The following is a 284389-nucleotide window of genomic DNA, read 5'->3' on the forward strand; positions in this document are numbered from 1 at the left end:
CGCCATCTAGTCAAGGCAATGTTAACCACAAGCCGTTCGAGCAAGAATATTTGCCATCACATGACGTCTGATGTTCAAAAAACTTTTGCAGATTTAATATAAACTCGCTTTACTTCATTTAAGTCTATAAAACACCGCAAAAAAGCTCCAAATCTATTTTTGTTTCGTTCCGGACGTTTGTGCTAGGTTTCGGCTGCGTTTCGGGCAGTTGCAGACGGTAGCAATGTAGCTTGAGGTCCCATTAGGCTTGCGCGCTTCAGAATCGAGAGCGTATCTCAAAAACTAGGCTGAATTGCAGCTTAAACTTTACCGTCGAAGCAAGGTAAGTCATAGCGAAAAGCAACAACACCAATAGTTGCCGGTAAACATGCCGACCGGATTCGCAAGGACTGCTGAATTGGCTGAAGCGGGCGGCTCTCGCTTGGAAGGACGCCGCCATGTTTTCACGCTAAGGGTGCAAAAGCCGCAACGCTAACTTCTGAAGATTGCGTTCGTACGCTAACGCTATTTCCCCATTAGAGAGTTTTAGTATTGCTGGCTTTGCGTAATTGCGTGCATAGCGGAATAGAAAAAAAAAGTATTTTTCTTCCTCCATGGCGCGAAAGCCGCCGAACTCCTGTCGTCTGCTGTCGCGCCGATACCGCAGCCTCGCACGATTGCTCGTGTGAAATCAATGTTTGACAGGCATCATCTCTTGGATTGTGAAGCTGGAAGACGCTAAACGTGAGCATCCTGAAATGTTAAAGGTTAAGCGGCAATGCAATGAAAGGACGTGTTTTGTTCCGTTGTGTCGAAGCGGTTATCGGTCTAACGAAGAAAGGTGTCTTTGTTCACTGCACCGGCGGACCCAGCACGGCTTGCTGAATCGGAAAATAAGATAAAGAGGGCAGACGGAAGGCTGGCACCGAAGGCTGTCGTATGCGAAAATCATTTCGAGAACGAATGCATCGAAAGATCTTTGAAGATGTTGAACTTAGAAAAGCGCAATAAAAAAACACGGATAAGAAGAAGAAGAAGCACGCAGGACAAACGCGTGTCCTGCGTGCTTCACCGTATATCTTTTAAGATATACGGTGAACGGCGTCGTGAACGAATTCGCCCGAGTGAAGCCACTCCTGAAGCCCGATGCTGTCCCTGTGCGCCGTTTGGCCTGTAAAAGATCATGGATAACTTTCACTGTTTATTCTTTCATGTGCGGTTATGTTTTAGCTGCGACTAGGTCATTCTAGCCACGTACGAGACCGAATGGAATGATAAATAACCGCAAGCACGATATAAAGTAGGACCGCGCTAATAGATTTAACCACGCGTCTTTTCACGCGATTATTTAGGTGAAGGATCGATCCTCACGCGCCTCATAATCGTCAGCGTATTGTGCGAGCGGTGCCTGTCCCGTTTTTTTTTTTTTTTTTTTAGGTCGGTGGATTTCAGACGTGCTGGGAGCTCTCGACGGCACCCACATTCCCACGCGGTGTCCAGACAAGAAAGTCAAGGCAAAGTTTTGTCGACAGGCATGACATGCCTACTTATGCCCTCCAAGGAGTATGCAACGAGAGAAGAATGTTTACAGACGTGTTTTGCGGTCCCACGGGACGGTTCCACGACGCCAACGTTTACAGTTATTCTTTCCTGAGTGAGAAGTGGCCGGCAGCATGTGAAGCGGACCGCTTCCATGTTCTCGGAGAGGCCGCGTACCCTCTCCGCGAGTATATAATGACGCCGTTCCGCGACCACGGACACATGACTACACAAGAGAGGAGGTTCAACTTCAAACTGAGTCAAACGCAAGCACGGATCGAAAACACTTTTGGCATTCTGAAATGCAGATTTCGGCAGTTGCTGCACCTCGACTTTCACGGCATGGAGAGGGCCACAAAATTCATTATCGCCTGCTGCGTGCTACACAATATTTGCATAATGCAGGGAGATGAGAACCATGAAGAGCAGTCGACCGACGACCACAGCACCACCAACAGTAGCATACCACAAGAGGAGACCACGACCGAAAGACTGCTGATCGAGGCAACTTGGAGAAGTGAAAAGGCGCGCCTTGGCGCAATCATTTTCTTAAAAACAAGGACAAAAATGCGCAACATATGGAAAGCTTTTATTTCATTTATCACAGAGAAAAACTGAACGCAAAACACTAATTCGGAGCCCAATTAATGCAGGAACCCGAAAAGTCGTACTAGTCTTTTGAGAGGAGGCTTCTGATGAGCTCCATCTTTTCTTTGTGTCTTCTCTCCCTGTCTTCTGTCCTTGTGTATCTTCCAGAGAACCTCGCCGAGAGTGACCCGTGTTTTCTTCGCGGCCGGAGGCGCAGTCTCCGCAGCGTCAGCACCCACTACACTGGCCGCCCCGTTGTCTGATGTGCCGGCCTGGCTTGTGCTCGGTGTCATGCGCTCAATGCGCCCCACACCTCGCAGTATCTCGGGGCATACACTGTAGTCTACCGAAGCCACCATGGCCATTTCCTGGGCGAAAGGAATTTCTACTGGACTTGCCCCGCTCTGTCTGTGTGCTTGCGTGCGTTCGCGTACTTCTTCTTCCCCGTCTTAAAGCGGTTTTCACACTGTAACGCGGTTCTTTTCTTTCCTGTAGCTGCTCCCACTTCTGCCGCACCCCATCACTCCTCGCGCACATCTATCCTGTGCTTTACAACCCAAATTTTAAACACTGTGGCCAACGTGCTACCTACGATCACATCCTGTGGGACTGCAAAATAGAGCCACCTCCGGGTGATCTAGTTACAGCTCCTTCTCTCGAGCGGTGGGAGACCGTGATGGCTAGCTCTGACCCCAGAACGCAAGTTTTGGCGGTGGAGTGGGCTGACAAAGTTGTCGAGGGCTGCGTACTCTCGACCACTTAACGCGACCTCTTGCCAAGCTCTTCCCGGCGAATAAAATGTTTTACAATCAATGCAGCGATCGCTTAACCAAGCTAAGCCACAGCGAATTTTTTTTATTACTATTATTTATTCCGCGGACTTCACGCTGTGCTTTGGCTATCTGCCTGCGACTAACTTTTATTGTGACGAGCCTTTTGTTTTCTTTTCTTTTCAGTTTTTTTTAATGCTCTGTTTTTCGCTTAAATTTTTTTCTTTTTTGAACATTTAGTTATTTTTCATTGATTTGCAATTGGCGTTAAGCCTGGCAAAGCATTGCTGGTCCAAGCATCCTCTCTCTTTCTTTGATGTTTGTTTTTTACCTTTTTTTTTAGAGGACCAATAAAAGGGTAAAAGGGGTGGAAGGCTGCGGCGAACAGCGGGGCTCATCTCCACTGTGCGGCGGCTCTCGTCGCAGCTCTGTTTCATCCGGGGATTCCTCCGGCACCCTGTGGTTCGCGGCCTCGCGGATGTTCCGGCCTTCAGCCGAACGACTTCTGTCATTCGCCGTAGGTGATGGCATTCGCACCGGGGTCCCCATTAATAGCAGACGGGACATGTGCGTCTTTCCAGGACCGCTGCGGGCTTGTTCTCTCCGCGCGTGGCTCGCGCGGCTTGCGCGGCATGAGCTGGCGCCTTCCTCATTATCATTCACTTTCTCCGTCTAATATAAAAGCCGCGTTCTTTCTGTCGCAAGACATGGACATTACCAGATCAGGTTTTCAGAAATTTTTCCTTGTCCGCACTATTTCTTATTAAGTCAGTGTACTATATGCAAATTACAAAAGGAAGAACACATTTCGGACAGTAGTTGTATAGTGACCTGATATTCGGTGTCGGAGAAGACGCCGAAGAGGAGGTGGGTACAGCGAGAGAAGCGAGAAAGAGAAAGCATTCTAAAGAAACAAGAGTAGAAGGGAGGAACACAACACAGCTTGTCTAGGGTACCAAGAAAAAAACAATCATCAAAGTAGTGATGGAAAGAAACAACAAATGAGCGGAAGATGCCTCTGTGGGCTTTCATTAGACGGTATTAGAACTTTACTTGTACCGGGAAAAAAAAAGTGGCCTTTGGCCTTGGAAGGTAGAACTTTTATCTCGAAAGTCCAGCGCTGACTATAATCTCTCGTGCGCGGTGGGCCAGCAGATGTTGGTGGCTGGGCAGGGGGAAGGGCTACCAGGGGTCCCACGTGGCTCAGTGGATGGGTGGTTGGGGGGTGCTCACATATTCCCAGACCATGTCACAGGGAGTCTGGGAGCCCGCGCATAAGCTAGAAGTTGGAGTTGTGTCAGCGAAGAGGCTGGCTCGTCGATTCTGTGACGTCGGAAAAATGTCTGTCTGTAGCTGCCGATATAAAACAGCTCCCTTTCTCGAGAGTGTACGCTGAGGGTGGGGGTCCTCAGGTGCCCAGGTCAGTTGTTCCCGTAAAAGAAATGTGTGCTCAAAACCTCTTCCGCGCCATGGACGGAAAGGCGAGGTACAGTGGGGTCGGACGATTGTATTTCAAAACAAATTTTTCGTCATCTCAGGAATGTTTTCAATAACCTAATTCTACCAAAAGCCTATTCGGTGTCACCGGTCGCTTCACAATCTGTCTGCTCAAGAAAACAATTGTTCAGCGCCCCTCTCAGATCAAGCTGAAAATTTCTAAAGCGGACCATGCACAAAGGTTGTCTCCTGCTCATGTCGATCCTCTATTTTAGGTGAACTCACCTTCGTTTCCACCTCCGCTGCGTCGAAGAAGTCCTCAGATACTACAACTCCGAGATCTGCGTGCTCGCTGTCCTCCCAACCTTTCGACGTACTCAGATTGTGTAGCGATCAACGTCTACACTACCATCGTAGTCGGAGGAGATGAACCGCCTTTTGTGCTCCAACCCAGCGACCGTTTTGAGACTTTTATTGTTTGCTCTCGAAAGTGAGAATGCATTTGTTAGCTACCGACAGGAGACCTATCATCAGGTGCTCGCTATTCTACCTGTCCGTTTCCCCTTACTCTTTCCCGAGTTTTGTACTTCTGAGTGGCGCAACAGAGGAATAGTACATTTCAACGGGTCCAATCGCAAGGGATTCTGAACACGAATTCAGCGTCCACGATCATGAACTGAAAAAAAAGTCATACTCGTGAAAATTCTGCGAACTGTCATAGTCCTCTGACCATTGGCAAGCATATGTAAGTTAGGAAATTGGTGTGACACGAACTCAAGCGTACTTGGGCTGTAAGACAGGACTCCAAAACCAGGTCCCTCAAACTAAAAGTCTTCACACCCTGTAGCTTTAGTTGGGAAGTTCAAAGGATCTTTGATGTCTGAAAAGTATTTTGTAACTGAAAGCACAGGCATGTAACTTAAAGCACCCTGGTGGCTAGCAAGGATTTTACTCATCATCATGTTTGCTACCATTATGGATCAACTGTCCAATGCGACGGGACACTGATTGCGTTTGCTTATCGTTCCTCCTCTGATAACACCAATAAATTCATTAAATACGTGAGTGGTGTCCTTCAATATGTTTCTCTTTTGAAACCTGCCGTTCTTTAGGCCAAAATTTTAATATTGACGTATTGGCGTATTGACAACGACAAAATGGTCCTATTTCAGGAAATACCTAACTACAAAGAAAACACAGACCGAAATCCCACATTGTAGGAAGCGAAGCACAAATATAGCGCATCACTAAGTTAAGCAGTAAGAAAGTTTCAGCAGCAGCAAACACAGCGGCGGCGACGAGTACAGAATATTCGAGAAAAAAAAAGAGATTACTGTGAACTCACATCAAATCTGCAAGATTTGGCTGCACGAGTTAAGGATTACAGTTGTATCGCCACCACTCCCAACAAAATGCGACCCGTAGGCTTACGTTTCATCAGCGCATGAAGTTGGGCTAGTTTGATTTACATGACTACAATATTACCACAAAAATGCGTTGTCTCATCTTTTCTTTGCTTCAGCGTTTATTGTGAAAGCATTGCTTAACGAGTTAAAACTAGCTCACCGTGTGTGTGTTAAGCTTGACCTTGAAAGTGACCTCCGCAAAACGCAGCATAGCTCAGCCCCTGCAGAAATAAAATAAATATTGCCGCGACTGGGTTTCGAACCCGCGGTGGCATGAACAGATCAGCGTCTCTGGCCACTGCAAGAGGGCACTATATGCTATCGCCGCAGGCGATCACGCCTCGTGTTAAACTGCAACACAATCTCGCGCTGTGCATTGCACAGTGTCGTCTTCAACTTTCACCCGCGGCGCGAGCAGCTTAACCTCGATAGGCACTTAACCGAAATTTATTGTAACAAGGCGTTACGACGACCCAGCAAAGCAAAAGCACGAGTCAACCAGGCTAAACGCATGCTTTCGCACGACTACTAGGTTGAACCACATTAAAACTCTACCACATTTTTTCCCTTCATTTTATAGTGATGTGTGCTCAGAACGTATATAGAAGGCGCGCGCGCTCTGTCCCCTCACGGGATTTCGCACACGAGGCACACCCTCCCCCAAGAGACTGGGGTGGGGGGCTCGGCTGCCCCCCTCCATAGATAGCACAAGCTGAGCGTTCTAATGCTGCGCGGCTACCTAGCGAAGCACAAGCGGGACGTCAGGCCCGTCCGCTCGATATACGCACAGAGGCTCACCACTGTTCCATCACGGGCGTGCACGCCGCCCCACAGCCACAGAAGCATCGTCAGGCTTAGCGCAATGAGTTCCAGCGCTCTGCAGGCCGCCAGAATCTCGGGATACGTCGCTGCACAAAAGCGGCACAATGAAGGAACAAGGGCTTCAATCCCCCCATCGAGCCATAATCGATCGAGGCCCGTGTAGCTCGTAGAAAGTCTGTGCGGCACCTGCCTTTTCAAGGAGCACACAACAAAGACGCGTACTCCAAATCTAAACGCTTGCGCTGGCAATGAAACAGCGCTCTCAATGCGCGAAGCGCAGTTCTGGCAGTTGATCGCTAATCACCGCACGCTGGTCCCCAAACTCCAACGAGGTGTCGTTGGGAGACAGTTGGTGAGCGCGGTGGGCAGTTCGTCATTCCGTTGGTTTCCCACGGCGCCTCATTAACCCGCCAAACCTGCACGCGAGTGACACATCCGTATTCTGCAAACCGTTCGATGGCCTCGCTGAATACGCACAAAATTTGCGGACCACACTCCCGGTTCTGCTGGCTGCCGAGAACGGAGCGCTAATCGCAGAACACGGCGCTCCTAGGTGATAGAGGGCCAATACCTGCCCGCCGCGGAAGCTCAGCTTCTAAGGTGTTTTTCAAAAAAAAATACATTATTACCTACCGAAGTAGAGGCACTGAAATAACTATTGTGGTCACCTCACCACCATCTGTGGCTCAGTTGAAGGCGCACCATTGGTTTGAAGTGGAGCACGAGTCCGTTGTCAGTGATGAGCCAGAAGAGATAGCGTTGATCTTGTTTCTAATAGCTGCCGGTAATCTGCCTACGTCAAGACCTGCGTCGATGACAGCAAGGAGACGCAACTTCTGCAGCGTAGGTGCTGAGTGCAACATGTGCAGGTCAGTTATCGCCTTTTCCTCTTCAGAAACATCGATGGGCCCTCTTTTCTCAAGGTATGGGGCGTACCCCAAGCCATTAAAAACAAACACCCTTTTCTACCATCACGCTGCAACCGGCCGAGCGCTTCGCAGACGGGCGTAACCCATGTATTGTCACTTCTATCCAACACGACTTCTCTGTATCATGCATGACTGAAAAGTAAGCGCTCAGCTGTCTGGTGCGGCCACCGAAGATGTACAGCTGTTCGTTGTACACGAAGGAAAAGTGAAGTTTGCGGCCTTTGGGGCGCGCACCTTCCACTCTTCGGCGCACCCACATCAAGGTGGTTGTTTCCAGATAATACAAGGAATTATCTTACCAGTCGTTGACCTCTATGTTCAACGCCTGGCCACCACAAGCATACAGGCGTGTTCAGACTGCGGACGCCGTGTGGAAACAGCGGCTAGCCGGTTCCTCTCCACTCTCATGGTCAAGATAATATATACGGTGTGAGTACTCCGGGTCCAAAAAACCAAAGATGTACATCTGTTGACCCAGCACGCAAGCACAGAAGATGCTGAGTGTCGGAACTTGGCCGCGCATCTCCGGGCGGCTCCATGTCATAGCGCGGGTACCGAACCCGTATAAGCGGCCAATCCGTGACTTTATGTCGGAGAAGCTACCCCACATGTAGACGCAGTAGCCTTAGGCGACAACGTAGTGGCCGAAAAAGTTAAGGGGATCGTGGTCGAGGTGCAACTCAGTCAGTGGCACACCCACTGTCGATTCTGATGAATTTTTATGGCTCTAGATCATCTGTGGCTAAAGACCGCCATGGCACAAAGTTGCTTTGTCAATTCAAGTTGGTGTCACAGACACATTTTCCTAACATTTCACACCAGCCATCGTGGGATGGCTTGTCGAGAATGCATCTGGCGTGCGCAGTGCACCGGAGCGCTCTCGCATCAGTGTAAATAAGCTGTCGGGAAGCTTCAGATACAGTCCAGCATGCTGTCGATTGCCGTTGATATGATCAGAACCTGATACAGTCACTTATACAAGCTTTGACGAATTCTCTCGGCTCACGTCCACGACATAGATACCGATCGCATGCTTCCAGAATGAAACTAGAATGTATATAGCGAAAACAGGATCATAACTAGCAGGCTATAAAATCAGTGAACCTTTAAAGCAGCGTAAAAGTGAGGGCAGGCATGCGGAAATAAGTGATGACTGTTTGGCTTTCTGAAGGCATCGCAAAAGACGCAAGTTGTTTCCGGATAAGAGCTGAAATCGACGCCTACCGCCACATATCTCTATCTACCATCTGCTTTTAAAAGTATGATCAGCAGGGGCTGCGCGGAAAACTAAAATTGATCACAAAGCTTCATGCCGAAGGGACGTTAATGCGACTCGCTTGAACAAACCACCAGGCTGGAGTTGAATCTATTTCAGTGAAATTCTTCGTTCCCTTTGTTATTTAAGAAAAAGTGGCGGCCCCGGGCGAAATGAATATAAACAAAATACTAGCGACTTTCTTGCTTGCGCGAAAATCGAGCACAGAAGGAAGGCGTTCTTTGCGTATAAAAGAAGAGTTTATTACTGCGTCAAGTAGTTGCGCCGAAGTTGCATCATCACCGTACCACAGGACTGACTTCGCCGAAGGCACTCAGTTTGCTTGAGATGCAGCATCTACCAAGAATTGATAGCGTAGACCATATCTCTAATTAAGGGTGGTAAGGGGCTTAGATCCAGCCGTGCATCAATTACTGCAAGTAAGCTCAGGTTCTGCAGTGTCGGTGCCAAGTGCAACACGTGGAGATCCGTCAGCGCCCTTCGCTCCTGAACAACCTGCCCCTCATCCTGGTCGGGTGCCGGCCCAAGCCCACCGAAAATAAACACTCTTTCACCCATCACTGAGCAGCCATGCGAGTACCTGGGAGATGGTGGTGAGCCACATGGCGTCACATCGGTCCAACGCGATGTCACGGGGTCGTACTTGTGCATATCTGCCCAGTAGGTCCTCATCACATCGCTGTGCCCTCCGAAAATGTACAGCTCTTCTTTATACACGAAGGCTGAATGACCTCGCCGACACACAGGGGGAACTCCTTGTACCTGTGGGCGTATCCATGAAGAGGTGGTCGTCTCTAGGTAGTAGAACGAGGTTTCAACGCGAGTTGGGTGGAAAGGGTCTGCTAGGCTGCCGCCAAACACATACATGCGGGTCCCGATGGCAGACGCAGTGTGGAAGGCACGCCCAACGGGCGCTTCTCCGCTGGTGGGGACACGATGCCACTGCAGGGTATCCAAGTCAAGGACCCGAATATACTGCGAATGATCCAAGATGCCGAAGATATACTTGCGGTGACCCACAACACAAGCTGTGCTGCCGTGCATCGATAAGGGCACCTCACCGGATACCTCCGGGCGGCTGAATGCCATGGTGCTTGTGTCGAAGCGGTAAAGGACACTCGGAGATGGCCAGCTGTGCGGGCCGCCCCACAGATACGCGCAGCGGCCGTACGCTACAACTGTGTGGCGGGAAATGTTAATCGGCCCGCCGTCGGGAAGCTGCGCCTGCACCATATCCCACCGGCGCGACGCGGGGTCGAAGATGAAGACGTGGACCAAGTTCCATGCCGCGTGGTAACTGTCGAACGAGTAGACCTTGCCGTTGATGAGTACAGCCCTGTGGTTGACATGCTCTGGAACATCGTTTAGCCGCACCGTCCACATCCTGCAGAGACACCTGCTTCTCTAAGAAACAAGCCCCGGTCAATCCAACGATGGTGGCGGCATTATGCGGCTTTTTTCTGAAGCAGCGATATGGTGATCGGTATTCGCGGCGCGTGCGGACTTAGAGTGTGGAAGGGTGATTATTTCCGTTAGATTTTGGAATAGGTTTGTCATTTTATGACACTCACACGAATGAATGTTCGAAAAAGGACACGTACTCTTGCTGTTACCAAGATTAAAAGCGCTAAAAGCCGTTACAATGCGCGCATAAGTGGTCAGGAGGGCTCTTCAGCCATTACGGGTTTGTTTTAGAGCGAGTTACTTTCTTGACGCCACGAGTGATGTGGTTAACGCTTTCCAATCGAGAATTTTGTTTAGTTGATCAGTCATGCCAGTCGCATTGATAGGGATTGAATATCTGGCGGCCTTAAAAAGAAACGTGAAATATATATTTCTGAAATCCTGCGGTACTTTTTTCTTTCGTTTCGCGCATGTTTTGTTGCCGCCTTATCGTCTAGCAGGTGCTTGGTATAGGTGTCATGCATCACATCGTGAGCAACAACCCTTCTTTTGAACCCGCGTCTTTCGGGTCAGCAGCCCGGAAGGCGCGGCCGAATTTCGATGGAGACGAAATTCTAGAGGCCCGTGTACTGTGCGACGTCAGTGCACGTTAAAGACCCCAGGTGGTCGAAATTTCTGGATCCCTTCACTACGGCATCCCTCTTAGTCTGAGTTGATTTGGGACGTTAAACCGCAATAAACCAACAAACCACCAACCTGGCCGCGATGATGAAAATGTGGCGCGGATGGTCGGGATTTCACCCTGGCCATCACACGCACGGAGGCCCGATTTATACTATCTGATTCTAAAACTGCTATACTAAATTTTGCTCGCGGGAGAGTTCACGTCCCTGCATTTCGCATACTGAACTCCCTCGCCGCACACCCGCCCCGCCACGTGGAGCTGATATGGGTGCCTGACCACTCCGGGAATCCCGGGAACGAGGCCGCCAATGCTTTAGCCCGAGGTTCTCTCAACCGGGCACCGGCGGCCTCCGATGTGGGGTTTTCGCGGGAGCGCATTCACTCATTCAGTGAAATGACGCAGGCCTGCGAAGCCGAGCGTCTACGCTACCCCCCACCCCATCCCTCCCTCGACAATTACCATCAGACACTTTGGAGGCGACTCCACGCACTTTACCCTCCCCTTGTATACGCTCGCGCTATCACCAAGTCCACACAAACCCCTCCTGTACCCTCTGCCACCATACCAAAGCCACTCTCGACCATATCCTATTCCTCTGCCCGGCGGATCCTCCCCAGCGGGGCCTGGTGCATCTTACCACTTGGCAGGCATGGGAGACCCTACTGCGCTCCGAGAACCCGGCCAAGCAATCCATCGCCGTAGGCTGGGCTGCCAGCGTCATGAGCCTCCGGGACATGAACGTTTGAGTGCAGTGGGGCCGTGTGGGGGCCCAAGGACCCACGTGTCCCAAACTCCCCAGTTTCAAATAAAGTTTTCACCACCACCACCACCTTTGCATTTCATCTTCTAGCAAGAATTGCCTAAAGTGGGTCAATTCCTACAGCTGTTGCTGATGAACTGGAAACATGTGATTTTAGTCGCTGTCCCTTCCATATATACCTCTAAATAAGTGGCTTTGGAGGAAAGGAAATTTTGCATTATTGCAGGTGGACACCCCAACTGCGCCGTGAGGGAAGGGAGGTAGGTGAGAGTGAAAGATTTGGATTGTGGGGGTTAAACGCTCCAAAGCGGCTCAGGCTATGAGGGACGCCGTAGAGGAGGGCTCCGGAAATTTCTACCACCTGGGGTTCTTTAACGTGCACTGACATCGCACAGTACAGGGGCCACTATAGTAACATCGTATAACTGCTTAGGCTTCTGTGTGTTTTCTAACCTTTCTTCGGGCCGCCGCGGTGGCTCAGTGGTTATGGTGCTCGGCTGCTGGCCCGAAAGACGCGGGTTCGATCCCGGCCGCGGCGGTTTAATTTCTTTGGAGGAGAAATTCTAGAGGCCCGTGTACTGTGCGATGTCAGTGCATGTTAAAGAACCCCAGGTGGTCGAAATTTCTGAGCCCTCCCCTACGGCGTCTCTCATAGCCTTAGTCGCTTTGTGACGTTAAACCCCATAAACCAAACCAACCAACCTAACCTTTCTTCGGATCTCCACATTAACTGTATGACCAGTAATGCTAACTGTTCTCTAGGTTACTTGGAACAAAATTTTTTTTTCTCTATCTACAACGTTACAAATCACTTTTCGTTCTAAACCTGAGAATGCGGCCTCAGTACGGCACCCTGGTCTTGATTTTCTAGTAAGCTACGAACATAATAAGAATCTGTCTGCTCGTTACATTCTCAACTGCTGTCATCTTACCACCAGCACCCCTAATATGAAAACTAATTTGTACCTTCCTCTATTGTAGTTACGTAATCAAATTCTCCGGCGACGTTTGCCCCATAAAATATACTGGCAGAAAAAACTTCACGATATTTTCTTTCAGCGGCCCATTAACACATCGCGCCACTTGCATCGCTGTGAAAAGATTGCACTTTTTTAATGACACACGAATGCTTTTTATCGCTCATTCCTGCCTCGTTCAATTCAGGACTGGAGCCACTATCACTATCATAGTTTCAATAGCATATATTAATTCTTTTACAAGGGCTCTAACAGATGATTATAGTGTTACGAATATGCAATATTTCCACACTATATATTATTTTTGATTGAAACCATTGTATATAGGTCTGCGCTTTTCTCTTTTTCCTCTGATTTACTGCCATGAGATAAAGCCTCACGTCCGCGAAGCATACGTGTAAAATGCTATTAGGGCTTCGCCCATGACTAGTATCAGCGGTGGATAACATGCTCTCTAGACTTCTGACATCAGCCCTTTGCCTGCGGGTGTTGCCAGGGGCGGCTCAGTGGCGAACATGCCGGACCCGAGAGCAGGACCATGACTGCGGCACGTGTGCAAGGCACGTGTGCCATTACCTCACCCTCCCTACCCAGAATGAAGCAAGCTCATTTCATTGTGGGTAGGGAGGGTGAGGTAATGGTACACGTGCCTTGAATGGATGATTGCTGTTTCTTTGTTTTCTCTAGTTTTACGCTTGTGAGTGGCAACAGTGTATCTGGGTTTCACAAGAAACCTTGCGCATGTCTGTGTAAATGTATAAATTGGCTGCCTACGTGTGAATAGAATTCAGTGTTAGTTCAGCGCCGTCAGTCTGTTTCCCCTTGTCCACGGTCCGTGTTCTTAACCGCTGGTTTTTTACGATTGATCACCAAAAACTCGCCCAATCCTCACTTCTTCTGCAAGCAGGAGCAGGGACAACGGGCAAGCTTGTTTCAGAGAGCACCGTATGCGGACTGTTTGTGGGAGAGGGCGATTCTCAGTAAAACACGAGGAATAGTTTTTGTGGCAAAGGCGCATCCCAGTCGGAAGACTTTAACCAAGATTGGCGTGGTTTACAAGAGAATAAAGAAACGGATAACACACGCGATCAAATGCCTTTGCCAGGTCGATTTGCGCCTTTGTAATTGTTCGTGAGCCCCACTGCAATACTTCAACACGGTACGCACTGCATATAAATTAAGCCACATGTTTGGAGAGGTTCACTCAAAGTAGGCATTGAAAGCTGTAGCCAATTTGAGAGAGCTCAAGCAAAAATCTTATAAACAAAGTGAGAAAATTCAGGGGCACTTTGGCTCTCCAAAGTGCTGCAAGGCTTTCGTGGCTCTCCAAAGTGCTGCAAGGCGAAAGCCTTTCCTGACGCACTGTTTGGCGTTGACTGCAAGACTATTTGCAGTGTACTAGTGCTTTGTTTGACTACACACTTTGACTACATATTACAACTACACACTTTGACTGCTTCTCTAGCACGACTCTCTCTCTGCTTCGATGAGTTCGGCTGTATCCATGGCTCTGTTCGCAGTAATGAGGTATGTAATGTGGTCAGCCACACGGTGGAAGAATATTCCACCGTGGTCAGCCACGGACGCCTTACGCCCGCTGTCGGAGCGGACGACAACTATTTTATTAGTTGTGGTCTGCTCCAAAAGGGGGCGTCAGGCATCCGTGGGTGACCTCATTACTTCGATTCCGCGCACTCTGACGTCATAACCATTTCGACCAACCGAAAAGCGTGACACCTCTGCTGGCAACCTTCTGTGGGCAACGATGAGTCATTAAAGGCTTTCGCCTTAAAAAGTGAGAGCTTCGCAGCCATCTGCCTATCGCAATTCTTCCTTTTCGTCAGTGTCCGGTACGTGTTAAGAGAATATGACTTCTGTCAAATGAATGTAGCAAAAATCGAACATCAATGCTCGTCCAAAAAAATTCACATTTTATTCACAAATATCACATTTTATACTCTCACCTTCGCGTTTACTGTTGACTGAGATGAACTTTTACGGTGCAAAGTTATCTGCGGCTGCAGAGCGCCATGGCACAAAATGACTTTGTCTATTCAAGTTGGTGTCCCGACACATTTCCCGAACATCTCACCCCAGCCGTCGTTGGATGGCTCGTCGAGAGTGTATGTGACGTGCGCGGTGCGCCGGAGCGCTCTCACATCCGTATAAATAAGCTGTCGAAAAACTTCGAATATTGGCCAGCATGTAGTCGATTGCCTTCAATACCATCTCCACCTGATACGATCAGTTACCCAAATTTTGACGAATTCTATCTGCTCATGTTCAAGACATAGATACCGGTCGCGTGTTTCCAGATTGAAATTAAAATGTATATCGGGAAAAGTAAACCATAACTAGCAGGCTTTAAAATCACTGGACATTTAAAGCAGCTTCAAACTGAAGGCAGACATGCGGAAATAAATGATAACTGTCCGGCTTTCTAAAGTAATCACAAAAGACGCAAGTTGTTTCCGGAGAAGATTCAAAATCGACGCCTACCGCCACATTCAGCATCTCAATCTGCTTACTGCTTTGAAAAGGATGACCACCAGGGGCTACGCGGCAACCTAGACTTCATCGCGAGCTTCAGGCCGAAGTAGCTTTGATGCGATTCCCTTGAAGAAGCCACCAGGCTGGAATGGAATCAATTTCAGAGAATAGTTCTTCGTTCGGAAAATTTGTTCTTGGTAATCTTTGAAAAAAAGTTCCGCCTCAGAGTGGCATGAAATAAACAAAACACTAGCGACTTTCTTGCTTGCGCGAAAATCAAGCACTGAAGGAAGGCATTCATTGCGAATAAAAGAAGAGTTTGTTGCTGTGTGAATTAGCGGCGCCGAAGTTGCATTATCGCCGCACCCCCAAGCTGGCTACACCGAAGGCACTCCATTTGGTTGACATGCAGCATCTACCATCGACTACGATGGGTTCTTCATCCGCCGGTATTGACGGCATCAATGCCAAAATCCTCAAAAACACCAAAGACCTCTGCAGTATCATATTGTTTCTGATTTCTCAGCAGTCATTTTCTTAGTGCTCATTACCACGGGACTGGCGCATTGGGAAGGTCATTCCAGTCTACAAGAACGGTAACAGATCTTCACCACTTAACTATAGGCCAATCTCATTAACCTGTGCTTGTTGTAAAATTATGGAACATATCTTATATTCTCATACTGCCAAGTTTTTATCATCTCGTAATTTTTTTCATTCTAACCAACACGGCTTTCGTAAAGACCATTCCTGTGACACGCAACTTATTCTTTTTCTTCATGATATACACGCATGCCTAGATCGTAACATTCCCACGGATGCAATATTTCTGGATTTCGAAAAAGCATTTGATAAAGTCCCACACGCGCGCTTAATTCTTAAACTGTCACGCCTAAACATTCATCCCCTAGTTCTGGATTGGATTCGAGCCTTCCTTACTGATCGTTATCAATTTGTTCATGCTAACTGACACTCGTCATCCCTCTCCCCTGTCTTGTCTGGCGTCCCTCAGGGCACCGTTTTAGGTCCTCTTCTCTTCCTTATCTACATAAATGATTTACCCTGTAACATCAGATCTAATGTCCGACTCTTTGCGGATGATTGCGTTATCTACCGCCCAATACATAATTCCTCCGACGCCACCATTCTTCAAGAACATCTTGCATGCGTCGAAGAATGGTGTAGTACCTGGCTCATGTCCCTAAATAGCAGTAAAACGTCACTTATTTCTTTCCATCGCTGGCGCAACCACCGTGAAAATACTTATACAATTCCCAACAATCCTATTTCGTCCGGTGACTCATACAAGTATCTTGGTATCCATTTAAGTAAAGATTTAACCTGGTCGCATCATATTTACCACGTCACCAATTCATCAAGTTTTAGGGTATTTGCGCCGTAACCTACCCTTAGCTCCCCCTCCCATTAAGCTTCTTGCTTACATAACTTTCATACGTCCTAAACTTCATTTCGCATGTGCTGCATATGATCCCGACTATACTAACTGTCCTCATCAACTGCTCCACACTGGAGTCTCTAAGGGCTCTAGTAAAGTGGGCGCGAGACGGGGCCTCGTCGTACGGTGTCCCGGACTAAGGATACCGACCATGCAGCAGGGTTTTTTGACCCTCAAACTCTGTTTGAATATTAAAGTTTTTCACCACCACCACCACCACGCTCGAAGCAGTCCAAAACCGCGCCGCCAGATTCATTTGCTCAGACTACTCTCATTATACTAGCGTTACAGCACTAAAATCTCAGCTTAATCTCCCAACACTGGCCTGTCGGCGTAAAATCGCCTGTATTTCGCTGTATCATAAATTTTATCACACTTGCGATCATGAAACTGCCCCGATAACACGCGCCCATCGCTTTTTTCGCAATAGTCACCCTAATGCCGTCTACCCTGAACGGGCCCGCACCGAAACGTATAAAAAGTCATTTTTTCTTCGAACAGCCAATGACTGGAATGACCTTCCATCCGAAGTGGCGACCATCATCAATCCTGTTCTATTCAAAACCGCCATTGAAGGCCATCTCTGTTCATATTAATTGTTTACCCACCCCTCATGTAATGTCCCCTGTGGACCCTTGAGGAAACAATAAATAAATAAAAAAAAGAAGTGATGGGGCGAAGACCATTTCTCTAATGAACGGCGGTAAGGGGCTTAGATCCAGCCGTGCATCAATCACTGCAAGTAAGCACAGGTTCTTCAGTGTCGGTGCCAAGTGCAACACGTGGAGATCGGTCAGCGATCTTCGCTCCTCAACTACCTGCTCCTCATCCTGGTCGGATGCCGGTCCACAGCCACCGAAGATAAACACTCTTTCACCCATCACTGAGCCGTCATGCCAGGACCAGGGAGATGGTGGTGAGCCACACGGCTTCACTTCGGTCCAGCACGACGTCACGGGGTCGTACTTGTGCACATCTGCTAAGTAGGTCTTCAGCACATCGCTGTACCCTCCGAAAATGTACAGGTCTTCGTTGAACACGAAGGCTGAATGTCCTCGCCGGTACACAGGGGGAATGCCTTGTACCTGTGGGCGCACCCAGGAAATGGTGGTGGTTTCAAAATAGCATAGGATGAGGGAACGGTCTTCTTGGCTGCCGGGCCTGTGAACATTATCTTGCAGGCGAAATATCACCTCTGGCCTCGCAAATTCTAAGACGCGCTCTCGCCGATCCAACTCGCACAAAAGTGATCTGGGCTCCTGGCCACCAGGGTCTACGAGGCAATGAGGCCGCTGATGCGGCCGCCCGAGCGCTCACACACCGGGCTCCTCATCCTAGCTCTCATGGCTCAGAAGCTCATAAACCGCTTCTGCGGTTCCGCGAAATCCTAATTTATTATTGCGACAGCCACCGTCTCTACCCGGCACCTGCCAAGGGGCGGAGTAAGGCGGAGGAGCGAACTCTGCGGCGCCTGCAGACAGGAACCCTTCTCTGTCCTGCAATAGCAAAACACTTCGATCCGAACACAGATGGGCGCTGCCCGCACTGTGGAGAGATCTGCGATATCTTTCACATGGTGTGGGCATGTACTCAGAATCCTCACCTTCCCCCCTCCCCCACCCCCACCCGAGAGGCATGGGAGACTGCCCTCCTCAACTGCTCCACACTGGAGTCCCAAAGGGCTCTGGTCAAGCGGGCGCGAGACGGGGCCTCGTCATGCGGTGTCCCGGACTAAGGATACCGACCATGCAGCAGGGTTATTTATTTTTTTTTAACCCTCAAGCTCTCTTTGATTAAAGTTTTTCACCACCACCGCCGAACACATACAGGGGGGTCCCGATGGCAGACGCAGAGTGGCAGGCACGTAGAACCAGAACCTCTCCCCTGGTGGGGACACGATGCCACTCTAAGGGATCCAAGTCAAGGACCCGCATATAGGGACAAGGATCCCAGCCACTGAAGATATACTTGCGGTGACCCACAACACAAGCTGTGCTGCCGTACATCGATGTGGGCACCTCACCGGATACCGCCAGACGGCTGCATGTCATCGTGTTGGGGTCGAAGCGATAAAGAACACTTGGAAATGGACAGCTGGGAGGGCCGCCCCACAGATACGCGCAGTGGCCGTATGCTACAACAGTGGGGAGGGAAATGGTAATCGGCCCGGCGTCGGGAAGTAGCGTCTGCACCATATCCCACCGGTGCGATGCGGGGTCGAAGATGAACACGTGGACCAAGTTCCATGCCGCGTGGTAACTGTCGAACGAGTAGACCTTGCCGTTGATGCGTACAGCCGTGCGGGTGACATGCTCTGGAACGCCGTTTAGCCGCACCGTCCACACCCTGCAGAGACACCTGCTTCTCTAAGAAACAAGCCCCGGTCATTCCAACGATGGGGGCGGCATCATGCGGCTTTTTTCTGAAGCAGCGATATGGTGATTGGTATAGGCCGATTCACACGACGGACCGTTCGTCCGCGGCCCGCGCAGTACGTGTGCATACGTCAGCACTTTGAGAGGCGCGCTGTCGGCCGCCATCCATCCATGCATCTAGCGCGCCTCTCAAAGTGCTGACGTATGCACACGTACTGCGCGGGCCGCGGACGAACGGTCCGTCGTGTGAATCGGCCTTATTCGCGGCGCGTGCGGACTTAGTGCGTCGAAGGGTGATTATTTCCGTTAGATTTTGAAATATGTTTGTCATTTTATGACACTCACACGAATTAATGTTCGAAAAAGGACATGTACTCTTGCTGTTACCAAGATTAAAAGCGCTAAAAGCCGTTACAATGCGCGCATAAGTGGTCAGGAGGGCTCTTCGACCAGGTAATTGCCGAAGTGAACGCTGTGGTGATGAGGGACCATCGTGTGACTATCCGAGAAATTGCGGAAGAGGTGGACATCAGCAATTTTACTTCACATTCCATTATCACCGAAGATTTGGCCATGGAGAGAGTTGCGGCGAAATTCGTGCCGAAGCTGCTGACGGTGGAGAAAAAGCAGCTTCGTGTTGAAGTCTCACAGGAGATGCTGGATTCCACAAACAGTTATCCTGACCTCACTGACACCGTAATCACTAGTGACGAGTCTTGGGTGTACGGGTACGACCCGGAAACCAAATCCCAGTCGTCACAGAGGACGGATTCCACGTCACCAAGACCAAAGAAGGCCCGCCAAGTGCGCAGCAATGTCAAAGTGATGCTGGCTGCTTTTTTGACTCCCTCTGCGTGGCACACCACGAGTACGCACCCCACAGGGTCAAAGAATGACTAAAGAGTACTACAGGGATGTCCTCCATCGCCTACGTGGTGCTGTGCGGCGCATGAGACCGGAATTGAGGTCAAAAAGAAATTGGCGCATCCCTCGCGGCATTGCTCTTGCGCATTGCTCGCATTTGATTCATACTTTTCTGGCGAAAAACCAGACTCCTGTAGTTCAACAGGCTCCTTGCTCTCCTGATATGTCCCCCTACGACTTCTGGCTGTTTTTTAAAATCAAGAGGCCATTGAAAGGAGCGCGATTTCAGAAAAGAAAGGACATTATGGCTGCAACGACAGCAGAGCTAAATTCCATTCCGAAAAGGGCCTTTTCGGAATACTTCCAACAATGGCAGCACCGCTGGGATATGTATGTGGAGCCCCAAGGAGACTACCTTGAAGGTTATTAGGTTTCTAACGCTCCAGTTATGCCAGTTTTTTTTCTTCGCCCAAAGGTCGAATACTTTTCTAACGGACCTCGTACTTGCGGCCAACGGAAGCATCAGCTTCATCGGCACATGGACAGCAGCAACGTCAGTCACGTTGTTAGACCTGCAACTAGAGTCAGAATCAGAGCTAATCACTATCGCGCCAAGTGAACCGCATAAGTGTGTAGAGGCACATAGGTCTGGGCAGTAGGATAAACTTCAAAAAGAGATCGTTTAAGCATTCGCGCGAGAAAGAGTATCAAGGCAGGAAACCGAGATACAAGAGAGCGCTGCTCAAGAAGCTCAAAATGAAGGAGCGAGGCAGGGGTGAATCTTGCCGCCAGCACAGAGAGAGCAAGACGCGCAAAGGCACGTGCTCTCATGCTGGCTGTCTCTTTCCGCTGCAGTCACAGGAGACAGCGCGGTCCCATAGGAAGTGCACGCGCGCGCAGATAAAACGCGTGTACGGCTCAAAAAGCGAAATATTGTACGTGGCCGTAGTGACAGGGGCAAGAAAAATGGCAAGAAGAAACCGCCGAAGCGCCCGTCCAAGTACGGTTATCGCGATGGAAAGCCGCGTGTCAGGATAACGCTCTCGAGTAGGCGTAAATCAAAAGGATGGGGAGAGGTGAACCACACATCGAGCGGAAAGGCAAACGGGTGCGCAAGAAATTAAAGACTCGTGGAAGGTCTCACTTGCCACCACGAACTAAGGAAAGCAAAGAAAGGTTCCACCGGAAGCGTTGCGCAATCGCTATGGAACGTCGCGACTGGCGCGCGAAGCGCAAAGAAAGGGACAAGTCGCAAGTCAGTGAAAGCGAATCTTTCTCGTTTTGTCCCCCCCCTCCCCCCTAGAAACTGGAAAGACAAGTACCGAGAGAGTGAGAAAAGCACAGCTACAGTGAAAGAGGCAGAGACCCTAGCTTCCACAGTAGCGGGTGTCGTTTAACGTCCATTAGAAGCGAGTTAAACGCGAACGCAGACGTACTAAGCCGTGCGCTCTGAGTAAGGTTGCCTTCGGCTCCTCGTGACTTACATTTTGCCACGTCGCGAACAGTTGTCTAGTTCGCTCGTAAATTGGGGCAAAATTGATATTCTCATTTGTGGCCTCACCTGAGTGTTTTCCTGGCCGAGTGATCTCAAGAGAGTGAACTTATTTTGCATTCATTTCACTCCGAGTGTTTCCTGTGTTTGACACTTTGTTTCAGTTAATTGTATCCTACATGTGTCCCTTGTTGAAGAGGGAACAAAAAGGAGACAGAAATATAGCCAGCAGATTTTTTTTACTTTGAGTGTGGTGTATTGACGGGTGACAGAGGGCACTTTCTCGTGTTGGGTGTTGCTTGTCGTCGGTCGGTTCTTGACAAGATGCAGAACGATCAACGACTGACGCTGAGAAGCAAGCTCTTCCAAAGGACCGAGCGAAGCTGGTCCAGTCACCTGGGCGACAACGCGGCGGAGCAGTGATCCTCTCCTGACGAGCGGGACCTGTCCACGGAAAGGAGCCTGGAGCTGCCTAGGGCTGAACACCGGACGAGAACTTGGAGGAGCCTGGCGTACGAGCGCGCCCCGCATCCGAGCCACGCGGAAGCAGCTCCTCTTCGTGGCGCATTGTCTAGCGGCGGTGGTGCTGTTGTGCTGGCGCCCACATTCCGCTGGCCTCTCTGGAAACCAGCACCGTGCGCCCGTCGTCGCGCAAAGCAAGCCCAGACTCTCATCGGACATGCCGCGGCTTGCAGCGTGAGTCATCCCGCCTCGCAGGCGCGGACCCTTCTTCCTCCTCCTCCTGGCCATCGGTTCGAACTCCTACGACGCTTCGCCGCCCGCCCTTTCCAGTCTGCAAGCCTTCAACGGCCGAGCCCCCTCTCGACCATTCGTCTAATTTGCACGGTGGCCAGTGCCGTGACCTGACTGGAGGATTTGAACGGCTGGCTGCCGCAACGGACACCGGCGGCTATAAAAACGGAGCCGCGCTGAGCCCGAGCAGCAGACGGGCAACAGAAGAGCCATCGCGCCGGATCTACGCTTGCCCGGGGCCGCCCTTCTTCTTGGTGCTAGCCCGTGGTGCTCTCGGCCCTTGTATCATGTAAAAGCCCTTGTGCATATCGTACACAAACGTCCTTTGACTCACCGTCGCCTCGACCGTTTCTTGGCTCAGCTCTGCGCAACAGAGGCAGCCGGCTGAGATGTTCCAGTCCCAACCGTGGTGACCAGGCTCGGAGGCCCAGTCCCAACAGTGGTGGCAGCGGTGGGATGCCAAGGCCCAACACCTCCCACAATAGCATCGAGACCAAAACGAGGGACTGGATCGATCAACAAGCCGGGCTTAATCACAACAATCTTCCCATCAATGAGCACACTTTACAGATCCCAGATAACCTTCGCATCACCAACATTCCAAAACAAGATGCGGCCTTTTCTAACCCTGCAAGATGCGCTGGTCTTGTTATCCTCCACGCTCTTCCCCTTCGTTTCGTCTTCGTTTACACCGATGCTCCACGATCTAAAATCGGAGTAGCTGCTTACTCCGATGCGTGTGACAGCCTGACTGTGACATATACCCTTAGTCCTTACATTGATCCGCCACGTACCGCTACCCTGTATATCCTCCCGATAACTGCCAGTATTCAAGACGTCTGCCCGCCGGTGCGGTGGCTCAGTGGTTATGGTGCTTGGCTGCTGCTTGGCTGCTGAAGACCGGGGTTTGATCCCTATATCGGCGATCGCATTTCGATGGAAGCGATATGCTGGTGGCCCATGTGCTGTGCGATGTGAGTGCATGTTAAAGAACACCAGGAGGTCGATTTGTACGGAGTCGTCCACTACGGCATTCGTCATAGCCTGAGTCGCTTCGGGACGTTAAACCCCATAAAACCAAAGGCAATCAAGGCATCTGACAAGCATCCCTTAACCCTTCCGACTAAACGATATTGCAAGCTATACGCGCAAATTACATGATGACAGCCTTTTTTAGATGCGCTTTGAGTTGTGCTGAGATGGTACCCAAACTTCGTCCCCACACAGTCACACTTAGGTGGATTCCTGGTCACACTGGGATCCCAGGCAACGAGGCAGTGCACTGGCTGGCATGCGAACTTCAACACCGGGTGCCTGGGATCCCTCGGCCTTTCACACCAACTTGGGACACCACTCTCCATTGAAGACATGAAATACATCTTCACTATGACAATATCAAAGAAACTGTTGCGAGTTTTCCGTTCCTGACAAGTTTCACCTGACCCCTTAACCACGAGTTTTCTGGCGCATTAACTTAATTACACTCCTCGCTCCTGCTCGACCTTTCTTTCAGTCTCTGACTTTGCACTGCATGCCCAAGTCGCTCCGAACCCTATGCGAATCTGTAACATTCCCCATTGTCCAGTCCCGTTACTATTCAATCCAAGATGGCGGGCTTGGCTAACATTGGACCAGCTAACGGACCAGCTGGCTTTGGTGACCCCGGCACAATACGTTCTCGACGCATAATGCTTCGCCGAAAAATGTGGTAGTGTTTTAACACAGTTAAAACAATTAGACGTGCGAAAGCATGTCTTAATTTTTCGCCTCTTCTTCTTTTTCTCCTCCCAGTGGCTACAGTTGGCCCGACGCTCCCCCGAACTTTTCCGAGCTTGCTCGCATTGGCCAAAGCTGGCGCGATCTCCTCCGACCCTTCCCGAGCTTCCTCTCATTATCTGCAGCTTGTGCAACGCTCCTCCGACTAACTCGAGCTTACCCCGTCTTCCCCTCCCATTGGCTACAGATAGCTCGGCGCTCCTCCCAACTTTCCCCTGCTTCCTCCCATTGGCTACAGCTGGAGCGATGCTCCTCCGAACCTTCCCGAGCTTCCTTTCGTTAGCTCCAGCTTGTGCAACGCTCCTCCGACTAACTCGAACTTACCCCGACTTCTCCTCCCATTGGCTACAGATAGCTCGGTGCTCCTCCGAACTTTCCCGAGCTTCCTCCCATTGGCTGCAGCTGGCGCGATGCTCCTCCGAACTTTTCCGGGTTTCCTCTCATTGGCAGAAGCTTGCGCAACACTCCTCCGAACTAGCCCGAGCTTACCCATTCCTCTCTTCCCATTGGCTACAGGTGGCGCGATGCTGCTCCGAACTTTCCCGAGATTATCCGAGTTACTGCTATCACACAAGACATGATTCCTACTGGGGGTTTTTGTTTCTTTTAATGCGATGTTGATTGCCTCAGGGCATAAAACGGTACGTAATGATAGATGAGAATGCCTAAATAAATGAGAAAAGGTTCGCTGATCTAATGAAATCGAGCAGTGAACGATGATGAGGTCCCTGTGTCCAAGCGTTGTATGAAGCAGTATGGTTCGGCGAAAGACCCGCTGCCCCCAGGTGCCGAATTCTTGTCGGCTTCAACGCCGGGCAAACCCACCGCAGGTGGTGAATGTCAGCCTCAAGATTTAGGTTCTTGCAAACCGGACACGCGGGGCGGCGATATAAATCTTCGGATTGCGGCCACTTTCGTGTCACGGCCGGAGTTAGGGCAACCCCGACCCGGATCCTCCGAAGCGCAACCTCCTCTGTACGGGTAAGACCACAGGGGAGGGTTACCGCACACGGAGGGATCAGAGCCCGTGTGCGGCGCCGGAGGTGTTCCTGCTTTGTTAAAAGGAGGGTGGTGTCATCCAGAGTGAGGACAAGAGGCGGAGACTGCGGAGACAAGGTTGGGGTCACAAGGCGGGTCGCAGAATCTGCACGGCTTTGCGAGCTCAGCAGGTCTCATGGTACCCACTACAATTTGGATTGGCTGCGGGATGCGTGCCGCGAGACGATGGATGTCCTGGCAAATGCCTGGGTTGCGGCTGACGCGTCTTAGTAGCCGTATGACGAGAAGGGCGTCTGTGCGGATGACAATGCGAGCCGTAGGTAGCAGGGGAACGGCGGCCACAGAGCAAAGTGCCTGTTGAACGGCAAGCATCTCCGCACAAAAGGAGGTTGGAGGTTCTGTGAAGCGAAACAGGGACCTTTTATTCGGGGCAGGCTTGGAAGGGCAGTAAATTGCAGTAGCGGTTTCGCAGGCCTAAATGCTTGCGTCAACGTACAAAACGATGGAGCCACGCGACAGATGAGCGTCTTGTTGCGTAATTCGTTCGCGAAACATCGCCGCGGCGAGGGTAGATGATGGCCGACGTAGATCAGTTGGTCTGTTGTCGCTTTGCTGCACAAAATGCCTGGGCGGGAGAACTGGCGGAGGCGGCTGTAGAATGGAGTGCGATGAAGCATATGCCATGAGTGCACACGTTGCGTGTGTAGGGTTAAACTTGAGCCGGCGAGCATCACGTCTTTACTGCACCAACTCATCTAGTGTATTCAGCTGCGCATGTTCTTGGAGCGCCACGATCGGGGTGATGCGGGGAAGTCAAGTGATGTCCCTCATTGCCTCTCGATTGACAGCTTCAAGGCGATCCCATTGAGCCCTCGTCAAATGCTGGAATTGGGCTTGGTAAACAAGGCGCGGTTGCACAACCGCCCGCCAAGCAGTCCCTGTTCCTGACTCGTGTATAGTCAAGCCCAAGATTTTTACGGTCGAACTTTGTTGAAGTGGAGTTCCGGATAGATGGAGACGAATTGGTGTAGCAGCGAGTTTACGGCGTCCCCAGCGGTTGGCAACTGACACCTACGTAGTTTTGCTCACTGAAAGCTGAAGACCAATTGAAGAAGCATAAGTAGACGTTATATCTAGGACTGATTGTAGGGCAGAGGCTTGAGTCAACAGGTCGTGGTGGGTGCTCCACACAGTGATGTCATCAGCGCACAATAAAAACTTAATATCAGTCACTTCATGTAAGCGCCAAGCAAGAGAGATAAAAGTAATATTAAATAATGTGGGCGATAGTACCGATCCCTGGGGTACGCCACGAAGAGGCACGAAAGATCCGACGGCCTCACCACTGAGGCATATGGCAAAGTGTTGGCCTTCCAGCTAGGATTTTACAAAATTGCACACCCTAACGGGGAAATGCAGCATGTCAAGGGATTCCAGGATAGCAGCGTGACTGATATTATCGTACGCCTTTCAACGTCCATCGCCAGTACGGTACGTACATGGTGACCGCGAGTTGATGCTCGTACTGTTGACACCAGGACCGCCAATCCACCTTCTGTACATATGGACGTCCGAAAGCCGATTTGGGCGGGGTGATAGGAACCGTGGTGCTCAAGCCACAATGTGTGGCACGCATTTTTTCTGTAAGCTTGCGCAAAGTGGGCGTAAGCGATATAGGCCGGAAATTACCAAGGTCTGTCGGCGGCTTCCCCGGCTTTGGGATGGGGATCACAATAGCCGATTTTGAAGTTTCTGGTACGACGCCTTCTATTCATACTTGTTGATGGTGGCGAGGAGTTGAGGGAGTACAGCGGAACTCCAGTTCTTGTACACCTTGTACGGAATGGAGTACGGGCCGGGTGCAGTTTTCCGACGGGCCTCATCTATTGCTGCAAGCAACTCGGGCATGGAAAATGGGCTTGCGATTCCCTCGGCGTCGGCTGTAGATGGTAGCCTATCGACATATGCCGGAATGCCAGCCAAGGAGGCTCCTGTGAACCTTGGAGGCAACACATCATACTTGGGGAAAAACTTCCGCGCTGCTTCTCTTGCCAAATCATTCGGAGCTAAGTTAGCAGCGAAGCATGCTGTGGCCGCTGCGTCAGGACGAGGGGAACCGTGTTCCATAGCGCGAAAAGTTCGCCACAGAGAAGCATTCGATGACTTTGTCGAACACTGCTCACACCAAGCATACCACTGCCTTCGCCAGAGATCACGTTCATATCTGCGAGCCTTGGCAGTAAGGTAATTGAGCCTTGTGCGTGCTTGTGCAGAAGCCGAGTCTCGGGAGGCTGCCCTCTCCGCTTGTCGGCGAGCAGCCCACAAGTTAAGCAGACCCACACCCGGCACCGGGCGATTGAAGTCTGTCCTGGTGACAGTTGTAGCCTTACTAAGCGCAGTTTGTATACAGTCCATAAGTATTGTAGATGACTGCAGAGAGAGAGATCTTCAAGGGTGGTGCCAAAGGTGTCCCAGTTGACCACAGAACACCTACGGCGTAATCGGCGGGCCCGTAACGGATGAAGACCGATGATGATAGGGTGGTGGTCACTACCCCAACAGTCAGGATCCAGGTGCCACGAGGGAGTGCCGGGACCTTACCACCACGTAAGGTCCGGAGCATATGTTGTACTGCGAGCATGGAGCACAGCCCGCGTTGCTGAATCGGGATTGTTGAGTAAAACAAACAACGCATCCGCAAAGGCGTCCCGCACACGCCTACCATCATCATCAGCATCAGCCTGACTACGCCCCACTGCAGGGCAAAGGCCTCTCCCATGTCTCTCCAATTAACCCTGTCCTTCGCCAGCCGCGGCCACCATATTCCTGCAAATTTCTTAATCTCATCCGCCCACCTAATTTTCTGCCGCCCCCTGCTAAGTTTGCCTTCTCTTGGAATCCACTCCGTTACCCTTAAGGACCAGCGGTTATCTTTCCTTCGCATTACATGCCCTGCCCAAGCCCACTTCTTCCTCTTGATTTCAATTAGGATATCATAAACGCGCGTTTGTTCTCTCGCCCACTCCGCCCGCTTCCGATCTCTTAACGTTACACCTATCATTTTTCTTTCCGTAGCTCGCTGCGTTGTCCTTAACTTAAGCTCAACCCTCTTTGTTAGCCTCCACGTTTCTGCCCCATAGGTGAGTACCGGAAGGATACACCTGTTGTATACTTTTCTCTTGAGGGATATTGGTAAACTGCCATTCATGATCTGAGATATCCTGCCATATGCGCTCCACCCCATTCTTATCCTTCCAGTTACTTCCCTCTCATGATCTGGATCAGCTGTCACTACCTGCCCTAAATAGACATATTTTCTTACTACTTCCGGCACCTGGCTACCAACTGCGAACTGCTGTTCCCTTGCTAGGCTGTTGAACAGTGCCTTGGTTTTCTGCATGTTAATTCTTAGCCCCACCATTCTGCTCTGCCTGTCTAATTCATTGATCATGCTTTGCAGTTCATGTCCCGAGTGACTTAGCAAGGCAATGTCATCAGCGAATCGCAAATTACTTAGGTATTCTCCATTAACTTTTATCCCCAACTGTTCCCATTTCAGGCCCCGGAATACCTCTTCACTTCACTTCACTTTATTCACCTTAAAGACCCCCTTCAGGGGGTATTACATAAGGGGTGGGTTAATATATTCAACAATAATAAATACATGTCATTGCAGTATGATACAAGTGGTTACAGCGGATAAGAATGAAGATGGGCACGTGATGGTGGCTACATCGCCGGGGAGGGCATTCCAGTCAACAATGGTGCGGGGAAAAAAGGAACCTGAAAAAGTTGCACTGCGCGATAGAGGCCGGGCGATCTGAAACGGGTGTGCAGTGCGGTGAGATATGCGGGTCGGATGAGAAATGTAAGGTGTTTGATTCAGAGCGCTATGGAAAAATTTGTGGAGCAAACACATGCAGGCGACGCGACGGCGAGTTTCAAGGCTTTCGAGACCGGAATTATTCTTTAGAGATGAAACGCTGATCGTATATGAATATGCAGAATGAACGAAGCGAATGGCGCGGCTTTGAACTGATTCGAGTGCATTTGTTAGGTATATTTGGTGTGGATTCCAGATGGGACTGGCGCACTCGAGTTTAGGTCTAATAAGGGTTTTGTAAGCTAGAAGTTTCACGTGTTGCGGTGCATGACGAAGATGACGTTTTAGGAATCCTAGAGATCTGTTAGCAAATGATATGACTGTGGTAATGTGTGTTCGCCCAGAAAGATCGCTACAGAGTGTTACACCAAGGTACTTGAACGATTGGACGCTTTCTATAGACGAGTTGGCAGCTGTATAGGAGAAAATAAGCACCTGTAAATAGGCAGTGAATAGCATAGGCGAGATTGTGTCTCCTTGCCTGACACCTTTCCTTATTGGAATTTTATTGCTGGCTTTATGTAGAACTATAATAGCTGTGCAAACGTTATAAATATCTTCCAATATTTTCCCGTAACACTCTTCTACACCCTGATTCCGCAATACCTGCAGGACTGCTGAGGTTTCTACTGAGTCGAATGCTTTCTCGTAATCAATGAACGCTATATATAGGGGCTGGTTATATTCTGCGCATTTCTCTATCACCTGATTGATTGCGTGAATATTGTCCATTGTCGAATATCCTTTACGAAAGCCTGCCTGGTCATTTGGTTGATTTAAGTCTAAGGTTGTCCTGACCCTGTTAGCGATTACCTTAGTAAATACCTTGTAGGCAACAGACAGTAAGCTGATCGGTCTGTAATTCTTGAAGTCCTTGGCATCTACTTTCTTATGAATTAAGATAACGTTAGCGTTTTTCTAAGCTCTAGGTACGCTCGAGGTCACAAGGCATTGCGTATACAGGGTGGCTAGTTTTTCGAGCACAAACTCTCCTCCATCCTTCAACAAATCTGCTGTTATCAGATCCTCACCAGCTGCTTTCCCCTTCTGCATTGCTCCCAAGGCTTTCTTTACTTCCTCCGTCTTTACTGGCGGGATGTCCCATTGCTGTGTTCCACTGCCTCTCTCAGTAACGTTCTGATTGCAATCGCTACTGTATAGATTTGTGTAAAATTCTTCGGCTACTTTAACTATCTTATCGATATTACTAATGACATTGCCCTCTTTGTCTCTTATCGCATGCATCTGGTTTTTACCTTTGCCTTCTCTTCGCTGCTTTTACGCTACCTCCGCTCTTTAGGGCATGCTCGATTTTCTCCATGTTAAACTTCCCGATGTCGGCTACCTTGCGCTTATTTATCAACTTCGACAGCTACACCACCTACACGCCTACCACGGGGGCTTGAAGTGGGGTATCCCCAGTCTGGGTAAGGGGCGTTAAAGTCACCACCGACTAAAATAGGGCAGCCTGGGTGTTGTCATCGGAGAGGTAATAACCACCCTAGATTAATGCGGGAGGAAGCTCCACCGGCGGGCCTTATGTAGTATGACATGACCACAACAGTTGCCTTGGGAAACTTCACAGCCACTGCTACTACCTCCTGGTATGAGGTACACCAGTTTTCCAGGGAGAGGCGAACTTGAGGAAAGCGCGTATCAACATATACCGCCGCCTTTCCCGGAGGGGCAGCAGTGTGCACACGACGGTCGTTCATCGAAGGAGACATGTATCCATTAAAGCCCGGAATGGATGGCAAGGCATTGATCTCCTGCAGTAGCAGAGCCCACACCTGGAGCTTGTTCATCATGGGAAGTCGATATTTGAGCTCTCCAGCTTCATTATTGCTTTTACACTAATAAAGTTTTTTCTCTGTGTCTCTCATTTTCATTTACCTTCGTAGTATATACGAACACCGCGAGAATATCTGTTGGTCTGAATACATCACGAGAAATACCTTATTTAATCTCTGGTTCACAAAACTGTGGTTTAAAAAGAAGTTATGTGAAAAAAAAAATGTGCATGCCATACTTATTTCTTTGATTACAAACACTTTGAGAGATAATGCTCTTATAAAAGCGCGCATTGTACACAAGAAAAGAATGGGCGGCCATATATGTCATAGATGAATGCATGGATTTACCGGCATTGCTTTTGAGTGGGGGCGGTAGCAGCAGTCCCCTTGCCTTTAAATTCAACTCCTGCTGAATTACGTACTCAACGCCAACGTGCACATGGCATGCCAGGCAACAAGAGAAACTGTATTCGAGGTTTTTCCTATCCCGAGTTATCGTTGCTACTTGTAGAGGGATATGCTCCGTAAATCAGGGGAAGTCAGAAGATGGGTGAACCATGTCTATAGTGCCTCATTGTTCAGTAGAAGCTCGACTTCGCAAAATGAAACTCTAATCCTAAATGCTGATAAGAATGTGCGGTTGGTTTAGAGTGCTTGTATGCTGTAAGCATCCACTCTGAATCTTATCCCAGAAAAGCTCTCGAAGCCTCACGAGAGGCAAGAAAGTACATGGAAAAAGGTTTCCGCGTATTGCTACCAAGTCTTCGGGGACAGTTTAATTCCGATTTCCTTTTTCAAAAGGAAGCCTCCTTGCAAATTCATAATTGAACAGCAGTATGATAGCATTCATTTCATAGAGCTGGCTTTCATTAGTACGGTGCAAACTGTCCAACAAAGCTGTGCGGCAAATGGGCTAGTGCAGGATGCTTGTCTAAAAACGCGTGAATTCTGAAAAAAGATACGTTGGCAGGCTCTTCTACGCCATTTCTACCAACTGTTTGATACAGTTAATCGCTAGAAAAAAAATTAAGCTGAATAGCGAAAGGGAGATTTAGAACCACTCGTAAAATTGTTAACAAGGCCAGGTGCAGTGCAATATTAAGGTCGTGTAATAGACCTACGAAAGCGAGAAATTTGGTGGCGTCTCACCTGATGGTTACGGTAGACTGGCAGATTCGGCATTCACTGGCAGCCTGCTTGCTCCGGGCGCTTATATTGGGCCCCGGAGACTGGTATCCACTGGTATGGAGACGCCCACAATGCGTTGCAAACGTGTTACGAAACCGATAGCATACACATGGTCTGTTCTGAAAGTAGTAGGACTGATTTTTTAAACAAAATTTATTCAAGAGAATAGTACAAACGATTACAATTTTTCAAGGTAGCACCCTTCCGCACCTACACGCTGCTGCCAATGAGTTTTACAGTTTTCGTACGCCTCCAGGAACGCCTGGACCGTAATGCTGTTTAGCTCCCTCGTCACGGTCTGTTGAACCACCTCTACCGATCCGTGATGTTTCCCCTCGAGCGTCGATTTTATTCTCAGAAATAGAAAACCGTCTGGCGGGGCCAAGTCGAGGCTGTAGGGGGGCTGAGCCAGCGTTGCCGCCTTGTGCTGGGCAAAAAATCGGGGTCTTCATTCACATGATGCAGAAGATCCTACCGGTTGGCCTTTTCCTCCTCTGACAACACTCCCGGCACCAACTTCGCGCACGCTTTCCTCATGGATACGTTTTCGGTCACGATCTCAAAAACTTGGGTTTGAGGAATGCTCAAGTCATCAGCAATCATTCTGATACTCATCTACGATCACTGTTAAGTAAATGTTTCACTCGCTACACATTTTCGTTGGTCTTGCTGGTCGAAGGGCGTGTGGAGCGGTCGTCTTCCTCCACTCTTTGCTTACCTTCTCGGAAAAGCTTGTGCCACTCAAAAAACACCTGATATACCCATGGAAGCGTCACCGTAGGCCTCCTTAATCATTTTGTGAGTCTCTTTGCCCGTTTTACCAAGATTTACTCAAAATTTGATCGCATATTGCTGATCCAGTAAACGCTCGACGATTCTGCGTGACGAGACGTTTCGACAGGGGTTCACAGTACAAGCGACCTCCTCTCTTCAACGGCTGAGAGCCGACTGCCGATTTTCCCCAGCATTCCCAATATCCCCCTTCAAGGATCCTGCACGCGCAGACCTCCTCTCGTCCGCCCGTTCGCCCAGGAAAAAACCAGTCCTACTACTTTCAGAACAGACCCTGTATTTAGTCCCCGAAACATATACGGCAACGGGTGATTGACAATAACATTATTAGCACTGTGGAGCGATTCGTCAGCACTCGGCTTCTGGAGGACTTATTGTGCTTAGTGATGTGTAATCTGGCCTGGATTTTTGCAGCTCGAGCAAAAAACTGACGCAGGTTGATAGCAGCGTTTGAGCGTTTATCTCTTGGCATTGTCGCAATGCACGGTGTTATCAGAGTTCCTCTCTCAGAGAGAGAGAGGGTTAATAATGTTCCAATAGGGTATCTTTCGCTTATCAGACTGCTTTTTGTCACATTGCCCGTAGAATTTTCCCGGTTCTTCTTGTTAAGTACTGGTCTACCCTGTGAGTAATGATGCAATGAATTTTTCAGGCTAAAAGCATTACATTCGGTGATGGAAGAGCTATATTGTCAGCGACAGTATACTATAGTCCTATGTACTACGCGCCATTGTTTTATACACTGCAATTTCTATGCCTTTAGGCGATGTCGCCACGGAGTATCCGGGATTCAAGTTGAGCCGCCCCTAGATGAAAACATTCAGCTGCTCTCATCTTTTGCCAGAAGGCGGCGGCGGAAATGGGCCCGATAATGAAGTAGCGTCAAAGCTGGACTTATACACCCCCCTTTTGGCACCGACGGCACACATCAGCGCTCCCACTAATTCTAAGTTTTCTTCCAAAAATAGTCTGTCACTGTAACATACGCCCTGAAGAAGTTTTCTCGTGTGAAAGCTTCAAACAGGTCATTAGAGCTATTTTTATTTCATTTAATTTGATTTATTGTTTTCGTTTTGACAGTACACAAACTGCAAATCGAGGGAGAGCAAGCTAAAGGCGTCTAGAAATGTCCGACAGAGGCCTGCCCTCCCCATGTAAAATAAAACAAAGTGGCATTTGGCAATGGTACAAAATTTCCTTAAGTAATACAAAGTACAATGCAGCGGACATAGGATTTACGAAACGATGAGATCTATCATGCATAATGAAAAGCACCACACAACTAACCTGGATTAGGTCGACAAGACATCACAATTATCTACAACAAAAATATTCGTGAACAGTTTTCCTATATCTGGCCTCGGTCATATTTTTTAGCGAGAATTCAGTTAAGTGAGGGTAGGTGTTTAATGTGTGAGGAATTACATACGTTATTTTTGGGACTGTAGTTTGTACGAGATTTCGAAGCATGGTATTGAGGGTACCTAAGACTGCATGCTGTTCGGGCAATTAAATATGTGGTCTCAAAAGTCGGTCTGTTTTCTTTCATAGCGTTTTGACCTAAATATCAAGTTTATTACAGTAAGCGGCTGTGATGGTAAGCAATCTATGATTGAGAAAGGAAGGTCTTGTGGCCTCGCTGAAATGTGAATTATCAGTTAACTTAATTCAATGTAATTAACTCTTAATACACCGCAACACGCCAGAGTACACCTTAGTCCTACCTAATCCACCATTACTCCATTGCAATCCACCAGAATGCACAAGTAATCCACCACATTTAGTAAGGCTGAGATCTGGGCGAGTTGGTATGCATTCATACTGGTGCATCCACAGGCAAGGTGTCGAATGCATCAGCAGTCCTTCCGTGGCACTTAGCAACAAGGAATTGGCTTACATCACTTCACATGTGACATAAGTTTTCATTTTCACGGCCCTTTTCACACTATCTCTTACTTCTTTGTGTTATGTTTTTGTATATATACCCTTCCGTCCTTCAATAAACCCAGTTGATAGTCAGCGCTTGTCTTGTTGTTGTCCCGCCTTTTTTGCGCTGTTCACCAGTAATCCACCACAGTCTATCGTAATCCAACTGATTCCTACTTAATCCACCCTTTTTCTACAGCAATGCACCATAATCCACCGTAATCCAACTTTACTTTCCTAATAGTGTATCTAATGTCGATGATGTAACCCTCTTTTTGCATCATCCCTGTACACATACAGACGCCGCCGCCTTTTCTCGTAGTGGAGCAAGTGAGGTCTTCGACCTAAAAAGGAACGGAAAAAAATTTAAAACACATTTTCGGCACAATTATACATGCGAAGCGCCATTAGAGTCACACAATTTTATTAGCTGAGTGGGAGGGGCGGACTCTCTCATAACGCACCAAGTCAACTCCGCCGCATGCCTATGAGCTTACACGCGCTTCGGCAACCCAGTGAGCCCTTTGGATGAGCTAAGTCTGAAGGTTCGTCCACGAGATGCCCTCTGCTTTTCGGTAGGGATTTAGGCGAGGGGGGGATAAGGCAGCACACGTGATGTGCACAGGGATAGGGTAGCGCGCCCACCGTAAAATCTGCACTTTGGAGAAGAGAAACAAGGCCTCGCCCCTGCAGTGCGTCGTATCTCAACGCTCCACGACCCCAGACTTGGTGTAACGGCGCCGCAAGGGAGCACGGCAAAGCGGAAGCACCTTGCCATGACCGTAGTTTTTCGCGCTTCGATGCACGCACGTGGAGCGCCCCACACGGCGCACGGAGACCCGCGAACATCCAGGTGCCTTTAGCAGCAAGTGCCAGCGGTGAAACCGAGGAACGCTTGCATATTTGAGTTGGATGGATAGATGGATGTTAGAGTTGGATGGATAGATGAATGCAGAAAACTTTATTTGCCACTTATTTCAGGTGTTCGTGACCCTTACGGGTCACTGGGCGCCGTGGTCGATCCTTGGTCCAGGATACCGCATTTGACTGCTGCCATAGTGGCTCGGCGCACGAGAAATCGTTGCACTTCCTCGTCCCGGCTGGCCAGCAAGTGCTCCCACTGCGTCCTACTTTGGTCGTCTACGCTTGGGCCTAAGTCTGCCTATTGCAGGTGCGCGTCACACGAGGCACTCTCGCAGCGAGCTCCCGACGCAGATGGCAGCGCCACGGTGCAGCCCCGCAGCCACTCGGGGCACTGAAACCATCGGTAGTGTATTTTCTAAAATGACTACGAGCGCACTTATGCCTGATATCGGAAAATGCGCCTAGAAGTGCTACTGCGCCAAAAAAAAAAAGAATTACCCCGAACTCACGCCAACTGAGAAGATTTGAGCGCAGAGATTGCCCACGTTTGAGCTCCTATCACCGCCGCCGCTGAGGGAATTTCACATGTGTGCGCACCTTTAAATAATGCGCACTCAAGAAGCGCAGTGCAATGCGTTGTCTTTGTGTCCCACGCACTGGACGCTAGCCGCCCGGCTGCTGAAGCGGATCGTCCTGACACGGCACGGCTACCGTGGGACGAGAAAACTGGACTTCAAGCCCGTCTGCTAGATACACGGAAAGGTTGTTTGGTTACTGTTGTTTGGTTGCAGGAGGGCGCACTGCTACACGCAGACAGAAAAGTCGTACAGTAGTCCGGGATAAACTCCAGCCACCTGTATACTTATAGCATCTCGCGGCACCGCTGGGTGAAACTGGTGGAGTGAACTGAACAGTGTTCTGATGTCTTAACCTGAAAGGAATAAGTACTTTCGTTTTTCGAGTTGGTTCATTTTGCTTAGAAGGAATGCCCTTGCGCAAAACAAAAGCAGGAAGAAAAAAAGATGCCCAGGCTTAGCTTGGTTAAGGCAAGAATGCGTTGCATATTGCGCGGTCTTTTTGCGCGAGGTATTTATTTATTTTTATTTGTAACATTCTTTCAGACACGGCGGTCTAGGATGACAGAGCAAAAGGCAGATGTTCTCTGCCTGACGAGGGCCCTGTCACCCTTACAGTGCATAGAAAAGTACAAAGGATTACAGAATTATACAAGTGCTAATGTAACAACATTAAAATAAATAACATCCAGTAAAAGTTTAGTTGGCTATCAAAACATGTATGCTTAAAGCTTTGAATTGGACAGTATGTAGGTTCTGAAGGCATTTTTGAAGGTTTTGAGTGCTCTACATTGCTGTGATATGTCAAGAAAAGGTTGGTGTGTTCATAAAATTAGGGATTAAATACGACATTGTTTGTGTACCATAGCTCGTTCTTATGGCGGGTAATCTAAAGAAATTCTTTCGAATGTTATACCGAGTTGTACTGGGCTGGCGCAAGTTAGTTAACACTGAAGGATTTGTCATGATTTCGTTCCTGATATGGTAGCAAGTTTCAGCTCATATAACTGATTTATTTTTAGGGAGTTATGTTTTAGGAACACCGGGGCCGTGTGTTCCAGCCGCTCAAGGTTTTCGATGCATCGCATAGCTCGTTTTTGAAGAAGGATCAATTTGTCAAGGTTAGACTTGGTAGTAGATCCCCAGATTAGTAAGCAGTAATTGAAATGTGATTGAACAAGGGCGAAGTATAACCGGCGCTTTAGCCAGGCAGGAAGCAGGTACCTAATTTTGTACAGCATGCCAACAGATCCGCAAGCACTAGCATGTATCTTGTCTACATGAGGAGTCCAGCTCAAGTGCTGTTCAAAGTAAACGCCCAAGAATTTAAAACAAGAGATCCTGTCTATTACTGAGTCATTGTATTTAACCGTGATGTTTTCGTCATCAGGTTTATTTCTTGGTTTGAATATGACATATTTAGTTTTACTAACATTTAATTACATTTGATTTACACTCAGCCAAGTGTACAATTCATTTAACCATGCGTTAGTTCGGCATGCAATATGGCCCAAATTATTTTCATAGAAAAACAAGGTAGTGTCATCAGCGTAGATAATTGTGTGAGGGGTACGTGGAATGCGTGTGAAGTCATTAATGTAGATAATAAACAACAAGGGTCCCAGTATAGAGCCCTGAGGAACACCATATTTTATCTCTTTTAACTCAGAACGAAACCCATTAAGGTGTGTGTATTGCAATCTTCCAGATAAATACGTTCGAATCAAACTGAGCGCTACTCCTCGAATGCCGTAGAACGGGAGTTTTCGGTACAGAATATTATGCTGAATTGAGTCGAACGCCTTCCTGAGATCTAAGAACAATCCGATGGTATATAGTTTATTCTCGAAATTACACAACAGTTTTTCTTTAGCTTTCAATAAAGCCATTTCTGTAGACTTATTTTCACGAAAACCGTATTGCTCTTCGGCGAAGGCTTTCTTCTCTTCAAGAAAGCTAGTTAAACGAATTTTCAGGAGACGCACTAAAATTTTTGAGAAGACAGGCAAGACTGAAATAGGGCGGTAATTATTTATATCATCATGCCGACCTCCTTTATGTATAACTGCTACTTTGGCTATCTTCATGTTAACAGGGAAAACACCACTAGTTAAAGCTTCATTGCAAATATGACATAAAGGAGCGCATAAGATATCAGCAACGGCTATGATCGGCTCGACTTTGAGGTCATCAACCCCAACTGTTGTGCTTCGTTTTAAAGACGCAAGAAGGGAGAAAATTTCACTTTCCGTGCAGGGGTTCAGAAAAATAGAATTTGAGCTTTCAGCACACATATAGTTTTCTATTTCCTCTTCAGTGCCACTAGAGTGTGAGCATGCACCAGCGTTCAAGAAATGGTCGTTAAATTTTTGCGCTAACGAAGTATTGCAGTAATCAGTACCATTAAGCATTTCGTATTATTGGTGCTTCCCATAAGGCTTCTGACTTCTTCCCATATTTTTTTAGGATTATTAGATATTGAACTGAATTTTCTTTTGTAGTAATCAGTCTTGGCTTTCTTAAGGTCGGAGTTCAACTTCCTTCGACATTTCTTGTACTCCGATAGTTTGTCTGGGTCTCTCGAGCGAATAAACGTGTTATACAATTTATCTCTATCTTTGACCCTTATGTATAAGTCGTGAGTAACCCATGGCTTCCTAGCTTCTTTGTGTTTTCTGAGCTGTACTTGTGGAAATGCTTCATCGTAGCAGTCTTTAATTCTGCGCAAAAAGATGTCGTATGAGAAGCTGGGATTTTTTTCATTATACACGCAGTTCCATTGCACTGCTTCAATCAAGGCCCGAAAAGCAGCAATGGTGTCTGAATTAAATTTCCGGTAAAAAACAGGAGGGGCACGGCTATACTTAATTCTCTTCTGTACACATGGAAAAAAGCAGAATATAGGTAAATGATCGCTCAAATCAAAGGTAAGAATTCCCGAAAAAACCTTGTCTGGGTCATGGCCGGTGACTCAAAAGTCAATCAGCGTTTCACTTTATGGTGTTATTCTCGTAGGTAAACTCATAACATTAGTACACTGAAATGATTCGATCACATCTAGGAACCGTTCTGTTTGTGGACTTCGTACTGCCAGATTGATGTTAATGTCTCCAACCAGGACAATTTTCATAGAAAGTACAGACGCGTATGCAAGAAGACTACTTAAGAACTGAATGAATTCTTCAAGATTGCCCGAAGGTGGGCGATAAGCTGTGGCAATAACTGACCCCGAGCATTTGACAGTCAACGACTCATGATGATCGGTTATTAGTGAGAATTCTGGTATAACATCATACTGCAGCTTGTTATTTAGATAGAGTGAAATTCCGCCACCTCTCCGGTCTTCTCGGTAAACACATTCAGACTGGTAACCTTTGATGTTAACTGTATCATGTACACTCGAGAACCACGTCTCCGTAAAAGCAAGCATATCAAAACTATGATCCAATGAATCTAGAGCTGTAGCAATGTCAAATTGTTTTTTCTTCAAACTTCTGATGTTGACATGAAAAATGGACACACTATCATTACGGCGAAAAGAAGGACTGCGCAGGAGAGAGTTGAAGGAGACACTATCGTGATACACGTCGTCGAAATGGCAAGCCATCAGAGCGCAAAGGAAAAAATAAACAGTTGGCACGTCTACAAAGGCGCAGCAGCTCATACTATCAGGTCAAGATCCTCATCGTGATGAATTCGGATGACCCGTGCGCCTGAGGCCTTGCGCACAAACAGCTTGCCGCCCCTTTGCCAAGCGTACTGATAACCCCTTTCCTTTGCTCTAACCCTCATAGCCCACAACAGCCTCTTGTCTTCTGCTGTAAGATTGTCCAGAAAGAACACTTCGGAATTATTGTCCTGCAGAACACGCCTTTTTGACATCCAGTGGTCACGCATGACCCGTGAGACGAAGCGAACAAGAACTACGGGTTTTTTACCTTGTTTTTCTGCAAGCCTATGCAGGCTTTCAACATCAGCGTTTATCAGTACGGCAATTCCCATTTACTTGGCCAGAACATTTACTTTAAGGAGCAAATTTTCATTATCACTTGAGGGCAAACCATGAATTTCCAGGTTCTGATTTCTGCTGTACTGTTCCAAACTGTTCACTTGTTGCCGCAAGCTCTGGACTTCCTGTTTAGTACGGTCGCTCTCTATTGAGTCGACTCTTTTCTTTAGGTCAGCAATCTCGCTTGTGTGTTTTTTCATTTCTGCGAGCACGTCATCGTAAGAATCTGATAGATGCTGAACTGACTCCTCCATTTTGTCAACTGTGACCTTCATCTGCAGCAATGTCTCCATCTTGCCCTTAATATCTGAGAGTTCTGTTATCATCTTAATATCTGAGAGTTCTGTTATTGCTTGGCGGCACTCGATTTTCTCAGCAGCTTTTCCTCCGTGACATGTGGATGGATAGGCGCCCCCTTTGAAACGTGGCGGTGGCAACCGCCACCATGCTCAGCCGTTCTTTTTTTGTTTTCTTTTCCTTTTTTGTTTTTTTCTTTTTTTTATTTTTTTGTTTTTTGTTTTTTTTTTCTCTCTTCACTGTGTTTGCAGTTCTCACCAAGAATCGCCATCATCTTTACCTACGGTTTTTCCTCCGGCTGTCGTGACGTCACGTGGTTTGGTGGCTGCCCGGCCGCGCCCAAGGGCTGAACTGAGTGATTGCAATATGCTACACATAAAAAGACGTATCCACAGGACAGAGCGCGAATTTCCAAACGGATTTATTTTTGAGCCAACACATGCATTAATCAACAAGAAAAATCACCGTCATGGATGGTATCCGAAATACACACGTGCGTACTCAGTCAGCAAAACCGCCGCCTAGTAAGATGAAATGGCCACGTTTCAACGTATCTAAGAAGAGCAAAGCGAAGGTTCTTTACGGCTGTGAAAAAAGTCACAGGTGAGGATGATGCAAGAACTACACTCGCCAACACAAACACACGAACACACCAAGCGTGCACATCACTGAGTGAAAGTGAGACGTTACGTGGTGACTCGTCAGCCAATGATCCGTCGTCTGAATCCATCTTTAACGCGTACCGCTCTCCACCGGTGTGCATGGGTAGACGGTAAAGACGCGGTATACGTGTGCCCACAGCTGCTTAACAGGCCAGGCCCCTGGGTCCGTCTGGCACCCTCAGGGCTGATAGTCCAAACATAGTGCAAAAGTTATTTATTTATCGATTCATTTACTTATATATTCATATATTTATTTATTGCTTATGGTTTATGGGGTTTAACATCCCAAAGCGACTCAGGCTATGAAGGACGCCGTAGTGGAGGGCTCCGGAAAATTTCGACCACCTGCGTTGTTTAACGTGCACTGACATCGCACAGTACACGGGCCTCCAGCTCTTCGCCTTCATCAAAATTCGGCTGCCGCGGCCGGTATCGAGCCCGCGTATTTCGGGTCAGGAACCGAGTACCATAAACGCTCAGCCACCGCAGCGGTTGGTGGGCAGGTTGTGATGACGCCAGAAGGTTACGTGTCCTAGGTAGCCCACCTAAGTTGCTTCTCCGGCGGGCGGCCACCTGGGCCACCCTACGCCACCTGAATTTGCGCTAACAACGTCGACTTTCTGGGTAATGGTGCCTGTAACTCTATCACGTTAACATAATCTCTGTGAATGCAACTGAATATCCTAGGCAGAAGCCGCGTCAATCGTGAACACATGCACAATCAATGCTACGCAATACACGCACGAAAAAAAAAGCGGCAGATTGTACGTGTCCATCTAAAAGCGCTAATACTTAGTTCAAGCAAGCACGGGATGTTCCGCTTGTCTCCAGTCCGTAACGGAACTGCCCTTCTCCGGGCTACACCCAACCAATGCGCACTCGGAAACCGGCACTCACCGCGCTGTGGCGGCGCGTCAGGGAGGGCACGCCGACGACGAAAACAAGCTATTTTTTTGTGATTCTTATGTTCAGGAGCCGACCGAGGATATAGTGGGATTAGTACGCGCACTTCCTGTAGTGCAAGTGGAAGTCCCTTGGAGGCAGGTGATGTGCAACAGAGATGAATTCGCTGACACATTCGTTGTCCGCGACACCGCAGAGTACGGGCACCCGCTTCGAGTGAACAAAACATGAGCGTTGCACGAGGCGCTCGATGCGCTCGCAGATCGCGCACGAAAGCTGGAAACCACGTTCACTGCTCTCTAGTCTACTGAGGCCGGCCCGAGCGCCGCAATGCAGGTTCACATCTGGGCGTTTGCAACGTGCGCCTTGTTCCCCAGGGGGGAAAAAAAGGTACTTACTGCCGGCCTAAATGGAGACATTAAAGTCTTCATATAAGCCACCACACCGCCATTCGAGGTTCCGTCCGAGGCGCTCAGTTAGCTTGGCGTGCAACACCAACCCGGCGATTAAAATGGCCGTGATATGATAGTACTGATCTCGTTTCTAATGACTAGTGGTAAGCCGCCTAAATCGAGGCCTGCATCGATGACAGCAAGCATACACAAGTTCTGCAGCGTCGGTGCTAAGTGCAACACGTGCAGGTCCGTCATCTCCTCTTCCTCCTCAGAAATGTCATCGATATGCTCTCCGTCCTCAAGAACTGCTTGAGGCCCGAAGCCACCGAAGACCAACACCCTCTCTCCAAGCACACAGCAGCCGGGCGAGTGCCTCGCAGACGGGCCTGATCCACTGGGCGTCACTTTAGTCCAGCACGACTGTTCAACGTCATATTTGTGCATATCTGCAAAGTAGGTGTTTAGCATTCCGTTGTAGCCCCCGAAGATATACAGCTGTCTCTCGTACACGAAGGCAGCGTGACACTCGCGCCCCTCCGGGGCGAAGCCTTGCACTTGTGGGCGCACCCACGTCGCAGTGGTCGTTTCCAGATAGTATAAGGAATTGTCATAAGGGTCGTCGGGTCGTAAGAATTCTAGGTTGCCACCCCAAACGTACATGCGGGTTCCGATGGCGGTTGCCGTGTGGCAGTAGCGCCCGAGGGGGGCCTCTCCGCTGGTCGGGACACGATGCCACTCTAGGGTCTCGAGGTCCAAAAAATATACACAGTTCGATGAATCCCTGTGCAATCCACCAAAAATGTACATCCGGTGACCCAGCACGCACGCCGAGTGGTTGATGTCCGATTCCGGGATTTCGCCGCTGACGTCCGGACAGCTCAGTGTCATGGCTTGGGTATCGAAGCGGCACAGACCGTGAATTACAGGGTTGATGTACCATCCACCCCACAGATAGGCGCAGTGGCCGTAGGCTACAACGCTGCGTTCCATGATGTTAATCGGCACGACTTCGGGAAGTGACCGAGTCTGTATTCTATCCCACCGGTACGAGACGGGGTCGAAGGTGTGCACGTCGATGCGGCACCCTGAGATTTCATTACCGCCCGAGAACCAGGTGTAGCAAGAGTCGAACGAGTACACCTTCCCTTCGATGGTGACAGCCTTGTCATTGAGGCGTCCTGGAAGGCCATTTAACCTCACCGTCCACATCGTTCGATGGCAACCAGTTCTTACGAAAGATGAATCGGGCCTCTTTTCTTTACAGCTATCGGGCGCACGCTGAAATCAAACCTGGTAGGCGTTGTTCGTTTTTCTTCAGGTCTTCGTTTCACAAAGTGAGCTGCTCGTGCGCCGTCTGCCGGAATCGCGGTGTGGTCGGCTGTGTTCATATCGGCACTGGAAAAAGAGAGGAGGAAGACGTGATGGAAGGCTGTCTTGGGAAGAGCGCTAGGCGAGGGGAAATTAACGCTCTGCACTGCGGGCGGTGCATGCGCATGCGCGTGCGAGCGCGACGCTTATCGTATTCCTCTTCACCTCTGTTGAGCTCATCGTTCGGTGTGGTGACGTGACGCGTGAGAAATATTTAGCCACTTGACTAATGAACATCTTGTCTCATTTATTTGCAAGTAACCGCTATTCGGGCCCTGTGCACGTGCACTACTTCAGGCAGGCAGGGCATTTCGAACGGAAAAGAGCAGAGTCCGCGACGGCCGATAGCTCGACGTGCGACTTAGACCGGAAGAGAATGCGAACACCAGAGCTAGGTTTCCATGGGTGCAACCGTGAAGTATCGTGTAAAATGCAGTTGACAATATGGCTACAAACGCAAAGCGCACCAAGATCGCTCATATCACGTTATTCAAGGGCACATATCGCCGCTATCTTAGAAAAAACACGAGCCTTAAAGTATACGTGGCGCTGGTTTTGTCTTTGTCGCGGCAGTTCCCGTTACAGGTGGTAACCGTGCTGTCCGTTTGAATGCAAAGTGTAAAGATTTGTACTAGACTAAAAGCAGCACAAACAAGACGTTGGAACAAGGGCCGATTTCATGTTAATCTTCATTTTTATACCAAATAAACACTAAAAAATGGTTTATGGGTTTATTGGGGTTTAACGTCCCGAAGCTACTCGGGCTATGAGGGACGTTGTAGTAAAGGGCTCGGGAAATCTTCCGGAGGCTCCGGAGGCTTTTCTGTAAAGGACTTCACCTTGCAGTTGAAAGCAGCAGGGCATCTGATTTATTCAAAGCATTGGGTTTAAGGACAGTGAAGGAAAACTGGATTTTAAGCGAGTAGAAATAACCCAGTGAAAGTTATCTGACTGGTGGCTAAAATCAAGACAAAATCAGATTACACGAGTCATAGCTAGGTGGCGTGAGCCACCGCCCCATTTAAATGGTTCTGTCTTATCTATCCACCCATCCTGAAGGGAAGGAAATAATCGCAGGGCTATCGGCCCTAGTGTGAGCGCTTTAGTCTTCGCCAGCACCTAGTAGATAGCGCTCCGTGTCTGCCATCGAATTCATATTTTTTTGAGGCGACAGTGACCACGTTTGTCTATAACGGCCTTCAATACAGGCGCCTCCAACGGCTCTGCTGGATGTGTACTATGCCCGACCCAGCAAACGAAAGGCTACTGCGGCTGAACGTCGGAGGCGTTGGCGGTGTCAAATGGAGGCAGACCAAGGTTTGCAGAGGACACCATTCATCGCTACGCATGTTGCCTCTGCGGGGTGATTTCCAGGAGCACACTGCTGCTGCCTTGCACACGAACGCGATGTGCATGGCCTGCAAGACCGGCATCAGTCAAGCTGACGCCAGAGGCGTTTGTCCTCTGGACCGGGAAGCCTTCTACGATGATGAGTGCACGAAGATTCCTTTCCCCGAGAAGAAAATCGGCAGTCTTCAAGTAAGTGCACAGTGCCTGATTAGCAGTTTACTTGTAATTTAACTGTTAATTTACCAAAGCTGTCGTGACAGGAGAGAAGCGTTGGCGCTTGGACGCCTACATTCTTTTACTGTTTCATGCCCGGAGCTTGAAACCATAACACAAGACGCATAAGAAGCACTATCTTATTAATTTCAGAGCGATAGCTCTGCTGGTCGTGTTTCGAGCCTCCGAGTTATGCTGATTCCACGGATAGAATTCATGATGGGGGCCTTCATAACAGCGACTTTGTATTAGAGCGCTCAGCTCTACTTCTTTGGTTCCGGGTATCAGCGTTATGCGTTGTAAGTTATCACGCAAACCCTAATCCAGTGGTTGCCATGGTCACCGAGGGGGTTACTCCATGGAATAAAATAACTGGCGGCAGCTTAATGCCCGAGCACGACAACTTGAAAGTTCATGTTGTTGTTGTGACTGAAAGAAGGATGAAAAAGAAATTGCACGGGCCTGCCTACTGGCTCGAGCCAAGCCCCCACCGCTGCCACGTGCAGATAGAGGAGAGTTAAAAGATTAGAGGAATCTGCGTCCCATCTCGCTAACGTCGTGCTTGGCCAAATTGATGGAGCATGTAGTCCTGAACAGGCTTCAGGGTTATGTAGAGGACAATGAGTTGATACCTGAAACAATGATTGGCTTCAGGGCTAATTTATCGACGCAGGACGTCATGTTACAGCTCAAAAAAGACGTGGTTGATCCTGGGTACGGCACGGGCACCAAGGCTATCTTGGGGTTCGACCTCACTAAGGCCTTTGACAATGTTACCCATGAGGCAATATTGAGGAACCTATCGGACATAGGACCGGGGGGTAGAACCTTCCGGTACATCAGATCGTTTCTGGAGGGTAGGACTGCGGAGATTGTAGTCGGAGAAATGAAATCGGATCCCTTCCCATTGGGGGGCAGGGGGACACCGCAAGGGTCGGTATTATCGCCCTTCCTATTTAATCTCGCCTTGATCAAGATACCACCCAGGCTGCTTAAGGGATATCGGGACTTAAACATACATTTTATGCGGATGACATTACTCTACGGGTAACAAGAGGCAGTGACGCACAATTGGAAGAAACTCTACAACAGGCGGTGGATATTGTGGAGGAGCTAGCAGGGGAAGCAGGACTCTCGTGCTCTCAGCCCAAGTCCGAGCTTCTTGTGCTGAGGGATAAACCAAGAGGGATACATGCGAGGCACTATATGCCGCCATCACCTTTAGAGGTGAAAGTGGGGGGAGTACCGGTCGCTGAGGTCCAAACGATCAGGATCCTGGGTATGTATCTGCAGACTAACAGGAAGAATAGCGAGTCCTTGCAAAGGCTTAAAGATACGGTCAATGCTACCGTGCGGCTAATCAGGAGAATCGCCAATCCTAAGAGAGGTGTTAAGGAAAACGACTTGTGTAAGCTAGTGCAGGCATTTGTGCTCAGTAGAATAGTGTATGCGACGCCTTATTTGAAGTTGGACGCGGCGGAAAAAGGAAAGGTGGAGGCTGTGATTAGGCAGGCGTATAAAGCGGCCCTTGGGTTGCCTCAGAATGCGTCTACCGAAAGGCTGCTGGGATTAGGGGTGCACAACACCCTAGAAGAACTACGGGAGGCGCACTTGGTGATGCAGCTCAGTAGGCTTTCAAAAACAAAAGCAGGAAGGGACATATTGGAAAGGATCGGCATTGGAGTTGACGTTCCAGCCGGTGACACGAAAATTCAGATGAGGCGGGAAATGCACAAGGGCTTGTACATAAAGCCTTTGCCCAAGATAATGCATCCAATACATCATGAGGACCGCAGGAAGGCAAGAGCCAAAGCTTTACATGCTAAGTACGGGAAGTACAACGGGGCAGTCTATGTAGATGTCGCCGAGTATAAGGATAAGGATGCATTTGCAATTGTGGTGGTGGACGGGCGGGGACGCTTGATCGCCTCTTGATCAGTCAAAACCCGCTCCCCAGAAACTGCAGAGGAAGCGGCGATAGCACTAGCTATGGCTAGTAGTAATGCTGACCTGATCTTCAGCGATTCAAAAACAGCCATCCGAAATTTGGCGAGGGGCAGAATATCTGTCACAGCGGAGAGATTGCTGAATCATTCCACGGAGCGAGGGATTACGGAGGCGGAAATTGTCTGGGTACCTGCAACCTCTGGGAACCCTGGGAACGAGACGGCTCACATGAATGCTCGAGGTTTCGTCAGCCGAGTAGGTGAGCCGGACGTCCCGGGAAGGTCCACGAGAGATGGGCTGGTATCCTTTCATGACATTACTAATCATTTCAGACTTGAGCGGAGGATTTACCCACCCCCGGACAAGCAATTGGTGAAGGCGCAGGAATGCGTCTGGCGACGATTGCAGACTAGATGTTTCTTCAACCCATACGTGTTGAGCAAAATCTACCCAGACATTTAGCCGGAGTGCAAATGGTGTCACGAATTGGCAACATATGACCACATATTATGGAGCTGTAGCATAGCACCGCCACCGGCGGAAATTATGCGTGATCCTTCCCTCGAGCAGTGGGAGGCCGTGTTGGCCAGCTCAGACCCGGTCGTCCAGACTAAGGCCGTGGAGTGGGCCACCCAGGTCGCCGTCAGCCATGGGTTGATGGCTATCTAACACGGAATCGTCCACACATGCTCTCTGACGAAAATAAAGTTTTGCCGCCGTGGTGGCTCAGCGGTTATGGTGCTCGGCTGCTGACCCGAAAGACGCGGGTTCGATCCCGGCCGCGGCGGCTACAATTTCTTTGGAGGAGAAATTCTAGAGGCCCGTGAACTGTGCGATGTCAGTGCACGTTAAAGAACCCCAGGTGGTCGAAATTTCCGGAGCCCTTCACTACGGCGTCTCTCATAGCCTCAGTCGCTTTGGGACGTTAAACCCCATAAACCAAACCAAACCAAAATAAAGTTTTTCCATCCATCCATAGAGGAAAGAGAAAAAGGAAAGAAAAGACGCGTCGCAGCAACAACTGCGTCCGCTGCTAAAAAAATCTCTGCCTTTCCCGTAACCGAGAGTACAGTAAGCATGAAATGTTTACGGGCATAACACATTGCTTGTAGATGGTACTAGTCAAAAATCTTGAAATGGGTCTAGTGTTCGTTGCCGGCAGGGCAGGGGCGAGCAGTCTTCTTCTGTGGCGTATCACTCGCAAAGCGATCGCTTTCCGCAAGACACTTCCTACCTATCGTTTGCAGGACGATGCAGAAGCGTACGCGGACACGACGAGACGCAGGCCTGACAAGAATGTATATGCAGCGCGTTCGAATACTCTGCGAGCGTGTATACATCTGCCTGCCAGAGGGGGAAAGGGCATGAGCTGAAGGCCCAGCGGCCGGTCTTTTACATGCGTGAGTGTAGGACCGTAGCGCAGGCGGCCTCCTTTTCTTTTTGGCGGAACAATTTCCCTCCAACTTTCCTTCGTCTTCGTGCTCCGGCGGAGGCTTGTTGGAGGCGGCGGCAGCGTCGCTTTTCAAGCGTCGCGCTCGGTATTGCAGGCGGAGAACGGTCTCCCATTCACCGGACGCAAGCTCCGTTGGCGAAATAGTTTCACCCTCAACGGCGTATTGCATGTTGGCAAGTCTTGGGGCGAGCTCGGGAGCGAGCGTGGGTCCCAACGGCACGAACGCCGCGCTGCGTTCGGCCAAGTTAGGCCTAACCCGCGACGCCCGTAGTCGGTAGAAGGTCTATTGACAAAAAGTGGTCGAACCTGGTAAAAGCCGGTGTCCGCTAGCACCAAAAAGTGCGCCGTAGCAGACGACGCGGGGCTGGCTCCACCTTCCCCGGTTACTGCGCCTGGTATTGCCGATTCTCGCCGCTTCGCAGAGCGCGGCGGCCACGCTGCGCGAGGTTCCCTCTAACAGTGGACCATACTGTACCTACCTTGGGGTTCTTAATAATCATTGCCGTTTAGTTTCCACTTTCGCCGTCAATTGTGTCGTAAAGAGCAGCCGCACTGCGCTCAAACTGAGGTACCCACCTTGAGGTTCTTAATAAACACTGCCGTTTAGTTTCCACTTTCGCCTTCAATTGTCGTAAAGAGCAGCCGCAGTGCGCTCAAACCGAGGTACCTACCTTGGGGTTCTTAATAATCATCGCCGTTTAGTTTCCACTTTCGCCGTCAATTGTGTCGTAAAGAGTAGCCGCACTGCGCTCAAACCGAGGTACCTACCTTGAGGTTCTTAATAATCATCGCCGTTTAGTTTCCACTTTCGCCGTCAATTGTGTCGTAAAGAGTAGCCGCACTGCGCTCAAACCGAGGTACCTACCTTGAGGTTCTTAATAAACACTGCCGTTTAGTTTCCACTTTCGCCGTCAATTGTGTCGTAAAGAGCAGCCGCACTGCGCTCAAACCGAGGTACCTACCTTGGGGTTCTTAATAAACACTGCCGTTTAGTTTCCACTTTCGCCGTCAATTGTGTCGTAAAGAGCAGCCGCAGTGCGCTCAAACCGAGGTACCTACCTTGGGGTTCTTAATAATCATCGCCGTTTAGTTTCCACTTTCGCCGTCAATTGTGTCGTAAAGAGTAGCCGCACTGCGCTCAAACCGAGGTACCTACCTTGGGGTTCTTAATAAACACTGCCGTTTAGTTTCCACTTTCGCCGTCAATTGTGTCGTAAAGAGCAGCCGCACTGCGCTCAAACCGAGGTACAGTCTTTGTCAAAAGTTTAGAGCCCAGGGGGTTTACTTCTTAGCCTTGAAGTGGGACTCCTGAAGCATTCTGGGAAGTTCTACCTATTGGGGGAGGCAGAACCAGAAATTTTCTTACCCAGAGGAAATTTGGAGCGCTGGAGATGCATCACGAACCACACAGTGAGGCTCAGAAGCAAACCCCCTGGGCTCCAAACTTTTGACTAAGGCTGTACCTACCTTGGGGTTCTTAATAAACACTGCCGTTTAGTTTCCACTTTCGCCGTCAATTGTGTCGTAAAGAGCAGCCGCAGCGCGCTCAAACCGAGGTACCTACCTTGGGGTTCTTAATAATCATCGCCGTTTAGTTTCCACTTTCGCCGTCAATTGTGTCGTAAAGAGCAGCCGCACTGCGCTCTAACCGAGGTACCTACCTTGGGGTTCTTAATACAGTAAAAGCTCGTTAATTCGAACTTCACAGGACCGGGAAAAAAGTTTGAATTCTCCGATGTTCGAATTATCGAATGGCCGCGCAAAAACTGACAAGAACTATTTGCATTACGGTATATGGATTGTATTCACTCGCGTAACAAACCCACTCGCATAACGAACCCACACACCCCCGATTTTTGCCTAAAAATCTGAAAAAAAAATCGTCAGTCGTTAACGCTTCCCTCCGTTTCGCACCGTCACGGTCCACAAAGCATTTCTTGGCGGCCCTCCAAGCTGCTGCGCAGCGATAACATCATCGTGTTTACTTCTGACGTTAGCTCTATAGCTTCCCCCTTGCTCTTCATGGAAGCAAACTTGGCAGAGTGCCAGCGCTTGTCCGGTTGCGCAAGCCTCGTTTTCAGCATAGGTTCGCCTTATCGTGCCATGGGCGATTGAGGCGGACGCCGTCAACTGCCACTCATTCATTGAAACGCGCGATAGCAGCAAACGCCTTTTGCAGCGAACGATATGCTAAAAGCTGGCGTCATCATCGCGGCTGACCGCGTGCTTCCGTTGGCGACTGAAGGGTGGAAGGATGGACGACACTCGCAAAGAAAAAATGTTTTTGGCACGTAATTTGTAGCGCCCGTCCGAAGTCAGTCTTCATGGGCGTTGGCTGGGACCGCGCTGACAGGGCTTATCCGTACTTCCGAATTAACAGGGCTCGAAATAACAAGCGTTTAGTTGCGAGTTCCGGAGGTTGCGCGAAAAAGAGAGTCCGCCACCGCGCCGGTGATGGCGCCATTTAGGCTTTACCCACTCTTCCACGGTTTTATCTGGTTCCATCTTCTGTCCGCGTTTACGACGTGCGCAGCCTCTAACCATGCGGAAGGGCTTTTTTTCCCCCGTGCTGTGTGCCAAGCCGCCCAGACGCGGCGGCGCGTAGTTCGAATTATCCGTAGCGGAACCGACTCGCTTTTGAATTAGCGGGCTTTTTTATAGACAGATCTCTATGAAGGTTGGCCGGACCTAGGGGTGTAGTTCAAATTATCCGAAAGTTCGAATTATCGAGGTTCGAATTAACGAGCTTTCACTTTAATCATTGCCGTTTAGTTTCCACTTTCGCCGTCAATTGTGTCGTAAAGAGCAGCCGCAGTGCACTCAAACCGAGGTACCTACCTTGGGGTTCTTAATAATCATTGCCGTTTGGTTTCCACTTCCGCCGCGCATCTACCTGTTTGACCGACACATTCTTTTCCACGTGTGTCTAATTTGTCGCTTTCTTGGGTGATGTGAAACGTTACGCACATACTCTAGAGCCACCCTTCTTCCTCTGCTTTTTCCCAGGATGGGCGCTCTGGAATGACCTGGGACAGCAGCTTCTGCCTGGGTAGTGGCTTACCGCAGTTTTCACTGGCCCAATAATAGTAATAATAATAATAATGGTTTATTTTGTCCAACTGCTTACAAAACGTACATTCCCGCACTGCTTAAGCATTGTTGTGCTTGTGTGCGGTGCTGGCAGCCTGCGAAATACACGTACCTTTCATGGAACTAGATCACAAACTTGACAATCTTATCAAAGCACAACATAAAAACAAGGGCACATGTTACTGTCGTCGCTATCTGGACAGCAGAAATTTCCTGACTAAAGCACAAGATCATTCACAGTTTTTGTACACAGGCACAACATTTCACCATCGTTAGTCTGAGGACACATTGAATTTTGTTTGTAACTAAAGAATTGGGTAAGCATACACAGATACACTGCATCTTCTCTACGACAGGGGGAAATTCCATAAACAAACAAAGTAAAAAGGCCATTATATATATTTACACCTCTAGACACTTGAATAAAGAAAATGAAATAGTGAATGTGGAAATATACAATGTAACACACATACAGCATTTAATGTTAAGGTGCAAACATTTTTATAGATTTTTAAGCAAAACATCCTTTAGTACTCGTTTTACCTTTTTTATCGATGTATGGTTGATCTCTACATCAGATAGTTTATTGAATAATGCAGGCACATAGTAAGCTCTGCACCGTTTGCCATACTTCGTATAAATTCTGGCGATGCTGAATCGTTCTATGTTTCTTAAGGTGAACTTGCTTTGAGGCTTCTCTGACTTAAACATATTGTCGTAATAGAACCTGGTATAGATAGTGTAGTTCTGGAATTCTTCAAATGGTAGTAGGTCTCCTGCCCTATACAGGTCTTTTTTCTCTTTACCCTGTAATAGCACACCATACAAGACATTTTGAACACATTTATAAATTATGCTGGTAATTTTCTTTATTGCCTTTATTAATAAAGGTAATAATTAAGTAATATTTATTATTTTCTTTATTAATAAAGAAAATTAAGTAAATTATGCTGGCAACCATCACACCACAGCTGCCTTTTATTACATCCTGCTCCGGTTGCTGCAGCCAGTGGTCTACTCCCTGCTGGTGTCACTCCCAATCTGGCTGTCCTCAACCTTCTTGGAAGCCGGGTAGTACACCCTGAAGCCGTAGTCTGTCTTCGGGAAGGAGCCCTGCACCACGCAGTGAAATCATCCAGTGACCACAGGGCGGCAGAGAGGCTGTCCATCATTCCACGCCCCCACTTCACTACTGCAGGTACCCATTCATTTGGCTAATACAGTCTAGCCCGGTTATAACAAAGTCGGCGGGAATCGGAAATCACTTCGCTATATCCACTATTTCGTAATATGCGGACTACGGAAAAAAAAATGCAAACATCGGCATACCGATTTATTGCCGCTGAAAGAAGTCCTCCAGCGTCCCCTGAACACGTTTCGCGAGTGCGGACTTCAGGATAGAGGCTTCCATACCATCCAACTGCGAACCAAAGATCTGGTCGAACTCCGGACTCCCAAGGTACATCCATAGCGTGTCAACAGCTGCGATGGCCGCTGCGGAGGTGACCGGCTTAGGGGCACAACTAGCATCGTCGCATTCGCTGTCGGAGGCGCTCTCCGCCAAGGTCTCTTCCATGACACTCCCGGCAACTTCTTCAGTCGTCAAGTCCTCGGTGGCAACAAGGTCTTCGTCGGCGAAAACGAAGTCCATGTGGCTTAGACCCGCAGGCACAAGGTTCAAGTCGCTAGCGGAATCCCAAAGCTGCTCCAAGCAGGCCGTCGCGGCGGCAGCATCAGCGGTTGCAGCGACGTCAATCGCGGTAGCTTCGTCCCCAGCAGGCGCCGCCTCCGCGCTGCTGCTTCGGATCGTCTCTGTTCTTTTTTACATTTTTCCCCTGCGCGGTGTGCTCTACCGTTCTACGCCGTGACGCCGTTCAAGGACGGCGCAACACGAGACCGGCGTGCCATGCGATGCAGTGAAGCAACCTTTCGCTCTGCAGGAGAGCAGACGACGCCACGAAAGGGCGCCGTCAGCCGAATTTTGCTCTTATTTTCGCGGAAAAAATCGCCTCAAGGACGCAAAAATGTGTTGATTGGCAGATTATTTTTCGGTTGGTATTAAATCTCTTCGTTATATCCGCTGACGCGCTCTTATTTACTTTGTTAAAACCGGACCCAAAATGTATTGAAAATGCAAAAATGGGAATGGGAAATTGAAATCCATTCGTTATAACCGCTATTTCGCTATAAGTGGCTTTGTTATAAACGGGCTAGACTGTAGCTTTCTTTGCTTTAGGGTATCTGTAAATGCAAACAACCTGCAGTCTCTGTATGTGGAATGTAATGAAGCACTCCAGGAAAACGCGCTTTCTGCATAGAGGCAACTGGATCCAACTGAAGGATGCTGGCATGACTAAGGCATGCTGCGCCAAGAGAGGAAAGCACACAGTTTCGTGCCACTTTTCCCTGGCAATTTATCAGCTACAGAACAGGAGGTCCTTCCCTCATTTGATCTTGTTTGCTTTTTAATTTACTTGCAGATACTGCAGACATGACCCAGGCAGGAGGGGCATCTGTGACAAAATGGAAGTTCACACATAACGGTCATATGATGTACAAAAAACAGAGGCAAAAATATTCATAACGAGCGAATTACAATTAGCAACACAGGAATTGACACTCTAATTCCGTTATAATATCGCTTCCTGAGGAAGTATGTGAAGTCAAGGAATTCCACTCATTTATTGTTCTGGGAAAAAAACTGTGTTTAAAGGAGTTTGTCCCTGTGAAAATTGGAGCTAGAGAGAGAGGGCCTGTGTGTGCCTAGTCTGTCTGGTATGATGTGGCTTTACGCAATCCGGCAAGTTTAATTTCAAATTACCTGACAGGCAGTTGTGCAAAAATTCGAGCGGACTGCATTCTCGAGAGTCCACTTTATGTTGCTGCATCAATAAGAAAGGAGAATCATTTCTTTTGTATTTATTCAAGATGTAGTGTACAGCTTTTCTCTGAACTCGCTCGAGCTGCAATGTATTTTTCCTACTGGAGGCATATTCCAGTTTGGCTCTGACGCAGGCATTATAGGCTAAAAGTTTGGCTTGTACAGGTGCACCCTTCAGTTTCCTCTTCAAGGACCACAGCTTTCTAAGAGCAAATAGCAGATATGTGAAGAGACCAGGTTAGCTTAGTAAGCGCGACGCCAAGGTATTTGTATACGTCTACTTCTGTTATAATGTTGTTAAGCAAATAAGAAAAGGTGCTGATTGTTTCTTTCCTTGTAACTCGGAACAGAACAGTTTTTGCCGTATTAAGTTGCATTCCCCAACGCATACACCCCTCATGAATGGCCTGCAGGATTTCTTCTAATACCGTATGATCACTGGGGGGTGTAATTTCTTTAATAACCACACAACCATCCGCAAACAATCGGACAGAAACATCACCGTCAATAACATCAGTCAAGTCATTGATATACACTAAAAACAATAGCGGCCCCAACACGCTGCCTTGGGGCACATTAAAAGTCACAGACAGCATTTCTGAGGAGCAGTTCATAATGTCAACAACCTGTTGCCTATTTCTCAGGTAGGCACTAACCCACTGCAAGATACAGGAGGGAAGACTGATATACACTCTAACTTGTACAGTAACTTTCCATGTGGCACTTTATCGAAGGCTTTCGAGAAGTCTAAGAACAGAACACTTAGATAACCGTTCATATCGAGAACTCATGCAAATACATGAAAAGTACAAGCAAGTTGGGTAAAGGTTGACATATGTTTCCTGAAACCATGCTGACACTGTGATAACAGGCTGCAGCTTTCTATGAATTCTCGAACGTAGACAGAAATCACATGTTCTAAAAGCTCACAGCATGTGCTCGTGATTGAGATGGGGAGGTAATTTAGGAGAGATAAACAATCACTGTTTTTGTGAACGTGAACCACACGTGCTTTCCACCAGTCATGTGGTATTTCACCTGTGGCTAGTGATAAGTCGAAGATATCTCTCAGAAACGGAGATAGTAGTTGTTCCGCATACCAGCGCAAAAAAGAATTAGGTATACCGTCAGGACCAGAAGGTTTTTTTGCATCGCTTTTTAAAAGCATATCTATGACACCTTCTTGTATGACCCCAAGTTCAGCTGCACCTAATGTTCAACAGCCTAGCAAGGGAACAGCAGTTCGCCATTGGTAGCGAGGTGCTGGAAGTAGTAAGAGAATATGTCTACTTAGGGCAGGTAGTGACCGCTGATCCGGATCATGAGAGGGAAATAACTAGAAGAATAAGAATGGGGTGGAGCGCATATGGCAGGTTCTCTCAGATCATGAATGGTAGCTTACCAATATCCCTGAAGAGAAAAGTATACAACAGCTGTATCCTACCGGTACTCACCTATGGGGCACAAACGTGGAGGCTAACAAAGAGGGTTCAGCTTAAGTTAAGAACAACGCAGCGAGCTACGGAAAGGAAAATGACAGGTGTAACGTTAAAAGATCAGAAGAGGGCGGAGTGGGTGAGGGAACAAACGCGGGTTAACGACATCTTAGTCGAAATCAAGAGGAAGAAATGGGCTTGGGCAGGGCATGTAATGCGAAGGCAAGATAACCGCTGGTCCTTAAGGGTAACGGAGTGGATTCCAAGAGAAAGTGAACGTAGCAGGGGACGGCAGAAAGTTAGGTGGGCGGATGAGATTAAGAAGTTTGCGGGGATACGGTGGCCGCAACTGGGAAAGGAGAGGGTTAGTTGGAGACATGGGAGAGGCCTTTGCCCTGCAGTGGGTGCAGTCAGGCTGATGATGATGATGATGATGATGAATGACTGTGTACTCTGAGATCTGTATTCTTCAGCTGGCATGAATACACTCTGGAAGGAGTCGCTGAAACCTTCTGCGATTTGCGGGGGATCAATTATTGTTAAGTCTCCGATTTTGATTTTCTTAACCTCCTTTTTGCTTCCATTTAGGTGGCGTCTTGCGTCGCTTTTTATGAAGTCAGTAAGGCAACGACAAAAGAAGTTATTTCTTGAATCCCTAACCTTTGCCACTAACTCTTGCCTCAGCTCATCGAAGCGTGGTGTTCTCGTGCTGTGTTGTCTTCCATGTCTCTTGATCTTGCATTTCGTATGGATAATGTCAGGCGTAATCGAGAGACTATAACGTTGGCTACAAACATTTTTTTAGGGTACATAGTTGGGAACACAAAACTTGATAACATCGCAAAACTTTTTCCATGAATTTTCGACGTTATTCACCACATAGTCAAAGTGGACATCCAAGTAGTCAATTATTGTAACATCATTGGCCCTGGAAAAATCTGACTACTTTAGGATTATTTTGCTGTTGAGCCTGACTTTGTGACGACCAGCGAAAAAAATATCAACTTGTGGTCAGAAATTCCTTGCTTGACCGAAACCTCTGCAGACCCATGAAATAATTCGGTGATCAATAAAAGATGGAGAATCGAGGTCCCACGAGAGAATTCAGACGCACTCTGTTCCAAATTCAGATAAAACATCACACCTAGTACCACATCTGCTGATCTAGAAAGGCCATAATTAAAGGTGTACACTGAATCGAAGGCAAGTTAAGGGGGGACCCTGGTCTTGAAAAATAATTTTATTAATGAAGTCACAGTTATAAAATTTTCAGGCCACATGTATTTTTGTGCGCTGATTCTAGATATGTCATTTAATTTCTTGTAAAACAATTCCTTGAGCACTTGTGCAATTTTTATGCAAGTATTTTTGGAAAAGTTTTGCAGAAAATTTGCTGCAGGAAACTCGCTGAAATGCATGCCATTGGGTTCTCTTGACACCAAGGAATGCAATAAGGGTAAAATTATCATCCTGGCTATAATGGAACTTGAGTTATAGGGTACTGAAGCTGCCACTTCAGAAACAGGAATAGTACACACTTTTCTTCTCATTTCTGAAGCGACAACTTCAAAACTCTATAACTCAAGTTCTATGATAGCCAGGGTGATAATTTTACCCTTACTGCATTCCTGGGTGTCAAGAGAACCCTATGGCATGCATTTTAGCGAGTTTCCTGCAGCAAATTTTCTGCAAAACTTTTCCCAAAATACTTGCATAAAATTTGCACAAGTGCTCAAGGAATTGTTTTACAAGAAATTAAATGACAAATCTAAAATCAGCACACAAAAATACATGTGGCCTGAAAATTTCATTACTATATCTAGATTAATAAAATTTTCTTTTCAAGACCAGGGTCCCCCGTTAAAATCCCGTTTTCTCTCGCCAATCCTTGAAGGCACACAAACGATCCATGATCTTGTGCATGAAGCAGGTCTCAAAGGAAAGCAACCACGGTTTGCCAACACCACACTCACTGGGTTGAAGAAGATGCATCCGGCGTGCTCCACGGTGAAGGGGTCGCAGCTGTCCAGGCACACGACCGCATCTGGCAGCGGGTGCAGCCACAGGGCAAAGTCCCACTCCCAGAGCACGGGAGTGACCGCCAGCGACAGGGGGCTCAGGTGCGCATTGGCGGCCAGGCTGCGTGTGTACTGCACACAACAAAGCACCAGCCATCACTACAAAACTGCCTGGCAGCTGGTGCAAACTGAATGCAAGTTGGTGGCATAGATGAAGACATCAGAGTCATCAGAGACAGCCTACCAAAAAAGAGCCCTCCACCATCCAAGTGATAGTCGTGAATTCTGAGCACCGAAACCTGCTCTTTCTTCACAGTGGGGTGGCAAAATGGGAGCTGACAAACAGATGCTGGTACAAGGATGTGTTGATAGCATTTCAGAAACGCTTTGTCTTCCACCATCTTGCAGGTGGACCAATCCAACAAAGAAACAGGGTGCTACAGAACTGGAACACCCAAGGTCTGACCTTCAACGGTCACGGTGATCGTAGCAGAGGACATGAGATAGTAGACACCTTCAGCATACCGTGCACCATGTTCCCATTACCGTTACCGGAGTACCGGGAGTCCGCGCGCAGCCAATGAGCATTCTCAAATCTCCTTGACGTCACCAGATGGCGCCACGTACCCAGCAGCTACACGCGCGCCTGCAGCATCGGGACCAATCAGCGCATGCTCACCGGCGGTAGGCGGGCTCCCGGTACTCTGCTAACGGTAACACGGTACACAGTATGCTAAAGGTGTCTATTGAGTGCATGGTGTTGGCCAAAAGGCAAGGGCTGGTTGAAACAGGGGGAGGGCAGACCTAATGCGGCCCACGCACAGGAACCCATGGCAGAACAGTAAACGACTATTACAACTATTACAACTGTAAGAAACCCGTACATGATAGGCTGAGGAATAAAAATAAGAAAAGGATGTATCCACCAGTGACAAGGAACAATTTTGAGCATTTCTATCGATTTTTTCCTTAAACAAGTGCTCACTTGTTGAGAACTTTGAGATGAGAACTTCTACTTGGGCGCTTGAATTTGTAGTAACGATTGCCTGATACAGTGTGGTCTGAGAACCACAATTTTTATTGCGAAAGCAATACTACTTGCACTTTCACGCCTTTGCCGTGCCGCGGCGGTGACCACCATTGACCTTCATTTGACCTTGATTGCATTAGATGGGATTGGATTGGACTGGATTAGATTAGATTACATTGGATTGGATTTTAATGGATTGGGTTGTATAACCGATGCATCATCACAAGTCTTACCACCAGCTACACTACCAGCTGTACCATGGCGTAGGTACGGATATTGCTTTCGCAATTACCGGGCTTAACCAAGCTAAGACACAGCGAATTTTTTCTTTTTCATATTCCAGCTGCCCTGGCAGACGAATTTGTTCATCCTCACTGTCGTTCAGAGCATTTCTCTGCAGTATAAGTGGCAAGCTGCAGTATATGAAAATTTCATGCCTACAAGCTACCCCAATGTGGAACAGGGGCTGCACCACTCTCAATACCAAAACGTTAATAAAATGCTCACAATGCCACCATGTGCAGCGCTCCCATTGGTTGGCCTGGGCCGGCGGTTTTTGCGTCAACGGTGACGCAGTGTACCTAATTATGCGGGCTGAAACTTGAGAGCGAAGAAGGTAGCCCATAAACCGCTCTCAATCATTGTGCTTGAAAATGGCGGCTGCTTCACGCGAGCAACGCTGTAGGAGGATGCATGAAGATAATTTTGACGCGCGGGACGAGTTGTTTTGACATAGGAAGGAAACTGCACAATGGCTGTGCGATCAAACTCGCCGTTGAATTGGGAGGTGTGCGGGTGAGTGTGCTATCGCTGGATCGGCAGGTGCTGCACGCGCTGCGCTTCTTCGCCGCCAGTGGGTTTCAGTGCTCCGTAGGAAAGGAAGCAAACATCGGCATAGCTCAGCCGACCGTGTGTTTGCGGTGGGTGGCGGAGACCACTGTCAACGTTGGGTCGCAGAAGGGAGTGTGTTTGCTTTCTGGCGAGACCCGAAGGCGGCGGCGAAGGAGGGCTTCCTTCGCTTAAGGGGGGACGAGGGTCTTAAAACTAACTTCTTTATTTATGGCTAGGATCTCATGAGATTTTGCACACAGATGAGTTTTTTCTCTTCTGATTCAAAATATATAATCATAACTGAGCTGGTGGACTTAAATCTTACAGTCTAGGATGTAATTAGGTAATTTCTTCCACAGCTTTAATGAACTTCTTTATTGCATTTTGTCGCTTTTATTTACATGAATTGATAGCCAGAAAGTTTCCATACCCGGTGACATTCTTTGTTTCTCTCGAAAGGCATGTCATCCGGATATACTATGTCGAGAGTAAAAGGTTGCAGTATTTGAAACTGCAGCTCGTTACGCTAATTGTAAATTACTATTTATATGTGGCCTAAACAAAAAAAGTAAGAATGTCATCGGGTATGGGAATTTGCTGGCTATCAATTCATGTAAACAAAAGCAACAAAATGCAATGAGAAAGTTCATTAAAGCTGCGTAAGAAATCACCTAATTGCACTCTAGAATTTAAGATAACTTTTGATCTCGGACCACCAGATCAATTATGACTACATTTTTCATATCAGAAGAGAAAAATACATGTGTGTGCAAAATTTCCTGACATTCTAGCCACAAATAAAAAGGTCAGTTTTAAGACCCTCGTCCCCCCTTAAACGCTTGCCGTGGCAGCATCCCCGGCGTCATGGCGCACTCATCACCATCAAGGAGCCGTGGGGCAGCGCTGCGAGCAAGTCGCAAGGGGTTTTCTACGCTGCGCACATGAGTGAGTAGACCTCAGCCACTGACTGCATGAGTTCGGCTGCAGGCCTCGGCAACGAGAGTAAGTTCGTGCTGTTTTTTCTCAGATCTGTGGACACGCACTGACCCGGATCCTTCCACAACGCGGTCGAGGCGGAGGAAGGCCTGCTAGATGACGGTGAGTTTTTTTTCTGGGTGAACAGTACAAAGGCCCTGTCAACCAGCGCACTGCATTTGTCCCGATCTGCTAAAGCTACAAGAATGAGACTGGCTAGTTACACCAATGCAGACACTTTACAATATGGTACAGTGTATTTTCACCCAATTGCAGCAGAAACACAGCACTCACATAACGTTCGCTACGGCTCTTGTTACCTTGAACATGTCAGTTCCCATTCCTTTTTAGTAATTAAATTCAATCACAAACTAGACTGGAGCGACCACATAGACAACATCCGAGTTAGGATAGCAAGAGCTATCGGTATGCTGTATAGGCTTCATTGTCTTTTACCTTTCTGGGTAAAATGGCAGTTGTACTTCGCTCTAATTCATTCTCGTATCAGTTATTGTCTGCTTATCTGGGGCACGTGTAACAAAACTGATATGCAAAAAATATCAGCCCTGCAGTCACGAGCAGCTCGGTTACTTTTACCTACAAAATACGACACAAATACAGTCGACGACCGATTTTTCGGACTCTCTAGGGGCCGTGAAAACGACCGAAAAATCGGGCAGTCCGGAAAATCAAATTTCACCGAAAAAATCACGAACTTATTACCACTATGCCGGAGAAAGCGGCCAATTGTATTGCACACATTCTAAAGCTCCTCATGACTATATTTCGCCGCGCGAAATACCGTATAAACGCGTATAAGGGCCGCACTTTCTTTTTTCCAGATTCGAGGGCCAATTTTCGGGGTGCGGCCCATACACGCGATATGCGAAAAAAAAATTTTTTTTTAAAGTAAAAACACACCAACCAGGGAATGAGCGACATTTATTCAACGTTCAATAGTCACTCGCGAAGTATTTAGACTCCTGAGCTGGTGCTGCGCTCTGGTGCACTCTCATGCCAAAAGAAGCCGCGCAGCATGTCCGCTGTCAACGCGTAGCCGTTGTTCCGAAATTCCATCACATAGAGGAGCAGCTCTTCTTCCAGTTTGGGAAACTCGCACGGCTTGACTCGGAAAGCGCGCTTTTTGCAGCTTGTGTTTCTCTTTTGGTTGCACCATCATCGGACGCACTCCTCGGCCACGTCGAATTTCCCGCCCGCCGCACGCTTACCGACCGCGTTCGAGAGCTAACTCCCAGCCGTGTAGCTTAATTAAAGTGCTTGCCCATCGCGCTAAAACTGTGAAGCTCGGCGGCAGCACGCGAAAGCCACTATCACGGCAAAGGCGCTAACACGCATGCTGACACGCCACGAAAGGCTGGAGCTGGCGATACTGATGCCGATGTGAACGGCGGAAAATCGCGACCGAGAAAAACGTTGATGATAATGATCACGGCGCCTTCTATAGACGGCACTTGGAAGCTCCGGTGCGCGCGTGTGGCCTCCGCGAACGGCGCAGCGCCGGAGCAGATCGCGGCCGCGATAAGATCCGGCGGCGCGATCAGATCCGGCGGCGCGCCCGAAGCGCGCTTCGATCGCGGAGGCCACGGCGTGCGCGTAGCGTAGCCTCCCCGATCGTATTCGCGTTCCGTGTTCGGGACTAAAGACTCGGCACAGATGAGTTCCGTGAACTCAGACTACGGTTCAAGTTCGTGCGGCGGAAGACATTCAAGGACAGTACGAATTCGAAAACACGCGAGCGCAATGTGCCGACTCGCGCAGAATTTTAGCGTCGCAAGAGGCTCCCTTTAAGCTTGAGTTTTGTTTTGTTTGATCAAGTTTTCGATATCTCCTTCAGTCTGAATTAATGAGGTTCCACTGTACACATTATATGGCGGCTTGGGTACTGGCGGCGAGTGCGAACGAGGTCCGAAAAATCGAGTGGTAAGTTGCGGTGCGTCCGAAATTTCAAGCGCTCTTACACATTGGCTCTATGGGCCATGTCGCGGTGCCGCGAAAAAGTCCGAATAATCAAGCATGTCCGAAAAATCAGGCGTCCGAATTTTCGGTCATCGACTGTACTTCCTAGGCAAAAACACAGTCTCAGATAATCCCCGTGAAAGCATGTATGAACTCAAACTATGCATTTTTAATGAAATGAAAACAAACTATATAATCTTTTTTAGCAGGTACCTGAGTAGAACTACAGGCTACAGCTTGTGCGTGCTAAAAAAAGATTATATAGTTTGTTTTCATTTCATTAAAAATGCATAGTTTGAGTTCATACATGCTTTCACGGGGATTATCTGAGACTGTGTTCTTGCCTAGGAAGTATTTGTGTCGTATTTTGTAGGTAAAAGTAACCGAGCTGCTCACGACTGCAGGGCTGATATTTTTTGCATATCAGTTTTGTTACACGTGCCCCAGATAAGCAGACAATAACTGATATGAGAATGAATTAGAGGGAAGTACAACTGCCATTTTAGCCAGAAAGTAAAAGACAATGAAGCCTATACAGCATACTGATAGCTCTTGCTATCCTAACTCGGATGTTGTCTCCAGCCTCATACCAACTACGGAACACAATCAGTACGCTACCAAAGGTTGTGCGATGAAGGTTGTGCAATGCTCATCCATATGCAATAGATGCTGCTACAAATCGTTTCACACCTCGAAGTTTCAAACGCATCTGTTCATCTTTTCTGTGTGTGTAACGCTATTTCTTGTCCTGCATGATTTGCCTATATGTTTATGGTTTATATGTTTATGGTGATATGCTCATGATTTGGCAATGACGATTCATGCGAAGCAGCAGATTGACGTAATCGGTGTAGATTTTGCCAAAGCGTTCGATAAAGTGCCACACAATAGATTAGTTTTTAAACTGGAAAGAGCTGGAATTAATCTGAATATTGTAAAATGGATTAAAGCATACTTAACAAATCACAACCAGGTGGTCAAAATGGATGGCCATGTCTCCAGCTCACTAGCAGTGCTTTCAGGAGTTCCGCAAGGCCATTGTTATTTTTCGTGTATATTAAAGGTGCACTGAAGAGGAATCTGAACTTGTCTTTTTGCTGCGGGAACTCATTCTGCACGTTCCGAGCTTTCTTAGAAACTGCGATTTATTGCCCTGTGTGGCCGATTTCCCCAATTAAATCGAATTAACGTCTGGCTCCCGCCTTTTTTTTTTAATTCTCCCCCGTACGGTGGGCGGAGTCGACCAACGCGTGGAGTGCCTTTCACCCAGTCCCATGGTGGCTTGCCGCTCTGCCATCGGCGGAGTAATACGTAGTAGTCCGTAGTAGCAAATTGTCCACGTGTATTTTTATTTCTGCGGGCTTATTTTGCGGCTATATTATCTGCGAATGAAACTATTTATTCACGGAAACCTAAACAAACAATATAAAGCGAAAGCAAAGCCTCCACGGAGCTGGCTGAAAGGCACTTCACGCGTTGGTCGACTCCGCCCACCGTACGGGGAGAATTCAAAAAATAAAGGCGGGAGCCGGACGTTAATTCGATTTAAGGGCAATAAGTCGAAGTTTCTTAGAATGCTGGGAACGTGTAAATCGAGTTCCCGCGGCAAAAAGACGAGTTCAGATTCCACTTCAGTGCACCTTTAAGGCACACACCAGATTAGATGTGGTGCAGTCCCATGGAAGAGAGACGCCGCTGATGTTGCCGCCATACCATGTGAGCCAGGCGGTCCGAGGAGGAGGCGAGTGGCCGGTGGACCGTGTGTCGGATGGCCTTGGCCAGTCCATCGTGCCGCCACAGCACCACCTGGCGGCCACAGTAGAGCAGCCGGCACGGGTTGTTCGCCCAGTGGCACCACCGCTGCTCCGACAGGGGCTCCGTCACCTGGCGCGGAAGGCCCCGCCTGCACCATCATCCATCGCAGCATCCGCACACGCCATCTCCCACCACAAGTGCGGAAGTCATTCCCGCATGTAATGCATCTTCCAAGTGAAGCCAACGCAGTACCGTATTTTTCGCTGTATAAGACGCGCCTTTTTTTCAAAAATCTTGCTGGTGCGTCCTATACAAGGGTGCGTCTCATACGCGAATATTTCGTTTTTTTTTGCGTGTTCATAAATTACTCAGGTTCATGTTCAAGCTTTTTTCACTGAAAAAATATCACTACCAATAACGCAGTTGTAACACGGTTAATACTTGAATACTGGGACCGCCGTGCACGACATTTTTAGGTGAACTTTATCATGAAACGGGGATGACGACTTTCGGGATCACAAACACATGGCCGTTTCGGAGGCCCTAAGCAAAAGTAATGTGAAATGCCAAACGATGGCGACAATCGCGCTTCTCGGCATTGTCAAGACAAGCCGGCGTTCAGTCACCCTTTGCAACTTTGCTCCGTGTACGAGTACGTACATAATGTGTGTTTCAGCCGCGTTGCCTCCAGAAATGGGCTAACTTTCTGATAGCACATCCGAAGATAATGTCTTCGAAGGTTCTAAGTAAAAAAAAAATGTTATGGACATAAGGAGAGTTCATTTGTTTTTCTTTCTTTTTTGCTAAAACATGGGCGGGTATGGCGCGAGTGTTGCCATTTTCGATCACTTTCACTGGTACGGTGCATTTCGCAATGGTCATGCAAGCGTGTTTAATTAAGCTTCACTAGCCTAACTGGGGTGTGTCTTATAAACGGGTGCGTCTTATACATGGGTGTGTCTTATATGACAAATTTTTCAATGACGGCCTGCACATATGGGGGGTGCGTCCTACACAAGGGTGCGTCTTATACACCGGAAATTACGGTACTTGGCAAGTGTCTCCCACGGGAAATGTGCACAGTGGTCAAGGCAGCAGACTACCCAGTTCACAAAAAGACCTGTCTTTTCAATGCACAGCTTCCCGCTGAGCGAAACCCAGCTGGCCGCCAGTGAGGGGACACTGTGCTCAGCTCTCATCGAGGCCCCAAATGTGCAGCTGCACCGCATCAACCACAAAACAGCAAAAACTACAGTGGTGAAACTGAACAACCAAAAAAATAATCCAGAGTAGAGAGCTGTCCTGACTTGAGTTTTTCCCACGAGGTGTCCCCGATGACTCAATTGGGTTTTTACATCTGACTCTCTGAAGGGAGCCACGTTTGCTGGAGCTACTCTCCACGCACTCAGAAAAGCCTTTTCTTCCCATTCTAAACTTGTGAAGAGAGGCATGGCCAACCTTTGCCTTGGTAATCCTCTGCGCAGGTTTTGCTCACACAACATGCAGAAGAGTTTCTTAGGGCAGCTTGATCGCCTGAGCTCACAAGGGCTACCCTGAGGACGTCCTGGTTTCTATTGCTGAGACTTTGACTAGTAAGTTTAAGTCACAGCACAAAAAAGATGAAACGCCTTGTGAAGAATCTAGACCTGCTGTAATGCCACACCTGCTAAGGTAAAATTCCCCTGTGCCCCTTGGTTTCTGTGGCTGTTGGCTTCTGTCATATTTATAACGAGCCCCACATTACCCTTTCCTTGTTTGCTTAATTGCTTAGCGAGGGCCTCGGTTCTGGCAGCCTTGACGCCATAGGAAGCATAAGAGGGTTCTCACGCAACTTCCACCCTCTCCGTTCGATGACGTTCTACGTCACACCTGCGGTAACTCAGGACGTGCTACGTCCGCCGCTTATGAACGTGGGTGGTGCTGGTGAACACTCTCAAGGTTAGGTTACTTGTAAACATAAATACCCTTGAAAGCAGAAGGTTTGACAGCCGTCGCCGTAGCTCAGAGGTAGAGCACCGGACACGTAATTCGGAGGTCATGGGTTCGGATCCCACCGGCGGCATGTGGTTGTTTTTTCTTCTGCTTTTCTAATCAATTAGCTTTAAGCGATGACATATTCAGTAATATTCTGAATTGATCAACACCACAAATTAAATAAATAAATAAAAATATATATCCCCTGTGCCCCTTGGTTTCTGTGGCTGTTGGCGTCTGTCATATTTATAATGAGCCCCTCATTCCCCTTTCCTTGTTTGCTTAATACCGTTAAAAAGGTAGCCATGAAATACGGTGTTAAGGTTGCCTTTTCTGCCCACACCAAACTGTCGTCACTTTGTTCCCATATCTCTAAAAATGGCACAGCAAATAAATGTAATGTCAAGCACCAGAGCATGTTCACCACATGCACAATCGATGTTGTTTACTCGCTCCCACTGTCCTGTGGCAAGGCCCACACAGGTCAAACTGGTCAATGCGTCAACGACCGTACGAGGCAGCACCGCACTTCGCTGCAGCCAGGCAACACAGCAAATCTGCCACGACATTGCAACCACTGCGAAGACCGCACCCCTCTGTTCCATAACGTCAGAGTCACCGGCCGCGGCAAAACGCAGATAGAACGAGAAATCTTAGAAGCCTTCAAAATCAAGCAGTTAGGAACTGAATGCGTCAGCGACAGCTCTGTGAGGTTCAAGGAAGAAGAGTACAGTTTCATGAATGGGACACAGGTTGCCACATGCAATCTTCTGCCACTTAATCAATTATTGTTTTGTTAGCGTTTGTGGTTGCTCTCGCGCATGTGCAACTTTGTTCTGTTGTTGGCGATTCACCAGATAAAGAATATTTCAGTTGTGTTTCCAGCGTTGTACTTCTCCTGCTTGTGAACGCGTTCTTTCCGCTGGTTTTCCACTTACCTTCCACTAAAATGTTTTGTTAGTTAACTGCCAAAGCTTGGAAAATAAGCCTGATGAGTTTGCTGGTTTGCTTTCCGCTGTCCAACCACACATAGTGACCAGAACTGGTTTGGTTTGGTTTATGGGGTTTAACGTCCCAAAGCGACTCAGGCTATGAGGGACGCCGCAGTGGAGGGCTCCGGATAATTTCGACCACCTGGGGTTCTTCTACGTGCACTGACATCGCACAGTACACGGGCCTCTAGAATTTCTCCTCCAAAGAAATTCGGCAGCCGTGGCCGGGATCGAACCCGTGTCTTTCGGGCCAGCAGCCGAGCGCCGTAACCACTGAGCCACCACGGCGGCACACTGACCGGAACTGAATCCTGGCTTCATGAATCCTCGCCAATACCGAAGTATTTCCGTGCGGTTATGATGTTTACCGGTGTGACAGAAACACACATAGTGGTCTTCTCATGAATAACTAGTGAACTACCTACTTCTTTAAATTATTCTGAATCTATACGGTGCAGAGTTAGAATGAGCACTACTTCTTTAAATTATTCTGAATCTATACGGTGCAGAGTTAGAATGAGCACTACTTCTTTAAATTATTCTGAATCTATACGGTGCAGAGTTAGAATGAGCACTACTTCTTTAAATTATTCTGAATCTATACGGTGCAGAGTTAGAATGAGCACTACTTCTTTAAATTATTCTGAATCTATACGGTGCAGAGTTAGAATGAGCACTGGCAATTACGTCGCTGTTGGGTCTCTTTACCGGCCTCCTAGTTCTTGTAATCCGGAATCATTTACCGAGCTATCGAACTTTTTAGCTACCGTAAATACTGAGTACATGCTTGGGGGTGACTTTAACATGCCTCCTGTTGACTGGGAAAATGAAGAGCCTGTGTTCACAGATTCAACAGCCCTAAAGAGTTTGCTAAAATATACAGCAATGAGGCCATCAATGTTCCCAGTTTATCAGTTGGCGAGATTATCAGAAGGCTCACTATTTTAAAAGCATTTTTTCCGAGATATACACTGGTGAACTGCTTGAAATACAAGAAATAGTCTACGACAATATGCCTATGGTTACTGACACATCTAACGGTGTTCTCAAGCTTATTTTTAATCTGAACAACAAATAGGCTGGCGGTCCTGATAGCATTCCGTCGCAGGTATTAAAATCCTGCTCACAAGAAATTAAGCATTTTTTAGTAGCTCTATTTAATAAATCAATAAATACCATTTCATTTCCTGCAGAGTGGAAGGTAGCCCATCTCGTTCCGTGTGTTGCAAAACAATCGAACACATTATATTGTATTTACTCGCATAATGATCACACTCGCGTAATGATCGCACCCCCGAATTTTGTTGGAAAAATTCAATTTTTTTTATTCCCCGTGTAATGATCGCACCGTGAACTTGCCGATGCAATTTGTCGACGATGCCAAGTCTAGCCGACGATGATCATACTTGCCATCTGTCTGACAGACGGCACGTGCAGATGACCATCTTGCTCTGTCAGCATTACAGCGGCAGCCGCCTGTTGGTTGACCTGCGGTCACACGGGCAGTCTAAATGCGGTTATGCTTAATCGAGGATACCAAACTTAACTGCGGTTATCTCGAATCACGGTTCGTCGTTGTCACGTCTCGCCACCGTTCCGGGTTGCAGTGCAAAGAACGAAGTGACGCGGTGATTCGGCTAAACTTTATTTTCTCGTAACTAATAAGCCCTGGGATATGGGAATGCCAAAAACGAATCCCCCTTGAGGATCACTGGCCTGTACCGAGTTGCTGGTAGGAGTAATAACTGCGATACAAGCTAGTTTTACATTCGCGGCCTCGTAGCAGCTGCCGCCGTTGCTGCGCGGGTGACCCGATCTGCTTGCACGCCAGCCCCGCTGTTAAGGCGTCGCTGAAATCGATTGTATATTTTCCTTTTAATATGAAACAATTAGGTTGTCAGTAAGGCAGCGCCATAAGTAGACCATTCATTATAGCGTTGTTCGGTTCGAAAGCGCCGTCCGCTGTGGCTTCGATACGAAACAAGTTAGGCCTAGCGACGACTAGGGAGTACAGAGCGCCGTCGTCTGCCGCGCTCACAAGCGGCACCATTGCGGTAAGCGCACGGAATCTGGTGCTCGGAGCGTTGCGAACGTGTCACCTAAGTACATCAACGATGCGGCAGGGACCGGACATTCTTCAGCGTACGGCGATAAAATGCGTAGCTTGAGCGCTGCGGGACGTTGCTGTTGTATGCTGTTGCTGCGTGATCAGAAGAGATCGAAGGCTGCATAAAAGTGCCGTCGTGCAGCACTATACACACTGCCTATTTTGATGCGTTGCTCTTGGAACGTGAGATAGTGCGAAGAAAGTGCGTTCTTGAAGCGGGCCAGCTCGTGCGCTTTTCGCACTCTACCTTCTCGAATAACGACACAAGCCGAGATCGCCGAGCTCAGTCCGCGGTAATCGCATTTAGTGGCGTAACCGCAGGTAGCCCGCCCGTGTGACAAGGGTTGTCTGCCTGGAACTTGTTCGCGTTTTCGGTGCTCAAAAATTTTTTGTCAAAAATTTACCCCGCATAATGATCGCACCCCTAAATTTGTGTCAACATAAAAAAAAAAGTGCGATCATTATGCGAGTAAATACGGTATACAGTGCTGTAATGAAATACCTTCAAAGCAATAATTTCTTTTCGAATGATCAACATGAATTCAGGCCTGCTTGTCATGTACGACTCAACTGGTAGAGTTCTCCCACAGACTCTTTTACTCTTTTGAATTTTGGATTTCAGCTAGACTGCATATTTTTGGATTTCCGGAAAGCTTTTGACACCATTTCTCATGCATTGCTGTTGCATAAATTATCTTGTCTCAGCAGGCACCCTACAATAGTGGATTGGATTAGAAATTACCGTAACCTCTGGCGTGCCCAGAGGGACTTTTTGGGGCCTTTGTTATTTTTAGTCTTTCTAAATGACACTGCCCAAAATCTAGAATGCAAAGTGAGGTTATATGCTGCTGATTGTGCTATATACAGGTATGTAGAAAATCATTGTGATGTTAGCAGTTTGCAGAATGATCTGAACAAAATTTATGCTTAGTGCACTAAATGGGGCAAGTCTTTGAACAGTGCTAAATGTCACCTTGTGTCTTTCATGCATAAACACTTTCCCGTCAGATCAGCCTATAAATTGGACAGACTACTTCTTGAAGAGGTCCAAAATATCTCGGGGTCTATTTTTTCAGAAAGTTTAACACGGAACAGATGTTTTGAATACTTAACCTTAAAGTCATCTCGTATGCTAAACCTCGTTAGACATAACTTTTATAAAGCCTCCCAGAAAGTAAAAGAACTGCTTTACGTAACAAATGTTTGTCCGGTACTCGAATACGCTTGCACAGTACGGACCCTCTGAGCTCCAATCTTATAGAAAAGCTTGAACGCATCCAAAACCGTGCAGCAAGATTTCTTTCTGGTAATTATAACTTCCGTAGCCGTATTACATCAGTGAAAGAGAGCCTTGGTAGGAAAACACTGGCACACCGCCGATTAATTGCAAAACTAAAACTTTTTTCCAAATTTGCTCTGACTTCACTGGAGTAAATAAGAATTTGTCCATTTTCCCAACCCAGTTCATCTCCAAATGATGTGATCACATGCTGAAAGTTCTTGAAATGCGCCGTCGTACTGATGTCTACCGTAATTGGTTCTTTATTGCGAATCGCCGCGAGTCGCCGAGACATTTAGGGGAGCTCTGGAAAGGCCATACTGCACACATGCGAGGAGCGGTGACGTTGCACGGCGCACAGCTGGCGTGCCGTCGCTGCGCGGGTGACTCAGAGGTGCCGCCGCCGCGCTCGCCATTCGCACACGCACGGTAGCGGCGCACAGCCAGTGTAACGGGGCCGCTGCCGTGCGCTCTCCATCGCCCCTCTCTCTCTATCCTCGTTGCTTTCGCAATCCTGCAGGTTCAACCAGAGCTAAACTGCTGCCAATTTTTTTTTCGCATGCTTCCACACACTGGAATAGGCATGTAAAATAATAAGGGAGTAATTACTCATTGACATCCACCCGAGCGCAGCCATACTGCTGCAAAGGAAAGCTATACAGCATTCTCAGAAACTTCGTAGTTAAAGAAAAATTCGTCCTGGTCCGGGGTTCGAACCCGAGACCACCGCTTCACCGGAGCAGTCGCTCTGCCAATTGAGCTAACCGGGACGGCAAGCTTATGGTAGGGCGAGAGCGAATTGATCAATTGTAGCCGTATGGCTGCGCTCGGGTGGATGTCAATGAGTAATTACTCCCTTATTACAAATCTACTCCACCTTGGGGGATTCCCCTAAAACATTTGACCAACACAGTTCCCACTTCGAGTTATTGATCAATTCGCTCTCGCCCTACCATAAGCTTGCCGTCCCGGTTAGCTCAGTTGGTAGAGCGACTGCTCCGGTGAAGCGGTGGTCCCGGGTTCGAACCCCGGACCAGGACGAATTTTTCTTTAACTGCAAAGTTTCTGAGAAAGCTGTATAGCTTTCCTTTGTAGCCGTATGGCTGCGCTCGGGTGGATGTCAATGAGTAATTACTCCCTTATTACAAATCTACTCCACCTTGGGGGATTCCCCTAAAACATTTGACCAACACAGTTCCCACTTCGAGTTATTGATCAATTCGCTCTCGCCCTACCATAAGCTTGCCGTCCCGGTTAGCTCAGTTGGTAGAGCGACTGCTCCGGTGAAGCGGTGGTCCCGGGTTCGAACCCCGGACCAGGACGAATTTTTCTTTAACTGCAAAGTTTCTGAGAAAGCTGTATAGCTTTCCTTTGTAGCCGTATGGCTGCGCTCGGGTGGATGTCAATGAGTAATTACTCCCTTATTACAAATCTACTCCACCTTGGGGGATTCCCCTAAACATTTGACGAGGCATGTAAAATGTGTTCAGAGTTACTTCATATCTTTTGGCTGGCATTGAGCTTCATGCGATAGTGTACCCTTTCAATTTCTGTGTTGTGAATCTGGCACCGCGGTGCCCTGAAGACCGTTTGCCGTCGAGATGACTCGCCATTCTTATGTGTTTTGTTACTTTCTTGCTTTTACCAACTGTGCTTAGCTGTTTTAAGTTTTGTCATCTCTTCATTTTCCTCCATTTGTCCCCCCCCCATGCATAACGCCCTTGAGGTGCTGCAGATACTTGTATAGATAAATAAATGAAAAACAGATTCCTCATGACCAGTGTCTGTGGTCGTTTCAATGATTTGTTTTTTCTAGGCTGTTCCTGCTATCTCCCCCACTCTGCTTGCTGCAGTATTTTGTAAATAAATAAAACAAAAATAACCGGCTGAAAAAATGAAACCACGCTGCCCTAGCAGTCGTGCACAATGCCACCCACCTGGGTAGCACGTTGGAGATGCCCGGATCCTTGGGGCCGGGCACAAAGACGAATCGCGAGTGCTTCGTCAGGAGCGGGAAGTCGGCCAGCATGTCCGCCAGTGCCCGGAAGCCCTCTGCCATCGAGAGAACATTCGCAGGGGAGATGTCGCAACTGATTTTTACGCGAAGATACGGTCCTTACAAACAATATTTATCAAAAGAAGAAAACTAATGCTACTCATCATACATGATGGTGAAAAACACACACCACATTGCCACGGTGAGTCTTTCCTGAATAGACAGATGATTTCCTCATCACTGAGTCTTGTGAATATCATCATCATCATTTATTGAACCCTTAAAGATCCCGTCTGGGACATTACATAAGGGGGGGGGGGGGGAGACAGTGGTGTGAAGCGGTCATACAAAGGCATGTAAACATAAAAAAGCATAAGAAAAGAACAAAAAATAACAAGAATAACAAGTTTGACGTGAAATTAACGTCGGGTAATTCAAATAGAACAGAATATATATGGCAAAGCAGTAGTATATAAAATTAAACATTAAAATGTACGGAAATTAAATAAGTGGGAAAACACTTGTGGGGGGGGGGGGGGGTGTCGCAATGACACAAGCAGTTAAAATTGCAGGCAGAGCATCGCGAGGGAAGTAGCTATAGTTGGATCAAGTGGTCTGTTACTAGCTGCCTAAATCTGGTGGGATTAGTTTCGATGACAACGGTTTCAGGAAGATTGTTCCATTCTTCTATGGCGATCGGAAGGAAAGATTTGTTGAAAGCGTTGGATGAACCATGCAACCGCTTAATTCTGAGGGAGTTGAATAATCGGCAAGATGAGCGTAAGGGAGCAGATAACAAAGTTTGGCGTAGTGCAGGGAAGTTAAAGTATAGTTATAGTAAAGTAACGTATAGTAAAGACAAAGAATTGATACTTTTCTGTGGAGTGCTAAATGGTTCAAGGCCGAGAGAAAGGCTTGTCACGTCTTAGCTGGTCTTTATGTTTGCCAAGGATGATGGTGTTACGAGGAGTGAATGGCAGGCAAGGTAGCATCAAGTGGGAAATATACCCAGTCTGGCCAATGTAAACTGCTCCCCAAGTACACCACCCACACATTACATGGAACAAAAGGAGTCTTATGGTGGAACACCCCAACTTCTTTTTTGCATCTTCGCTTTTTCTTCCATCTGCTTGCACTTTCCTCGGTGCTGAGAAAACTATATCAACATTGTATCTCCCAGCTTTTAACCCTTTGAGGGTCGAATTATTTTGAAGAAAACTTTCCCAGGTGGTCAAATTACTTTATTGCGGATCTTGAATCTACAAAATGTATATAATCGAGAATAAATAGTAAAAAAAAAATTAGGAACAGTACTTTGGCGACAGCATCACTCCCATCTGGAAAATGTTCAATAGGATAGAATAGCAACGGTGATAAGCAAGCTAAGAGCAGCACCAATAAAGATAGAAATCAACTTTCGCCGCCTCTGCAAAACAGTGCCCACAAAGAGAAAACACGTCTCACGCGACTCTGTTGCGATCCCGCGGCGGAATCGAAACCGCGTAGGCGCGTTGCCACAGAGGGCGAGAATACCTCGCGAGCAACGGTGATAAGCACGCTAAGAGCAGCGCCAATAAAGATAGAAATCAACTTCGGCAGCCCCTGCAAGATAGTGCTGACAAAAAGAAAACTCAAATTTCGCGCGACTCCGTTGCGATCACGCGGCGAAACCAAAACTACAAAAGGGGTGTTGCCGCAGTCTGTGCCGCCGCGCTAAAGCTAGACATAAGTTCTGCTTATCTCCGTAAGAAGGCAGCACAAAATTCAAACACTTCTTGTAAGTCCTAAGAGGTGGCAGCACCCCCCAGTGAGCACGCATTGTTCTTTTGGCACAAAATTTCAAACGGCAGATCGAAACCGTACCCGCACGGCAAAGACCTTGCGGGACAGAAAACCACCGCCGTACATATACGGCAAAAACCTTCAAAGGGTTAAACCATGTGTGTATGGCAAACTTATCTTTTCCCGGTTCTGGCTCATCACCTCTCTTCACCCAGTTCATCGCATGCCCGACAAATCAAATGGATTTTAGGCATGAGATGACGATGCCATTTTCCACCAGTTTTGTGTGGCCCGACTTAAAGCTAAGGAAAGGCTTGGCGGAATGAGGAGAGTATAACCAACTCACATGGTGTGCTTTGAGGTGTAGTCTTAAGTCTAGAAATTGGAGTACACCATCTTTCGAAAGTTCTGTCATGAAAGTTAGTCCTAGCGTGCTTTCTTTACAAAACATCAATACATATATTAGTCTTCACATGATGTCTCCCTTATGAGTAAACACATAGCGAAAAAGTGTCACGAATAGCCCTCCACACCTGCTATCAATTAATCTGTCTACCCATGCGAGGAAGATGTTGGAAAGTACCGGTGCTACCTGAGACCCGATGCATACACCATCATTCCACACAGTCGACAGGCGACAAAAAGACCAGATCTCCAAAAGCTCTTAAGGGAAACACAGCATCATGAGATGAATTGTTTTGTCATTGTGTTGAGATGCACATTTTCACTTTTTACATTACTTCATCATGCGGTAAAGCCGCTTGCATGTCTACACTGAAAACTTGGCACCTTCCCCGGCACCTTCACTTCAACAGAAGACACCTCTGTTGAAGTGCATTTCCATGGATGCTGCGGACGTGCACAACAACATTCTGCACAGTGCTGTGCAGAGGTCGATGGCAGCCACCCAGTTTCAAAACACAGGTTGGACTTGAGTGGCAGCATTCATTGACCTGTTGCTGGTGTATTTGAGTTTGTTGAGCATGATGGTGTGTTGTGCACAAAGGTATTTGTACTGGATCATGCACTGCGCCAGTTGTCTGGTTTATGGGGGTTTAACGTCCCAAAGCGACTCGGGCTATGAGGGACGCCGTAGTGAAGGGCTCCGGATAATTTCGACCACCTGGGGTTCTTTAACGTGCACTGACATCGCACAGTACACGGGCCTCTAGAATTTCGCCTCCATCGAAATTTGGCCGCCACGGCTGGGATCGCACCCGTGTCTTCCAGGTCAGCAGCTGAGTGCCATAACCACTGAGCCACCACGGCGGGGTACCTGTACAACAATCGCTTAACTAGTTGTTGCAAAGCAAGCAGAACATTCATTTGGGCAAGTTGGTATTCTGGTAAAACAGCGTGAGCTACGATGGACAAGAAGAGGAAGGAGGTAGTGTTCCACTACAAGTGATAAAACAGCAGACAGAGATGCCCGCGTCATTGCGCTCAGAGTCAGCGCTCGTCCCATGTCCGTCGTAGTTTACGCTGCTTTGCAGAAATGCTTGCAAATTTCGATAATGTGCAAGATAGTGCTGTTCAGCCCTAACATCCCTGGCATTGCAATAGGGGAGGAAATGCCTGACCTCGCAGCAGCAGCCGGTCTCTCTGGAGCCCCGTGGAGTGTGACAGAAAGTTCCCTGCCAGCACAAAGCAGGCGGGCGGGCCCTGTGCAAAGCCAGCGAACAGCACCCGCAGGCGCGACAGCACCTGCACACAAAGGAACGCTGCTTAGAGAGTGTCCATGCGTACAGCACAAGAAACTTCATGGAGGCGGTCCATCACTTTCAGCCACTGCTACAGACCGCATTTCTCCACTGCCTTTCATTAGAAAAACAGCGCGAAGGACGCAGACGAAGAAGAGAAGACACAAGACACAAACACAGCGCTGACTGACAACTGATATTTATTTGCAGAAGTGTACAAATATATATACATGGCTTGATGCGCGACAGAAAAACAAAAACAGATGTGATGCGCATGCCGAAGATGAAGCAAATCGTCTAGTCTTTAGCCTTGCCAAGAACGCCAGCTCTTTGTCAGATAACGCGAGGGAAGGAGTGCCAACGCAACTGTCCCCAAGCTCCAAAGTTCTTTTAGCTTCTATTATCTCCCTTGTGAAGCGGTTTTTGTTTCTCTTGTAAGTATTGCATTTATCGAAAAGCGGTTTGCATTCTATTTTGCGTTCCTTAGTGCATTCGAGGCAGTGAAGAGGCCGGTTACGGTCGCTGGAATTTTCGACATCCTTATTATGCTCTCTTAATCGATCATTCAGGCATCGTCCCGTTTGCCCTACATACACTTTCCCGCATGAAAGAGGAATCTCATATACTAGTTCCTCAGTGCAGTCAACGAACTTATTTCTATGTCTTGTCTTGCAAGCAAGAGTTGGCTCAGTACCGGGGTTACTGACGCGACTAAGCATTGACAGTTTACACGGAGCGGAGAAGGCTACTCGTACATCAGAACGTTGTGCTATCTTCTTTAGATTGTGAGATAGGGTGTGAATGTCCCCTCAGTGTGTGAATGTCCCCTTTCATGACCCCTCAGTGCAGACCTGGAACATTCTTCTGGTCCCCTGCCACTTTCCTCCCTCTCTTCCCAACGACGCACCTTTGGTGCACCACAGCATTAGGAAAGCAACCAGGCAAATGGTGCTCACGGTGCCATTAAAGCTCTTGAGACTGCACCGTCAATAAGTCACAAAACCAACCAGCCAAGGGTTGTGTGCATCAGATCCCTTTAAACGGTGGTCTCATTCACACTGGACAAACCAGTCGCTGTTTCAGAGAGCATGCAAGCAGAGCAGGTTTTCCACAGCACCGCAAAACCTGCAAGAATGCCAACGAGTGGAAAGAAGCCTATTTTCTCAAGAAAACAAGAAACACAGGCTTCAGCAAGCAAAGCTCAAAGACATGGGGACCACATTTCTCAAAGGGTTCCCGCAGAGTCTAGAAAATTTAGTTTAATGTTGGGTGGTTTATGGGGTTTAACATCCCAAAGCAACTGAGGCTATGAGAGACGCCGTAGTGGAGGGCTCCGGAAATTTCGACCACCTGGGGTTCTTTAACGTGCACTGACATCGCACAGTACACGGGCCTCTAGAATTTCTCCTCCATCAAAATTCGACCGCCGCGGCCGGGATCGAACCCGCGTCTTTCGGGTCAGCAGCCGAGCACCACAACCACTGCGCCACTGCGGCGGCGCATGATTGCACACCAGTGGCAGGAGATCTATGCATGTAAAATAGAGAACGAACGACCCACTGCGCATGTAATGGGCCACGCCCTTGAGGTGTGCCTGGTCTCCTTGTGCTTGACAGCCAGCAGTGCACGTGTCAAGAATACCGACATTTCATTCGAACCCCCCGCGTGATTGAGCAGCCATGCAAGGTGGGAAAGCCTTCACCTTGGGCTGGTCCAGCCACACATCCGAGAGGAGCACGAGCAGAGCGTTGTCCGGCACCTGGCTCAGCTCCAGCTGGGTCCGCGCCTGCTCCGGGAAGGGGTCAAACATGCTCGCACCGCCCATGTACTTCCTGCGCACGGAACAGATTGCCACTTCCTTGCCACCACAAAGAAGAGAGGCCACTCCGTGTGGTCCTTCACTGAAAGGCATGCCAACACCAAGTTCCAACTGCACCTGCTGGGCACACAATGTGTTAAAGGTGCACTGAAAAGGAATCTGAACTCCTCTTCTTGCCACGGGAACTCAATCTACCTGTTCCGAGCTTTCTTAGAAACTTCAATTTAATTGCCCTGTGTGGCCGATTTCCCTAAATAAATCGAATTAACGTCTGGCTCCCCCCTTTTTTTTTTAATTCTCCCCCGTACGGTGGGCGGAGTCGACGAACGCGTGGAGTGCCTTTCACTCAGTCCCGTGGCGGCTTGCCGCTCTGCCATCGGCGGAGTAATACATAGTAGTCCGTAGAAGCAAATAGGCCGCGCATATTTTATTTCTGCGAGCTTATTTCGCGGCTATATTTTCTGCGAATGAAACTATTTATTCATGAAAACCTAAAAAACAAAATAAAGCGAAAGCAAAGCCTCCACGGAACTGGCTGAAAGGCACTCCACGTGTTGGTCGACTCCGTCCACCGTACGGGGAGAATTAAAAAAATAAAGGCGGGAGCCGGACGTTAATTCGATTTAATTAGGCAAATCGGCCACACAGGGCAATAAGTCGAAGTTTCTAAGAATGCTAGGAACGTGTAGATCGAGTTCCCGTGCCAAAAAGACAAGTTCAGAATCCTCTTCAGTGCACCTTTAAGAGGGCAAATACGGGCCGGATGGTGCACGCTCGAAGAATTGGATAGAACTGCACAACGCATGACAAGAGAAGGACAAACACCAGCACTGACTAACAACCAAATGGTTTATTGCTACAGGTGAGGCAGCATATAAATGAAAAGGCACAAGTAAAAACACCAGAAAAAGCATGAGAAAAAGATACCGCACAACCATACAACCTGACTCAAAAAAGGCACGTCACTGGCTAAGATATGAAAGTCCCGTAAACGAGGATTGAAGCAAAAAAAAGGCTGCCAGAAGAAGCATAAGTGGAAGTTTGTCCACTGTTGTGTTGGCGTCGTTTACAAGATCCCGGACTCTTGTGGCAGTTTCTACATCGGTGACACGGGACGCTGCATAAACGATCAACTACATGAACACGCAAACGATATAGAGAACAAGTCTCGCAGAAACCATCTTGCATTGCATTATGCAGAGTGTAAAGATTGTGAAGTGCATCTCAATCGGACCAATGTCATCGCCCGTTATAAAGATGAGGCCACGAGGCTCATTTCGGAGGCCTGCCTTATCAAAAAGCTAGGTAACACCTGTATCAGCAGCCCATGGATAAATCTACTACCCAAGGAACATGCGTATCCTAATCAGTGACGTTTCAGTCAGGTTATGTGGTATCTTTTCCTCATGCTTTTTCTGGTGTTTTACTTGTGCCATATCATTTATGTGCTGCCTCACCTGTAGCAATAAACCATTTGGGTGTTAGCCAGTGCTGGTGTTTGTCCTTCTCTATTCCGCTGCGCTGTTTTTTCCAATTCTTCAAACAATGTGTTAGCATCTGCTCTTTTTTTTTCTCACATGGCAAAGTTGCGCAAAAACACACACAAGAGACAAGGTACAGGTAAACTTGTCGAGGCCTATATCACAAAGAAAAATGGGAGTGTCAGTGATTCTTCTTTTGAGCTGTATACAGTTGATAACATGTTGTAATACTCAGCCTTGGCAGCGCATATCACAGGTTCTCTCAGATCATGAATGGCAGTTTGACAATATCCCTCAAGACAAAAGTCTACAACAGCTGTATCTTACCGGTGCTCACCTATGGGGCAGAAACTTGGAAGCTAACAAAGAGGGTTCAGCTTAAGTTAAGGACAACGCAGTGAGCTGTGGAAATAAAAATCATATGTGTAACGTTAAGAGACCGGAAGTGGGCAGAGTGGGTGAGGGAACAAACGCGGGTTAATGACATCCTAGTCGAAATCAAGAGGAAGAAATGGGCTTTGGCAGGGCATGTAATGCGAAGGCAAGGTAACTGTTGGTCCTTAAGGGTAGCAGAGTGGATTTCAAGAGAAGGCAAACATAGCAGGGGGCGGCAGAAAGTTAGGTGGGCGGATGAAATTACGAAATGTGCGGGAATACGGTGGCCGCAACTGGCGAAGGACAGGGTAAATTGGGGAGACATGGGAGAGGCCTTTGCCCTGCGGTGGGCGTAGTCAGGCTGATGATGGTGATGACTGTTTTTTGTGCAGAGAACTTAAAGCCATTTTTCTGTGTGCTTAAATCGCTAGTTTGTTTAATGGGAGTTGCATCTGTGTCTCACAGGTTGATAAGCTGGAGGATGTGCATGCAATTTGAAGACCATCGATGGAGACTGAATACATGATAGATTTCGGAATTATTTTATCTAAGTAATTCATTTTGATGACAAACAGTGTAGTACTTAAAATACACATCCCCATGGTACCTCATGCTGCTGAACGAATTTCTTGAAAAGTGCTGAACCCAGGCATACGAGATGAACGGACAGACAGGAAGTCTTTCAAGCAGTTCAGCATCCTTCTGTGGACGCCTAGGTTTGGTAGGTCGCGGAGAATGCCGAACTTCGAGGTGGTAAGCCTTCTAAATACCAAAAAAAAAAATTGCGAGACTGTACTGTCTGTGTATCAACGCTACTCGGACTGTGCTTTCAAGGCGGACGAGATGGTCTGTTGTTGAACATGATTTTTGAAATGCACATTGGTGGATGTCCAGATGTCGACGGGATTCAGAGAAACAGGCTTCGGGATTCACGGGAAAAACGCTCTCTACAATACAAGGAGTGGTGCCTGAGTGAAAAGAGCATTTTTAATGTTTTTAAAAAGGGTGTGGAAAGGGTTCGAGATTTGCCTGTGAGGTTCCTGTTGAGGGTTGCTCGCAATACCTTGATCTTGGCATCAGCTGTATTAATAGTTTGCTATGTTGGACAAACAGTTGCTATGTTGGCCTGTTCTTGTGCCCCGTGTTCACCTCTTACGCCCTCGACACATTTTCTTTGTTTCTTTTTTCCGGTCACAATCAAACTGTGCACAAAGAACCGTGCGAATTTTGACACTGTTGACCATCTGTTATCTTGAAGTGCGCTTTCCTGTCATATAAGCCTATATAAGCCTATATAGGCCTATACAGGGCCTATATAAGCCAGTTCAAGACAATAAACGATGCTGACAGTCAGTGCCCGTGTTTGTGTCAAGAGTTCTTTCTTGTCTGTGTTCCGACCGCACTGTAGTCGTCAATATTCAATTCGACTTTTCTGTTTCATTTCTTCAGCACTGTAAAGAACATTGTCACATTAGCAGACTGGATCTGGTAGTGTGCTGTAAATGTTTTGCTGACCCTGCGGTGTTGAAGATGTTTCTATACAGCTGATCAATGGTAGAAGGTACCACACTACTAAAAGAAAATAGCCATCCAGTAAACACACACAACACAGACAAATGGCTAGTACCCTTTTTTCGAACAGACTACAGGCTGCAGACACTGGCATACAATCTTCCCAAAATTCTCAACAAATACAAAGACACGAATAAATCTACCAAAGCTACACTACGTCAGTATTTTGTAATGATGTACATAATCTGATGTTCTTTCTCTTAGCTGAAAATTTCTCTCCAATTTTCCTCAGTTTGTTTAACAAATTTCTCGTTTAAAGCGTTAATAAAGTGTGTAAGATTTGCTGTCATTTATTGAGTTGATTGTAAGCATATTTCCTTGAAGTTAGTGTTACTTGCCGAATTGATATTTTTGGTGTCCTCTTAATATAACTATATGTTCATGGCATTTACTTGAATCCATGATACTCTCTTGTTTCATTGTTGTATCAACTATTTGCTTCTCGATGTACATGAATATTCTTTTAATGTGTGCTGTTATGCCTTGTAACGGCTGGCTGGGCCTCGTCAAGCTGTTTACGCACAGCTTTTAGCCCAGTCAGCCGACCAGAACCTTCTGGGAAATAAATTGAAATTAAATTGAAATGTACCAGGCTGGCGAGTTTATGCCCTGCCCAGGAAGTTTTTAGACAAAAGTGCTCTCAAAGCCCTCGTGGCGAAGAAAGTATCACCGCACGCTCTCGGCGCACTACAGGCTTGTCTACAGTCTAGTCAAAGCAAGCCGCACCTGTTTGAACGGGTGGCCAGCCATACGGCGCATTCACCAAACTGGTGAAACTTGCCAGAATTTTTCTTCTACACGTCAAGCAGAAATACACATGGCGAGAAAATAAACAATGATCCATTTTGCACGAGGTTTTTTTTTTAGCACAAAACGTGACTTCCATTTAAACCATCTAAACTCGTGCACCGGTATGCTCGAAATAGAATAGCAGTACAGGGCCTCAACACAAAGACTGCAGTTGCCCAGGATCCATCCGCCTTTCAGGAAAGTCTTGTGCAGGACCACTTGATATATGTCAGCACAAAATTCCAATTGTTAACCATTAGCCCTGAGCAGCATTCCGACCAATCAATGTGCTGGCCAAAATATCCCCGCTGGTGAGAGACAGACCATGATCCTACGCTTCCCATAATGAGAGCGCCCGTAACGGAAATGAGAGCACAATTCATCACCCATTTTGTGCACTCGCTTCCTGTCTCCTGGAGTGGGATATAGTGCCAGGAACCCTGCTCGATCACCCAGTGTCATCACCCAGTTGTTATCCCCTGCTTAAGGGGGGACGAGGGTCTTAAAACTAGCTTTTTTATTTATATCTAGAATCTGATGAAATTTTGCACACAGATGCATTTTTCTCTTCTGAATCCAAATATGTAATCATAATTGAGCTGGTGGTCTTAGATCTTACAAAGTCTAGAATGTAATTAGGTAATTTCTTACGCAGCTTTAACGAACTTTCTCATTGCATTTTGTTGCTTTTATTGACGTGAAGTGATAGCCAGAAAGCTCCCATACCTGGTGTCATTCTTCGTTTTTCTCTAAAGGCATGTCATCCTGACATACTGTGTCGAGAGTAAGAGGTCGCAGTATTTTACACTGCAACTTGTTAAGCTAATTGTAAATTGCTATTTATACGTGGCCTAAACAAAAAAAGTAAGAATGTCATCAGGTATGGGAATTTGCTGGCTATTTTTCCTAATTACACTCTAGAATGTAAGATAACTTTTGATCTAAGACCACCAGCTCAATTATGACTGCATTTTTGAAATCAGAAGAGAAAAACACACCTGTGTGCGAAATTTCATGACATTCTAGCCACAAATAAAAAAGTCTCTTTTAAGACCCTCGTCCCCCCTTAATGCACCCTAATTGTGGCTTTGCCCAATCAACGCAGTGCCTCACAGTGTCTCGGCGGCCGGTTCGATGGGGGGCAGGCCCATGGCGTCCACGCGGAAGACCGTGTCCTCGTAGCGTCCCTCGGCGAGCACCAGGCTGCTCTCCACGAACAGATCGGCCGTGAATTTCTGCCCCAGCACTCACGTCAAGGAAGGACACATCTGGCCAAGCACTCAACCCGGAGGAACACTCGAGGAAGCACACACTACACTGGCGGACAGACGAGAGACAGGTCTGACAGCACCATAAGCCACCATGGACGCTCAAAGCATCATGGGGCGGTGAGCTACTTGTTGCGGCACAGTCGTAGTTTTTCGGGAACACGGAGTGGCACTACTAAGACATTTCATTCCGAAAACGTTGTTCGTGTGTGCGCAGACGACTTTCACGCGAACGCAGTGTGCAAAAACCATAGTAGTGAAAACGCATAGACACACAACGCCAATAAAAGGTTTCACTTTTCCGAAATGCCATTAATAAACTTTTGAAAGTATCTAAGCAAAAACATTTTTTTTTAAACATATTAACTTTTAAAAGTGCGCCTGTTAATTACAAAATATTAGTTTTTGTAGTGTTCATTACTTGGCCAATAGGAAAGCTAGCCATCGCTTATTTTGTACAAACTTTGCACTTAAATGCCTTTCTGCTCGTTTGTTGCGATCATTAGACAAGATATTGAATGTTAGGACATTTGTAGTAATCGAACAGCTTAATTTTTCTATTATTTTTTGGCCAAAAGTTGCAGTTCCGCAACAAGTAGCTCACCGCCCCATGATGCTTTGAGCGCCCATGGTGGCTGAAGTGGTCTCGAGGGGTCGCCATGCAAACTCCCATAGACGGGCTGCCAGCTTTCCCTCTAGGTAATAGTAAGAAACTCTATGGACAGCACACAGGAAATCTACCCTACCAAAGACACCAACCAAAGGAGGCCATGATGACCACATTCGTTGCCTATGCAAACGCGCAAAGGGCAATGAGCACAGCACCAATGGGCAACTTCGGTGCTGGAGAGCAGCCAGTGGGCGACTGTGCAGAAGAAACAGCAGGAGGGGCAGTTACTATTAGCAGAGATCGGCCAACAAAAATAATTTAATACCTTCTTCCGCAAAAGGGAGAACCAACAATCAACTTCCAGGGGCCCCAGTGGCGACACTAATAATGAAATAGACTTCAGCGCTCACCCTGGCATCGTGCTGCACGTGCAAATCATTGCAAAAGGTGTGATGACGTAGCAGCCATACAACGGTAAGGTCTCAAATTTTCCTCGACTCAAAGAGGGAACGGAAGAAACTGGTAAGAAAGAAGCCCATCAACAAGTTAGCGGTAAGAGGGAAAGTAGAGGAATTCAGGATGTCGCTGCAGCACAGGCTTTAACCGAGGACAACAAACCTAATGTTCAACCAATGAACCGTAATCTCACAGCTATCCCTATGGAGCGCACAGCAGAAGCAGGCGGTAGGGTAATTGTGACTGGGGAACAACACCACAAGGGAGCAACCGTGAGGCACTCATGTCTCGTGGTGTTCCCTTGTCTAGAACTAGCGCTCCCCAGTCACAGTGTGCATAGCCCCCTACAAAGCTTTATATTGGTCAAATGTTTAGGGGAATCCCCCAAGGTGGAGTAGATTTGTAGTAAGGGAGTAATTACTCATTGGCATCCACCGTAGCCGTATGGCTGCGCTCGGGTGGATGCCAATGAGTAATTACTCCCTTATTACAAATCTACTCCGCCTCGGGGGATTCCTCTAAACATTTGACCAACACAGTTCCCACTTCGAGTTATTGATTAATTCGCTCTCGACCTACCATAAGCTTGCCGTCCTGGTTAGCTCAATTGGTAGAGCGACTGCTCCGGTGTAGCGGTGGTCCTGGGTTCGAACCCCGGACCAGGACGAATTTTTCTTTAACTACGAAGTTTCTGAGAAAGCTGTATAGCTTTCCTTTGTAGCCGTATGGCTGCGCTCGGGTGGATACCAATGAATAATTGCTCCCTTATTACAAAGCTTTATATTGACATTTAGTAGGATAATTGGACAGGATGCCAGCAAGCTATCTCCGGAGAAAAAGTAGGCAAATCCAAAACATGAAAGCCCACACACAGAATAGAAATGGCAGAGCTATCAAAGCTAATCAATAAGCACAAGGTAACTGGCATAAGAAAGTATAATACACAGAGAATCAATAATTCTCTAAAAAGGTAGCCTAAAAAGGATACTAGGCATAGGGCAAAAATCAGATGTACGTGCAAAGAGAGATGGCGGGCAGTGTCATTAGCAATATGGATATGATAGTTGAAATAGCCAAAGAGTTCCACACAAATCTATACAGTAGCCAATGTAATCAGGACACTAATGACAGAGGCAGTAGTGCATAGCAATGGGGCATCCCGCCAGTAACGAAGGAGGAAGTAAAGAAAGCGTTAGGAGCAATGGAAAGGAGGAAAGCAGCTGGTAAGGATCAGGTAACAGCAGACTTGTTGAAGGACGGAGGAGAGATTGTGCTTGAAAAACTAGCCACCCTGTATATGCAATGCCATGTAACCTCAAGCATACCAGAAGCTTGGAAGAACGCTAACATTATCTTAATTCATAAGAAAGGAGATGGCAAGGCCTTGAAGAATTACAGACTGATCAGCTTACTGTCCGTTGTTTACAAGGTATTTACGAACGTAATCGCTAACAGAGTCAGGACGACCTTAGACTTCAATCAACTAAATGATCAGGCAGGCTTTCATAAAGAGCACTCAACAATAGACCATATTCACACTATCAGTGAGGTGGTAAAGAAATGTGCAGAATATAACCAGCCCCTATATATAGCCTTCATTGATTACGAGAAAGCATTTGACTCAGTAGAAACCTCAGCTGTCATGCAGGCATTGCAGAATCAGGGCGTGGAAGAGTGTTATGTGAAATTACTGGAAGATATCCATAACGGCTGCACAGCTACCATAGTCCTCCATAAGCCAGCAATAAAATTTCAATAACGAAAGGTGTCAGGCAGGGAGACACGATCTCGCTTATGCTATTCATTGCCTGTTTACAGGAGGTATTCCATGGCCTGAAATGGGAACACTTCAGTATGCGTTCATGGAGAATGCCTTAGTGATCTACGATTCGCTGGATCTTACTGGCACTCACCTACAAAGCAGAAAAGTGGAGGCTAATGAAAAGGGTTCAACATAAGTTGAGGTTAACGCAGCAAGCTATGGAGAGGAAAATGATTGGTGTAATGTTAACAAATGCGGGTTAATGCTAACATCCCAGTCGAAACCAAGAGGAAGAAATGGGCATGCAAAGGCACAGCACGGTTACCGTATTTTCCGGTGTATAAGACGCGGCTTTTTTTCAAAAATCTTGCTGATGCGTCCTATACAAGGGTGCGTCTTATACGCTAATTTTTCCTTTTTTTTTGTGAGTTCAGAAATTACTCAGGCTCTTGTTCAAGTTTTTTTCAATGAAAAAATATCACTACCAATGATGCGGTTGTAACACGGTTAATACTTCAATTCGTGGACCGCCATGCGCCACTTTTTTTAAGTGAACTTTATCATGAAACGACGGGGATGATGACTTCCTGGATCACAAACACGCACCGTTTCGGAGGCCCCAAGCAAAAGTAATGTGAAATGCCAAAAGATGGCGACAAACGCGCTTCTCGCCATTGTCAAGACAAGCCAAGACAAGCCGGCGTTCTTTTTTAGCCACCCTTTGCAACTTTCTTTGCTCCGTGTATGTAGTGAGAAGAGAATGTGTCAGCTGCGTTGCCTCCAGAAATGGGCAAACTTTTTGATAGCACATTCGAAGACGAAGACTTCGAAGGTTTTAAGTAGAAACAAAATGTTGTTATGGACATATGGGAGAGCTCTTTCGTTCTTTCGTTTTTCTAAAACGTGAGCGGGTATGGCGTGAGTGTTGCCTTTTTCGATCACTTAGCGTTGCTTAATAATTTCTCACCGGTACGGTGTATTTTGCGATGGTCATGCAAGCGTGCTTAATTAAGCCTCACTAGCCTAACTGGCTTAATTGGGGTGCGTCTTATACACGGGTGCGTTTTATATACCAACTTTTTCAATGACATCCTGCATTTATGGCATGTGCGTTTTATACAGGGGTGTGTTTTATACACCGGAAAATACGGTAACCATTCCCCACCACGCAGCAAAGGATACGGTGCGGGAGGTATCCAGTTGCACAAAGCCAGTGGTGTCCTCGAGGAAGTACTTGCCCTGCAAATACAAAGAGGGGAGGTTGGCGAACCTTTCTGTGCAGCAAAAGGAACAAGCGAACGGCGCACCTCTTCGAGCTGGCAGAGCATGCCGAGCACTACCACCCGATCGCCAGAGGTGCCGAGCAGGTGCTCGATGGGTTGCAGGTCGAAGCTGCCCGGCAGGCTCCGCCTCGACGAGAAGCACTGGTGTCGGGCCGTCTTCTCCAGGATCAGCCGGTAGCGCTCGCGGAACAAGAACGCCTTGGCCCCCGAGTCCCCAAACAGCCGCGGAGCTCCACTGTGGCCCGCCGCTTGGCGCGGAACAAACTTGCGCCGCTCCTGGCTGCATCAATCAACATAAACATTTCTGCGACTCGTCATGATGGGATAGAAGCCGGAGCACATGTGACTGGCACTCGAAATGCTTGGTTTGGTTTGGTTTATTGGGGTTTAACGTCCCAAAGCGATTCAGGCTATGAGAGACACCGTAGTGAAGGACTCCGGAAATTTCGACCACCTGGGGCTCTTTAACGTGCACTGACATCGCACAGCCCACGGGCCTCTAGAATTTCTCCTCCAAAGAAATTCTAGCCGCCGCGGCCAGGATCGAACCCGCGTCTTTTGGGTCAGCAGCCGAGCACCATAACCACTGAGCCACCGCGGCGGCGCACTCGAAATGCAATCAGTCTGCAGCGCCAATTATCAAGACTAGCAAGAGGGTTCATTGACACTGGCTTAAGCAGGCATTCCCAGAAATTAATTATAAAAAGACTAGTGCAAAGGACTGGCACAAAGGGATAGGAAAAATGATCCGTGGTTTACCTCCACTTGAATCGTGACGTGCAAAAGCGCGGTGACAGCACAAGCAATACCATAGGAACGAGATGGCGCAAATCTCAAAGCCATGAATACTTTTCGGGGGTGGCCTGGGCCAAATTTCTGGAAGTGACCCACAGTGAAATTTGGAGGTCGCCTTCGTGTCAGGCATGGTCGAGTATGGTTGGACACAGATTTTGGTCCAAATCGGCCAAAGTCAAAATTCTTGACGCTTGGTGTCAAGTTGCTATGGCTACAAGCGATTCACAGCAAGATGCAAGAGCAAGACTGTTGCTCAGCTCTGATGATCGTACGAGTGCTTTCGAGACAAAAAGAGCGCTAATCATGAACTAGCCCAGCCTTGTGCCTAGACAGCACTGATTCCCAGGAGCCTAATAACTGCTTCCAGTTACTGAAACACAATCACCACACATGATGCTGACTAGCTCAACACTTATTGATCTGACCAGTAACAATCTTCTTAGCTCTTCCCAGGCTCACTTGGAACTGTATACCGATTAGGCGCACCAGCTCAACTTGGGGGGCAAAAATTTATTCGCTTCGTGACAGAGTTAGATTAAAATTTTCATGCACCTTTCACAAAATTTTGTTGTTCCATCAAAAGGTCTTAAGCCTTTTGTAGAGCAGGCAGTCTCAACAAATGACTGCAGAAGATTGGGTCAACATTCATTGCATGTCTATATGCATAAAACAGGGCACGAGATCTGTAGACTACCTACTCACAAAGCCAAAGTTTCTTTTCTGTGGTGCAGCTGCCGTAGACATGTCTGAGCGATTTCACCGAGGTTGATCCTTCAGATGGCGCAGAAGGGACATGGAAGGAGGCACAGGAAAACAGTGGCACCAGAATCAACCTTGGCTATGAGCCAACGGGCCCAAACCAAGGTATTTCTTTTTCATTACCACACAGTGATCAATGGATTCAAAGTGTGGTTTCAGTGCCACTGGGGCCGCCAAAGATTTGTTGAGCTATCTAGTTTGAGATTTGAACACTCTACTTCAGTTTCTTGAGTAGTTTGTTTTTGAAGTGAAAAGCTTCACTAGGCTCGTCAACACCGCGCTACGCGTAAGCCCCCCCTCAGCACCGCCGCAGCGCGCGCTATGTCGCCACTTCTCCTCCTTGCCACCGTCTTACCCCTCGCCGCTGCCGTCCCAAGAGGAGAAGGTTCTTTCGCAAGGCATTGCGAGGACGCGTGAGCAGCGGTGGCGGCCATAGAAGAGGCGCAGACATTCGCCATGGAAGGAGGAAAAGAAGACCCAGAAGTGGTAGCGAGGGAGTTAGCTGCTGCGCACTCGCCTCCTCGCCACCGTTTGCCCTTTCGTTGGAGCCGCGTGTTTACCACAGTTGCTACGCATGCGGAAGGAGGGCTATATAACGCGCCTGCCTACACCGTTATCATGGTGCTCCCAATGCATTGTGCACAAACTGCGGCAGCCATGACGTCAAACAAAGCATAACTGCAGCATTTCGCATGTATATCCAGGCTTAACCAGAGCTAAGCCACTGCCAATTTTTTTACTGCAAGGCGGCACTTTCTGAAACATCCTTGAAGATGAGGTTCCAGTGTAGTGAGCTCACGGAAAGGCGTCAGCTGCAGGGACTACACGCACTCGGGAAAATCCCGCTTCGCCCGATTCTGCTGCATCTGCAACACATTTTTTCGGGGACTTCAAGCAGCAATGACCCTGACAATGATAATGCATCATCGAAATTTGACTGTAACGAAGAAACTGCAGAATGTCAGCATGAAACGTGGCCACCTGTCCATGAGCTTCATTCTCCACTTGTTATCTTTTTTTCGCTCATGAAGCCGGTTTACACATCGTGCTGATGTCATGAATGATATGTCTGCTTTCTGTAGTGTCTCAACATCATATAAGTATGGGCTACTTCTATCTGTCCTAAAAAGAATAGACCTCAGGCCCGCTAGAAATTGCGGTGCCGACCTCAGACTGGCGCTTTGTAAAAGCCCAGAGTTGTTTGCGAAAGCAGTGGATGCCTTCCAACTGCTCCTAAATCGTCCGAAACGTCTTGTGAAATTTTCAAGCAATTTACAGTTAAACCTTGTTGTAGCGTACATGGATACTACGAATTATCGGCTATATCAAGCTGTTGCTAAATATTGTAGCGAAAGCTACACTAGGCTAGCAGAAGCGCATTTCACGGTTGCCTGTCACAGCGGCTGCCGTTACCCGACAAGCCGAGATAGTAGCCTGCCTCTCACTCCTGGTATGGCGGCACGCCATAACCTCACTAGCGCCCCTAGCGGGAGGAGCGCAGCACGCCGTGCCAAGCAGCCGCCGGTACCCGACAAGCCGAGTTGGTAGCCCGTCTCTCGCTCCTGGTAAAACGTCGCACTGTGATGTCACTAGGCATGGTATGACGTCAGAGGTCAATCTAAAGGTCAAACGTGGCAAGTGGCCGCCGCTACGCGAAAGGTAGTTCTTGGGAGTAGTATTGGTTTCGCAATAAAAACACGGTTCACGTGCTTGTGGCTAGTGTACCCACAATGGCCTTAGTGCATATGGGTGCAGCACCTCAACTGGACTGTCTGAAACACTGTGAACATCAGACATTGGTGCTCGGGCACCTCATTGACTGTTAAGATGTCTGTCCTGACCCCCAGAAGACCGCGGCTGTTGCATCCTTTCCAACACTTCAGACTGCAAAGAACGAACTTCGCAGCTTCCTCGGACTTGGTTTGTATTTTCGCCACTTCACTCCCTGATTTTTTGACATCGCTCACGTGCCTTCTCCACGAAGACGCTCCCTACGAGTGGACATCTGAGTACAATTCTTCTTTTCACCAGCTTAAGTTTCTCTTCGCATAGCATCCAATTCTACACCATTTCAATCCTTCTGGCCCATACCGATGCCAGTGGTGTTGGCATTGGTGCCCTTCAACGTTATGGCGACAAGGAACACGCCAGTCACTGCTTAAACAAATCTGAACGCAGTTATACTATTACTGAGCAGGAGTGCCATGCGGTAGTTTTTGGCATTCAGCAGTGTTGCAGCTACCTGTATGGACGACCTTTCACAATGGTTACCGACCACCACTCCCTCTGTTGACTCTGTGACTCATCTGGCACGGTGGACAGTCCGTTTGCAAGAGTTTGGTCACCACTTCCTGCGCATTCTGTGTGCGAGATGGTCTACTCTGCCACTGGTCTACGTTTCCTTCTGGACAACCTACGCTCCTCTGTTTTGCGATTCCACTTCCTGGGACCTGCAAGGACACTTCACCGCATCCAAGAACTGGCCGCATATGCGTGATGCCCCTGAGAAGTATGCGGCCAGCTGTGCGAGTCACAAATGCCCCACCGGTACTCTTCCCAGCTCTTCCTCAAGCCCGTAACAGTATTGTCATGTAGAGAACTCATGATGATGCTATCGGAAGGGGCAAAGAATAAGTCGACCCACAGCTCTGATTTACTATCATAGCCTGCTTAAAGGGCAACTGCAGCACTTTTTTGAGAATTTCACGATATTCAAGGATTCAAATCTATATAGGCTGTAGGTAAAGCATGCCACGTGTTTTTGCACTAGCATTTGAAATAGGGACGTTAATTGACGATTGAATTATGCGCTTCTCCTCAATGCACCGAAGGAGTGCAGGGAAATGTAGTGTGACGTCACGGAAGGTATGATTTCAAATTACCGCTGTCTTCGGCCACACCCTGCCCTGACTCGCTAGACGCTGCCAAACACCTCTCGGCAGGGCTCGCCTTCGGCGGCGTTGGTTTTTTTTGTTCAAAGCAGTTGTTTGTGCGTTAGAAATGTACCGATACCTTCGATGACGTCATCATGCGCCCCCGAACTTGGTGTTGTGCGCTGCGGAGAAGCTTGAAGGGCGTAGCTATTTCAATCGGTGATTACTTCACTATTTCAAGTGCTAGCCCAAAAAGACTTCGCATGCTTTACCTGCAAGTTTCACACATTCGATCCTCTTAAGCTCGTTGATTTCTAAAACCTATGCAGTTTCCCTTTAAGAGAGTAAGCCCACCAGTAAGTGAGCGGCTGCAGGGCAAATGCGTCGGCCACCAGGAGGCGGGCGTCGGTGCCATCATCCTCGGGGGCAGCCCCCTGGATGCATCCCAGCAGGTCCTCCTTCCCCAGGAAGGGCCCCCCGTCCTGTGCCTGCAGCCAGCCCAGCAGGCGCCCCAGCCACGCCTCCTGACGCTCCTCGTCCAGCGGGGAGAGGGACTCCAGCAGGAACCTGCTCGCATCACTGACACCACAGACCAACCATTGTGTACAGGCAACTGGCGAAAACATTTCAGGCCACGTGAATCAACAAGCAAAGACGTAAAGACGGCAAACTGTCTCTTAAGGGGGGACGAGGGTCTTAAAACTGACCTTTTTATTTGTGGCTAGAGTCTCATAAAATTTCAGTTTATTTCCCATCTAACACTACAGATGGAGGAATCGTAGAAAAAAGCTGCCCTTGGGCAGCTTGATGAGTCTACAATCCTAATAATTGACAGGGAGGCAACAAAAGAGTTTATACAATTTTAAAAAACAACAAGCACATCAAGGAAGCACCAGAGAATACACGAAACAGCAATATGTATACATAATGAAACTTAAACCATGTTATTCAAAAACAAATTATGTAGTTCACGACATGAAAAAGAAAACAAATCACAAATTTTGCACACAGATGCGTTTTTCTCTTCTGATTCCAAATATGTAATCTTAATTGAGCTGCTGGTCTTAGATTAAGAGTTATCTTAAATTCTAGAGTGTAATTAGGTCATTTCTTATGCAGCTTTAATGAACTTTCTCACTGCATTTTGCTGCTTTTAATCACATGAATTAATAGCCAGCAAATTCCCATACCTGATGACATTCTTACTTTTTTTGTTTAGGCCATGTATAAATAGCAATTTGCAGTTAGCTTAACGAGTTGCAGGGTCAAATACTGTGACCTTTTACTCTCGACATAGTATGTCAGGATGAAATGCCTTTAGAGAAAAACGAAGAATGTCACCAGGTACGGAGACTCTCTGGCTATCAAATCATGTAAATAAAAGCAACAAAATGCAACGAGAAAGTTCATTAAAGCTGCGTAAGAAATTACTTAATTACATTCCAGTCTTTGTAAGCTTTAAGACCACCAGCTCAATTATGATTATATATTTGGAATCAAGAGAAAAACGCATCCGTTTGCAAAATTTCACGAGATTCTAGCCATAAATAAAAAAGTTAGTTTTAAGACCCTCGTCCCCCCTTAACAAATAACTGGGGCAAAGGCAAAAAGCAACGGAATAAAGACACGCACTACAAGAACCTAGGCAGAAAAATGCAAAACAACCGTCAAAAAGAGTAGGGGCTAGGGTGAGGTAGATGGCAGAATGTAAAACAACAACCAACCAGAGTACTGTGAGGCAGTAAAATGTGATGTCACATGAAAATGGAAAAATTCTTAGAACGATTACAACACCCCCAATGCGAAATTTGAGTGTAGCTCTGTCTGCTTAGCAGCGTGCACAGCAGGGTCCTCTCGAAGGCGCCACCTAGCTTCTACTTCGGCACTGCCCACTCCTCTTTATACTAGGAAGACAACAGCCGATGCAGACACTCCATCACGTGCAGGACATTTCGCAGCGCCAATGGAACGACTGCGAGGAGCAAGTGCACGGGCGTGCACTGCCGGAGACCCTGCTTCCACTCATGCAGTGTTGATGAACAACGGCGCGCTACAGCACGCCCCACTCTGGCGCCATCTGTGAACGAGCAGCAGTACTGCCGTTCACTCAGCACAGCCGGTCTGAAATCCCCTCCCTTCCCTCAGTGGTCTGCAAGGAAGCTTCCATGCCGGCTGTGCACATTCCACAAGTGTTCACTGGCATTACAACATCGACCGGTTTGCCCTATGTAAACGAGGCCGCAGCTTAAAGGAATCTGGTATACAACTTGTGATCTGCATTTGGTGTAGTGTTTTTGATGTTTAATAGTGCAAACGGTCATTTATTCTCTGGCTTAGTCACAGTGCAAACCTTTGAGAGCTTTGACGTGGCAGAAAACACGACTTGAACCAGATGTTCACTTGCGACTTTTTTAAGGCGGAAGCCTTTAATGCCTCATCGTTGTAAGCAGGAGCTGTCGACAGAAATGTCACGCTTTTCAGTTGGTCGAAACGGTCATGACGTCACAGTGCGCGAATTTCAAACGGGGCCAATTATACTTTGGCTACTAACCATGCAACCAATTAAAGGGATCGTATAGTGATGCTCCAAGTAAGTTTGACTGAGTTTAGTTCATTGCTTACTTAACCAATTAGTCTAATTAACCTTTCTAGTCAGACCAGATAAATAAGAAAACGAGTAGGAAATTGGCCGAGCTTGGGAATCGAACCCCGGTCTCCAGAGTGCGAGTCGAGCACGCTACCACTCCGCCATGCCAGCTCAATGGTTTGGAATGAACAAAGGTGCGTCTAGTGAATATGGTGTCTTTGTTCACTCCCATCTTCCTCCATTCCCGTTACAAAGCGAGGTTTAGGTGTCCACCGAGATATGACAGATACCCTTTCCTCGTTGTTTCAGATTGGTCCAAATTGTCGTCACACGAATTTTGACGGGTGTCCACCGAAATATGTGAGGCAGTTACTGCTCGACTTCCTTTCCTCAAATACAATTTTCGACTAGTGTCTACTGAGATATGCCAGACAGTTACTGCGTAATTTCCTTTCCTCAAATACAATTTTCATTTTCTTCATTACGCCCCTCTTTCTTCTTTCACTCACACTTCCTGCCTTCCTGTAGGTGCGGCTCAGGTGTCCGAGATGACAGACTTACAGCCCCTTTTCCTTTCCTCAAAAAGCGTTGCATTCACACCGAACGGGTGGTGGCGTTCCTTGGACTCCGTGGCAGCGCTACAACACGCTGTCGCGTTCCACTCCTAAAGGCGAAGCTTAAGCATCATTAATTGGCAGATAATTAATGCACTAACAAAATGTACAGTGAACAATCGCGTAGCAGAATGCAGCACTCAGGCTTTCGCCTTTCACCACTTCAGCTGCTAAAGTTCCTCATTTTTTTATGCCATGGGAAACTTTATGAATGTAAGGAATGACAGGCACAGATTTCTTTCATGCTTCCAGAAGTGTGTTATCATGAGGCCGCTTCAATTTCTGGAGTAACATTTCAGAGACAGCCAAAACCAAAAGGGGCGGGTAGCCAGCTTCTTTCAACCTCCGAGTTTGGGTGCCAAAGCTCAACGACATCAAGTGACGGCATGACTTTCCCAAGGCATTCTGAAGGGAATCATTGCTCTACTGCCAAGTTTCGAATTAGCACTGTCAAACGGTAACATTGCTTTCTTGGATCTGGGATTGTACGCCCAGCATAGGTGATCCTTCATAAATATCAACCTTATGTCTAAAAACTGCAGTTCGTGATTCACTGATAACCCCCGTAAACGTGAGGCCCTGGCTGTTATTAGTGAAGACAGGTATCACCCTTGTTGCCACCACAGCCACATCAGACTCAGGGAACATTCTTCAGAATAACCAAAAAATCGTATCCCCAAAATCATACAACCAAAAAATTGAATCCCTTTTTAGATATGTGGACGATTTTCTGGTTATTCCGAAGAATCGGCCAAAAGAGTACAAGCCAATACTTTTAGTACTTTGACGCTGAGATGATTTCTCAAAGTTCTAATGTCCACCAAATTTCCAGTGTTTTGGTTGGTCATTGTCACCCGACGTATTAAAGCAAAAATTTTGTGATTACGCCCTGTTTGCCTCTGTATGAATTGCGTTCCTTTTTGGTTCCCCCCGAAGTCGCCGCCATCCCATGCATTTCTTGAAGCACCCATTGTCAAAGACCTCTTTTTTCAAAATATCTGTTACCCGTCATAAGTGAAATGCCCGAACCTCCAGAAGGAGGTCTTTCAGGAAAATAAAGTGAAGTTCTGAGCTCACATAATCTTGGGACTTGGTCCAACAAGTTTGCTGTTATCAGATGTGCAGTGCTAAATGTATCTTCCTCTCTGTTAGAAGCAGCGCCTACTTTCTGAACTCTGGTTGACAATTTCTCACTCTTGGTGTGTGATAGGCTACTGTGATACGACTCAGGTGCTTCATAATATGTCAAGGCGAATAAACCTTGGTTGGCACCTGCCCTCTTGTGCCTCTCTCGCCCTTGTTCCTTTGCGCCGTCCTGACATCCTCTACAGCTATGAACCAACTAGCCCAAACCAAACAGCTACCCGCTTGTAGAACGTGCCTAGAGGAAATGTATACACAACCCCCCGAAAAACACTCAGTGATGTACGTTAGTGCACTGGGGCCTACTCTTCTTTCTTTAGTCATCATACTCTACCAAGTTTACATGATGCCAAGAAGACTATCTTGACCCTGTATCGGATTGCCACTTTGCAAACACGATGAATGCAGGGCATAACCTGTGGTAGATCTTTTTTTATATGGTCTTCCTGCTGTTTGCAACCCTTCATTTTCTGCTATAAACTCTTACATATACCAGTGATTAAATGCGCCGGGTAACGAGCGGTAACGAAAGCGCTCAACTTGTTGAATAAAGCTCGTTTTCATTTTATCCTCAAGATTTTTCCACGGCAGCCTGGCAGGCAATGGTCCAGGACACAGAAGTGTGAACTGGTGGGCAAGTTGGTACAAATGAGTCGGCAGTAGTCTGTGTGTCTTTTCCTCGTTCCTTTTTTTGCTGGTTCTTCTCATTTGTCCAGGACACACCATCGGATAGCACACTGGCTACACTCGACGTTGCCACGTTATACAAAAATATTCCCAAAAATGAAGGAATCCGCATGCTTTACAACACTCTAACTCAAAATCCACACCCACATGGAACTGAAGAGTATCTCTCACTGTACTCATGCCCAACTATTTCGAGTCGCATCCTTCTTATTACCTTCAAGTATTTCGAACTCGCACCGACTTGAGCAAACATTTTCATGAGGCTATTGGAGTCTAAACTTCTAAATTCATTTTTAGAAAAACCTCTCATACAACTGAACTACATAGAAGACATTTTTATGATATGGGAACACGGATCAGACCCTAAAAGCATCCATCTTGGACCTTAATTCGTTCAACTCTAGCATTAAATTTACCGTCCATTACTCTACAATGCAAGTCAATTTTCTCAGTACTACCGTCCGTTTAGAAAATAGCCAGCTTAAAATCACACTCCACAGGAACCCTGCAGACTGACAACAATACACCAGCCATCATCCGAGACACTGTAAGCATAGCGTATTTGTGGGACAGGCAATGCACCTGAGAAGAACATGTACTGATGACGACAACTATTTGAAACACCTCCACTAACTAAAACACAGGCCCCTAATTGGCAGGAACAATCCTCACAACTCTCTTAATAATGCTTTCCAATGAGCAAACACTCTAAAACGAAAACTAGCAAAAGTTAACACTGAGTGGCCTCCTGCACTTATAACAAAATACTCGTACATTTTTTAAAACATAAGCAATATTCTGTGGAAATACCGCCCTATTTAAACTGGGAATCACAGTAAATATACCCGACGCACCAAGAATAACGTACAGACGCAACACATCCTAGTACACACCAGGCTTGACAAGAAACCCCCACCAACAGTAAGCCCGTGCTTTCAACCTAGATGCAAGACATGCAAGCATTTACAAAGTGACACTACTGTTAGAAGCACAGCATGCGACTTCAGTTTCGATACAAAGAATAGTTTTAACTGCGCGTCTGATGTTATCTACATGCTTCAATACTCCTCGTCAGAAACAATATGTTGGAGAAACTGGGCAATCAGTGAGCAAAGCAATGAGCAATTAACACATAAATAGTGGTTAATTACTGGCAAAGCTGCTCTTGCACAAGGAAATGCTGTAGCTAATTAAAAAATAGTTATCATCATCATCAGCCAATGCCCACAGCAAGACTAAGACCTCTCCCATGTCTCTCCAATTAACCCTGTCCTTCGCCAGCTGCAGCCACCGGAAACTTCTTAATCTCATCCACCCAATTAACTTTCCACCACTACTACTACGCTTTCCTTCCACTGGAATCCACTCCATTACCCTTGAGGACCAGCGGTTATCTTGCCTTCGCATTGCATGCCCTGCCCAATCCCATTTCTTCCTCTTTACTTCAACTAGGATGTCATTAACCCGTGTCTGATCCCTGACCCACTCTGCCCCCTTCCTGTCTCTTAATGTTACTTCTATCATTTTTCTTTCCATGGCTCCCTGCCCTTAACTTAATCGAACCCTCTTTGTTAGCCTCCGTGTTTCTGCCCCATAGGTGAGTACCAGTGAGATACAGCTGTTGTATACTTTTCTCTTGAGGGATATTGGCAAACTGCCATTCATGACCTGAGAGAACCTGCCATATGCTCTCCAGCCCGTTCTTATTCTTCTAGTTATTTCCCTCTCGTGATCCGGATCAGTGGTCACTACCTGCCCTAAGTATTCCCTTACCCCTTCCAGCACCTCGTTACCGATTGCGAAGTGCTGTTCCCCTGTGAGACTGTTGAAGATTGCTTCTGCACTTAGATCCTGCTCTATCTCACTGGTGATGCTTTGCAGCTCACCTGACTTAAAGGGACCATGCAAAGAATTAAAAGCCGCTTGTAAATGTTAGAAGTGATGCTCAGAAGCATTGACGCCAAGTATGAGTCTTCGGAACTGAGCCGGCAATTTATTATGAATTTTTAAAAATCGTGTTTTTTAAAATTCGCGGGCCGTTTGGTGTCTTCGTAGGGAGCCATTTTGGAACCAAAATCGGGAAAACAGACGTCACTAGTCCCATGACGTCGGCAGGCCACCACACGCTGTCATTCGCTCGAGCCGCGGCAGCTACGGTGTCACGGGCACACTTCCGGTAGCGGTGAAAATCGTCTGCTTGAGCCGCCGCGCGACCCCCTCGGGCAAGCGCGAGCCAGCTAGGCATTGCCTTCGCGCATATGGTTTCAATTTACCTCTGCCGCCTCTTTCTGTCGCGAGTTCGGGAGCCAAGAAAGTGCAGAGACCGGAGAGACGCTGCCAACGCATGCTGCTCCTCGGGAGTGCGACAACCGGAAGTCGTAAACCGAACGTCAGCGAATGACGTATTCATGGGCGAAGCCCAGTCCCGGAGCTGTTTTCTTTATTTTTTTATGGTGCCCCGCGTGTACGAGTTGAGGGGGAGAGGAGGAGCATGATTTTTAATCGTCTAGAACTTCGTTGTTATTGATGCTAGCTCAAAAATTCTTGCGCTGAGGTGACGAGTGATGGATTGCCTATCTTTACGTAATCTCAATAACTTTATTTCATAGTCCCTTTAATGTGAATCGCAGAAGTCTGTCTCAGAAATCGCGGCCTCTCTCTCTGCTCTCTCAACTCGTGGTGGAGTTGTCACACCACAGGGGGGTGTCATAGCGCATGCTGTTTCCACCACAGCCACCATCTGCATTTCCCACGAGGAGGAACCGGAGAAGGGCTTGCATGCACAGCACAAAGCCGGCTCAAGTCTTTCCTATCATTACTGTTCACACTGCGGTAGCCGACCTGGTTTCCTTACCTCACCTCTTCCCTTGCACTAAACAACAAACAAGGAGCAGACTGAAACTCCCCTTTATCAAGATTCTGTCAGCCAGTTTGAACCATTCACTACGCAGAGGTTACAAGTTGAAATACCAAGTCATGTATTAATAAACACAGCATACATATAAACACATGACAGACGGTACGAACATACATTGACCTGTCCATCGGTCACACGGGATTCGTACTTCATAGAAAAAATAACCCTAAATGTTTCTTGCAAAAATAAAAGGTAGCACTGCGCGAACAAGACGGGACAGGAGGAGCTTGCAACTGTTTATCGATGATTGGTTTGGTTTATTGGGGTTTAACGTCCCAAAGCAACTAAGGCTATGAGAGACGCCATAGTGAAGGGCTCCGGAAATTTATACCATCTGGGGTTCTTTAACGTGCACTGACATCGCACAGTACACGGGCCTCTAGAATTTCGCCTTCGTCGAAATTCAGCCGCCGCGGCCAGGATCGAACCCGTGTCCTTCGGGTCAGCAGCCGAGTGCCATAACCACTGAGCCACCGTGGCGGGGCATAAACACAGCATACATATAAACACATGACAGACGGTGCGAACATACATTGACCTGTCCACCGGTTACACGTGATTCGTTCTTCACAGAAAAAATAACCCTAAATGTTTCTTGCACAAATAAGAGGCAGCACTGCGCGAACAAGACGGGACAGGAGGAGCTTGCAACTGTTTATCGATGAGTGAAAGCGGCCACCCCTTTTGTCAGTTCACACAGGCGCTGATATCCTTGGCCAAACAAAAACACAAGAGACAAAACGGCATCAAGGCCAGACATGAAAGAAGCGCCTGTTTCAAGACGGGACAGACACCGGCGCCTATTGTTAGCAATGCTCCAGTCCAACAAGGAGGGTGGCCTCCACAAAGGGGAGGCCCATTCCCAGGAATCCATGAAACCTTTGAAACAAAGCGTGTGACCAAGCTGTGTGACCAAGCCGATATCAAGGCATCCAAGAAAACCAGCGTTCTTCAAAGCAAGGACCAGTGTCCGAACACGGCGCCTGGCAGCGCCAAGTCACAGCATTTTTGCACCTGGACGACCCATTCTTCATCAGAAAGCGGCACTGGAATTCCTTCATAATGAATGCCCACCTGTTCTCTTGACCTGTTCTCCTATTCCTTGCCCCAGAGTTGCACATTCAATTCAATTCAAGGTTTGGTTTGGTTTGGTTTATGGGGTTTAACGTCCCAAAGCGACTAAGGCTATGAGAGACGCAATTCATTCAATTCAAGGTTTATTTTCCAGTTTACACTGGAAGGCTTTCAGGGCTAGAAGCTGCTCTGGGCAGCTTGACGTGGCCACTGAAATCTTCACTTGGCTTTTACAAAACGACAAAAACAGTGGAAACGCAATAAATAGATCACAAAAACAAGAGCAGATATAATACAATACAAGATATAACTGAAAAGCAGATGATTTGAATCACTATTTATAATGAGAAATAGATTTTTAGCATTGAAGAACCTATTCTGACAACACGTAATAGATTGAACGATGTCGTACTCTGATTAACATCACATCAAAAAACAAACACAGGAAATCATATGACACAGTAAGAAAGAAAAAAGAAATGTTACATATTTACAAAATACTGCTGCAACTGTTTCATTGTGAGAAGTTCTGTGTCCTGATGCTTGTTAAGAATGGTAGGAAGAGAGTAGTGCAGTGTTTGTAGCTTATAGTTAGTGCGAAAATGAGGCACAAACCATGGGTCTGTGCTACGTGTACGCGCATCATTTGCACCAGCTGTAAGGCAAGCGGCATTTATTAAAAAGCCTTTTAGTGCTGTAGACATGGAATGAAAAGATGCTAGAATGCATTATGTGAGTTGGTGTTCAGTCTTTATTAGCCCGTATTTTTGAAATAAAGCATATGTGGACGCGGAATATGGAATGTTTGCGATTATGTGAACGATTTCCTTTTGCAGAGCATTTATTCTATTGATATTTTGTTTAGTTGTTGTGAGCCAAACTAGGGTACAATAGTTAAGATATGAAGCGAACAACGCATAGTAAATTTGCAGTTTGATTTGAACCGGGAGAAACGCATTTGCCCACTGCTAGAAAAATATGACATCAGTACTTGTGCGCACTAAGAAAGGGCTTTGGTTCCCCGCTTTTATTGCATGTGTTTTGACAACACAAGAGTAAACAGTTCCAAGCATGCGAGTCTGCTGTGCTGCCCTATTCGCACCTTTTGTCGAAAATGGGAATGCTCTACTGGAACATCTGTTTTTTTCTTCTGGGCTAAAGGGCCTCCTGCCCTTACAATTATGCCACAGGGTGCCCAGCATCCTGAGATGAAAGGGAAAATCTCCCAGCCTGTTCCCACACAGTGTGCCAATACTCACATATGATATTGTGTAAAACACTTCTGTTGTATACAAGCATACAACAGCTGTATCCTACCGGTACTCACCTATGGTGCAGAAACGTGGAGGCTAACAAAGAGGGTTCAGCTTAAGTTAAGAACAACGCAGCGAGCTATGGAAAGGAAAATGATAGGTGTAACGTTAAGAGATCGGAAGCGGGCGGAGTGGGTGAGGGAACAAACGTGGGTTAATGACATCTTAGTCGAAATCAAGAGGAAGAAGTGGGCTTGGGCAGGGCATGTAATGCGAAGGCAAGATAACCGCTGGTCCTTAAAGGTAACGGAGTGGATTCCAAGAGAAAGCAAACGTAGCAGGGGACGGCAGAAAGTCAGGTGGGCGGATGAGATAAAGAAGTTTGCGGGGATACAGTGGTGGCAGGTGACAAAGGACAGGGTTAAATGGAGAGACATGGGAGAGGCCTTTGCCCTGCAGTGGGTGTAGTCAGGCTGATGATGATGATGATTAAAACACTTCAATCAGGAGTGCTCCTTATAGAGAATGGGGAGAAACCTTCGGCTCTGAATCATCCCTAGCAAGTATAGGGCCATCTTGTTCTGCTCTATAAAATATTCCAGCATACATATAAGCATTAAAAATTGAAATCCACACTGCTCCAGAAAAGGTGGCTCCAGTTCCTTCGACTCATCTTTAGAAAACGGATTCAAAAAAGATGTGGACTTTGGAAAAGCGTTCAACTCTGTCTCAAGCGAGCTCTTAAAGGTGCAGTGAAGAGGAATCTGAACTCGTTTTTTTGCCGCGGGAACTAGATCTACACCTTCCGAGCATTCTTAGAAACTTCAATTTATTGCCCTGTGTGGCCAATTTCTGTAATTAAATCGAATTAACGTCCGGCTGCCGGCTTTTTGTTTTAATTCTCCCTCGTACGATGGGTGGAGTCGACCAACGCGTGGAGTGCCTTTCACCCAGTCCCGTGGTGGCTTGCCGCTCTGCCATCAGCGGAGTAATACATAGTAATCCGTAGAAGCAAATAGTATGCGCGTATTTTTATTTCGGCGGGCTTATTTTGCGGCTTTATTATCTGCGAATGAAACTATTTATTCACGGAAACCTAAAAAACAAAATACAGAGAAAGCAAAGCTTCCATGGAGCTGGCTGAAAGGCACTCCACGCGTTGCTCGACTCCGCCCACCGTACAGAGAGAATTAAAAAAATAAAGGCGGGAGCTGGACGTTAATTTGATTTCATTAGGGAAATCGGCCACACAGGGCAATAAGTCGAAGTTTCTAAGAATGCTCAGAGGGTGTAGATCTAGTTCCCGCGGCAAAACGACGAGTTCAGATTCCTCTTCAGTGCACCTTTAAGTTTAAGGCCCCACAAATTGGCGACAACATTTTCAGAGTGATTGATGACTATCTTGATGAGAGGAAGCTGTGTGCGGAGTTACAGAAAATCAGAGCATATGAATGTGACACTTCGGGTTACAGAGGAACCTGTACCTTTGCTGTTGTTAATATTGCACTGATTAGGGAACGATATCAGGTAGCCACGATACAGAAGCCCTGCAGAAGGATTTAAACCACATGGTACCAAATTTGGGACCCACTGCTTAACTCTAACAGATGCTAAATCATATTTTCGCGGAAAATGAACAGCTTTTGTTCACGTACAATTGGAAATAATTTACTTGAAAAGCATGTGAAATAAACTACTGACTACCACTAAAGATCTCATACCGAATAAACAGATTAATAGAATAATCAGTAAAGCAAGTCAAATTAGTAACCAGGACACTTGGTAGCACTCCTAACAAATTAACACTTGCAGAGGCACTGCTATGGCCTCGCACGATCAGCTGACATCAAGAATAACTAGTGTTGGGCTAGAAAGGTGGGTGGGGTTAATGGGAGAGGCCTTTGCCCTGCAGTGAGCATAGCCACTGCTTTCCTATATATTGTGTATTTTTCGCTCAATAAAAATCAGCTGTCAGTCAGCGTCTGAGTTTGCATCCTTTTCATGTCTTGTCCGTGTTGCTACTACACTACAGTTCTCAGGAAGATATTTTCTTTGGAAATTTCCTGCTTAAACGTTCTGTATGTGGAGGCTGATTTCTTCTGTCTGTCTGCACACATAGAACTTCCTCTGTTCCTTTAACCTTTTTCTCAACCATTAATCTGGACTGCTCTTCCCTTCCCCCCCCCCTCCAAAAAAAAACCTCCTACCACCTAGACTGCCATTCAAATACTTGTTTCACAATTTTCATTGTATAGCTCGCTTTCTCCATTTTGTCTCAACATTCCTGATGTACAATCAACTGAAAACTTTCCCAGCCCACCACTGCTTTTCCCTCATTTCTCTCAATCGCTCCTCAAATTCTACCTTGCTGCTAGCTTCTGTGCTCCCAAATGATGCCCATCCCATGTTTCCTTGTACCCCCTGATGTATAGCCATGTGCTCCCAAAGCAAGACTAGCTACCACACGCTGCTTGATTTCTAACCTTGCTTGAACCTCTGGTCTCATGCACAGGACCGCATAGCCAAAAGTCAGACTAGGAACCATCACCCCTTTCCAGATCCCTCTAACCACTTCGTACGTTTCATAATTCCACAATGCCCTGTTTTTCGTGAAAGAAGTATTGCTTCTAACTTTAGTCGCATATTTTTCATGCCTTATTAGATACTCAGCACCCATTACGCATCCACACCCCAAGATACTTGTACTTATCTACTACCTCTAACGTGACCTCCTGTATCCTACGCTCACCGCCCTCATTACCATTAAAAATCATGACTGCTGATTTTTCTTTACTAAACTTCAGACCTAGCCTATCTCCCTCTGTACCAGAGACATCCATCAACCTCAGGCAAATCTTCCTTTTGTCAGCCTTTAGTACTAGTATGCCATCTGTGAGTCCAACTCTTGTATGGGCCAGTTGGTACATGAGAATTACAAAAGAAGATGGTGCGGCAGACGAAGAAGGAGGCACACAAAATGACAGGACAGGTGTACTGTTCAATCCTTGTTTGAAAAAGAGAAGGTTGAAGCCAAGCAACTTCGCTCCTCTCGAGTTTGGTCTCCAATCCCTCTAGGAGATAACCCTTGCCTCCGCTGCACTTTTTCTCACCTTATAGATATATGTTATAAGATTAGTAATAAGGGAGTAATTACTCATTGACATCCACCCAAGCGCAGCCATACGGCTACAAAGGAAAGCTATACAGCTTTCTCAGAAACTTCGCAGTTAAAGAAAAATTCGTCCTGGTCCGGGGATCGAACCCGGGACCACCGCTACACCGGAGCAGTCGCTGTTTTTTAGGACTGTCCTCGGAAAAAACTTAAGAGTGTATGGCGGTAAGGTATGATCGTGGCGATGACAAGTTCGAGGCGTTTCTGAAAACAGTACATAGGAGAAATGCCTGGTTAGCCATGAGCTAGTTGGTGGAGGAAGGGGAATGTTACATGAAGAGGAGTGAAATAGTTATTGCCAGAACTCTGTAAGCAGTGCAATCTAGTTATTGTAAACAGAGAATTAAATGTGAAGGACAAATCACGTGGGAATTGAGGAAAATGCAGACGACGACCGCTGATGTCGCAGGGAATCTATAGGCAGCTTGCCAAACTGGAAAGGGGGAGTACAGCTTGGGAAGTGATCGCAAGAGTATTAGTGTGTAGATGGGAGCCCTGATAAAATGAGAAATGCAGCAAATACAAAAAGAGAAATTAACAAACAAATAGCATTCATAGCAACGGGCCTTGAGTGGGGTATGATCAGTTAGAACAACTCATCAGTAAAGAAATTAAAAGTGCCAGACCACATGAAAAGAAAGCGGAAGCCATGAAGCTGGTGGGATAGGGACATTAAGGAGGCCATCGAACAACAACGGGAGGCTTCAAGAGAACGCAGACAGGAAAGAAGACGCGCACAGCTTTCTGTCAAGAAATGGGAATCTTATCGACAAAAGAAACTGAAAATGTACTACAGGGTAAAATAGAGCAGTTCACTCAATGCTGGATGGCTGAAGTTTGCAATGCAACAAAGGTGAGCCATACATGTCTGGGAAAGCAGGAGGAAAACTGCTTAGAGGGAGACGGCACAGGTCAGCACAACAAAAAGGAGCTTAGAACTGGCCAGTCATAAGTGGAAAAAGGCGGAAAATGCACAACAGCAGAGAGAGATAAATCTCCAATCAAGCTTGTATTCATATTGCAACTCCTGTCTTGGCTCAGGCTGATTGATGTCAATGAAACCCAAGGAAAACGTTAAAAGCATCGGAAACAAATTCGAAAATTCCGGACAGGTGGCGACCGAGTAGAATGATTTATAAAGGAAATAGGGCTGATTATGATAACATCTGGTTTGGTTTGGTTTATAGGGTTTAACGTCCCAAAGCGACTAAGGCTATGAGAGACACCGCAGTGGAGGGCTCCGGAAATTTCGACCACCTGAGGTTCTTTAACGTGCACTGACATCGCACAGTACACGGGCCTCTAGAATTTCTCCTCCAAAGAAATTCAACCGCCGCGGCCGGGATCGAACCCGCGTCTTTCGGGTCAGCAGCCGAGCACCATAACCACTGAGCCACCGCGGCGGCGCTATGATAACATCTGTTATTTACCGACTAGCAATGCAGGCGGTGAAATTAAACATGCACACATGGATAGATTAATAAGATATTTGGAGAACCTCATAATGGGCACAGAAGTGATAGTGTATTCGTGGTTACTCAATGTATAGAATTAGGTAGGGTGGAAAACAGATAATTGTATTAATGGACATAAGCGGTGCGTGCAATAACATAAGTAAGGAATTCTTGTGACACATACTCAGAAATGAAGGTATCCTCTGAGAGCAACTGTGCGTTGGTAATTCTGTTCTCCTGGGTGTACCCTATGCTGCAGACACGGCTACCCTGCCCATGAGCCAGTTTTGAGAGGCACATCGTGTGAACATGCGCTGCAGGATAGCTCCCTCTTCTGTTTTGAACCCATGCTGGGAGGTCAAAGCTGCAGAGTAGCGTGCTGCTACGCCCAAGCCGAAATTCAACGCATTCCACGATCCTCTTAAGAGGTCATCTACAAGCAGCCACGGGTACTTGTGTGCAAATTTCGCTTTCCCTGGAAATACTGCCAAAAACTGAAACCGGCGAAATTCGCACTACAAACGCTCGAACTGCCGCGGTGGCTCAGTGGTAATGGCGCTTCGCTGCTGACCCGAAAGACGCGGCTTAGATCCTGGCCGCAGCGGTCGAATTTCGATGGAGGCGAAATTCTAGAGGCCTGTGCACTGTGCGATGTCAGTGCACGCTAAAGAACCCCAGGTGGTCGAAATTTCCGGAGCCCTCCACTGCGGCGTCCCTCTTGGCCTATAAACGCTGACGTCTAATTCTCAACGACTGTGTGAGGCCACTGAATGTGCCGACAAAACAATACAAAAAAAAGGGGGGGGGGGATGCAGGGCGTATGGCGAAACAAACCAAGAGAAGGCGCGCAATCCTAAGCAACCATGTGTAAACGTAACCAACAACACATGCTGGTCAAGTTACCACTTCAAGACCATCAACGGTACGCTCACCTGCGCAGTGTGAATCCTGCTATTTGGAATCTGTTCAAGATCTTGCTGCGAAGCTGCGCGGACATCTCCAGCGGCGACCGTCGGCACACAGAGCGCTAAACAAGCAGAGCCATCGCTGAGAAAGGAAAAGTGAAACCCGCGTCCCGCGCTTTTTCGACAACGGGAAGTCGCGGTTAAAAAAGAACACAGTAAAAACAAAACAAAGCCCTGACGTCATCACAAACTAAATGAGAACAAAAGCGCATGAAATCAACTTATACGTTTAAAATAGTGAGTTACAACTTAAATACTTGTGTACACAATTATAACCGCATGTTTTGTTTTTCTATTTAGTTCAATATTTTATGAAGCGCCTGGGTTGAGGCCAACAACTGCTGGCGGCGCTGCACTTCAGCCGCCATCTATGATTATGAATCCATCGCAGTTTCCACTGCACGCAATTTTGCATACTTAAGGTACTACACCTTCGGATTACTACTGTTTTAGTAAACGTCAGATATAAAAATCTGGCGCAACTGTAGAGTGGAAGGTAATTCATCGGAGTGGGCTAAAGTTCCTTTCCTTTTCGGATGCAATAGCAGAAGGGGCCTGCGAACCATCTAAATCCAGACCGCCCTGCATCAGATTGTGAACGTCTGTCAACAGTTAGTAGGCGGTATTAATTATACGTCCAAGACCTACTGAACTATACGTCGTACCGGGGCGATCGTTAGCGAGAAATGGCGTTCATTTCGGAAAATTTAATGATGTGGCCGAGAACTTATTGGAGCCTGCTGTCGGCTTCATATATTGGTGCTGTTCGTACGTGCTGTAATTTATTTTACTATTTACAAGAAAGGTATTGCTTGGGCCGGGCCCTTCAGGCCCGGCCCTCACAATTACTAGGAGGGGTGCCTAGTCCGGGACCCCTAGCTGTGGCCTCTGCGGCGGCTCGGGCTCTTGTCACCAGGGCTCGATCGTTTCCTGGAGAGTTGAGCAGCCGAGCAGGGCAGCCTCCCAGTCCTCTCGGGTGGGGTGGGGGTGGGGTGAGAAAGCACAGGGCATGCCCACACCATGTGATACGTGCCCGCAAACACTTCCCCACATTGTGGACACTCGCCCGAAAAGGCCGAATATAGCACTGCCGGGCACACTGTACCGTGTTGGTGTAGAGGCGAAGAAGCCAATTAACGCTCCTGCGCCTTCTTGAGGCCTTTGCAGTGGGGTGGGTATCGGCCGTGAGCGGTTTGACACAGGAGAGAGATCTCCCGAAAAGTATAACCGGATTGAAATCAGTAGCCGGATCAGGCAGCGGATGCGCGGTGGTACCATTTGAATGCCTTTTGCGTTTGGTAAATTGATTTTCGAGGGAAGGAAATGGCGCAGTATCTGTCCCACATATCTCGGTGGACACTTGAACCGCGCTTTAAGGGAGGAAGCTGGGAGTGAAAGAAGAAAGTGAGAAAGAGGTGCCGTAGCGAAAGTTCTGCGGAATAATTTCGACCACCTGGAATTCTAGAGGCGTGTTCTATGCGATGTCAGTGCACGTCAAAGAACCCCAGTTGGTCGAAATTTCTGGAGCCCTTCACTACGGCGTCTCTCATAGCCTGAGTCGCTTTTTGACGTTAAACCCCATAAAACCAAACCAAACGGTTAAAAAAGATTGTCGAAGCTGCGCTTTACGTAGGACTATTTTCAGCGCAAAACCACGATCTGTTGTGCTTATTTATTCCTGCAGACCACGAGCAAGTGCACAGTCGAGTTTTTTCTCCCGTGCTCCTTTTTTCGCTATGTCATGTGACACGCCAGCGCGCGATGGAGCGCACTGTCTGCTAAACGAAACCGAATGTTTGAAATAGAAAAAATTAAGAGTTACTTTTTTGAAGTTACAAATTTACTCTGTTTCCGAGAAATAAGTTGCAAAATGTAAAGTTCTGGCAAACTTTTGAAGGAAAATAAAGTTAGTTCTTGTTTTATGGTTTGGTTTGGTTTGTACTTGACATTAGGTCATACGGAAGCAAGGCAGAGTCGTAGCCAGCCGATAACAGCTGGCATGGAGCCATGCTGAAAGCTGCACGGATCCCGTGCAACTGCTGTGTTTTGGTCGGGCTTCAAACCGTCTGACCGGAGAAGTACTGACGATCGATCGACCACGCTATGCGTAGAAACCGGGAGGTTGGTTGAAAACAGCGTCGTGCCATCCCCGAACTGTTTCCGCCTTGTGGTGCCCCTCTGAGCCATGGTCAAACTCAGGCGCGTTACTGTCGCTGTGCTGGTTGTTTACGTCGCCCTGACCTGCTACACGGCGTATGTACTCATATCCAGGAACTATAGCTCTAAGCCGAAAGACAGCGCGCGGAAGGGCTCATCCCGCCTGTCAGGTGAGTCTCGGGAGCGCACTGCCAACTTATAATGCGCAGCGCAGGCAATGACAGCGTGTGGAGTACACGCGCAGTGGAAGAAACGTAGTCCGCATCTCGTGGACGCAAAATAGGCGTTGAAGCCGCTCCGAGTGGCCACTGCGATCGCCAGTTCGCAGTCGCTCACTCCGTTCCAATTCGTTCAAGTTCTTCACTGTGCCTGTTGAACAGACTGTCATGGTTTGAAGGCCGCGCTTTGTGGCGTCAGAGAACTTCAACGCATTCAAAACAGCGGGCAAGCTAAACACGTGAGCTGCCTATAGTCACTGGCGAGCACGCCTCAACAGTGTGCATGTAAACGGCCGCTAGCATAGGTTGGGGAAGTTCGCGAAGAGTACGTTACATGTAAATCAAACAAGACATACCATGGCCACAAGGAGTTGAGACCTGATTCTACGAATTTTTCGATATAACGAATGTCCTCGTACCGCCGCATTGACCCTAAGGCATCAGAGTTTTCTTGGCTTAACAGTATTTTCGCATCCCTCACGGACTTCTTGAAATTGGCAATCATCTTTATCCTGGTATTATGTTCTGCCTCGCACTCATTCTGAATCTATATTGTGGAGGCTATTTGTCTCACTGTCAGAAATATTCGTTGTATCATTGGCGAACTTGAGATCTGTGTACACATCAGTAGTTTCGGTCATCTGGAACACTACTTTTGTACCAAAAAATTCTGGGCACATAGGGGCTTCCAACAAAGTGTCTTGCACGAAAGCCAGTCGCATGGCGGTTAATGTTGCTCGCGTATTTAGCATTAGACAGCCTGCGCGAGACAGCTTTCATGGATTATTCTGCTATTGCAAGGAGTACTGAAAGGTCCTGCTGCTTAGTATGCTACTAGCTACTAGGTCAGATGGGTAGACATGTTATGGTTCTGGAAATGATGCTGCATATTCTTGTGAGTCATTGTACCATGTGCCACAAAATGCTTGTAAAAATAAACTTCATTAAAGCTGTACAATGGAAGTTGAGCCACATATTTTGAATCAAGCATGTGCTTTGCTTTCTGCAGAAAAAGGATGGTTGTGCAACGTGATAAGCTGGAAATGGTGGGAAGGAGATTCCGAATTCTAGACTTAGCGAGTTTTTGCCGTGTTCTGGCCGGGAAGAAGTAAACTTTGCTTCCTGCAACTGATGTCATACACCTTGTCACAACTCATCCACCTTTTGGCATTTTCCAAAAATAATGGTAGTCGCGAGTCTTTTCCATTGTCTGCAAGCCTCGCACATATGGTATGGACATTTGTGGCCAGCAGACTGAAACTGCACACAGAACTGCTTTCATGTTGCTGCATAGAAAAATTTGTTTGAGTCATTTTACCACATAGATTTGACCTGTGGCTTGTCTCTCCAATTCTTACAGGAGCCAGAGACAGAGCTGAGTGGAATCCATGGGGAGAAGAGTTGAGCTGGAGCAACACTTCGCGTCACGTCCACACAGTTGAGATATGGGGCAAGGCAGCCATAGGTATGTGATTTTAGTTTCTATGATGCTGTAAATACTTGCTACACAGGGACTGTAGTCCTTAAGCAATTGGCTAGGCTGTGTTCTGCCAGGCAGTGTTATGCCAGAAGTGTTATTCCAGGCAGTGTTATGCCAGGAAATGTTATGCCAGGCAGTGTTATGCCAGGAAGTGCTATGCCAGGCAGTGTTATGCCAGGCAGTGCTATGCCAGGAAGCGTTATGCCAGGCCCAGGGACACAGTTCAGGAGAGTGGCCCCCCGACCTTTGCCAAGCGAGAAATTTTCCGTGGAAAAGCTGCAATGTCCACCATTTTTTTCTTTTAGCGAAAAGTTTCAAGAACGCATTGTGCAAACTAGACCACCCTCTCCAAATGTTATCTATAAACCTACCTGTGGCCAGACCAGGCTAGGTGTCATACCACCTTGGTATTTGCCTGCTGATAATTTTGCAACTGAAACGAGAAGTGGTGATGAACAGTGCAGAACAACATCTTAAGCTGCAAGAGAGGCAAATTTACCATTGCATTTGTTTCTTCAAGGCAGTATGAAGGTGTTGATTGTTTTGCATAAATACTGCTGGCAAATGTGGTCTCCTACATAGACAGTCATTTCTTGGCTGGTGTTGAGTGAAGACATGCCGGTCAGTTGAGTAATACTCATTAGCGTGCACCTGAGCAGAGCTGCACAGCTGCAATAGAAAGCTATACAGCTTCTTCAGAGTCTTCGCATTTTGAAGAGAAATACATTCTAGTCCAGGGATCAAGCTGGGATCACTGCTGCCCATCTGGGGCAGTGGCTGTACTAACTAAGCTAACCAGGACGGCTAGCTGATGGCAGGATAAGACCGTATTGATCAATTCGAAACAGGAAACTATGTTAGTGCAATGTATTTAGGGAGAACCCCCAGGGTGGAGCAGACTTCAGTCAAGCCTTTAACCACCAACTGCAAGCTGTACTTGTCATGGGAGTTTGTACAAATATTGCCAATGACGAGTCGCACTCATCAGGCCTGATGTTGCATTGCTCCTACTGCCAAAGACAAGTTACCATTGGTAGTTGCGTCAGTTGCAGTTTTCAACACAAGAGGGCGGTAGTTGTATATAAAACACATTTCATGCCTTTTCGCATGTTTTTAGCATGACAGCATATTCACCAAAAGAAATTTGGCACTTCTGGTACGTTTTTCGGGGATTAATATGGCAGTTAAGAGGTAAGGGACTAATTAGTCCGCACGAGTGACTGCCTCAAACAGGCGAGTAATCCCAGGTTTGATCCTTCACCAAAGTGAATTTTCCATCAACTGCAAAGTTTCTGAATGTGTATAGCATTCATCTGTAGCTGTATGCTTGTACTTAGGTGGACGTTAATGAGTATTGATTGAAATCACTATGAAATGGGGGCTTTCCCTGAATACGCTGGACTATGACATGCAGATGAGGGTAAAAAGCAACAATTTTGGCAGCGCATGTCCATTGGCTCTGAGCACTCTCTCGCATCGCCTACTGTCTAGGCCTCTACTTGTGGGAGCACATCTTCAATGGTCGACTGGAGCAAAAGGGAGACGGAGGGTGGAGCTATGGCTTCAGGAAGATTGGTAACCTCAAGTTTAAGTGAGTGTCAGCACCATTTGTTTTATTTGCGACAAAAACTCTAAATCATTCACAGTGTCACTGGGAAGTACCCCTTCCCTTGCTATGGACTCAGGAGCAGGCCTCATGAAGGACATAGACACCAAATTTTTGCTTGTGTGCTTTTTTTCTTTCAGATGATACAATATACCAGTTTACATTTTACATGGTCAGCATCATCATCATCATCAGCCTGACTACACCCACTGCAGGGCAAAGGCCTCTCCCGTGTCTCTCCAATTAACCCCGTCCTTTGTCAGTTGCCGCCACTGTATCCCCGCAAACTTCTTAATCTCATCCGCCCATCTAACTTTCTGCCGTCCCCTGCTATGTTTGCTTTCTCTTGGAATCCACTCCGTTACCCTTAAGGACCAGCGGTTATCCTGCCTTCGCATTACATGCCCTGCCCAAGCCCATTTCTTCCTCTTGATTTCAACTAAGATGTCATTAACCCGCGTTTGTTCCGTCACCCACTCCGCCCTCTTCCGATCTCTTAACGTTACGCCTATCATTTTCCTTTCCATAGCTCGCTGCGTTGTTCTTAACTTAAGCTGAACCCTCTTTGTTAGCCTCCATGTTTCTGCCCCGTAGGTGAGTACCGGTAGGATACAGCTGTTGTATACTTTTCTCTTCAGGGATATTGGTAAGCTACCATTCATGACCTTAGAGAACCTGCCATATGCGCTCTACCGCATTCTTAGTCTTCGAGTTATTTCCCTCTTGTGATCCGGATCTGCGGTCACTACCTGCCCTAAGTAGACATATTCTCTTACTACTTCCAGCACCTCGCTACCAATTGCGAACTGCTGTTCCCTTGCTAGGCTGTTGAACATTACTTTGGTTTTCTGCATGTTAATTCTTAGCCCCACCGTTCTGCTCATGAACAAACCTTCTTTGAACAAACCAATTTTACATGGTAATCCTGTGATATCCACGGGCAACCCCTAAATAATTCATAATTAAATATCTTGACACTGTTTCAGTTTCGGTTTCATCTGCTGAACGATGGCTGTGATGTGTAGTTGGTACTTTTGTTCCTTGAGGCATGAAAAAATGACAGTACAACGTCTGATGCGTCATTTGTTGTCATTCCAGCTCTTGAAGCAGGCTGGTTTAAGTGTTGTAGTGAATTACTCCGTATTAGCGTGTATATTGCAGCTTTTTCATGCCTCACATGACCTAAAGGCCAAATAGATATCACTGCCATCATTTGGTTGATGAAACTGAAACAGCATGAGAGAAGGAATTCAGTTATAAATTATTTAGCGGTAGCAGGTGAATATCGCAGTGTGATCCATGCGTACTGATATTAATGAATTGTTTGAAAGAAGAAAACATGCAACTAAATTTTGGTATATAGTCCTTTAAAATCCACTGCACACAGAAGAACAAACATGAGAGCTAGAGGAGTAGTGACAAAGAACTTACTGTTTTGTATGTAACAAAGTTTGTCCACCATGTGCAACAAAGTGGTGCTTTGTAGAAAGGTTTCCAGGATGTGTATTGGTGTTTTTTAGTATACACTTCTGCTTTCTGTCACAGACATTAGGATTGTAAATTGTGTGCTAGATGATAGAGGGAGTAAATACTCATGAGCATTTATTCAAGTCCAGCCATATATCTACGACACCATATTTCGTTAATAACTTTGGATGGTTTGGTTTATGGGGTTTAACTTCCCAAAGCGACTAAGACTATGAGGGACGCCGTAGTGGAGGGCTCCGGAAATTTCGACCACCTGGGGTTCTTTAACGTGCACTGACATCGCACAGTACACGGGCCTCTAGAATTTCTTCAAAGAAATTCAACCGCCGCGGCCGGGATCGAACCCGCGTCTTTCGTGTCAGCAGCCGAGCGCCTTAACCACTGAGCCACCACGGTGGCTTAAAAACATTGGAATAACATTGCATGCTATATGAGTTGGCATACTTTTTTCCTCAGAGCTGTTCTACTCATGTACTGCTCATGGGTGTGTGCTTGACTTGCTGTTGAAATGCTTTGGCTGCCATATGTCCAGGTTGCTCAACAGCACCAGTTTCCAAGTGTTGAAATCCGTGCCTTAGATCAGATTAGAATTGGAATTGTGTTTCCAGATCCAAGTTTATGGCAGCCTAGTGCTGCAAGCATACACACTTGTCCGACTTACTCCTGGTTGTGAGAGTGGCCATGACTCAAAAGCAGTATCAAATCGTAGAAAGCAAGCTGCGAAGCAATACGTACAACATACAACATTGTTGTTCACAGCTGTTCAATGAAATGCTAGTGCCAAAATCTAGTTAAAAATACCGCGAAGTTTGGAAACCTGGTACTAGTACTTTTACAGATGCACCACTGAAAAAACTTCAGGCCTTCTTAACCACATCCTTAAAGCAGAAAATGCGATAACACTTTCAAAGTCCGCCCACCTGCAAATATTTAAAGGATCACTTTAATTTTGGAAGTAGGCCCACCCCAGAAAATGGATTAAGGTGGATTAGTAGGTGAGTTACCGTGGATTAGCACAGTTTTGGTGGGTTGGCGTGGCTTAGTGGGTGGATTAAGGTGGAAGAGTGGGTCTGGTCAGTACAATACCTATATTATAATCCAATGGAAGGTACTGCAACATTCTAGTCCTCAGGTTTTCAAATTTGGTGGTGCTGATGACATGACGACCCTCTTGACTAATCAGGGAATTTGTTAAGGAGAAACCCGGTGGTTTTTGCAAGTCGACACCCTAAGTGATTTCACATTTAAAAATATAAATGTAAGACACTATGCCACAGTGATGTGCATCGTAGAACTTCAGCCCCGTCATGTTTTAGCAGCATTCATTGACTCAACCTGTGTTACACTGAGTGGAAAACAAGTGAAATATTTTTCATACAAATAGAAATGGCACTCATAACTGCACTTTCTGCTAAGTTTTGACCCAAAGATGCAAGATAAGAGTCATTTTAAAGCTTTAAGCCTGCAGTTATATGAGGTGACAGTTTAATGAGTGCGTAAGTTGCATTATTCCGTGCTCTGCGATTCGGCAAAACAGTTAATTCAGCGGACTGCCCAAACTTGCGTGGCAGGTTCAGGACTGGGCCGTGGATCGTTCCCACAACGGTGCCCCAGGATGTGACCCACGTGGTGCTGGTGTTGAATGGGCGTGAGCCAGCCAAGATAGCGACTGCCCAGATCTGGCTGGATTCCCTGCCCAGCTTCCGCAAGCTCAAGGGGGCTGCCGTCGTCCTGCTGGGTGACGAGGCATGCTCCGGTAACACGTGGCTCCTGCCATACCTAAAGTCACGCGGTGGCCGGGTGTCGGCAGCATTCATCGTCTACGACACTCCGCTGGTGGATGACAAGGAAGTTTTTCAGTGGCCACTGGGAGTAGCTACGTAAGTTCCTTCTGGCTGTTGGTGTTGGCATAGAAGTTAAGGGGGGATGAGGGTCTTAAAGACTTGTTTTTTTATTTGTCATCGTAACTTGTTGAAACTTGGCACACATGTGTATCATAAAATGCTGATTTCAAATATGCATTTAGATTTCAAATATCTCAGCTGGAAGGAAATTTATCGCAAAATAACATTCCAATTAGGCCATTTCTTACGGGCCTTCATAGTAATTTATCAGTTAAAGAAAGCTTTTTTAAGAATATGCAGGCATTTCCAAAGGTCCCCACCGCACATGCTAAAGCTTTCTTTTTTCCTTTAAAGGGAGACTGAAGCACTTTTTTTGAAAATCAGGCTGGCAGCGTCTTACTGTAGTTTTTCATGCTGTATACTGGAATATCGCATCCAAATAAGGCAAAAACAAGCGCGAATTGCCCTTTTTAGCAGAAATATGCGGCCTGTGCCGCGGGGCACGCTGCCGCCCGTGATTGGTCAAGAGAGGTCGTGACGTCACTTTGAGGACCGGAGAAGCTGCCGATGCGGATCCGGCGCTGCGTTGAGTGCAGATAGCAGCTTTCTGTGGTGTTGTAAAAGCGAATATGGCGACTATTTTTTTTACTGACCTCCGAATAAAAGGATACTACAGTTTGTTCATTCCACGTATCACCTGAAAGCAAAAAAGACACAAGCAAAAAACCCTATGCCTAGCACAAGCATACGCCAGCGTGAAAGACGCGTATGCAGACCATGCGTAAAGGGTGCCAGCACAACCTCGGCTCATGTTCTCGGAAAGGAAGGGGTGCGAACAATACTCAAGTCAATTACCACCACCGGACGCCTCCTGGCTCGCCCTAAAGAGCGTCATCCTAAAGAAAAGGCCCAAAGCGCTGTGTACAAAAAATCCTGTTCTCAGTACCCGGCGTTGTAGGTCGGGGCAAGAAAGTATTTCAAGGAAACGATGAAGCAGCACAAAGTTGATGTCAAAATGAGCGAAGCGCAGTGGCCAAGCACTGCGAGGCATGTGACCACAGGATAGTGACGCAATCATTGTGCGCTGGAAACCAAGCCAAATACGCGCACAAGGCTGCTGCTTTACTCGTGGCGCGTTCAGCAGATGCCAGAAAATATTAATCTCTCCCTCGGAAACGTTCGCCCTTCCTAGATTTTCAATTTAGGTTCAGTGAAGTAGTGGCCAACTACATGTGTGTTTAAAAGCCAAGCCAGCTGCAACTCGCCCGCTGCCACAACTTGATGAAGAAACCAGTTGCGAAACATGGTTTTTTTTTGCAAAAACTTGATTGGCATTCATTTCTCTCTTAAATTTGCATCCGAAATCAGAACGTAGAACGCTTTCACTTTAATCGCTTAGCTACGATTAAACGAGATGCCGCATATGAAGAGCTTCGATGCTTGCTTGCTTTGCTTTATTGTGCTTTGCATTGCTTGCTTGCTTGGACACATCGAACCGAGTATAAAATCACTAACCAAGCCTTGCTGAGCACGCCTCAGCTGGTCCGGTCGCACCTAAGCTGAGGAGAGCGACACATGCTTGAGCCTCTATAATGTTTCTGCAGGGGCTAAATGAGTATGCTTCTGCTTTTAGAAGAGGCGCTTCTTGGGAATGGTGACACGCCTCTCATGCGCGAGAAAATCAAAGGAACTGTGTCATAGTTCAGCCGCGCCTTTTCGACAGAAATCTCCAGAGATCACATTAGGGACAAGCTCTGCATGTAGCCGGTCTCACGAAAGTGCTTCGAGCAGAGTACGCTTGCTTTGGTCGGCTTGAATTCATCGTCGCAGCAGCGAGCACTTGTGCTGCGAGCTTATGATCTTGCGGAAAACAGTGGAAGACGGCACAGTCGCGGCCGTAGCTATTTGTGGACACGAACGCAGAGTAGTACCTCGTGTTGAATCTGATTTTCAAGGTCGGCTGACACGCTTTGTACGTCAAAATTCACGCAGTACGAAGAACAACGCATGCAGCACGAGAAACAACGCGCGCTGAAAGCTCGCTCGGGTGCACCGAAGTATCCCCGGCTCCTCAACGTGACTTCACGTTGGCCGACATGAACGAGGTTTCCCTCTCCGCTGTTCTCCTCTCAAGCGCTCGCGCGGGGCGCGGGAGATTTAAATGTCTCGTTTTTAATTGGTGATTGCGCCACTGTTTTAGCCGACATCGAAAAAATAATTTCACATACGTGATCAGCAATGACACTACTTCAAAATCCTAAAAAATTAGGTGATTCGAAAACCGCCTCAGTATCCCTTTAAACATGATATATATTAGCAATTAGGCCAAGTGTGGGCCACATCATTTTTTCTTTGCAACTTTGTTCGTTATTTATGATCGACAAAATTACTTTATAGACATTTTGTTAGCTTTAGGATGTGCTTTGGGCCTTTGCAAGTGTCTGCTTATTTTTAAAAACTTTTCTTTAACCAATAAATTACTAAAAAGGCCCGTATAAAATGACCTAGTTAGGATAACTTATTTTGCCATATATTTGTTTCCAGCTGATATATTTGAAATCTTAATGCATATTCAAAATCAGCATTCAATGATAAACGTGGGTGCTAAGTTTCGGAAAGATATGTTAACAAATAAAAAAAAAAGTTTTCAAGACCTTCATCCTCAAGAAGAAACTAGCATCACAGTGATTCTAGGCTTATTTTTTGCAAAGAAAATAGGGTCAGGAAAGCTTACAGTATCCACTTTGTAACTGGCTCAGCATCTTACAGGATTTCTATGCTGGCAGAGGGAACTGATTGCAGAGTCCCTCACTGACAGATAGCGTTTTCAGTAAATGTGTTAAACATGCCATTGCACACGATGACATCACTTGGCAAGCAAGCTCTCTGAGGCTGCATTTGCTTGTCCTTCACATTACGGTTAGGCATTTCTCGCACATACAATTTCAACTAGCATTCCAGCTGAAAGTAAAAGTCTTTAAAACTGATGCAACATGTTTACACATGCTGTAGTAGCATTTGTGCGCATCTTACTGCACATCTGTCAGGCTTTTGTACAGCTCTGGCTACAGTGAGAATGTGCTAGCTGCATTGCTTTCGCAGGAGAACTACTTTCATTTTAGCCCGATAAGTTACTTCTACAGGTTGTGTCATCTGTTGGCAATTATTCTTAAGACAATTATTCTTTATTCTTTCCCGTTTTTCCGACAATTATTCTTTCCCGCGAAGAATCGCGGATTTTAGCATTTTTCGCTGAATTATGTGTTAGCAGCCGCATTCTTCTTTTTTATATTATTGTATGGCGGCAAGCAGACATAATTGCAGATGGCTATGAGATGATTTTAGTGCTGCTGGCCTAGCACGAATGCTCTGCCCTTTTCGTCTGAGCACTTCGCCTCAATTAGCCAAAGTTTTTGAGAAATTGGCTTTTCCTTGCAGCCCATAAGAGAGAGAGAGAGAGAGAAAAAAATTACGCTGTATTCACGATTTGCAACAATGTTGCGATTCTGGACATCAGTAGGAATAACAGAATGATGGGAATGCGATTAGTTTTATGATGTGAATTCTTTTGAATTGTAGAATCTGGTATGCCTCAATGCGCCTGCTGCTCCATCCGCTCATGCAAGCTGGCACATCAAGTGCTGTGGTTCTCGCAGCGCCACGTCCGCACACTCCTATGGGACGAGTCACACTACTGGCGCCCGTAAAAAGAAGTTTTTTTCGTACTTGCAGAAATAATTGGACTTTTTTTTTTCTTGAACCATCTGCTTCAGGAAATGCCTCGCATTATGTTTTGAAGCAAACTGTGAGTACGGCGTAATTTTTTTTCTCTCTCTCTCTTGTGAGCTGCAAGGAAAAGCCAATTTCTCAAAAACTTTGGCTAATTGAGGCAAAGTGCTCAGACGTTTCTGGGCTAAAGGCCGTACACTTAAACTTGCGGGAGGCTTCCCGTGGAATATTGCCATTTCTTTGGTCTCGCTTCACGGTGTAAAATTTTACACCACAGAAAACTTGGGGCCTTAGTTATACTGTCTCAAATGTTATTTTGCAGCAGGTAGTTGTTAACACAGACTACAGGCTCTGAAGCCTAAAGCTACTCTTGCTGCATCACAATCACATCTGTCACTCCAGCTTTGAGCACGATGACCACTTCACATGCAAACTGTTCAATCACAGGACCACTACACCTGGTGTGTAAGCCTGTCATGCGAGAGGTGCGGGGTTTGATCCCCAGTGCTGTCAGGTACCCACTGGTGATACAATGGGCACAAGCTTTCTCCTGGCCTGTTGCTCGGCTTAATCAGGGTGAAGTGCATGGGAAATGGGTCTCTGACCCCACTTTGAGCAATACAAAAACACCTTGTGCCGCGGTTCTCGTCATCATATCTGGTGTGTAGGAAAGTTTGTCTGCAGGCTGCAGACCGATGTTTGGAAAAGAAAACTAAACACTCTCAGTATATCCTTGAGGTACATTTACAGAAAACAGGGACAATATCCAAAGGGCAGAAGGCTTGACTACCAACCGTTGTATGGTTGTATGGGGGAGTTCCGTCAGAGAGGAACTGGTTTCCTGGTTATGCCATTGCATGTGGCAAAGAGACAGGCTTAGCTCATTTACATTTCTTTAATTGCCATTTGGCAGTGGTTTGACATTACACTGAGTGGCAGGCAGTGTGAGAACACGAAGTTGCCCTGTACTGCCAGCAGCCATGTTTAACCGTGCACTGTGTCTCACTCAGCTATGCTTTGCAGCTCTTCATCACACGGTGAACTGAAACAAACAAAGCTGAAGCCGGCATTTTTACTGCTTTGTGAAACCACCAGCAGAGCGACAGAGAGGCCTGGAGAAGAACTGTTATGTGCACGTGTGTCACGTGCGCATCTCTTTTGTATGCCGTGAGTGTGCATTGTTGTCCATCCTCTTCCTGCAGGTATCGTGGTTTCCCCAAGGCTCCCAGCTCACTGCTGTCATCCGAGGGCCAGCGTCCCTACCCGTGCAACTTTGTGGGCACTGTGTATCCGGGATCGTCACGAGAAGAGCTCCTGCGTGTCCTGGGTGACCGTGGTGCCCCCTGCTACCTGAACACCCGCAACGAGTGAGGGAGCTCACCCATCTCCGTCCTTCTTGTGCCCCGAGGAATTAGTAGCATCTGTGAGGATGCGTACAAAGCACTCAAAAGCAGTGGCATTTGCGGAATTTACAACCATGTAACTCCAGTTTTATGTGCACCCCCTGTATGCATCGCATTTTAAACTTGACGCTTTCAGGAACATCTTGCATTTAGTGCTCTTAGTGCCAGGTGTAGTGCTGAAAGTGTTTACATTACACTTTACATTACACATCATTTCAACCTGCCGCGGTGGCTCAGTGGTTACGGCGCTTGGCTGCTGACCGGAAAGATGCAGGCTCGATCCTGGCCGCAGTGATCGTATTTCGAGGGAGGCGAAGCTGTAGAGGCCCGTGTGCTGTGCGATGTCAGTGCACGTTAAAGAACCCCCGGGTGGTGGAAATTTCCACAGCCCTTCACTACGGCTTCCCTCACAGCCTGAGTTGCTTTGTGACTTTAAATCCCCATAAGCCATAAACCAAACCAGTCCTCCCACCAAACTAATTTGCTTTGCACAACACTGCTTCGTTGTGGAGTTCCCCATTACAACATGTTGCTGTGTTAGCAGATCCTTTGAGGTAATGAGGAGCTGTGGTTGCTGAACCTTTCACTTTGTTTCCTCTTGGCAGATGGCGACCCCTGGAAACAAAGGCATCTCTAGAATCATATCTGCTGGCCCTGAAACTAAGCGACGTCACACTGAACCCAGCGGGAAAGAACCCAGAGTGTTACCGCATCTACGAGGCCCTCGAGTTCGGCTCGCTGCCCGTGGTTGAGGACCGGACACTGTCACCAGGCTGTGCTCCCGCAGACGGTGCCAACGGAACCTTCCGCCTGCTCAAGAAGCACAAGGCCCCGCTCGTGTACGTCAAGAACTGGACCCAGGAGCTGATGCCCATCGTGGAGAAGGAGGTGGCCATGAAGCCCAAGGACAGGGTGGACAGGAGACAGGCACTGGTGTCCTGGCACACGTCCTTCAAGCGTGCCATGAGGGACAGGTTCGTGCGCGTGCTCACGGAAAAGTTCTTCAGCGATGAGGTGAATGAGACATGACAAATGTCTATGATGCGCAGCATCTACAATGCACTCAGGACCATGGTCTGGTCCTGGTGATTGCGAACATGGCATTGCGTTGAACTGCGACACCAAGCACAACGCTTCCTGCCGTGGAAATGGCTTGCATCATTTACCGCCACTATCAGGGCTAAGTTGACAGCAGTTGTGTAGAAGGGTGTACACATGAAACTAGGTGACAACATGGTGCGAGGCCTGTGCTAATCTGCAGGGTTAAGACTGGTCGCACGAGGCGTGACGTGATGAACAAGTTTTTGCACGTCGGTGATTGTGCCACAACAGAATGTGCAAAGTGCCAGTGAAGCATTGCTTTCACAAGATCCAGAAGAGCTGGCAAAGATGTGGAGCTGCTTCATTCTCCTGCATATACATTTGCTTGTGCATCAAGATTCAAGCTGAGGCAGTCAACGTGATATTGCAAGCAGTTGCAAATGCCAAGGACAGCAGATGGGAAAGGCTCGGTGTGCTGTGATTTTTCGAGGGCTGTGCAAATGAAAACTTTAGGCAGGTGGTGACCAGGTTCTTCCCAGGCACTGTGAACTGTGCGTGACATCCTGTGGCATCCCTGAGCTGTGCTGTAGGTAGTCTAAGCAGTCATTTGTGAAGTCTGTCTTCTCCCACTTCAAAGCGAAATCAGTGTCTGCAGAAGGAGTACTCTTCCTGGTTATGTGAAGGTTACAAGAGCAGACATCTTTGCAGACTGGCCGGAGCTATCATCATCATCAGCCCAACTATACCCACTGCAGACAACTGCCCCTGCCATAGATAGGTGCATAGGAAGAAACGGGACATATTATGCAAGAATGTGACATGGACAGTGCACGTACAGCTGTGTTGCTGCAAGATTTCCTGTTGAAGGAGTTGACAAGGTGTGCCATTTGTGAGTGACGCTCTTCGAGACGTGCAGGTTCACTTCAGCGCTGGTTGTAAACGACAAATTACTATAACATAGACTGTAAGGTCGAAAAAGTGACTGCACCCAGTACCCCAAGAGTGCAGTCACTCTAAGAATTGCCTACCTGGGCAACGGGCAAATATGGGAGCTTTCAGTCAGGATGTGGTTATGTACCACTGTTGCTGTAAAAGGCGCAGTTCAGTTGCCCGGAGGGTGTGAGACGATAACATATCATTATTCACCGTCATTGATGAGCGGACTGTGCTTGCGCATATTGAATTATCAATGTGCTGATGCCATGTTTGCATGTTTGAGCAGTACAGTTGCAGCCTGAACAATACAGACCACACTTTGGTGATAAAACTCCTCTTGTGCATTGCCTAGCGAAAAATGAAAGCACGCTTGATACTTAGTACCGCAAGTGAGTGCTGTTGGTGTGTTTGTACATAAATGTGGCAAAGCTTGCCATTTCCTTTATGCAAGCAGAGACAATGCTGAAGCATGGTCTGTATTATTCTGGCTGCTGTGATTTAATGTGTGAGAAAGAAATGGTGCTAGTCAGCCGAGGTGTAGAGCCTGTCCTCAACAAAGGGGTATCCCCAACTCTCGCCTCAGGAAGGTAGGAAAGGAATTGGGCAGCGTGCAATGCCAAACTTGGGCTTATTGCCCCTTGGATTTACTCAGGTGCACCGAGATTTGTTATGCAGGCAGGATTTCATTGGTGCTATGCAGAGGTGAGCATATGGCTTAACGAAACCTGCAGTCTTTTTCCTGTGAAAATTTCAGCCCTGTATGACTTGTGTGACATATGTGAGAACTGTTTTGAAGATCTCCTTCTCTGGTGGGTTTCACCATGTTTTATAGGGCTGGTGAGAGACAACACCGAGCCAGACTCTTTTAATCGGTCTCTACCAGGTGTTTAGGGTGCCATAACAAAACCTTTAGTCTTTCTCTGTGAAAATTTCAACCCTGTATGACTTGTGCGACATATGTGAGAACTGTTTTGAGGATCTCCTTTTCTGGTGGGTTTCACCGTGCATTCGAGGGCTGGTGAGAGACAACATTGGGCCAGACTCTTTTAATTGGTCTCTACCAAGTGTTTTAAGGCTCCATTCATCTGCTCTTTTCTTCAGCCTTAGATATGCATTCGTCCCCTTGTACATAATGCTGCCCTTGCCCAACAGTCAAGTACTTCTCTCCTTCACTGTCAAATGCCCCACCGCGGTGGCTCAGTGGTTACGGTGCTCGGGTGCTCACCCAAAAGACCTGGGTTCGATCCCGGCCGCGGTAGCCGAATTTCGATGGAGGCGAAATTCTAGAGGCCCGTGTGCTGTGCGATGTCAGTGCACGTTAAAGAACCCCAGGTGGTCAAAATTTCCGGAGCCCTCCACTGCGGCGTCCCTCATAGCCTGAGTTGCTTTGGGACGTTAAACCCCAATAAGCCACACTAAACCAACCTCCGCTGTTAAGTGTGGATCACATTCCAGGTTCTAAAGGTGCTCAGTGGCTCTGGAATCATCCAACCTGAGTGACTGGATGCAGCACTACTGCCGTTAAGCACGTGGACACAGTTGATTTGCACAGATACAGATGTACTGTTTGCAGCCTCATACCGGTGACCAAGTGGTTTAAGGTGTCGGGATGTGGATTCAAATCCCTTTTTTCTTTCTGGCATACATATTAATGGAATTTGTGTCCTTTCACATTCCATAAACGCACGAGGCCATACCATAATAAAATGTTAGCCAGTCACTGCAAGTGCTTGCTAATATCATTATTACACCTGTGCACTCAATTCATCCTCTTCACCCGGTCGACATTCCTTCCTTTCCCAGTTTGAGTTGCATCTGCACTAATTATTGGCGGAAAGTGCCTAATGCGCATTCCAGAATGTAGGCCAGTTTCTGCACGTGTGCCCAATGTGTAGATAAGACGTAGAGCCATCACTAGAAAAGCAAAACCTCTCTGGAACAGTTTTGCATGTATCACCGCCAGCTGTCTTTCCAGTGGCAAGCACATCTCCAGATTCACATCTTGTGTGGCATTCGAGTGATAGCAAGTTAAGTCATTTTAATACTGTTTCACATCACACGCAACCATTGATGGCAAAGCTGAGGACGGAATGTGGCCTCCTGCAGAATAGAACAGACTTTTGTGGCACTGGCTCTAGCTTCTAAATAGATTGTTTTTTTTTTCTTCTTCTTCTTTTGCGAACACTGCGCACAACTGACATTGTATATATAGCGTGCCTTTGTTGCGTTACTGTCGTGGCTCGAAGCCAAGACCCACCGCAGTGGCTCAGTGGTCAAGGGCAGCCGTGTTTCGATGGAGGCGAAATGAAAAAGGCCCCCCCCCCCCCGTGTGCTGTGTGACATCAGTGCACATTAAAGAACCCCGTGTAATCTAAATTAATCTGGAGCTCTCCACCACGGCATTCCTCATGGCTCTGTGTGGCTTCGGGATGTTAAGGGGGGATGTGGGGATCAGATCGCAAAAATCGCGAAAAAAGTCGATTTTTGAAAAGTACACTTTTTGGCATCTCCTACACTGTTTCTATGTTGTACTGAAATATTTCGCCCAAAAGTAAACTTTAAGCGCTCCAAATAAATATATTTGTTGGCATCTACACATAGACAGTGTGTGCTAACTTAGAACTTTCAGGCTTCTTTTCTTGAAAGTTTGTTTTGAGCTTAATACCTTGTTCGTGGAAAGCGTAGCACAGCAATGGGTGCATGGATTTTTACCCCGTTAGTTTTGTTGTGATCACTGAAACGTGGTCTGAGTCGAGACACTCCGAGATTTACCATTTAGGCTCAGATGTTCTTATTACATGGTAATTAGAGCATGATACATTCTAATCATAAAGAGAAGGTGTACATTGTGTCCTGTATGAAAAAGAGGAGAGAAATTTTTTAGATATTAGAAGCATTTACAGACTTGTAGCTTGTTTTTTTGTCATGCTAGGCTTTCCACAAGCAAGCAACATGGGGACAACATATAAACACTGATAAAAGAGAGCGTACTGAAGCTGAAACTTTGTATCTGATTGTTTGATGCTCTTTTAAGCCAGTGTGCCAAATTTCATCACTCTAAGTAGAAAAATAGAAAAGTTGCCTTCAGTCCCCTCATTCCCCCTTAAACCTGACAGTTAACAATGTATACTTGAAGCTGGCATTTGAAAGTGTCTTTTTGCACCACGGCTACGATGCGAATGTGTTCAAGTGTGCTGCTCAAAGACGCCTTTGTTTCATAATCGAAATTGTTTATTTTGCCATAGTGCTCTGTACACAGAAAACCCACTTCAATGAGTTCTACAAAAGTGGGCACCAACACTGTCAAAAGGCAAACTGACACCAGTGTTATACAGCCCCGTTGCAATCTTCTTCATTAGCTCTTAACCAATGCCTCTTTCAATAAAAGCACATAATGCATTGAGTTCACAGTGACTAGACAAAAGCAACTGGTAGTCTTCGTGCTTTTGTTTCACTTCATGCGGTTGCTTGGGTACGTACAGAACGAAACCAAATCCTATTCATCTGACAACTCAGATTTCAACACGAAAAACATGAGTTTGGCACAATGCGTACCATGCGTTGTAAAACGTACAGTCAGGCCGGAATGAATCGCGAACAGAGCATGTCAAGAAAACAAAATATTTCACCTGCCTACTTTCAGCTGAAGTGTACAACTAGCCTGATTCATGTGTCTGGGCAAAGGGCCTACTGAAATGCATAATCGAAAATAGGTTGTAAAGGAATGTCTCGCTGCAAAGCAGAAATGTATGGCATATGCGTGTTCGCGTTTCATTCCGGCTTGACTGTACATGAGATCGTAGCAGCTATCCTTGTGTTTTAGCAATGCAACAGCTGTCTGCCATCTGATGAATTCATATCAGTGTTTCATTAAAGACCAGGTACTAAAATAAGAAGTTCCATTCCTCTTTCTTTCTTTGTCCACTTGACATATTTCCCCGACATCCTTTCATCATGACACACATTGAGCTGGAACGCATCCTTAAGTACAGAGATCGATAAACAAGACAGTAGCAGCCGCATTGCCAAAACTGAGACACTCTTCATTCTTCACATAAACACCACTGGCGTTGTTCTGGCAAGCTTCTCGGCGAAGCAAAAGCATCATCCAACTCTTTAAGCAGGCCTGGGGGTACCTCTACGAAACGGGTCACTTTTGCGTGACGTCATGTGGCGAGCGGATAATCGCTAGCGGCGAACCACGGAGAAGAGAGTTAGTTCCAAAGTAAACCGTTTCATGGATATACCCCCTGGTCATAGAGAGGCCCCAGTTTTTCAGGACTAAAAGAAAGAGTTGCAGATAGACACACAAATATTGTCTTTGAATACAAATACAGACACTGACTGCACACTTTTTTTTCACCAGAACACGCAACACACTCCATGGTTCTCCTTGACAGCCTCATAAATTTGGTTTATGATTTTAGTCCGTTCTACAGCTACACTTCCGTAAAATGGCACCCTGAACCGTTAATCTTTTACCTGAAGCTGCTTCCAGTGCATGCTGTAATTATGCCTGAGTCAGCCTGTCAGGTCAGTCTGTCCAGCTGTCAACCTAACTTAACAAAATTACACATCCCCAAATAAAACTAATTTAAAGTATTCACAGAGAGTCTACACACACTATGTGCTTTCACGTTGCTCAACGAGAACACCGCCGCGTCGGACTAGGTAGCAACCGCCTAGCTGCTACAGTGAGTGCAAAGTACAAAGAGACTGATGTGATATAAAATAACTTTGCAGATAAAAGGGTCTTCAGATATAAAGCAAAAATTCTTTCCTCTTTAGTTTGAAAGTATTACTAACATGCAAGTATTACTAACATGCAAAAAAAATGTTTCTTCATTAAATCCATTAAAAAATATTGAAGCTGGTATTGAAAACCACGTCCTTCCTTAAACATCCAAGTGGTCTGTCTCACCTTCGTACTTCAAACAAAGTGCTATGAGTTTAGCCTGTGTGTTATGAGTTTATATTCTTAGCATTGATAAAGGATGAATCCTTTATCAATGGCCCAAATGCCATCACATCATTTTTGTTTCAGCACGAGAGTTTGCAGGGCAGTCAAATGAATAGAGTAGAACGATGGAAGAAAAAGAATCAATGTGTTAAACCAGCCCCGCATGTATCTACTCTTAAGAGGGGGGGGGGCACACGAAGAGAGAAAAAGATTTCGAGTCGCACATAGTACTGGTGGAGATGCCAGCTTTGGGGCAAGTGTTTGTGCTAAAACCCACAACTCAAATGTAAAAGAGCACCTCTACACTTGTCACACATGCAACGCTCCTAAATTAAAATTCTTAAAATTCCCACAACAACGAAGTGTACAGAGTTTTCACGAGTAAAAGAAAAATTAGTGGTGTTCAAACACCGCTATTCAACTTGTACACAAAAATCCTCACTCTGTTGACATTTCGTTTTTTGATGTGCTTGGCCAAAGGTGCAGTTCTTCCACCAAAAAACACGTGCAGTTAGTTTTCATCTTTTTTTTTTCTTTTACCTACTGGAATGCTAGATACTCACGTGAACGTATAACATCAAAGAGATCATAAGTGAAGTCATTAAAATACCAAAACGTGTAAGCCTAGACAATGGGCAATTTCGATGTAACATTTCTATCAACTAAAGCACAACTGATCAAAGACATGAGTGTTGCATCATCAAAAGTGCATTTCTAGTGCGAGTCACTCTTGCCAAAGGCATCACCACCAAAGGCCTGCAGTTCCAAAGTAAAAAGAGTATTCCACGTTCGAATTCATATCGAATGCACAAATGCATTTCAACACAACAGGCTTCCACTGACAAAAGACATGACCTGTGGTTGCCTTTCACTACACAAAACACTACGTCAACTTCTTTTCAGCTCCTCAAAGGGGAGGGGTGGCGGTTACACGCTTAAAAGACGTGCAGATAGAAGGACTTCAAATTTCTGTCTTGGATTTCCCTACCATGAACAGTTGCAAGAGTGCACGTGTTGTGCCATCTCCGCAACCAAATCACAATATCACAATGACTACCAACTAAGTACCCGTGTCCTATGTACAAGTAGTATATACAAGTGTCGTTAGTTGCACCGCAATCCGTAAGCTGCCACAGTGAGGTACCACTTTAGGACAACAAAGATGTCATTCAGAAATGCCTGTTATCAAACAGCAGACAGGTAGTACAGTAGAACCCCACTATAGTAAACTCGATTATAGTAAAGTGAAGCTGCGGTCCTACTTCGTCTTCCATAGACGACTGCACATTTTTTTGTTATAGTAAAGATTCTTTTACAAAGAAACTGCTGTAGTAAAGAGCGTCTGGCCGTGGCGATGTACTTCCCGCGGAATGCTGACATCGTGGAACGTGCGACGTCTATGATGACGAGGCAGATACCGAATGTGCTCGTTGAGGTGGCTTCACCACCAAACTCGACAGCCGCGGGGAGAAGCCAACTTTTCAAAGACCTTGAGGCCGTGAGGCAAAGCGCGCGGCGCGCACGGAAAAAATAAAGCTGGCTATGAACGTAGAAAGAAGGCGACGCGGGTCACTGAGAAAGGGAGGCCAGTAAGAGTAGCACACGGGGAAGCAGTGGCAAGAAGCAGGGACGCGGCAGAACTGTGTAGGCAGTTTTGCCACGCATGACTTTGTCGTGCACATTTCTTAACTACTGCCTATTAAATGACACTGAAGCCACAGAAGACGACACCGTGATCATGCAAAAGCTTCAATTTTCACATGGAAGCAAACTCACTTTATTTTTGTAGCCGCGTTGTATTCGTGTAAATGCGGTACTTCCACAAGATGTACAAGCAAATGTGATAACCTATGATAACTGGTAATAGGAACGATGAGAGCAGAATGTAAAGTATTTCTGAGTGTTGTTTTATAAACCAACACTTCAGGCTTAATAAGTAACCAGATGGCATAGTTACAACCACGCCATCACCAACAACTGATATAGTAAATGCACTAATAGTAAAGATTTCTGTTGGTCTGAGCTACTTTGCAATAGAGGGATTCTACTGTACTCCCAAGCTCAAAGACCTGTCTGAATAGATATAGTACAGGTTGCAGCATGAAGCTAACCTTCTCTCGATAACTTCGTAAATCTGTTCCTCACACTTTCGTGCAAACCTTGCAGAAATGTACAGAAAGGCGAAGAGGAAAGAGTATTTACATAAATGCACCGGCTGACTGCACGATAGCTAGCACATAGAAGCAACATTTTGAGGAGTGAAGGCAGCTAGAACAGTGCAGTATGTACACTCTAAACACAAGTACGCCGAAGTGGTAGTAAAAAGGTGGTAAGATAACCTCTAACACTCCCACGTGCACAAACTTACACCCTTTTTTTACTCCTCTTTGTTTAGAGAGTACATTTAATACAATGAAAGCCCAAATGCAAAGACTTGGCTCCAAGCTTGAGAAAATTTTATGCTACTGCAGTCAGCAGTGAAACGCTGAGTGCACTGTGGAGAAGGAGGAGTTAAAAGAGTGCGGTTCAAACATTAGAAAAAAAAAACGACTGACTGCCTGAGGCCTGTCTGACTGTCCATTACATAACAACCTTCTGAACAAGGAGCAAGCATTCCCCATGTGCCTTAGTTGCACATATACCTTCTTTCTTTTTTTTTGTTAGTCTCTGCACGAGCGTTTACAACTAGCTTGGGCTTCAATCCTGATTAAGCACTTGCTCTAGAAGACACTAATAGTGCTCACTGAGTGGGCACTGTATTATTAAAAGCAAAATACGGTTTCCATTTCTCTCGGGTGTGAAATATGTCTGCACTGAGAAAATATGCTCACTTATCTAGGATAATTTTCTGGTGAACCCTACATAAGCTCCACAAATGAAGTTAGTGGCTTCACAGCTCCAATAGGACAGTAGTACCACACCCACAGTTCCCTTGATAATAGTAGCATGAAAATTAAAATACAAATATCAAGAGTGAATAGCGATCACCTAGAAAAGCTGCAGGCAAAGACCACTAAATTTGATCTACTGTCTCGCAGGAATACTGACACGAGGTGAAGAACAACACAGCTTCTCTCCATCTCCTCGCCAACTCTTAGCTGGGAAGTAATCGGGACACGAACAGGCCAAAGAGAAGCGTCTTCAATTGCACAATCCTGTTCAACAATCACAAAAGCTGGTCCACTACTTGTTCATTACACGTTCATTGTTCATTACTATGATCAACTGCTATGACCACTGTTACCCCATATACCCAACAAGGAGGCACAAAAGGAACGTTAAAAAAGATGTTTGGAAGCCTAAAAAACAATTCTGCCACCGTTGCCACCTTCCATCACATTGAGGCATGCCAACATTACACTTGTTTGCCACACTCAGGCCCTCCTGATCTGTGCACCCAAAATAACTCCCCCAAAATTTCTCTAACAAGAAGCTCCAGCTGAGGACTTGCCGCACTGTCCAGCCACCAACATCAGCAGTTCTGTTTTCCATCGGCAAAACCCTATGCCCCTTCACTGGAGCCACTCAACCAGACACCAGATCCTTATGTAAACACTTCAGTGGATATCCCTGGTTGTGCACATTCCAAGCACGCTAAGCAAATAAGTGGCGACGTGGGCACTGGGAATCGATGCTTCAGAAACAGGCCATCTCTGTGATCCGTCCCAAAGATGTTTCAAGTGCTCAGCATTTACAGGGCTTCTGGCACCTGAACCTAGGGTAAACCTCGCAGGATATGCGAGGGTTGTGGGTTCAGATGCCAATGGCGACACGTGGTTGTTTTTTCTTCTACTTTGTAATTGGTTATCTTTCAGGTAAAAACTGGTAGCACTACTAAATTCTCATTGACCAAAACCACAAATTAAAAAAAGAAACATTCCCCTATGACTTCCTCGGTTTCAGTGACTACTGGCTTTCTTCATTAATAGTATATGCAGTTTTGTACTGAAGAGAACTGCGAATGACCTTCTATAAGGACAGTAAAACCTCGTTGATACGTTCCCGGTCCATACAATTTCTTGGTTCATAAGCTCAAAATCAAGCGCAATAAAAAGGACCCATTGAGTTATACTATTTCTCGTCTGGTTATTACATACCCGGATAACACGATTTCCTGGCTACTTTTGTCAAAATTTCAAAAAAATTTTTGTCATATAATACGTTTCACAATAAAAAAAATGTGTTGAAACAGAGTGGGCCGAACATGAGGGCACAGGAGAGCTGAAATGCAGTGCGTCAGTTCCGCCACACAGTGGTTTCTCTGCAGTCCATAGGGGCAAAGGTCTTGGCTTATGGTTGTGGGGTTTAATGACCCAATGCAACTCAGGCTATGAGGGATGCCATACTGGAGGGCTCCGGATAATTTCGACCACCTGGGGTTCTTCTAACGTGCACTGACATCGCACAGTACACGGGTTTCTAGAATTTCACCTCCATAGAAATGCGACCACCGCGGCCAGGATCGAACCTGCGTCTTTCGGGTCAGCAGCCAAGTACCATAACCACTGAGCCACCGCAGCAGCACACAGGTGCAAAGGTGAGCAGCATCCGAGAACAAACTGCGCTAACATAGGAGCTGGTCGTTCCTGCCCTTCACAGTGCCGAATGGCTAAGGGACTAAGAAGCATCTGACTACAATGGCGCATTTACATTCAAGCAGGCCGGGTCTGGAAAATGCACGCAGAGCAAGAATGCTGCGATAGTCAACCACCACGGTGGCTTACCCACAGTGTGCTAATGCAAGAAGGTGAAGCATATATAAACAGTGCAAAAGACATTCCGGCTACTTTCGCAACTGCCATTAGCAGATTAAATGTTTTGCGAAGTTTCTTCTATGCTACAATAAACATAACTGTGGACCGAATTCTGCGGGCACTAGAAAAAGAGCTGCACAGGTCTTGCACCAAGAAAGCCTAGGTGACGTTTTTATGTAGAGGCTGGAGTTGAAAAGCATACCTCATTCAACGGTTACATTCTTTTAATTACCAGATAGTGTTTTTTTTTTTTTTCCCGTATATTTGAAAAAAAGTATCAACGAGGCTTTACTGTATATTTAGTCCAGTGTTGGCTTCACCTCACGATTCCTGCATCTTAATCCGCTCCGTAACATTACTCCAGGGCACCAAGTGATCGTCACAATCCATTCTTTTTGTTTTTCCACTTCCATTTTGATCTTCTTCTACTTCTTGTTCCAGGCCTCCTCCTCATTATCATCATCAGCCTGACTATTCCCACTGCAGGGCAAAGGCCTCTCCCATGTCTCTCCAATTAACACTGTCCTTCGCCAGTTGCGGCCACTGTATCCCCGCAAACTTCTTAATCTCATCCGCCCACCTGACTTTCTGCCGTCCCCTGCTACGCTTGCCTACTCTTGGAATCCACTCCGTTACCCTTAAGGACCAGCGGTTATCTTGCCTTCGCATTACATGCCCTGCCCAGGCCCACTTCTTCCTCTTGATTTCGACTAGGATGTCATTAAGCCGCGTTTGTTCCCTCACCCACTCCGCCCTCTTCCGATCTCTTAACGTTACCCCCATCATTTTTCTTTCCATAGCTTGCCAATATCCCTCAAGATTATATTGTATTCTACAGAGGCCACGCAAACATCACTAAGTGCTAAGGTTGGCCCTAAAAATGCTATGCATTTAAGAATTGTACCTTTCATGTGCGGCGAGTGGAGCCTAACTGTACAGCACACTCATTCTAACCAACACTGCGCTTCTGCTTCTTCTAGTCTCTTCCGATTCTTCTTCAGGCCTACCTCAATAACATCAAATTCTATTGGAATCCTATCTACTCACATAAAAAAACTGCCGAGGTGGCTGTTATGAATGCTAAGCATTTAATAAATGCTTCCTTTCTCTCTTCACAACGGAGAAAGTGGGTTTACCTGGCAAGCTATCATGGTCACTTCTTGACCTGCATGTTTTATCACACAAGAACACATATGAAGGCTCTTCGATTCCCCCCACCTCGTTTGCATCATATAACTGTAAACCCCAACAATGTCAGCAAGGCTATGCTCACTACAGAACAAAACCCTCTCACACTGACCATGTATATGACACCACATAATGGTGTAGCTGGTGCCATTGTTAATTACACGGTTCAGTATTCCTTTTACTAGCAATACCTAAATTGTCAGATATACACACACACGTGAGAATACCAACACCATGAAGACGTTTGCCTCTGCTCATGTGCTTGAGTGATATGGTGCATGCCAAGCCAAGTCTGAACTACACACTGTGAACCGCACAGAAAAAGTAAAGTCCGATACTTAATACGACGAATGTCACTTCAGTGCTGACTGCATACCGTGGAGGTTTCGCGAAGAAACTGCGTATTCACAAAAAAGGAGTGTTGAAGGCCTCAGCCCCACCTGTCACATTATGTGCAACCTGAGGACTTGACTAGAACTGGGTGTCACAAAAGTGTTGGGGGGGGGGGGGCACTTAGACTAGTGCGCGCTTACACGGTGGATACGTTTCCTTCTTTTGACACTGCAAAATGAACAGGTCAGAAGGTCGACCTATGTTTGCATTTGCTTGTGCAAGTATAGTAACTGATGCAACTAACATTCTCCTCAGCAACCCTAAATGGATGCAGACCTTTTCGCTTGGTCGGTCAAGAATTGTAGGTGCATGGAATTCTTTTCATTTGTCAGATGGTCCCACTAAACAGATTTTTCTTTGTTGACCTCGAAACCCTACCATTCCCAAAGCTGATAGCAGCCTTGGGCGTACCTAGGCCACCATGTACCATATTTGCGAAACATTATTGCACAATATTCTCGGCCACTGCCAGGGTTTGCGAGGACAACACTACCAAGCATTCTCCCCACAGCTCAAAAAGTGGCAAGAACTGGAATGGGCTAACCCAAGGAAGCCATGTTCTGGAAGAGTCGTCATCCTAAAACTGGACCCCGCAATGAGGGAAGGGGGGTGCATTGAAAAACGGGCAACACCAGCGCATCAGGCCAGTCACCAGTTGGCACGTATCTCGTTGACGACGCAGCGCGGGCACGCGAACGGGATGACGCCCGGCATGGCGTAGCCGCGCGCCAGCAGCTTGGCCGTCAGCGGCAGGGGCCGCTGCAGCCGCCTCAGGAGCGAGTCCTCCAGCTCGGGCATGGCCGTCTCGTGGAAGGCCGCGGCCGTCGTGTTGTGGCCACACGAGAAGACCAGCGCGTTGCCGGCCAGCTTGTCGGGCGGCGAGCAGCCACCAGCCTTGGCCGATTTCTCGGCGAGCAGCGCCTGCGTCAGCCGCTCCACCTCGGGGGCCGAGAGCTGCGCGGAGAAACAAGAAGTGCTTACCCATTGCGACTAATACCCCTGCCACACGGCAAATTTAATGTCATTCCCATCGAATGACATTCGTTCAAAACGACATTAGTTTGCTGCCACACGAGAAAATCTAATGTCATTCGATGAAAACGACATTAGGTATCGAATGAGTTCCCTGAACACATTCGCCTGCGACGTCCGAGCTAATGTGTTCCCTCGACACCAGAGACTTGGTGAGAATATACACCGAAAAACACGATTACAAAAACGTCACAAGCACTGTAATATTTCCGCGTCCCTACGATTCATTTATGTATATAAAAATGCCAAATAGAATTGGAAAAAAATAAAACTCACTCTCGCTACCAGCCTTGCGTGGTTAACATTCACAACATGGCGACGCCCAGCTCGCCCACTTCGGACCGAATACTGCGTCGCCGCTGCATTTTTCGACGCGATAGCTTACTCTAAACGGTTGTATTCGCTTTTATTTTGTGCATTCCCATCCCTCCGTAACAAGATAGGTTTGAAATATCAGTCGCTTTTGAGATAAATTTCAGAATTTCTTGATGCTAGGCTTAACTATGTACGGCGTACACTGTCGTCATAGCAACGACCCCGAGCGAAGTATTTCTCCAACTTTGCACTAGAATCTACATTTTCAGTTCATCCAATTGATTTACATTAAAAAAAAACAAAGCCTTCGAATGCATTCATTACTGCCGTTAATAAAAGAGAAAAACGTTTTTGCGGCACTCAGCTCAGGAGGTTTGACTTGCTATCGTCTAGATGGCGCCACAGTATGTTATGCTTCTCGCGCGCTACGCTAGTCACACCTAAAGTCCCTAGATCAGAAAGCTCATACAGGGACTTTAGTCACACCCAACCACCGTGCTCCCTACTAAAACTGTTGTGAGGACGGGCGGCAGTGCGCGCAAGGTGCGCCCGTAGCATGCGCAAAGCTTTTGCGGACGCACAGCTAATACTGTCTAATTTCACCATAGAGAGCATTTCACAATATGACGTCCGCCATTTGCCTGCCGCCGATGGCTGAGGTTTGGCTTGGCTTGGACTTGTGGTGGATAGCAGTGATCAACACGTTATTGAAATCAACGTTTTTAGATCCCTCGCACAGCGCGCCTATCTAAATACGTTGATTAAAATGAGGATGAAGATTTTAGAATCGGTTTCCATTAGCAAAGCAATACTTTTTTCAACGTATTGAAGCATACATCGAAATTTTTGTATGCTGTACTCACTGTACTCTTTTTCCATCGCAATCACCATCATTTGCAAATGACATTAGTTTTTGCCGTGTAGCAGCGCGCAGAAAAAATTACATTAAGTCGAACGAATGTCATTCGATGGGAATGACATTAAATTTGCCGTGTGGCAGGGGTATAACAAAGGAGGAATGCAAAATACGGCCAAAAGCAGTGGCAGATTTACAGGGGTGACCGACCCTCCCAACACTTCAAGCAGGAAATTTTTCGTGGGAAAGCAGCACTGGCTGCCAATCAGTTTCACCGAACAAGGTCAACAAATGCACGGTGCAATCTCCTAACCATTCCCTCTAGCCAAACAACCCCTAAATCCACTACTGCAATAGTGACGACACTATTGCCCATAGCCAGCGGCATGCTGGTATCCCCATATGGCTAGGAGGAAAAGTATATCCACACACTTGCGCCCATTTGTTCTATTGCAAAGCATTTGGTTATCATGTGCACAAGCTTGCATCGAAGTTCATTTTGCTAAAGCTTCCAGTGCATGTGCACCCGCCTGTGACACTCGCTCACTGCCAATGGAACAACAGGGGCATTTCCAACCCACCTCCGTAGATGGGACACACTGTATCACAGCTGTTTGCACTCAAAAGAAACACAATGTGGCAACACAAACCTTAATATCTTTAGGCATTCATCCGATCACAGAGATCAGAGGGTGCTAACTACAAGGCACATTTCTATTCTGGGAATACCAAGCACCTACGCTCGGGTGGCCTGTACCCATCACAAATATCCATGGGTTCCCAGCAGTACTGTTACTCATATGCAGCAGCCCTTTCATAAGAGACAAATGAAGACAAATAACTTATCACTAAAGCATTGCTGCAGTGCCAAGACCATTATCAAAGCAAAAGAAAGGCAAAGCACGATGATGAGTGCATCATCAGAGCAACCGTATTGCTGTTAGGAAAAGTGCTGCACATTTCATACTGTTCTACACGCTACTGTGCATAGTTGTAATGTCTCACCTTTTCTGAGCATACATCTTCCACCATCCTCCCATTAAACGGGATACAAGTGCACTTTGTGTGTGTGCAATGGTACGTGTCCTTCATATATGTGTTTGCACATCAGCTGCTCATGTTTCTGTCACCACTCTAAAATCATATGTGGCAATTCACTCTGTTTCACCTTAACAGAGCTCAAGTTATTTGCTGCCTGCATCGTCAGTCCTTATATGTGCAATTCACTCCATTTCACTTTAACAGAGCCAAAGTTATTTTCTGCCTGCACCGGCAGTCCTGGTTCACTTCTTCCTCTAGATTAGAGATATGACACAAAATCCTGTTCCCTCTTTTGTGCACACTGCTGGTGGGGACAAGCACACACACGGCCTGTCTCCACCTAAAAACTGAGTGTCCCACACGCCTCGTTTGAGACAGCTGTAGGCATCAGCTCGAGTGCACTACGTGGACAATGGCCCTAGGTACAAAAAGATATTAGACACCTTTAGCATACTGTGTACCGTGTTGACGTTAGTGTTAGCGGAGTACCGGGAGCCCGCCCACTGCCGCTGAGCACGCGCTGATTCGTCCTGATGCAGCATGCGCGCACAGCTGCCGGGTTCCTGGCGCCATCTGGCGCTGTCAAGGCGATTTGTGCATGCGCATGGTATGCATGCGGGCTCCCGGTACTCCGGTACCGGTAACGGTAATACGGTACATGGTATGCTAAAGGTGTCTATTGGTTCACAGTACGAAGCATGCTTGCGCTTCATTCTCTGCTCTGCTCAAAGCCCGCGAAACGCCGCCTCCGAGAAATTCGTGCCAACAGAGGGCGGGTTGCAGGAGCTAGGACACACACCCGTAGAGCGGCCTTCCGGCGCATGCCGTGCCCGAGGCTGCGCACCAGCTGCTCCCAGAGGCGCTGTGGGGGCACGGCGGGCTCCCAGCCGGCGCTCTCGTCCACCAGCCGGATCTGGGCGGCCAGGGCGGCGGTGCCCGACCGCTCGAGCAGCGCCCCGATGAGCTCCCCGTGGGGGCGCCCCGACAGCACCCGCTCACGCATGGACCCCGCCAGGGACAGGCACAGGGCCGGCGAGAGGCGCGACACAAAGTGGGACACCACCTCCCGCTCATTGCTGCACGCACAGGGACGGCACAGCGAGTGAGGGTTAATGAAGCCTGTACCATCAATCCATCTTGGGGCCACTAGCACGTCCACTCAGGTGACGTATACAGCAGAACCTCGTTATAACGGAGTCGAAGGGGCCCGGTGGTTACTTTGTTATAGCTGTAGCTTCATTATAGCCAGTGTTGACCCAGTTTCCAAGAGGAATCGTCACTTCGTCTTTTATCGACGCTTCGTCGTTGTCGGCGCTCTGGCAGCGATTGGCCTAGGCGGTATCAGGCGGGACTGTCGTGGTTCGCTACAATTTGCTATATCCGTTATTTCGTTATAAACCGTTTCGTTATAACAAGGTTCGACTGTACTTGGTAGTACAGAAAGGTGGGCAAGTTGGTTATTACTATCCAAGGTAAAACAGCGCGGAAAAAACATGAGGACGGAACAAACACGACAACACGAGTTGTCGTGTTATCATGTTTGTTCCGTCCTCGTGTTTTTTCCGCGCTGTTTTACCATGGACTGTACTTGGTATATACACACAATGCTCGTTGTGTCCCACTGCCTATACACTTCCTTTTTTTTGTCATTTCCTTTCTGCAAAGTTATACTGAACTGGGTACAACTGCCTTCCGCGATTTCCATAACCAGCAATAAACAGCATTCGATCTGGTTGCCCACAGAGCACGTGCGTAGGCAGTCAACAGCAGGTGCTGGAGTGAGGGCAGGTGAAAAAAATGTCCAGATGTGTCACAAAAAAGCAAGAGTTAGGTCGTATGAGCGGGAGAGCAGTTTAAAAGACAAAGGAAGAAGAATGTAGTGGCAGCAGTAGACATTGTTTCATGTCGGGTGGGAGAGTAATGCAGCTCGGTGTCCTAGGCCCAGTTACTAGAACCAGACGGGCAAGCAGGGAATGTCCAGGTAATGGGCACTAGACGCTATTCATGCCCTACACCAAGTAGTGCAGCGCTCACACACCACACCACCTTCATGCTTCCCTGCCACAGTCATTCCTTACTGTAGACCAGTGACAAGGAGGCATGCATGAACTAGCATTTGAAGCCTTCAGTAGGGGTATGCGAATATCAAATTTTTTGAATACAAATCGAATACGAATACTTAGTTCCGAATATCGAATCGAATATCGAATAATCAAGGAAAGACGCATTTAACCACTCCAAAACATTTATTTGAGCATCCAAGAACATCACAGTTCAACTATCAATAAGTAAATGAACACAAAAGGTGTGTGTGGCTGCACCGAAAGTACCGAAGTCTAGAACATTATTCTTAGAAGAGTGGAATTTTCACAGAAAATGGCTAGTACTCAGCACTGATTGAATCTAGCATGCCATAAGCGCAAAAGCGTGTTACTGGGATGAACATTAAAGGTTGTTGTGAAGAAAAACCAGCTGCTCCACATGGTCAGGCAGCAGTCGTTCCCTTCTAGCTGAAACGACTTCTCCAGCCACAGGTAATTCCCTCTCACTTGGCACTGAAGTGGCACATATTGCGATGTATTTCATGCACAGCTTTGACTATACCAGCTTCGCAGGCATAGCCACAAAGAAGCCCACAAGCACAGTCAGTTACGGCATGGCCCAACATTACGCATGGCTCTGGAAGCCGCCATGTTGTTATGTCTATGTCGATTGGACTTGCGCACCGAAATGGACGCCAGTGCTCGCAATAAAATATTCGGCTAAATACGAATATTCGCATGGGATCGAATAATCGAAACAATACGAATACTTAGATTTCGAATCGAATACGAATAGCAAAAATCTAATATTCGAATTATATTCGAAAATTTCGAATATTCACACACCCCTAGCCTTCAGGCACCTGCCAGAAAGCCAACGGCCTGTTGGACTTCAGCGTTAAAAGTACATCCAAGCTAAAGGGTTGAATGTTTAGTTTAGGTGGCTGCTGTAAACTAAGTCTTTTCCATCAAGCATCAAGTGTGCTGCTGTGAAAAATGTTCACAACAAGAAGTTTTGAAATTTCACAGAACCTAATACAGTACAGTCTCGATGATACAAACCTGATTGGTACGAATTTCAGGATGGTGGAAATTCGTGAAATTCCCCGCCGGAGTACATTGTGTACAATGTGCAGAATCAGACGCTCCGAACACACTCCCGTGGCACTACAAGAACACACAAGTCACGACTGTCCCCTCGAGCACTAAGCATTGCTTGCACATCACCGATACCACAATCACTAGTCAGGCAGACTGCACTACCAAGTTAATCCCGTCAGCCATAAACGGATCTGTGTGAATGCATTTGCCCTGCTTCTGCATAGGGACTTTGTTCATTTTTAATATGAATTTCGGATCATAGCAATTCTTTTGGAACCCTGTGAGATTCCTATCATCGAGATTCTACTAGTAGTATCTAGCTGGAGCTTTGTGCAGCTCTGTCACCCCTTCTGCGTCCAAGAACATCATCTGGACTTCTCAACAAGCCTTCCTTTCACTACACTATTACTGAAAACCAGAAAAAACTTTGTTACCTGCCATCTTATGCTGTTGCAATTTGCAAGATAATGCCTAAAATGAAACAGAACTTTCAACAAAGAAAATTTTCATAGTTCTCATAGCTGAAGGAACGTGAAGCCTCGACATTGTGCACGGTTTTGTAGAATGCGTAGCAGGGTCTGTTAAAAAAAAATGTAGAATGCGCCAGTTTCATTTGGAATGAGGTCCAGCTTTTCCGTAGCTGTCTCACCTGAACAGGACGAGGCCAAGCGAGTAGCCGATGTCCGGCAGGTGGGCCTGGAAGAGCTGCTCCAGCGGACTGACGGGCAGCTCCTGCTCCTGCCAGAAGCTCACCATCTGGGAAAAGGGGCAGCACCGGGGGCATGACCACGTCTCACACTATATATTAGAAAACATCACTCATGCAGGAAACATGAAGGGAACAAGGCACTATTCAGTGGTGACATGCACAAAAGGACACGAAAAAAATGGCTGAGGCTTAACTTGGTTAAGCCTGGAGAATGCGAAGCATCATCGTGTAGCGTAATTTGGAGGCGCACAACCACAGCGACGGCGCGAGGTGGGCCCCCGTTTCTCCACTGTCGTGACGTCATCGTGTCACGTGGTGTGACGTCATCGTGTCACCTGATTTGGAGGCGCATAACCACGGTGAAGGGCTGAAGTGGTAGCTAAAGTAGTATGCTTCGCATAAAATATTGAAGGGGACACTTAAGCTACACCTTAAAGGTCTGACAAGATAGCTTAGTGGGGTACTTGCCATACTACATGCACAATTGGCCGTTGCCTACTTTATGTTCATAGATATCTGGGAGTCTTCATACCACTCCTGGCGCAGTAGTGCAGCGGTTCAGCAATGCGCCACCACCCTGCGATGGCAGGTGCTCCCAGCGGTGGACCTTGTGCGGCCCAGGTTGCTCTTCTCGAGCGACCAGTCATTAATTTACCTGCCACAGTGGGCAGGTTGCTCACGATCCGGTGGGCAGCTTTTGATGACATCGCAAGTTCGCGTGACCTAAGTGCTCCACCTGCCTCCTTGATTGCCTCTCTGGGGCATTTTTGTGGATTTCTCGCTCACGTTCAACGATGCCAAAGATGACGCCGGATTTTCTGCGACACGAGCTCCCTAACACTATCACGTTAGAGAGAAAGATGCGCCAAAGTAAGAAATGATAAATCCCACTGTACAGAACTTATCTTGAATTGGTTTGGTTTATTGGGGGTTTAACATCCCAAAGCAACTCAAGCTATGAGAGACGCCGTAGTGGAGGGCTCCGGAAATTTCGACCACCTGGGGTTCTCTGACGTGCACTGACATCGCACAGCACACGGGCCTCTGGAATTTCACCTCCATCGAAATTCAACCGCCGCAGCCGGGATCGAATCTGCGTCTTTCGGGTCAGCAGCCGAGCACCATAACCACTGAGCCACCGCGGCGGTAAGAGAAAGTGGGAGAGGGAAGGGTTAGGGAGGATGGGAAGTGACAGGTGGTGGCAGGGACACGAAGGTGGCCAATCAGGGTCAAGGCGTGGAGAGAGTGGAGACGGTGTACGGAGGAGTGTCACAATGATTGCTGGATTGGATTGGGATAGTGGAGCAGGGGTATGATGCATCACGCAGACAGTGGTAGTGGCTGCTCCATCCATGGAAAACACTGAGGCTAATTCATACTATGCTGCATGAATGGTGCTGAACATCTGTGAATTTTTGTCATGCACACACATGCCTGCCAACCAAATAAAGAGCAATATCAAAATGTCTGACAACAACGAAAACCACGTGCTGTCATCTCCATGTACCGTATTTTCCAGTGTATAAGACGTGGCTTCTTTTCAAAAATCTTGCTGGCGCATCCTATACAAGGGTGTGTCTTACACACAAATTTTCGTGTTTTTTTTTGCGAGTTCAGAAATTACTCAGGTTCTTCATGTTCAAGCTTTTTTCACCGAAAAAATGTCACTACCAATGACATGGTTGTAACACAGTTAATAATTCAATACGGGGACTGCCGTACGAAACTTTTCTTAGGTGAAATTTATCATGAAACGGCGGGGATGATGACTTCCGGGATCACAAACACACGGCCGTTTCGGAGGCCCCTAGCAAAAGTAATGTGAAATGACAAAAGATGGCGACAATCGTGCTTCTCGCCATTGTCAAGACAAGCCAAGACAAGCTGGCGTTCTTTTTTAGCCACCCTTTGCAACTTTGCTCCGTGTACGTAGTGCGAAGAGAATGTTTCAGCCACATTGCCTCCAGAAATGCGCGAACTTTTTTGTAGTGCATCCGAAGATGAAGACTTCGATGGTTTTAAGTAGAAATAAAATGTTATGGACATATGGGAGAGTTCTTTTGTTTTTTCTTTTTTTTCTAAAATGTGGGCGGGTATAGCGTGAGTGTTGTCTTTTTTGATCATTTAGCGTTGCTTCAGAATTTCTCACAGCTACGGCGAATTTCGCATCGCGCAAGCGTGTTTAATTAAGTTTCACAAGCATAACTGGGTAAATTTTGGTGCGTCTTATAGACGGGTGCGCCTTATATACCAACTTTTTCAATGACAGCCTGCACATATGGCAGGTGCGTCTTATACAAGAATGCGTGTTATACACCAGAAAATACGGTACTAGGATTGACCGAATACTCAAAATTTTGAATATGAATAAAAATATACTAGTTATTCTGTTCATACTTGATTCAAGATGTTGAGATTCAAGGATTTCCGAAAATTTGGCAGTGACAGAAAACCGCGCCAACTTTCATAAAATCCTACCATGTCAGAACTACAATATCTGGGCAAATTATCTTAAGTTCGAGTTTAAAGAGTCAGCAACACAGCACAAAGATGCCCTCTTCGCTTCCTTCTCCGTCGCTGACATTCGGACGTTGCTGGCACTGGACCTCAAGTGAAATCCCGCAAGTGGGCCTTCCCACATATCACATGCGATGAGAATAAGATGGCCAACCACATGCTTCGAACAGTCACAACGGTAAAGTTAATTTCTTTTTTTTTTTCGACCCTTCCATAACGTGTTTCATACTTAATGCCCACACCTATGAAACTTGTCCTATCATATTCACAATGCTAGTGAGAGGTCTGCCATTTTGATTTGGCCAACTCTGATATGTGAGAAAGCCTCCTTGTGGAACTTCGCACGGGGCTCTCGAAGGGGGGCCCAGTCGAGGTGTCAGCGGCAAGGCATACGATTGTGTAAAAAATACCGCCTATTGCATTGTAATCCACGTACCTCTGACGTGATCATAACAGCAGGCATGAGAAATATCGGTGCCCCTGTCGATAGGCCAAAAAAATAGCCTGGCCGCATAGTTTCAATTTCAGACCTTCACTGCCAGCCTGTCAGATCGCACATTCGTCAGCCGTTCGAACTCAGATGCACGCCGCTTTTGGACACCAACTGACATGTCGGACACAAGTAAGCACAGTATATCACGGAATTGAAGGCAGCCAATATTAACAGTGAGCACTGTTTTTAAACTTTCTGAATCAACACTATGATTCAAAATATTGTTACGTTTTAGTGAAAGCAATCCAGCAGTCAGGAAAACAGCAACAAGCCTTGCAAACGAAGCTCTTTATTTGGGCTGACTTGCACCCGCACAAGAACAGAATCACTCGGCGGCGGCGTAAGCAACAAGCGTGCTCGTCAGTCGTCGAACTACGAATGCCCGCCGCTCGCGGCATCGCTCAATTTAGAGCCAGCAAGGAAACTTCGAGATAACAGGTCGAGATCATCTACAGTAATCTAGAAAAACATAGATGCAGCTCTTCGTGGCTGTGATCAATCGAGATTAGTCCGGTCGCTTCTCGCGTCACAAACAAAAATGATAACACCCCTTTGCTGCGGCCTTGAGCGTGAACGAACGGACACTACAATGATACGTGGCAATATCGCAAATGAAAAATGTATTTTCAAAAAGCTCACTGAGCTGCCTTTCTTAGCAGCGTTCCATATTGACAGACTAGCGTCAATCAAATTTCTCATGCAGCAAATACAAATACAGTTTGTGTATTTTATGATGTAGAAGAAGTTAACATGATTTCAGCAACGATGTCACGCACAGCGAAGCTGTTTTATATATACGTGCAATGCGAGAAAGCTTTCAACAAGCTTTCAAAAGCGTATTTTTCACCATCGATATTCCAAGCCCCAATGCCGACTCAGAAAGCTTAAAAACTGGGCTCCCTATCGATACTGACGGCCTTCAGTTCCACAATATATAGTAAACCAAAAATTGAAAAGGTGATTAGTTATAGCTTAGATATTTAATCGTCTTTTAATTTGCATTCTATCATGCACATAATATCCACCGTGCTGTGCAAGTCACGTGCACAGACCACATCAACGTTTCTCTCACGGTTTCTTAAATAAAAATATGTAATGATTTTAAAAAATCAGCCGGTATACCAGCTCGTATTAAAGAATTATGCACCTCCTTGGCTATAGCGCGCCAATGCGTAGACGCACTCACATTTTCAAAGAAGCCACAGTTGGCCTCACTGTTCTCCTTGTCAATCAGCCTGAAAAATAAAGCAAGAAAACAGGCATGTAAAAAAAAAACGTCTCAGAAGCATCTGAAACTCTAGCCACACGGTCTGAGACTGCCTTCGGGTACGGCTGCTTGTGAAATGCACTGGAAATGAAAACAGTGCAGAAGTGAATGAGGAAACAGTAAAATCGCAGTACTATAATTATGTGAATTGAAAAAATCAAATAAGACAAAATGCAAAGACAATTTCTTTTTAACAAAATATTAACACTGGTGCTGCAGAACATATGGCTGTTACCCCAAAGACAGGGCGCACAAATTATATATATATATATATATATATATATATATATATATATATATATATATATAGACACACACACACACACAGTTGAACCCGGGTATAAGAGACACTATGCACCCACAAGCTTGGCTGGCCCATATGTGTCCTTAATTGGACCTCTTTTGTAACAGACCCCGGATATAGAAGACAACTGGTTGTAAAGGACAAGTTATCCATGAATTTTGGTACTGAATCTCGCTTGTAACAGACATTTAGCTTCGGATGCCGTACCATCAGTCCTTAACTGCAGTTACATCCACTGTGACAACAAAGAGGGGACACACACTTGCGCAAAAAATATTTATTGTTATTTCAGCAAACACTGTAGGTCAGTGCGCTATGAAATGACCAGAATCACCTGCTATTGGAATGCAATGTAGGAGGGCGTCTCAATCTTTCCGCAAAGGGTACGAGCGCGTCCGCACATCCGTGCGTTAGCCAAGAATTCTGTGAGCGAGTGTTGGGTCACCAGTTTGCGCAGCTTCCATTTGAAAAGTATTGCAGATGTTGTGTCCACAAACTTAGAAGAGCTGAAGATCTACCAAAGCACACAGCAGATACCACCTAATGCACTGCGTTTCATGAATGTACTTGGTGAAGTTTGCCGACACATACAGCTTTGGCCCTAGCGGCCATGAAGCTCTTGGCTTAGTTTCCTAGCTGAAACAAGCGGTACAGAAGAACAGTGTGAACACAGCTCTGAGGCAGACCAACATTGACAATTATTTCAGCAACAAAAGAATGTGAGAAAGCTGTGGGGTGAAGTGTGTGTGGGGCCCACCAAGTAAATGCTCTTGAAAATGATGTAATAAAGCTTTCGCTACATTTTATGGCGTTCTTTTTTGCATTCTTTAGCTGCAGGGTGCCCACATACGAAATACGGGCTGGTTACAAAATGAAAACATGGTACCCTGCTTACAAGAGACTTCTCATATAAGAGACACAAACTGCTCCCTGGTGCGTGTCCCTTATAAAGGGGTTCAACAGTATATGCAAAATTGAAGAACACTTCATTTATGTAAACATTTATTGTGAGTCCTGATGAAATGTTTACCTCAATGAACCGTTTCACAATTTAGCATTTTACCTCAAGCAACCAAGTATGTTTATCTTTTTGTGCTATATATATATATATATATACACAGAACAAAGGGGTGAAACAGACACGTGTTTCACGAAACCTGCTTCTGAACACTGCTCAGCATATGAACATTTACACTGAATGAAGAGAATGGAAAGAACAAATGCACATCGGCTTTCTTCCGCTCTCACCCCAGGTAGTAGGTGACCGCTTCCACTGCAGTCCTTGCCAGAAATTCGCGGGTCACCTTGGGGTCAAACATCAGCGCCTGAAACTGGTACTGCAGGGCCTGCAAGAACAGCAAGAGCAGAGCAGCAAAGGCTGTCAGCCAGAGCTCAAGCCAAGAACTATCCACGGAGCGTGACATCTCTGGAACAGACAGCAGTAGGGACATGTGAATAGCCAAATTTCAAGTTTGAATTGAAGAGTAATAACTTCGAAATCTATAAATAATTCGAAATGTGAGCAGCAAGTTGCACAAACAATGCTTCGGAGGTTAACGTTGGCAGAGTAATCTGGAAAAATCTACCACTACACACAGGGAGACAAAACAGGTATGCCCCTCCAGCTTTCTTTGCAACAGTAGGGCCATTTTTTTTTACCTACACTGGCTATGCTAGTGTAGCAAGTGCATCATGAAATAATGATACACTGGCTACACTAGTGTAGCCAGTGTAGGTAAAAAAAATGGCCCTAGTAAATTGGTTGTGTTTCTGTGAGTCGCTAATACATCCATCAAGCCCAGAAAGGCACGTTTACAACACAGACCCACATAGGAACAGCTGGCAATAAAGGTTTATGGGATGAAGGTGTAGGGAAAAAAATTTATTTTGACGCAGTCACGCAAGTCAATGACCTGAAATGCCTGCAAGTAAGAGGGAATGTGCGTGCCTTACCAGCTGGTGTTGATACCAGGCAACTATAGGGTCACGAGGTAGCACTACAATATATACGTACTCAGACACACGCATACTGTAAACTTTTGCTAGTGGCTGCAAATTTTAAGAAATGCACAGCGTAAAAGACATCAACTAAGCAAGAAGAGCAGGACAGGCAGTGATCAGCACCTGTACGATTGTTTCTTGTTTTGTGGCCCACTTACCGCACATTTAGAGATCACTTTGGAGCAACTTTTGCAGCCTAATCAGCAACCCTGAACGTTAAACCGAATGTCCGAGACAGAGCGGATTTGACACTTGCCCCCAAAAGAAACATGGAGATGACCGTAACTGCTCTTTGCTCTACAGCTCAACACTAAGCCAGATATTGCATCACAAGGAAGTGGCAGCAGGGCAGAAAAATTAATTCTCCATTCCCAGTGAGGAATTTTGGTCGGGTGCTACTAGAAGACATTTCTTGCTGGTCACAATTTTTTTTTAATTTTTATTTTTTTGTCCAGTTTTTCCTTTCCTTTCAAACAGTTGTAATGGAGCCTGAAGGTTTGACCAAACTGGTAAACTTTGCAGAGTTAAGGCAAAGTGCTTTTACACGATCAAGGTCTAGGGATAGAACCCGTTTATTGGATGGACTAGACACATAAGGAACTTGCACGCCACAACATATCTGTCGCCATTTGAAAGTCCACTCTACTGCTTATCGCGCTCTGTTGCCACGCGCACCACCAATCACACAGGGCTCTACCTGCGTCTCGATGCCAACTTTCCCCACTGCCTTCTTAACCTGTACAAGGAACACACATCCAATTTCAAAGAAACAAGTACGTACATGGTGCAACGGTAAATCCACCCTAGCACATATAACATGGACGTGTGACAAACAAACAAAACTCCCGGGCCCCACACCCTTACCCACATGGGAGGAGACGCTGGACAGCGATGACCTTGCCACCCAAGCCTACCTAGCGGACAGTGCAGAGCGGCTGGCAATCTCCAGTGGTGCCCAGGAAAGGGGGCCCACCCATTGAGGATTTACATATAACCAATAATAAATATTTTTCTCTCTCTCTCTGTCTCTGCCTTAATCTTGTCCCCAAACAGCTCGGTATCACCACCCTCGTTACCCCCGAGTGCCTCACAACAACGTCCCTAGACTTGCCTGACCTCCCTCCTTCTCACCTGGGCAAACTGTCCCTCGAGCATGGAGACCTTGGCAGCAGCCTGGAAGTCCGAGAAGCGCTGGCAGTAGTTCACCACCGAGGTCGGGTCGTAGCTGCCCCGGAATGCCTGCGTGTGTGGAGGGGAAGCGAAAGAGAAGAACACAGCAGCAGAGGTGAAATCTTCGTTTAAGTTAACTGCTTCACAGGTGGAACCAAGCCAAGACAGTGAATCCAGAAGATAAGCCGATAAATATTCACAACTGAAAAGTACAAAAAATACAGAAAAAACAGACTAAGACAATGGCATGCAAAACAGAGGATGGAAAAGAAGGCACACACACACACCACCAGTCCTGTTTATAAGCAAATTATATATCATCCGTTTTCTTTCTCCTAGTTCCCATACTGGTGCATTTCTTTTCAAAAACTAGACATAATATAACAGTGATACGAAACCTCGCCAGACGCCAAAGTGTGGTTTGGTCACTGCAGTAATTTGAGGGGCAAAGCAAGGATCACGGAACAGTTTGCAGGCCCAGTCCAGGAAGACGGCCACTTAGCCATATACACCCACAATATCTGTAAACAAGAACCCCTATGCCTCTCCGGTTGCACGAGGGCACACTTCATTCTACTCGGTCAAGACACGAGAACATTTTCATGCCTTCTGGGCTAATCGGAATAGTGCAGGCAAGCTCTAAGATGAAGCCAAAGTGGCCTTGCAAATATGAGCACACTGATCCGCAAACTTCCTAGAAACACTCAAGAAACTTGCATGATAGACAGTAAAAAAACAGAGCCCATAACGCACTCATGGACCTCAAATTCAGCAGCCAGAAGTGTAGCCCAACCATATTGAGAGCAAAAATATGAACATCAAAACTGAAGACAACCAAAATTCTTTGCTCTCCCAGAAACCTACAAGACCTAACAGAGTGTGAAACTGCACTTCTTTACGGCAGGTCATAAGAATGCCTACCATCCCTGTGCAGAACGTGGGCATCGAATACAAGTGTATTTAACTGGATGCACAATAGTGTGAATGTCAGGTAAGCCCTGCAGAGCACCCCCAACCTGTCACCTGCTGTCACCTTTTTCTTTCAAATAATTCAAGGGCACTTTAAGATTAAATCAGATAGATATGTTCAGCGTCCGGGAAGACGGAGCGCGAGAACAAACCACACTCGATCATTGAAGCCTTACCACTCACGTGTTGATGTTTTTCGTTACTCTTTTTTTCCTGATGTCATCAAAATTTGGAATGCTTTGCCTGTTGAAGTTGTCGAGCAATCGGACGTGCACAAGTTCGAACGTTCTATCAACATTTTGTGTCGGGGGCACCCAACTTGATGTTATGAGATATGAATTTTGTCTGTTGTACATTGCTTTGTATTCCCTCCCTGTAACGACCCTCAAGCGAGGGTTAACAGTATCAATAAATAAATCATCATGACTTCGTTTTTTTGTGTGTGTGTTCATGCTACGTCTTTGACATTACGAATAAAAAATAGCTCTGCACTAAGTAGCCTAGCAAGAGGTCTAGTGGGATGACCTCAGTCCTGCCACAGCAGCAGCAAACTGTTGTCCCAATATTTCTGGTTTGTCATGCTAATGATTACTGGCACGAGGCTCATACCAACAGAGCAGGACATTTTGGTGCAGCATTCACAAACAAAGCGGAAAAACAACAACGCTCAAAGCATCCAGAGCATTCAGACTTTCAGAGGTAGCTGCCAGCTGCCAAGTAGCTAGACTGCAGCTGTGGTTCCATAGCTGGCTTTCAGCTTGACTAAGCTGGCACAAAGTGAAGAATTTGAAATAAGAAAATTTCGCCTGAGCTGTGCTTATGAGGGACAGAAGAGACAAACATGCCTTAGTTGGCATGTGAAGGAATTTGTTTTCAGCTACTTTTCAACCCTATATTGTGGAAATGCTTGGTGTAAATTATGAAGAGATCTCCCACTAACAGTGATTCTGAAAATAGGTCCACATAAACCGGCATCAACTCGAAAGCAGCCATCTGAAACACAAACCTACCCTCAAGCTCATATATTTCAAAGGTCTTCACCCTCTCAATTCATCCATTCAGTGACACTGTTTAGTTTATGGGTTGGTTTAGAGGGGGTTTATTGTCCCAAAGCGGCTCGGGCTATGAGGGACGCCGTAGTGAAGTGCTCCGGAATAATTTCGACCACCTGAGGTTCTTTAACGTGCACTGACATCGCACAGTACACGGGCCTCTAGAACTCTGCCTCCATCGAAATTCAGCCGCTGCGGCCGGGATCGAAACCGCGTCTTTCGAGCCAGCAGCCGAGCGCCGTAACCGCTGAGCCACCGCGGCGGCTCTCTCCTTCAGTGACATTGTGGAGGAGAAGGCAGTGAAATTCAACACACTGACTGTGCTTCACAGGGTTTTAATTGAGCAGGGTCAACATAATCAGAGTTGCTTGATGAAAGTAATGCTGAAGCGAGACTTAAATAGAATATTAGAGCCATCATCGTGGCAGGCTGCAATATTCCCCACAAATAAAAGAATGTTCAAATGACGTAGTGGCTCATCCTGAATGTGGTGACGAGTATCAGCTACTTCCCCATCTAGAACACAGAAGAGTCAACACTGCCAAGGAACCCTACACTTCGTGTGCTTTGATTTGAGAGATGTGCCTCTAGAGGTCCACAGTCTAAGCATCACAGTGAAGCCACCCACCTCGAGGGCAGTGTGCAGGGCCACAGGCCCATACGGAGGGTCATCGAGAGAACCCAGGTCAAAGGACGGTGCAGAACGGCTCAGGTATGCATTCTGGAAGGCCTTCTGCCGAAGCTGCAGAGAAGGGGGCAAAAGAAATTAACCACCTTTCAGGTTTAACCAAGTCTTCACAGCCATTCCTGAAAGTATAACATTAGATGAAAGTGCACAGGGACACCCGATTACATTATGTGTTGGTAAAGCAACAGCGTCAGAAGCTGTGTTTGCTGACCCCCACATATCTCTTTGCACACTTCCAGACATCTCTCGGAGCCACCTAGCTGGTGGCTAGATGTATCTCTGAAGGTGTCTAAAAGGTTGAAACACGGAGGTATAAAGATACATTAAAGCATACATTGTCACTTCTGGTCTGGTAATGTGAATTCCTTACAGTTAATGGGAAAATTTTATGCCCGACAACACATTGTGACCGCATGAGGCTTGTGATGCTGTCACATTAATAAATGTTTGGAAATCAATGCAGCTGCGAAAAAAGCAGAATACAGTAAAATGCTGATATACTGAATACAGATATTGTGAGACGGGAGACAGAGCGCAGGATGGAGCGAGCTTTAATGGCACCCGCAAGTATGGCGACCAACCCTTCGAAGAAGAAGATGATCGATGATGATGGATATGTACAGATGAAGACGAAGGTCGCATGTTGTGCTTACACTTTCTCCCCTCGCGTACGAAAGCGACCGGCCCGGGCGCAGATTAGAGCACAGTAGGGCGACGGGCAAAGGGTTTGAGGCGGGAAACATGAACAATCTCGGCACCTCGGCAACGACGATCATTAACAGGATGAACAGGGGCAACGCAATAGTTCACCGGGGACGTTTGTTTGAGTACAGTATACGGACCAATATAACGGCTCAAAAATTTTTCACAGAATCCCGGGGTACGCACTGGAGTCCACAGCAGTACCTCATCACCAGGGAGAAAAAAATCATCACCAGGGTGTGCTTACAATATAACAAATTATTGGGTATATCGAACTTTTTAAAAATCTTTGCAACAAATCCATGCAATCTTTACATTATATAACCTATAATGGCACATTTATTCCGGAGCACAGAACTCGCACACCATTTCCCACGCTGGAGCTTACATTTGGTCACGCCACTGTCACTCATACAGTCACAAACAGTCCGCCCTCTTTGTCCATCACTGTACCAATTGCCACATACTTCACATGTTCCCTCACTCCCGCTCAAACGCCGTGCCCCTTTTTGGTGGTCACCCTGAAACTCCTGTCCCAGAGTCCCACTACGCCACGTGGTGGCGTGACCTGCATGTAGCCCTTGCATATCAAAGGCAGTCGGCCAAAAGCTGCATAAACTGGATATATTGAACAACCAAAAACAAAGTGACGCCCCCTCTAATGGGGTAAGCAGCAGGCTTCGCCACACTACAAAATGCGGCTCGTGGTAGTGCAGCAAGTGTTTGCATCCTTACATCACATTAAAGTATTGCATGCACCACGGAAGATACAGCAGCGTTTATGGTTGGCAACCAGGCAGTCAGCAAGCGTTTTCACCTTCCACACTTGTCAACAGCACCACAGAAGCAGCAGTGCGGATGGTTGAAGCCTTGTTATAACTACCCTGTGGTGAGGCTAACTCAAGTCAGCTGTCATGGAGGTGGTAAAAACAGCGACAGTTTCTGTTTTCATGCACCATTTCCTATACGACACTACTGAACTGTACTGGCTCACTTCATCGGTGGACACGTCAACCGCACTGTGAGGTGCTGGCGGTGGTGATGTCCACCATTGAATGTGGACATTTATGTGCCTTTCTGTTCCTCAAAACCGACAAAGGGTTTAGACTGCAAAAAAGACAAGACTAGGAACTAGACTGTCTACTATTTGCTCTGTGCAAGAGGGCCCTGGCGTTCTTTAACATGCACTAACACTGCACTGCACTGGGATGTTTTCACAGTTTTAAGCTCATAAAAACCCCCTGCTTTTCCCCGTGGGGCTGTGAAAAGCACCACACAATGACAGCATATTTCTGCACCTCCTGATGCCCTCAACAACGCTAAAGAAGATGAATGCAAGATGTACTAAGGAAGCAGATGAACTTCACGGTGTCTAGCACATGACCTTGAAGTATCTTACAGGCACCAGTCTCCTGGTTTCGTTCCTGTTGGTGCACCTTTTCCTCGTTCCAAGAAATGTGTGCCCCAAATGATGGCGAAATAGTGAAATGATGGTGAAATGACCATCCATTTCCCCTTGCAGATGAGATGGCTGGTCACTTTGAGACCCATCCCCCCTGCGGTGCACTCACCGACTGCTCAAGGTCGTCCAAGGGCGGCCGGGTGATCTCAGGGGGCAGTGCAGTGACCTCGATGGGGCGCACCTCGCCCGTGCGCTGCCCCTGGGGGATGGTGATGAGGCAGCGGCTGGTGCGGATGGTGATCAGGCGGCTGGAGAGCACCCGCAGGTGGCGCACCGAGCTCTCCTCGGCCGGCAGCTTGCAGGCCAGCTGGGAGGAAACGATGAAGGTCCCGCAGGCAGTGGGCATCATCACAGGCGACAGAGTGCCCGAATCACACCAGAACCACTCAAGGCAAGTTTTAGTTGCGAAAGCAACACTACTGGAGCCCAGCTCGGCTCGACGCGTATCCTTGTGGCGGTGCGGCTACCAAACGACCTTGAGTCGCCGTTGCCTTGCAACCGCTTCAGCTGCCACCCAACAGATGGCACCGTGCCGCTGCCGCCTACACACCCAGAGGGCACCACCCTCGCACAGGCGCTAGGTTTCACAGCTCGTGACGCCGTCATGCCGGCCAGGGAGCTGGCACGAACTAAACCAAACGCTTAACCACAAGCTAACACCACAAGCGTATTGGCAAAAACGACACGTACGATCTTGTGCCGTTGCCTAGCAACCTGAGCTTATGCGAGTTACTCAGTTAAGCTCAGGTAGTAACTCGGGTAAGCTCGGTTAAGTTCGGACGAGTGTCGTGTCATATGCGCGAGAGGTTGCTCGGGAATAGCAACATGGGTCGCAAAATTACAACGGGTGGCTGGGATAGAAACAGCCACCTGCCACTGCAGTGGTGGATCGCTTAACCGCTGTGCCACTGCACTGGCAGTGGCATATGAGAACTCACCGCCATCTATGATTATTAAGTAGGAATTACCAACAATTCAGCATACATGGGCATTAACCCACTGAAGATATTATGCCACACCCCTAAGGCGGAGTTCAAGTGCCCCCTGCAATTGAAGAATGAACACCTGCTTTCGCAGGTCTAATCGGTTTAACTACGTTAAACCCCTATCAATTTTAGTTGCCACAAATGCCTTTGCCTTTCATACACGTAGTTGGACGCATATGCGTTGGGGCACTAGGTTTGGAGAATGTGCACAGATTCACACGAATGAACGCACACCAAGTGAACTACAAGGAGAGAAGCGTTTCTGTAAGAGCATGCACCTGGTAGCACAGAAGCAACAAAGTGTAACAGAATCACATGGTTTGAAGCACGCAGGCAAAGGCACATGGTTGGAAACATGCCGTGTTTACCCGAATGCAACAAGAACATAACTGTAATGCAAGGGTAGACTCTGCGGGAGTGAAACACACACAAAATACAGGTATGTCAATACTATAACACACAGAACGAAGTCTCAGTCTACTGAAAGATGGGTAAAATTGAATGAAAAAAAGACACATCGCACAGGCTTTACTGACAACGCAGCGCACACCGCAGTGAATGTTCCTGCTCACCTTATGGAACGCCAGCAATGCTCAGAAAAGAGCACTGCGCAAAAAAGAACAAAAAAAAAAGACACCAACCAAGAAGAGGAGGCAGTTAGAGCCCTCCAAGTTCTCTCTGCACACACGAGCCTGCAGCCACTTCTTTCAGTTTCACTACAAATCATCTGTGTTATTTATGTGATGACTTAAATAAGTATTGCAGTGCGCATGTCCGTTGACAAGTGACACTTTCTTTTTCTTTTGAACAAATTGTATCATGCTTTCATTGTACTTGGCTGATCCATCGAACTGCAGTGCACACGTTTTCCATTTATCGATTTCATACCAGATGTACTATTCTTTGTATCCTTGTCCCATTAGTTGGCCCACTCCTGTAAGAACCTATTTAAAGCTTAGAGTATGCTTAAATAAGTAAATAAATAAATAAAAATATGAGGCTGTATGTGAAGGAGCAAAGGCCACAAGTTCCACATTTGCTACAAACCGTGCAAAAGCACCTTAATGGTTTGGTTTGGTTTATTGGAGTTTAACGTCCCGAAGCAACTCAGGCTATGAGGGACACCGTAGTGGAGGGCTCTAGAAATTTCGACCACCTGGGGTTCTTTAACGTGCACTGACATCGCACAGTACACGGGCCTCTAGAATTTCTCCTCCAAAGAAATTCGGCCGCCGCAGCCGGGATCGAACTCATGTCTTTCGGGTCAGCAGCCGAATGCCATAACCGCTGAGTCACCGCGGCGGGGCAAAAGCACCTTAACGGGAAGGGAATAAAAGGCCCACCTGCCCCCCGTCGTTCTGTCCCCAGGCCCAGAGCTTGCCCTGGCTGTCCAGGGCCAGGCTGAAGTCCCGGCCGCACGACACCTGTGCCACCTTGCTCCGCTGGGCCAGGTGTGACACCAGCTGCGGGTTTTTCTGCACACACACATCACGCAACAATGGGCAGACTCGACATTGCTCCGGAAGAACGTCAGTCAAAGCAGCACTCAGATGGCACTCAAGAGACCGAATGAGTTTTGCTTGTAGAGCTGAACATAAAGAGAGTGCAAGGGCTAGTATTTCATTAAAAGAGAGCCAGTTTGAAAATCCACACAAATGTGATTTGAACTTTCATGGCACTGGGGAAAAATCACTGATTCCAAACTACTGATAAAGGTGTGCCCTTCTATATCACAGTGAATTGTTACCTGCGCAACGCAAAACAAGCTACATCACTGCCGATACCTTCCATCCTTTCTTCACTGTTTGCACAAGAATTTAACTTGGAGATTAAAGCGGTACAGTCAAAAAACTTGAACTTTGAACACAGCAGTTAGTGATGCTCTTGCCCTGGTCACTGAATGGAGCATTTAGTCTCTCCAGCCTTCACTGTGGTGCAATTAAATGTAGCAGTGGTTGCGCATCAACATGAATGGTGGAAATAAGAGAACATACTAACAATGAATGAAAGAAGTGATCTGCGTGTTGCCCGTTATTAAGTTATGAGACAAAACTATGTAAACGTGCACAAGCATGAGTAAGAGGTAACTGCCATAATGTACTTTGAAACCCAGTGGGTATTGAAGCTCCCTCGGATGTCCTGGGGACATCCATGAGACATCCTGCAGATGTCCAACAAAGTCTCAGTGCCCAGTGGGACTGGAAAAGATCGGGTCTAGTGAAAACGGACGCACCTGGTCCTTCCGGTTGCCCAGCCCCAGCTGGCCCTCAGTGTTGCGGCCAAAGGCGTAGACCTCTCCGTCGCGGGTCAGCAGCAGGGCGTGGTTGGAGCCACAGGCCATGCTCACCAGGGGGCCACGGACCACCGACAGGTCCACCTCAGTGGGAGACAGGTGGCGCTGGTGGCCGTGCAGCAGGGCCTGCACAGGGGGGACAACAGACGGTGTGGTGCATAGAGTTTCTTACTATTACCTAGAGGGAAAGCTGGCAGCCCGTCTATGGGAGTTTGCATGGTGACCTCTCGAGACCACTTCAGCCACCATGGGCGCTCAAAGCATCATGGGGCGGTGAGCTACTTGTTGCGGAACTGCAACTTTTGGCCAAAAAACAATGCAAAAATAAAGCTGTTTGATAATCAAGAATGTCCTAACGTTCAATATCCTGTCTGTAAATTGCAACAAACGAGCAGAAAAGCATTTAAGTGCAAAGTTCGCCCAAAATAAGGGATGGCTAGCTCTCCTATTGGCCAAGCAATGAACACAACAAAAGCTAATAATTTGTAATTAACAGGTGCACTTTTAAAAGTAAATATATTTTCAAAAAAAATGTTGTTGCTTAAACATTACAAGAGGTTTTTAATGGCATTTCAGAAAAGTGAAAACTTTTATTGGCGTCGTGTGTCGTCGCGTTTTCACTACTATGGGTTTTGCACACTGCGTTCGCACGAAAGTCGTCTGCACACACACGAACAGCGTTTTCGGAATGAAATATCTCAGTAGTGCCACTCCGTGCTCCCCAAAAACTACAACTGTCTCGCAACAAGTAGCTCACTGCCCCATGATGCTTTGAGCGTCCATGGTGGCTGAAGTGCAGCGCCGCCAGCTTTCCCTCTAGGTAATAGTAAGAAACTCTGTGGTGTGGTGCAACAACCCTCTGCTACACCAGTCCTAGCTGCACAGGAAATTTTCCCCAAAACAGGCCCCATATGCAACCACTGTACACAGCTTTCACGTGCACATACTTTCACTGCCCTAAAGCGAGGGTTCTGCTGCCCTAAACCGCCCTAAACCGAGCAGCCCGTTTTATATCCTCAAATTACAATAGACACAGCAGTATCACCAGTATTAAATCTTCACTTAACATCCCGCCACTAGAGCTCCGACGGAAAATCGCACGACTCTGCCTCTTTCATAAGTTATATTACAATTTTCCTGATCTTCGTGACACATTATTACTAGCTCCCATCAGAACATCGCGCCGCCTGTTTAACCTCCTCAGTATTCAACGTATACATGGATCGACCTTGGCATTTAATAAATCTTTTCTTCCAACTGCAATAGAAAATTGGAACCTGCTACCCGACTACATTGTTAACGAGCGCGACGCTACTAAATTTCGACAGGCATTAATTAATCACTGTACTGAATAAAAGACACTGATCAAACTTCACCCAGTTACACTTATTCTTTTTCTTGTTGTTGTTGTTGTTGTTACCGCCTAATTCAGCCTTGCGCCCTTCATTATTGACCAACGTTGTATTGTGATGTATCGTTTTTCATTTTATTGTATTGCATTATGTTTTGTTGTACTAACGTATTATTCTCAGTTGCATTTGCTTTGTCCCCCCCCCTTATGTAATGCCTCAACAGAGGCCTTTAAGGGTAAAATAAATGATGAATGATGATGATAAATCTTTTAATTCTTGGGGAAACCACAGAGCTTCAAAGGAGGCTGAGAAATCCTCTGTGCCTAGGATTGAATATTTTCCTGCCTAACACAGGCCAAAATGGGCACGGAGTCGCACAGCCCCTCAAAAATGCTTCAATTCAATTGATAATGACTGACTGTACAGTGAAAGTCTACGATATGCATTTATGGCACGTTAGTCGCAAAATAAAGCGTAAATGAAAGGTGGGGGTTGAGGCATGCATGGATCTAGGCGCTTGGGCAATCGAAGAATCACTCCAAGAAAACCGAGGATTACACAGAGCCCAGTTTAAGAATGCTTGCACTAAAGCAATGTTTAGGACAACGCAGTGAGCTACGGAAAGGAAAATGGTCAGTGTAACATTTCGAAAACCATTTATGTAACAGACTTTGGGTATAGAAGACAGTCAGCAATATACGACAAGTAGCCTTTGAAATATGACCAAGAACCTTGCCTACAAGAGACATTTTAACTTAACTGCCACACTTTGTGGATGTGACACCATCATTCGCAAGCCACAGTTGCATATGTACGTGCCACAGAGAATAAGGCAAGGCGTGATCAGTGACGTGACGTTTATTGCGACCAAGACTAATATAGAATGGGCTGACTAGATGCAAAACATAGATATGGGCACAGTAACAGTGAGTGCTGCGTGAAAAATGGCTTCCAAACTACTGAGAATGGCGAGAGCATGCGGCAGGAACACACACCAATTCTGCTCGCAGTACCCATCACTGAAGACTCATCGCAGTACTCGTCACTGAAACTCATCACCGAAGCAGGATGTCGCACAAGAACCCTCAATCATGCATCTTGCACATCAGCATTATACTTCGTTTTTGAGTCCAAATGTTGTCCATGTTTTTCGAAAAGCGCGGAATTGCAACAATATGGAAAAGTCCAACCAGCCAAGTCGGAAATGTTATTAAACTTGCATGGCACTGCAATCATCACAGCTTTGGGTGCAACCACAAACCACCTGGTGCCTTGGCCATGGGCCATGGGGCTAGTGCTAGTGCTAGTACGGGCCATGGGGCTAGTACCTGGTCCATGGGGCTAGTGCTAGTATGGGCCATGGGACTAGTACCTGGGCCACGGGGCTAGTGCTAGTGCTCGTATGGGCCATGGGGCTAGTACCTGGGCCACAAGGCTAGTGCTAGTATGGGCCATGGGGCTAGTACCTGGGCCACAAGGCTAGTGCTAGTATGGGCCATGGGGCTAGTACCTGGGCCATGGGGCTAGTGCTAATATGGGCCATGGGGCTAGTACCTGGGCCATGGGGCTCGTGCCGGGAGCAGGGAGGATGCCCCCGGAAGAGGCCGCAGAGGAGGAGGCCGGGTGGCGCAGGTTCCCACCGTGGGGTCCCCCAGCGAGTGAGGAGAGCAGCTCGTTCTGGGCGACCACTGCCTGGAGGCGGGAGCGGCGTGACGACTGGGCCTGCAGCCGCAGGCTCTGTGGGTTGGCGCCCCACGTCAGCAGGCGCCCTGACGACAGCAGCGCCAGCTGCACAGAGTGTCCCAGAGAGAATCGTCACCCTTTGCTGCTGCTTGTTCAGAGCCCTCTCTAGTAATGGCCGACGGTTTTGTTAATGCATCAGCACCAGAGGGGTCTGTGCAAGCAGGAATGGCACCCACCGCCAGTCAGCAGCCAGTGGTAGGCGGGAACCTGCTTACCTGGCCAGAATCAACTTACTATGCTACCTATAAGAACTTAGTATACTACCTCAGATATAACGATCCTTAGAGTGCCACCTCGGATATAACAAATGTTAAGCTGCTAATGCATTCAAATGATCCACCGAAAATCACCTGAGTTTCTTCCTTTTGCCTCTGAGCAGACATCTACAATGAGGAACATGCTTCACGTGTCACATATGTTTCAACTGCTGAACAGCCTTCACACGTACCACAGAGTGGCTAGAAGCTATGGTGGCAGGTATAATAAACTGCAAGATAACCAATGACAACCACGCATGCCAGTCTTCTTTTGATTCCAATTCTTTTTGGCATAACGTAGTAATCTAAAGATATGGATACAAGCTTGATTCCCAATGGGGATCCAGCGAAATCCAGAATTCGGCCTCAAAAAATGAAAAATAAGGCTGTGATACAACATATTACCTGCTTTTGCATAGCACAAGCCAGAAACCAGAGATTATAAGGTCATATTTACCAATTTTGGTTCCACGGAGAGAACAACCTACCACAATGCTCTCGTGTTGCTTACTTCTTTTCTCAAGTTGATCACTGGATTTCCAATTTCAATGAGAAAGTATCATCAGGCACACATGCCTGATGATGCAGCATATCAAAGTAAAGCATAGCAAAGGATAACGACAGATTAAGCAATGTATTTCCAGTGCTACCAACTTTGTCACTGGCATTTTGCTAGTTACAAGACTGCGTGCTTACAAGACAGTGATGTTCTGCAACATAGAACTGTACACTTTTTCAATTCATCTCAACTCATCTGGCACTTTTGAAAGTAAGGCATGCAAAAGCCAACAACCCACAAAGCCAGCTGAATGCACTCTGCATCGCAGCACACAGCAAAGGCGCACACGCACCACTTGGAAGAATCCCGAGCAGAGCAGGCGCACAGGTTCGCCCAAGTCCAGCCGCTGGGGGCTGCTCTTCTTGGGCGTGCGCCCCAGGCCCAGTTGGCCAAACAGGTTGCAGCCAAAGGTGAACACCACACCCTGCACAAGGGGGAGAAGGAGAGGAGTAGTTTCAGTCACGAGCGAGCGGATTCCCCTCAAATTACGTTAAAAAATTAGCACGAAAAAACAAAGACAAAGGACAACGGAAGAGACGCATGACATGATTGACAAGCGCGCGTTAATCGTCTGTCTCTCTTCCGTTGTCCTTTGTTTTTTCGCACTACTTCTTTACACAACGCATCCCCAACTAGCCCAACAAGACACACTTCTGATTTCTCTGAACCTTTCGACAGCGTTCCAAATGCCAGTCATAGATCAGCCAGGGGAGTAATTACTCATTAGCATCTACAGTCAGGCCCACTTATAACAATACTGGTTATAACAATATATTGGATATAACAATGGTCAGTCGCGGCACCATCAGCTTTGCCATGTGTTCTATGGTAAAATAAAGAGCTTACAGTACTGATCTCCGCTAGGGGAGCTGGATGCCGCACTGGGCACCCGAAAGTGAAGCCACCGGAAGTAAGCGGCCTTTTCCCGGAAGTCAGCCTTTGGCAGAGCATGAAATCGGACCTCAGCATGGTTTTTCAGTTCCAGTTTCGTTTTCCTACTTAGCATTTCGTCTTTTCGTCGTTCTCATCTTTTTACATGACAATGCCTACCTGTTGCACAGTCAACTGAGCGAGGAGACCAGCGAAGTCTTCGGGAAAGAAGTTTCAAAAATAAGGGTCCATTGCATCCCAATGGGACGACACTAGCAGACGACAGGACGTCGCTACACGCAGCAAGTTTGGAGCCTCGTCTACTCGGCTCGGGGTGTCGTCTCGTTTGCCTAGCTTCGCCAACTCTGCTCTTTACTCTGATGCTTGTTCCCACGCTCAAGCCCAAGTTATGCTATCAATCGGGGATAAATATAAGAAAGAATAAGTTGAAACACTCACCAGGCAGCTTACTTTGCAGTGATCATTTTACCAAATTATGTTTAGACCGAACCAGAGCGAGGGCTAGGTTACTATCTGGTGAGATGTCGACGGTGTTCGGTTGGTTCGCATTAGCGCCTTTTTTGACGGAGCGTGTCATGTACTCTTTCGTATTGTAGCAAGTTAAGCCTGAATGGGCTTTAATTCATGGTGTTGGTGCAACTGACTTCTAACAGCGCTTCTCACACGCACTGCAGCATTCGTCTTTCTTATCAGTTGTTCCTCTCGCGCTGTGCCTTTTCTTTGCTGCACGAAAATTCGGTTTTAAGATGACCTAGCCTCATCGTGATTCCACTACTGCTCCTTTATGCTCGGAAGACAAGAACCAGACAAGAACATAGTGTTTAATGCACGTACTCCTTTGCCAAGGCAGGGTGAGACCTGCATGCCTGTTTTCATCGGTTTCTCTGAAATTACAGGTTCTGCACACAATTCTCACATTTCTCGCGTTCAGCTTGCTTGTTCCTTTCATACAACAGCAGACATTACTCGAGAACAACGCAAAAAAACTGAGAATGAAAGGGCGAAAGACGTGACTTTTTGCACTGAAATACACAGCAGACACCCGACTTCCGGGACAAGCCATCCAACTTTCGGTGGCTTCACTCGCGCTCGTCTCGGAAAGCGGGAATGTGGCATCCAGCCACCGAGTGGAGATCAGTGGCTTATAGCAATGCTGTCAAGGCACATTATTGGCTATAACAATTAAATCTGGTAATGGTGAACAGTGAACATTTTCCCGGTCCCCTGAAGTTCGATTAACGAGCTTTTGCCGGCATTAGAACAATCAAACCCCTCTGGGTATTTACTGTCAGTAAATTCTCTGAAGTTTCGCATCTTTTCTTCTTTTTTCGGCACAACCCTGTAATAATTATTGGCTATAACAATGGTATTTCCATGGTACTTGAATATTGTTATAAGTGGGTTTGACTGTACCTGAGCGCAGACATATGGCTATGGAGGAAGGTGAAATATCTCTCGATAACATCACAGGGGAAAAAAAATTCTCCCTTGTCTGGGGATCAAACCCAGGAATAAAGGCCTATCAGAGGCAGCTGCTCTACCAACGAAACTAACCAGGATGGCTAGGAGATGGCAGGGCGAGGCTAAATTGATTGATAACTTGAAGCAAAAACAGTGTTAGTCAAATATGTTCAAGGGAATCCCTGAATGTGGAATAGATTCACTTCAGCGAAGCCAATGAGTTTCTCTTCAGCTGCGAAGACTTCGAGGAAGCTGTACTGGCTTTCCTTTGTAACCATGTTGAGGCAGACAATAATGAGCAATCGCTCCCTTAAATTAATCTTACTCTATTTTGGGAAACTGTGCTAAACACTTTGGACAACTAGTTGTAGATCAATCTAGTACTCGTGCAAATTGTATTTCACAGCATCAATGTGGTCAAACAGTCAATTCTGCACCAGTTGACTCCAGCTCAAAGTACAAAAAATGGCTGAGGCTTAACTTGGTTAACCCTGGTCAGATGCGAAGCATATTGATGGCTAGGCTTGGTAATACATGGCTTTCCTTGGTTGAATACTTGGTCATTTTAATACAACCACTAGAAGCCTTCGTCGTGGGGGAAGACAACGGCATGGCTACAGCGGAACGCTGACTAACCCCGAGACGCGCGTTGGGTGGGCGCCTGGATTGCCACGGAAGCCGCGTCCGCCTGCCCGGTGGAGCGAGCGTTTCACCTACACCGAGTGTGAACGCGCGTTCGAAATGCGCGGGAATGCCGCTTGAGGACATTCCGGTGTCTGTGCGATGGCATCGTTCTCCCTCTCCCAGCGCGTGACGGCGATCTCTCGTGACGTCATGTGTCACGTGGTATGTCACGTGGTGTGACGTCACTGTACCACGTGGTGTGCTCGGCGTGTAACCACGGCGAAGGGCTGTAGTGTACCTCCGTCTTCCTCTGTCGTGACGTCATGTGTCACGTGGTATGTCACGTGGTGTGACGTCACTGTACCACGTGGTGTGCTCGGCGTGTAACCACGGCGAAGGGCTGTAGTGTACCTCCGTCTTCCTCTGTCGTGACGTCATGTGTCACGTGGTATGTCACGTGGTGTGACGTCACTGTACCACGTGGTGTGCTCGGCATGTAACCACAGCAAAGGGCTGTAGTGTACCTCCGTCTTCCTCTGTCGTGACGTCATGTGTCACGTGGTATGTCACGTGGTGTGACGTCACTGTACCACGTGGTGTGCACGGCGTGTAACCACGGCGAAGGGCTGTAGTGTACCTCCGTCTTCCTCTGTCGTGACGTCATGTGTCACGTGGTATGTCACGTGGTGTGACGTCACTGTACCACGTGGTGTGCACGGCGTGTAACCACGGCGAAGGGCTGTAGTGTACCTCCGTCTTCCTCTGTCGTGACGTCATGTGTCACGTGGTATGTCACGTGGTGTGACGTCACTGTACCACGTGGTGTGCTCGGCGTGTAACCACGGCGAAGGGCTGTAGTGTACCTCCGTCTTCCTCTGTCGTGACGTCATGTGTCACGTGGTATGTCACGTGGTGTGACGTCACTGTACCACGTGGTGTGCTCGGCGTGTAACCACGGCGAAGGGCTGTAGTGTACCTCCGTCTTCCTCTGTCGTGACGTCATGTGTCACGTGGTATGTCACGTGGTGTGACGTCACTGTACCACGTGGTGTGCTCGGCATGTAACCACAGCGAAGGGCTGTAGTGTACCTCCGTCTTCCTCTGTCGTGACGTCATGTGTCACGTGGTATGTCACGTGGTGTGACGTCACTGTACCACGTGGTGTGCACAGCGTGTAACCACGGCGAAGGGCTGTAGTGTACCTCCGTCTTCCTCTGTCGTGACGTCATGTGTCACGTGGTATGTCACGTGGTGTGACGTCATTGTACCACGTGGTGTGCTCGGCGTGTAACCACGGCGAAGGGCTGTAGTGTACCTCCGTCTTCCTCTGTCGTGACGTCATGTGTCACGTGGTATGTCACGTGGTGTGACGTCACTGTACCACGTGGTGTGCATGGCGCGTAACCACGGCGAAGGGCTGTAGTGTACCTCTAGTAATATGCTTCGCATAAAATTCTACAAGCACAGGATAGTTTGTAACAATAGTGGCGGCACTACCAAGCTCAATATGAGCTGCAACACACATGATGTGGTAGCAACTCTGTTCACGAAGCTGTGCAAGCCCAGTGGTGCTGCAAAGTTACCCAATTTTTCTGCCGATGAAAAGAACAATGTATCGTGAATACCATATATTTACTTGCGTAATGAGCCCCCTTTTTTTCCAGAAAAGTTGACGACAATCCAGGGAAGAGTGCATCGCGCCAGTAAAAAAAGTTTCAGCAGATTTTTTTGCTAGAGACGAAATTTCTTATCACTCATCTGCATGTCTGCGTGCCCGCGCCGCCTGATGGTTGCCTGTCCACCAGTCCATCCATCAACAATCAAACCACACGTTCCACCGCATTTGCTTTGCCAGTGTTTAGCACTGTTTGCTTCAAAGGTGTTTGCTGTATCATGGTGTGATCTGATAAATCTGTGATAGTAATCACTTGGGGGTTTGAAGGTCCTGCTCACACCGTAAGAAAAGCAAAAGGAATCGCTTAAAAGAAAGCAAGAATTGTGAAGGACAAAAGTTGGAGGTGGATTCATTATGCAAGTTGGTTAATTAGATGAGTAAATATGGTACTAATGCATGGGCATTAAAAGTCCCACCCTCAAGAAAAGTGTGTGGCGTCCTCCAGCAGCACAGTGTTGCATAAGAAAGAAAAGTGAAAGGAAATTTTCCTTTCCACCTGTAGGGGGGAAGGTGGCTGCCACAAATAGACCCCCCCCCTCCCCAAAAGGATGACTAAAAGGAATAATGACTAAGAATGACCACGAATGACTCAGCAAAAATGAAAATGAGTGACTGAACAAAGAGCAAGGCAAAGTTGCTCAGCAAAGGAACTTTTAACCCTTTCACTGTCACGGACGTACCGGTACGTTTTCGCGCTTCCCCCCCACAGTGTCACTGACGTACCGGTACGTTCTCTATCGTGCGTTCAAAATTTCGCGCTTGAGCGCAAAGCTCACGCTCTTGGACCTTGCTGCGCCATCTGTTGAATCTTTCTACAAGTTCGTATTTTCGCCCCTTACTGTTTTGGTACGTGTATTGAAGAGTACGGAGCGACTGCCTGCCCACCCCTCCCTCTTTGCTGAGTGGCGCGGTCGCTCCGCGTTCGCCGGATCATGACGCGCGCGTGTGGTTATGGGTCCAAGGGTTGTTCTGCCATCTGCCGCTGTTTTGCAGGTTTTTATTTTTCTTCTGTCGGCGTGTGAGCTACGGCGCTTCAAGTTCAAGGGCGCGCCCCGTTGCCACTCTGAGAGTCAAAGAGACTGACACATGACTCGGATCGCTGCTTTCGCTCTCTCGTCGCACCCTCGCTTGCGGCTGGCAGCAGCAAAAGCAAAGCCCCAACTTTGTTTTAGCCTTTTTCCATCTCCCTCTCTCATCTTTATTACACAGCGTCCCATTTCTCTCCGTTTTGCGGGCCACTGGAAGCACACCCCCGCTGCGCGCGGTTACTTTCGGATATGGCTGACCGCGCGGGACCTTCCTCTGCGCATTGGAGCGGTGGCTCTTCAGATTCTAAATACGAGCCGAGCTCGGATTCAGACTCTGACAGCGTCTCATCCGAGGAAGAGGCGAGTTCCGCATCGTCAGATTCTGACGTTGAAACGGCGGGACCATCATCCCGGAAGTGTGCGACACTGGGGGTGCGTCATGGGCAGAAACACCCGACAGCGAAAGGGTTAATGACAAACAAGCAAGAGCAAGAAGGCAATGCTTTAATGAGGAATAGAAGATAAGAAGTAGAAGACCAGCAATTAACACAAAGAGTAGACCTTATGCTAACGCATGTCATCGCATAATGATAATTTAGCATTCCCATAACTTCTCTCTCTCTGTCTGTGTGTGTGTGTGTGGGGGGGGGGGGGGGGGAGGGGGGGGTGCTCTGAGCGAAGACAGACTGATTAGCTACAAAGCAGAGACATGAGTTGGTTCACTCTGGGTGCGTTGCAGTTCATACTGAGTGCAATGGTACATTTTAATACAGACAGCAGGTGGCAGAAACTACGTTAGCCTTATCCTGTGGCATGCAGAAGAGCTTAGCTTGATTTATGAGATATCTCGGCTGCACTTCTCTGCAGCTCCTGCAACAGCACTCCTTCAGAGCAGCATCATTCATCAGGCTGAGATCTTGACCTGCAGGCTTTCACATTACTCTTTAGCCATGAATTTTAAAGGGCCTCTGAAAAGGAGTGTTTCAGGTCGGCTATAAAATTTCATGAAGTAGAGTTCAGGCCACCTAGTAGTCATGCCAAGCAAGAGACCTGAAAAGCAAGCGGATAATTTAAAATACATTTTTAAAAATTCCTGCTTTTGCACCTCGTGGCGACGAGCAGTGCCGATCTTTCACACAAAACCTGGCACACAACATCATGTCGTGGCAAGTGATGTCAGCAGTGGAGGGCTAACATTGGTTTGCTGTGCCAATTCTTTGAGATATCACATAGCTACCATGGCCATGGCCACTCCGGCGTGTCAGAAAGTTCTGCCCCCCCCCTCCCCCCCCCCCCCCCCCTCCGAAGAATGCATGTGCGTGTCAGCAGCTGGCAGAGGAGCGCCAACATTTCAATGTGTAAAAAGTGACGAGGGGAGAGGGAAAGGTGCAAAGGCACTGAAATTCAAATTCTGACTACAGATAACTCAGTTTCCGCAAAATGCATTTAAAAAAATTCATGCTTGAGGGCATTCATGAAGCTGCGTCCTTTAACATCCTAGGCATACTGCAACTCTATTGACAGCCACATTCAGAGCCCCTTTAACAGCTCATGGGCGGACATATTTTTGCATGCACCTGTAAATATTGCCCTTTGGCTTTGTTAAATAGCCTCTTAGAAAATTACAAAGTTCGGCCCCGTGCATGATGAGTTCGAGCTGCTTCTCCTCACCTCAGCGGTGAGCACTGCCGAGTGGCCGCAGCCCCCGTAGGCATCGACAATCTTGTGATCGGCGAGCGCATCCACTCGCCGGGGCAGCCGCTCGTCCGCACAGCTCCCGTGGCCGAGCTGACCGTGCACTCCCCAGCCCCAGGTGAACAGGCTGCACACGGACACAGGGCAGAGATGCTCTTCTAGCTCAGACTGAGGCAGAATGAACCACACATTCAAGATCATTCAACACACATCAAATATGTACAAAATGCGGCTTCCATTGACGGAAGAGTAATCACTCATGAGTACCCACCCAAGTGCAGCCATATTGCTTCAGAGGAAAGCTATAAAGTTCTCCCACAAACTTAGCCTAATGTCATGGAGCAATGAGTCATGGAGGAAATTAGAGTACGGTAGCCAGATCAACTACGCAGACTGTGAAGCACAGCTAGTTGGTTGATTATGTATAAAATTAGTGTGAGAAAATGAGATGAAGGGAAGCAGACAAAATGAGGGCTGCAGATTTGTCCCATTTTTTTTCATTAATTTTATAAGTACCGAGCCCACTCATTAATTCAAACTTCAAGGAACTAAAGATTTTTATTTCAATTATCAGAAATGCACGTTGATATATGGTCCAGGACTAAATGTGGGTTGATTTATGGATATATATGTGCAAGCAAATAGTGATTCATAACTATTTTTCTATACTCACATAGTGAAATGCATTGGCACAACATAAAATATCAGTAAACTGCCCTAAATATACAGGCATGGACAGAAAAGGAAACGCATGTATCTGCGATACTATCTTTCGATACATTTTGAGTATCAGTGTTAGGTATCGCTTGCGAAAAATTCCAGTATCGCAGTATCAATATTGAATGTAGTAAATTTTTAGTGCACCATGTATTTTAACAATACTCTACGCTAAAAAAAAATTGTGCCACCGATTTTGAGGCTTGCTCAGGTCGTAGCATACTACAGGCTCACTGCTGTGGCAGAAACAAAAAACTCATTTATATACCTGACAGTGATAGACATTCAGCACAATTCACATAAATCTGCACAGTACAAAATACGCTCAGCTACAAAGGCTGCTCACCAAGAGAGTGTTCCCGCAGATGCTCACATGGTGCTAGCCATAGCCCATACTGAACAGATTGGTAACAGTTTAGGATGCAATTCCAGACAGATTTACCCGCAGGTTCAGCCATCATTTGGGCATAAAACCTAGTGAAAAGGAAGAAACGGTTTCTCCTGTTCTTTCCTTTTATTTCAGATTGTGGTGGTTGCCAAAAGAAATGTAAGACTTCCGCCATCATGCTCAGGAGCTTACAGAACAAGATGTTGTCCACTTTGTCAGCACAACAAAAGTCACGCACTCTTCCTCACAGGTCAGTGGGGTCATCAGCACTGGTTGTGTCATATGCATCAGCTGACGCACTGTTTTTGCTTGGAGAAGCAAGTGCTACAAGCTGTGGTTCTGAAGAGGTGCCGGTGAAACCTGAGTTTGTTGACTACCTCCAAGATCCTCCGAACTGATGTGGCTATGCTTCACTCTCATCCCTTGATAAAGGGCGCCTGCATTAAATAGAACGAAATAAGCATGCCTAGTCCTGCATACAGACTTTTTTTCATTTACTTCACTTATAGCATGGCTGCATCGTGGGGCTCTTTGGGACTGGAGGTTTGAGCGAATTCTGTTACTTAAGACCTTTAAGTAAAGGTAACATATAAATAACACACTTTGACAGTTTGACTTTTTGACGGGTAGTTTGACATATGCGTATACAGGGTGTCCACGCTAACTTTAGCCAACGCTTAAAAAATAAATTATTTGAGGTAGGCCAGGGAAACCACTTACATACATCTACCAACCGGCTTGCGCATCATAGGCAATTTTTTGTTTTGCAATTAATTAATCAGTAATGAAGATAATTTTTCTAAATGTGTATATATTGACTTTAGATGGCTGATGTGAATAGCAAAGTTAGAGAGCACCTTCAGAAACCCCATTCCATTTACCGTATTTACACGATTGTAAGTCGACTCGAATGTAAGTCGACCCCCCACATCACAATTGTGAAAAAAAAAAACGAGGTCATTTAAACTTGGCCTTTATTAGTAGAACTAGAACGCGACAGTACTATCCTGTGGCCTCCGCTGATCACCAGCCGCTATCGGCTGCCGCACGCGGGAGTGCCCGTGGGCACATTCCAAAACAAAAATGTCTTAGTCACTCGTCATATCGTCCTCGCTAGCGCTGCCGTCGTCATGTCGTCATCGCTGTTGCAGTCCCACAGCTCGTCGTTCTAACATCGTCATGCAGTGAAATCCTGCACTTCGCAAAAAGCCACATCATGACATCGCGAGCAACAGCTGAAAATTTTGCCTCGTTGTAGCTGCCACTCCTGTATCACTCAGTGCGAAGGTCGAACTTGCGGCCTGGCGCGCAGTTCGTTTCTTCGGCATAAAGAATGACAGACATCTTGAATGTAGCCGCGAACGAGCACCGGTCGCTTATCAGACCTGAAGCACAAATGACGAATGACGAAGCACTACATTAAAAACTTGTGAAACGCGGCCGGCAGTAGTCGAATGCGTCAGAGCCAGAGAGAAATTACGCGCGAGCGGCGTCGGCTCTTCCGTCGGCTACCGACACTCCCTGGTGCCGCTGCGATTCGGAGGGGGGTGCCGCCACGATTGGAACAGCAGCCCTTCCATCAGCTACCGACGCTCCCTTCGGCGCCGAGTGCGCGGTTGAAAGTAAACAAAAAAAAAAATAAGAGTAGAACGCGAAGGCGCTATCGGGCCGCCGCCGCTTATCAGCATACGCAATCTGCGGCCACGTGTGGGGAGTGGGTTGGTGCTGGTTTGCTGCTTATCGACAGCCACCATCAGCGGGCCGCCTCGCGCGGGGCGGGGATGGCGGTTCTGCGCGTTGACATAGCTGCTCAAGGCAAGAACGATGCGACGGAGCCACGCAGCAAAAAATGCAACCACGCTTGTCTCGTTTGTTTCGCCTTTATTTATAGTGTGATGCTTTGGTTTCGATTGTAAGTCGACCCCCCCACTTCGGATTTTCAAATTTTGAAAAATGGGTCGACTTACAATCGTGTAAATACGGTATTTGCGGTAAAGAAAACCTCACGTATACCTTTTTTCCGAGCTCTAAAGAAAGCCCGCGAAATATAAAAAAAATCACGTGACTAGCGCATCCGCGCGCCACGATTGTGCTGCTCTCAACCGTTGCTTGAGTGAACGAAATCAGCTGCTGGCAAGGCATGACGACCTCAATGCGCTGGCAGGCCGATATGTCAACGGTGGTTGCGGCCGGCCTCCGCGCTAGCCAGTCTGCAAGCGTGACGGTGCAAGTTGCAGCGAACGCGCCGGGCATTGGGAGCTACGAAATAGCCAAAGGTGACAAACACAAATATGACGACTTTTATTCGCCGCTGAGAGGCAAAAGAAAATAGGCAAGTATTTTGCCATCTTCTTTTGCCTCTCAGTAGCGAATAAAACTCGTCGAATTTGTGTTTGTCACCTTTGGCCATGTCATAGCTCACAATGCCCGGCGCGTTCGCTGCAACTTGCACCGTCACGCTTGCAGACTGGCTAGCGCGGAGGCCGGCCGCAACCACCGTTGACATATCGGCCTGCCAGCGCATTGAGGTCGTCGCGCCTTGCCAGCAGCTCATTTCGTTCACTCAAGCAACGGTTGAGAGCAGCACAATCGTGGCGCGCGGATGCGCTAGTCATGTGATTTTTTTTATATTTCGCGGGCTTTCTTTAGAGCTCGGAAAAAAGGTATACGTGAGGTTTCTTTTACCGAAAATAAATAGAATGGGGGTTTCTGAAGGTGCTCTCTAACTTTGCTATTCACATCAGCCATCTAAAGTCAATATTTACGCATTTAGAAAAATTATCTTCATTACTAATTAATTAATTGCAAAACAAAAAATTGCCTTTGATGCGCAAGCCGGTTAGTAGATGTATGCAAGTGGTTTCCCTGGCCTACCTCAAATATTTTATTTTTTAACCCTTGGCTAAAGTTAGTGTGGACACCCTGTATATAGTTTGACTAATGTATGTTGGACATATATATAACACACACTTTGACTGTTTGACTTTTTAACAGGTAGTGGCTCATACCAAATATTTTTCATATTTCAGAAAATTCTTAACATCTTTTTTTCTTTCATATACATGCGTGTTTATACAAGTTTTCTTCAATTTTCTTCTAAAATCTTGTTTTTGGCAAACAAAATTTTCTGTCGCAATATGCACTTCATTATTCAATTTTATATGCCTAAAAAGCACATTTATTTAGCTTTGTTTTCAAATAAATAGTTTTCACTGAACAACAAAGCTACCAAAGCCTACAAAAAAAACGGTCATTTTTTCCCCACGGTCAAGAAAAAATTAAACTCTGCTCTCTCCAACACAGTGGCACCTGCCAACACCTACCAGCCATCCCGGGTGACCGCCAGGGAGTGGTACAGTCCCGCGGTCACCCTGACCACCTCCTTGGTGCAGAGGGTCTCCACCAGGTGGGGCACCCAGGTCCTCTGCAGGTCGCCCAGACCCAGCTGGCCAAAGCGTGATGAGCCACACGAGAACACCTGCACCATCACCACGGATGGACACTTCAACACAGGCGTGCGCACAGGGGGGCAGGGGGTGCAGCTACCCCCTCTAATCATCTAAGGGAGGCGCCAGGTCTGCCCCATACCTTTTCTCTCTCAAACCTTACCCGTCATTGTTTATAGTGCAGTGTTATGGCCATGCAGGTTTTCTGACGACAATGGCGGCTGAGGAACCGTGATGTTGCGTTACAAGAACTGTTTGCTTACCGGGTCACTTTGAGGCAATCTTTCCAGGTTCCTTTTTCAATTAACAAAGAACGGACGTGTCGTATGCTATAGTCTTTGGCTTGGAAGAGAACGGAAATTCCTGTGGAAGCGCACTGTCACATTGATATCTCAGCGGTGCAAGGACTCTGCTTTCCTCTGCCGATAGGAAAGTAAAACCTGCTGCTAAATAATATTTTGTATAAGTTGTAATTACATCACAATGAAATGAATGTTTTAAAACCATTCCTCATCTCTGCGCTGTGTTTTAAACATAGGGGCCTCAGCAGAAGAGAGTATGAGGAGGGGGACTGCTGTGAAACTTGGCTTCCTCTGCGCACCCTACGCACTTCAATGAACCCTTCTATTGATGTCACCAGTGTAGCAAGGCTACACAACTGCAGTGTTTGCCAGAGAAATCACAAAATCACAAAAACAAGAGAGTCAGCTAAAAGGCCAAGTGTGAGTCCACTCTGCAAGATTCCACTCTTCTGCAGCAGGCTTTATTTCAGGAAAGCCGGATATTGCATAAATGATAAGCCTAGAAAACATCAGCAAGTTATCAGGACTATCAATGTTCCGCACATCTTGGTAGGGCACTGTGCCCAATGCAGGGTAGGCTCCACAGTTGGATAAAACCACAATTTTATTCGGAAACAACAGAAGAGGAGCTAAGGGCTGTGGGAAGCCTCTTCCATGATTTGTACAACGACTGAGTGAGTGAGTATATGCGTGAACAGATGAATAAGTGAGTATGTAGTACGCCTTCGATGACATCATCAAAGCAGCAAATTCATTTATATTCAAATTTGTGCACTTTTGGTCTTCAGATAGCAGGGGTCTAGTTCACTTTGCAACTGCTCCTTTCCATTTAACAGTGGCTGTGCACTATATACGTGTCATGTCCTTCAAACAGTAAACACATAAAGTAAATTAAACTAACTCCCACACATATTCAAGTTGCACTCATTTTTGTGGACAGATTCTGTGAACTGGACCTCCATATTCCTCTCGGGGCCTTGAAATCCCACTGCATCAGTTCAAGCCATGCCTGCTTTAAAACATACAAGCACAGACCACAACATGACTGATCAGAGTGACCACACAACAACACCCTACAGTAATGCAAAGCAATGGCCTAGCCGGTAATTATACACAACCACTAATTTGAACAGCACGAACAAGCAAAATATGAAAGGAAATGACGTCTGAAATTGTGCTCTTAATCATAATTAAAACTTTACAAGTATAAAAAAACTTAAAATTTTCACTCTTACTTACATGCACTTCTTATGTGCTGCCGCGGACATATAACACAACGGTGGAGAAATTGCCGGAAGAAACTGCAAGGCTAACCCCACCTGTAGCTTACAGCATCTCAACTCAACTCAACAGGAAAAACGAAAAATACAAACCATCTACAATAAGGAAAGATACTTTGGTCAACAGTGCTTAAATAATGGTGCAATAGTGTGGTTAGTTCTCATTTACAAGCATCGTCAGGATGTACTTAAACTAGAAACAAAGCAAATATTAAAATACTTCGCATGAACCAAAGCGGTCAAAACTTTTGTGCCCTTGTTTACATGTGTTTACATTGAGAGTCTCCTTGTGCATAAAATAAGCTTTTCTCCTTTTGATTTTTCACACACGCAAATAAGTAGCCTTTCCATCAAAGATGAAGAAGCTTGTGCTTGAAGTACCGTATTTACTCACATAATAGGTGCACCTTTCTTTCAGAACATCTGGCTCAAAGTTTGGGGTGCTTCTACTATGCCTATTAGGAACACTACTGAGGACTAGTAGTCGTGTGTTTTTCTTTTCACCTGAGATTGGGGGGGGCATTGGCTTGCAATCGTGTACAGTATTGATCACAGTGCCAAGTTCGGGGTGCGCCTATTATGGGCAGAAATAAAAAAAAAAAACACTGTGGCTTAGCTTGGTTAAGCCCGGTAATTGCGAAAGCAATATCCGTACGTACGCCATGGTACAGCTGGTAGTGTAGCTGGTGGTTAGACTTGTGGTGATGCATCAGTTATACAACCCAACCCAATTCAATCCAATGCAATCCGAACCAATCCAATGCAATCCATTCCAATCCAATTCAATCCACTCCATTCCAATTCAATCCACTCCGATGTAATCTAATCTAATCCAATCCAACCAGTCCAGTACAATACAATCCAATCCATTCCAATCTACTCCTATCCAATCCAAACCAATGTAATCTAATTTAATGTAATCTAATCTAACCCAATCCAATCCAGTCTAATCTAATCCAACCCAATCTAATCCAATCTAATGCAATCAAGGTCAAATGAAGGTCAATGGTGGTCACCGCCGCGGCACGATGGTGGTCACCGGCCGCGGCACGCAACGGCGTGAAAGTGCAAGTAGTACTGCTTTCGCAATAAAATCAGATTTTTCGCGAACAAACTGCAGGTGCACCTACTATGCGAGTGTGCCTATTATGCGAGCAAATAGGGCAAGTTCCTGTGCTGGAAACCATCATGTGTCTTCCTGTCTCCTCTGCTCTGTCAGCGCCTGCAAAGCATCTCAGCACGTCCCCGCACTCCGAGTGAACAAAGCTGCATGCCACTCACGCCAGCATCAGTATTGAACAGGGTGTGGTGGGTGCCGCAGGCCACCTGGGACACCTTGACCCGCAGGGTGTCCAGCACCTCCACACACGTGACACCCAGGATCTCCTTGTGGCTCTCCCGGTGTCCCAGCCTAAAAGACAGCCAAACACAAAAGACGGGGGGGGGGGGGGGGGGGGAGTTTCACAAGTGGCTTGGAAATGCCAACCAACAATGTAAGAAAGAGAGCTGGCTGGTTCTACATTGTGAACTAAATGGAATGGATGGTAACTGAACAATGGTGATGAGCACAACGGTGAACGCACAACAAACGCAAACAACAAAGACACTGGAACATACTGCAACTATTGACTTGAAATGCTATGTAGCTGAACCACGTTATAACAAAGTTGAAGGATCTCGGCAATTACTTTGTTACAGCCGTAGCTCAGTTATAACCTAAGTTGACCGAGCTTCCAAGGGAAGTCCTCATTCTTTCGTTACTCTCTTCATTATTCATTATTCATTCATTCAAGTAGGCAATCGCAGAGAAATTCTGTAACAGCTTTGGCAGTGCCCTCCTTTTCAAAGCACATGCCAGAGCGCTTCGCACCCTGGTGTGGTTGACGCGCAAGCTGTTCTACGCCAAACCTGCGGGGAACAACTGGAAACCTCAGAACATGTAGTGCTCCATTGCGGCTGATTGTCCCCACAGCCTCCAGAGGGCACCACCTTCTCGTAAGCAGTCGTGTACCACATTGCATCTTTATTACACCACATGTCTGCACAGGGAATGTCAGCTGCGCTCTAGAAAGGGCAAACTGTCTCTGGCCGCCAGTTCTGCTGAAAGCCAATAGGATATACGAGCAAATGTGGACGCACCAACAACAAAAAAAAAAAAAAACGGCCGCTTACTCAGAAAAATTTCGTTGATGCGGACCCCCGGTTCATGAAAAAACGGCGCACAGAAAAACACAAGGAGAACGGACAGGACAAGAGCGCTCTTGTCCTGTCCATTCTCCTTGTGTTTTTCTGTGCGCCGTTTTTTGATGGATCGTTGCACCTAGCCCAACTTTCTGTTTTACTCAACCCTCGGTTCGAAACATGTTTGCCGCAGGGGGAAATAACAGCATTGCCTTGAATGGTTTACTGACGGGGAATCGCAAATACTTTGCTGTGGTGGAAACTTCGCTGTCGCAGCGTTTGTTGTAGAGAGGTTCTACTGTACACTAGCAACAAAAGGGTTCCAAACAAGACAGCTGCTGCAGTTCTTTCTGTAGGGAGCAAACGCACCTGCCAAACTGAGCCCGTCCCCAGGTGTAGGCCTTGCCCCGTACCACCAGGCCGCAGTGGGACTGGCCACACGCAACATAGCGCTCGGCCTCCTGAGCTGCGGGAGGGCGCTTTGTGCTGGATGGTGCCGGGGGCGTGAAGAAGCCGGTCCTGAGCAGGCGCTCATCGTAGCCCCGGTTCTTGGACCGGCGCCGGTTCAGCATCAGCAGCACGAACAGCATGAACTTGACAATGTCCTCTTCATTCACCGAGTCATCGTCCTGCATTTGCAAAAGCTGCGTCTAACAGGTGACATGCACCAAGTAGGTCTAGGGAGCCAACAGATCAACTGCCTTGTTACCTCTGTTTGATAGTTTGCGTGAACAGTGGCTTTTTTGGCTCAAAGTGAATAGTAATTCGCTTCAAATAATTACAAAGTGAACATTTCAAATAGTTTTGGCACACAAGACCATTACGTGGCAAAAAAAAGTGCAATGAAGCTTTGTCATACTAACTGAAGTTACAGAACAGTTCAATATGTCTGCACCACACGAACTGGTTCAGGCAGTTCTTGCAGTTCTGCACTTTGCCGGTTGTTTCAGCAGTGTGACATGCTGCCCTCTGCACGACAGCATTCGTTTCAAAAAAGCACAGACATCGTGCAGGTCTAGTCCAAGAAAATTCACGCCTCCTCAGTGGTCGCAGTCGCCCTTGAGGATGGTGGCTTTAAAAAAAAATGGACGTTGCAATAAATGGCAAAGAGACTCAAGTTACTCCACTCTCCTATGAGAATGGTGCCCAAGTTTGCCAAGCAAACGGTTATGTGTACTTGACAGCAGGTCCAAAAAAGTAAACACCTGCATGCAGCATAATGCAAGCTGGCATTTCAGGCGTGTTCAGTAAAAGAATGCACGTGCGCAAGGCGCACACGGATCAAGGCTGGTCCGTGGCAAAAATTCACTGCAATCTACTGCTTGAAAATTCTTCACATGGTTCGGGATGGTGGCAGCTGCTGATGTGGGCGACACACAGCTGGCTGCAATTTGTTGGTGATGCCAAGGCTGGCAGGCGACCAGGCCGCCACTCTAACATTCATTTTGGAAGCAGCAAGTGCCATGCTGCGCTTGAACTGCCAGAACTGACGCTGCGTAACATACTCGCGACACCACAGCAGAACTTTAGAGAACTGGTGCAGCAAGTGCAGCCCAATCGAAAAGACTTTATGCTCACATTACGCAAAAATGCCCACCTGTACACTTACATTTCATTTTCATGAGCAGTTGCAGCCTGATAACAGTGTGTTGCTATAAAAGGCATAAAAGAATTCGGGAAACTCCCTTTGTGCATTCAAGGTTACCATCCTGATTTGACGCATAACACTAGCCACATACAACAGCTTTTCACACTACTATAGAATTCCGCACAAGCACCCCCACCGACACGCAATGCGCCCAGGCAACACTGGCCTGCCCCATCCAGTCCAAAAACACAATCCAATCCAATCCTGCTTTGCAGCCTGATAAGCCAGTAGCCACACACCATTTGTCACTTTGTTTAGGCAGTGTTAGGTCGGCTCCGCATTCCTACACAGTGGCAAAGAAAACTCAGGTCATCCAGAGGCGTCAAGAAAACGGAAAAATGTGCACCAGACGTCTCGACACTTCAAGTTCGGCCGGAAACAGATATGGGAATGGGACAGGAATTTTTACAATTTGCTAGAGCAAAGCTACAATAACGCCGAACTGCAACGAAAGCTAAGTAACGGCACGCCGGAGTTTAGTGAATGCATGGACGATGCACAGTTTGAGATGTTTCAGCACCAAAGAAGCACAGGACACACAGTTAGCAACTGGCTTCGTTCTGAAGAGGCTGCAACAAATCTTCGGCCCAATAAAGTTCGCATCCCCGAAGATAAATAAAATTTTAAATCCATGCACACTGCGCTTCTTTTTTCTGGCAGAATAACTTCGTTGTCCCCATCTTAAATTTCTGTGGCGTTCCAGGATTGCGCCCCCTCCACTTTACTGGTAATTTCGACTTGCATTGGGAGGGGGGTTTGCTCGTAACTTCACGGTAGTTAACCATTTAATGTCTGATCAATGGTTATACTGTGTGGCCAGCTCCCGTCTTAAAGTGGTGACACAACACATACTGGTGGCTGCCAGTATCTCAGCTGCTTCACAGATGAAGCACATGGAAAAACACACCCAGTGAATTCCAATTCCAGCTTCACAGAAGTCTAGGCTGTACATCACCAATTTTTCAGGCATAATTTAATTTAAGACCTATACTTCAAATCAAACGGCCTGCTACATGCAGAGAACTCGCAGTGACTAATAACGCTCTTGCCTCACCGATTGTGTCAAATCCAGGGAGTCCGTCGAGAGGGAAGACGAAGAGCCGGGGTAGCTGCGGCCAAGAAAAAAAGAATGAATGAATAAGGGTCTAAGAAAAAACAGGAAATCACCGCGCCTTTCTGGCCTTTCTTATTTCTTACATAATATTAACTGCACCGCACATGGGAAAGACCTCTTCTGGTGCAACTATGAGCGTAAAAAAAACTGACTTCAAAAATCGAAAAAAAAAAAGCACACATCGGCTTTTTGGGCCACAGTGTTTTGGGCCTTGAGCCCAGGCCCAAAACATCTCATGGTATACTTAACCCCTTGCGGTCCAAAACTTTTACGCACTGCACAACAGTTCCAGTCCAAAAATATTTCCCTAGTTTTGGCCACTATGAAAGAAAAAAACTGTGCAAGGACAAACTTTTCACGGAATGTTTGTCTTTCAATGCTATTTCAGAGGTATTTCAATGACATTTGGGTAGCGTGCAGTTTAAAAGATGGCACATTATGCGTAATGAGGAAAAAGCATGCAATTCAACCAAGAAACACCTTGCCAGGCAATGCCCGACAGCAGACAGGAACGGCCGTGTTGCAATGTCAGGAGAGGACCGACTAAGGAACACAAGGGGTTAATGCAGACGTATGGAACAGCTAACCATCAGTGCAGGAACTGCGCACACTTTCAGCCTGTCACACAGTGCAGGCCTCTTCATGAATGGCAAGTTTCTTTTTTCTAGTCTGCATCATGCACACATAGAAAGCTCTTCTGCACGTGCTAAAGGCCAGAGTTCTCTGACTGTGAAACTTCCCATAGTGTCCATGCATCAAAACACAACACTCTGATTGGGCTGGCCGCCGCCGCAGTGGCTCAGTGGCTACGGCGCTCGGCTGCTGACCCGAAAGACGCGGGTTCGATCCCGGCCGCGGCGGCTGAATTTCTTGAAGGCGAAATTCTAGAGGCCTGTGTGCTGTGCGATGTCAGTGCACATTAAAGAACCCCAGGTGGTCGAAATTTCCAGAGCCCTTCACTACGGCGTCCCTCATAGCCTGAGTCGCTCTGGGACGTTAAACCCCAATAAACCAAACCAATCTGATTGATCTGGAAATGGCCATGGTTAACAATGTAAACTATGTTCAAGTTACAAATTTCGAGACCGTTGATGAATGCACAACCGCCTAGCAACAAGATCAGTGAAACAGATGCAGCAGCAAAAATTCCTTGACATAAGAGTCCTAGATAAACTAAGAGGTAAACAATGCAAAAAAGAAAATGCTCTCCAGAAGATAATGGCGACAAATGGCAACAGCTTTTATTGGCCAGAGTCACAGCTAGGTGGCGCAAGCTGCCATCTTATTTAAAGGGTTCCGTCCATCCATACGTCCAACCGGAAAAAATGCCCGCAGTGAGTAGCCACTGTTTATGACATTTTTTCCCAAGTCATGAAGCATCGACTCCTCTGCCCTGCCACATTCCAGATATACTACAAGGATACGGAAGGCAACGATGAGAACCGCTCACCGGCCCTGTCTTGAAGACGCCAGGAGGACTCGGCGCAGAGCGAGGGCAGGTGCTGGCCGTGATGCATCGTACATTCGGGCGACCCGCTGCACCAGGTCAGGGTCCAGTCGTGGCAGCAGGTCGGCCAGCAGCCGGAGGTGGGCGCTGAGCAGCGGCAGGTCGCACGACAGCGGCAGCAGCAGGTCTGGATCAGTCACACACATCGGGAAGTGACCTGCAGGAAACGGTAAGGTTGAGTACAGGACACCCTTCAGTGCACTCACAAAAGGAAGCGTAAGTTCTCTGCATTTTAAAGGCATTACGCAAAATCCATGGAAAACTGCTCAAAGTGAGCAATGGGTAACACCCGGCATAAGGTTGCCGGATTGCTCTGAACAAGGTCTTGAGCAAGCGTTAGTGCTATGATTGTTTTTCAACGTCCGCTTTCTACCTGCAATGCAATGCAATGTGATGTAATGTGAAGGCAAGATAACCGGTGGTGCTTGAGGGTAACGGAGTGGATACCAAGAGAAGGCAAGCGTAGCAGGGGACGGCAGAAAGTTTGGTGGGCGGATGAGATTAAGAAGTTTGCGGGGATAGGGTGGCCGCAACTGCCTAAGGACAGGGTTGATTGGAGAGACATGGGAGAGGCCTTTGCCCTGCAGTAGGTGTAGTCAGGCTGATGATGATGATGAAGATGATGTCGTGCTGACATTTTTCATGTACACTCTGGGTTAGTAGCAGCTCCTTTGTGGAACTTACTTTTGCACCTAACATGCAACTGCAAAATTGTAACCATCACTAATAAATTTCTTAACAGGTCACCACACGGACAGTTTACAGTTTCAAGGCCGCCTGTTTTACCAAACGCAGCAAGCACTTCTCAGTTTGTACAATTAAACTTTCATGCCAGTCTTGATGTCGGAAAAGATCCACATCTGGTGCTGATCATCGAAAGCGAGTGATTTCTTGTTTCTGACGTATGCGTCAAGCTGGTCCCGCACTTAACACCACTGTTTAATGCAGCAACATCCTACTGCTTCAATGGCTTTAGAATGCTCTACAGTGAGGAGTCCTACGTTGAGAACTTTCCACCACTTCAGAACTCAACAGCTGTATGTGGGGTTTTAACATTTATAATGCACACCCGTCATGTAAGCTTCACTGTAAAGTGGTCCTCTTTGTTCAAATAAAACTTTCCCACACTCCACTACAACTAAGCTGTGGTCGCTAAGTACAAAGTTAAAGGTGCACTGAAGAGGAATCTGAACTCGTCTTTTTGCCGCGGGAATTCGATCTACATGTTCCTAGCATTCTTAGAAACTGTGACTTATTGCCCTGTGTGGCCGATTTCTCTAATTAAATCGAATTAACGTCCGGCTCCTGCCTTTACTTTTTAATTCTCCCTCGTACGGTGGGCGGAGTCGACCAACGCGTGGAGTGCCTTTCAGCCAGCTCCGTGGAGGCTTTGCTTTTGCTTTATGTTGTTTTTTGGGTTTCCGTGAATAAATGGTTTCATTCGCTGATAATATAGCCGCAAAATAAGCCCGAAGAAATAAAAATACGTGCGGACTATTTGCTTCTGCGGATTACTACGTATTACTCCGCCGATGGCAGAGCGGCAAGCGGTCACGGGACTGGGTGAAAGGCACTCCGCGCATTGGTCGACTCCGCCCACCATACGAGAGAGAATTAAAAAAAAAAAAGCGGGAGCCGGACATTAATTCGATTTAATTAGGGAAATCGGCCACACAGGTCAATAAATCGAAGTTTCTAAAAATGCTCAGAACGTGTGGATGGAGCTCCCGCGGCAAAAAGACGAGTTCAGATTCCTCTTCAGTGCACCCTTAACTAAGTTTTGCTGAAATGGGGCGGCAGGCATATCGTAGTGCACAAACTCCTTAGAGGGCTGAGCCCCAAGAGTGCCATCAAGCTGACAGACATGCACTGCTTCCTCTCGACTGAAAGCACTACAGAGGCCCCCCCCCCCCCTTGGCTCACCGCTGTTGGCCTGCTGGAGGAGGTGTCCGTAACCTCGGCTGGCAAGGGCGGCGCACGTGGCCGAGTCCAGGGCCAGGCTGGGGTCAAAGTGCACCAGCTGCTCCACCATCAGCCGCCGCTGGCCACGCAGCTGCACGAGGAAGGAGATGCGGTGGGGTCAGTGGGTGCAACACCATGCAGTTTCTTTCGCCAGTTACTGGCACCCTCCACCCGCCACCACTGATCCCTGGACATGACACCCGGTGTACATTAGTACGTCCGCATGAGTTTCCTGTTTGCAGCACTTAGGCATCAAGTGTGCTGCAACACTGTGTTCCAGGAGGGTTCAGCCTGCATTCCTGCGCACATGAGACCATGAAGGTCTTTGCCTTCTCTCCCAATTTTTTCACCCACTCCACCTCTTCCCTTAATGACCTTTTAATGGCAGTTTAAGGGAGCAGTCTGGACAATTAATGCAACAAAATAAGCTCACTAACCTAGTGAAGCATTAAGTTAGTTATTGGCATGCGGGTGTGCACCCGGCTTTAAAGCAGCAAAGATTCTGGGCAGGAGAGTAAGCACAAAAGCAAGAGTTCTGCTCAAAGCTTTCCATGCAGATAGGCGCCTAGCATGTGAAACAGGCCTTATTCACATTTAATCTACAGTTCAGGCTCTCTCCAGTATGTCCTCTGATGAAAAACAATCCACACTTAGCAGTACCAATGCTTTGAGCTTTTGTTACCCGATGGATCCACAGTGTTTTCCATTTGCCGGTAGACGCCATAACCACAGTCCACTAAAACTGTCGTCAATGCAGAATACATGTTAACAGACAGATTGAGGTGCACAAGCTCAAATGGACGCTATGCCATACAAAAACTGCCTGGTCAAATCTTTAGGTGAATCCCCCAAGGTGGAGATTTGTAATAAGGGAGTAATTACTCATTGCTTGCTCAGAAACTTCGTAGTTACTGAAAAATTTGTCCTGGTCCGGGGTTCGAACCTGGGACCACCGCTTCACCGGAGCAGTCGCTCTACCAACTGAGCTAACCAGGACGGCAAGCTTATGGTAGGGCGAGAGCGAATTGATCAATAACTCGAAATGGGAACAGTGTTGATCAAATGTTATATGGTTGGCTAGTGTACAGTTGGTCAGATGCCCTACCATATACCAGCCGTCCCAGTTAGCTAAGTTGGTAGAGCAACTGCTGCGATGAAGCGGTGGTTCTGGGTTCGAACCCTGGACCAGGACAAATTTTTCAGTAACTATGAAGTTTCTATGGAATCTGTGTAGCTTTCCTTTGCAGCCGCATGGCTGCTCGTAGATGGTCGCCAATGAGTAATTACTCCCTCATTAAATAACTGTCTATTACTGTGAGGGGGCTGGGACGTTATTAGTTTTTAGTTCACCAGTATTGCTGGCATGCAACAGCTGTCATGCTTGCTGACCACAGTTTCAAGCATACGGACACATAAGAACGAACACATCCACTAACGAAATATTCAATAAACATATTCTACACCTTTTCTAACAGAACCACGGTGGAATCGGGAGCTTCAGACATTATGTTTTCTGTTGTGCTGTAAAAAATTAGGTCCTCAAAATTCAGTTCAGCTTAATTCGGCTGCCCTGCCTTGGCTGTGCTACCACTAGCGAGTGGTACTGGCTACTGGCAAGCCACCACCACCATCCGCTGGAATAGGTCCACTATAGTGCAAAGGCTTCCCAATTGATTTCAAATTACCTCTGCCCTGCAGCAGTCACCAGCATCAAAAAATTATCTTATCCCTTCACCAAACCTTATGGGTGCCTTCTAGCTGTTCCCTTGTCTTTGGAATCCACTCTGCTACCCTTAGGGACCACTTTGGTTGCCACACTACATGTTCTGCCCGAGCCCATATATTTCTTTTATTTCTCACCTAGGGCATCACTACCTTGACACTTTGCTCTAAACAATGATGCTCCTCTAAAGCTTATCGCTGTCATTTTCCTTTCCCTAGCCCGCTCCACTGTCCTCTATCTAATTTCAATGTCTTTTATTAGCCACCAAGTTGCTGCTGCAGAGGCACTCAGAAACGGCAAATTCCCCAGCACCACACAGCAGTGGCAATTACTGCAGGACATGAGGAAAGGTCTGAAGGGCTCACACCTTACTGGAATGCTCCCCCCCCCCACCCCTTCCCTCACCCACCAAAATACAGGAAGGTGTGTGCACTATACGCTGCATAATGCAAGAACCCAGTGGACAGCTGTTACACAGTGCTACAAACGTTTTACCCCTTTCCACACAATGCCGCAAGTGCAGTGCCCTCTTGTGTTATACCACAGTGTCTCGTCCTTTTCGCTGCACTGTAGCCGAGAACGCCTGCCCTCCATGCTGCACCTCTATATTCCTTCTCATCTTCATCACACAGCCCCACAGCTAGCAATCCCTCTTGCTGCGCCATCATGCCACAGGTATCAGATTCCTTGCCCTCCATGCCATCTGCATGCAGCACATCCCTCTTGCTCCTGTTGTTGCACGCTGCAGCATTATACTCCACCTCACAAGTTGTATGCAGCGCTGTGAAGGCTGCGGCGATTTAAGCTGATCAGAACAGCATGCACTGCAAAACATGTTCCTCTGTGCTTCTCACCCCATGACTGGTGGCTCCACCCCTAGGAAGGAAAGAGCACCAGCCTCCAGCTGCTGCAAGCAGGACACTCGTCGAACTCGGTGGACACAATACTTATGACTGCCTATAAACCACTTCACAACAGACCTCCGCAGTGCAGTGCCCGCGCAGGCTTTCTCTGATAATTTAAACAGCGAATTAAACGCTCGCTGTGGTTTCAAAACACCATCCTGAGCTACCTTCTCAATTACTGCAATAATTATTTGAAAAATAATCCTAACATTGCTCAAATATTCAAAGGAAAACGTGTCGTCTTTCTTGGCCCCAACTGGGTAGTACAGCAAACAACTTGTGAGATGAAGTATACACACCCCGTTGTGCCTCATCTGCTATTTCCTCTGCCCCCGCCTCTTTCCTACCCCCTTTGCTGTATGGATGTCTGTTGTGGATTCAGGGCAACATGCCATCAACAGCTACCGCTGCAGGTTAAAACCGCTCAAGGTGCACCACTGTGCATGGCTTGCTCATGTCTCAGAGCTGGCAAGACACGTCACCACACATGAAAAGGGTAAGCCTGCTAGTACAGAATCTGCCATGCCTTATCAATTACTTGGCACACCTTGGCCCACACTTAACGATGACATCTATTGCCAGGTTCCCTACATTTCCCAACACTTCCTCAAAGAGTGTGTAATGAGGCGACTCGCACAATTACTGTGGACGGCCACAGCCTTTGTTCAAGCGGTGCTGCTCAGCAGGCCAGCGTTCGGAAGCGCAAACCCGAGCTTCGTCAGCTTCGTCTTCCTTCTTCTTTCTCCCCTTCGTCGGTGCTAGCCGCTGGGGCATCAAACCGTCTACTCTCTTTCTTACAAGTGCAACATCTTCTCAAGCACAGAGACAAAGCTCGAACTACCGATGGCTAGACCTCACCTGTGCGCAGTGGTGAAGCAGCTCGTAGAGGCGCTGCTCGGACAGCATCCGCATCACGACCGACGCGTCGTAGTACAGGTTCTCCCGCAGGAACTCCCTGCAGGTGAAAAGGCCAAACAGAGGGAAATCAGAGCACAGTGGCACACATTTCCAGCCAGTAAGATTCCGAAACCTGCACCCAGCATGAACCTTTTCACCACTGCTGAGTCACACCTCGGGGCAGGGCTGGACACCCAGGGAAAAAGTCAGCCCAGTCAAAGCAATGAAAAGCATGTCCGCAACCACACTTTCTGGCACGAGGACATGTCCCCCAAGACAAGGCACAGTGCAGGCGGCCATTGCATCACAGCTCGCGCAAAGCACAACACCTTTTTTTATTTCTGATCCATGGTGTAAAACTGTAGTGCAGATAAGACAAAGAAACATCAAAAGAACAAACAAGATCGGACCCAGGCTGTCCCGTCTTGTTTATTCCTTCAGTGCGTCTTCGTCTTATTTGTACTACAGTTCTTCTACACATGATGGTATCGGCTTTGATGGTATCGGCTGTCCATCAGGTGTGATTACGATCCCTGTATAAATGTGGTTTTCCTGTAGTAAACCTTAGTTGAAGTTCCGCGTCTTGTCCTGTGCTTTCCTCTCTTCGTCCCTCGTCATTTTGCGCAGTTGCAGTATGCACTCCATTGTCAACCACCAACTAGCCCGCCTTCACTTGTTACATGTGCTACTTCTACACAACAGATACATGATGCAAATGGACACGAAATACATTCCATTTTCGCCAAGACACCATGTCAAAAGGTCGAAGGAAAAGGGACGGCCTCCAATAAGCAGCTCAGCAGTGCACCAGAACAGATGTCATCTACGCTGAGCTTGGCTTCAACAGCTACATGTCCTGGATTCCCTAAGGCACTTCACACAGATGTGGAGGAGCTGAACAGCATGTTGGTGACGAACAGCATGCTATCCAAGACTGCTGCCACTTTTACCCTCAATTTTCTCTTTTTTAGTGAATGAGAAAAGGTAAGTGGCACTGGACAGAGCACTAACACCACGTAGCGGCAGAAGGGAAGGAGGGTGCCTTGCCTGAAGGCCTGGAGGACGGCGTCACGGTCGGCCGTGTCGCGGCGCTTGCCCAGCACCTGCTGCACGAAGCCCAGGGCGGCCACGTTGGCAAAGTGGACCCGGTCTGGGGCGGGGATCTCGGAGGCACGCGTGCCAAACAGCACCTGCACGTAGGCCAGCAGCTCCGAGAGGAAGCCCCGGCTCGCAAAGTGGGCCACCCTTTTCAGCTGAGGACACTGCACGGGGGGGGGGGGGGGGGGGGGCGAAAAGGGCAGAGTTTAAGAGTTTTGTCAGCCTTCCTTTCAAAACTGGAGGACTAGAACACACAATCGCACTTAGCAATGGGCAATCAGAAGCTGGAACCACAGCCTGTTCCTCAGTCTACTGATTATCAGCTACTCCTTCGCATATTCTCTAGCACGTGCTAAAGCTTCCATCGCTCACATTTACCAGTGCTACCACTTTAAAAAGCTAACACATTCATTCTGCCTGCACTGGACATCGTTTCGGTTTCGTTCACAGTTTAGTTTATGTCCCAAAGCGACTCAGGCTACGACGGACGCCGTAGTGAAGGGCTCTGGTAATTTGACCACCTGGGGTTCTTTAACGTGCACTGACACCACACAGTACAATGTCTTCTAGAATTTCACCTCCATCGAAGTTCGACTGCAATGGCCAGGATCGAACCCGCGTCTTTCGGGTCATCAGCCGAGCACCATAACCACTGAGCCACTGCGGCAGCTTGGACCACATTTCGCAAGAGACATTTCATCGAGTACCAGTTCTACGCCGTTCTACTCTCATTCAAATGACTACTGTCTGTAATATTTTGTACCTTTCCCTAACACTAACACTCAGAAGGGCACTATAGGAACCTGTATAAATAAATGAATAAATTGTGAAACAGGCATTCTATTATAAAGAATTTTTGTCAGTGCTAAAGTTACTGGATAGTTACCAACATTGGGCACTGTGCTTGCCATCTTGTCTTCCTCAGTACTGGCCTCTTAGCCTACCACAGACCTGGCCTGAATCAGAAGATTATGTTGGAGTGACTTTGTATCCTTTTTCTTTTTTGCAGCCTTTGCAATGAACCTTTTATGATGGCTTAATGACACAAATATCAACTGGCATTGCTAGCCCATAAAGAGACTGACACTTTTTCTAATTCCAAACAAGGATGTCAGAGCAGCCACCAGGCATACATGGGCTATTGCTTTCGCCCACAGTTACCATGTAAAACGCACAGAGAAAACGTTTGGATAATTTTACAATCGCCGCATTCTCTCTGCATGCATGGTTCTTATCCATTTAAGGGGGAGCGGACATGGCTTTCAGTCAAATTGTTTTTCTTAACGTATTTACACGAACCTTCTTGAGCTTACTAGAAATAATTTTGGTTTGGTTTGGTTTGGTTCATGGGGTTTAACGTCCCAAAGCGACTGAGGCTATGAGAGACGCCGTAGAGAAGGGCTCCGGAAATTTCGACCACCTGGGGTTCTTTAACGTGCACTGACATCGCACAGTAAACGGGCCTCGAATTTCTCCTCCAAAGAAATTCAACCGCCGCGGCCGAGATCGAACCCACGTCTTTCGGGTGAGCAGCCGAGCACCATAACCACTGAGCCACCGCAGCGGCCAGAAATAATTTTATCACTACTCTCACAAATTTTCAGTTATATCTCCCCGAAATTGTTCTCTAATGCGTATTTATTCTCTGAAACTTGCGGAATGGTTACAGAGTTAAGAAAATGAGGCAAAAGGCTGGTCCAACATTCATTGCCTTCCTACTGGTGTGATACAGATCAAGACATTTTTTTTTTGCAAAGCACAAATTTTGGTTTTGAATTCTTTCAAGCTCTGTCCATTGATATATCTCGAGTGAGACTATGATTTTATAGGCGAAAATTAAAATTCATAAATTTCAAAAACAAACAATGTCTTGACCTGCACTACGGTACTTGGAATGCAACAAAAAAAAAGAACAGGTCAAAATAGATAAAACAGTCATGAAGAAATCTGCTCTACATGGTGCGCATCTAGGCAGAAAACCATAACAGAGAAAAACATCCCTTGTTCGAGCACTTCCCCGCAATGCACAGCCGCTGCGGCTCACAAAACAATTTTTTTTTAACAGTACTTGCCGGTCAACTTCAGCAATGAAACTTCGGGACAGCACAATAAAATTAGGCATACAAGCGGACACAACAATTTTCAAAACAATATAGCGGCCATTTCTGAGTATTTCAAAGCCACATCCCTCCTTAAGTCACCAAAACGTGTCCCAACCTCTCAAGACGTGACACTTCTCTGCGGCACTTTTGTGATGCAAGTATGCGAGCGAGCGAGCAATGATATGCAGAGGCAGTGGCAGGGCCCCATTCACCCAGTACAAGAAGAAAGAAGGAAACGGGACCAGCGCTGTCATCATCATCATCATCATCAGCCTGACTACACCCACTGCAGGGCAAAGGCCTCTCCCATGTCTCCCTCCCCAATTAACCCTGTCCTCTGCCAGTTGCCGCCACTGTATCCCCGCAAACTTCTTAATCTCATCCGCCCACCTAACTTTCTGCCGCCCACGGCTACGCTTGCCTTCGCTTGGAATCCACTCCGTTACCCTTAAGGACCAGCGGTTATCTTGCCTTCGCATTGCATGGCCTGCCCAAGCCCATTTCTTCCTCTTGATTTCAACTAGGATGTCACTAACCCGCGTTTGTTCCCTCACCCACTCCGCCCTCTTCTGATCTCCTAACGTTACACCTATCATTTTCCTTTCCATAGCTCGCTGCGTTGTTCTTAACTTGAGCTGAACCCTCTTTGTTAGCCTCCACGTTTCTGCCCCATAGGTGAGTACCGGTAGGATACAGCTGTTGTATGCTTTTCTCTTCAGGGATACTGGTAAGCTACCGTTCATGATCTGAGAGAACCAGTATGAACTTATACCAACTCCATAAAGTCTCTCTCCCCCTCTACTAGGTCCCCTTTCTTGTGCAACAGGCTCTATTCCCAGTCTCGACCTTCACCTTGGACAGCTGGTAGAGGCGGACGGCCTGGGGAAACTGGCCCCGCACGAGCTGTGCCTCGGCGGCCGCCTCGTACAGGGAGAAGATGTCCAGCCCCAGCAGGGCCCCCAGCTGCTCCGCCGAGGGGAGCAGGGTGGGGGAGCCCGTGAAGCCCAGGAAGAGCCGCTCCGCCGAGCACCTGCACACACAGACACCACTTGCCACTGAGACAGCTTGCCACGTGCACTAAAACGGACTGCAATGCGCACTGGCCTACTTGTTAAGGGGGGGGGACACTGGTCTTGAAAAAAAAATTTTTATTAATGCAGTCACAGTTACAAAATCTTCAGGGAATATGTATTTTTGTGTGCTGATTCTTGGTTTGGTTTGGTTTGGTTTATGGGGTTCAACGTCCCAAAGCGACTAAGGCTATGAGAGACGCCGTAGTGGAGGGCTCCGGAAATTTCGACCACCTGGCGTTCTTTAACGTGCACTGACATCGCACAGTACACGGGCCTCTAGAATTTCTCCTCCAAAGAAATTCTAGCCGCCGCGGCCGGGATCGAACCCGCGTCTTTTGGGTCAGCAGCCGAGCACCATAACCGCTGAGCCACCGCGGCGGCTATGTGTGTGCTGATTCTAAATAATGTCATTTAATTTCATGTAAAACGATTCCTTGAGCACTTATGCACTCTTTATGCTAGTATTTTGCAGAGAGTTTTGAAGAAAATTTGCTTTGGGAAACTCGCTGAAATGTATGCCATTGGGTTCTCTTGACACCAAGGAATACAATAAGGGTCAAATTATCATCCTACCTATCATAGAACTTAAGTTATAGAGTTTTGAAGTTGTCGCTTCAGAAATGAGAAGGAAAGTGTGTATTCCTGTTTCTGAAGTGGCAGCTTCAGTACCCTATTACTCAAGTTCTATGAGAGCCTGGATGATGATTTTACCCTTATTGTATTCCTTGGTGACAAGAGAACCCAATGGCATACATTTCAGCGAGTTTACTGCAGAAAATTTTCTTCAAAACTCTCCACAAAATACTTGCATAAAAGCGCATAAGTGCTCAAGGAATTGTTTTACATGAAATTAAATGACATATCTAGAATCAGCACACAAAAATACATGTGCCCTGAAAATTTCATAACTATGACTAAATTAATAAAATTTTCTTTTCAAGACCAGTGTCCCCCCTTAAGGGGGGGACATGAGTCTTCGAGCATTTTTTTCTATTTGCAGACCAAATGCAATGAAACTGCACAGGCATATTCAGCTTTTTCTGCTGATTTCAAATATGCAATCTGTTTATTTATAGGCCAATTAGTTCCTGAGATATTAATATATATCATGCCATTGTCTGCTGAAACAACAGAAAAAAAATGGGCCACCAGAAATTTAATTTTAATATGTGGGTAGACACTACAATGTGTGAGGAATGCAACGCTGGAAGCAGTTTTCAGTTTTTTGACCGTGTGGACAAATGGGCTTAATAGGTAGTTTTCAAGTGAGTTAACCAGACATACAGTGCCAGAAAACACATGACACACATTAAACTAACTAGTAAGCCCATTTATCCACACGGTCAAAAAACTGAAAACTGCTTCCAACGTTGCATTCCTCACACATTGTAGTGTCTACCCACATATTAAAATTGCATTTCTTGTGGCCCTTTTCTTTTCTATTGTTTGAGCAGACAATGGCATGATATATATTAATATCTCAGGAACTAATTGGCCTAGAAATAAACAAAATGCATATTTGAAATCGGCAGAAAAACTGAACAAGTCTGTGCAGTTTCATTTCATTTGGTCTGTAAATAAAAAAAATGCTCTAAGACCCATGTCCCACCTTAAAGGTGCACTAAAGAGGAATCTGAGCTCGCCTTTTACCGCGGGAACTCGATCTACACATTCCCAGCATCCTTAGAAACTTCGAAATATTTACCTGTGCAGCCGATTTCCCCTAATTGAAATCTGACTAAATGTCCCGGCTCCCGCCTTTTTTTGAACTCATCGCATACGGTAGGAGCAGTCAACCAACGCGTGGAGTGCCTTTCAGGCAGTTGCGTGGCGACTTTGCTTTCAATTTTATTTTATTTTTTATGTTTCCACGAATAAATAGGTCCAGTCAGAGACTACACAGCTGCAAATTAGGCCCACGGAAATAAAAATACGCGTGGACTCTTTGCTTTCGCCGATCACTGCGTGTCACTCCGCCGATGGCAGAGTGGCAAGCCGCCACGGGACTGGTTGAAAGGTTGGTTGACTCCTCCCACTGTCTGCAGTGAGCTCAAAAAAAGGCAGGAGAAGGGAAGTTTAATCCGATTTAAATTAGGGAAATCGGCCACACAGGACAGTAATTAGAAGTTTCTTAAGAATGGTTTGGTTTGGTTTATGGGGTTTAACGTCCCAAAGAGACTAAGGCTATGAGAGACGCCGTAGTGGAGGGCTCCGGAAATTTCGACCACCTGGGGTTCTTTAACGTGCACTGACATCGCACAGTACACGGGCCTCTAGGATCTCTCCTCCAAAGAAATTCTAGCCGCCGCGGCCGGGATCGAACCCGCGTCTTTCGGGTCAGTAGCCGAGCATCATAACCGCTGAGCCATCGCGGTGGCTTAAAAATGCTCGGAACATGTAGATAGAGTTCGGGCGGTAAGAAGACTAGTTCTGATTCCTCTTTAATGCACCTTTAAGAAGCATCCCAAAACACCCTTGCCTGCACCTGCTCTGCAGTTTTTTCTATACAGTACGTTACCTTGTCACTCTCATTGCGTCATGATAGCTAGCACCACATCAGTGATGTGATGAGGCAGATATGCCTGCATGAAACGCGGCAGTGTCGGCCTAGTTACACACCACTGGACACAAATGAAACACAGTGTTACATGCTCTCAGCACCAAATGAAACGCAACAACAAGACAACTGGAAAACAAACACTTCAGTAACAGCCACTACTGAGGGAGTGCAGGCAAGGCTTCTAAACGCTCCAACAGCAATCCTCAAGCCTTATAAGTGAAAATGAACTGGACTAGTACTCAGTTGCCCTCAACTGACACCATCTTGTTTTGCTGTTCACATTTCAATTGATTTTTTTTGTAGTTCACCATCATCGTCATCATCAGCCTGTCTACCCTCACTGCAGGGCAAAGGCCTCCCCAATGGCTCTCCAATTAGCCCTGTCCTTCGCCAGTTGTAACCACCGTATCCCCGAAAATTTCCTAATCTCATCTGCCCACCTAAATTTCTGCCGCCTCCTGCTACGCTTGCCTACTCTTGGAATCCACTCCGTTACCGTTAACAGTTATCTTGCCTTCGCAATACATGCCCTCCACAAGCCCATTTCTTCCTCTTGATTTCAACTAGGATGTCATTAACCCGCCTTTGTTCTCTCACACCCACTCCATCCACTTCCGATCTCTTAATGTTACACCTGTCGTTTTTCTTTCCATAGCTCGCTGTGTTGTCCTTAACTTAAGGTTTCGTCTGAGGCTTACAATACATTCTCTCCAAACAGGCACACCATGGAGTTGCACATGTCACACAAGGGGCACCGTAGGACCACATGGGAAGGGAACAGAAAAAAATGACCCAGTCATCTTCCCACCTTAGATGCGACACCTTGCCATTGAGAAACCAAGACTCTTATGTGTTCCACTCGCTTACTTCCACAGCTACAGCTGCTGCCATAAATGCAGTAAAACCTCAATAACTGAAACTCATTTCATTTGAAATGCCGCTTAATTTGTAACATTTCTGGGGCCACTTAATTCGTAACGTGAATTTAGCCAGTTAATTCGAACCGCCAGTTCGCACCGGCTCGGTTAAATCAAAGACCTGCGGTGCTACGCGGGAATGGTGGAGTCCACCATAAAATCCGGAACACCCGAATCCATGATTCCATGAATCCATGAACACCTGAATCCGTGATTCAGTGGCAGACTGCAAGAGAGGCCGCACTACACCCACCTGGCTCTGCAGACATAGACACCGTATCGAGTCACCACCAGGCAGCCGTCCAGGAAGGTCTCCAATGCCAGTGGCACCTCATCAGTGTCCCTCGTCTCCCCACTTGCAGCTGCAAGGCAGTCACACAAAATGTTTTCCCCCAGTGGCACTCCTCAGACAGTCACTGTTTGACTCAAGCTTTGTGTTTTACCTGTCCCTCCTCCCCTTTTTTTTTTGTACCATTCTCCCAACCTCTATCTAAGACCAAAAGCATTCACACAGGCCAGAACACACAGAGAGAACTGCAAAGGCAAAACAAACTGAGGTAAGATAGTGTAGATCACATCGATGCAGAGCCCACAGAGAACTCTCTTGATACTGAGTGACCAAAAAAAATCTTACGCGATCCTTGGTGGTCCATTCCAATGCATTAGCATTTTCTGTTGCCGCTGCAGATTCGCGATGTAGCTCTGCCTTGAGGGTATGATGCAATACCATTACTGGGTTAGCATAGCATATGCGGAATTGGTTGTTCTGTACTTTACACTCATAGATTGCTGGAAGTCCCCGTACCACTACTGGCGCAGTGCCTTCGGACATCATCACAATCCGCTCACCCTGACAGATGGCAACCTGTACACCGGATTGTGAGCAAATTAACAGCTGCACCACTGCCCTGTGATGGCAGGTGTTCCCAGCGGTGGGGCTTGTTGACCCAGGTTGCATTTCCCAAGCAACCTCTTCCGACCAATCGTTAACTGCCACCTGCCACAGTGGGCAGTTTGCTCCTAATCCGGTGGACAGGTTGCCATCTGTCAGGGTGAGCGGATTGTGATGACATCACAAGGTACGCACCTAGTCACGCGTCAAGTGTAACAATGGTCGCCATTTCTGCTTGCACAAACCCTTCTAGCACTAAGGCATCAATAAAACCCACATCCCTGAGCCAAATGCTTCCTCAAGCCCAAGTCTTGGGGCCACAAATCCTGCCAGCCACCACACACCAGCACAGCTCGCCACAACATGGCATACAAGAAGCACATTCATGATAGGGACAGGGAGGGTGTGAGCCTGTACTTACCATCGCCACTTCCAGCTGCTGCCACTTGAGTCTGGTATCGAGGCCTTGAGCACCGGTACACCGCCAACGCAGGCTCCCCAATGGTGAACCTCTGCAGGATGGGGTCGATGCACTCTTTCTGCAAGGGGAGGACACAAACAGCACACCACCAAATCACTGCCACAGGTCACACATGAAGCAATTTACAGGTGGTCTTGCGGAGTAATCTTTTAGCCCTTTGGCTAAGACGATCTTAGCCTTTTGGCTAAGATGCGAGTCACGTCAAAGTCACGTGTTGGAAGACTTCGAACACACACAACAGCACACACATTCCACACACGTGGGCAAATAAAGCTTACAGACGAGACATCCGATAAAAAGGAACGAACAATAATCAGATATGCTGAAATAAGAACTAGGAAATGTCCCGAAACATTTCTTCTCAGCCACGACTACCATCAACTGGTATTTGCCACAGGGGCATTACAAGCGTTTCCAGGTGCTGATTTTTCTCTTTGACCATCATACACAGCCAAAGCAATCGCTTGCAGGACTAACTTCAGGCTAATCGTGCCTGCATTTAAACATCATAGGTGGGTTTGAACAGGAAAATGTACATCGAACTTAGATGGTTTATACTGCACTGCCGAGAGGACCAGAATAGACAGGAATTAAAGAAGAGATGCAAAGGCAAGATAACCACTGGTCCTTAAGGGTAACGGAATTGATTCCAAGAGAAGGAAAGCGTAGCAGGGGGCACACGAAACTTAGGTGGGAGGATGAGATTAAGAAGTTTGCAGGGATAGGGTAGCTGCAGCTGACACAGGACAGGGTTAATTGGAGAGACATGGGAGAGGCCTCTGCCCTGCAGGGGGCGTAGTCAGGCTGATGATGACAACGTGCACAGACATAGCCTGAAACTCAATTTAAGCTGCATTCATCCCAGTCAAACTCTGATTATAAGGGACTCAATACTAATGACTTCCCAATACAAGAAACTAACTACTATCCCCTTTCACCACACGACATCCACAGTATCCTATCTGGTTAATTTATTGATCAATGTAACAAAACTATCATCAAAATAACAAAAAAAATGTAAACATTCCTCAAACGTTACTAGACCAAGATTCAACTGCGGGTGATTCGCTGTCATCCAGGTTATGCCACAAACAGCCCGTCATGGCGTACTCTCCAAAGCGAGCAGAATCTGACCAAGGCTGTGCAAGTGCTGGCGAGGCTCAACCTGTGCACCGACTGCGGGCAGCAGGGTCAGCCACTCCACTGACCTTCTTGGTGGTGCTGCTGGTGAGGTCGAGGGCGCTGCGGGAGAAGAGGTGCAGCTGCGTCTCGGGGGAGCCCGGCTCACCGCCAGCGGCTATGATGAGCAGGTGGTCCGTGAGCACCACGTGGCGAGCACCCACCACGGGCACCCCAAACACACACGAGGCACGGCGCGCCACATCCCCACCATCGTACAGCTGCAGGTGAGAAGGTAATGCAGAGTTGCCCGGATGGTACTTAGCAGCAGCTGCAGGGGCCAAAACTTCGAAGAACAAGCACAGAAAGCCCCACAGACCCGAACACGAACAAAGAAACAGACAAAGCTTCTATCAGTGTCTCTGTCCATTTCATCCCTTTTGTTCAGTAAAACGGCGAGTTGAGCGAGTTGGTACATTCTCGAAGAAAACAGCGCAGCAACAGGGACAAGAGAGAAGACGGTACAGGCGCTGACTAGCAACTGAAGGTTTGTGTTCCTTGCAATAAACCTTCAGTTGCTAGTCAGCGCCTGTCCCGTCGTCTTCTTCTCTCTTGTCCCTGTTGCTGCGCTGTTTTCTTCGAGAACGCCTTTTTGTTCATGTCCATGGGGTTTTCTGCACTACTTGTTCAAAGTGTGCCAAACCCAAGTGTCACTGTTATAACTGACTTATTTTGTGATATGAATTTGAATGCAGTGCAATGATGGAGAAAACAAAAGTGAGAAAGTGCTGAGCATGAATATGCCACACAAAGAATGCAAAAAGAAACAAAAGCTGCACAATGCCCGCTTTGTGAGATAGATTTCATAGCTGCACAGAGTCAGGCTGGTGTCTTTGATAACCTGCAACTTCTCCTGCTATTTGTGCTGCAATGTGCTGCTCCTCCCTCCCCCCTCCCACTTCCTTCGAGCTTTCGGCAGCCAGGCAGACAGGTGCAGAGACAGCTGAAAAGAAGATGCCAGATGGAGCGGACAGAGAAGCAGCAAACCTCCTGGCCACCAGTTGACATAAGTTGTTCCCTCTGCCTGCCCGCTGCCTGAGTGTGACTGAGGGAGACCGTCAAATATACATTTGTAGTTCCCAATAAACGGTTTCCCTGATACTCCTCAGTGGTGCTATCTCCTCGGGCTATTCCTCGGTGTATTGTTCTTCCCGGCCACAGCTGTGGTTTGAGCTAGCGAAGTGCCATTGGCCCTGAATGCAGGGTCCAATCCGCACTAAAATCCCCACACGGAAAAGACCACCCAACGATGACACCTTGCACCCCACTAGGGGCCCAACTGTGGTCCCCGAGTGGGGCCCCAGCTCACCTCAAGCTGGCCCGAGGCCGGGTCCAGAACAAGCAGGCACTGACGGCCCTGGACGCTCTGCCGATCCAGCAATGTGTCCCGGCCAAGCTTGGAGACACGCCGTGGCTGCTGCTGTTGCTGCTGCTGCTGCTGATGCTGCTGGGCCAGAGATGCACCACCTTTCTCTGCAAGGCAGCGCACGCATGCAAGTAAACACAGCACTCCATGAGGCCCCAGAGCTGGGCAATACATTACATGACAGAGCAGCACTGGTGCACCACCAGTGTGCCACCAGTGTGCCACCAGTGCACCACTAGTGCACCAACTGTGCCCACACTCCACTGCTAGGTTACTGCAGTGTGGATCTGCAATAAAGTGCCCGACACAAGTCCAGGGCCGTGGCGCACAACACAAGTAATACAGCAAAGGTTTGAAATATGGACTGATATGTGGTCAACAGATTCGCCAACAAATACAAAAGTTTAAGCTGTAAAGCATAATTCAAATTAAAATTGCAAAATCTTTCAGCACAAATACTCACAAAAAGAAAGTGTTGTGCATCAAATGTTTTGAAGGAACACAACAAAAATTGAAACTGGCCTGTACCGACAGACTATATCATATTCTAATAAAAATGAGGCTACTTTTGCGGAAAATTTAGCATTCCAGAGACAGAAAAGGCTGAAAAATGAAGGATAGGAACCGCAACCACAGGTTTTCACGAGCAATGGGTGGCGATATATCAGGTGCATTTCTCACAAAAATATGCAAGTCTGGACCAGGCCACTCTATTGTTCCCCTCCAGTGATCACAGAGTCCCCAAAAAACTCAGTGTCATCATCAATATCGTGGGTGCGAATCGAATGCTGGAAAAAATATTCCCAGTTTACCTCTGAATTTTTCACAAATAAATGGGCTTTTTGCTGCCAGACAAACACCAAGAGTGCCCCAAAATTCGTCACTATCGGACTTTACTCGGAGCAAGAACTCCATAGAATCATCCTCAATGTAAGTTTGAAATCTAATTTTTGTAGAACACAACAAAGTTTACAATTATGATATGCATAGCAGCAATAAAATATAAAACTGGCAACGCTGACTAATGGCTGCAATCTTTACACACCCAGATGCAAAGATGTCTGCATGAGAGACACAGACACATATAAAAAGTAAGTGGCAAAGCAAGAAAAAGGCCACAACACAAGATGCGAAAAGAAAACGACACGACACTGCGTCATTTTTGGCTCTCCTCTTAGGTTGTGACCCCTATCGCACTGTTCCATTCTTTTTTTTGTAGCTAAAGCAACCCTGCGCCAGCCTGCTCAGCCCGTCGCGTGGTCGCACTTCAGCCGTATGCCGTGGCCCACGAACGACCTTGAGCCGTCGTTGCCTAGCAGCGCCGCAGCCGCGCTCCAACAGATGGCGCCGCTGGGGTAGAGGGAGAGGAGGTGTCGCCTCACGGGGGGGTATTATATATGCACTTCGCCACAGTAGATTCTAGTCGTTATGGAGAGCTCGAAAGAGAGGCAACAACGAAAGAATGAAGCGAGGAAGAGACAACGCGCTCAAGAAACGGCAGAACGCACCACAGGACTGGAGAAGCGTCGTAATGAAGATGCGGCCAGAAGAAGTCGTGCCACGTCCCGGAGTGACTCTTAAACTGCGGAAGAGACCGGTCTGAGTTCTCGAGAGCGTCGGAATGAGACGCTGCGTAGACTACGTGCCAAGGAAATGGACAAAGAACGTGCAAGAAGACTCAAGACTCGAGGCCTTCACAATTTAACTAGGATTAACCAGAGCTAAACCACAGCCAATTTTTTGTACGTGTCTGCGGTAGATGACACCACACTGATGAGGTGTGATGGTCATCTGCACCACATGATGGGATATGATCCTGCCCTCCTCTTCAGGTTAGAAACAGTGCACAACACTGCACAGTCTTCGGCTACATATGGGTAATGTCCGCACAGATGTTATCCACCTTGCAACCGAATAGTATTGCTTTGTCACACAGGTCTATTAAACATTCACCAATCAAGAGAAATGCCTTGCAGACAACAGCGCTGCCAAATAAATGTCAGCTCTTACAGTGCACTGCCTGCTTCGCTTCACGCACGGGATGGCAGCAACTTACCATGTGTGGCCGCCGAGTCCTCACGGTCGGGCGAAGACCACAGCCGCCACTCAGACGTGGCAGCCCCCGAAGATGCTGTGACCGGAGAGTTGACACTCCGGAGCCAGTCATGACCGGCTGCCTTGTCCTCCAGCAGTAGGTGCCAGTGCTGCTGGTCAACATCGGTCACCTGTCAACAAGCAGGAGACAGTGAACCCCAAACACTCCTTGCACTGCAAGTTGCAAACGAGTATCCTTTTTATGAAAGGTCTTCCTTCGAGCAAGGATCTGGCTTTGCAAACAATGGCAAAGACACCGGCACTCGCAGGTCAGCACACACTGAAACAAACACCATGATGGTGCAGAAACTACAAGATATGAAGAGGGAAAAAAAGGTTGACAGCAATCTCCCCCGAGCGTCTCATAACCTGTCCACCACTTGCTACTAAAAGCCCTTTCGAGAGACAACGCACATCTCACTTCACCGCAGGACATTAGAATCTTCGTGATACAATCAGGGATAATACAAACTTCGGTACGATATGAATTTGTACGATTCCCTGGCCAAAGTGCACTGCATACAGTATACAGAGTTTCGAGTATTCCGAACACACTCCACGTCTCTACACATGACACGAACCAAGGAGCCGGAACTGCACTCAGGAGTACTAAGTGCGCGGCCTGCTGATTGGCAAAGCAGTGGTCGCAAGTCCAGCAGTATACTGCAAGGCCCTCATGTTGCCAATACTGCAGTCACGAGTTCCATACTAAGCATTATCAGCAGTCAGTGGCTACAAACTACCAGCAACGAATCCTGTAAGCTGCAAATGGATTTTCATGAATGCACTGCCCGTGCTTTAGTACGGAAATTCTGCATTTTGATAAGACGAATTTCAGTTGACATGAATATTTTCTGCTACCCTGTGAGATTCCCATCACTGAGACTGTACTATACTCGAAGAAAAGCATTAGAACAGCCCTGGCATAGTGACACCTCCAGCAATCCTCCATTCTTGTTAAAAAGAAATAGAGAATGGAACTAACCACAAACATGAAGCGACATACCAAACATTGAACTGTTACCTTGTTACTGTAGAGAAGGGAGATTTTTAGGGTGAAGTTTTTCTGGTTGATGTCTGCACAGTACCCCAGAAACACTGAGCACGTTTAAAAAAAAATTGTAGACAATTGGTCAGGCATGGCTAAGCACAGAATATAGTGTATCAGCACTAGTTACGGTGGGCACTTAAGGTCCTTACATGCTAAAGGCATTTGACCCAAGGGTCTTTACAATAAAGGCCTTTGCCCTAAAGGCTGTTACCCAGAAGGCATTTACCATGAAGGCCTTTACACTAAATGCCTCTGCCATAAGGCCTTTACCACAAAGCACTTTGAAATAAAAGCCTTTGCAATAAGGTCTTCACCCTAATGGCTTTTACTACTCAGGCCTTTGCCCTAAAGGCCTGAAGGCATTTAAGTTGGAGACCTTGACCCAGGTTTTCACAATGTACCCTGCACCTACATGAAGGCCTGCCAGGTGTGTACACACCTGATGGGTGGCCTACAACCCAGTGGACAGGCTTTAGGGAAGTACGTATGTTCGCCCGAAATTAGAAAATGCGCCTAGTAGTGCTGCTGCACTAAAAGAAACCCAATTCCTTCATGCCTGAGCAGAAGATCAACACAGCCCGACTATAGTGGAGCAAGTGCAGCCAGCGAGTGACCAAGAACTGCCCTCCACTCACCAGCAGGTGGGTGATGCTGCGCACGGTGCTCGTAACCACCTGCACGTCGACCACAGCTTGGCCGATGACCGTCGAGGCCACCTGCCGCCTCCCGACCAGGTCGATGAAGCACACCTCCCCCAGCTGCGGGTGGATCACAGTGGCAATCAGCAACAGCTATGTACAGCCATCTCACACAGAGCAGGGCATGAGCATGGGAAAGCCAGTGTACCGATGATGTCAAACCAAAGATGTCAAACCAATTTAAGAGGTAGTGCAGAAAGCAGTACAGAGGCAGTAATCATTTAGGCGGCTAAACACTCTCAGTTTCAGCTACAATTATGTTACAGTTGTCCTTGGTTTTGAAAAACGCCTGAGATCACTGCAGTAACCCTCATGGAGGAATGCAAAAGCACTGATGCCTCCTCGCCCCTTTTCATTTTTTTTTCTCCTCACGCCACCGCACCACGCAACTTCTGACGTTACGGTGGTCGGATCCAAGGAGGCGCGTATGCGCACTAGTCGTCTCCATGGTGACCCCCTTGGCGCAGCACTGCACAGAGGCTGCGGAGGCGACATGGCAGGCGCACTCCTTCACCGCCCGGTGACGTCACCTCAACGTCAAACTATGATGTCACGACGTTACATCATCCACTCCATATTAACTGCGTTCCCAATTACACTGTTAAAATTATAGTGATTAGTACACTCATTGAATATTTAACTGTTTTCGATTGATTACACGATTGATGATTGACTGGTTGATGATTGGTTGATCTACACACAACAGGGGATATCCAAAATTCCGCAAGTGCACTTTCCCGCATAACAGTGTTGCCCAAAACAAGATGGTTGACCATGCGTTTCCAGCTGAAACAAAGCAAGAAAGACCGCTTTTTTGTTTGATGCTTCCAAAATACGTTTCTTACATTCTATCCACACCTTTAGCGCCTGTCCTGTAGCCCACGTAGTTCCTTTATAGCGAAGTCGGCCATCTTGTTTGGGGCAACATAGTTCTGTGGGAAAGCGCACTCGCGGAATTTTGAATATCCCTATTGCTTAATCACTCTAATTAATCAACCTAATTAACCTTTGATCACTAATTAGACACTTAATCATATCCACTGCTTTTGTCTTCTGAGTAATTATTAACTGATTGATTGGATTTCGATCAACTCCGATTATTCCCTCGTTTCATCTCAGTACCCCTTTTGGGTTTTCAAACTTTGGCAACACGCGTTGGCTCCACCCACACTTCTGGTTTTTCATATTTTCCGCTAGGCTTTGCCTTAACTCCACACACTTTCTGGACAATTTTCTCTCTAATTAATTAACTAATCATTCTATCAACATAATTCTTTTTGCGACATCATCCTCACATCATCCCCTTTCGATTACAACTAATCGCCTGACGCTACTTCTTCTGAGAACCTCACAGCTGCTGCGGACATCTTTTGCTAACACGAAACCCGCCGACATAACCTACAAGTGCTGCCGCATTAAAAAGTATACATGGGTTACACATGGGGTAGACACAGCATGTGGCTGCTGCACATAGTGACTAATAATAATTACAATAAAGACTTTATTTGCACCATGAATAGACGATGCTAGAACAGAACTGTTCATAAGAATAAAATGCTGAAGGACTAATTTTGACGAATTTGCATTTTTTGATCGTGATGACGCACACAAAAAACTGGGAAAGAGTGATAGGCATTCATGGCTTAACAAAAGAAATAAGAAACACAACTTTTCTGCGGTGAAAAATTAACCCAGAAGTGAAACAAAACCTATAATTGATCCCCAAACATGGATGCCATGGTATTTAGTGAGCAACTTCATTTGAACTCACTGAACATAGTGCAACCAATCCCTTAGCAGCTTCACTCTCTAGTCTGTCTGCATTATTTCGGATGTATCAGCCAATTATCGACCAACACTTGCAGCTGGGCTACTTGGTCCATGACTTGAGTTACGAACAAATGGCAAACACATCAAAAGAGAGCAGGGGCGACAAAGCGCATGAGACAAGCGGATCTTTCAAGTTTTCACAATTAATTTTCAGTCAACCAACACGTTCACAACTGAGTGGACAGCGTGGGAAGCAATCGCTTCTACACTCACAGTAGGTGAAAACACGAGGGGGTACACAAAAGAATCCGAACTAATTTTTTCAATCGGCACAGCTTCTGTGGTACCGCGTTTTGCCGCTAGGAGCGCATAGAACGAACATTCCAGAGTCAGTAAGCCGAGTGCCGTCGTTGAAGGAGGTCAGACTAGTTTAGGCAGAGTTTTAGAGTGACAACTGTTTTGTGTGAATGTCATTTTTGCAATGGCTGATTTTCGTGAACAGCGTGCGCCGGTGAAATTCTGATTTTTGCTCGGAAAAAGTTGAATGGAAACTCTTGAAATATTAAGAAAGACGTACAAGGACGATGCTATGGGGACAACTCAAGTGTTCCTGAATCGAATCCTGAATCAAAGCAACAATCATGCCAATGGAAAACTTCAAATTCACCTCGCCTCAAGAAAGCTCGTCAGGTGCAACCAAACCTCAAAACAATGCTGATTTGTTTTTTTCGACGTGAGAGGAGTCGTCCATTGAGAATTTGTTCCGCAGGGTCAGAAAGTTAGCCAGGCTTTCTACTTGGATGTTTTGAAAAGATTGGGCAACAGTGTGCGGTGGAAGCGGCCAGATTTGTGGCAGACGGGTGACTGGTTTTTCCATCATGGCAATGCCCCTGCTCACACAGCCCTGTCTCTACGACAATTTTGGACCAAAAATGGCATGACCCCTATTCCTCAACCCTCATACTCTCCTGACCTTGCCCCGTGCTACTTTCTTTGTTTGCTAGAATGAAAAGGCAGGTGAATGGAAAGCGTTTCGCTGATGTTGCTGAGGTGAAGAAAAAAAACAACGGAGGCACTGTCAAGCATCACAAAAGATGAATTTAAACAATGTTTTGAAAAATGGAATGAAAGATTCTACAAGCGTATCATTGCAAGTGGGGAATACTTTGAAGGAGATTGAAGGTCTGTGCTTAAAATGTGAACAAATAAGTTCAAACAAAAATAAGTCCGGTTTCTTTTGGGTACCCCCTCGTAAATATATCTTGGACAGGCTTGCCGCCCTCTGTTCTCTGTACTAAGGTGGGTGCAGTTACATTAACCGGATAAGTCCGCAGGTCCTGCAAGAGCGGATGGCCGCAAGCACAGCATGGCCACAGTGCCAGGGTGTGAGAGCTCACCTCTGTGCCGACGACGGCCACTGGGACTCCCTTCAAGGTCTGCCACCAGCAGACACACGTCGGAGTACCTGCACGTTGGAAGAGAGTATGCGTACCGACATCACGCATTACACAGACCCCTAACATTTCGCCTCCACTAAAATGTGTCCGCCGCAGCCGGGATCGAACCCGCGTATTACGTCCCAGCAAGGCTGCAATGTCCACAGACAGAAGAAAGCAGTCTTTTCTGGTAAGTACAGCATTCGAACTGCCAGGTGGCGGTGGTGGTGAAAACTTTTATTGTTAATTACAGTGGGATTCAGAGAGTCTCTCGGCCTAAGTGGCAGCAGGGGGCCATGCGGGTGATGTTCTGTACAGTCGGGGACAAAAGTCTCCGGACCACATGTTCCTCTAACGAAGCCGATAGCTCTGCTATTAGTCGGTGGCTGGAGACCACACTTGTAGAGGTAAAAGTTAAAATTTTTGTTCTTTCATCTCCACAAGTGCGGTCTCCAGCCGCTGTCTGATAGTAGAGCTATAAGCTTCGTTTGAGGAACACGTGGTCTGGAGACTTTTGTCCCCGACTGTACAGCCAGGTCCAATCTGAGCAGCAAGGCCTCCCACTGCTCGTTTGTGAGGGCATTCATTTGACAGTGGCATTTTATTATGCTTAACACATCAGAGTAGATATGCATATTTGGCAGTGATTGATCTATAAAGAAGGGTAGATGATATTTAGTAAGCCATGGTGAGGGAACATGTTGGTTCGTAGTTGTCGTAAAGAGAGGTGAGCCAGGGGCAATTTGCATCGGCCCAGTCTGTAGCGTTACGTGATTTCGTTGTAGGTAGACAGATATTCTATGCCCTCTTTATCGTTCTATTTCCCGGGAACACGGTGTGTTAATCTCAAGCAACTGCATAAGCGCCTTCATTGCCTGGAAGGGAGGAGTGAGCGGGCACTCAAATGATGCTGATTTGTCAATTGCGGGGACATGTTAGCAGAATTTGTTCAGCATTCCTGTTGCTGTGGCCGTGGGAGTAATTACGGATGGCTGATCTATGGTTGGATACTATGGTGGTTGCTTGGTTTATGGTTTAGGGGGGTTTAACATCCCAAAGTGACTCAGGCTATGAGGGATTCTCAAGGGCTCGGCAACTCAGGCTATGAGGGACGCCGTAGTGGAGGGCTCCGGAAATTGCGACCACCTGGGGTTCTTTAACGGACACTGACATCACACAATACACGGTCCGCTAGAATTTTGCCTCCATCGAAATGCGACTGCCATGGCCAGGATCAAACCCGCGTCTTTCTTGTCAGCAGCCGAGCACCATAACCACTGAGCCACCACAGTGGCCACTATGGTGGTTGCTTCTGTACTGGCTACAGCTAGGGAAATGGTGACCTCGTCCGCTGCGCAATTTAGCATTGTTGCGCTGTGGTCTGTTACTACCACTGCCATGCATTGAATAAAGAGCATTCCGCAGCTGCAGTTCCAAACAGGAGAATGTGAAGCAGGTTGCAACAAGTGGCTGCTCCTTTATTGATGAGAGGTGTACTCTTACACAAAGAACTTCACCCTTTTAACTCTTTCTCAACCAGGTAGAAAAACAGGTTTCTTCAAAAATCTTGATTATAATTTTCTTAACAAACTGTTAAGACTCATTATGTTGTGTCCCACACAGAAATGAAGCCAAATGAGTGTGCTTTTCAAAAGTGAGAAGTATTACGTACAGACTGAACATTTACTGCAAAATTTAATTCGCCCAACACAAAATCTTAAAGAACAGAAAAATTTGGTAAAGATAAGCTTCTACCTTAAAATAAGAAATGCACACAAACCAATAAGAAAATACAAAATGTTCCCCATTATAGCAAGAAAATGTGCTGCAAAAAAGTTGTAGCTCACAAAGTCTTCAGAGTTCTAAAAATTCAGGCCAATAATATGACCATCATGCCATGTGGCAAAGCGGTCCCGTGACATGGTAAAGCACAAGTCCATTTCACATGTCTTAAAAAATATGTTTATTTGGTACTTAAACTTAGTGTCTTCATAGCACTTTTTGCAATTTCACCACTTGTTCATTTTCACTGGCCTGTGCTTGATACCTGTGATTGTACAAACTGCAGCCAATGTTCTGCACTGGCTTCGATGATCCTCACTGTTAGGACGACTGAATTCTAACAACTTTGGATCATCACTGGACTCACTGCTGTTATCCAAGTCAGAGACGACCATTGACAACAAGGTAGAATAGCAAAATTCGGCACAATAGCTCACTTGCAATGGACCCGCTTGGGCTACCAAGGCTGTCAGCAATCATGGCACGGCATTTTAAAAATCGCACTCTGGCGAGCAGGAATCAAACTACATAAGAAATTCAGGGGGGCACTTTGTTCACCTAAAGTGCGGTGAGGCGTAAGCCTTAAGCACGGTGTTGCTGCTTGTGTCACTGATGCGTTGTTAAGATGTTAGGCCTCTAGGAGTGGAACGCGACAGTGTCTTGCAACGCTGCCAGGGAGCCCACAGAACGCCATCGCCCGTTCAGTTCTACTTCTTGCTTGTCGGTTAATTGGTTTTTGAGGAAAGGAAATGTATCTGTCTCGCATATCTCGGTGGACACCTGAACCTCGCTGTAACGGCAAGGGAAGAAGGTGGGAGTGAACGAAGACACCGTATTCACTAGGCGCGCCTTTGTTCATTCCAACCATTGAGCTTGCATGGCGGAGTGGTTAGCGTGCTCGTCACACTCCGGAGACCGGGCTTCGATTCCCCAACTCGACCAATTTCCTACTCGGTTTTATTTATTTATCCAGCCTGACTAGAAGGGTTAATTAGGCTAATTGGGCAATTAAGCAATTACTAAACTCAGTCCCACTTACTTGGAGCATCACTATATGATCCCTTTAATTGGTTGCATGGTTACTAGCCAAAGTACAATTGGCCCCGTTTGAAATTCGCGCACTGTGACGTCAGGACCGTTTCGACCAATTGAAAAGCGTGACATTTCTGTTGGCAACTCCTGCTTATAACGATGAGGCATTAAAGACTTTCTGCCTTAAAAGTTAAACTTTAGTCACTAATCTATTTATGAAATGATGTGACATGCGCAGCTTTCACCAAATCCATCAATCACAGGTTGTCAATATTCTATGGGCATGGTCGAGAAAAACTCAAGAAACAGATTGCCACCATGGCCAACTGAGATGCACTGGAGCAAGCGACTGTTCTGTGTATTTTAACTTGCTACCTCACTGCCTAACAGGCATCATTTTTTATTAGTGTGACAGCACTTGATAGCATATTTCCCGCTTCTGCAGCGCTGGCGGCATTGGTGCAAACCACCGATTCTTGTTATTTATGGCATGCTCTGTGCGTGACGGCGTGCAAAACAAAGAAATTGAGATGACCCCACTTCCATGCTGCAAGCTGAGGCACAGTGGAGAGGACCCCATGAACTGCTATCAGAGAATGTCCTGTTACGTCGGATTGGAAATCCTAGGGCAATTTTTTTTTCCTCACCAATATTCATAGTAAGTATACAAATCTCAAGACACTACTTGGTGCATAGAGACTGGTGGACGCCATACAGCCTGCAGTGAGTCAGCATGGAAGCCACAAGGAAATGAACTTTGTAATACTCCTTGTAGACGTAACAAGTAGAGGCCAACTTCAGGATGCTATTAAAGAGGAGAGGCCCATCTTCGACTCAACAAGGCCACCACTCATTGAGGCTTATGCATCATTCCTTCAAAAGTAGGATCTATAGCCCAGGACACCGGTGGCATGACCTGATGCTATACTACGCTCCCAGAGCCTCGGACAGACTCTCACACTACACCGACAGACTCAGTAGTCCTCCGTGCCCTGCTCTTTTGTCATACTTTCAGAATCATGCACCAACGGAACACATTAGTAAACTTCAGTGCAAAGTTATTCACTAAGCACACATCGAGTCGAAGGCATGGTAGGTACAGGTGAAGAGCATGCCACTGTGAGCATCCAGCTAGAAAAGAACTTTTATGTCTAGATGGTGCCAGCAGCCTAGACGAGCAAGGGTTTTGTGCTGATTTCTAACAATAAACGTCAGTTGAACGTTGAGCACTGTGCGTGCGTTCTCCTCCACCCTCGTTGTCCCATTGCTCAGTTAACCAAAATGAAGTCACACCAACTTGTCCACTTCACAGTTATGCTGGTGACGACACGACTGCCCTCTCCCTCTGCTTGTTGCTTCGGGCAAAGTGGGACATCATCTAATAAAGACCTGGCGTACACTTTTGCGGCCACTTAGAACAGAACCTAGGGGCCCAGGAAGCAACCACAGAACAGTGTAAGGCATGCTTCACGGACTGCCATTTGTTTTTGACGTTCCGAGTGAATCAAAGCCAGGACAATGCATGCTTGGTGACAGAACTTAAACATTGAGCAGCCAATATTAGCACCAGCAATGGCAGCACCAAACACCCGTCTCGTCTATGTCCCACATACCTCGGTCCCCGGAGAGATGAATTGCTCGTGTGTCATCCACCACGGTTCTCTTATCTTCGCTCGCACCTTCATCCTGAAAACAATGGCAAGAATGCATGCATCAGCCACTTGTGTGCATCCACTGCTAGAGCTTCTCTTCAGGCATATTCCCAAAGAGCACTGAGATCAGACTGCTCTTGCAGAAGCCATAGTGGAAATAGCGGAGCAGAAGGCCACTAAGACACATCGTGCCATTTGGAGCGGTACTTAGCATCAAACAGCAGTGTAACATGCCAGGCTCTCGTGAGCAGACCTGTGCGTGCCAATTTGCCCCCTGCAGAGAACTGTGATCAAAGCTTACCACAGGTCCATGCGCAGTCACTTTAAGCATTTACGAAACGTGACTTTGGCAAGGAATTCTAATTTCTTGGCATCCAGGATGCATAGCTTGAGATTCAGTGACGTGCTCTGTAATCTGCATACTAAGAATTAAGCTCCGTTTATCTATTCCAATGTTGTGCACAAGGACAATGATGAAATGAATTCTTGTCAATAATACCGGGCTCCATAAACTTTAGACTGCGGCTGTATAAGGCAAATGAAAAGAGTTTACCACAAAGTGAGGCTCCAGCGGTGCATGGGTTAAGGGTGACACGACATGCTCCTGGCATGCAAGGAAACTGGCAAAGAGATTGCCAAGCCGTTCCCATTTATGCAGAGCAGGGGAGGTTATCTAGCCAATAGCTGCTCGCCAGCGTGCGCTGTTTTGACAATGCTGTGCATTGCCTGATCGCCAGCTACGCATGACTATGCACAAAAGCTCACATCTCACCCCTTTGGAGAGAAGAGCAGTATCTACTTTCTCAATCAGTGCTTGACCATTGCTGAGAGTTTATAACGTCCTGAATGGGCTACTCAGATACGAGACAGTATTGATCTGTGGCGGCATGCGAATTCCACTGTATTTATACTGCCAGGAATGCTTCTGCATTCAAGCTCCAGTGAAGCACTATTTCCCACACGATCTGACATCATTCAAAGCGGGCCACTCCGCAAAATAGCTTGAAAAAAAAACGCCAGACTACCACAGCCTGATTTCCCACACCCCAGAAAAAAGTGAGAATGGCTCAGCCAAGCCTGGCATCATTGTTTTCATGACATCATGGTGCCGAGTATCGCGGTTTCCTCACTCTGGTCATCAGTCACTTGTGGCCATCTTTTCTTGTGTACACTGTACCAGCACTGGTGCAACAACCTATTTACATGATGTCAACATTGCAAAAAATGTTCCTCTGACGATGCGTCGCCCTGCACCCAGCATAAACGGCAGCCTCCCCTCTCATTGCCTTTTGCACCGGTATGCCCGCTAACCGCACTCCACAATTGTGCCAACCAGTTAAGTACCCTCGCAAACTGCACTCACCAGGAAGGGTGAGATGTCCCATATGTGCAGTGCCCCATTGGCGGTGACGAGGACTAGTCTGGTGGCCAGCGGGTCCATGCACAGTGCCACCACGTCGCCGTGGTGGTGTGGCTTGCGTGGCGTCGACCACGGCAGGCTCCAGAGACGAGGCCAGGGATCTCGCATGTGCCGCAGGTACAGTACCAGGTGCCCTGCAAGTGGTGCCGTCACCGGGGTTGACAATGGCAACGAAGCGATTAGCGAAACTGGTAGCCGCTATGACTTACTGTGCACCCACCGGCAGCTAGGACAACTCCCGTACTAATCAGTACTTCAGTCAAGTACAAAACTATAGGTGGGCAGAGCCACCCCCTCGCATTGCATCCATTCCTATAGACAATATAATCTGGTCGTTATCATCAAGGAATATGTTTCAAATAGCAAACATGTTGCAAACATTTCAATTAAATTATCCGGCGTCTAACTGCCCCAGGTAGGAAGACTCTCCTGAGTGCAAAGAACAGATCTCAACAGTATACTGCTATGCCGCATCTTCACGCATTCACAATTTTTCCAATTCATTTTATTGTTTTAAAGACGCACTAGCTGTATTACATAAGGGGTGGGTACAAATATAATTGTGATCAAGTGTTAAGACAACTACTGTTTGTTCTACCAAAGCATATCAAGTTCACAAAGCCTGATACATACAGGGTGTTTCACCTAAGACTTTCTGCAATTTCTAAAAATAAGCTATTTGAATTAGATGCGCGCTTTTTCTGGCATAGCATTGTCAGTGGTGCAGTACATCATAATGCAGCTAAGACGTGCTAACTAGCAGGCTTGTTAACCAATATTTAATAGTTAACTTTTAAACTATTACCGTTGGGCTGCTTAATTATTGAAAGGCATGTAGCCCACCGTAAGTAATGTCCATATCCGTTTTTAGAATTTCGAGAACGCGATTATCCTCGGCGCTGTGGCCCAACAAATTTTGGCTATCTCGACGAGTTAGGTTCACTGGAGAGGTTGCTTTGCCTGCAAGCTTCTCAAAACGCATGCATTTTGGCGCGACGTGGGCGAAGTTTGTTGGGCCACAGCGCCGAGGATAATCGCGTTCTCGAAATTCTAAAAACGGATATGGACATTACTTATGGTGGGCTGCATGCCCCTCAATAATTAAGCAGCCCAACGGTAATAGTTTAAAAGTTAACTATTAAATATTGGTTAACAAGCCTGCTAGTTAGCATGTCTTAGCTGCATTATGATGTACTACACCACTGACAATGCTATGCCAGAAAAAGCACGCATCTAATTCAAATAGCTTATTTTTAAAAATTGCAGAAAGTCTTAGGTGAAACATCCTGTATAACATATACTGCAAGCGCTCACGGAAACACCTGGAGTTGACCCGGCATGTCAAACAAATGAAGTTACACCTAACAAGTCAGATGGCATCTTGATTGCACAGCAAATCTACCACTTACATTCTGTTTGTAACGTAATTATGGCCTGTTAGGGAGAGAGTATAGACACTCAGTTCATACCAATAACCAGCTTTCCCCTCTGATCACGTGACCCACTACTACAATGCTCAAGTGAGAACAGACCACAGAAAAAATGGCAAGAAAGAAAGCTCGCTTGCAGTCACACTGGTCAAATGGTTTGGTTTAGTTTATGGGGTTTAACGTCCCAAAGCGACTAAGGCTATGAGAGACGCCGTAGGGGAGGGCTCCGGAAATTTCGACCACCTGGGGTTCTTTAACGTGCACTGACATCGCACAGTACACGGGCCTCTAGAATTTCTCCTCCAAAGAAATTCCAGCCGCCGCGGCCGGGATTGAACCCGCGTCTTTCGGGTCAGCAGCCGAGCACCATAACCGCTGAGCCACCGCGGCGGCACACTGGTCAAATGTTTAGGGGAATCCCCCAAGGTGGAGTAGATTTGTAATAAGGGATTGACATCCACGTGAGCGCAGCCAAACGGCTGCAAAGGAAAGCTATACAGCTTTCTCAGAAACTTCACAGTTAAAGAAAAATTCGTCCTGGTCCAGGGTTCAAACCCGGCACCACCGCTTCACCGGAGCAGTCGCTCTACCAATTGAGCTAACCGGGACGGCAAGCTTATGGTAGGGCATGGTATTGTTACGCGGCGGCCAGCCGAAGAATGAGACGTGGTGAACCATGGCTATGAGATGATTTAATGGCCGCTGGCCTAGCGCGGGCGCTCCGTCCCGCGCCACTGCCAGCTTCGTCTTCGTCACACTACTCGGGGCCTCCGAGCGATCGTCCCGATCGGTGACGAACAGACGGCGAAATGGCGATGGTCTTGAGTGAAGGATCGAACAATATGTAGAAGATGGTGCAGTGCTGGCCGCCACGATGAGAAAGATGAGAGAATGAGTCCTGGTCCACGAAGCATCCGGGCCGTAGGGTGCCAGGAGCTGACGGCCGAGGTCTCTGGACGCACCGAACGGCAGAGGCAGGGGGACGGTTTCTTCACGTTTGGGTCAGTGGGGTCTTGGGTCGTCGTGTAGTGTGGTCCGGGCGGGGGACGGGGCTGGGGTGAGCGTCGAGGTCGGTTCAGGTCGGGCGGGCTGGGGCACGGCCGTGCGGCGCTGACCAGGTACTCACAGCCGACGTCCACGGCAGGCCCAGGACGCCGAAGCTCCGTGACCAGGATGGTGATGAAGGGTCCCCGCACCTCCACCAAATGTTACGCGGCGGCCAGCCGAAGAATGAGACGTGGTGAACCATGGCTATGAGATGATTTAATGGCCGCTGGCCTAGCGCGGCCTATCTATTTATCTTATGTTGTGATCTATTTAAGGCAAGTACAAAAGGTAGAATCATATGGCAGATCCTACAATCTTCTGGCCAACACCATATACATAGTTTTCACCGACATCATAACGGCCTCCATCTCTGGGTCCCGAAAGCGCAGAAAAAGCCTCGGCAGTTTGTGAATCCGCCCATCACCAACCGGTTCCCGCGTACACTGTGGAAGCTAGCCACAGTACCCAAAGATGGCGCCCGTGACGGAAAACCTTGACTGACCACGCAGAATTCGACGCCTGAAATAAATAAGCAGCTAATATGGCTTAATTGTAGAGAATTTTCGTTGATAGAATGTAAGGTGACAGACAATCACGGCTCATTTTGTTTGCGGATTTTACAACAACGTGGGACTTAACAGTGCTCTGAAAGTACACCAGCAACAATTTCAACCATCTATTACACCCATCGGTACTAGAGTGCGGTATTTAACTTGCACAGCTGTCCTTAACTCTTCAGTTTTACTACACCACTCGTAGTGAACACGTAGTCAGAACACTGCGCAGAACCGGGTTAATGGGCTAGGTTTCCAAGACGTTTCCAGGCATCCCATGCTAGTACCACTAGTGCGCGCTTAGCCCACAAAGAGCAAAAGTAAACTAAATGCAGCAAAAAATATCGTTACGGCGAAGAATAGCAGACAACTGGACATAAAATTCTCACCATTACTGCAGACGAGGGCCAAGATCTGCCAGTCCGATTGTTCGGCAAACGAAGACAAAACCACCGACGGTCGCACCCCATCTTGACGACGAGTGGCAGACAGGGACAGCAGTCGCGTCGTCTCAAACAATTGAAACATGTTTTTTTTCAGCTCTTTAAGAGTGCGTTCAGCGTATCCTCATTGTTCTTCGCGATGCGTTCGACGTACAAACACGTAACATACACATATCTCCTACATATATCGACTTCATGGGTTGTGGAAAAGCCAGCTTTCAGGTTGTGAAACCAAAAGTAAGTGCGCTGCCTTCAGTGCGGTCACAGTAGAGATGCAAGATCGAGAGCGACTGTACTTTTTAACTCGCACACTAACGTATTCCCGTTAGACAGCACATGGCCATAATGAAACTAAAGGTTTCTAGTTAGGGAGGGCTAAATCTACGCACCCACCGCTGCACCATTCGCACTGCACAAACAAACAATAACAACAGAGGAAGGCGTGACAGTGTTGCTGAACCGGATGAGCGCTTTGCGCCTAAAAGAGTCACACGGTCAACATCCAGCCGCTGGTCGTGATTTTGTAGCGTTGTGTGTTACTGCTAGTTACGGTCTGTTTTTGTAAGTAAGGCTATTTGAAATTCAAGCAGTTTTGTAGTGGCTAATTAGCGATGCACTGCCACATTTTTGACGCCTCTGCCGTTCCCACTCACGCCGCTGGCATCGGTCACATGATGTCAGTGACGTCACTTATCCCGTGATCCACGATCCGCGCCATCTTGGTTTAGTCGGTGTGTCCTTTTCTCGGCGCTCGGCAGTGCAGCGGACTGTGAAAATTTTTGCATCTCCCGTCCCGGAGTAGGGAACCCCGCACGGCTGCGACGGCCTTCAGCCACCTTCGTCGGTGACGACCGAACTGCAAGGCCCGGCGTCCTTCGGCAGCGTCTAGGTAAATTACCCGACTCCCGTCGACTCGGCGTCGTTTTAAGCCTAAGCTATCGCCGAGGGCTCGTCTGCGGAACGTCGGAGAGCTCCCACGGACGGTGTGCATACGGTTGCGTCGCATACGCTTCGTAGCCCGAGCTCGTTTTCGGGCTCCGACTGGAACGCATTTTGCGAACAGCGGCAGCATCTGTCAAAGCCACAGAGACGCGGCGCGCCGTCGTTCAATGAGTGCGTGACGACGAAGTTGGGTCTGCGCGCTGACAAATCAGCTGTTGGTGCGAAACAACCCCCCCTTCCTCGCTTGCTTGCTTTTCTTTGAAGCGACTCCTCGTCCGAGGCTGCGACTTTGCGTTGCCAAGGTTCTTTGCCCGCCTTCCGGCCGCTGCATTTTTTCTTGGCACCTAAATCGTGGACACAGCGCAGGCGATTATCTCGATCGACGGCCTCTGTTAATCGCGCCGCATCCACCCACCGAGCTTAGACAGCGTGTGCATTGTCACGAGCGCGGTTCGGTGCGCCTAGTCGTAATTGGTGCTGCTGCGTCGGCCGGCAGTGGAGGTGACAGCGGCCCGCCTCGACTTTCTCCCCTCGCGTTTCTTGCTTTTTTTTTTTTCCTTTTCGTCGTTTTCGGGTCGATTTGTCGTTGGCCAGCCGACTGGCGCGCTCTTCGGGCGTGTGCTCGGATGGCTCGACCCTGGTCTATTGCCGGGAGCGACCTGTGACGCGATAAACGTGTCAAGATCACCAGTGCGTGAGTCAGTCGCATCCCTCTCCGTTTCGCCCGGGCATGTTTTTCCGCTTTGCACTTCGCTCTGTTTTTGCGGGCGCCGTTTAGCGCGGCGGTCACTGAACGCGCCCGTTTCCTCGAATGGATTTGGTTTGACGAGCGCGCTCGCGTTTGTGCGGCGGTGTTGGATTTTGAACTCGGCGCGGGTCTGTCTGGTCTTGAGCTCTGGCCCCGTCGCCGCTTACTCCGCGAGCTACATGCGTGGTGGCTGTCGACGGCGCGTGTGACGTCTCCTCGGCTCCTTGTTGCTGTGTGCGCGCAGGCCGTGTCGTGTTGCGCCACTACCGAGGTTGTCGCGCCGTTGCAGGCTTGACTCCAGCATGGAGTGACTCGACCAGTTTCACAGCGATCGTTCCTCGGCCACTGTCTCAAGTTGTATACTACGCACGGAGCGTTTGTGTGAAGTTTCCATCAGTCCGGCTCCCTCTCGGGTCAGCGCCCGAGACGAGACTTGGCGTGTCTTCTTTGTTCAGCTCTTTTGTTCACGAGGCACATTCTGATCTGGTGATTTGCCTCCACTGAATTTTACTACAGGTGGGCTAATCTTCAATATCCGCTTACGCAACTGAGCTGAAAGAACCGGTCTGGCCCGGTCATTCTTTGTTAATCCGAGATAGCCGAAGCACGCAGCTTGGTGACGTTTCTGCCCTCTCGGCACCCGCTTCCCCTTCTGTAATCTTTTAATTTGCTGGCAGAGTGATTAGTTCATCTTCGTGCAATCGCTGCATTTAGCCTGTCCCCCACTATTATGACCAGTGAACTTTCAGTTTGTCTTGGCAATTCTTTCTGATCAGATTAGTGACAGCATTTCGTTGTTTGTCATTGCCATCCTTCTACGTCGCAGTGCAGCTGGGGCATTGGCTCATTTCTGAAAAGCTTCTGTTAGCTTTTTGTTGCGAAAGCAACTCAGACAGCCAAAGCGAGATCACGGGTGGCCGCTGTAGCTACGCTGAACTTGTTTCAATCGGTCGAAGTGGTCGTGAACACTCGTGATGCCACAGTGCGCGAATTTCAAACGGGGCCAATTGTACTTTGGCTAGTAACCATGCAACCAATTAAAGGGATCATATAGTGATGCTCCAAGTAAGTGGGACTGAGTTTGGTTAATTGCTTAATTAACCAATTAGCCTAATTAACCTTTCCAGTCAGACCAGATAAATAAATAAAACCTTGTAGGAAATTTGTCGAGTTCGGGAATCGAACCAGGGACTCAGGAATGGGAGACGGCACACTAACCACTCCGCCATGGGCTCGATGGTTTGGAATGAACAAAGGCGAGTCTAGTGAATATGATGTCTTCGTTCTCTCCCATCTTCCTCCCTTCCAGTTAGGCGAGGTTCAGGTGTCCACCGAGATATGCAAGACAGATACATTTCCTTTCTTCAAAAACCAATTTACCGACGAGCAAGGCATAGAGTCGAATGGGTGATGGCGTTCTGTGGACTCCCTGGCAGCGTTGCAAGACGCTGTCGCGTTCCACTCTTAGAGGCGAAGCTTAACATCTTAACCACACATCAGTGACACAAGCAGCAACACCGCGCTTAAGGCTTTCTCCTCACCGCACTTTAGGTCAACAAAGTGACCCCCTGAATTTTTTTGTGCATGTTTGCTTGAATTGCTTTTAAAGTTTTTCGTGACAGGTGTGGATTCAGTCTTCCTGATTCTATGCAATGCACTTCACTGCTTAGAAAGTCTTTTTCTAGAAAGTTTTTTTTTTTTCTTCTGCAGCGTTGATAACGCTTCACAGTAGGCCACAACTTCGGGTGAGGCATGAACTGGCAACTGCGTTGGCACTTTCGCCTCCAACTTGGACTCTCGGCTGTCTCCACATCTTGTCTCCAGCTGCCCTCGTTCTGGGAACAAAACCAGAGGCGACACTGCTTGTTCTCTGTCAATAGCCGTTCCGTCGTTTACCCATTGGTGATAACTGATGGCCTGCTTCTATGGCGGTCCAGATAAGCTAATGCGTGTGCCACCCTTTTGCAGGCAAGCATGCATTGCCGCCTGGCAGGGGGGTCGAACATGTGGTGGCTGTAGTCGTAAAAAAACTGATTGCAAGTTTAGGTTTACGACGGTTGGGCTCATGCGGTCTATTAGTGTGGGGACAACTGCCTGAGCAAAGAAAGCCCTGACGTTGTGGTGGTCAGCGGTGGTGCTGAGGAAATGAGATTCATGCCAGTGAGATGTGCTCACAGTCAGAGCTTTACAAGTCTCCCTCCCGCAGCAGCTGGCTAACATTTTGCTTGCGTGCTGTGCGAGGGTGCCGTTCTTAGCGCTACATGGCGGATGCAGCAGTGTAATAAGGGAGTAATTACTCAATGACATCCACCCGAGCGCAGCCATACGGCTACAAAGGAAAGCTATATTGGACCAACACTGTTCCCACTTCGAGTTATTGAGCAATTCACTCTCGCCCTACCATAAGCTTGCCGTCCCGGTTAGCTCAATTGGTAGAGCGACTGCTCCGGTGAAGCAGTGGTCCCGGGTTTGAACCCCGGACCAGGACGAATTTTTCTTTAACTGCGAAGTTTCTGAGAAAGCTGTATAGCTTTCCTTTGTAGCCGTATGGCTGCACTCGGGTGGATGCCAATGAGTAATTACTTCCTTATTACAGATCTACTCCACCTTGGGGGATTCCCCTAAACATTTGACCAATGCAGCGGTGTATATGCAACTTTTTTGCCCCCCCCCCCCCCCCCCTCTCCCTCCCATATGGCAAAATTGGACACATCTAGATCTCGCTTCCCCTCCCTTTCAGGTTCTTTTTTTTTATGTTTTTAAAGAAAGGAAATGGTGCAGTCTCGAAACTCTGTGGACATCTGGACTATGCCTAGGGAAGGGATAAAGGGACGAAAGAGTTGCCATAGTGGAGGTCTCCTGAATCATGTAAGACCACCTGGGGACGTTTAACATGCACTGACATCGCACGGCACATGGGTGCCTTTTGTGTTTCGCCTCCACCGAAACGTGGCCGGGTTTGACCGTGGGAACTCCAACTAAGTAGCCGAGCGCCCTAACCACTTTGCCACCGCGGTGAGTGCTGGTTGTTCATATTGCACGGTGGCGATACCATTAACCTGTCTCCTGCCAGCTCGATGTATCCATCGCACCTGCACGGTCGCAGCATAGTTTATAGCCAGATTCAGTTTTCTTTCTCTGCTGTCTAATTCACTGTTGCCAGTGTTACCTCACCTAGCAGAAACAGCAAGGGAAGAATTGTATTGTTTTTCTAGTGTAGAATGTTTGGTTGCAGTGTGCACTGGCTTGCCATAATAGTGAGCGTGGCTGTAGTGTTTTACTGTGATTGGACATGTAGCGCCAGTAATGCAAGCAGCACAGGCAACATAACTGTGCTTCCCGACTCACTGCAGCAATGCGGCTGGCTGGCACACGGCTATTGTAGCTGTGACATCTGAAATAATCTAATCAGTAACCATCTCTCAACATCTTAACAGACATGCGCAGGCACGTGATACGGGGAAGAGTGAACTTCAAAATGTCGGCACAAAGGGCAGGCCAACTCTCATGCGATTGTGGGTTCTTTACTGCGTGTAGAACTGTACTATTTGGCTCGGCTGTTCATAACAGCATAAATGTAGTGACTGAGCAAGTTTACGTACTCTCCTCAGGAGGTGTTATAAGGCCCCTTTAAAGCATGCCCTTCAGTTCTGGAAGATATACTTCACTGCAAATAAAAATTAGTGTGGAGCCGCCGCGGTGGCTCAGTGGTTATGACGCTCGGCTGCTAAACCAAAAGGTGTGGGCTCAATCCCGGCTGCGGTGGTCAAATTTTGGAGACAAAATTCTAGAGGGCCGTGTGCTGTGTGATGGCAGTGCACGTGAAAGAACACTAGGTGTTCAAAATTTCCGGAGCCCTTCACTACGGCACCCCTCATAGCCTGAGTGGCTTTGGGACGTTAAACCGCCTTAAAACCAAACCATAAGTTGGTACATGTACTAAGCACACTTGGCAGCATCAAAGGCTGTTGGTCTTCACGTGCTCTCTACTATGAAGAAACTGCCACCACTACTGCCGCAGGTGTAGTAGCCATCTTGTTTACTGTGCAAAGATAGTCTTCGTGGGATAAGTTGCCACACTACCACCGTGGTACACTCTCCCCACAGTGTGTGACGTCACACTAACGCGCCTCAGGAAAACCTGTACACCACACGACCATATAATACAAGAATACCTAGCACTACAAGAAAAATACAGAAATTACACTGCCTTTTATACTGACGGGTCAAAAACTCATGCTCATGTAGGAAGCGCAGTAATACAAGGAAAAAATGAAAGTGCAGTACGACTGCCCTCATGTGCTACAGTTTTCACCGCGGAGTGTTATGCTATTAGTGTTGCGGTACAGAAAATAACAAATGAAAACATCAAAAACAGCATCATTTATACAGATTCACTCAGCGTCCTTACAGCATTAAAACTCCAAAAATGCCACGGAGCCAATGATTGGAAGCATCATACACAACATAGTAAAGATCACAACACAAAAACATGTTATAAAATTATGCTGGGTTCCCAGTCACGTTGGCATTAGGGATATTGAGAGAGCCGACATGTGTGCTGCACAAGCCAGAACCATGTAAATAGAACATGCGAATTTGCCTCCTAGGGATTACATGAAGTTAGTGCATAGCAGACTAAGAGCCAAGTGGCAAGCTTCTTGGGAAAATGAAGGACACAACAAGCTGCATACCATAAAGCCCATTTTAAAAGAATAGAAATCATGCCGCCATAAAGAGCGTTTTATCGAAGTAATTTTATGTCGTTTACGCATAGGTCACACACACATCACCCATAACTTCTTATTAACAAAAAAAAAGACAAACCTCTGTGTGAAATGTGTGGTGAGGAGCTCACAGTAAATCACATTTTAATTTCTTGTTCGCGTCTCGAAGAACTTAGAAAAAAAAATTTTACGGTATTTTACAATGAACACATTCCATTTCATCCCGCATTGCTTTTAGGCGAGGAAACACTTGTAGAGTTTTCACTTGTTTGTAAGTTTCTAAAGAAAGCCAATGTTTTAAATCTATTATAATGTAACCTCTGTACACTTGACATAACATCATCTAACCTTGTGTTTGGCGCATGATAGCCATAGTTGCTTATGCGCCATAAAACCCCATATAACTAACTGACTAATAAGTTGCCACACCAGTCCCATGCTGTTTCATAGGTAGCATTTGAGAAGGCAGAACACCGACCAAAAAGAACAAGGCTCCTGAAGGGAGCCTTGTTCACAGAGAAGTACAGACGTGAAAGGCTGGCTGTTTATATGTAGTGTTCACCGCTGCCGAAGCTGGCATGACAATTCTACACTTGCTAGCTACATCTGTACCCAAAAAAATACTTCATGATCAGAGCTAAGTAGAGAAATCAAAGGTTGGTAGAAGAAAGCTGGCAAGATGGCTGCCTGCACAAATGGCACTGAGTGGCCCGAGTTGGTTAGAGGGTCAGCCTATGTCCACATTCTGTGCTGGTGGCACACAGTGAAGGGGACCGATGTTGCACCAGTGACCAGGTGGGGGTGAATTGGACCAGTGGAACGGGGAGGAACCGGCAGCTGGCCTGCTAGCTTCGCCTATGGATCAAGAATGGGGGAGGCAGTTAACCCTTTGAGGGTCGAATTATTTTGAAGAAAACTTCCCAGGTGGTCAAATTACTTTAGTGCGAATCTTGAATCTACAAAATGTATATAATCGAGAGTAAGTAGTAAAAAAAAAATTAGGAACAGTACTTTGGTGACAGCATCACTCACAACTGGAAAATGTTCAATAGAATTTCACGAGCGACGGTGATAAGCAAGCTAAGAGCAGCACCAATAAAGATAGAAATCAACTTCGGCAGCCCCTGCAAGAGAGTGCTGACAAAAAGAAAACTCAAATTTCGCGCGACTCCGTTGCGATCACGCGGCGAAACCAAAACTACAAAAAGGGTGTTGCCGCAGTCTGTGCCGCCACACTAAAGCTAGACATAAGTTCTGCTTATCTCCGTAAGAAGGCAACACAAAATTCAAACACTTCTTGTAAGTCCTAAGAGGTGACAGCACCCCCCAGTGAGCACGCATTGTTCTTTTGGCGCAAAATTTCAAACGGAAGATCGAAACCGTACCCGTACGGCAAAGACCTTGCGGGACAGAAAACCGCCGCCGTACATATACGGCAAAAACCTTCAAAGGGTTAAAATGATGGAGGCTAGGACAGCATTACGGTTTGGCAGGGAATTGGTTTTTGAGGAAAGAAAATGACCCAATAATTTTCTGTCATCTCGGCGGACACCCTAACCACTCCGTAAGAGAAAGGAGGATGGTGGGAGCGAAAGAAGAGAAAGACTGCATCTCTGTTAGCTCAGTCAAAGCTCTGGGACCCAAGGCTCTGCCACTTATAACAGTAGTTGTAAAAACCTGATGTTCGAAAGGTCTGGAAAAAATGTAGACAAAGCTGCTGTATAAGGGGAGCGGCGACAAGGAATGCCTCAAACTGCAGGCCCCTGGCAGTGAACGGACTCTACGGAGTAGCCACTCTCTGGTGGTGAAGAGTTGCCTACAGGCATGAGCAGAAGGGGTTTGAGGTCATAAGAATCTCGAGAATAGTTTAACCAGGCATTGCAGCGCACAGCTTGTTTGTCCTGAACAGTCTGGTGGTTGGTCGCAGTACTTGTTCCTGCTCTGGCAAGCAGTCATATTTTTTTCTTCTTGCCAGATTTAGTTTAACTGTGATCACCTCTTACAAAGAGTGCTTCCATATTGCCGTGTGGCGGCGTATGGTATTTCATCCTATGCCTTTCCACTTTTTGTCCCAGCCTCATAGAGTTAGTGATATGGCTTCACCTGAAACATTGCTGTACATGAAACATTTGGGGTCCATCATGGGGTTGCTGCGCTTGACTCTAAATTTTGCAGGCCTGGTAATGGGAAAAGCTGCTTTGTGTCCTAAGTTAGCTCGAAATCGGCGAGACCTTTTACTTTTTGTGGTGTTGCCGTACATGCTGCCAGCTTCTGACAGATTAGCCGACGAGTGTTTTCACACTCACGTTAACAGCTGCTTAAAGATTTATTGCGAATGCATCCTTTAGGCTGTGCTGTTTTGTTGCGCTGATGGAGTATGCCCTTTCTTCATCTTGGATATAGCTGGAGCTTCTAATGTGGTCACTCGGCCCTGAAATCTTAGCTGTTGAGCAGGTGACAGCCCAGCGAAAGGAAAGGGGGCAGTTTGGTCGTTTGTTTCCAGTTTGCGTAGTCTCTTTTGCACCTCGTGACAGCGAGGCATGAGGGTGCTGCCATTGCATCGTCAGAGAATCATTGCCAGTGGCATGCACAGGCCATTTGTGAGGCATGCTCAGGAGAGCTTTGCAATTTGAGTTCTCATAGGGCGCACGGTTTACTGCCTCTCGTGTTTGCTTGCTTCAGCAGTCTGGTGCTGTCTGTATAGCATTAATGAGATTGGCACAACATCTGGCGATGACTGCATGGGTTGGCTGGTGCAATGGCAACATTGGTTGTACACCTAGAAATCCATGTTTTGGCATGTGACATTATTTCAAAATAGTACGAATTGACCAAGTTATTGGTAGGAAGTGCAAAATATCCCCTGTGCTCAAGCCACTATTCCAACTTTACTACTACGCAAGTTTCAGCTGTGGAAGCAAATCTGGTCATGTGTATGCTAGTCTTGCATTGTGGTCTCTCTCGCTTAATCTGTCTATGCAGCATGCCTCCACACAGGGCATCTTGACTGGCATTCGTCAGCATCTGTCTTTTAATGTGAAAGCATTTAGTACCCCTGTCACATGGCCAGTTTCAGTGGCCATCGAGTCAAGAGCCTTCGAGGTTCTCAATTGCTATCGAACTCGGGAGTTATTTCTCTGCTACACGGCAAATTTCAATGCTCATTGAAATGGTTCTCATGTCTTATGCCAAGCTTGTGTGGCGCCACAATCGCAACTTGCGGTTTTGTTCAAATAACAAATATTTTTAGAAATGGAATTTAAATCTGGAAATGCAATTTTTTATAGTCTTAGGAGGTTTTTAGTTATTAAAGGCCAGTTGCATTCTCTTGGAAGACACTTCCTTTTGTACGATTTCCTGTCACAATTTTTTAATGCTCTAGCAACATTGATACCGCTGACGTTTCAGTCTTCTGTGATGGATAACATAAAATTAATGTGCTCTAAACCAGATCGATGCAGTTTTTAAATTATTGTAATGTTTTACTGCATGCATTAAAGTTTGAGAGAATGTTTGTGCATGCTTTTGTACCGTGAACGTATATTGCCTGAGAGTACGTGTTGGCACCGCTCAGAGCAATGCTAGCAACCTTGGGCAACCCTCGAAGGCGCTCAAAATCTCGATAGAGTTCCACTCTGCTCCGTTGACTCAATAGATTATAGAGTCAATGGCCATTGAGACTGCCTGTGTAGCAGCGTTATATGGCCTTTGAGTCGATAGACTATGGGTTCGAGGGCCTTGGAAATGCCCCTGTGACAGGGGTATAAGTTGTCGTTATCCGAAAAATTTCCTGCTTCTGTGTTTTCTTGATTGGTCAAGACTGTCGTGACATCGTCAGCTCTGCCAGATTTGAAAATCTGAGGATTGAAATGTTTACCTTCCATTTCAGTATCATATGGGAATATACTAATCTGACCTACTAATTCATAATTCCACTCTAATCAACCTTAATCCATTTCCTGAGGTGGGCCTACTTCAAAAATTTTGGCCGTGGGCCAACTTCGAAGTGCTACCTCATTTTCTAGGCCCCCAGTTTTTTTTCCCACTGTTTCACTAGGCTACAAACTGTGTATTGCTCAGAAATCAGTGTTGAGTGTTCCCCTGTAAGTTGCGCTTACTCATAGCTGGGGGCTTCAAATGTTGTCGCACATGTGCTCCTGGTGTTTGGTCATCCGGTGCGGGTATGCACAGGTGAGCTTAGTGTGGGCCTGCAGCAGCTGCGTGCTTGCTGCTTGTGCAGTTCTGACCCGAACCACCTGTGCTGCTGTTCAACTGAAAGCGCTTTTCACAGGATTCTGTGCTCACAACTGCACTTCCTGGAAGCCGCCCGCAGCATTGTGGCACCCTGGGTGTTGATTTCAACAGCAGGGGTGGAGGGGGCAGTACACTTATTGCACTGTGTGAGGGTAGCAGTGCTGTGTTCTGTAATTGGCATATTTAAGTATGGGGAGATATTCTTCCTTTGAAATATTTGCAGAAACTGGGCACATCTACCCGTGATAGCGTTTATAGGTCTTCCGCGATCTCTACGACCGGTTCACTTACATCACTCAGTTCAAGCAACGATCATTATTAATACCTCTCTACATAACATTTTACTCTCTTGCACACCAAGATAAAGGCTTGCTGTCGTCTTTTCACAAATTTCTTTTTTGAAACATAGGCATCAATCTGGTCAGTCAGTGAGCTTAGTCACTGCGCATTGTAGCAGCAGTCTTTCCTAAGATTTTTGTGTGTGTGTGTGTAGTGGTGGGTGGTCATTTACCGTGATTAGTGACCCCTTTTGTGGCTAAACTGATTTTAGCATTCATTGTGTCTCTGCCTTTTCGCGCATATGCTAGTTTTTTTCTTTCGAGTAAGTGTCCAGTTGCGAGTGTGCTTCTGGTGTATTTTCATCTTCTTTCTTTCTCGTAGTCTTCTTGTGCTCGCTAACCATGAGTATTTATGTAAATTAGTAGCTAGAGGTGCAAGGTCAGATTTTTATATTGCATGAGGGGTATCATATATTCATTTGACGCACACATTCACTGTCGTAGGGTCACCGATGGGTCACATCGTGTATTCCTGGCGTGCGGCACGAATACTGAGGGGTGTTAGGGAGCCAGTGGACACCTCATATTTTTTAGCTTGCAAAAAACAAATGCGCCAGGTTGCTATTGTCACTTGCTGGTTCCACTAAGTTTACTTAGCCAGAGGCTCATTGGTGGGTCGCTCCACACCCAAGAAAATCTAAGGGTAGCCCACTGGTGGGCCATGACGCGCAGGGATTAAGGCTCCGAAAATCGCTGCCACAGTGAACATGCAGTGCAGCCATGAACATGCAACCATGCAGTGTCTGTGGACATTTTTTTATTTATTTTATTTTTTTATTTATTTATAGATACTGCGATCTTGTACAGATCATAGCAGGGTGGGACAAAACAAAATACAAGCATATAAACACACACAAATTCACAACATTTACAGGCACTTTTCAAACAGAAGTAAAGAATTTTGATTAACAGTCTCGCTATTAAGTTTGTTCCAATCAGTAATTGTCCTCGGAAAAAAAGAATATTTAAAGCAGTTATTTCGCGCGTTCAAAGGGGTTATTGTTAGTGCATGCCTTTGTCTCGTGTTATAACCTGAGGAGTAAGAAAAATAATTAGAAGTATCAACTTTATAATGTCCTTTTACAAGCTGGAAAAAAAAACTTTCATCGACAAACATGATTGCGCTCAGTGACGGGAGGTAACCCACTTCGCCTCACGAGCTCACTTAGATGGCACGGCCATATGAGTTAAAAACAAATCTAGCTACTTTATGCTGTATTCGCTCTAATTTCTGAATGTTTGTTAACGCGAAAGGGTCCCAAATGATTACGGCATATTCTAGTAACGGACAGATGAGGGAATTGTACGCCAGTAGACGAACACTAGGTGGGGATGACTTTAGGGAGCACCTCATGAAAAATAGTTTCCGCATTGAGTTTGCTACTACAGCGTCTATGTGTTTTGACCACGAAAGGTTGTTAGTAATCCATAGGCCCAAATATTTATACTGTCACTTCTAATAATGATATGCTGTTAGTACCGTACATAAAATGAAGAGGCATTTTCTTGTTTGTAATTTTCATGAAGACGGTTTTTTCAAAATTAATGCACATCTGCCATTTGTTGCACCACGCATTAAAGAACCTTGGGTAATCTGAACCAGTACGAAGCCCTCAATTACAACATGCCTGTTCAGGATGTTAAATCCCAGGTATTAATGTTTTTTTTTTTTTTTTCAGTTCAATTTGTGATGACTGTAGTTGCCAAATAACAAGAATTAGCAAATGCTTTTCGAAGGTCTAAATGTATTGCATCTGTTTTGCCCCATTTAAATGATCAAAACTCATGTAACTCGTTAACTCATTTAAGGCAGGAGTTGTATAGTTTAGTTATGCAATGGGGGGGGGGGGGGGGGGGGGTTGGACTTCCTTGTTTTAATTTTTCTTTATTTCAGCTAACTTTTTCGAGTGTGTATTTCAGAACGAGGTATCTTTTTTTTTTTTGCGTATGGTTTCTCATAGGTTCTCTAGTTTGTTTGTTTTTTTCGGTGATATAATCTGGTATTCCAAAGCGGTCAGACGTCACTTAAAAACTTGTTCTGCCCTTTGTGTGTGTGTGTGTGCGTGCATGTATGTGTGTAGCTCATTCGGTCGAAAAACCATTGGTGTAGTCGGCACCGCGTGTCGGTAGTAATCGGGGGCTGCGTATCATGCCAGCTGTTTGCCGCAAAATGTTCCAGATGGTGTGATATGATTCAGTGTTTCGTGCTGCATAAACTTACTAAAGTTAGAGCCAAACTCGCGGCAGGGATTCGAACTGGCAACCTGTAATCGGGGCTGCGTTAAAAAAAATCTAGTCTTGGTAATTTGTAGACCTAGTGATAGATGATTGATTGGTATCTGATAGGCGATGACGAGTTAAAGGTGCACTGAAGAGGAATTTGAACTCGTCTTTTTGCCACGGGAACTCGATCTGCATGTTCCGAGCATTCTCAGAAACTTCGATTTACTGCCCTGTGTGGCCGATTTCCCTAATTAAATCGAATTAACGCCCGGCTCCCGCCTTTCGTTTTTTAATTCTGCCTTGTACGGTGGGCGGAGTCGACCAACGCGGGGAGTGACTTTCACCCAGTCCAGTGGCGGCTTGCCGCTCTGCCATCGGCGGAGTAATACGTAGTAGTCCGTAGAAGCAAATAGTCCGCGTGTATTTTTATTTCTGCGGGCTTATTTTGCGGTTATATTATCTGCAAATGAAACTATTTATTCACGGAAACCTAAAAAACAAAATGAAGTGAAAGCAAAGCCTCCACGGAGCTGGGTGAAAGGCACTCCCCGCGTTGGTCGACTCCGCCCACCGACGAGGCAGAATTAAAAAAAAAAAAGGCGGGAGCCGAGCGTTAATTCGATTTAATTAGGAAAATTGGCCACACAGGGCAATAAGTCAGTTTCTGAGAATGCTAGGAACGTGTAGATTGAGTTCCCGCGGCAAAAAGACGAGTTCAGATTCCTCTTCAGTGCACCTTTAATGAATTCATTAGTTAACTGAATTCAGAAGAAAACTTTTGGAGCTGTTGGATAAAAACTCTGATAGAAGTTGGTTTGTAAAAGTGGAGTTGCCATTTTGTGCTAGGTAGATCTAGAGGGCGGGTTATTTGTAGTCTGCGTGTTGAAGAAGGGGATCAAGCTGTCGCCTAACCGTTGCGGCAGCAAGAATATGTCACTGTTTCGCAACGCTTATGCATTGTTTCAACTGCCCTTAGATGCATGGAGAAGCATGCTTCAAGTATCTGCCTTAGGCAGGTGATGGCAGTGGACGTTGGGCTAGCAGGTGACATTTGGCTACCATTTGTAGCTTCCCAGTCTGCAGAGGAATGTAAGGCTACAGAGGAATACCTCAACTCTCCACGAGCGCTGCTTAATTCGGTGGTACAGTCCCATCGCTCTTTAGTTAATTTTCTCCTTTCATTACGTGTAGCTCTTGCTCATTAACCAGCTAGCTGCTGTGTGCGTAGGGGATACTGATTTTTTTTTTTCGTTTAAAATAATTTGGCATGCTTATAGTTTCTTCTTTTCTCAGTTAAAACAGAATTACTGGACCTGTAGCAATAGGTCACAGTCCCAGGCTATCCATATTGTTTAGTGCGGATGTTTTCAAGTTGTGGTCATGAAAAAAAAGAGAAAATAAGCTCTTACATTTTGCAGCACGTTAACGAAACAGTGACGTAGTAGTCTGAAATTTGTGGTCAGATTGTGATTGGAGATTATTTTTGCACTCTACGCCACTCCTCGGGGGCTACAGAGGTGTCTGAGGGTCTCTTTATACATTTCGTGTATTTCTAGGTGAGGCTTGCATCAAGCTTTGTGCTATTAGCTTGCGCTGGGTTTTGATGCCGAGGTGTTGCATGTTGTCGTTCGCCGTTGCTGACAAGTGAGCAGCACGCAGGCGCAAACAGCCTAAAATCAGGATTTTCAGCCATTCGTGCCCTCCCTGGTGGCATCACATTCCGAATTACTTGGTTTCCTAAAGTCATAGTGCTGAAATTGCCAAGATCAAAGCCAAATACGCCAAGTTCTCGCAAACATAGCAGTGGTGAATCGGCTAGCTGACAAAACCAAACTCACTCATGTTTGACCATAAAAAGCAATGCTCACGCAATGGTTCATGCCGTAGGGTCGTTGAATATTCACATGGCAAAGTGCGTCGGCATCTGATTGGCAAAGTCCGAAAAATAACTGCATCTGCCGGGCCAAACACACCCGAATGGCAAAGTCAAGAACAACCACGTCTACCGGGGCGATAGTGGCCGCAGCAATTTCAGCCAAGTACCCACAAGCATGCCGTTCACTCGAGTAGTCAAGCAAGCCTAGTTTCACGATGATGGCTTGTGGTGCTGGGACCATGCTGTAGTTTGTTCCGAAGTGCTTTTTTTTGGTGAACTGTGTGTCTTTGGGAAGGCTGGAACCTTTTGGCAGTGAGAGGTGTGCCTGTCTTTACTGTGCCGTATTTTCTCAGTGTTTCTCTTTTTTTCTCTCTCTTTGCAGATTCACAATGTCGTCCAGAAAGAAGGTGCTACTTAAGGTCATCATCCTTGGGGAAAGCGGGTATGTCTTGCTTCTTTCAAAAAGTCTGCCCAGGGTGCCTGTGAGCGAAGTTGATTTACCTGTTCAATAGACCTTTGCCCCCACTAGGCTCTTACAATTCCTTCGCCACTGTGCTGCCCCAGTAACCCAAACTGGCTTTGAAGTCATCTCCTTTCTTCATTTCATACATAGCATGCAGCTCGGCTATTGCTGCGCCTAAAAAATGATTCGCCATATGTCGAAAGCTGACGCGGGCATGTCAGTCTGGCGGCTTGAGCACCATGACTGGCAGCGGGCTGCTCTTTGTGTTGCCATGTTTTGACGTGATAGCTTTAAGTCTCCCACTCAGCAGAAAGTCCAGCCTCGGTGTTATGAGTGAAAAAGCAGTGGCGCACCTGCCACCTACGTCACATGACCTTAACTCTATCACAGCCTGCCCACTGGACTGTTAGCAGAGTTACTGCCTACCATGACAGGTGGCAGTTATAGGGATACTGAACCAAACTTTTGGAGCTGCTCTTTTACATGTAAACAAGAGCTTGACTGCTAAAATTGATGTGACGAGCATTTTAGCGGAAAAGGCTGGTAACTAGTTTTTTTTTCATGATTTATTGCCGTATCGTTGCACCTGGCGTCCACCTGTGGAAGCTGTGACTAGACGTCTTAACAGCCGTATGCCCACTGTTCCCACAGGAGCACGACTGCCATTGCTACTCGCGAGTTTTGCCAGTTTTGCGTCGGCAGCATCACAGGTTGGGAGCCTTATCGCTTGGTCTACCCAAACTGCAATGCGACATCACGACCGGTCGGACGAGGGTGTCATGACGTCACGCTCTTCACCTCACGCCGGCCGGGAGGGCTTGGCGCACGCTAATAAAACATCGAAAATAAAACCATCCGCTGAAAAATATGCGCAGTGACGATTTCGGTGTAATCGCATTCCGAGAATCTATTTTTAGCATTTCTGTTCAGTTTTAAGATTTTGCTTCAGTATTCCTTTAAAATAATGATTGGCTGCGAGAGATTGCGCGGGAAGAGCAACCTGGGTCTCTCAAGTCCTACTGATGGGCTGGGATAGAAACAGCCACCTGCCAGTGCAGTGGCGCATTAACCACTGCGCCACTATGCCAATAGTGCTATCAGGACTCACCGGGATGTGAACGTAGGGGATGACCATTTCTGCATATGTAGAACAGCGGCAAAGTGATGTGCCAGGAGGACCCAAGGTTGCTGAAGGGACCCGTTAATGTTATTGCGTCATATTCTTAAGGTGGAGCTCAAACGTTCCCTCCAGTTTTTCTGACCTCTCCTGGCAGAGACCTCGATTGAATGACATGTAATGGAGTGATGCACGGCTAGCACAGGCTCAGACTTTATCCGCGCCGCTGTTATGAAAAATTGCAATTGGAGAGGTTCAGAAACAGTACACCTGACTGCCTTGTCCGTGGTTTGCAATGCCAAGCATGTCATTTTATACCTGTGGAGGGGGCCTGTGTTCATTTTCTGGCGTGATGCTGGCACTGAGTGGGTCGTGAGCCCTGTCTCCTGTGTTTGTGTGCAGGGTAGGCAAGACGTCTCTGATGAACCAGTATGTGAACAAGAAGTTCAGCAATCAGTACAAGGCCACGATTGGGGCCGACTTTCTCACCAAGGAGGTGATGGTGGACGACAGGCTCGTCACCATGCAGGTGGGTGGTAGCCGTGTGGGCATTTGGCACTGCTTGGAGCGCGGACCAGGAGGTGGCAGCCTCAAATAGTAATCCAAAGAGACCGCTTTGAGTGCGTTTGATTGTCAGAGCGGGTTAACTCCTTCCAGCTTCTTTTGTCGTCCTACAGGAAGGAATGTTGCGAGACAGTTGTGCCTGTTCGCAAGATTTGTTTGGCAAAACTGTGATGCCCCCTCTTGAGTGCACTGTCAGTTGATACCTGCTGTACGCCGCCGCGGTGGCTCAGTGGTTAAGGTGCTCGGCTGCTGACCCAAAAGACGCGGGTTCGATCCCAGCCACGGCGGCTGGAATTTCTTTGGAGGAGAAATTCTAGAGGCCCGTGTACTGTGCGATGTCAGTGTACGTTAAAGAACCCCAGGTGGTCGACATTTCCGGAGCCCTCCACTGCGGCGTCTCTCATAGCCTTAGTTGCTTTGGGACGTTAAACCCCATAAACCAACCAACCAACGATACCTGCTGTACGCTATGAGCATGCGCTGAATATTATTGTAAGCCAACACAAGGGTTTACGTGGGATTTTTTTTTTTCGTGCGAGAAGCGGAGGGAGCAAAGGGTTGGGCTTTAATCTGGGTAGGCTTGCAAAGGCTGGCCATATTTCTTGCCATTGCTTCGAGTATTTGTTGTGGGCTACAAGTATTGGAATGTGGTGGTGCTTACTGCTAAGCAATGCTTCTTTCATATCAGCCAGAGTGATGGACGAAGTATTGAGTGGCTAAGCTTGTGGTTCGTGTGCACTTTGAATATACTGTCTCGTGACGGTGAGTCCTGTGTGGCTTGCTTTATTGTGGGGCCCTGCAGAGCACTGTCCTCCTTCCATCTAGCACCTTCTTTGGCAGTCGACCAGTGCGCTTTTCCAGTTTTTTCCTGTGCTGTTTTGCTGCCAAGGCAGCAGTGCATTCATTCAAAGCTGATATTCATCACGTTGCTTTTGGGAAAAAACAGCGCTGAGATGAGGGACAAAGAACGAAGAAGACAACAGGACCGGTGCTGAATATCAACTGAAAGTTTATTAGAAGCCAGTCCTGTTGTCTTCTTCTTTGTTTGTCCCTTGTCTCAGCGCTCTATTTTCCCCAGCAGTATGTACCAACTAGCTCAACTCTCCGTTTTATTGCTTTTGGGCTTGAAATGCTTTGCACAGGGGCTTTTGAATTGCAGCAGTTCAGTCAACTTGAGGAAGGAAGGCACATGACATGCTTCTGCATGTGTGTGTGGCAGTAAAGTTATTGATGTCAGCTATCATCATCAGAACCAGTTTTGCCAGGCATTAGTCTGCTGATATAGACTGACCTGTGTCCCCGCATGGTGCCGTGCACCCAGATCTGGGACACGGCGGGCCAGGAGCGGTTCCAGTCGCTGGGGGTGGCCTTCTACCGGGGCGCCGACTGCTGTGTGCTGGTCTTCGACGTCACCGTGCCGGGCAGCTTCAAGGCCCTCGAGTCGTGGCGGGATGAGTTCCTCATCCAGGCCTCTCCCCGGGACCCCGAAAACTTCCCCTTCGTAGTCATTGGCAACAAGGTGGACCTGGACAACCGGGGGGTGAGTACCATTTTCATCCCTCCCTCCCTCCCCACCCGACTTCTTTCCCTGGTCTGCTTGGCAGTACCCAACCAGAGAATTGGGGGAGGGGGAGGGAGAAGGGCGACCTTGATTTCACATCCATATCCTGGGTACACGCGTGCGGGATGGCTTTCTCAAAACTGGTCAACTTTCACTGACATGCAGACCTCATCTGTACGAAGTTTAATGTGCAGATCTCTGCACTGCCTAGTCAAGAATGTAATGGAAATGCGTTCAGATGCAAGGCACTCACCTTCAAACTGCTATATGTGTGTGTTGGACTTTTGAACACCAGTAGATGCAAACTCTGGCAGGTGCAGAATAGGTGTTTGGCAAGTGTAAAAATATATGTTGGCAGGTGCAGAATAAATGTTGGCAAGTGAAGGACAAGCACTGGCAGGTGCACATAGACAGGAATGCAAATTTTTCTTCCAGTTTCCAAAGTGACAACTTTCAACAACATTCAAGGTGTGATATCGGGCATTGATAAGCTTTTCCAAGTCACTTTTAAAGCGCAATTCAACAGTTGTTTGTTTATTTAGATAATACTGTTAGCCCCATCAGAAGCTGTTATAAGAAAGGGTGGAATTGACACTGAATAAATGCAGGAACATACAAATGCAGGCACAGTGACCTAAACAAATTGAGAAAAGACACTGCCACCTCAAAACAAGTAAAAATTTCAAGTGCCTCTTCATTCTAGGCAGCATTCATGTGTAAAATAAAAAGGTGGAGTACCACAATTACAAAAGGCAAATTGGAAGGTGTTTCTGGCAAATATTCAACAATGAAAAATTGCACTAATGAAAGTGCTATAAGAAATAAGTCTAGCCCGGTTATAACGAAGTTGGCGGGAATCTGAAATCACTTCGCTATATCCGCTATTTCGTAATATGCGGACTACGGAAAAAAATGCAAACATCGGCATACCGATTTATTGCCGCTGAAAGAAGTCGTCCAGCGTCCCCTGAACACGTTTCGCGAGTGCGGACTTCAAGATTGCGGCTTCCATACCATCCAACTGCGAACCAAAGATCTGGTCGAACTCCGGACTCCCGAGGTACATCCGTAGCGTGTCAACAGCTGCAATGGCCGTGGAAAGCGTGGACTGTGCAATGTCAAACTTCCGTGCGATAGCACTCTTTTTGACGTTTCGACGCACTTCGTCCAAAGTGGCGCGCTTCGTCTTCAAAGACAGCACCTTTCTCTTCCCCGTCGAAGTGCTGGGGCTCGCGAGGCTCGACATTGCAGAGAAATGGAGTCAGTTCCGAGAAAGGGGACAGCTAAGTAGGTCCGCTGAGGCGAAGCAGTCACGAAATATAAAAAGAAGCGGAACAAGACAGGAAACTGTGATGGCGTCAATGTGGGCAGAAAACAAGGACGCAAAAATGTGTTGATTGGCAGATTATTTTTCGGTTGGTATTAAATCTCTTCGTTATATCCGCTGACGCGCTCTTATTTACTTCGTTAAAACCGGACCCAAAATGTATTGAAAACACAAAAATGGGAATGGGAAATTGAAATCCCTTCGTTATAACCGCTATTTCGCTATAAGTGGCTTCGTTATAGACGGGCTAGACTGTACATGACAAGGGTCAAGAGGATGAGGAGTAATTAGCCTTGATGGAAATTTGTTTAGTGACAGGCTGCTGATTGGATCATTTGTTAGTGCGTCCCACTCCCTTACTGCTTGCAGGAGGTAAGAATACCTATGCTCCATTTTATTTCAGTTAAGGTGTAGTTGGCATCTGTTCTGAAGTGAGCAGATTGTATGTGCATCTGGGTGAACAAGACAGTCATTGCGTATCCCATCTGGTTGGGGTTGAGCTGGGTGATGACTCTTTAGGTCATGTGGTGGGCTGCGTTCAGTTAGAACAGTATGGGCTGCAGTTCTATGCTACCGGGTGATGTGTGGGGTCAAGCTGTAGTCGGGTGCAACTCAAGAACAAAGCGGCTTTTTCCCGTCGGCTTTTTCCCGCCTTTGGCTAGAAGGGGGTCCTCCTGCTACCATGACGATGCAGGGAGTGGCAGATGAAAGCGGAATAGTCCCCTCCCTACATTGTCACCCTAGCAGGGTCATGAGAATCAGCTGACACCATGGGCTGGAAGGGAGGTCCTCCGACGGGAAAAAGACGCTTCGTTCTTGAGTTGCGTCCGACTATGGCGGCCTTTCTTTTTATGCAAGGCAGTGTGATATCTTCAGAGGTCATCCCTGCAGGTCGCACCACATGGCCAGTGGGGAAAGGATGTTTTCAAGCTTGCGCTGGCACTTTCTTGGCACAGTGAGCCCATTGCCCGCTTCCCTCCGCTGCAGGTGTCGACCAAGCGGGCTCAGGGCTGGTGCCAGTCCAAGAACGGCATCCCGTACTTCGAGACGAGCGCCAAGGAGGCCCTGAACGTGGAGCAGGCCTTCCAGACGGTGGCCAAGAACGCCCTTGCCCAGGAGACCGAGGTCGAGCTCTACAACGAGTTCCCCGACCAGATCAAGCTCACAAACGAGCAGAAGCCGCGCAGCCAGGGCTGCTGCTAATAATGCTGCTCTCCGCGCGCGCCTTCCCCCTCCCCCCTTCTTTCCCACCTCGACGACGACAAGGCAACGTGCACGACCAAACAACCCAGTGCTTGCACATACTCCCACGCAGCTCTTCGGCCGTCGTCCGCTGGCCTCTGGACGAGCAGGCGGCGCCAGCGGTCGGGGGGATGGGGCGGAGGAGGGGGGACGGGGAGACTCTTCTTTGCCAGTCTGCTCGTTTTGGGCAAGCACGCGACGACCACGTCGAGTTGGCAGTGGCTTTGCCAAGGGCACGCATCTCTCGTCACCGCGTCTTTGTTGTTTTCTTTTTCAGTCTCCATTGCGGGCCTCCCTTGTCTCAAAGCCACTTTGTGTTTTTCTGGACACGAGAATGAGGCAGGGTATTGCGGGGAGGGTGAAAGTCTGAGGGTTGTCGCCTGCTTCGTGAAGGGGCCGGGCGGCGACCGTAAGCATGCGGGGACGAGTGAGTGAAGAATCAGTGGCGTTATTTGCGGGTGATCAACGTTGATGCTGCACATATTGTTTTTGTTATGTTTTTTTTCCCCTCCCTTCCTTCCGCGGCGCACTTCATGCGTTGCAAAGCAGAGTAGGGAAAATGCAGTGAGGTGTTTGTTGCATTCTGTTAAATGTTCTCGAAAAGCAGATGCTGCAAAACTTCCCGGATGGCGGGCTGTTTTACACTGTCGGCCGTTTTTACCCATCTGCAGTCTAGTTTTGCATCTTCGACTCGGTTCGACTTGTGTTGTAGATGCTGACAAAAGGGGGCTCTGAAAGTTGTGATTAAGGTTGAATACCGTTGCTGTTCTGGGTACTTTTTCAATGGAAGCTGGCAAGCTGATTGTAACCTGTCAGGGCACGGGTCCTGCATTGTGCACTCGAAGGTGTTGCTTTGGCACAGGCACTAAGGGTGACCACATTCTTTGCAGGCTGCTCATTACCAGTTTTGCGGGCAATGTATATAACAGATGCTGCAGGTTTCGTGGTTGACACCAACTTCTATCGCGTTAAATCTTTCTGCACTGGGCAAAAAGGGGCTGCGAAATTGTGTCTTCTCTCTGCTGGGCTCCTGGAAGACTGCTGCTGTTTATATTTCCATATTGTTCTTGCCAATCCTCTCGGCACTTGCGTTTGCTGCTCTTAGTACCTCCTCTTAGCGTTTTCGATAACTTTATGGCTTTAGAGTGCAAAGAAAGGAGTGCCGGTTATTGACAATATCGTAGCATTCCTTGCTAATTGAGAGGCTAGTGTTCCTTCAAAGCACTATACAAATTCGCAAGCATCATTTGTCCCTGTGCCAAGGGGTGGTGCTTTTCATCGCTTCATTCGGTCACATTGGAAGGACACAGCCGTGCAGGTCTCGCAAACCTTGGGGATGTCTGCCAGCACCCGTTGCAGGGTTCACAGTAGTCAAAGGAAGTCCTTCTTGCATGCTTCTGGCACAGCCGGCATATCATTCTGCGTGGCAGTGGTGTGTTCCCCCTAGCCTCGATTTGTTTCCCCCCCCCCCCCCCACACCCACTTTTGTGTAAATAATGCAGATATCTCTAGCGCTCTCAGTAGGGAATGCGGAACGCTTGGTAGGCATTCGTGGGGCTCGTCTTTGACGTTTAACCCGAGCTTCGATTTCGGCAGCAGCACCATTTTGTTCGTTGGGCAGAGCAACACGAGAGGAGTTGGGGATGCTGTCGGCAGGCGGTTTCCTAGATCTTGGCAGGTCCGTCGTGTAATTTTGCCCGAGGGCTGTAGCAGAAGCGTTTTCTCCACAAGCGCGTTAGCGTTGAGTCGGGAACAGCTTTATATATATGATATACGGGGTCGTATCTGTGCAGAGTGTGCTTTGTTTTAGGCTGAATGAGAGCTGCACTATTTTTTTAGGGAGACGACGGATGTGTGCGCTGGTGGTTACTAATTTTAAGCCCTCGTTCCCACTGTTGATGACGTCTTTATTTTATTATGCCTAGTTTATTTTGGCGCGTGTTACTACACTCTGCCGCAAGTGACTTCGCCCACCCCTTCCCCGTTTTTTTTTGTTTGAACCGCCAGCTCCTCGTCATGGCATGTTACAAGAGTTTCTTTGCTGTTTGAGAGAATGTGTAGACCTTTTTTTATGAATAAATATGCAGTATCTACACTGTACTCAACTGCACAAGTCGTCTCGAATGCTTATGTATCAATACTTTATCAGAGGTAGAAGTGCAACCTGGCACAGTGCAGAGCCATGAATTCCACATCTTGAAATATAAAGGCCTTCGTATAAACAGTACTGTTCGTTTCGTGCTCTGAAGTATGCAATCGTTATCAATGTTGTGGGCTTCAGGGTGCACGCAAAAATCCCAGCAGTTCCTCATGATCAGCCCATGCTGGCCATTCCCGAAGGTATAGACTGCAAGTGTGCCTGCTGGCGTAACGTATATACTACAAATGTAGATACACACTGGACTCCAATGAAGGCTACTGCATAATTGGTGTTTGTTTATACACTGTTCTCTTAGGTCTGCACTGCTCTGGGGAGGAAAAACTTTCTGCAACCTAATGGCAACTGTGGCATTGCAGTAACATAATAGTGAGGCTCTGAAGCAGCTTGACTGTTGCAGTGTGACATGCGTAATGGCAATTTCATACTGGCCAGGCACTACTAAATTTGGCTATTCTTTTGAGTGTGTTGAAGGCTGCAAGGTATTGAAGCGTCAGTTGTGTCGAGCTTTTTTTTATACCTTCATAAGGTAGTTGCAGAGCACTTTTTTAATGGGTGCAGGCATGCTCGTAAGGTGTTCAGAGCGAGTGGTGTACAATTTCACTTATAAAGTGCAGTACCTACAGCAATTTTCCTCAACCACTGGCTTTTTCCATTAGAGATGGTGGAGTGGGCTAGGTGTTGTCGCTGCTGGCATGTCCACTTGCAAAGCTTCTGTTCTGCATGTGGCATAGGCTCATCCTATTGGAACCTTTGGAGCACGCTAGGTGTTGCCACCGTCGCCACATGCTTTCAAAGAGCGCCTTTGGAAAAATTTTTGCCTGGAAATACCTGTTTGGAATTTTCACTTAAAGGCACGCAGAAATGTTTACCCTTGAATGCGTCTGTTCCAAGAACTGCAGTGTTGCGTTACATAGCTCGTCTGAAGTTGTAAACATGCAGTTGGGTACTGCATTTGTGAGACATATCCGAGTCGAAACTGTCGCGGTTCCCGTATTTACACGATTGTAAGTCGACCCTATTTTTCAAAATTTGAAAATCCTAAGTGGGAGGAGTCGACTCACAATCGAAAGCTAAGCACGGCACCATAAAGGCAAGACAAACGAGATATCGCAGCGGCCGATGGCGGCTGTCGATAAGCCTAAACCGGCACTCCCCACGTGGCTGCAGATTGCGGCGGCGGCCCAATAACGCAGTCACGGTTTACAGTCGGGGACAAAAGTCTCCGGACCACGTGTTCCTCTAACGAAGTCGATAGCTCTGCTATTGTCGGCGGCTGGGGAGGTAAAAGGCAAATTTTTGTTCTTTCATCTCCACAAGTGCGGTCTCCAGCCGCTGTCTGATAATAGAGATATAAGCTTCGTTTGGTGAACACGTGGTCCGGAGACTTTTGTCCCGGACTGTACTCTTAAATGAGGATTTCGATGGAGGTGAAATTCTAGAGGCCCGTGTGCTGTGCGATGCCAGTGCACGTTAAAGAACCCCAAGTGGTCGAAATTTCCGGAGCCCTTCACTACGACGTACCTCATATCCAGTTGCTTTGGGGCGTTAAACACCCATAAACCAAATTTACACTTGCGTGTTTACTACTTTCAGAATGTTTCATTAGATATAGTGTACATGGATCATCCCCGTGGTATTCCCTTACAACGGCGAGAAAAATTTTAACCGAATTTCTTCTTGTTGCTGCTCTGGTTTCATCAACGAAACGTTGTCTGTGGCGTGTAAAAAATGTTGAGGTCACGTGAGGCATGAAGAAACAATTGCGGTCATTTTAATTCACTACAATAGCCAGCCTGCTTCACGACCTGGAATGACGACGACTGATGTATCGGCGGCTTATTGTAGATTCAAGCATGACTTGTGTTCAGCTCCCCTTGTCGGCGCGCCGCGGGTGACCTTGGCGTCAGAATGGAGGGAGAACGCGAAGGCGTACCTAAACGAACTTGGGCGAAACTTTCAGTCACCTCCAGGTGCTGCGCTACCGCCGGAACAGCATATACGTCGACAACAGTGTCTTCCTATCCCGTCTTGGGCGAAGCCAGCGCGCGGCGCGAAGCAGCGTAACGTATACACACTACCCTGCAACCCGAGCGGCGCAGACGTACTCGCAGCGACTGGTGAGCCAAACGAGAGAGCCGCATCGTGTTGCGAAATCCACGCTGCCGCTTGCAAATTGTCGCGATGGCGCCATCCTTCGGCGTATCTCGTGCGGAGCCATGGCGCCATCCTTCGGCGTGGCGCGGAACCCGCTGTAAACAATGAGGGCTGTGGAAGGAAGTAGCTCTGGACATTGCACGCTATACCGCCTTAACTACGCTGCGGAAGGACGGCTGTGTTTAGCTAAGACCTCAGTCGATATGCTGTGCCGGTACTGCAAAGCATTTTAGTGCAGTGTGCATTTAGCCGTTGTCTAATTTGTCTGAAGCCTGCTTTGTGCATTGCAGGCTGCCCATCTACCGACCGGATTGTGAGAAAACTGCCCACTGTGTCAGGCGAAAGTTCAGTTAATGACTGGTCACGAGAGGTTGCTCGGGAAGATGGTGGGTCTCACAAGCCCCACCGATCGATGTCAGCACCTGCTATCGCAGGGCAATGGCGCATATCGCGTAACCGCGCTGCACTGCGGCAGGAGTGGTATGAGGACTTCCAGGGACCTATGATTCGGACACCGGAACCGAAGTGAAAACTGAAGTGCTAGCGATTCGGCCTAACTACGCAAATTGACCGTTTTTTTTTCACGCCTCTCGTGACCTCAACATTTATATTAAGCCAAAGCCATCGTTCGGTTTTTGAAACCGAAGCAGCATGAGAAAAGAAATTCAATTCTAAATTTTTTACCGGTCGCAGGCGAATACCACCTACATGGTGATGTTATATATGTACAGTAAAACATTTAACCCGACTGAATAAACGTTTCCTCAACCCGGTTAATTCAGATAACCCAAATATTCGTCCCTAGGCCTGAACTGCTGTTACATTGCTTATCGGCGCCCCTCTGAAGTGCGCGCAGCTGCAGGTATTTTGACGATCGGCAGACCCCCGGCGGTAGACTGATAGTCTGGCCGCGTAGTTTCGTTTTCGGAGCTTCACCGCCAGCCCGAAGCGGCGGCGCTGTCAGCTACGCTTATCAGTCAGTCAGCCAAGCTACACGCCGTTAAGAACGACGATTGCGTTGTCGCAGACGTTTTTGTTTCTTTGTTTATTTATCCAAAGCGTCTCAATGCCGTTCCGGCAAGGTTCGGAAATAAATTTAATGCGCGGTACACTGTCCTTTGCCATTTGCGGCCACACCGCAACTGGCCCACACCGGGCTTATCCTTTTCTTTATTGCCATACTTCGACAAAACACTAAAAAAAACCACAGGAACATTCGCTTATCCTCTTCAGACCTGAGCACAATAAGCGTCAAAATTACATTTATCAAGCCTCGGTGTGCCCGTGAACACAGGTACGACTAGCTCTAACACAGGCATATAAATGGTTTGACAGAATTCCGTATTATCTTAATTGTCCACGTTCTGCGCTTTATGGGACGTGGCAGAATGAATGTTAATCAAAGCTGCAAATGATTTAATGGGGAAGCAGAAACTGTTTGGCCGCTGGGAGCAGAAAGCCAATTGAGACAAAGCAACCGATTCAGTGACCCAAGTGGCACTTATCTTACAAAACTGATGCATTTTTTTTCTCAAGGACACTGCGTAGGGAAACAGTGGCTGTGGCTTTACTGGTTAGTGTGATATGCGATGACTGTAAAAAAAAGAAGAAGAAGAAGAAGGGTTCGGGAGGTGGCGGTCTGGGATATATATCGCTAGAGTTCCTGTATATACAGTAACTCTATATATCGCGGCACCCTATAAAAACGCCTGGAAAGTGTCGGAGTATAGTGGGAGTAAAAAAAAAAACTCCCCTCGGAATAATAGAATATGTTGGAGTTTGGCCACGATAAGAGAGAATTCGCTTTTTTGTCTGGCCACGCTGTGCCTTTTTAGTCAGCGTGACGTCACGGCGCATTAGCAGTCGCCATCTTTGGTCGAAATTCAGAAGTTCCAGCTGCTGCTGCTGTGTGTGTCATACGGCAGCTTTGGCTCGCAAACGGAGTGATATTCCCCTGGCTTGTCAACTATCGGTGCTCCCGCGAGCCAACGCCTGAGGATTCATGACTTCCTAGCGTCAGCACACGAAAGGAAAAAGCACCATGACCATTCTGCCCACGAAAAAGTCGTCGCAGTCGAAAAGCGAGGGCGACGGCTCCGACCCGAGCTCGTTTCATGGCGACCGCCATGGCCACTCGGGCCATTCCGCCGAGCAGTACAACTTCGCGAACCGCAACTCGCCGCCGCGCTGGGCGGCGCCCAACGCCAGCTCGCGGGACGAGAAGCGGCCCGCGCACGCGACCGCCAGCGGCTTCGACGAATTCGACGCCGTCGACAGCGGCCCGAGTCACTCCAAGCGCAGGCACAGGGCATCGCCTCACCGAAGCCTGCGCAAGGCCCACCATCGCGCGTCTGGCGTGAACAACTTCGCCGCCAAGCCGAGCACGTCGCAGGGATCCAACAGCCCGGCGGTAGAGGACGCGGCCTCGGCGCGCGACGACGCCGACCCGAGCGGCTACAACTCGGGCGACGAGTACGACAAGCCGCCCGAGCTCTGGACCACCGAGGAGTTCAAGGAGGCGAGTGCGATGTGGCGCTGTGTGCTCTTTCCTCCCGCGGTTCTCGGTTTCTTTCGCGTCGTCCCGAAGGAAGGGCGTGACTGCGCGCCGTGCGTCTCGAGCGGACGGCACGAAAGCCATGTTGGAAGTTCCCCGTAGCCCCGCTCGGAGACGCGAGTTAGGGCAGTACGAGGTCAGCATGTGAAGGGCAGGTCAGCTGCGCTGACGCAGGCCTGTGCACAGGAGGAAAACGTCCCGTTACGCGGCTTCGGTGGCCACTGAATGGGTGACGACTGTTGCGGTTCTTCGCACAGTCTGACGTAATACGTTTCGCGATCGAGTCTCGGGACAGGGACGCTGGCGTCTCTCCTGGCACGCCGCCCGAGCACGCGCGCGCAAGCACACATCACACGATTCGCGTCCTAGTCCGGCGGGTGGGCCGAGAGTACCGTTTGTTTAGGTCATCACTTAGCGTCGTGGTCGCTCTGCCAAGTGCTAATCGGCGACAGGGGCACCTGTATACGAGGCGCTTAATCATTAGCGGTTTCGGTTCTGCGTTTTAGTTTGGTTTTTGGTTTATTGGCGTTTAACGTCCCATAGCAACTTGGGCTCTGAGGGACGCCGTAGTGAAGGGCTCCGGAAATTTCGACCACCTGGGGTTCTTTTACGTGCACTGACATCGCACAGCACACGGGCCTCTAGAATTTCGCCTTCTTCGAAATTCGGCCGCCGCGGCCGGGATCGAACCCGCGTCTTTCGGGTCAGCAGCCGAGTGCCGTAACCACTGAGCCACCGCGGGGGGGTTTAGTGTTTCCATACTTTCACGTGGAAGTGGCCAGATCTGTGGTGCGATAGTATCGCGTTTCTTTGCTGGCTTTGATTACTGCACACACTGGAGGTTCCTTTGGTTTAGTTCATTGTTGTTCCGTCATATGGCAGTGCAGAAACAAAGGACCAGTGATTACGCGCGTTCGATCCCGGCCGCGGCGGCCGAATTTCGGTGGAGGCGGAATTCTAGAGGCCCGTGTACTGTGCGATGTCAGTGCACGTAAAAGAACCCCAGGTGGTCGAAACTTCCGGAGCCCTCCACTACGGCGTCCCTCATAGCGTGAGTTGCTTTGGGACGTTAAACCCCAATAAACCAAACGATTCCGAGGGGCAGTTCGTTTACTGATGTGTTGTGCATCACTAGAAAGAACACAGAAAAAAAAAAGTGTGGTCCCTCATGTGCCCCCAGAAGAAAGGGTCATCTTGGAATCTGTGCACCTGAATCTAGCTCGCCTGCTTAAACCCTGCCTGGAACAGTGTTTAGGTGACCTCACAGGCTGCAGTGCTAGGTAAGCAGTAGCAAGGAGTGATTCCCTGTGCACAAACAGTCGGGGCTGTGAAGCTCGTGTTGTTTATTATTCTCGTGTTGCAGTCATCAGAGCTAAGAAAAGGGCATGCCCTTTGGCATGCTTTAGTCACATCCTGTGCAATGAATGGAGCTAGATGATAGCATTTGGGGTGTGATGAAAATGTCCGTACATACAAGGCGAGGCTATCCACTTGGCTTTTCACAGTGCGGCTTTGCCACCACTTTTATTCAGGCATCCACTGCTTCGCCCTGCCTGCAGGCAGTAGGGAAACCTTGTTCATCAAATAACAAATTAGATGGTTTTTTTAGGCAGCGCTTTTTTCTTCTTATTTTCATTGCTAATACCCGTGCCACACGGCCAGATTTAATGCCTTAAATTAAATGCTTACTGCATGAAGTTTTAATGGCATTCGTGCGGTGCCACAGGCATAAAGTTAATGACATTAGCCTTACTGCCATTCGCGACCTACCGAGTTCGCCACAACTCATTCGCCCGTGCAATGCATACTCTCGTTCCCATTCCACACACAGAAAAGCATGAGTAACAACTTCCTAACCAGTAGCAAACTGTTAATTCGTAACTTTGTCAGATGAAGCATCTAATATACGCAGTGTTTTCGATGCGAAGAGCGCCGTTTTAACCAGCCTTTTTGACAGGTACTCTCGACTTGTGTGCCGACATGCGAGTTTATGGCTACTTTTTCGACTTGCAAAGCAAGAACAGCCGTATTTTATGGGAAATCTTTTTTACATTACATTTGAACAACATTCCCGATATATTGTGCTCATTAGCACTGTTTACATTCACATGAAACTTTTGCTGCCTTGGAAGCGCTATAGTCATCCTCACTTTCGATAACGGCATTAAATGTGGACGTGTAGCAGCAACTCCGAAAATGATGGCATTAACAAACTTAAGGCCTTAAGCATTCACTGCCATTTCTTGTGCGCGTATGGCACGGGTATAAGATATCCATATTGATAGCTAGCAACCATGAGCAGCTTGAACACTCCCTCGAATCGGGTGTCGTAAACTTCGGATGGTCTCATGGCCCTGTTTAGCACACTGTGTGTGTAAAGAAACAATTTTTACTAAAGACAAAGATGACCAACCATATTTACAGTACTATTTACTGTTCTGTCTCTAACGTTTGTTGTTAGCTGCTGTAATGCTTTTAATGTCATTGTCATCCAATCATTCTAGACAGGAAGGGGGAATGTGCTTGCAGTCCAAGGCAAGCAGGTTGTAGTTTAGCAGCGCAAACTGTGAAGCATGTCATTGCATTATTGCTCCTCTTGTCTCGCAGACTTGTTCCTAATTCAGCAGCTGACCCTCTTGGGTCGTAAAAATGATAAATCCTGTCATGCATTGAGCGTGTTCAGCCGTTTTATTGCATTGAAAGTACTATCGCGCTCAATATGAGTTGCAATGCGCGGTCATTGACCGGGGCTCGTTCCGTGGTGCGCCTCCTCCAAACAGTCGCTCGGAATTCTGGGAGAAACTGCTGTTCCAGGAAACAACAGCACCCCCGCTCAGGAAAAAGTTTTTCCCAGAATTCCGAGCGACTGTTTGGAGGAGGCACACCACAAAACGAGCCCCGGTCGATGACCGCGCGTTGCAACTCATATTGAGCGCAATAGTACATGGAATGAGGACTCAACCGTCAGTTGTTCTTCTCTGTCCGTTTTTGAGGAACGCTTTGGTGGATTCTCACTTTGGTGTATTTCCTGCCTGGTTGCAGGTTTTGTAATGACTCCGCGGGCAAATACACATGTTCTCTGGCTTCTTTGCACATGATCAATGACGTGACATCCATGTACAGATTCCTTGAGACAGAGTCGCTCACACTTTTGCAGTCCGTCATGTATCGCCAGCTGCAAGTGTTTGTTTTCCTTTCACATGCTTCGCTGTTGAGGGAAACCATTCACTGGTCTTTTTTGCTGTTGTGTACCTTCGTGAAAGCTTTGGTTGCACATCACTTCAAAGGATGAGTAGTGTGAAATTGTAAGCGTTCAAACCTCCTTATATTTATAGCGTGGCAAAAAAAATTCTGCCTTCACTTATCTCTGCATGATTACCAAAGCAGGCATTAGCAGTGAAGCTTTGTTCCAGCAGTCTTCACTTTCACACTGTGCATTCTGTTTTCATGCTGGTGCATGTCACGATAGCCGCAAACAGAAAGATTGCTTAATAAGTTGTGTACAGAAAGGGGACTTTTTTATTTGTTTTTCTTAATTTGTCATGTTTATTATTTCATTAGAACTTTAGACTGTATATCATACATCCGAATGCAAACTTGGTATTTTTATTTGGAGATCCAGTCATTAAACCTGAGCTTATGACTAGGAATAGAGGTTCGTTGCCTGGGTTAGTTCTTAAAGAGGAGTTAGTTTGATGCATGAGTCATGAAGTTTATCCTTTGCAAAGGTCAGTCAAATCGAATTGTTTTCTTTTTCTGTCCATTACAGCACCTGAAATTCTTAATCACAAAGATGGCTGCAGCGTATGGCAGTGTGATATTTTCTTGAAATTAGGCCTAAATTGCCTAGAACAGTGAAACTGTCGAGCTTGGAATCATGGCAGGTATGTTATAAATCTCCGAAACTCATGAAAATGGCACATATAGGTAGACATACATGCGGTATTGAAGCCACTGGGTAAAAAATTCAAAGTAATTTATTCGTGAACAGTCAGTTTCATGTAAATGCCACGCCACGGTGTAAAAGGGGGCTTTCAGGCAGCTGCTGCCCTGCTGTGATGGAAATGGACTGGGTTTGCGTTGTTTTTGTCTGCAAGTTGCGAAGCAGTTTGACAAGGAAGAAACTGCTAGTCAGCATCTTAGAGCGAGTCTAATTCAATTGTTTTACCCTGCATAGGGGCCACAGCATTGTGCTAATGTGCATAAGGTCGTGTGTTTGAGCCCAGCTAATGTGGCTGCATTTCGATGGGGCGCAATGCCAAGTTTCCCGGCAAAGATTACACGTGGCTGCAATCTACCTGGAGCCCTCTGCTAAGATGTGACTTACAGCTGCTCCATTGGTTTTGATATGTAGAAATCCATCTTCTTTTTTTCTTTTCTGACTCCTCTTGCCTGGGAAGACATGTTTATGAACTGTACAGCTGCTTGGGATTGGAGGCCTTGTCTTCCACCTAGCCAGCTGCCAAGCATTGAGAGGAAGCTTTCTTGTGCAGGCTGAAAGTGGACCGGAAGATGAATGTTAATCTGACGGCCTTAGTGTGCCGTTCCAGAAGCTGGTGTCCAGGCATGCTTGCTTGCCTAGTGGAAGTGAAACTTACAAATGATTAACAGGGATTGTTCTGGTGGCGAGGATTACAGGATTGTTGCCATTTGTCATCCTCTGCGATTGTGCTGAAACAGGAGACGCTGGAAATGCTGTGCACAGCATTTTTGAATGCCTAGTTTCAAACACGAGCCTTTTTGCATAGGCGAAGTCGAGGTCACCTTCTGAAAAACCTCCATGGTACAAGCCATGGTGAGTGGCATCCGTCGCACTTCTGGAGTTTCGTGTAGATACCAAAAGTCTCAACGTGAAGGGTGCAGAGGAAGATGTAGAAGACAGAAGTCTCAACACCACTGACATCACCCTTATGTTGATTGCACATGCCAACTTCCGCAGCCGTCCGCCATTTCGAAATACCTGAGGTCATTGGCCACACAGAGCCGTGCCCTCAATGCCTGTTAGAAGTACAGTGTGTCTTCATTGACTTGCTCCATAAAGAGCATTGAGTTTGTTGCTGCTGATTATTTTGATGCGTGGTGTTTACTATCACTAATAGTGTAAATGACCCCTGGAGAATACATCATTGAAGACTTTTGGTGTTCCCAACAAGTGAAGTCACTGTGAGAAAGGGTTTTGCCTGTAAAGAGCAGTTCCACTAACTGCTCGCTCATGCACTGCATGTTTGCATAGCCAGCAACATTCTAGAAGAACCTTTCGCAAGCAGCACATTGTAGGATGTTCCTTTTATTGTGCAACTGCTCGAGGTGCAGGCCACTATGCACAGCTAGTGAAAGGAAAAATTGGCCCCCAGTTTACTTGTTTGAGCTAAACGCAACTTTGGAGCACTAACATGTTTGTCCTGTTTAGCTTTCTTTATCTTTGTTTAGCTTCTTTTTAAGCTTTTAAAATTGAAGTTTCACCCAGATGTCCTTGCAGTCATTCCTCGCCTTTCTTCTTCGAAACGAGAGCTTCTCGTTTTGATTTACATCACCGCTCCCTTTATTTGGCGGTCTCTGAAGGCGCTTGCCTCTTGGCTACAAGTTCCTGTGGCAACTTCATCATTCACTTCTTCTTTCTTGCTCTTTATTCGTTTTTGTATCCCGTTTAAGCAGGTTATACTGTCTTCACCGATCTGCTTTGGCTTTCCAACTCACTGTGTTCACTGGACCGGTTGACTCACTCAGGCTCTCTTCTTTTACATCGCAGTTCAGCTTGCCGTGCACGTCGTTTGGCTTAAGGATCTGTCGAAGGCCTGGCTTCATCCGTGATTTACTGTTTGATGTGACTCCATCCTCCCCCCACCCCCCCCCACCCCCCCCACACTTTCTGATTTCTACATATGCAGGCAATCATGTTTCGCGCTCTTCATCTTCACACCCTCACTTGGTTGCAGCTGGCGTGACGTTCCTACAAGCTTAGCAGAGTTACTCTGAGGCTTCAGAATTACACATCATGTTTTTTTTTTTGCTAGTGACCCATTTAGTGATAGCTCAATGCAAGGGAAGGTCTCATCACTAGGATGCATATACGGTTGTGCCCCGTCGTCCAGATGCTACAATTTGAACTGATTACAACCACAGTTATTGCATAAAGTTGCCCCATTCCTGTTATACTGGCCATGGTCCATGTGCTTCTGTGCACTTCGAAACCTGCATGCTCTTTTTAGGATTTCAGCAAGAACCAGTTGAGGAAATCGTCTGAAATATTCAGTGTGGGCTACAACTTTATCGTCATTCATGCAGGTAGTTCCTCATTGCCTGTTTTATATGCAAGTAGATAAATGAAAAATATACAGTACACAAATTATCACATCCCGAGATGCAGGACCCTATGGACATAGATGACTAGCCACGAGTCCGAAATACAACTTAATAACAAGAAAGCTTCCAGTGTGGATGTTAACACAACTCCCGTTAACATTGCCAACTTGACTCAAGGACAGTTTTTGTGGTGACTGAACTTATTCAAAGTATTTACGCCTCGTTAATATGGAAACTCTCTGTCCAGATAATGAACACTGGAAAATGCACAGAGCACTTTGGGGCCCGTGTATTTTTTTTTTGCGTTAATAGGTACAATGGCGAAAACAAAACCTGGACTGCCCCAGCCAGAGTTCTCCTTTCCTGTATTTTGAGTGGGAGTACACCAGAAGAAAGGTAGCGTGGAAGTGTAAATGCCCAAGTGGTAGCCTTTTTCTTTTTGTGGTTTCATCTTCTGCAGTGCCAAGGCGCCCGCTCAATGCACTTTAACATTTCACATATTGCATTAATGACTGAAAAAAAAAACTCTCTTGGAGGCTCGTGCTGCGTTCAAAGCTGAGTTCAGCAGCTTTCAGGTGACAGATACAGATATGTACTATTGGTTACTGGAATGTGAACGGTCTTACAGGGGCACACGGCATCACACTATGAGACAGTGTCACGCGTCTCGTGGACAACATTGTTTTGAAGATAACAATATTTTAATGCAGTAATAAAGTTTGCTTCCATCAGGAACAAATTGATGGAAGAGGTTTAGCGCCTGTACTCATGACAATGACGGGGGGGCAAGAAACGTTTATAGAATTCTACTTAGTAGATTTTTCAGTATAATGGCAACCAAGATAGTGTACTGAAAGCTCCGAAGATTTTGTATATTTTTCATTTCCCTGTACACCCTCATGCACAGAAGCTAGAGGTTAATCATAAATTGTTTTCTCATTTTGTGGGTGTTTTTTCTTCATGAATAATTGTTACGGATGACTCGCTTTACGGACATTTTTCCATGGGAACCAAGGCACTGTCCGTATCAAGAGGCACAACTGTACTACTTTTCTGCATTAGCTGATCGGCATTTTTTGTTTGCCACTGGCCTTCTTACTATGTAATTTAAAATCCAGCACACGCATTGGTCAATGGTCTGTCATGTGACTCAAGGTGCAGCCTTGGAAAAAAAATGTTGTGTAGCGAGCGTTTAGAATGAGCACTGTTTGGATGGTGTGGGCAGTGAAGTGTTTTGTGCTATCTTTGTAAGTCAGCTCGTGTGTGCCTCTCAACTTGACAACTTTCTCTCTATTAGAACTGCTCAACTGCCAGCCTGCACTGCAGCCATCCAGGCAGTGTTGTGGTCATATGGGGCATGATTACCCTAAATGTCATTTAAGTTACTAATTTGTGCTCAGTAAAATTAATTAAAATTGCATTAAAGGGGCCCTGAAACATTCGTCTCAACTCTTACTGCATTTCTTCCTTTCACTCTCTTTTTACACAAGAAACAAGTTGAGGGAATCCGCTACCATGTAGGTGAAACGGAGTAACGTGTTCATACAATTAGCATGTTAAAAGTGGCATGAAAACCCGCCGCGGTGGTTCAGTGGTTATGGTGCTCGGCTGCTGACCCGAAAGACACGGGTTCGATCCCGGTCGCGGCGGCTGAATTTCTTTGGAGGAGAAATTCCAGAGGCCCGTGTGCTGTGCGATGTCAGTGCACGTTAAAGAACCCCAGGTGGTCGAAATTTCCGGAGCCCTCCACTACGGCGTCTCTCATAGCCTCAGTCGCTTTGGGACGTTAAACCCCTTAAACCAAACCAAACCAAAAGTGGCATGAAAGCTTTGTGGACAAATGTCAATGTCTAAAGAAAAATTGCAGCACTGCTTTCAACTGTTACTCTTGAAATGTGATGACGTGTACTGCTTCAACATTGGAGTTACGGTAATGGTTTAGACAGTTTTGTTGTTGGTGTAAACACGTTGAAAGGAGTCTTCTGCTACAGCTGAAAAACAGCCATCCATCAAATGAGCTGCTCAAAGGTCTGTCCGCCTTAACCTCCGCATCGCTGTGAATAGCCAGCTTGCGGGTCCAATCAGGGCTGGCTGGGCTTGAGCATTTCACTGTTGTCACGCCCGCTTTCTTGGTACTTCTTTTTTTGTTGCGGAGCGATCTTCGAAGTGTCCTTGCCCCTTGGCAGATATAAGAGTTCAGTCCATGTGATATTAGTGTGCCACTCTCCGTTGCAAAGAGAGAAATGTTTCACGGCATCTTGTCAGGGCTACCCTCGCTCTTTGTTCCCCAGTACACAAAGCCACAACATACACATAACAAACCAACTAGCGTAAGGCACTAATATTTTGGGTTCGTATTAATTATCTGTGTGATCTCTTTGTCAGCTGTTTGTTCTCATCTTAAGTAGTTCATTCAGGTCTGTGTGAACTCGCACGTGCGGGTCTTGCTTACAACAGGCACCTTTGCGTCGATGTTAATTGTTGCAATGCGTGAATTTTGTGCTTGATGCAGGCTGTTAGCATTAGCTGTGCTCTTCCTTGTACCTCGTGTTTAATTTCCACTGCTGTCAAGGTTCGGTTTCTACATTTTGTCGCTCTGTATTATAATGCGCTGCATTATTTGTTCTCGGCACATTTCCCAAGCACACTGGTCGGAGAACATCCTTCACATATTTAATCTTTTCTTCAGTTCTGTATTACCAGCATTTTGCTCTTTTCGGGATTCTAGAAATAGTGCTTTGTTAGGTTGGTGGTATTGCTTGCTAAAGGGCCTTGCATCTTGAAACAAGATGTGTGGTATGTTGGAAACAGGTAAACAGTTTGACCTCATTATAACGAATTTGAAGGGGCCCGGCAATTACTTTGTTACAAATATAGCTTCATTATAGCCCGTATTGACCGAGCTTCCAAGGGGGATCTCATGCCTTTGTTATATCCATTATTTCATTATAAACCATTTCATTATAACGAGGTTTGACATTGTGTTTATGATAATGAGATGCAAGCTGACATTTTTGTGTATGGTTGGCCTGGAAAGCTTCCTGTTCAGTTACTTCGCATTGAAATGAACACACTACATTGTTTGTAGATGTGGAATGCTTTGCTCTTTGCCAGAGAAAATGTTTGAGGTTCTTGACCTTGATGTATTTATGATTGCAAGCTTCCTTGTCTACTTTACAACATATTTTATTATAGTTCAAAAGAAATAGTGTAGCAGTCAATATTGCACTCCTAGTGGCGTGGTTTGCAAGTAGTACTTTTCGTGCCTAATTTGATCCAGTTGCTGCAGGGATTAGCTGTTGCAGAATATGAAAGGGCAGTGAAAATCCAAAGGGTAAAATATGGGGATGGGGAGGTTGAGGGATAGCAGCATGTGGCATGCTTGTTTGCTGCTTGAATCAGCTTGCATGAAAGACAGAGAATGGAAATTTCAGCGGCACCCATCAGTGAACCCTGGCTGCTGCACTTAAGAGTGTTGTAAGAGCAGAATAGCGCTAAACGATTGTTGTGAGCAAGTTAAGCTTCATAGAGAGATGTACTATAATTGCTTTGGGGCCACATAGAAAAGGGGGAGAGGTGAGGCAGGGTCATTAGGCATCGATTGTTGCTCCACCTTGTTACCCACAACAAATGTGGCAGTAACATTGATACTTGTACCAGTGAGACCTTGAGCATTAGTTCCATTTCAGGCGCTGCAGTCTGGTTTCTGGTAGGGCATGGTGTAGATTGTAGGGCATGCATGGGGCATGTGGATATTTTGTCCGCACGGAGTGTATGCCCTTGTGTGTGAGTTGAAGTGTGGTGGCATAAAAAGACACAACGCTAGGAGGGTGGATGACAGCTAAGCTTGCTACTCCAATTGTATTTAAGTGAGGCCAGGTGCGTGATGTTAGTACGGAGCTTCCCTCGACGCCGTCTTGTCATCCTTATTCATTGCCACATTGTGGGCTTGCAGACATCAGTTTTGTAGTTATCAGTTGCAGGAAGCTTAGCTGAGAAATCTTCCAGTGTACTGTGCAATGTCAGTGTACGTTAAAGAACCCCAGGTGGTCAAAATTATCCGGAGCCCTCCACTACGGCGTCCCTCATAGCCTGAGTTGCTTTGGGACATTAAACCCCATAAAACCGTTTTCATTCACATATTCTTTTCATTGCCTCCACTAGTGAGAAGAGTTTGTTCATGTCCCCGCTCCCTTGCTGTTTTGCTGTCATCTTAGATCGACTACACCGATAGGTGCGGGACTGAGGCATTGGCATGGCAACCTTGCGTGCACGGACGAGTGATAGGCGGCTGAAAATTCCTTCTTCCTGTCCTTGGAATGCAGTTTCCTCACTCAAGCTGCTGGTTGCTTGTCGTGGTTGTCTACTGCAGTGTGCTTTGTGAGTGCCTCGAATGAATGTGCACTGCCCATCCCTTTGGTCCCCACTGCTGACCTGTCGACTGTTTTGGCCCCGCTGCAGAGGGAGTACCACTTTGAGAAGAAGCTGCGCAAGAAAGGCCTGACGATCAAGAACATGGGCGAGGACGGAGCCTGCCTCTTCAGGGCAGTCGGTCAGTGCCCATTTCTCAGTCCACAGTGCTTCTTTGCCGGGAGTGCTGGAGTGTGACCTTATTGACCTGCCCGTGATGTCTTTTGGGATTTCTGGTGGCTTTGTCAAGCACCAGCCTGCATTCTGGTCCATTTTTTTATTAATGCGTTGGCATTAGAAGGGTGTGTGCAGGTGCAAATGGCGACCACCGTGTGTCAGTAGCAGGTTGTGCACGTTCCGCTGGGCAAGTTGTGGCAGGTAGCTGTATGCCACCATGAGGTGGCAGCCACTCTGGATATAACAATGTTTCATGTGTAGGGCCCGGAACTTTAGGCATTTGCCTAAACATGCCTATAAATGCCTAAACGGGGGATATTTGCACTTGCCTGCCTTTTTGTCGTTTTTTTTTTAAAGAAATACTACCTATTTAACCGCAACTGTTGCCTATAAATGCCTAAATCGGGCGTTTCGGTCTTCGGTGCCGCTTTTTTCAATTTTGAGACATGTAAGTACGGTGAAAGGTGCGCGCCGATGCCCGCACAGAAGGGGCGGGTCTCGCCAAACGTTTTTCTCGAATATGACTGGCACAACCAAAGACGATATATAACCTCCTTGAGTGTAACCCGGTGCCGTCCGGCCGGGGACCGTCTCCTCAATGCGCGGAAGACTCGCACACTCGCGCGCTCACTGCTCGCTTGTCGCTCGGTCGATTCTCGGCAGCCTACCCCTCCGCGGACAATGGCCACTTCTTTGCCTGCCACTTCCACAGCACGGGACTCTGACTTGAGCGGACTCACAACCTTTGCTTCGTCAGCGCTCTCCATTTCATTTTGTATTGAGATGCCGAAAGAATAGGCATCGAGAGGCGCTCATTGCAGGCAGTGGATATCGCAGTTTGGAGATGTATTTTCATTTGATGTAACTTTGCTTTTCTATAGAGCGTGCGAAACTTCAGTACCGAGCGAGAAGCTATGCCATGTAGCGTAACACGTTGCTGCTAACATGCATATTGCAAACCTGAAGCAAACGAAAGAGGGGAGATCGCAGCTCCTACTGGCAGAGGCCTTCAGCGGTAGTTCGACAGCAGAGGAATCGTCATTTGCCAAAGAGTTGCGTCAAGCAGCTTTGGTGGCAGATATGCAGTTGTGAAAACTAACCAACAGTGATCTTCGGAGCTTTCTGGAAAAGTATAGTAAGCAGCATGTTCCAAATGAATGAACGCTTGATAAGCGATACGGGAATGAATGCTCAGAGGATACCTCGCCAACATTAGAGATGAAATTGGGGACAACTACACTTGGCTGTCAGTCGACGAAACCACGGACGCTAGCCGACGGCATGAGTCCAGCTTCATCGTCGGAAGATTGAGCCCACAGAAAGCCGGACAAGCAATCCTGCTCAACGCAGATGTTCTTAAAAAGGTGAGCCATTCGACGATAGCGAGTTTCTTCACTTCATCTGTGAAGCTTCTATGCCCAGGAAATATTCAGTATGAGAATGCACTCTTGTTCATCACGGATGGGGCGTTCTACATGTGCAAGGCAGGAAAGGAACTGACGCTTTTATACAACAAGATGGTTCACCTGACCTGCTTTGTTCATGCAATGCATCGTGCCGCCAAATGTGTCCGGCTCTCTTTCCAAGTGGACTCGTTAGTATCTAGCACAAAACAGGCGTTTCATAAATCTCCGGCAAGAATTGCTGTTTTCCGTCCCACAGCACCTGGCATTCCTCTGCCGCCAAAGCCTGTTTTGATTCGATGGGAAACATGGATAAACGCAGCAGTAAATTGTACACGACACTTTGAAGTGGGCAAATCTTTCCTTGAGAAAATCAAGGATGACGCTCCGTGTGTGATTAAAGCAAGAACTATGTACGAAGAGGCGAGTTTGGAAACAGACCTAACATACAGCAGTGCAAACTTCTCAGTTGGAAAAGACTGGACTCTCAATAGATGAATCATTAAAGGCAGTCGAAGAAGTACAAGCAGCACTACGGGAACTAAAGGAAATGGCGCTACTGCTTCTGTGAAGATGCAACAATTGGGAGAAAAAAGTAAAGGCCTAAAAACAATTTCCCAAATCAGAGACCTTCTACGTGGATACGGTACGGCCACACAAGCAGAAGGCATGAGCCCCTATGAACTCTCATGATTTAGGTTCGCGCCACTAACTTCACGTGGCTTCGAAAGAAGCTTTTCAAAGGAAAAAGCTATGCTTAGCGAAAACTGAACGAGCTTCGTGTTCAAAAGCCTGAGAATGTGGTTTATTCTGGCGTGTTTCAATTGAGGACTGCGTCCGCTCTGTGCTTTACTGACAAATCTTGTACTCATAAATAAAGAGTATTATTCAAAGAGCCTATTTCTGCTTTATAGCGCCTATTTCAATATTTTTAGAGCCTAGGTGCCTGCCTATTTCGGGGTTCTTTAGTGCCTAAATTTCCGGGCCCTATTCATGTGTTAACCCCGAATATAATGAACTTTAGTGTGTTAACCTCAGATATACCAGACCTAAGTATGCCGCGTCGGATATAATGAGCTTTCATGTGCTTCCTCAGATTAACGAACCTTATTATGCTGCCTCAGATATGACGAACTTTTGTGTATGGACCTCGGATGTGACAAACTTAGTGTGTTAACTCTCGGAATAACAAACGTTTGGCTGCTGACTTATTCAGACGATCCATCGAGGATCACCTAAGAGTTATTCATTTATTTATTTATTTTTTGAATCAAAGCTTGAAAACGGCCGCAATGTGGTGGGGGCACATTGACTTTTGCACAAAGTACCTAAAGCAAAAATCAAGTGGTGGTGTTTGCCAGCTAGTTAGAAGTCTGTTGTCTGGTGGCAGATGAGGTTTTAAAGACCTGGTCCCAGCTGTCTTCAAGAAGAAATTTGTCTGGTCAAGTAAGAAATTGCTGACGCTAGATGCTCAGAAAAATGGCCATCACTGCCTGGTTATCCAGTATACTGTGCGGTGAAAGCAGCTTGTCTTTCTTCCAATCTTTTTTTTTTTCCATGTGAATGGCAATTCATTTTGCACAGCTTGCTATCAAGAGACCAAGCGTTAGGTTGTACACAGCTCATAGTTTATCATCAGACTTATGAGCTTGTATAGTTTGGCGACTCTTTTGACTGTTCTGTCTAGATCACTTCATCTTTACCGGTCTTAAGTACAGCATGCTTCCAAGGTCGAAGTAATTGCAGCTGCTTTGAGAGAAATGCTTAAGAATGCCTCTGTGCCTTGCTCTTGCTGAGTGTTCACAGTTGCCGTGGTCGCACCAGTTGCCACAGACTTGCCTAGTGGGATTGCCACTGCACTGTCATTGTCATGGGAGATGCAAGATATGACTGTGTGACACGATGGTAGGAGCTGTGACGTGGAGATGTGTCAGCAGTCTAGAGGGAGGCTTTTTTGTAGCATGTGATACGAAGGTTCAGTGTTCGGCAGCATCATCGATGTGCTGAAGGTTGGCAGTGGCATGCTGAACCAGTCTATCGGCCCCAGCATGCATTGTGGGCAGCAGCTGTAGGGATGCAAGCTTGCTATCAAGCGTAACACTTGAAAGTAAGTTAACGGTGCAAATGACAGTAGAGGCATCCCCAACGTCACAGCTAATTGGCCCAATATTGGAAATATATTAGCAAATATCGGTCCTACAAAGGACCAGAGCCGATTTGTAGCATGTGATACGAAGGTTCAGTGTTCGGCAGCATCATCGATGTGCTGAAGGTTGGCAGTGGCATGCTGAACCAGTCTATCGGCCCCAGCATGCATTGTGGGCAGCAGCTGTAGGGATGCAAGCTTGCTATCAAGCGTAACACTTGAAAGTAAGTTAACGGTGCAAATGACAGTAGAGGCATCCCCAACGTCACAGCTAATTGGCCCAATATTGGAAATATATTAGCAAATATCGGTCCTACAAAGGACCAGAGCCGATATTGGGCCGATTACCTGTGCTGCCTGGGATGAAGCGAGACTACAGACAGTACAGGCAACTTTTTTTTTTGACGAGGCAAGAAGAAAACAGCACACTGCACACGCACAAATGGTGGTCTAGCAGTGGGAAACCACACCTGCCACCCATAAAAAACCAGCTGGCACACCCTGTCTTTGGATTGGAAACTTTGCCCCTATCTTATTGTGCCTGGCAGACACCTTTTGCCACTGCAGAGAGATAAAAGAGATACCAAAGTGTCACTGATAAGATTGGAGCCCTCATCTTTTTATAAAGAGAGACCTGGAACAATTTACATGCAAGAGTGTCCTTGCTGCTGCTTAGAATTCTTATTTGTTGTAGCAACTTGTTTTATGAGACATGACTTACCACTCGCGTGTGAGCAGGACATCCTGCAGCTGTTGGTAGTGGCACATAAGTGGGAATGTGGCCACCATCCTTCTGGATAACCCGTAACGAAGAGTGATGAGCAGAAACCGGCAGTTATATTGTGCTTATGACGTGTCCAGCTCATCTCGTGTTTTCTTTGTCCTGTTTACAGAAAGTGGGGCTCTTTCAGCGTACTTTTTTGTTCAAACAACAGTTGGTGGTATGTGTACTGAAATGGCGATTTTGATGTGCAAACTTTTGTTGAAAAATGTTTGTTACGGGGGGTCATCACCCTTCATGAATGTGGCATGGACTGCCACTGCACAGTTTGTCTTAACATGAGGAGACAGCCATTTGTGCGATGTGGTTTCATGGCTTATGTAGTAGCAGGTGTCCCCCAGTGAACAGACAGGCTGGATGTCGCGTGTGCTGCCCATTGTGTCTCAGAACACAGCATGGTGGACAGGGTGATTATGTAACTGTTGTGGATTGGATGAGAGTGTGACCATCTCCGTGTTGCGGATGTTGTGCATGCACCCATGTCGCCCCCTCTGTCTGTGCAGCGGACCAGGTGTACGGGGACCAGGAGATGCACAAGGCAGTGCGTAAGCTCTGCATGGACTACATGGTGTGTGTGCCTTCTCATGTCTTCACATGCAGTGGTGATGGGATAAATAACTAGTGCTTGCTCTATCACGCACGGATTAGCTTGAGACACATGCATGGTGTTCCCTCACTGTTGCTGCTGTCTGGGAAAGAGTACATACAATGTGGCTAGCAGAGCGGCTCTATATGAAACTGCTCACATGCATCCATTTTGACATTATAGGCTATTGTGGGTGATGACAACCCAATGGACAGTAAAACTCCCTTGGATGTCTTGTGGACGTTTTTGGATGTCCATGGGACATCCAGGGGAGTTTCGATGACCATTGGGAATATGTGCATTCATGACCTGAGGTGTGTGTTAGGGGTGGAAGCAGTGGACATATTGGCAGGAAAAAGGTGGGTTCCAGATGGTTTCATTATTAACCCTTTGAGGGTCGAATTATTTTGAAGAAAACTTTCCCAGGTGGTCAAATTACTTTATTGCGGATCTTGAATCTACAAAATGTATATAATCGAGAATAAATAGTAAAAAAAAATTAGGAACAGTACTTTGGTGACAGCATCACTCACAACTGGAAAATGTTCAATAGAATAGAATAACAACGGTGATAAGCAAGCTAAGTGCAGCACCAATAAAGATAGAAATCAACTTTCGCCGCCTCTGCAAAACAGTGCCCACAAAAAGAAAACACGTTTCGCGCGACTCCGTTGCGATCCCGCGGCAGAATCGAAACTGCGTAGGCGCGTTGCCACAGCGGGCGAGAATACCTCGCGAGCAGCGGTGATAAGCAAGCTAAGAGCAGCGCCAATAAAGATAGAAATCAACTTCGACAGCCCCTGCAAGATAGTGCTGTCAAAAAGAAAACTCAAATTTCGCGCGACTCCGTTGAGATCACGCGGTGAAACCAAAACTACAAAAGGGGTGTTGCCGCAGTCTGTGCCGCCGCGCTATAGTGCCTAGGCACTATAGCCGCGCTAAAGCTAGACATAAGTTCTACTTATCTCCGTAATAAGGCAGCACAAAATTCAAACACTTCTTGTAAGTCCTAAAAGGTGGCAGCACCCCCCAGTGAGCACGCATTGTTCTTTTGGCGCAAAATTTCAAACGGAAGATCGAAACCGCACCCGTATGGCAAAGACCTTGCGGGACAGAAAACTGCCGCCATACATATACGGCAAAAACCTTCAAAGGGTTAATTGAGGAATTTATGAAGCAGGATGAACAATGGCACATTAATGTCTGAGTGAGCTTTGAACGGTGTGATGTAGTATTTCTATTTGGAAAGGTTAACTGCACACAGGTGGCAAACTGCACACAAGTGTATGATTAAAAACTGAAGTGAGGAATGATGTATTGCTGCAGACAGACGCAAACAAAGTACACTATTCCGTTTTACGTGTAATAATGGCTTCCCTACTGGTAATAAAAGAAAAAAACGTGAGAAAGTGCGATAATGCCCTCTTACAGCGTGTGGGTATGATAGCTGGCAATTACAATTAGCAAATGCGTGAAAAAGTGTTTGAAGGCAACAATGTGCTCCATTTACTTTCGTCCACACCTGCACATACCCATATCTGCAGTTTGGACATGTCTGGTGTGCAGCATACAATGCAAAGCATGATTGATAGACAGAAGACCTTGTCCTTGTTGACAGTGGCGAAGAAAATGTGCCGAGGGGTTTTGTTTTATGCATGCTCTAAATGTGTGTTGTTCTTTGTTTTGAGCAAGATGTGTGGCTGGGTAGCTTGGTTTTATTCTGTGATTATTGAGTCTGTGGTGCTGGCGGTCAGCGGACTCAAGACGAGAAAGGCACACAACTGTCAAATATGTTTGCCCATTTGGACTAGCCTGTGTTTGTTTGAGGCGCTCTTCGCGGACTGTTTCAGATTGGCTGCGTGCCAGTGTTGCTGGCAGCTCTCGCATGCTGAGTGACTGGGTGCCACTCTCCTCATGTCGTCGTCTCCGTTTCCTTTTTGCAGGCCAAGAACTCGGACTACTACTCGCAGTACGTGACCGAGGACTTTGACAAGTACCTGGAGCGCAAGCGCTGTGACCACATTCACGGCAACCACATTGAGATGCAGGCCCTGTCGGAGATGTTCAACCGGCCCATCGAGGTGTACCACTACAGCGCGGAGCCCATCAACATCTTCCACGGGGGCCAGCAGACGGACAACGAGCCCATCCGGCTGAGCTACCACCGCAACGTGCACTACAACTCCATCGTGGACCCGTACAAGGCGACGGTGGGCGTGGGGCTGGGGCTGCCGGCCTTCAAGCCCGGACTGGCCGACAAGGCCCTGGTCAAGGAGGCCCTGCGCGCCTCGGAGGAGCTGCAGCTGGAGCAGGCCATGCTGGAGGACAAGCTGCGCGCCACCGACTGGGAGGCCACCAGCGAGGCCCTCGAGGAGCAGGTGGCCCGCGAGTCCTACCTGCACTGGCTGCGCGAGAACGAGATGCGCTCCCGCAAGAAGGTGAGCGGAAAGCAGTTGCCAGAGGGGTACGACTGGGAAAAGGGGATCCAGCAATTCAGAATGATGAGGAGGGGGAGGAGCATGCAGCGGCAGTGCTGACACCTGGTGGCAAGCAGCGTAACTTGTTCCACACCGCACATTCCAGTGGAGCTGACAGCAAGGCAGACTGCGGTGCATGTTTAGCTTGATGTGTAAGTGCCTAGTAGTGGCAACTGCTAGGAGGTGAGCGAAAAACAGGTGCAAGAAGGGTATGACTGGGAAAAGGGGATCCAGCAATTCAGAGTGATGAGGAGGGGGAGAACAATGCAGTGGCAATGCTGACACCTGGTGGCAAGGAGCGTAACTTGTTTCGCACAGCCCATTCCTGTGGCGCAGACAGCAAGGCAGACTTTGGTGCATGTTTAGGGTGGCGTATAAGTGCCTAGTAGTGACAGCCGGTACAAATGCGTGACGAATGCCTTTCTGGCCACCAGGTGTCCCCACTGGGCATCTGACAGAAACTCGTAAAGCTCAGAATGATAAGGGGGAGGAGCGTGCAGCGGCAGTGCTGACACCTGGTGGCAAGGAGCGTAACTTGTTTCGCACAGCCCATTCCGGTGGCACTGACAGCAAGGCAGACTTCGGTGCATGTTTAGCTTGGCGTGTAAGTGCCCAGTAGTGGCAGCTGGTACAAAGGCGTGATGAATGCCTTCCTGGCCACCAGGTGTAGCCACTGGGCTTCTGACAGAAACTCGTTGGTCTTGTAAAGCAGTGCTGCTCTTTTCCTTGCACCCACAGCATGCTGCATGTTACATACTTTTTCTGCCCACGCCTGTGGGGTGCCACAGCAGAATGAATGGATGCGCTTGTTATCTCACTTGTTTGAGGCATTCTTTGGTTACAATCTTGTACTGTGTATCGATATGGGTTTTAGTTTTTAAAGTTAAAAGTTAAAAAAAGAAACGCTCCATATATTTTTTAAAATTCGGTCCTAAATGTCAGTGGCCATCAAATGTACACCACAGCTTGCTGGCTGTTGAGTACAAGTTACAATCATTCGCTAGAGAGAATTAACAAAAAGCAGAAGCCAGGGGCACAGTGAGTCAATGGGATCGTTGGATTAAGTAATGAAGTTGTACATTGTGAGGCATTGCTTAGGTAGTTTAGAAATGCCGAGAGCTTGCCAAGAGGCTCCGCTAATTGATAAGGCTTCGTCCACCAGCACAGTGCTGCTTACAGGCTTTCATCACCTGATCAGAGGCGTTACGTGGCGAAAGGGCAACTCCAGGGGATTTTAAAACATATAATTTGATGGTTGTATTACAGTCGACGACTGATTTTTCGGACGCCTAATTTTTCGGACATGCTTGATTTTTCGGACTTTTTCCCGGCACCTGGACATACTTCATAAAGTCAATGTATTACGGGGCTCAAAATTTCGGACGCTCTAGGGAGGGCTGTTCGATTTTTCGGACTTTCCAAGCGTCAGCCCGGCCAACTGCCGCGCAATTCGAGCTGTATCGCCGCCATCTTGTTTGTTTACATTTTCCTCCTGTAGCCTCGAAACCGGTGGCGGTCTTGCATGGCTGTTCCTCAGCTAACCGGACGCTGGATTGAGGCTATAATATGCTAGCAACTTCCGCTTCCCCAACGTCACTGCCGTAACGCCGTGCTATTTTTTTTTTCTTCTTCCTTCGACTGCTTGTTTGTGTTAGACGTGCGTTGACGAGCTTAGCCAGTAGGCGTAGCCGTGGTCGCGCTGCGGAGACGCGAAAACCACGTTCTATCGCTACTGTGGCTCGCATTTGATTAAGTCGACTTCGGTTCTTCAAGACGCTGTTTCCGGAACTTTTATTTTTTGCGTGCAACGTGGCAGCGAGGAGGCACTCAACGAAGTTGGTGTGACAACTTCCTGACGACTGCGCTATGTGGGCTGCTTAGCCAAGCATGCCGATTCGCAATGGAGAACAAATCGATGTTGTCGTCGGCCTCGAGAGTTCCGATGAAGCGAGGCAAGTACGCCACAATGTCGATGGCGAAGAAAGCGGCAATCATCAAGCTCGTCGAAGGTGGCCGATCACAGGCAGACGTCGCGAAAGAGTAAAATTTCCAAACAGACTCTTTCGGACTACATGAAAAACAAGCAGAAGATTTTGGAGGCAGCGGAAAAGTCTACTGGCTGTCGTCAGAAAAATGTGAGCCAAAGAACCTATCCAAAGCTCGAGGAGGCCCTCCTTGTATGGCTGAAGTCAACAGTGGCCAGCAAGGTTCCCGTCTCCGGTCCCCTCCTCAAGCAGAAAGCCGAGACGATGGCGTTTCAGATGAGCATTGAAGGGTTTAAGGTCAGCGATGGCTGGCTAAGGAATTTCAAAAAGCGTGCTGATCTCAGTTTTAAGAAACTGTGCGGCGAGAGTGCAGCCGTTGACCTGAGCGTCGTTGCGGACTACCGCTGTGAAAAGCTGCAGTCGCTCTTACGGGAGTACTCGCCGGACGACGTTTTCAATTGCGACGAGACCGGACTTTTTTTTAAGCTTATGCCAGAGAAGACTCTCGCCTTTGCTGGTGACCCTTGCCATGGTGGGAAACACAGTAAGGAGCGAGTGACTGTTTTGGTCGGCAGCAATATGTCGGGGACAGAAAAACTGCCGATGCTCGTCATCGGCAAGTCAAAATCTCTGAGATGCTTCAAAGGCGTAAAGTCCCTGCCTTTCTTGTACGAGGCGAACAAGAAGGCATGGATTACGCAGCAGTTTTTTGAAAGCTATGTGTGGAAACTAGATCGCAAATTTGATCTAGAAGGCCGCAAAGTTTTGTTGTTCGTCGACAACTGCGCTGCACACGGGCACATAAACAACCTGAAGTCTGTGCGAGTCGAGTTCTTGCCACCGAACACGACAAGCATCCTACAGCCGATGGACCAAGGCGAGATACGCAACCTGAAAGTGAACTATCGGTCACGCTTGCTTTCGCGCGTGGTGTTGTGCCTCGACAGTGGAAAAGCGTACTCTGTCGATTTGCTTGGAGCAATTAGCATGCTCGCCGATGCGTGGAAGTCAGTGGCACCCACAACGCTGCGCAACTGCTTCCGCCATGCGGGATTTGTCTTGAATGGCGAATCGGCCGTCTTGGACGAGGATAGTGTCGTCGAGCAGCTGTCTGGCAGTGAGTACCTCATCGACGACCTTCGCACTGCAGGCGTCGAAATTCCCTCGGCCGTCTCGTTTTCAGAGTTTACAGACGTGGACAGGGAGTTGGAACTGTGTGCCGGGCTAACGGATGAAGAAATCATTTGCCAGGTACTTGCTGAGTCCGAGAGCGACGACGATGACGACTCGCCTGCAGCGGCCAGCCGACGCAAGTTGAGTTGATGCAAGCGGTCGCAACTCTTTCGTCGGCTTACGGCGACACGACGACTCTCGCCGAAATTCAGGCGGACCTGCTGGCACGCAAGCGAAGCATGGTTCAGAAGACCATCAATGACTTTTTCCGGCCTCTAACTCTATAATAACCAATAATTTTAGTTTTTTTGGGGCACATTTGTTTTTTCGGACTGCCTGATTTTTCGGACTTTTTCGCGGTCCCTTGAGGGTCCGAAAAATCGGTCGTCGACTGTATATCCCTTGAACCTCCCTCTCTCGGTCGCCGTGAAGCATTGTTGAAATGATGGCAAATAAAAAAGCAAAAACTGAGAAACGAAAACCGCTTTTCGGCCAGTTAAATTATGTTGCGAAGGAACAATTGACGTCATAGATACTGTCACAAAAACTCTCATGTGACGCTAAATGGCTAAACTGGTAACTGCCAGTGGCAACTTCAGTCATTATTTGAAAACTGAAACTTGTTTCTTTCAGCATATACAGAACAAATATTGACGGGTGCTGCTAATAACATCACACACGCAAGGTGGCCCATATAAACCGCCTTGATTGAGGCCACAAAACTTGACATTTTAAAATTTATATGCGCTGAAACAAAACATTGTCAGGCCACGAAATTTGGCGCATGGGATCAAAAGAGATGTTTCACTGAAATGAGTGGGCGTCAAAAAAGCCCTGGAATCGCCCTTTAAGGATTTCATTCACTCAGCATATGAGAACCCTGACAGCGTTTGTCACGAAGGCGACTAGACAAAGGCCGGCTTTACTTGTGTGTCTTTTGCCATCGGTTGTACGCTTAACCTGTTGGTAGGTTATTGTTTTACTTGCTATTATCTGTTCTATGTTGAGATTTAAATAGTGCAGGTAAATGTTTTCCTTGATTATTCACGGCTGACCAGACCGTTCAAACCACTAGCTCCTCTCTGTTATCGCGATTGTCTTTTCTACCTTGAGATTTAAATAGTGTGGGTAAATGTTTTCCTTGCTTATTCGTGGCTGACCAGACCGTTGAAATCGCTAACCCCTCCCCGTGATCGTGACCGCAACAGCACGCAAACAGACCATGACAGGCCATGCTGATGGGCAGAGGAAGAATACATGCCGACACAAATGGCATCCATTGCTGGTGCAACGGTAATGCCAGCTAGCAACAAAATATGCCGAGTAATTGAGGTTGTCCCACTCACGGACAGTAGGGCTACAAGAGATAGTTTGCCCGTGCTAGGGCAGGGGAGGCACTCTGAGGCTGGTCAGGATGAGCTCACGGGATACGTTTCTGTAAGGCTCTGTCCCGTGGACGGAGAGTGGAGCCGCTCTTTAACGTCCGCACACAATGACTTTCCAAGGCCCGAGATGATAAACCTACTCCCATAGTGCCCACAACAGTCATGTCGTCCGTGATGCTAGTGCTGCTGCAGTGCAGGCACTTGATAGTGCATCTAGGGAGGATGCCCCATCGTGGGGAAGCTGAACCTACGTAAGGGGACAGAGCCTCCCCACAATCTACAGGTGCTGCCCAGTGCATGTTGTCATTTAGTGACCTCCGTGACTACTGTATTTGTGCCTCTTCGTGATCTCAGCGGCAGGAGGGTCCCCAGTGACCACTGATGGGGCCTTGACACCAGCGAGGGCTACATCTCCTGTTCTTCTCAGTTCTGCCAGGAGGGGATGCCCAGTCAATAAATGGCCTTGGCCTTGCTGGCTATGTGTTCTTTTTTTGGTGATCTGATGAAGGCAGCCCGAGCGGCTGCTCTTTCTTCTCATATTTGTCCAAGTATGTCATCAAGTGGTGTAATTTCTGAAGCAGAATATCCCCTTGTCTTGCACCACTGCTTGGTACTGTGCCATCCACTTAGAGGAGTCACTCATTCTCCTCTTTAGAGGCTTCTGCCGCCCCGGTCGCTCAGTGGTTATTGTGCTTGGCTGCTGACTTGAAAGACGCGGGTTCGATCCCAGTCGCAGCAGTCGAATTTCGATAGAGGTGAAATTCTAGAGGTCCATGTGCTGTGCGATGTCAGTGCACGTTAAAGAACCCCAGGTGGTCGAAATTTCCGGAGCCCTCCACTACGGCGTCTCTCATAGCCTTAGTCGCTTTGGGACGTTAAACCCCATAAAACCAAAACCAAATCATCAGAAAAGTTCCTCCAGATGACAAGAGTGTCTTCAGAGGGACAGTGTTGAGTCACTTCACTTCATTATGGAGCCCACACAACAAGCCATGTGCGACCAAGGGTCTCCAAAGACTCCAAGCAACTTTACTGTACCGCATCACACGGGCTCTGCTCGTAACCCTGCATGGATGTATAGACGGGCCTCACGTCGTCTCCATCATGTTCAACGTGTGGTGTGTGCGGTGATATAGGATATTATCATGGGCATCCGGAAGGGAGGGCAAAAGGGGGCGGTTGCGCCCCCCCCCCCCCCCCTGTAATTACGGATATTATTTATGCCCTAGTAGAAAACAACAAACCTACCGCGTCCCCCATCTCTGGACATCGGGTGCCCCCCCCCCCGCCCATCTGGAAAAAGTTCTGCCGACGCCCTTGGACATTGTACTTAATGTGCTGTACTCTTTACAACTCGAAAAGGTGTGCGTTATTCAGTTCTCTCAAGAAGGCAGGACTCCCTCACAGCTCCCTTGAGGACATTGTTTTCCCGCGTGGGAACCAATTCTCTAAAAAGGAGGCTTCACGTCTTTTAAAGTACTTACTGGACACGGACCTAGTACCCACATGGTGACAGCATCAGTGACTATCATTTGTGTTGGTGAATTTGGTGCCGGATTATGTGAGTTAGTTATTGTAGGTGGTGTCGCCACAGTGGAGTGATTGCCGGCAGAACGAAGGCTAGCTTCCACCTGTAGCTTACAGCATCTCAAGTACTCAACTCGCTCTTTTTTCTCTCCCCCGCTCCCCGTTTGCAGACCCGATCGGCCACGGCCACGTCGAGCTCCAGCCTCTCTCCCTTGGTGGACGGGGCAGGCAACAACACCACCAACAGCGCAGCTGCGTGCGGAGGAGGGGCATCTGCCTCCCCGCGAGGAGGCCGGTCGTCGCCACGGTCCCGAGCCAGCCCCCGCACACCACCACACGGCGCAGGGGCGCAGTCACCACCGCACCAGTGCGACAGCGGCAGTGTGCACGCTGCCGCAGACAACAAGGGTGAGCTTGGCTTGGCCCACATTGACATGGAAAACACGAGCAGCCTGACTGCCCCCGAAATCGAGGTCTTACTCCCGAATCACAGCGTTGTGCGCAAGGAAGAAGATGTGACAGACAAAAGCTGAGCATGGGGGCAGTTGCCACCACCCCGTTTCAAAGGGGGCGCTCCTATCCATCCATCCATCCATCCAGGCACTCAATCAGTTGGTATGAATGAATGCGAAGTGGCTGATGACCTCTCGGAGCTATAGCACTTACTCTCGAAGGGACAGTGTGCAGTCTGCACACTTGGGACTTAGTGTGCACATTGGACTTAGTGTGCGCATGGGACTTAGCGGCAGAGAGTGTGCACATGGGACTTAGCGGCAGAGAACATGCATGCACCTCAGTCCACAAAAGCACCTCAATCTCAATTGTGAGGACATGCAGCGTAGCTACATAACAGTCACTGTCACTCTCTGCACAAACGTTATCAAAAGTATGTGGGTTACGGAAAACAGCGTAAAAAAATGAGAAACAAAGGAGTTTTGCCACACAAGTAGTAACTTTTGCCTGCGCTTGTGCCAGGAAACAACATAGAGGCACAGAAGTGAAGCAGGGCGTTGTTGGTTGTCAGTGGTTCTTGTCCTTCTCCCCTTCGGATAATCTGCCCATTATTTTAGGGAGGATCATAAAAGGAGAGATTGAGCATGCCCCGGCCGTACCTAGGAAAGCGACATGTCAATCCGTGGCGGATTTATCGATCGCACTGGTTATCGCTTGTACGTGGATCTAGACTGCCATCTCAAGGCCTTGAGCAGCTCAGTGATTGTTACCCTTCAGTGATTATGTTAACTTCCACCATCCTTCAGTGCAGCCATTGCCAGTAGTTTCCCACAGACTCTCCTTCTCTTGCATTGCACCTATAGAACACTTGCAGAGCAGTATCCTTGTCTTCACTGGATCCAAAATTCGGCTCACACTACAAAATCTTTGTCGCGTTGTCACACACTACAAAATCTTTGTCGCATTGTCAGATATGATTAAAATTGTGCGCAATAAAAATTTCCTGAAGAGTTGTGTGGTTTTATTCCTGGTTTCTGGTGGAACTAATGCTTCAGTAGCTCACTGCTAAAGCTGTCTCTAATCTTTGTATGGCAAAGGCACCATTGTGACACAAGTGAAGTTTCGTAGATAAAACACTTGCCAAACTTCCGCATGCAGATGTCACGATGTTTGGGTTGTAATAAAAAGAGACCTTCAGATAGTCGGCGCTCTTTAGGTGGTCGCCATTTGTCATGAACACGACTTTAATGAGAAATGCGATGTGAATCAGCAAGTCCCAAACGAGGGAATCACCTGGGAGGGGCTTCATCCTTTGTTTTAATTGAAGTTTATTCACTTTAGCACTGCAAACATGGATTTGAATTAAACGTGCTTGTGATAAATTTTTAATAGGGATAGTGCCAAATATATGCTTGGGTTCAGCACCATGATCAGAGTGTCTATCCCCCACCCTCTCTGCACGCAGCTCAAAGTGATAAATGGGTAATGATGGGTTCATAATTAAAGCTGTCTGATCCCAACAGAGATAAAAAGCAAGCGCTTTTGTAGTCGGTGCTTTGCTAGTGAGTGTTCCGCGCACTGCTGGCTTTTACCTCCTGCTCCCCGGTCCGAGCCCCAGGATTCCAGCGAGAAAGGGTTTCAGATGCCAGTGAGAATCCAAAGGTGGTTCAGCGTGCTCGCCACACCGAGCGGCGAAATGACAGCGGCAAGCATAATGGTTAGTCATTCATTGCGAATAACATTGCGGAAAGGCCAGGGGAGGGCAGATCAAAGGCGAAGGCATAACTGTCGCAGGTTTAGGTAAAACAGCAAAAGGGAGTACAGAATGATCTGGTGCAAGTTCTGGCATTTCTATGTGGCAAAATTAGGAAACCATTAAAAGCAAAAGCACCATTTCGAAAGCTTTCATCATAAATGCATGTAGGCAACATCTCCATTGCTTTCGCATGCAGCTCGCTTCAGATCTTTCATCTAGTTTTTCATGACGCGTGGAGTCCTGCCGATAATGGGAACCAGCACAGGGCACGTAGTACTCCCTGCTAGTCCAAGCCTACTTAGACCCCACAAATAGGTCGGCTCCGTGAATAGGTCAGTCCTCCAAATTTGAATGGTTCTTTTTCTGTGAGAAGGCAGACTTGTAGTATACGACGGTACTTGAAGGGAACCTGAAATAATTTTTTTGATGATCATATTCTAAAACAGTCCACCCTGTTAATGAGGCTATCTTCGAAATTTTTGCAGTGTGGTGAGAAGCATTGGATTACTGATGACTCGTGCAGTTTTCCTAACCTCAGCAGATATAATTTCTTGACCTGTTTAAAGTAACCAGAGATTTAGGTTGTGTTGCACATAGTCAACCCATGGCATGCACAGGGCAAGAATGATTGCATTGTGAGATGCGCACTGACTCTGCTAGGGATGGCAATGCTTTGGTGCTGGCGCCTCTGCTATTCACTGCCTTGACCATGGCTAGGCTCGAGAGGAGCTTAAGAGTGTGTGCACACCATTGCTTCCAATTTGGCCGTGCTTTGACAAAGTGCTGAGAGCATGTTACTGATGTTACTTCAAAACCGGAATCCACGTCTGTATTGCAGTGAAGCCTGTCTTCTCTGCAGGCCCACACTCGGTGTTCTGCAAGCCATACCATAGACTGGTTTTTATGCTGGGAGAACTAGGGCTGGGGCACTTCGCATATCAAGCATCTGCACAGCTCTGCAGTGCCACCTCGCGGCTCCAAGGGGCCATTGCTTCACCGGTTTGCGGCAGAAATCGGGGTCGGGCATTCGCTCGTACCCACCCAGATCTTCAAATTAACCGGGCTGGTGCAGGCCTCCACGTTGAATTATCCGGTCAGATTTACATAGAATTTATCAGATTACAGTGTGTCTTCTAATTATCTAAGATTTCGAATAAACCGAGCTCGAATTGTACTAAGGTATTGCTGTGCATGGTTTTTGAAGTGACGTCCTAGTTTGAAGAGTCGGCCATTGGTGTGCACTGACGTGGCGGCTCCCCATGCAGGCTTCAGCCCCAAGGCTGGCAGCTCGGGCCTGTCGGTGGTCCCGGACAGCGAAGATAACGCGCAGCAGCAGCAGCAGCAGCCCCAGCCTTCCGGTCTCTCAGGGAGCCCGCCGTCCCAGGAGGAAGGGTTTTCCCTGGTCGAGACGGCCTCCTTCCTCAACCACCTGCCCCCGTCCATGTTTGGTGAGTGGCAGCACTCGCTATGGGGTGCCTCCTGCACGCCAGCATCATCATCATCATCAGCCCGACTACGCCCACTGCAGGGCAAAGGCCTCTCCCATGTCTCTCCAACTAACCCTGTCCTTGGCCAGTTGCCACCACTGTATCCCCACAAACTTGTTAATCTCCTTCGCCCACCTAACTTTCTGTCTCCCTACGCCTTCCTTCTCTTGGCATCCACTCCGTTACGCTTAAGGACCAGGAGTTAAGCCCTATGACATCCCATTTAATACCCGCTAATTCCTCCAACAGCACTGCTAAACTAGCCTCACTGGATAAGGTTCTTGCATTAAACGTTGCTAGGTTCAGTTTCCAATGGCCAAATAAAACCAAAATTTCTTGGATGTGGCCTGTACCGCGGAGTTATTCCTGATACTTTCCAGCAACCCAGGTTGTGCCACACCCTCGCGGACAAAGCGGTAGAAGCAAAATGCGTTAAAAGTAGGAGTATGGTGAAGCCATGCTAGTGGTAGCTGCCGGTAGCCTTTGGTCGGCTAGTTTGGCTTCCCCGCTGTCGAGCATTGCTTTGAGCACTGGCTCCCCGCACAGCAGCAGTGGTGCGTGGGAAATCGGTACAGCAGACAGAAGGCTGTTCATCAAAGTTGGTGCAGCCATTGCATCTGCAGCACTTGGAGGGACGTGGCGTGATGCCATTCGATTTTTAAGAGCGTCAGCTCTTACTCGTCCCGTTTCGAGATTTCTTGGGGTCTGCTACCACCCTGAGATTACTGCGCCATCTGTGACAGCAACTTCTCATCACGTTTCGAGATTTCGTGGGGTCTACTACCACCTTGAGATCACAGTGCCATCTGTGGCAGCAACTAGAAAACAGCACATCTCGCATTTTGACCTGTAGCGCCATCTACAATAGCATTGTAGAAACAACCATATCAGTTCTTCATATCAATTCTAGTAAACCAAACAGCTAATGCTTGTTAATTTGTTTTCCAGATGGTGGCGGCCATTTTTTTAATGTGCTGAACGGAAGTTTTATAAATGCAAGCACTGACTTTTGCATGGGATTTTGATGAGGGTGTTCTGACTGTCATATTATTTTTATTTTCTTTCGGTTGCCCCAACCTATTCTTTGTTTGATATGTACCGTTATTTTGTGTATCTGAGTTTTTGTATACGTGCAATTGATTGCATAATGGCACAGTATGCATACAGAATGCCGCGCGAAACATGTAAGCTGCTATCTTGCCTCCTCCGAGTACACGCTGAAATTGAACCACACGGATGTTCAGTCTTTGGAACTTTGCTCCTGTAACGAGGAAACTGCGCTGTGTGTCTCCAGGCCTGACGGACTGGGAGGACACGGACATCATTGCCCGGGTGCTGGCCCAGTCCCAGCAGGAGTATCTGGACTCACTCAAGCGGGCGTCTTCAACCAACGCACCTGGCGCATGCTCCCCGGCGAGGGACGGCAACTCCGACGCCTCGCCCATGCCAGCCGCCTCCGGCTGCTCTTCCTCGTCCGCCAACGCAGCTGCGTTGTCGAGCTAACAGCCAGCGGCCAGGCCGAACCCCCTCCCCGGTGAGAAGACTGCCGAGTGTTGTGGTGCTCTGTGAGAGGGAATCCACGCGCCATCATTGCTACCCGTTCAACGGCGGACTCGTCGCTGTCATCTCTACTCTCCGCGCTTGCCTCCTGCTGCTACTGCTGCTGGTTTTGGTCGTGCCGCCGTGCAAATCGCAGGCGGCGGAAGAAACGCCCACAGTGTCAAACCTGTCCACTGTGTGTGTCTGCTTTAGCCAGTGTGGTCTTCTCTGTGCTTCGGATGCATCGCGGGAGGTGGCGGCCTCCAGTGTGGCCACGGACAAACTCGGTGCGAAGGAAGAGACAATCCTGAGAGGTGTGGCAGGTGCAGGATCGGGGAGAGGCTGCGACGGTTCATTTTCCAGGAACTCTCTCTCTTTTTTTTTTCTCTCTAGGTTTCATTTGATCGAGCGGTGCATAATTGTGCTTGTGCCCCCCCCCCCCCCCCTCGTTTGGAAAGTGCACTGAAGAAATTGGGCTAGTTCTGTGAGACTATGTGGTTCTTTGATTTGGAAAAAAAGTGTGCAAAATTGGCAGTCTTGTGGTGTGTTTCTTTTTTCTTTTCCTTTTGTTTTTGCAGAAGTGGTGGTGCTAAGTGGATAGCTACTCAGTCATGTCTGGCATCAGTGAGGGGAATTGTACAGGGTTGCTAGTGGTAGTGAGAGAAGAGTATATGCAATGGTGAAAGAGATGGTTTTGAGTTTTGATCAGCACATGTTATGGCTGATGCGAGAACTGGCTTGTGGTTACAGGATGAGCTGCACTATTTATGCCTTAGGGCGTGCCTTGCTGGGCCCAAGTGTTTGTGGAGTGTGAAAATGGAGCTGATGGAAAGATAAGCAGTGGGATCTTGTAATGGCTGCTTGGCAAGTCGGTGCAGCAGAGTTGTTTGGCAGTTTCCTGCAGTATGAGGAAATGCTGCTGAACATTAGTTTCGTGAACGCTTGACAGAGATTTGGACCAAATGAGACAAAGGGAGCTTGTGGTGACTGTATTTAGGCGGTCTTTATCAGCCGGCGCCAAGTTTTTGTCGGCTCTGTGCCATTCAGCAGGGGGAAAGTCTATACGAATGCAGAAAAGAGAATTGGACGTTGGGTTAGTTTGAAGCGATGTAATGTGTGGTCGGGCGCTTTTTTCACCTACATGAAGACGATGACGAGAAGACGTTTCATGCAGTCATCTCTGTCGTCTTACATTTCATCTTGGCCGCATGACCACAGAAAAAAATCTTGGAATCATCGATTTCTGGATTGCGGATGGAAACATTATGCCAGGTGTTCGTGCGTGTTGTGCTTCTCATGTTGGTTTGTAGTAGGAATGCTGTCCCCTTGCTTCTAATGCAGACTGGTTTGTTCCACAAGAGTGCGACTGGGGGTGTTTTCCGGGCTTGGGAGCTTGCTTTATTTAGACAGTGCGTAATATAATGCATAAAAATGTTGCAAACTAAAGTGGGATGGTCATCTGCACACTTCTACGCACACCTGGTTCAAGTACTGCAAAAGGCCATTGAAGTTCTACTTCCTGTGTTCTACCATGTTTGCTGTTGTAGATGAAACGTTGCGAGCGAATAAACTCGGAGGTGGTAGTTAGAAAATGCAAGGTGGCAATAGAATGCAAGAACGGAGAAGCTGTCACTGCGTATTGCTAGGTTTCTTATGCTTGAAATACCCGGCAATGTGTTGCAGAAAGCAGTCGTAGCAGTGCTGGGTTTAGTGGACACGTGCAGTCAGTTGGGGCGGCATGATCTATGCACACTCTTCGAGTGGCCCACATTGTGTTGGCACTTGTTTGACTCGTTTTGGCTCAGTGTATGTTCTGTTAGCCCCCGTCATGATTAAGGTGATGTATGCTCTACACTTTGAACAGAAATGTGTAAAACTGGTCTGAGCTGTCCTCTAGCACACACACTTTTATAAAAGAAAGTGCACTAGAGGACAGCTCACTCCCTCTTTACTCCCCTGTAGGTGTATTTGTGTTTGGAGTGCGATTCAACAAAAACTTTCCTTTCTATTCCCTTTTGCTGCACCATATGTGTGCGTTTGTTTGTGCCGGTGCTTGTTCGTGAGAGAAGGTGTACATGTAGTGAATGAAGGTCATTTTCTTTTACCTACTTTTCTTTTTCTCATAACATGATTGATAACTGTTGTAAGGCAGGAATCTGTTCTTTGCATTGATTGCGAACTGAAGCTCGTTCTTAGCGAACATCGTGTTGCTCAATGCCTATCCAAGTCCAATGGTGAAAAGAAGATAATGGTGAAATGCCGACTGGTGCTAAGTGTATCTATATTTTGCAATGCCATTGGGAGTTGTAAATTTGTCCGAAGCTCAATTCACATTGTGCCGACGCCTCAGTTTCAAATCCCTCGGTCGTTACACCATTTGCTCTCGTCGTTGCTTAAAGTTGCGTGTTAAACCAGTCTTACTGCCGATCTTGCTGCGATTTGTTTGGTGGTTTAAGTACACACTGCCTCAAATAGCACTTTTTTTTTTTTCAGTTTATCAGTTTAGGCTGGACTTTCGTAGATGTCGCAGGAAGTTAATATTTGCGCCACCTGCCAAAACTTGTGTACATTTTGGCAAGCTTTGTTACGAGATTGTCAGAATTGAATAATTAAGCTTCAGAGCAGAAAGTTGGGCAGGTTACCGGTGATTATTTTCTGACACTTAGCACAGCACAAGAAATGAAGACATAGAATTTCTATTACGCCAAAAAATTAAGTTCCAGATGAGTAGCTTATTTGCACTTAGTATGACCTGGGAACCTTTAAAGAGTGTGCAGATACCCAAGCAACACAGGTAATTGGGCCAATACTGGGAGTATATTGGCAAAAGCTGGCCCTACAGAGAACTAAAGTGAAACCATCCATTTCCAATGTTGGGCTGGTAAGTAACCACTCTCTCACATTGGTTTGTCATGGCAACTTGGAGTGTTGAAGTTAGTAAATTGGTTTGAGTGCATTGTAGCTCTTTGTATGGTGTAACCTTTCTGGTGCATGGCTGACGTTCTCCCACTGGAAGCAGTGGTGTAATTGCAAGGAAATGGGTCGAATCATGCTTAGGAAGATGAAGTGAAACCTCCCATTTCCGATATTGGGCCAATATTGGGAAAAGTAACCACTTTCTCACATTGGTTTGTCATTTCAACCTGGAAGTGTTGAAGTTGGTCGGTAGATTGGTTTGAGAGCGCATTGTAGCTCTTCGTATGGTGCAACCTTTCCGGTGCATGGCTGACGTTCTCCCACTGGAAGCAGTGGTGTAATTGCAAGTAAATGGGTCGAATCATGCTTATGAAGATGTTCATTTGACACATGCAGCTTTTCTAATGGATACGTGTGCAACTCGTGAATCATTGTTGTCGTTACTAACACGCGCTGCGAAATTTGTCCACACAAGAACAATAGCTGTTGTCACTCTTTATTTATTGCGTTGAGCAGCCGGGATGTCTCATTGGACCAGCCATTGTTCCCAAAAAAGCTGGGGCTCATCATTTGACAGTCGCCGACAGGCTTGTCTCGCTTGGAAAACATGCAATGGTGTGAAAACTTGGTGAAAATGTGCGGTAGTGTTCGCACATGGATGTGTAAATGCTTGTGAGGTAATTATGCCATGTTTTGTTTTTTTTATTGTGTGTTGTGGCTGTATGTTATCAACAGGTACGGCAGCATTCAGAGCCCTTGCAAAGTTTTTTTTTGTTCTGAATCAAAGTTGAGTGCACAGGCACTGTTGACTCATGTCAACATTAATGTGCATAATTGTTGGCTTAACATGGTCACACTCATTTTTGCGAAGGTCTAGTGCTGCCTTGCCCAGAGAGGTGTTTTCGAAAGCAGCAAAATGTATTCGCGACTAGACTGATTGCCTTGAGACTTGTGCTGCGTTGGGACGAATGCAGGCCTTGAGGCATTCTTGGTGATGAAGTCACTGTTAATTTAAAAGCAAGAATTTGGAAATACGGTTACGTAAAATTTGCAGCTGGAGTAAAACATGCAGGGTTTCCTAAAAAAAATAGCTAGCAGTAAAGATCCCACTGCTTTTAAACAGGATTACATTCTTTGGTGGTGTTCTCACTAAAATGTTTCGCTGCCATTTTCTGTGCGAATGAAGCTTGGTTGACGAGTAGCAGAGGTTTGTTCTAATTCGACCCGACTGTCTAAATGATGTTGTTTTCCTCGGCTTTTCCCATTTTACATACTTTTAATGTGTTGCATAATTAGGCTCGTTGTGTTTAACTCGTATTATGGAAACGAGAGGTTCATTCGAGTCTTGTTTCTGTGCACTCTTGCAGCCTTGGATTGTGTTTGTGCTCACGCACGATGACTGGCAATTTTTTGTGTGCCTATGGTGACCAGCCGCTGGAGAGTGATATATGTACATTATATATGCACAGTTTTTGCATTCCTGTAGATGTTGACGTGTGTGTCAGTGCAGTTTATATTTCGTTGTTCATTTGACATTTGCAGTTGAGCAAGTCACATGATAGGCACAAGATGCGGGTTGATAGATCTTGAGTTGGAAAAAGACATTCATCATTATGCTGAGGGCAGCTTGTTTTAGGCAGGCGAGGTTGCCAGCTTTATGCAAGTTTTGGCCGAGATAAATTGTTCTCCAAAATACTGGCAAGGGGATGAATGTGCCATTCTTTGTAAAGTGGGCACCGAGTTTCTCGGAAAGGCTGACCCTTCCATTGTAGTGGGGACAGTCACTGCTGAAACACATTTTTTGATAACCTCTTCTGCGTACCCATTCCCAACAGACTAGTTTGTGTCTAAAATGTATTTCATTTTCTTCTGTGCGCTATGACTGTTTGCACTGTGTTTGGAGTGAATGATCAATAAAGGACCGAGATGCGTGATACTTGTCATGGCATCCTTCTTCGGGTGATGGGAGCTGAAATGGCTGCCACCATCCAGCATCAGCAGTAGTGGTTTGCCTATAGTGAGTTTGCCCTTGCACTCAACATACGTTTTCTTGTGCTTTGATTGCTCTCGTACTCAACATAAGACAAAACCTGGCATATTTACACCAATAACCAAAAATTTCAAGGGGGCACTTTGGTGATCTAAAGTGCAATGAGGCGAAAGCCTTTCCTGCAACGCGCTCCAGCATCCTTGCGCTAGACGAGGAGAACTGCATATGCGTTGGTGGGTACCCATAGGTGGGTGCCCCATAGGTGAGTACCGGTAAGACACAGCTGTTGTGGTTAGCCTGCTCGGCTATGGAATGGAAGGATGGTGGTTCGATTCTCGCTGTGCATGAGATTTTAGGATTTTTTTTTCACTTCAGATGTAACGGACGGATGGACAGAGTCATGGGCGCGAGTCATCATCATCATCAGCCTGACTACACCCACTGCAGGGCAAAGGCCTCTCCCATGTCTCTCCAATTGACCCTGTTCTTTGCCGGTTGCGGCCACCGTATCCCCCGCAAACTTCTTAATCGCATCCGCTCACCTAACTTTCTGCCGTCCCCTGCTACGTTTGCCTTCTCTTGGAATCCACTCCGTTACCCTTAACGACCAGTGGTTATCTTTCCTTCGCATTACATGCACTGCCCAAGCCCATTTCTTCCTCTAGATTAACTAGGATGTCATTAACCCGCGTTTGTTCCCTCGCCCACTCCGCACTCTTCCGATCTCTTAACGTTACACCTATCATTTTTCTTTCCATAGCTCGCTGTGTTGGCCGCCCCGGTGGCTCAGTGGTTATGGTGCTCGGCTGCTGACCCAAAAGACGCGGGTTCGATCCCGGCTGCGGCGGCTGAATTACTTTGGAGGAGAAATTCGAGAGGCCCGTGTACTGTGCGATGTCATTGCACGTTAAAGAACCCCAGGTGGTCTAAATTTCCGGAGCCCTTTACTACGGCGTCTCCCATAGCCTGAGTCGCTTTGGGACGTTGAACCCCATAGACTAACTAACTAGCTCGCTGTGTTGTCCTTAACTGAAGCTGAACCCTCTTTGTTAGTCTCCACGTTTCTGCCCCATAGGTGAGTAATGGTACGATACAGCTGTTCTATACTTTTCTCTTGAGGGATATTGGTAAACTGCCATTCATGATCCGAGAGAACCTGCCATATGCACTCCACCCCATTCTTATTCTAGTTATTTCCCTCTCGTGATCCGGATCAGCGGTCACTACCTGCCCTAAGTAGACATATTCTCTTACTACTTCCAGCACCTCGCTACCAATTGCGAACTGCTGTTCCCTTGCTAGGCTGTTGAACATTACTTTGGTTTTCTTCATGTTAATTCTTAGCCCCACCGTTCTGCTCTGCCTGTCTAACTCATTAATCATGCTTTGCAGTTCATATCCTGAGTGATTTAGCAAGGCAATGTCATCAGCGAATCGCAAATTACTCGAGTATTCTCCATTAACTCTTATCGCCAACTCTTCCCATTTCTGGCCCCGGAATACCTCCTGTAAGCAGGCGGCGAATAGCATTGGCGAGATCGTGTCTCCCCGCGTGACACCTTTCCGTATTGGAATTTTATTGCTGACTATAGGAGAACTATAGTAGCTATGCGCGCAACTATATGCGCGAGTATGAGCCATTAAAGGCTTTCGCCTAAGAAAGCACACACAATGAAAGAGACAATTTACTGCCAGCAGTGCACAGATGTGTACAAAAGGTACGAGGAGTTGTCGAAGGTTGTGGTATCACAGTACGATGTCGACATGTTTGAGCGACAAAAATGTTATATAAAACAATGGCTGGTTAAGCAGATAGCTTTCTCTGACTAGTGCATCGATGGGGACAGGTCTTCAATGATGCACCACGCATTGAACCCTGGCAGCGTCAGCCAAACGCTTTGGAACAACCAGCAGAATGTCTTAGAGCAGCAGCACAAACTCAATGAGGTGGGTTGTCATTCGCTCTGCAAGGCAGCTGCACTCACTCAACGCCTTCAGAGTCATCGAGCTGATCCGTGTGGAAACAGGCCGGCTCGTCACTACTGTCGTCGCACGTTGAGCTCTCCGTGACCGTCAGCCACTGTCCGGACGACCGTCCGCCATTTTGCGGATCATCGGCGCGGATGTAAAGGGAGATCTTCTTGGCCTGAGGAGCCCTCACCTTCGTCATGATCGTCCACGTGCCGTCGTCGCTGCACCAGCTACAACTCGAAGACCGCGTAAGATCCGCGACAGAGACGCCGACATCACCACGCGACGCCAACCGCCTCTTCGAGCGCAACTTCGGCACCAGGTACAGTGTCAGCATCAGCACCACCACGGCCGACGTCACGTCGCGTCTGTCGGAGGAGCAGTAGACGCAGGCAGCACCGGCAAGCTGCAGCGACCACTGGATCAAGTCCAGGGTGCGCGGATTGCTGGGCGGTCCGAAGCGGTAGCACACGGCAAAGCTGATCAGGGCCGAAACGACCACGTAGCCGACGATCAGGTGCAGGTAGTTGGCCAGGACGTCGTGCGCGTTCGACCAGAGAGAGTCGAGCCAGGACAGGACCACGGTCCAGCCGAACGCGAGCACCGCGTAGCCGGCGGCCCGGCGCGGCAGCAGGCGACTGGCGAGGAACACCGCGATCAGCAGGAACGCGAGCACGCCCAGGCTGACGCCGCAGGCGTAGAAGGCGGCCGCGTTGCGACACAGAGCGGGTGCTAGCAAGAATAGCGCGATGCCGAGGCAAAACTGGACGAGACGCCGAGGGCTAACATCGCGCTGGAAGACGAACTCGTAAGCCTCCCGGGAGGCGACGCCGACACAGCGGCCGTCGCGCTGGTTCAGGATGACCTCGCGCTGCGGTTTGGGAGTTAGGAAGGAAGGTCGCAAAATGCTGTCGGCATGCTGCTGCTGCACCTCCTGAGCGTCCGCACCGGTGAACACGGACAAGTCTCCGGGAACGACGGAGAACAGGATCGAGGCCGCCTTGAAGATGTCGACGTCGTGTGCCGGCTCCCAGCAGTATACGTCGATGCCGCCGACGTATTCAGGCTTCTTCGGCGACGAGTAAACCTTATGTTCTTGTAGGAGTACGCTCGAACTGACAGCACCGCCTAATGCGCTGAACAATACTGTCACAGTAAAGGCGGCACGAGCCAGGCACATGTTGCGTTTGCCCAACTATGCAAGGCTTGAGCACAAAATGCGCGCTAGCGACATGCGAAGCGTGCAACCGTGAGCTTTGAAGGATGCAGACTGCAGCACGTTATTTCATAGAAACGTCATCTGAGCAAACAACGCAACATCCAGAAGTGCAGCAGCCCACGCACAACATACACGCTATCGAAGGACTGATAATTTTGTGATAATCTCCTTTCCGCCTCTCCCAGAGATTTTCAAACAAAGCGGCGCCAGAGTGGCCAGAGGCAACCGAAACTTTTTACAGAAACTCCACGAGCTCCTATCGGCATCGTCACTCACGTAAATTGGTTTTGAAATCAGAATCAAAGAATTAAGGTTTCCCAGATAATCGAATGTTAATACGTGGAATTTAGGCCAGTGCATCTCATCTGATAGGCACGAGACGCGCAAGTGTTTTACCAAACAGGCCCGAAGCCAATAGATTATCTGTGCGCAGCCTTGCGCTGTATTTTCCGCACACTTGGCGGCCGATATATATGACGTCGGCTTACAAGATTATAAAGAGAGCTTTGAAATCAGAATCAAAGAATTAAGGTTTCCCAGATAATCAAATGTTAATACGTGGAATTTAGGCCAGTGCATCTCATCTGATAGGCACGAGGTGCGTACGTGTTCTACCAAACAGGTCCGAAGCCAATAGATTATCTGCGCGCAGCCTTGCGCAGTATTTTCCGCACACTTGGCGGCCGATAATATGACGTCGGCTTACAAGATTATAAAGAGAGCTTTGGATTCATAATCAAAGAATTAAGGTTTCCCAGATAATCAAATGTTAATACGTGGAATTTAGGCCAGTGCATCTTGTCTGATAGCCATTTGGCGGCCGCTATATGACGTCGGCTGACAAGATTATAAAGAGAGTTTTGACGGCGGAAAAGAAGCTAATCAGATTTCCTTCAACTTTCAGCACGCAGAGGCATTTACAGTTCCTCTATCACAGAAGTATATCAGGAACGCGGCCTTGATTTGAATGCATATCTTTCAGCACTGTTAGCAGAGCTTCCAAAAAAGGCAGTACACAGCCACTGAGTAAAAAGAGTTCAGGATATTGTTTCGGGGGCAATTAGCAGTTGGTCTAAACACGCACAAGGAGGCATAAACATAACTCGAGCGCAAAAACCACCGCAGTTGGTTTCACAAGCTCAAATGAACATGTGTTGCAAGCTGAGGAGACAACGCTTGCCAGCAAAAAAAAAAAAAAAAAGACGGCATATATGAACACTAACAAAAAAGTTATAGCTGTATTTATTCATAGAATGTGCAGAGTCATTGCATATTTCCCAACCAAAGAATAGCCTGACTGACGTCAAGAGACGAATCACTTAAAAAAAAAAAAACGAACTTGCCAGCGGTTACCCTTCACATTTAGATCATACTGTAAGTGCTGCCGGCACTTTCCAGAATTCCTCAAACATATTGCCAAGCACTAATGCTTGAAAAGTGTTTTTGTTTTCAGCAGTGCTCAAAGTATAGAGGCAGCCGTCAAGAGTGCCTCTAAACTACGATACAACTGAAGAAAGCAGTTGGTAACAATGGGGTTTGGTCCGCGGCGTCTTGCGTTACTCCACTGACCAATCACAACGGTAAATCGAAATAAGCTTATTAATGTATGATTGTGTTAAACAAGCCAGAGGCATCAAAATTCTTGTCTGGTGCTTAGCTTTTCATTTGAAAACAAAAGTTTTAACAACGGACTACTTATTTGTCATGAAGAAATTCTGTGCCGCATTAAATGCCTGTTCTGACTGGCTTTGTCATACTCCTTCATGGCCAACCTGCCGGCATGCCAGTTTTTTCTTCTGCTGTTATATTAGCCCACCTGTCGAATAAGCTCAAGAGTAAATGCATTCCAATATAATTGATTATTCATTTTTCCGTATTGTTTTTCAAAGACCACTTTGTATGCCAATCTTTTTTCAGTTACGGTGAATATGCCTCAGCTTGCAACCTCACTTCCTTTGGAGACTTGAACGTCATCAAGCCATGTGGTGCAACTAGCCGACGAGAACTTTAGAGAGCAGTGTAATGTGGGCACTTCTCTTTACCATAAGCATAAAAACATTTGACGAATTTCTGATGAAGAAGAATTCAATCTTTATTTTACTTTCTGTCCACATATTTCAGTGTTCGTAAGCATCCACAGTAGCACTACACAAGACAGAAAAACAAAGGAGGGAGACAAAGGGCAACAAGAAATTTGTATTATGCCAACACCACAGGTTGCACCAATTCACTCTTTGGTCGAAACACCTGACAGAGTATTCCACAGTACCAAAAAAAATGCTTCCCTCAGTGTGGGGCAGATTCAACGCATGTGGGCATGAGAGACTGGAGACCCAGTGCAGTTGTTCTCCTTCACAAGCTTGTTTCAGCACAGCTGTGAGCCTTGAGGAGAAATTTAAACACAAAGTTTTGCCTCCCACTGGGAATAATAAGGAATAAGGGAGTGCCCTGAGCATGTGTAGATGACTGCCCCACAACATAACGAATGCGTAAGCGTTGAATTTTTGTTGAGCATTACACACTTGAAGACACAGCTCGTGTGTCACACCAAGCACCCCACCATCTCTACGGCGAGAGCACTCAACCGGATTGGGACAAAGCGCTCAGCTGCCAAGTCGTGCTTTGCACCAGTTAGTGCTCTTTGCCATGATATGCTTCAGAGTGACTCGGACAGCTTGGTTACACCACCCTATACACTGAATAAACATATAAACGAAAACAGAAAATGCATTGACATGTTGCACAACCAAAGCATGAAACAAGGTTGTTCAGTCTAAGAAAATAAAATTAACAAGTTAGCCCTCACTTTGTGCAGCAACCATGAAGAAATGATTGACAAAGTCCTTGCTAAGATGAATTCCAACTTGTGAACTCACTTGAGTGAATTTTTCGCATGAAT

General features: G+C 47.3%; 6 protein-coding genes across 8 annotated transcripts; 3 read left to right on the forward strand and 3 right to left on the reverse strand.

The window, feature by feature from the left end:
- Positions 1-51476: 51476 nt before the first annotated feature.
- Positions 51477-108059, reverse strand: PolE2 (DNA polymerase epsilon subunit 2). 2 transcript variants are annotated; one of them, XM_089553292.1, is made up of 11 exons: positions 107894-108059; positions 92415-92639; positions 87658-87913; positions 87533-87589; positions 83368-83489; positions 77921-78050; positions 76099-76222; positions 72678-72792; positions 64347-64536; positions 57776-57952; positions 51477-52598 (listed from the first exon to the last, which is right to left on the reverse strand). In XM_089553292.1, exons 1-11 carry the CDS (start codon positions 107956-107958, stop codon positions 52500-52502), a joined length of 1560 nt encoding a protein of 519 aa, XP_089409418.1. In that variant the 5' UTR covers positions 107959-108059; the 3' UTR covers positions 51477-52499. The 2 variants fall into 2 exon arrangements, with proteins under 2 accessions (XP_089409418.1, XP_089409419.1); XM_089553293.1 differs by lacking the exon at positions 51477-52598 and having other exon boundaries at positions 57846-57952; positions 64289-64536.
- A 1867-nt stretch (positions 108060-109926) lies between these two features.
- Positions 109927-127225, forward strand: LOC149337062 (ribitol-5-phosphate xylosyltransferase 1-like). Its single transcript, XM_089553294.1, has 6 exons — positions 109927-110253; positions 111662-111766; positions 113273-113372; positions 116447-116755; positions 121651-121815; positions 122457-127225. The coding sequence occupies exons 1-6, from the start codon at positions 110112-110114 to the stop codon at positions 122878-122880; spliced, it is 1245 nt and encodes a 414-aa protein (XP_089409420.1). The 5' UTR covers positions 109927-110111; the 3' UTR covers positions 122881-127225.
- An 8275-nt stretch (positions 127226-135500) lies between these two features.
- LOC149337063 (uncharacterized) lies at positions 135501-216533 on the reverse strand. The gene is made up of 32 exons (XM_089553298.1): positions 215502-216533; positions 212025-212215; positions 210623-210695; positions 206157-206224; positions 202927-203049; positions 201203-201371; positions 199090-199253; positions 197810-198001; positions 196542-196659; positions 195482-195590; positions 191531-191708; positions 188532-188740; positions 187440-187542; positions 183915-184044; positions 181935-182148; positions 180425-180479; positions 178092-178351; positions 176823-176952; positions 173837-173991; positions 169385-169535; positions 162327-162458; positions 161030-161263; positions 158064-158249; positions 157174-157305; positions 154954-155151; positions 152621-152734; positions 149933-150040; positions 148049-148146; positions 146416-146464; positions 142160-142266; positions 139167-139443; positions 135501-136077 (listed from the first exon to the last, which is right to left on the reverse strand). The coding sequence occupies exons 1-32, from the start codon at positions 215638-215640 to the stop codon at positions 135772-135774; spliced, it is 4872 nt and encodes a 1623-aa protein (XP_089409424.1). The 5' UTR covers positions 215641-216533; the 3' UTR covers positions 135501-135771.
- Rab7 (RAS oncogene family member Rab7) lies at positions 216252-239050 on the forward strand. The gene is made up of 5 exons (XM_089553297.1): positions 216252-216444; positions 231046-231105; positions 232646-232772; positions 234129-234347; positions 236683-239050. The coding sequence occupies exons 2-5, from the start codon at positions 231053-231055 to the stop codon at positions 236896-236898; spliced, it is 615 nt and encodes a 204-aa protein (XP_089409423.1). The 5' UTR covers positions 216252-216444; positions 231046-231052; the 3' UTR covers positions 236899-239050.
- Positions 239051-243028: 3978 nt separating this feature from the next.
- Positions 243029-278244, forward strand: LOC149337065 (OTU domain-containing protein 5-B-like). Of its 2 annotated transcripts, XR_016284353.1 has the most exons (8): positions 243029-243770; positions 254571-254661; positions 259530-259594; positions 261556-262050; positions 268330-268567; positions 271634-271816; positions 273150-275273; positions 275331-278244. XR_016284353.1 is itself a non-coding variant. In XM_089553295.1 (7 exons), exons 1-7 carry the CDS (start codon positions 243294-243296, stop codon positions 273356-273358), a joined length of 1758 nt encoding a protein of 585 aa, XP_089409421.1. In that variant the 5' UTR covers positions 243029-243293; the 3' UTR covers positions 273359-278244. The 2 variants fall into 2 exon arrangements, 1 of the variants encoding a protein (XP_089409421.1); XM_089553295.1 differs by having other exon boundaries at positions 273150-278244.
- Positions 278245-279972: 1728 nt separating this feature from the next.
- LOC149337066 (nuclear envelope integral membrane protein-like) lies at positions 279973-281632 on the reverse strand. The gene has a single exon (XM_089554816.1). It carries the CDS (start codon positions 281449-281451, stop codon positions 280282-280284), a length of 1170 nt encoding a protein of 389 aa, XP_089410942.1. The 5' UTR covers positions 281452-281632; the 3' UTR covers positions 279973-280281.
- Positions 281633-284389: the final 2757 nt, after the last annotated feature.

This window comes from Amblyomma mixtum, chromosome 7, assembly GCF_055824585.1.
Source record: "Amblyomma mixtum isolate Tamu chromosome 7, ASM5582458v1, whole genome shotgun sequence".
Classification (NCBI taxonomy): Eukaryota; Metazoa; Arthropoda; class Arachnida; order Ixodida; family Ixodidae; genus Amblyomma; species Amblyomma mixtum.

Coding starts and splice junctions, on each gene's coding strand:
- PolE2 (XM_089553292.1), bottom strand. CDS start 107,958: ATGTCCGCGCAGCTTCGCAGCAAGATCTTGAACAGATTCCAAATAGCA. Junction 87,590..87,657: donor TGCTCTGCCAGCTCGAAGAG/GTGCGCCGTTCG, acceptor TTGTATTTGCAG/GGCAAGTACTTCCTCGAGGA. Junction 72,793..76,098: donor AGACCGGCTGCTGCTGCGAG/GTCAGGCATTTC, acceptor TCTCGATGGCAG/AGGGCTTCCGGGCACTGGCG.
- LOC149337062 (XM_089553294.1), top strand. CDS start 110,112: ATGGTCAAACTCAGGCGCGTTACTGTCGCTGTGCTGGTTGTTTACGTC. Junction 110,254..111,661: donor GGGCTCATCCCGCCTGTCAG/GTGAGTCTCGGG, acceptor CAATTCTTACAG/GAGCCAGAGACAGAGCTGAG. Junction 121,816..122,456: donor TACCTGAACACCCGCAACGA/GTGAGGGAGCTC, acceptor TCCTCTTGGCAG/ATGGCGACCCCTGGAAACAA.
- LOC149337063 (XM_089553298.1), bottom strand. CDS start 215,640: ATGTTTCAATTGTTTGAGACGACGCGACTGCTGTCCCTGTCTGCCACT. Junction 196,660..197,809: donor CCAGCAGCACCACCAAGAAG/GTCAGTGGAGTG, acceptor CTCCCCTTGCAG/AAAGAGTGCATCGACCCCAT. Junction 169,536..173,836: donor GCGGTCACCCGGGATGGCTG/GTAGGTGTTGGC, acceptor GTCCGTGTGCAG/CCTGTTCACCTGGGGCTGGG.
- Rab7 (XM_089553297.1), top strand. CDS start 231,053: ATGTCGTCCAGAAAGAAGGTGCTACTTAAGGTCATCATCCTTGGGGAA. Junction 231,106..232,645: donor ATCATCCTTGGGGAAAGCGG/GTATGTCTTGCT, acceptor GTTTGTGTGCAG/GGTAGGCAAGACGTCTCTGA. Junction 234,348..236,682: donor TGGACCTGGACAACCGGGGG/GTGAGTACCATT, acceptor CCTCCGCTGCAG/GTGTCGACCAAGCGGGCTCA.
- LOC149337065 (XM_089553295.1), top strand. CDS start 243,294: ATGACCATTCTGCCCACGAAAAAGTCGTCGCAGTCGAAAAGCGAGGGC. Junction 268,568..271,633: donor CGCTGCCGCAGACAACAAGG/GTGAGCTTGGCT, acceptor CTCCCCATGCAG/GCTTCAGCCCCAAGGCTGGC. Junction 271,817..273,149: donor CCTGCCCCCGTCCATGTTTG/GTGAGTGGCAGC, acceptor GTGTGTCTCCAG/GCCTGACGGACTGGGAGGAC.
- LOC149337066 (XM_089554816.1), bottom strand. CDS start 281,451: ATGTGCCTGGCTCGTGCCGCCTTTACTGTGACAGTATTGTTCAGCGCA.